We start from the raw sequence: 273,439 nt of genomic DNA on the forward strand, positions 1-273,439 counted from the left end.
ATGTGGTTTGTCCACAAGAGCCTGTGATCAAGGTGTGGGAACTTGTTCTCTTCAGCTGACTGTCTCTGTAGTTCAGCAGAGCTGCCCACTCTCCCAGGGATCCCTGTCCCAAGCTGCCTCTACCAACCCCACCTCTCCTGCAAGATTTTCCTGTTTGCTTCCCCCCCCCCTTACCTGTTCTTTAAGGTTCAGCAGCTCACCAAATTGATGGTCCATTAAAGTCAGCCATTTGGAATGAGCCCCTGACATTTTTATACTGAACTTTTCATAATAGTATGATGCCTATGTTTATTGAAAGAGTTTTACCTAAAAGGGCAACAATTGTATTTCATGACAGTATAGAGAAGAAACACTGGTCTTTCGAAATTAAGCAACTTTTAAAATTAAGTGCCATTTTTTTTAAAAGTAATAATGTATGCAGCACTTCAAGAAACAATTATGTGGTGTTGTATATTATAAACTGGGGACATTCTATTAAGTTATATTCAACATTTTTTGGTTTTTTATGCTTTTTATGGTGGTAATGAGAAAAAAATTGTTAAGTTTGTCTTGCTGTATTTCTTATAGCATTTATTAAAAAGCCGATTTCACAGTAAAATTAGGTCAGTTTAGAAGGAAGAAATAGCAAGTTTGTGTGAATAATTTCTGCATATATGTAAAACCAAGTACAAACATTGATATATAATGACAGTATAAAATGCTTTCCTGTTTGTGATGTCTAGTGATGTGAAAAATATAACCTTAAATCCATTAAATTTAATGGTAATTAAAGTTGACATAAGAAACAACTTACTAGGGAAAAAGGAAAATTAGTGGTTTCTTCTACCTGTGTTCTTTACCAAATTATGACATCTGTTTCTAGGGAAAAAAATATTACATGTATCACTTCCAAAATACCTGTATTTCATCAGAGGTCTAAAATTACTTAAACTAGAAACTGCACATGAAGCCCTCACAATTTTCAAACTCTTTCTGATCACTATGAAGATCTTAGAACACAAATGACTTAATACCAGTTCCCCTAAACCAGTAAAAATATATCCTAGACTTTTAATTTCTACTTATCATTAATGGTTTTGACATTGGATTTCAGGATACCTAGTACATCTTATATTTATTTTATTTTTTATTGAATTTATTGAGGTGACATTGGTTAATAAAATTACATAGGTTTCAGGTGTACAATTCTATAATACATCACCTGTATATTGGATTGTGTGTATTGATTTATACCTTGTGATTCCTCTCCATTGCATTTAGCACCATATAATACAGTTGTCAATTTCCTTCTGTCCCTCCCCCTATAAAATCCTGAAGGACAGAGACTATAGCTTATTCATCTTAATATTCTCAATACCTAACATAGTCCCTGACACAAACTAAGCACTCAACATGCAGCAGATGAATAATTGATTGACAAAAGTGACATATTGAATCTGAAAAGATAAGCTGGCTTTTCTTATTCCTAGACGTCAAAGAGTGAAATTTTATTTTAAAGCAGAATGTTTTAGTTGAGAGAAGGCAGTAGTTGTTTTTTTAAGTAGGTATATTTTATAGTTACGGTTATTCAGTACACTGGAACTGTCGCACCATTTGGGGAACTACAGTCTGGCTGCCATAACAACAGACCAGAATGAGAGAGTAAAAGCCGGCCAGGCAGACGGCCCTTGATTTTCAGGTCTTCTCAAGTTTAATGCCAGTTATAGTCCTTTTTATAGTCTCATTTGCTAGTGGTTTCCATTTTGTAGAGAAAATGAATTTTGGCATACGGCGTAAAATTTGTTCATTAATCTTAAAGCAGCTTTGAAATGATGCTTAAATAATGGCTTTATTTTTCTGAAAAAAATATTTTGTCAAACTGTTTGAACAAAATGAAACTCTGGAAGAATTTCACAGGGGAAACCCATTATTTTTGTCTCCCATAAAAATTCATCCCAGATACCAGCATTTGTAACATCTTTTCTCAAGTATAAAACAACTGAAATATAGCTTACATCAAAAACCATGAAGTTGTTGGAGTGGAGATAACACTTTAAGCCCTTGAAAAAAAACATTAATTTTTTTTGGATGGTTATGAGGAAAGGCTAATTCAGAGCTAAAATTGGCCAGAAGCCTCGCTTCATTGGGTTGGAGTTGGTATCCTTTTGCCTCCTCCGGTGCCGTAAGGAAAACATGGCTTCAGTTCAGTGTGGTTTTGTGGGGTTTGGCTTTGGATAGGCATTCTGGATGGACAATAAACTATAAAAACACATAAAAATCTCAGCAAACTAAGAAGGAGGAGAATTGCTAAGAGTTCAAGTGTTTTTCTCAAAGACTCCTTTTTCGCACACCCAAAGTTTAAACTCAGCTGCCGCTCTTGTGGAATGCTCAGCACTGAGATTGAATATTTAGTGGTAGTGATGATTTAGAGTAGACACAGATTCCAAGCTATAAAACTGGAAGTGTAACAGAGTAATCTTTCTTGTGCCACAAGAGTACAAGGGAAAGAAAAGGTGACAGGAGAACCAGTGTGGAAAATTAAGTGTTTGAAAACTAACTTTCAAAAGAGAATACAAAAAACACAGGAGTATGTCTTAGTGTCCTTGGAGTAGGCAAAATTTCTGTTTTTCCCTTTTTATTGACTGTATTGGGGTGACACTGGTTAACAAAAATATACAGATTTCAGGTGCACAGTTCCATAACACATCATCTGTACAGTCTATTGTGTGTTCACCACCTCAGTTCAAGTCTCCTTCCATCACCATTATCTCCCCTCACCACCCCCTACTTTCTGTCAAACCCTCTCCCCTTGGCAATAAGCAAAATTTCTTTTTTTTTCCCCCAGGAAAATCTGATTATTTATTTTCTGCCAATATACACTAACCCTGGGAAAGGTTATATGTCTCTTTGGGAAAGGCTGGGAGAAAGATTAACGGTATGGATTTTTTAAAAATATATTTTATTGATTATGCTATTACGGTTGTCCCATTCCCCCCCCTTCACTTTCCTCCACCCTGCATGCCCCCTTTCACCCACATTCCCTGACTTTAGTTCATGTCCATGTGTCATACATATAAGTTCTTTGGCTTCTATATTTCCCATACTATTCTTACCCTCCCCTGTCTACTTTCTACCTACCATCTATGCTACTTATTCTCTGTACCTTTTCCCTCTCTTTCCCTCTCCCACTCCCCTGTTGCTAACCCTCCATGTGATCTTCATTTCTGTGGTTCTGTTTCTGTTCTAGTTGTTTGTTTAGTTTGTTTTTGTTTTCGTTTTAGGTGTGGTTGTTAATAATTGTGAGTTTGCTGTCATTTTAGTGTACATGTTTTTTATCTTCTTTTTCTTAGATAAGTCCCTTTAACATTTCATATAATACGGGCTTGGCAAAATTTCTTAAACAGGACACAAAAGGATTGCTGAGCACATGTACAAATTAGACTATATTAAAATAAAGAATTTTTCTTTATAAAAAAATACTACTAACAGAATGAAAATGCACCCTCAAAGAGTGGAAGATAATATTATTAACATAAAGGATTTGAATCCAGAACGTTTAAAAAAATCCTACAAATTAATAAGAAACAGAAAACTCAATAGAAAAACTGGTGATTGATTTCACAGAATCTTAACAAAGTTGTCCAAATGGCCCATAAACATATGAAATAGTGCTTAATCTCATTAATCATCAGGGAATTACTCATTTTAGTTCAACTTCAAAGATGAGTGACTTTCTGTGTTTCTTTATGTGTATAAGGAAGTCTTCGAAGATGCAATAGAACATTTTTTTTACTGTTTTCATTTTACTTTATTTCGAATTTTGCAAAGAAGAATGAAATGAGCTCTTATATATGAAGGCTCTGTCATGAAACCAAAGAATAAATCTAAAGGACTGATCCCAGGCAGTCATCAAAATACATCCTCACATCTGGCCTCTCTTTTACAAATATTTTCAAATTGCCACGACTGGTATAGCTCAGTGGATTGAGCACCGGTTTGTGAACCAAAAGATCGTGGTTCGATTCCCCATCAGGGTACATGCCTGGGTTGCAGGCCAGTTCCCAGCAGGGGATGCACCAGAAGCAACCATACATTGATATTTCTCTCCTTCTCTCCTTCCCTTCCTTTCTAAAAGAAAAGTAAATAAAATTGTTTTTAAAAACACCACATCTCAATCACATCAAACATCTAGATGAACATAATTATCTCAAACCATTTTTGTTAAAGTGAAAAGCAAATAAGAAATAATAGCAAATCTTTGAAGTCTAAGATCAAAAATTATTTACCCAAATTCCAATAACAAATAAGAAATTTTAGATTTTAATTATTCAGTTATTGTTTAATACTTGATTCAAATAAACCATCACTTCATACCACCAGGGATAAGGGATATAAACATGACTGGAAGATATGATATTTTCAAGTCATTAACTCAGATGAGCACGAATACGATTTATTATTTACTAACTGGAATAAGCTTTGTCTGCCTAATGAAATATTCCATAATTTAGTCATCTTCAAATAAAATGAGTTGTTTCAAGAAGGTTCACTTCCAGATTTTTTCTTTCTCCCCTTTTCTTCTCTGGGTCATGGGATTCTGAGTTCCATGGGTTAACACAGAGGTAGTAATGGGAGGAGGAAGAGGGATCTGATTGGCAGCCACTCTCTGCCCTATGTTGGGAACTGCCCAAGTGACTAATCAATTTCTTAGGTATGGCCATATCCCCATCTGGCAGTTCTAGGTCAAGTCGTGTCTTCAATCCACATTCTCTGTGTCTTTTCATCCAGGTAGTACAAGCCCACTGTCAGCTGTTTGCAGGACCCTCACGGAGCAAAGAAACTTTCAGAAGCTCTCTTGTGCCTTTGGGGGCTGTCCCAAGCCTCTCAGTGAACACATAACATGAAGAACATTTCTACTTTATTTGTATTTTACTATGGTAGATTAAATTATTTTCCCAATTGTTCTTTACCACCACTTGGATTTGGTTGTGGGCCCATGTTTGGTGCTTTGACTAGAGGAGAATTAAGGTTCAAGAGATAAAGTCAGTGAAGTTCATGGTGGGGGTAGAAACACTTTTATTACTAAATCAAAATAATCTCCCAATGAATGTTATTTCAAAGAACATACAGTCTCCTAGGAGAGAAAGACCTTTCACCAGTAAGTATGAGAAAAGCTATCAGATCTGGGTAAGATATTCATTGGAGTCCAGAGGAGAAGAATGGTAAATTCTACCTGGAGAGAGAAGTAAATGAAAAGTTCTGAAGAATACAATTCTAAAATAAAAGTTAAAAAGTGAGCATGATCCCCACTGATGATAAGTTAGTATAAAACCATTTTGGTCAGGAAAAAAAAGGCAAAATCTGAAGGCTTTATCTTAGGTATCTCCAATTTTGAAAGAGCAACTTTGAAATCTCTGAATATAATTTTTATTAAGTTCTCCTTGCCTTCCCAACAAACTTTTCTTAATCTATTTATTTCCTAGGTTGTTTGGTACATATGAGTTTATAGGTCTAATAGCTTATTCATAGATTAAGTCTTTTATCATTGTATAATTTGCTTTTTTGTCTTAGCACTTTTAACTTTAAATTTCAGTTTGTCTGATATTAATATTATTCTGCTTTCTTGCTCTCTTTTTTATTTTTCTGTGGTTTTTTTTATTTGTTTGTCTGTTTTTGTCTTTTTTGTTTTAATTGGTTTAGTTTTGCAATTGCCTGGTATCTCTTTTCCCCATTCCTTTGATCTTATTCTTTAAATGATTCTCTTTTAATCAGTATATAACTAAGTTTTATTTTGGTTCTAATTTAATGGTCTCTGTTTTTTATGGGTGATTTAGGTTTGTTCCTATCTATTGCCATTACTGATGTAATTGATTTTATTCCTTCTATTTTATACTTATTTTATATCTTCATTTCTTTTTTCTCCTGTTTTTCTTGATTTGATCAAATTGTTTTTTATTCCATTTTTCCCCTGGTGAGTTCACAATATTTTCTTACTCCATTAAGTTGCTACTCCTTTTACCCTCTTCTCATTATTACTCACCTACTTCTAGTTACTATTTGAAGTCAAAATATGATTTCACCAATATGGTACACTGTTTCCCATCGATAGACGCTCTTTCCATTCTATGTCTCTTCTGCCTCAGTAAAATGTGACTTTAGAATACTTTTACTTCCATTTTATGTCCTTCCATCCCTGGTTCCTAGGTTTTTATCAGACAACTTAGCACTTTAAATTTCGAACCACTTTTGAATTTTACCCAAAGAGTGTCACTGAAGAGTTTTAAACATGAGACTGATATGGTCAAATTTGTATTTTTAAAAGAGCATAGCAGTTTCCGTGGAGGAGCTCAGATCAGAGATAGATATAGACATTATAGCTCACATATTCCAATCATCCATATGCACAGAAAACACAATAATAAATGATGCCAGCATGAATGAATTATGTACAAAAATATGTGTATTGTTTCTAGTGACAGGCATGTTTTTATATTTTTTGTTTTACCAATATTCTCTCATGAACCTCATAAAGAAGTAATGATAAACTAGAAACAACTGGGAGAAATTCAGGTGATGGGATCATACACTGCGGACTTAATTTTCTGATCTTAACCTCTAACTCTAGAATGCCATCAGCTTAGCTCTGCAGTAAAGAGAAATTAGAGTAGTCAGGGGGGGAAGCACTAGTCTGTAGGTTAACAATACCAAAGAGCCTTAAATAAAATATCTAATTCTACTTCTGCTTTCTGTGATTTTTGCTTGTTTTCATGGTTATATACTGTATATTTTATGATATATTTGAGAGAAACAGGGCTTTTTTCATAAAAATGTGACATTCCTTTAGCATTGTATAACTCTTAAACCTGATGTCACAACATCTGAAAACAACTCGTTATTTCAAAAGATAGTAGTGATAGTAATAATATCCAATCTATACAGAGTGATTACCGTCTGCTCAGTGTTGCTGTAAATGCTATATATGGATGTTGTGACATTGCATAAGAATTCTCAAAACAGGAGGATTTCAGTTTAAGCTAATTAAAAATACAACGTGCCTCATCTCCTTTGTAGGAAGCTAGCCTAATGAACTGATTCAGAATATGAAAAATACTATTTACATGGTTATGAAATTGCTCAGAACATAAAACAATAGGGAAATAGCTAAGACAATATGGCAAATCTCCTGATGAAATATTAGTTATATGTTGAATGATCACATCACATCATACTTTTTTGTTATTATCTCTTTTACACCTAACTGCCCTTATATAATGTAAGCTAGAATGTCTCTTTTTCTTCACTATACTATTCTTGGTAATTCTGTACATAATTGGTGCTCATCGAATAACTTAAATTATTGAATGAGCAGTATAGATATAGGAAAAGTACTTATAATGAAACAGTAGATTAAATAAGAAAAAGGGTCATAATATTAACTTTGCAACTATATAAATATGCCTATGAATAAAAACTGGAATAAAATACTCAGGATGATAACTTCCCTGTAAGGGTGAGATTATGAAATGTACTTTCTGCTATTTTCACAATACATACTAAGATTGTAATAGGAATCTAAATGCAAGTTTTTCAGTCTTTGAATTGAAGCTGAGAACCAAAGCTGCTAAGTATTCATATATTCTCATGAAGCTTCCAAACCATGTCTGCAGGACTTCTAAGCAACTCTGTCTTCGGTCTCTACCTAAGAAAGGTGAGAGTGAGGAGATTAGTAGAGAAATATTTTTGGAGAGATTTCTTAGAGTGGTATGCTTTTCCCAGCTACCTGAAGAAGAGAGGTGAGGTTCAAGAATATCTCTCAGGAGGCTTGCTGCGGGTGCATAAACTTTGAGGGACATAGATCCACCTTTTAAATAAGTCTGAGGTGAGGGCTGTGAGCAGAGAGCTTCAGTGTCTAACTTCCAGGGTTTGTCAAGGCAACTATTCACATAGAAAATAGTGGACATCACAGCAGGTAGCCAAGTATGATCTGTCCTGGGATAGCCTCATCCCAGAATCTGGGAGACCGCTACTATGGGAAGCAGGAGCCACTGAGGCAGCGTATTTACTGCACAACTCCATGTGACATGTGGTGGTAAGGAAGAGTAAGCCATAGGTAACCAGAAATGGTATAGCAGACATCTGATAGAACAGGTCACCAAAGAAGCTCAAAAAGTGCACGAGAGAAAACCATCACTAGACGTCTGAGCCAGACGGACAAAAACACAGGAAGAGAAGAGAGGGCCTCTTTTTCCTCCTTCCCTCTGCAGGTGTTCTGGCAGGGGTCAGGTGAAAGTGCTGACAGCAGAGGAATAGCTTTAAACTGCCTGAGAAATGGAAAATTCTGACTACACTAAACTGAACTTTTTATACCTGGGAATAGCAGTTTATTAATATATGGAAGTGACTGGGAGAAAAATGGCAGGGTCTGCTTTAGATCTTCGAGTGATAGAGAAAGGAGAGGAGATGGAGCAGGTCTGAAGTATTGTGGTGCGAGAACATAAAGCTATTTCACAGCAACAATTCCACAGGCTCTACTCATTCAGTGATCTGGTTCTATTGAAGAAAATACATGTTGTATGCCTTTTTCATTGTGTGTGTGTGTGTGAGACGGCAATTGTGTGTCTTACAGAAAAACACACAAATAAGTAGTAGGCATCTTGATTATGAAGAACGGACATTAGGAAAGAGGTCTATGACAAATCAAGGCACAAAAGTAAAGGGAATAGAGAAAAAGTTCAATCACCTGGTACTTACTTACTTTCCTGTGCTAGTACTGTTGGTTTGCCTCTCCAGATCTGCTGTCTGCTCTCTTCCCTGCTCTCAGTTCCAGGAGACTGACCTCCACAGACAGGTTCTCTCGGCTCTTCGCCTTTGGCTGAGTTTATCCAACAAGGGGCATTGGTGGAAGATCAAAGGGCAGGAGGAGAGGTGCTGGAGCATTTATTTGCTGCCCCCACCTCCAATTCCAGCCAAGGGTTCTGGCAGTGGTTGCATTCCCCTAGACTGCTCCAAACTCCTTCACGTCTTCAGCTTTTCTCAAAGGTTCACCTTTCAGGGATTTAGTTCGCACTGGGTTCCAGTAATATCAGTCCCCTTCCCCTTCTGGCTTGGGAGTGGTTGTGGCTTCTTGCTTATTCCTGGGCGCCTCACCACCCTGTTGGTTCTAATGAGAGTTTACTGATGTGCCCAGCGTGGTGTTAGGCACTGTGGAGGGGGCACAAGAGGATCCTTCTTTGTACGATCGCGAGGTTTGGGTCTCAGCTTTAACATTAACTGACAAAGTAATTACCAAGGAAGAATAAACCTCACCCTAATTGCTTCCTGGTATTGGTATAGGCAAAAAAAGAAATTATGGCAGCTGAGAGCGCTTTGCACATCTAGCATCTGCATCTTTCAGAGTTTTACAAGGATGTAGCCACACTGCATCAGCTCCATTGTTCCCTAGCAGAGGAGGGGCAGCTGGTCTTGGTGGACAGCACTCAGAATATGGGTGACAGGACTAGTCTGTAACTACCGACTTGTACTTCTTAATTTCTTCATCTTTTTTATTCTGTCCCCCACTCCACTCCCCTATGTCAACTATTAGTCTCTTCTCTATCTATGAGTCTGTAAGAATCATTATATTTTATATGAAGGTATCTTATACAGAATATTTCTACCTCTATAGATTATGAAATTAGTTAAAAAGAAATTGTGTTAAGATTTGAACATTTAGAAATAACAGTAAAATTTTTAAAAGTATGTAGTAAGACAATCTGGCTTTGCACCCTCAGAATTAAATTTTGTTCTCTCCTTTGAAAAAAAAAAAAGTGACATAATGGCCATAGGGAAATGCTCTCATTAGGAACTTTTGTCTGGCCAGGGTCAGGAAGGAGTGAAAAGAGCAGGAGGAAGAAATGTGACCTAGATCTCCTGAGACTTCAGCCTTTGAACAGACACCCCTACAGCCTCACTCGGCCTCATTTCTAACACAAACAAGATCCAGCTGTCGTTTTTGCTTTTGCCATCCTTCTTCCAGCATGTGGACGATTTCTCATTTTCCCAGATTGCCCACTATCTCCACACCTCACAGAAGCCACCAGATATAAATTTATCTGATGGAGACACCACACGTGCATGCATTTTGTGGACAGTAGGAAACCACTTAGGCAGACTGGTTCAGACAGAGAGCCCTTCACGAGGCGCGCTGCCTGCCCAGGCCGCACACTGCCACACACCAGCTCCCTGCGCCTCCTCCTTCAGCACTCAGAAATGGCAGGCACGAGCTCAGGTAATGGGCTCTGATATCTATGCCGACGCTACATATTTATTAATGGGACTTTTTTAATGTGTACATAGGCTAAGCCACTCAGGAAATTTAAAATGCAAGTGCGTTAGAGGCTCTGGCTGGTCATGTTAGTTTTCCATTGAGATAAATTCAACTGGTTCTATGACATGCCTCAATATTTGAGAATCTTGAGGATCGATACATGGCCAGCAAGAGGTTTGCTAACTTTTAATTTGCCCTTTAATTTTTAATCCATGTGGTTCTTAAGAAAGGAATTTAATGTATTGATTTGAAATTTTGTTCAATGAAAAATTAGCTCTCTCTGGGTGCAGCTTTAAATTAATCATCAGTGAATGTACTGAGTCGCTAGGAAGGACTTAAAATTCTGTTACGTTATTAAGCATCTTCCTTCTGCAAAGTGGGGGAAAGGTGTTTATCATGCAGAATGAGTGAAATACTCCTAGACCCAAATGAAGGTTTGCCTGAGCCTAATTATGAGCAAAATAAATAATAAGTCTACTCTGAGAAGAATGACCAAAAGGGTAAAATTTTTGGCCTTAACCATGGCAACTTTTTATTTTTACTTGGCATTTCTTTCCCTTTTAAGATCTCTCCAAGTTCTCTAATTTTTAATGCAATATGTGAGATCCAATTAAACTTTCATTAAATCATTCAAATAAATTGTCCGAACTATATGACATTCTTCAAGAGAAATTTGTCCATTTATTCAACGCACAAGTAACCATCACCTTCAATGTCGTATTTGATGAGGTAACACGCACAAAGCACACATAGTGTGTCAACTGCTCAATAAGTGAAGGCGGTCATCATCAGGGTGATATTTTCAGCATTGTGCTAACTGGAAGACATACTTTTGTGAACAAGAACGACACAGTCTCTGCCTTCGAGTGCCTTCCTTTCTGGTTGGGCAAGACAGAAAGTACACAAAAAGGTACGAGACAGTAACAGTGTGATCAGTGTTATACAGGAAACAAATTGTTTTGATAGAAAAACAGGAAAAGCACTATTTACAGAGTCCAGTCTTGTGTAAGGTTTGAACCAATAAGTCTGGGGTTAGTTCCTCTTGTTAAAATACCCTGCCTTGGCCCTGGCTGGTGTTGCTCGGTGGCTTGAGCGCAGGCTGTGAACCGAAGTGTTGCTGGTTCAATTCCCAGTCAGGGCACAGGCCTCGGTTGGAGGCCAGGTCCCCAGTGGAGGCCATGTGAGAGGCAACCACACACTGATGTTTCTCTCCCTCTCTTTCTCCTTCCCTTCCCCTCTCTCTAAAAATAAATAAATAAATAAAATCTTTTTCTTAAATATAAATAAATTAAATAAAATACTCTGCCTTAGAAAAAAAAGTATTATTTGAAACTAAATCTCTTAATTTAAGACATGTATTTACCACCCTTAACAACATCAGGTAATATCGCTTTCTTCTTTCACTTTGGCCACATATGGTTGGATCTGTATTTACTAACTTGATGTAGCAGAAGCAGAATGTAAGCTACAGAATTATCTTCTAAGAGGGAGGGGCACAGCACAAATCACTTTCCCCCGGGGAGGAAACGCAGATATCATAAATAACAAGTTCTAAATCAAATCTGTTATTCCGATTCCTTCCTAAAATTAGTCATTGGATTCATTTTTTCCCTTTTTTTCCCTGAGTGTAATCCAATTACTAAATGGTTTAGAAGAAATACTAATGAAGTAAGAGTTTTGGTTAAAGGGAAAAGAAAATTAGACTTTGAAGTGCAACCCCAAGACTGATTTTTGTGTGCATTTCTTTGTAAGCATGATGCTTTTGCGTAATTTAATTGGCTCATTTCTCATTTCTTGTCATCTCTTTCTCATTTCCTAGCCTAGGGGCAGGCCAATGTACTTTATACTATTGTTTTAACCTCTATCAAAGGCCTTATTATGCATACCCCATCACAAGTAATATCAAAATTCATCAGCCTTACCTTCAACTGCGTTAAATATAATTGGACTTAAAACAACCGATTATGTCCTCAATTCAGAGGGTATGTATGGTGAATAATGCAATGTTTCTGGAGAAAAGGGGAACACCCTCACTCTGTGAAATACTTTTAAAGGAACTTTATCATTGTTCCTGTTGCCTGCCAAGCCTGTGTTCCACCGCACCTCCCCAAATGCAGATTCCTTGCACGCATGTTCCCCACTGTTCCCCAAACACCCCATGTTCTCCCCAGTGGTGCTCTTATCCCATCCTCTGTAGGAAATGCCTTTCTCCCCTCCTTACAATTCCCCTGCGGAAATTCTGCTCATCCTCCAAGCCCACCTCAAATGTTACCTTTCTTAAAACCTCCCTCATCCCCAGAATTATTACTCTCCCTTCGTTGTTCCTGTAACATCTAACATCTCTTCTTGCATTAAGCCTGATCTTTTAGGTATTTGTGGTGCCTTGTGTTTCACTTTCTAAATTATAAATTATTTCAGGGCAGGAATCCAGAAACTTATGTCTATAAGCCTTCAGCCCCTCACACGGTCACTCTGACCTATGAAGCATTCCACAGTTGTGTTTTGTGAATGAATAATCAGCTGGCCTGCACACCACATCCATCACGGTTCTCTTATGTTCAGAATGCTTGCTGAATAGAGTATGTTATTTCTGTTCCTGCAAAAAAGAGTTACTAATAAGATGTTTTTTTTCTGCTTACATTTGTAGGAAAATCTAAAGCCTGATGTAGGGAAAAAAAAAGGGCAAATATTGGCACTTTTTTCCTGTAGCAATTGCCTGTCTAGAAAACCATTTTCCTCTAATCATTGCAATGAATGTATAATGCACTCTGGTAAACACTGTGTCTGATGTGAACCTTTCCCGGTGGAGTCCGCTCTCCAGGGCTGGGGTTTTCATTCGCCCGCACACCAGCTGGGAGCTGCAGAGTGCCTATGCTGTGACAAGGAGTCTGAGTCTTTTATCAGCACAGACAAGATGGTTTCAGAGAGTAGTGTTTTCTACCTCTTTAATTATTAAATGGGAAGGTAATTAATTATGTTTATTGGGTTGGTGATTTCTTTAAAGTCATTTCACATTTAAGTAGGAGTCTCTTAGAAAAATGCCCAGCCCACGTGGACTCACAGTCTCCAAAATGGAAATGCTATGGACACTCAGTTATTAAATCGAAAAATGCTCCTCTCCCTCCCGAACGTTTGGAGGAAACTTACGGTGCTTGAGGGCACCCGTACACCCCGCCCCCACCGAGTGTTCGAATGTTTCATCGGTTGAGTCCATCAAAAAACAGAGCAGAACATTCGGTTTTTACATGTGTTGGGCTGATCACCAAACTAGATTAGCTCTACAATGAAAGGCATGTCTCTTCACGAACCAGTCGAAGAGAGATGTCCCAGTTATAAAACACAGTTGCAACAAGCTCCAGGCTTTGGCTACCCTTTGCAGACTCCTCACCTCTCCCTGGGGCTGGGTTGCCTCCAGCCCTCGCTATTAAGTTTGCAGACAAGCTCCAGATCATGCGCCCAAGAATGGACCCAGTGACTATTTTGGTTCTTTCCCCACAAGATGTGGCCTAAGAGGAAACCAGGCTGCAATGGCCCCAGGCCCCTCAGAGGATGCCTGCCTCTGCTGTGCTGCACTGGGCTGGTGACGCGGCAAAGCACTTGCAGACGTTTTCCTGAGAGCCTGAGGCTTCGGCGTGTCCAAAAATAACTAGACAGGCCAGGTTTGGATATAGGAAACTTTTTAGCTCAGAGACGTATTTAATAATGGAAATGCTGGTCCAAAATTTCCTACAGAGTCCTCGGCTTTGGAAATGGTTTTATTTATACACAGCTACAAAAATACCGTTTCTGAAATAGTTATGTGGGGTGCAGTACTTAATCTTTTTTGTGACTTCTGGAAAAGTTCTTTCAACTGGTCAAATCAAAAGCTCTTCTGTTTTCCCTTAACAGCCACCTCTAGAAGTGTAACCAAGGCTACAGGAAGCAGGTAGTACAAGCCAGTTTCACTTGATGCTTCACTGATAAGGACTTTTTCCACCCAGATAATATGGGTGCATTTTGTTCTCGCCCCCCCTAAAAAAGTTACTAATAAGACATTTTTTCTGCTCACATTTATAGGAAAAATTAAAGCCCGATACAGAAAAAAGGGGGCAGATACTATTCTATAATACTATTCTGTATTCAAACATGAAAAAATGGTAGTAGATATTTTTAATTTAATTTAATGTTTAACAATGCTGAGCATATTGTCAGTATGTGGCTTAAACATGTTGTAATTCCAAGAGAGTTTTGAATTCCCTGGAAAACCTTGTGAAATGCTTAAATTTCACTAAATGTAAAAATTTGCTCTTTTTCATCAGCAGAATGTGCACCAGTCCGTTTTTCACTTTCTAACACAACCTTAATTGACTCAAATCTGAGGTCTGCTGTCACTTGCTCCATTACTGGATCGGGACAAAAAATGGAGACATCTTCTTGCAGCAGAGGCAGCAGGGATTTGAGACCAAAGCAGGGGACACAGTAGGGCTTCACTCACCAGGCCTTTGTTTCAGGTTGACACTAGCAATACAGCTGCAAACAGACACCAGTCTCTTACCACCTCAGAGGAGAAAAGGACTTGAACTTTACAGTGTGGTATTGAGGTGTGGCTCTGCTACTCTCAGAACCAACTTGACACAATTTCACAAAGCCTTTATCTTCTCGTCTGTAGAATGGGGCATTCGATTCTTGCTTTCCTACCACCAGGATTGTTGGCAGAATCAAGCGATGTAGCTCAGTGGTCCCCAACCTTTTTGGCACTAAGGACCAGTCTCTTGTAAGACAATTTTTCCACAGATGGCCCTGGGGTGAGGGGAGGGGGGCGGTTTGGGACAGGAGGTGGAGTTCAGGCAGTAATATGAGCGAACCTTTGCTCACTCGCCACCTACCTCCTCCTGTGCAGCCCAGTTCCTTAAAGGCCATGGACCATCATTTGTCTGCAGCCCTGGGCTTAGGGACCCTTGCTTTAGATGATAAAATATGTTATCTTTTATTTTCCTAATTGCTACTACAAGGCTATCACAGCAAAAGAGGGCTTTTCTATCTATCCTGCAACCTTTGATAGATAGGCAGAGGAAACTAATCTGCATCCAGAAAGTTTTGGTCAAAAGGGTAAAATGTCAAAACTACAGAACACATATTCTATCATCTCTTCGATATGTGCCAGGTACACAGGAACTGTGATAGTAATTCAGACCCTCCAGCTGCTGGGTGTCCCTGGGTTCGTGTGGCTAATGCTCTGTCGCAACAAGCAGACCCTCAGCTTGTACAGGGTAAAGCAAATGTATACAGTTACAGTTGTGAATATGCAAAACACAGTTTATTCTTGTATTATTATTTATTATTTATTGTAATCTTTTCCATATGAATGACTGTAAACCTACAATCACTCCATTCTGTCTAAAGGCCCTAACACAGTAGAGGTTTATTTCTTGCTCACGTAAAGGCCAAAATAGGTGTCCCTGAAAGGGAGGGGCTGCCCTCCAAGCTGTTTCCAACTTCCAGCTCCACCGTCTTCAACACAGAGTTCCCAAATTTGATATGTTTATATTCATCTGGCAGAAAGTGAAGAAGACTGTGAGAAAACTATGAGGCCCCTTAACCACTTTGACCTGGAAGTGATATATACCTCTCAAGACTTAGTCACGTGGCCCCATCTTGACAGACAAGAACTAGGAATTACAGTTTCTGGGTGCACGGCCACGAGTTTATGATGGGGAAGGGGAGCCTTCATTTTAGCTGACAGTTTGTCTGCAGTCTCTGCCACAAAGTCATTTGCACAACAAACCAATACAGAATGTCAGAACTGGAGGACACTTTGAAGTCCTCTATCTCAGCACTTCTCAAAAATTTTTATTGTGACCTACAGAATTAATTTTATATCCATAACCCAGTACACTGCACATTTGTGTGAAACAAAAGTTTATGTAAAGTATTTTTCCCTTATGCATGATGCAGATATTTTCTACTCTTTAATCCCATTCTATTTAATTCACTATTTTCTTAAGATTTTGTTTATTTATTTTTAGAGAGAGGGCAAGGGAGGGGGAAAGATAAATATCAATGTGTGGTTGTCTCTGGCACGCCCCCTACTGGGGACCTGGCCTGCAACCCAGGCTTGTGCCCTGACTGGGAATCAAACAGGCTATCCTTTGGTTCACAAGCCAGTGCTTAGTCCACCGAGCCACACCAACCAGGGCTTAATTTGTTATTTTTTTATCACTAGTTTTACCCCACACATTGACTTCACAGCTCACTACTGGGTTGTGACTCACTAGACATTTGATAGCTCATCACTTTAGAATTAACACATGTGAGGTTCCAAGGGGTCAAGTGATACACCTGAGGTCCAGAATCGCTGGCAGCACTTTGGACCCACATCTATGAGCACAGCCAGTAGCCAAGACTTATTTTTTAAAACAATATATATCTTCTGGTTTAAATTTTGGATGCAAGTATCTTTGCTGAACATTTTTAAATGTGTTTGATGTTGGCAAGTGCTTACCTACTAATGATTATTGAATAATTTATTATTCTATAAATCTATACTTTTTGAAATTTGAAGAGGACCACCTATAGAAATATCAGCTGTAAGTCATAAATATTTAGGGAGTTTGAATCTTGAGTAAGTTGAAAGATAAGGATTTATTTTTGTTTTCCCATTACAGCATCTGTCTTAACATTCAACTCAATTTTCTCCTAAAAATATTGAAAGTCTAAAAACTTCTGGCCTCAGAAATACTGAGTTTAATTTTAAACCTTCATCCTTAAAGAAAACTTTCTGAACACAAAAGTATGCAGAACTTTGCAATGGTATACGTGGTCCCTCCTTTTCTCACAATATTATCGCAGATGAGAACGTAACTTGGAGAGTCAAAGTAACGAGTAGCATTTGGAGACAGAATAGCACCATCCTATCAGCAACATGACCAGTTTGGCCTTGAAGGAAGAATGATTATTAAGAAACAAAAACATGTCTGAAATAGTTGTATTTTTATTATTTTTTTTACATTCTCTGTAAGGCGTATGATGTTCTTAGGATCTCCTGCCAACTCTTGATTAACAAGAGTGTGTGGGGAGAAAACACTTTTGAGCACACATCATACGTTTGCCTCAAACAATTGTACTGCACAAGCTAATTAATGTTAAATATAGTGTTTATTTGTTCGAGGAAGCTGCTAGGTGTGTGAGTAGCTGGGTAGGTGAGTGTTTACTCAACTGAGAAATCCAAACTGTAGGCACAATAGCATGGTTATGCTCTCCGGGTGGCGTGGGAGAGGAGATTGGGGAACTACTCTAGGAGGAAAGACTCCCATTATTTTCTTAAAGTTACTGGGAATTGGTTTATGATCCTGGGATTCGACTTCACTTTCTGGTAGTTTCGATGTAGTATCAAGGAGTAGGAGCGTGAGACTTTGGCTCAGGCTGGTTATGAGTCCTGACTCTTCCCCTTAGTAGGTAGGTGAGTTTGGGCAATTTGTTTAACCTCTCCAAATTCTAAATTAACTCTGTAAAACAGGAGTACCTACGTTACAGGATTTTTTGAGGAAGATTAAATGAGTGATTATGCATGTAAAATCTTTTGGATAATGTCTGGCATATGGAACAGGTACAGGGAATGCTATCATTAAATTAAATTTTAAGACTCAAAAAGGACCTTCACAAGTAATTATGAGGCTCAATATTTTTATTTGTTTTTTATTGTATTTTTTCCCATTACTATTTAGTCTGCTTATACCCCCAACTCTCACCCCCCATGATCACCACATTGTTGTCTACGTCCAAGAGTCCTTTTTCCTTTTTGCCCAATCCCTTCACCCTCAACCCTCCTCCTGCTTAGCAGTCCTTCTGCCCTCCATCTATGAGTCTGTCTCTATTTTCCTTGTTAGTTCGGTTTGTTCGTCAGATTCCACATATGAGTGAAATCATATGGTATTTGTGTTTTTCTGACTGGCTTATTTCACTTAGTATAATGTTCTCCAGATCAATGCATGCTGCCACAAAGGGTAATTTTTTTTCCTTTTTTACTGCTAAGCAGATCTTTTTGCATTAGACAAGCATTATTAATTGTCATGACACTCCATGTTTATGTAGAAAAGCCACTATAAGCTGAATTTTCTCCTGTCTAAAATTTAAAGAAAGGCTCTTAACTGGCATTGTGTGGCACAATAACACAACAGATTACTAAATATTTAGAGAGTAAAAGTTGTATCATCAATCCAATGTAGCAAGTTGTAACTCACATTCCGGAGTGTCATTCACTTCAGTGAGCCTCCCTGTTGCTCTTCCCTGATCATGTGCTTGCCCAGAAACCTTCCTGGGAAACCCTCTTTGGGTTCTAACCAGAATGCAACACTGCACAGCTCAACAGATTCACAGTCCCTGAGTGGGCCATATGCTGCAGTTAAAGGTAAATCTCTCTACCTTGTTAAAGAATCCAGAGAAGTAAACAACAATACACTTTTTCTTTATTTTCTAGTTGATCTCTCAGGGCATCTTTAAAAGTTGAGGGTTGAGACAATTAACTAGATCATCTACACGTCACACTATGTCACACTCTTGTCTCCTCGAAGGAAATCAGGGCTTTTCTCAACAGATTTCCTTGGTGTTGCCTGGCTGATGAAATCTAGGTCCTTTTCCTGACTCTTAAGCCATTTAAACCTTAAAGACTTAGGAATTTATGAAGTGCAAAACTTATTTTCTATTTAAATGCATTACTTATCTTGAGAGATTTCATCGATTACACACCTATAGTTAAACATGGTCTCTCTGTCATTGGGGGATCCTCCCCCTTCTTTTTACTGAAAAATAATTCCTGTATTTTGCCATGTATAATGTGCACTTTTTTGCCAAAATTTTTGGGAGAAAAATAAGGATGTGCATTATATGTGGGTAGTACTAATTCCATATCTATATAAATGCTTTTAATTCCATTTGTGCTTATATGTTAAAGGTGTAACTCTAGAAAGAAATAACCATATCCATATGCAAAATAATACCCTGGAATACGATAACTGGTTTTGTTTCTAAGTGTAAATAAGTACAAAATTGAATTTAAAAATTAAAATGAAAGATATTTTTCCTAAAAGTTTGGTCCAGAAACATGTGTGTGCAGCATACATGAAAGCACATTATACATGGCAAAATATGGTAATGTACTTTACTGTAAAAATTTAAGGTATACAGCCTGATCACTTGATTTACATATAATGAGAAATGATTACAATAGGTTCAGCTAACATGCATCTTCTCTTATGGATACAATAAAAAAGAAAAGAAAGGAAAAAATGCTTCTCCTCCTGATCAGAACTTTCAGGATTTACTCTCTTAACATCTTTCCTGTGCATCATACAGCAGCATTGACTACGCCACTGTGTCGTGCTTCATGCAACCCCTAGGACTCGTTTATCCTGTAACTGGAAGTTTGTGTCTTTTCACCACCTTCCTCCGTTTCCCTCCCCACCCCCTACCTCTGGCGACCACAAGTCTGATCCTGTTTCTATGAGTTTGGTTTTGGGTTTTTTGTTGTTGTTTTAGATTCCACAGATAGGCAAGATAGTACAGCATTTGTTCTCTATCTGACTTATTTCCCTGAGCATAACCCTTTCAAGATCCATCCACGCTGTTGCAAATGGTAGGATCTCCCCATTTTTTGAGGCTGCATAGTATTCCATTGTACATATAGACCATAACTTCTTTATCCATTCATCCATCCATGGACACTTAGGCTGTTTCCATGTGTTTCATTTCCTTTGGATATATTCCCAGAAGTGGAGTCACTGAGACTTATGGCAGTTCTATTTATGTTTTGAGGATCCTCCATACTGGTTTCCGTAGTGGCTGCACCTACTGTAGTCCCACCAACAGTGCACAGGTTTCCTTTTTTATTACATTCATACCAGTATTTGTTATCTCTTGTCTTTTGATGATGGCCACCTGAACAGGGGTGAAGTGATATCTCATGGTTTTCATGTTTATTTCCTCAATGATTAGTGATGTTGAGCATCTTTTAACCTACACATTCGTCTCTATGTTCTTTGGAGGAATGTTTATTTAGGTCCTTTGCCCATTTTCAATGGAGTTTTTTGTGGTTTTTTGTTGCTGTTATTGTGTTGACTTCTTTCTATAGTTTGGATGTTAACCCCTTAGCAGCTATATGGTTTGCAAACTTTTTCCCATTCTGTGGGTTGTCTGTCCACTTTATTGATGGATTTTCTTGCTGTGCACTTGCGTCTCAGTTTGATGTAGTCCCACTTGGTTTTTTTGTTGTTGTTACCAAGACCCATGTCAAAGAGCTTTACTCTTATGTTTTCTTCGAGTTTCATGGTTTGGGATCAAACATTTAAGTCTTCAATTCACTTCATGTTACTTTTTGTGACTGATGTATATACATAGGTCCAATGTTATTCTTTTATGTGTGTATATCCAATTATCTCAGCACTATTTATTGAAGAGATTGTCTTTTCTCCACTGAGTATTTTTGGCTCCCCTGTCAAATATTAGTTGATGGGATGGGGAGGTTAGGGGGTGAAGGGATTGAGCAAAAAGGAAAAAAGACTCGTGGACATGGACAACAGTGTGGTGATTGCAGGGTGGAGGGGAGTATAAGGGGACTAAGTGGTAATGGGAAAAAATGCAATAAAAATTTTTAAAATATTACCTAACAGTATATGCTTGGGTTTATTTCTGGGCTCTGGATTCAGGAAAACTTTCTTTTACTCTAGGGGCAAAATAATAGCAATTCTATATTTGTTGCTAACTTTCAATTTCTGCATCATATAACATTAGATTACCCCCATGAAAATACTTTATTTCAAAGGCAATTTCACAGGAAATGCTAGTTTAACTCTTTGGAAATTACTGCACGGCAGCTGTAATAGTTTGGTTGGCTGCTGTGTCCAGGCACCTAGAACTGTGCCTGGCACATACTTGGTACAAAATAAATATTAATACTAGTTGAATACAATTATTCATGAAATCAATCTCAATAGACATTGTATCAAAAACTATAGTTTTAAAATAAAGTTTCTTATATGATCATATGAAATAAAAATAGAAATATTGATTATTGTTCATTAAAATGAGACTATTAGGATATCTTTATTGATTGTCTCACATTTTTCAATCTTCAATAGTACACAACCACGCAGAATAATCAGCCATATTCCTTTACACAAACATACCTTTGATCTGCAAAGTTCAAACTAAAAACCATCAGGCACTATAAACTCTTTTGATCAAGTGAAACTATTCCTCTGCTCCAGGAACTGCTCCAATGAACAGAATTTTCTTGTTTGCAATTTTCAGCTGGCAGATGAGAAACGCATGAAGCTTTATCCAAATGGAAAACTCAGTCATTCTCGGTAAAGTAGACAGGGGGGAAAAAAAAACCCTGTCAGCTCTAAGAATCTGTCGCTGGGAAGAATATTAAGGTAATGGAACTTACTTCTTTGAACAGGAAGGCACAGACTAACTTCTAATGCTCCCAAGTTAGGGGACTCTCATCACAATTATGCTTTCTTGCCAAACCCCAGTTTTCCTGCCACATATAGATAGTGTCCCCCACCCCCCACCACACACGTTTGGGTACTTTCTATAAGCACATACACACACATGTGGGTAATTTCTATTAATTCTCACTGGGACTGTGAGAGCAGCAAAAGGGGGAGAGAGTCTCCCGCACCCGCCACTACGGAAGAGCTCTCAGCCTAGGAACCAGGGAGGAGAGGTGAGGCGATGGTGGCTCTAGTGACACTCTGCCCCACCCACTCTCCCTCCCCCCTCCCCCCTTCAAGTGGCCTGGGAAAGTGCTTATTGCTGATGACTACAGAAGCCCTCCTGGGAGGAAAAGCCATGTTTACACAATTATTGCTGAGCTGGATTCCAAACTTTTTATTGTTTAATGTCTGTTTTAAATCACAGAGAGAATGGTTAGGAAGTTCTTCAGAAACCAACTGAGAAAGAGGAATGACATGGACCAGTGCAGTGCTTCCCAGACTTTTTGGGTTCCTGGACCAGCAATATGCCAAAAAGAAGCTGGGGAACTAAAGAAAGTTACCAGCTTTTATTTTACCATGTTAGGCATTAAAACAGCAATACCAAGTCCTGTTATCACCATCACTACATCTTCATAAAGGGAGCAAATTCAACTACCAACAAAAGCAGAAAGAACATAATCTTGAAATGAAGGGCTATTCTTTGATAGAAAGGAGAGTTGGTAATCTTAAACAAGAAGAAAGAGAGAGAGAGAATAAAGAATGTTTTGCTAATAAGGATGACAAAAAAGGTATATTTATGGTCATTCTCAAAGATGTTTTGGGGTGTCTTTTCTATACTTATCAGAATAGATGCACTGTGGAAAATCAATACACTACATAAATTCTTGTTATCTTGGCATAAAAATGAAAAGTAATCACAGGAAATGATCACAGTATACATTTAATCTTTTCTTTGTAAAAGATGAAGTACATGAGTTTTAGTGAGGGAAAAACATGTTTATTTTATATCTGAAAGTGGACATTTTTAGTATAAAAAAGGGAAATTTTTCATATCTGAAAATGAACTTTTTTTTTAGTATAAAAAGGAAAACTGTACCCAGGACACTTAATGTGAGTTAATAGAATTAGAATTAGTCAGAACAACTCTCCCTATTGCTCTGAAGCACCCACCAACGTTTAACAGAAATGCCAAGTCCAGTGGGGTATAAAGTAATATTCATACTTGCCCCTGCCCATGCCACAGGTTGCTCTGGAGGATAAAATGAGCCAGTAGTATGTACAGAGGTCCAACCCTGCACCAGCATTGGGGGGGGGGTGGTTCTTTTCATTTATTCAGTCCTCTGGTTGTTAAGGCCCAGTACTAATACCATCTGTATGTAGGGTGAGGGGTCTGAGAGGCTTGGGCCATTGAAAAGGATGGGCATACACCCATCAGAATTTGGGTGGTGCTTGGCTGACTCTCAGAGACATGCCAGCTTTCTTCCAATGGGATATCCAAGGCTACTGTGCAGGCAACTGTGGATGGGAAAGAAAAACATAGCTCCAAAAATAATTAATTAATTAATTTTTTTAAATAAAGAAACAGCCTAAGGGCTTGAGACAACAGCTAACATGGCTCCTACCCCTGGCTGAGAGCGCAGAAACGCGAGAGGAACTGGAGAGGAGAACTGAAGACAGGGGCCACGTGGTCTGAGACTTGGAGAAGACAGCTAGGGAGAAGGTAAGGAGGAAGAGTTGAAAGAATGGGGAAGAGAAACCCTCAGCAGTTTCCTACAGGTTGTGAACTGGATTGTAAAATAAAACTGTACAATCACCAGGAGGTAAAAGTTCTTTCAGAAACACAATTGAAGATGCAAATGGCTCTTTAATTACCTTTGGATGCTAGACTGGGCTTTTTTGGATGATATACTGAGTAGCATTGTGCCAGCTGCAGCTGTGGTGTTCACTCAGGTGTTTAGCCAGGCACTCTCACCGGAGTGTCTCTTGGTGGCATATATTATATGGTCTGAATAATAACATATCACTGACAAAACTCAAAATGATATATCTAGTGAGATTTTAATAATGAAACCTCCCTCGTATGCCTCAAAAATTCTTGAAACAACAACTAGAAACTCTTTCAGTTTCACATTGATGTGGAAAGCAAAAGATTTGGTTTTCTGCATAGAGTGTTTCACTGTATCTCAGGATACAATATGTTCTAGTAGGAATTAATATGTAAATTGTGAGTCTTATCACCTATTTCCAGTTACAACCACAGATTTTTTTCACTTTTGCTAAGTCATCGTCTTTGACTCTTTATAACTCTCCCAAGGATGTAGTAAGGAAAATAAATCAAATTATCATTTGTATCTCCATCATTTATGTCATATTGAACATTTCAACAAAATGGACATTATCACAAGGCTGGTATATTATTTCTGGGCACCCCATAGCCTAGTCAAGTTGATAAATAAAATGAACCATCCCAGCTGGGTTTATGAAATTATGAATAAAACCGCATTTTCATTGGCTAGAATGTAGTGTGAGGTTGTCTCCACTTCTTTGCCTGAGAAGCAGCCAGGAATTCATCTTGCTGGCCAGGGGCCTGTCCGACGTTGAGGGATTCCCCTCACAGATGATTTCCTCCTTTGGGCATTGCTCCTGAAGCCCAGCCTTCCCATGAGTTGAAGTGAACAGACAGCAAATGCAGAGTCAGCAGCAGGCTGAGAGCAGGAGGGGCAAGGGGCTGGTTAAAGCCCTGTGGGGGGCTCCCTGCATGACACTCCCAGACCCCACATCTCCACGCTTGAGACTGAAGAGCTGGACAAAGTTCTGGGAACACAGAGCTAAAGGAAGAATGAGGTTTGCTGCAAGAAGAAACAAAGGAAGCTCTTGTCTGGTGGTTGAGCTCCCATACCAGCCTCAGAGAGCCAGTCTCTCTGCTTTGCTTTGTCTCTGGGTTCATTTTGGTTTGCAATCAGAATTACATTTCAGTGTAAAATCTGAGCTGCAGCCTACCTCTCCCATATTAGGGTGCACAGGTGTGTGCCTTGTATCCAGATGAGGAATCCTTAGTGAATATCATTCTAGAGTAATAGCTTCTTTATAATAATGACTTATGACTAACTCATTACCTTCTCACTGGCCAAAAAAATGCACTTCTCCAGGGCATATCTACAGGACAGTACGTAAATGGGGAAAGAAGGAATCGACCACTTTATATGGAAATATGCATTAGCTTCTCTTCGTGGATATTGGCTTGACATGCTGATAGTTCTGCCCTGATTCTTCAACAGATAAGTGTTCTTAGTTAATTACGTCTCATAACAAACTAGACCCTGGCATACCTACTCATTGCCTAGTCCTCAAGCTAGAACTAATTTCTCCTTTTTATTCTCAGCATTCATTTGTACATTTCTTCTGTGCTATAATCACTGAAGTACTCATCTTATCCTCCCTACTGTGTTGTAAGCACCTTAATCTTTGGAAGATCTGTCTTTCCACCTCGCACAGCAGTTAGCGCAGTGCTTTGCTTTTAGTATATTCTCTATAGGTGTAATCGACATAATGAGAATGTGCATTTGCCATGCCAAAGCCAGCTACTACTTACTGAGCAGTCTCTAAGTAACCAGTACCATGCTATCCCTATGAAAGGGCATGACCTTCAACAAGGAGGGATTTAAAACCACAGAGGTGAAGGGAGTTACTTATACCCAGAATAACCAGATATTTTGTACAGAAGCTATTTGTGAGCTCACTTCTACTTTTGTTAGTATTTTCTCCAGCTTCGTGCAAAGACAATAAGGGATCCTACAATTTCTACAAATGTCACTACAGTGTATTGATAAATACTAGATGCAACAGTAAGATAATCTTTATAACAACTAGCAGGTATTTTTTGCTTTAGTAAAAATCATATCTACTAAGAATGAAGGTCTTAAGCTGATTGTAAAGTTGGTATATTTCTTACCTATTATATTTTTTTAAAAAAAACGAGGGTCATCACCTCCATCATTTGGCTGATTAAATGCTCCGAGGCACTCTCCTGCCACAAAATAACTAAATCCTATTGAAAGCACACTCTGAGACATGAATGGTTTCACAAGAAATAGAGGATGTCTTCAGAGATCCTTCCTTATTCTCCCTCCCAAATCACCTAAGACCAGATACCAGGAGCTGGCAGGGACAGGGTTACCTGAGGCTGGCAGGACAATACATTGTGCACTGTGGCAACAGCAAAAGGACCCTTCAACTCTGTGCTGGCTGAGACCTCAGGGAGGCCAATGTGGTCCCAAGCGTGGAGCTCCCTCACCAGCAGTAGAAGCGCATTTGTTTATCTATTGTCCATGACTGCTTTTTGCTACAAGAAGCAGTTGTAGTTTGCTACACAGTTGACCAGGTGCAAGAGATTGTAAGGCCCACAAAGCCTAAAATATTAATCATATGGACCTCTACAAAGGAAGTTTGCCAAGCCCACTTCAGATGTTTAAAGGTGATACCAATCTCCACTGTCACACACACACATACACACCCTCCAGAATGTATATTGTCCTTGATTTATTCTCTTGGTTGGGCATAGGAACCATTCAAAGGCCTGTGGGGATTATTCTAACTGCCATGTAAAGAAACATTAACTGCATTCCAAGACCAAAGAAACCACCACGGGAGTCTGTGGAGCCAAAGCCCCACTGTGAGTTGACAGTGGCCAGGACTTTGTGTATTACCTGGCCCTAGTGTGTGCGCTCCATGCTAATAGGCCCTGGTGACATCTTTTATCTAATAGGCCTGGAAGTATTTGGGTATTGGGCTTTCCCAAGTATATAGTACCTGAATAGATGGCCACAGGTCCCTGCAGGGAAGCTCTGGAATATCATTACCACATACCCTCATCATGGTATGCCCAATTCTTCCTTCTGGAGACTTGGTCTTCTCTTCAGTTTTAAGGTTCCAGATTGAAAAACCTGTGCCAGTTCAGAAATTAAGCAAAGGATTGTGACCTTTTTATTGAGACTACTGCCCTTAATTTTCTTGTCATTTATCTTTGTCTTTTTCTGGTGGTACAAGTTGAATAGTACCCTTATCAGCTGCCCATCTATTTTGCATCTAAGACTGCCTTGTTTTATTTAGTATCTCTGTGGAGGAAATTCCCTTGGCTGCCACTCCAATGTAACTGCTCATTACAAGGGTGTCCATCTGGCCTCCATTATGTCAGGGACTTGTCATCCCCTCGTTAAACAACAAACCTAGTTTGCACTGGCTCCCCTGCTCCAGCTCTGGACTCTGAAAGCCACAGCTGAACTTTTCAGTGATGCTGGTGCCTCCACCACCAGCAACTCCTACAGCTGTTAATAGAATGTCCTCTGGGTATTCCCATGGAACAAAACCTGCTGGGCCTTCGTGCTTACGTCACTGAGCTTTTTCATAGCTTCCTCCACTGACTGCCCTGGCAATCTCGGCATTTCAACTTCATGTGGACCATCACTCTTCCACATTTCTAGGGGCCATACTAATAACAAGCTGAAACAATCTCCAGAAGTCCCTGCCATTGGGGTTAAATTCTGTATCTTGGGTGAGTGATCTTAAATCAATAAATTCTGCCCTATCTAGTCCTATGTTCCTATCTCCCTGATCAAGCTTACTCATACCAGACCAATGCTCCTTGCTCAAAGAGGTACATGCTAGCTATGCCTTGAGGCTCCTTCAAAGCATGCATGGTCCCTTGTTTCCCCTATCAACCCCCTAATGTTCTCCAGCTAGCTAACATTATGACTTAACTCTATCTACTGAGTGATCAGGAGCAGTGTTAGGGACAAATCCTGAGTTGACATGTTGTCATGTCAGGGAGAAACACTAAACTGTCTCAAGAAAGGGGTTGTGCTGGTTCTTAATAGGGAGGTGTGGGACCCTTGTGAAAAATAAGAGGTTCAGGAATCTATGACTCAAATGTTAGTGGGTGATTCATTCAGATGAATGTCTTCATCCCAAAAGTGAGGGCCAACTTTTCCCCAAATTGGGCCTGACTTTGACATAAAATACCATTCTTGGTTGGATGTTTTTTAACCTTCTCTGGGGCCTGATCCTGGTCTTCAGCTTTCTCTGCTGTGGCAGATGGGAGCCCCTTTGTAAGCTACCAGGGAAGACCTCTGTTGTTTATACTTAACTTTTCAATTGCATGTTCATCACTTATAGCTTTTCATAATCTTTTTCTAGGGCATAAACAGTATTTAGCAAAAGCCGTACACTCTCATTGTCCTTAGAGTTACTATTTCCCCATATACTTCTCAACTGCCCATGTCATTCCAGCTTGTGTATTACACTCTGGTGGTACCATGGGTGAGAACTCTAACCACTGGAGTGACACATTGGGTCAGGTACTCCTCCTACCAACAGTGATGGGGGTCTCCTTACCAAAAAGGAGGTGTGTGACCCAGCTCTAAAACCTCACCTCTGTCACCCATTCTAACGACTTATTCCAGTTGGGTTACCTCTGCAGGAGGAATGGGAGCAGTAACGGGAAGAACAAATACATTTATCAAAATTATAGCAAATGTTGCCCTGGCTGGTGTAGCTCAGTGGATTGAGCACAGGCCCATGAACCACACAATCGCGATTTGATTCCTGGTCAGGGCACATGCCTGGGTTACAGGCAGGTTCCCAGCAGGGGACTCATGAGAGGCAACCATACATTGATATTTCTCTCCTTCCCTTCCTCTCTAAAGATAAATAAATAAAATCTTAAAAAAATAATAAACAAAAAATGACCATGAAAAACAAAACAAAAAAATTATAGCAAATGTTCCTGTTCTTGCATTGGGTGACAGATTCATTGCTGTTTATTGTATTGTCTGATAATTTACATGTAATCTTTGAGGTATATCTAACAATAGTTTTTATAAAGATAAAGCAAAATAAACTTTATTAATTATTTGTATTGCTTAACATACTAATCTACCACAATTAGAAAATTATGAAAAAGCATTACTGCATTTAAATGTTTTCTTACAGGCTTGTAAGTATTTCAAACTAGTACATGTTATTTGGTTGTCAAAAGTATATACTATAATGTTGGAATTAACTAAGAATAGTGGTCATTGTCTTTGTCACTTTTTATTTTAATCTCAGTAATTGGTTTTGGATTAAAAAATAGCTTAATTAACTTTTAATAATGTAATCTGCTTTAGTTTTAACCAATTAGTGCTTTAAATCTCCACTTTAAGGTAAAGATGATATATCTTTATAGGAAGTCACAATTTTAACAAGGCTCTGAAATAACACTCTCAGTATAATAAAGGATAGTCTCCTAGGTCAAGTTTTAATAAATTGTTTGTGCTGATCTTGCTTCATTAAGTATCATCTTTCCATAAACCTTGCTGCAACATTAATGTAATGATACTCAAGTATTTTTGCATGATGGAATCCTTAAATATTGATAAGATTTTGCATGGAGCAGACTTATGAGTCATGGATAAAATCTTGGATGACTCGTTTTTTTAAGCAAGGTAGTAAAGGATCCTATCTGTGTTTTTAAAAAAATATAGCTTGATGTTCTTTGGATAATGAATGGGAGAAAAAAGTACAGAAAAGGAAGGAGGGTGGCCATTGAATGCTTTTGCCAAAGTCCAGGTGAAAAAGAATAAGCATCTGCATGAGACAGTGACAGCGATGACAAGAAGAATGGAACCACAACAAACCTTTTGGGTATGTCCTGGGGAAGCACTTGGTGATCATTCCAACATAGAGATAAGGACAAGAATTAGTGAAGGGTGACTCAAGTTTCTAGTCAGGTGGACTGGGTAGACATGGTGCCGCCATCACAGTTTGGTAATCAATGATGAACTGATAGGTCTGGCAAGGAAAGGATTAACTCAAGTTTTAGCCGTATGGATTCTGAGATGTCTATTGGGCATTGTGGTGGAGCCATAAGGGATTATCAGGCAAAAGGGACTGCCGAAGGGAGACTTTGTAAGACCGGTTTTTAATCTTTAAAAAACTTCTTCTCTGCCATTATCTCAGGTGTGGCTTTTCTGCTTCCCTAGAGGAAACCAGACAGCTCTCCTGAACCTGCCGAAAGAGAGAACAGCCAGCTGTACAGACCGCCTGGCTATACGCAGCCCCAGGCCACTCCCTGTTCCAGGCGCAAATTCATGGAGGCCTGATATGGAACTGAGTTTTTCTCCATTTATTTTGGATTTATTCTTTTTTAAATCACTATGCAAAAGATTTTTAAAACTGTGAAAAGTCCAATTCTTTATAAGTTTGTAACATACAGCTCATGGTCAAAATGAACGTGATACGCTGACAACCACATGATCCGTAATTCCCAGTTGGGCCAACACAGAAATAATCAACAGGGAACAGGCCTGCCGAATGTCGATATGCAGCAGTAAGCCAACCAGTGCTTTTACAAATGGGATGTAGAAAGCATCAGCAGCAGGCCCACTTTGGGCTTTTATTTTTAATTGAACTCAGCTGAACTTTAAATAGATTTGCATTGGGAAAAATGTAAAACTTCCTCAAATATCATACTACTTTAATTCAACATAAGCCACGGAGTGAGGGTGGAGGGTTTTATCCCCGGAGAGACTTTTTATATTCAAGTAGCTCTAAGAGAAAGGTTAAATACTAAGCTATTTCTCTAAAATGTTCATATTCTACTGAAGTTTATAAATACATCTTTGGGCTGAAAAATGCCACTGAATGGTGAGCTTTGTGGCATCGACCCTCAGGGTGACTGTTGTTTCACTTTGATGGCTCTTCCTTCAATTTTGTTGTGATGCCGCAGATGGTGATAAAAAAATACTGCGATCAAACTGTACAGGCTGCACCCTAGTGAAGCAAGATGGGCAGACAAGTAATTGATTAGTGGACACGTCATTTCTACACACGATTTTAGCTTTTGTAGTCACAGTAACACACACACATTGCTGTGAGCAAGTCTTACCTAAATGAATCTGTTTTCTGAAACCTCAGCCTGCGCATCCAACCCCCTGCCACCCCAGGTACTTCTTCCATCTCCTGGCCCACATTTCCGTTCTTTCAGCAGCAACCCCGGAATCTGTCCATTTATTATGTGCCAAGTTTTTAAAATATTATTTCAGTTATTCCTTAGATTAATCTGTGAGGTAAGCATTAATATTACTCTTTCAACAATCCAAGAGATTAAATAACTTGCCTGAGGTAACCTAACATACTGAAAATTTTATTAAACATTGGAAAATTTTAAACGAGGCCTAATTTTAAAACCTTCACCATTATACTAGCTGACCTCATATGTTATCTGCCTGGGATCTTCCAAGGTCTTTAGCTAAAGGGAACTCTTGGGGGGGGGGCAAATGGAATTTCTGGTATAGAAGAATTTAGGGGAGCTAGAAGATCTTAGAGGATGGAGGTTCTTTAGCTACTTACCTCCTAAGCCTCCAGATGACATCTTGGCCTACTTAATTCAATTCAACAATGATTAAAGACCTCCATGCACTAGACATTGCTCGGTGTTATAGCAGAAACAAAGATAAATGAAACCAAGTGCTTCCTCCCAAGAAGCTTATGTTTCTCTCCATCTTTGTCTACCAAACATCACTGAATGGCATGCTATACTCACAGAATTTGGCTTAATCAAGCTAGCAACAACCTAAGGCTAATCAGGTACAGGTTAGTGCATAGTCCAGGACTCATTTGGATCTATCCCAAGTCCATGTATTCCATAGAGTATCAAGGACCACACTGAGTAACAGAGGAAGAGTATGAATGGAAAGGAGGAGCAGCTGCTAAAGTCCCACTTTTTTTAATACGGAAAGAGTGTTATAGACCATTTATATGTTGTAGTGGGCATCTTTTTATTTATCATCATCCCTTCCTTGGAAAACCTACCCCTTCTGTGCATGGTCAGATCCTGACAGAACCATTAATGACAGCGACCTGCCTCCACTGGCCATAAGAGTGGGCACATGACTCCTCATATTACCCAATCACGTCCCTCAAGGCATTGTGATTGTCGAGAGATGTACATGTGCTCCAACAACAACCAATCAGAATTCTCTTTTGAAATTTATGTGTGGACACCAGAAGAAGCTTCATTTTCCACTGTGATTTCTAACCATGGACTATGTGAAACTTGCCACTGTGTCAAAAGAGCCTGCAGCTGGAATAAAGCCAAGCAAAGACAAGCGGTGCCAAGAGATGGAGAGAGTCACAGGACCCTGGTGACATCATTTGAACTCTTGGATATATTTCTTAGGTTTTCAGTTATACAGAACACACACATAAGCAAAATATTTTGTCTGTATCCATTTGTGGTGAGGAGGGTTGTTTGTTTGATGGAGCTGAAAGTTTAAAAAACAGTACGAGAAGTTTCGTTGAAAGTAGAAGTTGCACTGAGTATCTGTTGCTTAGAACCAAGAATCCTGACTTTAAAATGAAAAAAAAGTTCTATAATACGCTTAAACTTTGCAGTTAGTAAAGCTGCATCCTGAAATCTCTAAGGATAATGAAGTGCAAAGCCAAGGGCCTGACGCAGATGCCCTGCTCTTCATTTGCTGGGCCCATAAGAACAGCCCTCTAGGACATGAGTTCACTGTGTTTCCCAGGTCTCTTCCAGAAGGATTTGGAGCCATCTCTATCACTCTTGTCAGTATAAAGGATGTCGCCGAAAGCAGCATCTTGGAATCCTAACTATCCAAGGCAGCCTTCAACTCCTTATTAGCAATTCAAGCAGTCTGTAGTCAGGTCTTGGGACTTGACCCTTTTTTTCTTTGCTCTGACTCTGCAGATGCTGAGCAAACGAGTTGAGATCAGTGATCTAAGGTTTCTACCTCCACAAAGAGAAATGTTTTAGCTCATTCCTCTTAGTGATGAACAAACAGGCCTCCGACTATGCATAATCTGAAAACAAGCATTTTCTGGGCCCTCACTGACCATGGTTAAATGGGTAAGTCATTAATCAATTTCAATTACCTGGCACGATGGGAGGAAGAGATCTGGAAACTGATATGCACTCTACAGTGGGCCCTGGTCTGGAATTCGGCTACTGAAAACATATGCAAAAAGTAGCTGAGGTTTCAGCCTCATAAGCTCTGACAATTTACCACTAAAAATAAGCATGTGCTCAAGAGACAACTACTATGTAAACAGCCTCAGATTTTCTTAGCATCTGCATACAGAAGCTGCCATCCACTGCCCAAGGAAGCTGAGGGCACCGCTCACAAAGAATGCTTTATCTTTAGGGGGAGCCAGCATCTGCTGAGCAGGAGGGAAAGGCAGGACAAAGAGTCGCTTCTCTTGTTCAGGCAGGGAAATGAAACATGATTCATTGCTCTGTCCTAAGCAGTCGCATGTGTACTGTTTCATGACTGTGCTCAGTATTGGAGCTTGCCTCTCCTTAGATCCATAATGCCTGTCCTTCGCATCGGTATCGAGCTACAAAACACTGATTGGGAGGCTGAGACACCAATATGCCTTGTTGTCACTGGGCACTCTGTGTCACGTCCGCAGGCTACCTGCACTGAGTAGGCACTTAATAATTTGTATGTCTTGCCCACCTTTCCATGTACGCTACCTACTTTAGGCAAATACAATGTGTAAAACTAAGAACTATAAGGCAGTTACATTAGGGCACAAATACTATAAAAATCAAAAGATTCTTACCTCCCAGTGATTTAAAAATGAAAGTTCCCTCACTCAGGGGGCATTTAAAATGCAGCCTATGCCCTTGATTTGAAATCCTTGCTCCCCGACTTACTAGCTCTAGGACAACAGACAAGTTTAATGGTATCTTAGTATTTCATTTACCTTCTCTGTTAGTTGGGAATAATTACAGAAAGTACTTTATGGAATTTTAGCAAACACAAAGGGATATTTATATATAGCGTTTATGACAGCCTACTACGGAGCAAGTCCCCAATAAATGTTAGCTGATGGCTGTTACCCTAAGGCCACAGAACTGGTTCTCTCCTGGCCCTGCCATAGACTCATGCAACCCCAGAAAGTTCTTTTGCTTCCTCGACTGTAAAACAAGAGATTTGGACCAGAGCAGGTATTTCTAACATGGAATACACAAAACCTGAAATCAACTATCCTGTGTCTCAATAATATTTTTCTATTAAAAAATAATAATAATAAAGAAATAAATAATAAACTAAAATGCACAGTTTACATACAACTTTTCAGGGACACTTTGAGTACGTAAGAATCAGGGCACATTTTTGTGTGTGCCATTTTGCCTCCATCAGGATTTGCAACGGAAGGCCTACAGGAAGAATTCACCAAAAGAACAGCTGTTTGGTGAGGCAGGAAGTGGAAATTGTAAAAGCTTTTAAATTAAAGTTAGGTTTGGGGATTATGTGAGGCCTGCAAATATTCACACAAAATTGTATTCTTCGTTATCACGGGTCATAGGAGAGACTGCGGTACCTGGGAATTTACTCACTAGCCCTGTAACAGGAAAACCTCCAGAATGATTAATTCATGGATTTATGGGTTTTGAATATCAATTTTTGCCATGCATCATGCACTCCTCACGCATGATGGGGAGTTGCTTTGGTCGAGCCGTGGGAGACACACAAAACCCTGCCAGGATGAGGAGGGGTGGGGATGATACCTGGACGGGAACGAACGGCCTCTCAACCAATTTGGAGGCCTGAAAGCTCACACCTGCCCCCGGTACAGATGAGACTCCCCAAAACACACTAGCCTCCCAGCTGAGCCTAGTTCCTTGCCAGCCAACCACTGCCCATGCTATGGTTAATCACATCTGTCCTAGACTTGGTAGTAAACTCCTCACTCCCACCTACACTTGCGGATTGCTACAGGTGTCTTTCTAAATTTATGCTGATGGTTTGGTTTCTCTTCTCTTATTTTGAGTTTGTTTCTGATTTCATGTGTTTGTGTAGTTACATGTAACATTATTTAAGGAAAACTGAAGTGTTTCATGGTTGCCAGCTACCTGGGGTCTGATTCTCATTTTCAGCATTTGCAGAGTGATAGCTAACATTTCTGACTACCAGCCAGCTCCTTTCCAAAATTCTTGCTCTTCGCATTAGAATTTACTAAAAATCATCACCAAATGCTAGTGCTCAATAAGTCTCTCACTGGGGACTAAATGTCAGAAGCACAGACTTTTAGACACAATCCTGTGACGACTAGGCACCATAGGCTGAACAAGTTCTGGACTCCAGGGCCCCTGTGATGGTTACTTTCATGTGTCAACTTGGCTGGGTCACAGTGCCCACATATGTGGTCCTGTGTTATTTTACATATTTCTGTGATGGGGCTTTTGGATCAGTGCATTTTATGTAAAGCAGATTGCCCTCCATAGTGTAGGTGGGACTCATCCAATCACTGAAGCAGATTGCCCTCCATAGTATGGTGGGACTCATCCTTAGCAGAACAAACAGACTGATCTGCCCTGACCCAGACAGAATCTGCAGCAAATAGCCAGCCCTCAGACTTGAACTGCAGTGCTAGCTCATCCTTGGGTCTCCAGTCTGCTGGGGCTTGCCAGCCTAGGTAATCAGGTTAAGCTCATTCCTTAAGATCTGTGTGTGTGTGTGTGTCTGTGTGTGTACATATGCACATATATGATTGATTAGTTCTGTTTCTCTAGACAACACTGACTAATACAACCCTGTTTGTTCCATTTCAAATAATGGAACAAACTGAATCCATTCTGCAGACATTATGACTGGTATGATAAACTAAATAATGTTTACAAAAAATATTTGAAATAAACAGAATACTAAGGAAATATAAGGATTTCTTTTTAGTAAGTCCTGACCTTAAGAATTTATAGTGAAAACCATCAGTTTACTTACAGAAGCACTAGAAATTTCTTCTGAACACAACACTTTTGTGAATTTCTCTTCTTTGGTCAGGTCTTCACTGTGGGCTCAGACAAGTTTGACCAAAGTATGGTCCTCAAGAGCCTCAGAAAAAGTGATGCTGTTTCACGGTAAACATCAAGGTCGATCTCCCTGGGTCATTGACCCAGTTGCTCCTGACTAGTCTCTAGCAAGCCCTCCCTCTCTGTACAGATTATTTAGGGGTTTTCCAGGTGGCCTCTGAGGTTCATGTGCACTCTGCTCACTAAGGCCAGACAGATGACAAGACTTTTTGTTCATTCGTATTTTTTAATATATTTCTCCAACAAGGTTTTATAGGAAATCTACCCTGGGGTCCAAAGAAGAAGACACCATCCCTATGGAAACATTCAATACAGACTCTTAAATAAATTTCCAAGGGAGAGGACCTGAGCCATTCTCATTACCCTAATATTTAGGAAGTGGAAATACTTTAATACCTTTAGAGTCTTTTGGTTTTTCTCCTGAAGCATATTTTTGCTCCAAGTCACATATAACCTATGAATATTTGCATACCACAAGCCAACCAACTTGGTTAGTGAAGCCTTTTCAACTTCACCAATCTTGGACCTGAAAAAAACCATCCTTTTTGACCTAAAATCAAGTCTTATAATTCAAATATATTGACATTTTTGACAAGAAAATGTAGTTGACGAGAAGTGTGTTTAAAACACTTGAATGCCAAGAGTAGCTACAAAATACGTCTTCGTTGTCCCACCCACCTGGGCTCTCTTTGGTGCTCCACGTCTTGCCTGGTCATTTTTCACGGCCAGCTTTGCCCCCACCCACAGCCACTGGCCTCCATTCACAGGGTCCTCTCCCCGCCCCATCTGCCCCCAACAACTGAGAATCTTTATAGATTTGTCAACTTCTACTAGTCTAGTCCTTGTGGCCTTAGTCCACACTCTTCCATTTTAATCCAACTCTAAGGTAGGCAAACTGTTTTATTTTTATTATATTTGAAGCAATTATTTGATTTTCTAGCAAACTTGTTGATTTTTCTGTTAAAATGTTCAGTATTATCATTTTTTAGCTCAATCTTTTTATTTCATTTTTTTTGGTGTTAATACTTATACAGAAAAATACAAAATTGTAAGTGTATAGCTCAATGAATTTTCACAATGTGAACATATCTGGTTTAGCCAGCACCCAGATTTAAAAAAAACATTATCAACACCCCAGAAGTCCCCTTTGTATCCCCTTCCGGTCACTCCTCCTCTGTGGGGATGACTTTCCTTGCAAGTCCCCCCATGTGCCACACATGAGAGTAAACATTACTGAGATATGGTGTTATCTGCTTGGGGAGGAGAGGTGACTGATCCCTCAAAGGGGAAGGGCCAAGAGCCCCCTGCTCAAGAGGCTTTTATTGGGTTCATTTGTGCAAGAATACAGGCAAGGCTCAAATAATAGATAGCATTCAAAGAAGTATGAGGGCTTATTCTCAGTCAGGGTCAGATAGCTAACAAGCCATAAAACTTTGAGGAACCAATTTCTTGCTTGGACCCTTATCATTTAAATGAGAGCATTCTAAACAAAGCAGGTTTCACAGGATTTTTACATATTCTTTCTTATGCCTGATTTACCCCAATACCACTCTAGCAGGGCAAGGAGCTACACTGCCTCCCCATTAGGTATTTAGGTTTAAGGGGATTAGAGCCAGGAAGTACTTCTCCCAGAGAACATGGGGACTCAGGCTTTGTCTAAACTGGGGGGCGAGAGTCCATTGCTCCCTCTTTGTTGCAGCCCCCAAGTCCTTCCATGATGGCCACCCCTGTGATCGAGTCTGGCTTAGGTTGCCCCCCCTGCTGTAAGGGGTCTTACCTGTCATTGATTTCCAACCAAGCTTTGGGAGCAGGGAGAGGAAACTGAGGCAGCGTGCTACCAGAGACAAGCTTCGTCTCCTGCAACTCGCATTCAAAAGGTCACTTGCTTAGCCATGGGGGGCAGTTATAATTCCTGAAACCAGGCAGGGCGGTTCCCAACACCTCTCCCTGAAGGTAACCACTACCTTGACTTGTCTGTTTATTAATTGTATGTAAATAAAATCAAATAGTATTGTAGCAGCCATGGATGTGTGCCACTTAGATCTCCCTTTAGGAGAAAACCTACAGCAAGGAGGGCAGTGAGCTGACAGCCTCTATTTTTGTAGCATCAGGATCTATTGCAGAATTTACCCCAAGACCATGCTCTCCCTGGGGCACTCAGCCAATGACGGACAATGACCAGGGCATGGGAACCAAGCTGTGTCTGCTCAACACAAGACTCTCTAATGGGCGATCTGTGCTCCAGGGAACACCATCAGCCTGGCCACTCTATAGTCTGGCAGTCTTACCAACACTCCTTCCTTCCCCCTCTCCGTCCACAGGTGTCAGATCTGCATTGTAGTACGGCAGTCCTCTCGGCCTGTTTCCACTCTCTCCCCCCTTTATTTTACATATGACCTCTCTTGGACTTCAATTCCATTTAGCATCTGCTTTGTAGAAGACCTGAACTGACACACGTCTTTTTTTTTTTAATTTGGCTTCTTTCACTTAACATAATATATGCAAGATTCATCCATGAACAATCACTTTATTAAAAAGTATAATTATATACCAATAAAGTATTAGAATTCTATTGACATATGTACTAAAATTGTATAACTCACTACAGTCTCTTTCTCATCTTTGTGATCAAATCTCCTCCTGCAACTGCCAGCCTCAAGTCTCAGTCAAATTCTCCCTGAAGGTGTAACACTGCCAGAAGTGTAGCTCTGATGAGAACACATCCCAGAAGCAGCTCACAAATATCAACAGCTCACTCATTCATATAACAAATATACCTTAATATGACAAATATGCACCGTGCCATGCACCAGGAAGGGCACTCTTGACAGGTCACATGAATTCCTAATTCAGTATCCTGGCAGTTGAGGGCCCCACAGTGTGGTCTCAATCTGCCTTTTCAGGTGAATCTTCACAGACCCCTACTCGCCCTTGAAGAGGAATGTTCCACCATTCCAAGGATTCCTTAGGGCTTCTCACTTGGAGCAGTCTGAACCTCAAGGCTGATCTGGGCAGGGCTGAAATCCCTTCTTGTTTGCATTCCCAAAGCTTTAACTTCAGCCCTCAGGCAGCATTGGTGATGCTGATATTATTGGAGAAAAACCTTTGGAAACAATGGGGAAAACAATGGGCTGAGGACAGAGAGGGTGGAGTTCAAGACCCTATTCTTCCACTTTATTCCCTTTGTGCTGGATCTCTTAATTTAATCTTTCTGAGCCTCATCTGTACAATAAAACAGATTGATCTAGAGAACTCCAGGGCTCTTTTGAAGACTCCAGCCTAAATGATTAGGCAGAGAAGCCCAGACAGCGTTGGTGCATTTGGCTACAGAATGAGCCGCAGCATGTACTTCAGTGAGATTTGCTTTGTTTGGTATTTTCTTGGATATAATGTTTGCCCTGCCTTGCCCCAAATACTGGGTAACCCCGATCACCGCTACTACCTATCCTGTGGGTATTTGGGGAACTTTCATTTTCTGTATTTGGGAACCCTAATTTTGGTGTGGTAGGGAATAAAACTGGCTCTGTGTTACCCAACTTTGAAAAGCTGAACATTCTGTGAGGCATTCGTGTCCTTAATATGTTCACACACTAACACATGAAAAATTCAAACAATGTCATTAATATATAACGGCTGTTGGGATTTTTCAAACTTTACTTTCAAGTTGCTGGTTTATAAAATTAAATCTTTATATGATTTTGTTTGAGTCTAAAATTCTTAATTGTAAGAAGCAAAACATTAATAAATCTAGAACTATAGAATTAGTCATTTCAATAATATTTGGGTTTAAAATTTCTGCCAGTGATCTAAAAATAGTATAAAAGCTCTTTTGCTTTTATTTTAAATATGAATTCCTTTTGACTTGGTCATCTGTCATCTGAGGCTTCTAGCTTTTCTCTCAACTGAATCCTATGTGTGAATTTGTAATGCTTGAAAATAGTAGTTAGAAATGTAAGCATCAACTACATATGCACAACTATGCTCAAGTTAAAATGCTTACTATTAATGCATGTGGTTATCTAATATTTTAAGCACTTAACAGCACTTAAAAATTTTTGTCTTTATTTAGCTTTAATTTTCCCTGGAGTTTTAATTCCATTTTCCAAGCATATTTACACACTGTTTTTAAAATTGCTAAAGAAACCTAGATAAATATGTGACTGGAAGTTTAATGTCTCTGTGAGTTTATTATACAACAGGGAAAGGGAGAAAACTAACATTTATCATGGGGATGTGTGCTAATTTGTATGCTAGGTTCTTTCACATATATTCTCTCTCATTTAATTATAGACAAAAAGCTTATAGTAAAACAAAGGAAAAGTATAAATGAAGTTTGAGGATTTAGCAGAAATCTGATGACTTTACTGAATTCATGAAGATTTTTTTCAATGTCTACTTTAAGTTCAAGTTGATAATGACTATTTGAACTCCCGAAGAACACCATCTCTAGTGTGTAATTAAAATGAAAGCTTCTGGGCGCACCTTGATAACTAAAAATGTGTTCCGCAATTTGACCCCTCCATTTCCCCTACTCTGCCATGTTAATGTAATATTAAAATTACATTTTACTTAGTCCCATTTTGTGCAGCTTATTTTCTAAGAAATCTGAGAGCTGATTTGCATTAGGTGTGATGGGCTCTTCACTGAGTTGCAAAAATGGATTTCATTTGTACCTAAGAGACTCCATTGACATACATTAAAGCAAGACATTTTTGTTCCCTCTAATTCAAGTTTTGAATTGTTAATGAGTCTGTAGCAAAAATAGCAATTAAAAAATAACACTTAAATAGACCCGTTTGAACCTTAAAGTATACTGAAATTGTCCGAGCATGTGTTTGTAAAATAGAAATTATTGGAGAGGTAAAATCATTTTTATCCTGATTAGCAATAGTCGCTGAGATAAGAGACTTCAAAAATTCATCCTTGTAAGGAGAAAACAAACAAACAAACGAAGCCCTGCCCCTTCCAGGCACAATTTGCAGAAGATATAGCATAAGAAGGCATTCTTTAATTACATATAGATAGAAAAACAAGTAAAAGATGACTAAATATTTGCAAATATTAAAATCTACAACAGCAATGTCAGTGGCATTTTTATTGATTGATTGAAAGCATTTGGGGGAATTGCCACGTACTATTGCATTTCATTAAAGAAAACATTTAATACACTGGACTCAAGTGTATTATTAACATTGTGTTATTAACAATGTTACAGAGCAGAGGTCCAAGGTGGGGAGCAATATTTGACCCACCAAGGGATGTCAAAAACTGTTACAGAAAACAGGGGACCTTCCCAAGGACAGTATACTAATACCTCCTGGGCTCAGTCTGTCCGCCACCAATTGGAAAGACATCTCTCAACGTCAGAAATTTGTGAAAAGGAAAGGAAAGGTTTGTTTAAAGCTATACAGACTTAAAGTAGTGACCCAATGTCCCCATGAAAATATCAAAGTGCTTTAGGATACCCACAGACGCCCACAGCGCTTCCTTCTCCCCCTGCGCTAATTCGGGGTACCGTACCTCAAGAAAAGAAGCACACGTCTGTGTTTCAGGTTGCTGGCACTGTCAGCTGTGTCGCCGTCCAGGCAGAATCTCCAGTTAATCCAAAGTCACATGGCACCTTCTCATGGTCCACTGGCAAGAGTTCTTTGTACCCATTTTTCCAGGCAAAGTCTCTCCTGCTTCCCATGCCACGCGGCCCCAGGGAGCACCCCAAGGCCGTGTGGGCCTCTTCTACCAAAGCTGCAGGGGTCAGCACTCTGACCAAAAGCATGTGGCTTTCTCTTACATGACTGCAGGGGTCCTCACTCCACCAAAACCACATGGCTCTCCTTTTCACCTCACCAACGGGGGTCCTAACTCTGCCCAAAACCACATGGATTTCTCCCCCTCAATGGCTGCAGGGGTCTGCACTCTTCCAAAACAGCGTGGCTCTCCCCTACATGACTGCAGTGGTCCTCACTCTGCCCCAAAGCACCTGGCTCTCTCCTTCACCTGGCCAAGAGGGGCTCTTTACTCTGCTGAAACCGCGTGGCTCTCCCTCCAATGGCTGCCATATCTACCTTTAAATCTCTGCGCCAGTCTTCCTCTGCAGCCCCATTTTCAACTCCTCCTACAATCAGTTACACCTGCCGGGACTCCTGTACTATTACAAGTTTACTGGGCTGCCATCATGAGTCTGGGCAGGTGTGGCCCCATGGTGTGGAGCCAATCAACTCCAAGCTCCCACACAAGCACTGTAACTCAGGGGACCTGCCCCTAGTTACGTCTTGGGTGGAACTCACTTCCTTCTCCCTGGCTCAAAGCATGGCCACCGCTATTTAACATATCTATGAAACCAGTTAAAGGTTATAGATATGTTAAATAATCATTCCAGACGTTTGCTGCAAAACTGTTGCTTTGCAAAACAGCTCTCAATGGCCCTGCTCCATTTGTCACTTCCCTCTGGGAAGGGGGAAAGTGAGGACATCTTAGTATTTCCTGGACACCCTGAGCTCTTGACCCCATCCCAAATCCTTTTCTGGGGCCCCCCTCTTGGCTGCATCCTGTTACAACAACAGTTAGTGGCGTTTAGAAGCAAAGACCCTGTAAGTTCTCTAACATGCTCATCATTCCCTTTTCACCAGTGCTGTTGATGTTAGATGCAGGCACAGCAAGAATGGCCAGTGTCTGATTTTCAACTCCCGATTGGCCCCATTTTCCCCAGAGGATTAGTTGGGAGCCTCAGATGTTTATGATTATTTACCTTTGTGATAGCTCACATTTGATTCCTATTAGCTTGACCAAATTTAAGAGATTATGTAGATTACAGGCCAGTGCTTCTCGAGCTTTAATTTGCATAAGAATCACCCAGCAAGCTTGTTAAAACACAGATTCTGATTCAGTAGGTGTGGCTGGGACCTGAGAATCTACATCTTCACAAGTTCTCAGGTAAAACTCCACACTTTGAGTACTACTGTTAGGAACTGCTGGTTTTATTTAATGTGCCTAGTAAGGGGATGGATGGCTAGAGCCCCCAGGTCAGCACTAACGACTCTAATGCTAGCGGGGCCACTGGGCGTGGGGATGTGCTCACAACTGCAGAGGGTGCTGCTTACATCCTGCCATCGGCACACTGTTCCCCACAGCCTTAGGGGCTCAATGCATGTGTTCCAAGAGAAGGAGTGAGGAGAAGAGGCAAAGAAAGGACAGACACAGTGTTGCTTTGACCACTGAGTTTTTGGAATTTCCCAGATCCAGAAATATTATCATAGTCTGTCTAGTCAAGCTCATTTAGGGTCAGAAAGTTCTGCTAAGGAGAACATCTGTGATCAGCTATGGAAGCCAGGTGTTACAGATTGACTCTGACACCCCACCCACCACCCTAAATTCATATGATGAAACCTAAGTCCCAGTGCTATAGCGTTCGGAGGCAGGGCCTCTAGGAGGTACTTAAGTCATGCGGTTGGGCCCTGGCCATGGAATTAGTGCCCTTATAAGAAGAGACCACAGAGCCTCTTAACCCCTTTTGCCCTGTGAGAACACAGCAAAAAGATGGTCATCTATGGACCAGAAAGCAGGCTCCCACCAAATACAAAATCTGCCTTCACTTTGATCTTGGACTTCTAGCTTCCAGAACTGTGGGAAATAAATTCCTGTTGTCTTTGAGCTACCCAGTCTGTGGTATACAGCAGCCTCAACAGACTAAGACACCAAGGATCTGCCTGACCTGTACAGAGAGCAGCTGAAAGTGCCAGGCAGGTAGATGGTTCTGAGGGCATCCTTCAACCAACAACTGATAGGAGCTGGAGGATAACTTCCTCAGCCCCTTGTTCCTCAGGGAAACAATGTCAAGTTATGTTCTGCCCTAGCTCCCAGAGTCAACCAGTAGGATCAAGCCCCAGGGTCCAGTGGTGACATGTTGATACCACACCCTCTACTGGGCTTTCTGACCTTCCCTGTCTCATTTCCCTATGGCCCTAACTTTGTTTCCTGGTTATCTCCTAAATAAACTGTTTTATTCAAGTCTTTGATTAAGGTCTGTTTTGAATACACCCATACTACAACAGTAGTGCATACAGCTGCAAAAAAATGAGAAAGTTATCCCAGACAGTATTTAAATAGACAGAGCTCCAAATAACTACAAATCTCTATCAGACCCTTCAAGTCTAGATAATGTTAAAAGAACTGAACTGAGATTTAAACCTCCATCTAAGAAACAGAGGCCAAAATGTGAATGTAACCAAGTCAATTGTCTGATAAATCAAAAATCGATGAGAAAAAAACAAATAAGTCAAAAATCTTCAGAGGAATTTAATACAATCTGGTCTCCACAACACAATAATCACAATGTCTAGGACACAGTCTCAAATACCCAACATATAAAAACTAGAAAATTGTGACCCAGTCCTCAACAACAATCAATATAAACCAAACCCAAAATGATTCAGATATTGGAATTATTTATTTAAAAAGAGAGTTTTAGCCGTAGCTGGTGTGGCTCAGTGGATTGACCGCCAGCCAGCCTGCAAACTGAAGGGTCATGAGTTCAATTTCCAGTCAGGGCACAAGCCTGGGTTGAGGGCCAGATTCCTGTAGGGGGCGCTCGAGAGACAACCAAACATTGATGTTTTCTCCCTCTCTCCCTCTCTTCCCCTCTCTATATAAACAAACAAACAAGCAAATATGAGTTTTAAATACCTATTAAATATGGTCAGTGAGGCAGAAGAAATGTGCTCAAAATGAATAAAAAAATAGGAAATCTCAATAGAAACTATAAAAAATCAAATGGAGTCCTGGCTGGTGTGGCTCAGTGGATTGAGCACCAACCTGTGAACCAAAAGGCCACCAGTTCAATTCCCTGTCAGGGCACATGCTTGGGGTCCCAGCCAAGACCCCAGTTCAGGGCACGCGAGAGGCAACCAATCCATGTTTCCTTCCCTCTTTCTCCCTCCTTACCCCTTTCTCTAAAAATAAATAAATAAAATCTTTTTTAAAAAACCAAATGGAAATTCTAGAACTTAAAAGTAAAGTGGCTAAAATAAAAATATTCATTGGCTATAGTAGAACAAAGATGACAGAAGGAAAAGTCAGTGAAGTTCAAGATAGATCAACAGAAGTATGTAGTCAAGGAAGGAAGAAAGGAAGGGGAAAGAAAGAAAGAAAGAAAGAAAGAAAGAAAGAAAGAAAGAAAGAAAGAAAGAAAGAAAGGAAGGAAGAAGAAAAGAAGAAGAAGAAGAAGGAAGGAGAAGAAGAGAAGAAGGAAGGAAGGAAGAAAAAGAAAAGAGGGAGGAAAAAGAAAAGAAAATTGGAGGACAGAAATTCAGGGTCATGAAAGGCAATATCGAGACATAGAGCAGAAAAGAATATTTCAAGAAATCATGGTCAAAATTTTTCTAAGTTCGGTGGAAGTCAGATATACAAACTGAAGAAGCCCAGTAAAACCGAAGTGGGATAAATATGAAGAAAACCATACCTAGCACATGATAATCAAACTACTAAAAAAATTAATAAAGAAAATGAAATAAAGAAAAAATATTTAAAAGAGCCTGACAAAAATACCACATTCTTTCTGGGTATTGTTAACACCATATCTGAAACAGAGGAGGTCAGAACACAGTGGAGTAACATATTTAAGTTGCTGAAGGAAAAAGTCTACCCAGTGAAAATGTCCTTCAAGAATGAAACTGAAACAAAGACATTTTAAGATTAAAAAGGAAAGAAACTAATAGGGTTTATCATCAGAAGTCATGTACTATAAGAAATCCAATTTAGGCTAGAGAAAAATGATACTAGATGGATACTTGAATCCTCAGGAAAAAATAAAGAACATTGAAAATAGCAAAGAGCTGGATAATTATAAAAGCCTCTTTTTCCTTCAACTTTTAAGCATGCATACAATTTAGAGCAAAAAATATGATATTACTTTTGGAATTTGTAACATATGGAGACACACTAAATACAGCAACGATAGCATAAAATACAAAGTGGGTAAATAAACCTCTACAGTTGCAGGATTTCTACATTCAACTAAACTGGTAAAGAATAACTCAAAGAGAGCCATAAAAAGTTAAAGATAGACATTATAATTCCTGGAGAAATTAGTTAAAACATAGAAAGTAACCAAAAGATAGGTTAAAATGTAATTCTAAAGTGTATTTGACCCTAAAGAAAGCATAAAAGGAGACAGAGTAACAAATCCACAGCAGGGACAAACAGAAAATGAAGACAAACAGAAAATGAAAATAAATCCAGTGATGCCCGCTGATGGCACTGGAGTAACTGGATCACCTACACGAGAAAAAAAAGGAAACCATTAACCGCTAGCTCACATGACTATTAACTTGCCATGGGTCAGAGACTTAAATATAAAAGCTAAAAGCTTAGTGCTTTTGAAAGAGAACCTAGGACATAGTTTTATGACTTGGGATAGGCAACATTTCTCAGAATACAAGAGTAATGACTAATTTGAAATAATAATAAAAAGCTAGAATTCACCAAAAGCAAAAACAAAAACTTCTGCTCATCAAAAGTTATTATTAAGAGAAAAGAATACACAAGACACACACTAGGACAAAACAGATTTATTTAGAAGGGGACTATTTATAAGGTTATAATCAGGACACAAGGGGACCAAATAAGGTAGTGAGCACAGCTGGTGGCAGCAGCAGAGGGCAGGACGACATTATTCTAATACAGCAGGCAAGAATCATCTAGAAAAGGTCACCTTGGGAGGACCTGTGACCCTCAGAATGCTGAGCAGTGATCTTTGGTCAAGGGACGCTGCCAGCCTGAGGCGACCCAGTAGGAAGAGAGCCAGGGAAATAAATAGCCTAACGTTATTTTTCATTTCCCCGGTCTCTCACTAGGGTCCCCTCTGGACTGAATCCAACCAGAACTCAAGGGCAGGGAAGCTGGTTGAAATAGCCTTAGAGTCCTGTGAGACAGTGTGGTGGCCCCACCCACATCTCCTTGACACTTACATTTCCATGTGGTTTTTGTCAAAATCACATTTTAACATTTTTATTATATGATTGCATAGGAATCACCAACAGGACGATTCCAGAAATTCCTCTAGACGCGTGATCAGATCCCTGCCAACTCCCAACATCCTGGCTCCCCCAACTTTCTCACACTGCCCATCACAAGTTTAGGATTTCCAGAAAGCACACTGTCTTGGACAGCCCATCTCGGGTAGCTAACAGACTCCCTTCTAAGAGAGCTCAAAGTGACATCCGTACTTACAGCCTACGGCTGAGCATTTCTTTACCCTCATTACCGTACTTATTTTTATCACTCTTAGTGCCTGACAGGATGGAGGGGACCTTGCACATATCTTTGTGTTTGCTGACTGAACCCAAACTTGAATGTGAGATAGAATACAAAAGAGTCAGCTAACTGCTAGCATTTGGAGCAGAAAGCAGCTAAATTGCCAATATAATAGAGCACTAGAATAGGATTAGATATTAAATTCTGAACCAATTTAAAAAATTAGATTTGCAAAATCTCTATTTGAACAAACTTTCCATCTTCAAGGGGCCTGCCGAGGCTTTGTTCTATCGTCCTAAATCTGAGGAAAACTGAACAGATCTCTCGGTTCCTTGCAACCGTAAAATACCTATTGTATCTTTCTTTCAGTTAAGTGACAGGCTTAAAAGAGAAAGGAAACTTACTGCCTCACACAATTGAACAGCCTTGAAGCAGTCAAATGAAGTTTGATCTAGCAGTTAAGGTACATCACCAAGGACTTTCTCATTGTCAAGCCCTTCTGCCACCTCCAGTGTTGGCTTCACTTCCAGGTTTCAAATAGAAGCTTCTTTCTCCTGGTGGCAGCCATTTCGACCTTTACAATTTTTTAACCCAGTGCTTGGAGGAATAGAGAAGACACTTCTGATAGTTTCTGCACATGTCTTCAGATTCACTCTCTTTGAATTAAGTCAGATCATATTCCCATTCATGAACCAATCTTCAGGGCCAGGGGTTAACTGAAAGAGCTAACTTGCCAATGCCCCGTAGCTGAACTTTGAGGTGGGCTCAGCCTTTATGGAGCCATGGAGAATGAGATAATACAAAGTGGATGCTTGAAAGCAACACATGTCTGCACATGTCCACTACCTAGTCTAAATGGCTGCCCAAACATACACCTCTTCCACTGACTTATTGAACGTTGGCATCCCACTCGTGTAAGGCATTTCAGTTAAGCCTTGCTCCTCCACTAACGTGCATGTACCCTTGTTAAGTTTATACATTCAGACATAATCATCAGTTCTGGGTAGATTTGGATTTGAGGAAAGGAGAGAGCAATCAAAGCCTAGGAGCCTTGGATACCTAGAAAGGAGAAGAAACTACCAGAAGGGGGAGTGGGAAAAAGAGTTAGGATGCTAATACAAATTGTGTCTCATTCAAAAAGTGGATACCATTTTAGTGGTTAAAATAGAGAAGATACTTCCCAGTCCCAACAATAAGATGCCTCTCAGGTGCAGTGAGCAGGTGCCCACTTGTCATCTCAGGCCCAAGGATGGCTCTAAGACTTTACAGCCCACTCCAGATAATGGACACATTTTTTATTAAAGTCTGGTGGGCCATTCCAAAAGGGGAAGGTGGGTTTATCCCAGGACTTCTTTCTCTACTAAACTGAAATAAACAAGATTTGTAATCAACGATCCCCTTTCTGCTCCCTATTAAAGTACCCAGTTATACACATACTGTTTAAGATATTCCATTCTTGCAAGGGTCAAAATCCACACAGAAGAGATGCTTCACACAGTAACACTGGAGGTTCCCTAATGTGCCCATTCAGAGTTATGAGCATTTTAATGAGGCACCAATTAAGCCCACTTACCCCTAGCTCATACCTAATCTGCTGCCCATTTGTCTACCACTTTGTAAGGCCCAGGAGCTCTGTGGATTAAAGCAAGCTTATAGAATTCAAACTTTGGAGGCTGAGAAGCCAATGGGATATAAGACATAAATAATGATGATTGATTCCTTTATTATAAAAATAAAAAAGTTAATGCATAAACCTTGAAAATAGGTTAAGTAGAGAATACATGTTTTTAAGATCAGGCAAACAGTTGGTTTAAACTATTGGCATATTATTCTTGATTATGAAAATTTTAAAGCCTCTCACCACATATAAAAATCAACTCAAAATGGATCATAGACTTAATGTAATGTCTAAAACTATAAACTTTCTGGAATAAAATATATGAGAAAATGTTTGTTACTTTTGATTAGGCAAGAATTTGGGAGGTATGAAACCAAAGCGTAATCTGTAAAAGAACAAATTGACCTCCACCAAAATTAAAATTTCTGCTCTTCAAAAGACACAGCTAAAAGAGTGAACAGACAAGCCACAAGCTGGGAAAAATATTGGCAAATATATATCTGATAAAGAATTTGTATTCAGAATCTATAAAGAACTCTCAAAACAACACATTTCAAAAATGGGTGGAAGAAATGAACACTTTACTAAAGAAGGTATATGGATGGTAGATGAACCCATGAAAACATGCTCAAATTATTAGTCAATAGGAAAATGCAAACTAAAACCACTTCTATTAGAATGGCTAACATTAAAACCACCAACCATATAAAGTATTGTTGAGGCTGTGGAAGAATTAGACTGTTAGTGGGAATGTAAAATAGTGCAAAACATTGGGAAACGTTTGGTAACTGCCTGTGAAGGCACACATAAATCTACCATGCAATGTAGTCATTCTATTCTTACTGATTTGCCCCAAGAGAAATGAAAGCCCAAGTCCACACAAAGGCTTTTACACAAATATTTATAGCAGCTTTATCTGTAATAACTAAAAAACGAAAACAACACAAAGGTCAACCCACAGGTAACTGAATAAACTAATTGTGCTACACAATATAATAGGATGCCACTCAGCAATAAAAAGGAATGAACTGTTGAGACGTGGAGCAATCTGGAAAATTAAAATAATTATGCTGAATAAAAGAAGTCAGACCACAAAATAACAAGTCCATTTATATAAAATTATAGAAAATGGAAACTGATCTATGGTGACAGAAATTGTGTTGATGTTAATCTGACTGGTGTTAGTGATACAGGGTGCAGCCAAAGGGGGCCCCCCCCCAGAAAAAGATTTGGAATGGTGTCCAGAATTCAAAGTGTATGGGAATGATGGAGAGACATATAAGATGTCCTCACCCCACCCCCACAGGTGTGAGTTGGGGGGAAGGGACAGTTTTGCACAGCCACAGCCTTGCAGCTAATCCATGGCATTGTCTTTTAACATATCTATAGCCTCTGGCGGTCACTTGGATATGTTAAATGGCTGTGGCCAGGCTTGGAGCTAGGGGGATGAAGTCACTTCCCCCCAAGATGTAACTGGGGGCAGGTCCCCCCCAAGTTACAGCGCTTGCGTAGGGGCTTGGAGAAGATTGGCTCGAGGACATGGGATGATTACTGCCCAGACTAACGATGGCAGCCCAGTAAACTTGTATTAATACAGAATACTGGCAGGTGTAACTGATTTTGGGAGGAGTCGGAAATAGGGGTACAGAGGAAGATGGGTGCTGGGATTTAAGAGCCAGGCACGGCAGCCATTGGGAGAGAGCCACGCGGTTTCAGCAGAGTGAGGACCCCCTGTTGGTGAGGTGAAAGAGGGAGCCACGTGGTTTTGGCAGAGTGTGGAACCCCCTCTTTCCCAGGTGAAAGGGAAAAACCACGCAGCTTTGCCAGAATGGAGATCCCTGCAGCCAGGTGAAGAAGACAGCCACATACTTTTGGTGGAGTGCGGACTCCTGCAGCTTTGGTAGAAGAGGCCCACGCGGTTTTGGGGTGCCCCCTTTGGCCGCGGGGCCTGAAAAGCAACAGAGACTTTGACTGGAACTGGGTACAAAGGACTCTTGCCAGTGGACCATGAGAGGGTACCACAGTACTTTGGATTAACTCGAGATCCTGCACAGTGACACAGCTGACGGTGCCAGCGGCCTGCAACACAGACGTGTGCTCTTTTCCTGATTTACGGTACCCGGAATTGGGACAGCGGGGGAAGGGAGCACTGTGTGGGTGTAGGTGTACAACCTAAAGAACTTTGATATTTTAGTGGTGGCATTAGGCCTGAATAGCATTAAATAAACATTTTGTTTCCTTTTCACAAATCTCTGGCTTTAAGAGATGTGTTTCCAATTGGCGGCGGACAGAAGGGCCCAGTAGATTTTAGTATTTTGGTTTTTGGGAGGGGCCCCTGTTGTACAGCAGTTTTGGGCATCCCTAGGTGGGCCAAATATTGTATTGCCCCTCCCTTGGACCTCCTCTTGTTCGGTAACATTAGCAGGGCAGTGGCCAGAGGGTAAAGGGCTGAGGGAGAAACTGCAAACAGACACAAAGAGGAAACTTTTGGGGGTTATGACAACCTTCCTTATCTTGGTTGTGATAAAGGTTTCACAGATGTACATGTGTCAAAATATCAAATTGAATACTTCAAATACGCACAATCTATTGCATGTCCATTATACCTCAGTAAAATATTAAATAAATAACATTTAAATATATGTTTGTTGAAAATAGCTAGGCTTGTTGTCATTTGACAACATTTTTTAATAATACCTCCATGCACTGAAATTACAAGATGTAACCCTCACACTCCAAAGGCTTTCAAAGTTGTTGAACATTCTAGTGTTGGAGTTATGGGGTTGGTGCTGTAAGCGGGACATAATACATAGATTTAGGATCTAAAAGTCTAGAGACAAGAACAGACTTACAAGCTGAAAATACAGATACTGGAGTTAGGATATACAGAGCAAATAAAATAACTTACACAAAAAAGGTGGTCTAAAAATAGATTACAGTAGTCCCCCTTCTCGTCGACAGTTTTGCTTTTCACAGTTTCAATTATCCACAGTCAATGGCAGTCTGAAAATATTAAATGGAAAATGCCCCAAATAAACAATTCATAAATCACGTGCCGTTCTGAGTAGTGTGGTGAAATCTCGTGCCGTCCACTCTGCACATCCTACGATGTGAACTACCCTTCGTCTAGGTATCCACGCTGTGAACAATCTCCACCCATTTGTCACTTAGTAGCCACCTCGTTATCCGACTGACTGTCACAATAGTGCAGTGTTTGTGTTCAAGACACCCTTCTCTTACTCAATAATGCCACATTCATGTACCTTACCTCACCATGTGGGCATTTTATCATCGCAGATCATCACAAGAAGAAGGGAGAGGACAGTACAATGAAATATTTTGAAAGAAGGGGAGAGGCCACATTCACATAACTTTCGTTATAGTATATTGTTATAATTGTTCTACTTTATTATTAGCTACTCTTGTTCATCTCTTACCATGCCTAACTTGTAAATTAGCTTTATCATAGGTGTGTATGTATAGGAAAAACATAGTACATATATGGGGCTCAGCACTATCCACAGCTTCAGGCATCCACTGGGGGGCTTGGGACATGTCTCCCATGGATAAGCAGGCACTACTGTGTAGATGGAGGACAGGACATTGGGAACACCAACGTTCAAAAGTCAGGAGAAGGAAGACTCACTAACGTAAGACTGAAAAGAGTTAATCCAAGGGTTTGGATGAGAATCGAGGGAAAGCACAGAGGAACAGAGCATCTTCAAAAGCAGGACAGTGTCCAATGATTCCAGGAGACGGCAGAACAAGGAGTGAATAGCATCAACTGAGTTTGGCAACTAAGGGGTCTCTAGTGGCTTTGGTGAGGGTACTTAGCATGTCATTGCAGAGAGAAAGCCTGACACCAATGGGTTAATATGCTTGCCTTGCACTTTGGTTATTGTAAAGGAGTCAGAAAAGAAGCAGCTGGACATTTGAAGCATTCCTGCTCAGACAGAACTTTACAACACACTGGAGCAATCAAAAGATGACATTTGTGTATCTAGACTTCTAGCTCTCACTTCTCGGCTCTTTCTTCTCCCTCAGATAAACACAATTATACCCTCCTAATTTTCATCAGAATTCATGGCAGTCATCACTTCATCATTCCTTCATCATTCTTTTTCTCCTTCAACTTAAACCATCTTGGCCCTTTATTTCTAGCTGCATCTCTTTCCTTCAAGCCACTGCAGAGTGGTCCCTGCCCACCATCTCCACTTCCTCATGCTCCCTCCTCTCCTACCATCTTCAGGCATCCAGAAATTCAGTCCGGTTCTGATGGGGGTTTGTAGTGCTACAGAAAGTTTGGCCTCGAGAGTTTGATCACCAGACTGTAAGATACCAAATATGCATTGATTTTCCAGTTGAGAAACGTCTGTAATCTTCAGTATCAGGGCAGCTCACTCTTTAGTATGATGATCACCTGGTCCTTTACCCTGAGATGGCCCTTTTGTGTTCAAGCTCTTGACTGCTCTCTGTAGACCCTCTGCTATCCTGCCTGTGGCTTAGCGGCAAAAGGAAATGTTTGGTGGGAGGCTTTAGGGTTTGGATTTAAGTTTTTCTTTCTTTCAGAGTAGTGTCACTCATTCGGCTTTTCTTCTGATGTCCTAGTCTGACCAGCTATGCCTCTTCCTTCTTCCTCCACCTGGTAATATAATTCTTGAAACAAAAATCCCCATTTCTGCATCCTGTTCTTTAGTACTTGGCTTGTTAGTTGGCTATATCAGACAAGAAGTTCAGCTGGTACCCACACAGAGAATAACAGTGGCTTAACCAAGGCAACAGTTTGTTCTTCTCTCATGTAAGAACATCCAGAGGTAGAAAGACCATGGTGCTATGATGACTCTTCTTTGGTCAGAGACCACAGTTGTTTCTTTCTGGAACAATTTCCTTAGCACTGTTTCTATTTTCACAGTTGCCTTACAGCCTAAATTGTCTGTTGAAGCACAAGCCATCATTGTTGTCTTTGAAAGGAGAAAGCAGGAGAAAAAGGGAGCATGGTGGCTTTTGGGTCTCTGATCTAATTGCTCAGCTTGGAAACGTTTGTCTTTCACATTATATCCTCCCTCTTCTCCGGTACCGGTGTCCTATTTTATTTCTCTGGCCCCAATATCTGCTGATGAACTTCTATAAATCTAACTGCCTATGGATTATCTACCTGAGTCTCCATATACTCTCTGTTTCCAGAGTTTCTATAGCTATGCTGTGTCAACATAATGGTTTAAATTACTTGACTACCCCTAATTGGCCTTCCATGCTGTTGACCCTAGGGACTTCCTCCCTGCAAATTCTTGGTGAACAGTACTTTCCAGTGTTGCCAAAGATGCTTGATGTTCCCCTAGGGAGAGAAAGATGAGTATGGTGCACAAGGGTCAGGCATGGCAAACAGCAGTGACAATCGTCATGGCATTGCTCTCTTCTCTTTCCTCTTCTTATTGTCTAATTAGTCATCATCTCTGAAACATGCCCCTGCATCCAAGGTTTTCATTCCCAGTTTAGTCACTACATTGCTATTTTCTGAAATTTTTCCTCTTTGTGTCCTCCTTGGCTCAGAATCATTTTTTCTGGTTGTAAGTCTTCAGTCTGAGACTTCATCTCAGAAAGTATGGTTTCTTGACTTTCTCCTTCACCTGTGCTGTCTGACGCTCATTCTCACTAATAGCACCCTAGGCTCTCCCCTGAGGCTGCTGATAAACGAGTTTGCTTGTTTATTTCCAGGAGTTTGCTGGAGCAGGCTCATACTGGCTTGAGAGAGCCAATTGTTAACTAAAACAATATATTAAATAAATATACATACAGAACCTCCTGTTGAACTGTCGGTAACTTGCCATTGGCCATGGTAGGAGTATTTACAACATGGAAATTGGCAAATACTACAAACCAGGAACATTTTTTCCCCTGAAAGGTGGTTTACTAGCACACCATTGCTTGTTTCTCCCTGTAATTGCCCCCATGCGCATGCTCACGTGAGCACACACGACCGTCCCCACACCAAACCCTCCTCTCTTCAGTCCACGTCAACTTCCAGCTGCCGATAAACTTGTCTCACTCGCCTGTGTCCAGTGATCTGCCATTTTGGTTCCTACCTTAAAAGAATCACTTTTAACATTTGGTAATTTGAAAATACATTCTGGACCCTAAATAGACTTATCCAAAAAATTGCTGACCTCGCTTCTTGAGAACTACTAATGTGGCCCATTTAACTCCTGTGAACTTAATATTTGAAGAAAGAGAGCCAATTAATTTTTACAGATATTTCAGATATCTGTAACTGGTGCAAAGCGCAATGACAAAGCTACATGACCCAACCAGAATTATCAAGTTGCTTTGCCTTTGTCAAGAATTATATCAATTCAGATCATGCTGACCTCATGTCAATGGGGAACTCTATTACATGTGTCTTTCAATAATAACAATGAGAAAATGAATTAATTATTACTTACTGCAGTATTTTAGCAAATAAAACCATTCAAAACATGGGAGGAAAAATACAAAGCATGAAAAAGGCCAAGAACCACTAGACTATGAATTTTTAAAGAGCATGCCAATTTTTTTATTTTAAAAGAGTGAATGTTTACAAACATGTAGAGGTTGCTAACATAGTGACTACAAGCACAGGCTGTGGAGACAGTCTGCCTGGGTTTGTGTCAGAGTTTTGCCCTTACTAGCTCTACAATTTGGGGCAAGTTACTTACTCTCTCTACACCTCAGTTTTGCCATCTGTGAAATGGAAATAAAAGCATCTATCTTACATGATTATTATGAGACCAAAATTAAATAGCACATAAAATGCTTAGAATGGTGCCTGACACATAGTCAATAATTAATAATATTTGCTATCATTCTCATTATTAAAGCTCTTTTTGGAGTACTTAGGTATAATTGGCTGGAAACTGTGCCTCATGCTTCACATTCAATCTCCTGGAACCCTATGAGGTAAAAATTAAGTCTACTTATAAGTAAGGAAACACACTCCATGAGATGATGTAACTTTTCCAAGGTCTTGTGGCTACTAAGTGAAATAGCTTGGCTCAACTGAGTTTAGGGGTTTTTCATTTAAATGATGGAAAGATGTAAGACCACAACTTGTATTGGTTTCCAAGCCGTCCGGATATTTGGTATTCTACTGGGAAATTCTTCCTTCATAGTCAACTGAACCTTTGCATGCCGTAGCATAAGCTGTTCTTGTTCTGTCTTCAGCAGCGACAGAAAAGCTCATCAACATGCCTGTATTTCCACTTGAAGAGTATTATTAAGCTGCCCTTCTGACTTGCCTTCCTCGGGTTTTAAACACACACAGCTCCCACAGGTCTTCTTCACGAACTCTATTTATTAACCATAGAATAAGCCTCACGGATGTGTTTCCACTTTGTCTAACTCTAATTTTTAAATTAGACTTTAAATCTCAGGCTCATTATTAATGTAAGTAGGGCAGACTATCCTTTGGCTGAACCTGCTTCATTTATGAAGCCGCTAAATATCAGGGTCCTTTTCCCCTAGTTTGGATTTTCTTATTTCACCTTCCTGTGAAGGAGCTGCTGTCCACAATATGCTACAGTATTGTTAAAAGGGGCTTTTTTCATTTTCCAAGTTTGCGTGTAATTTTGTTTCATGGAGGTGAGCCCAGGTTCACTTATATTTGGTTGTGCAATCTGGAAGACAAATGGCGGGGTGGACTGGCATCCTTTCAAAGACGAACCTTGTATCTTCGTTCATGGTCCACTCATTCCCCTTGTCTGGGTCAGGCACTGGGCTTGGCCTCAGGAATAAAAGAGGTTGTCCCTGCTCACAGGGGGTGTGCAGGCCTCATTGGGGAGATAAATGCACAATTTCCTAACTATGATGAGAGGGCAGCAATGTTCAGGAGTCACAGGAACTTAGGAGAAAGAGTCAGGGAGAACACCCTGGAATGTGGAGGTGCTGGTTTCTGAAAAAAAGGTGCTGGGTAGCCAGTCAGAGACCCAGGCTCTAACCCCACCTTTATTATTAACTTTGTCATTATGGTTGAATTGTGCCCCCTCCAAAAAAAATATGTTGAGTCCTAACCACCACCTGCACCATACCTTAGAATGTGACCGTATTTAAAGACAAGTTCATTAAAATGAGGCCACTAGAGTGGGCTCTAATCCATGTAGCTGGTGTCTTTATAAAAAAGGAGAAGTTTGGACATGAAGACAGACAAATACAAAGGGAAGACACTGTGAAGAGACACGGGGAGAAGTCAGCCATCGTCCTGAAATTGACCTTCCCTCAGAAAGAAACAGCCCTGTTGATCCCTTGACACTGTCCTAGCCTCCAGGACAGTGATACAAAAAAATTCCTCTGTTTACTTTGCTATGACAGCCCTGAAAAATGAATATGTCATTTCACTGTCATAAGCATGCCTCACATCTCTGGTCCAACCCTAGGCCAGGCCACTCCCACATATGGGACATTTTTAGCACTTAGAGCACAACCAACCAGAAGGAAAAAAAGCCTGAATTCGCCTTTGACTCATTCATATACTATGAACCAGAGGAAGCTTGAGGTTTCTCCAAACAGGGAGTTTGGGTGTACAAGAGTGCTTTAGAGTCTCTAGTGTGGTGTCCAAAAGCACCACCAGGAGGCCTTTCTTTATAAGGTAGGTAATACACAATAATGTGGGGAATTTTAGAGTATGAGCTATACCCGATAGACAAAACAAAACTTTTTGGTAGTAACCAATCAACATGGCACTACTTAAAGAGACTGGTAAATAAGCATACGACATGTTCTGTCTCACTGGGTTTGTGACAAAACAACTCTTGGTAAACAGAAGATGCTAATACACATCAGAGAACAGCTGAATGCCCGCATCCTGAGTGAATGATAGCCTTTTCACCTGTAACACACACTGCTGCCATCTGTCTTCCTGTCGGCACAACCAGGTGGAATGAACCTGGAATTATCTTCCTAGAATACACAGAGACATGTAATCTTTAAAACAAAACAAAACAAAACAAAACAAAAAACTTCTATTAGGTACATATCATTTTAGGCACCGGCTTCTGAGAAGAGGTTTTAAACATAAAAAAAAAATCTGAGGCAGTGAAAAGATAACCTAATATTTAGCTCCTGTAAGGATTAAGCAAGTTCAGCCAAAGGACATTGGTTTTTCTGTTTCCAACATGTTTTGCCCTCAGGCCAGGAAGGTTATCCTTTCTCTTCTCACCCCAAGTCTTCCTGTTCTCTGGAAAATTTCCAAGCAGAACCCTGGTTCCAGTTCATAACAACTCGATCTGCTGCCGCTGGAACACCGAGAGAATGACTCATTCCTTTGGATTTGCCTCAGCAAGGCTTCAACAAGTCTTTGTTCCCCTGTCCGTCCATTCTTCAACCCCTCAGCACTGGCCAGTGTCCACAATGGACTTTTCTTTCAGGCTCTCTTGACTCCTGTTCTTTTATTTTTTTGTTTAAAAGTTAGAATTATACAGATAGACAGAGGGGGGAAAACAGTGTACACAGTTAAAAATGGAAGCACAGTGTCAACAGCATACATTCCCTCAGGATTCATAGACTTCTGCCCCCTACCCCCGTTATGGAGCACAGACTGTACATATTATTCTGACTTGCTCTTATCACTAACATATTATTACCACTCTCCCATGTCAACAAATACATATCTCCCTCAACTTAAACAGCTACTTATTATTACACAGTGTATATGTACCAAATGTATTTAACTATCTCTCTGTTCATAAATGTTGAGGTGTGGTCCAATTTTTTGGCTCCTACGAATTATACTACAATTGACATCCATGTAAATATATTTTGGCACACTTAGTATTTCAGTTGGATAGATTACTTACAGTAGAAATGCACAAAGTATATATGCATTCCTAATATTTACAGATACTGCAAAATGCTTTCCAAAAATGTTTATCAGTTCCAGTCAGTTTGTATGAAAGTTATTTTTTATACACACTCACCAACACTTGATGTTAAAATATTTTTCTAATCTGACAAGTAAAAATGCTATTTTTTTATTTTGAATTTGTTTAAATTATATTTTATTGATCATGCTATCAGAGTTTCCTGATTTTTCTGGCTTTGCTCCCCCTCCACCCAACGCACCCTACACCCTCAGGCAATCCCCCCACCACTGTTCACATTCATGGGTCACACATATAAGTTCTTTGGCTACTCCATGTCCTATACTGTACTTACATCCCCATGGGTATTCTGTAACTACCTATTTGTACTTCTTAATTCCCTCACCTCTTCACCTATTCTCCCCCATCCCTCTCCCATCTGGCAACCCTCTGCTAACTAACTTCTTTCCCCTTGCTACCTTTAAGATTATTTATCTTTAACCTTTGACCTTTTAATTATGATGTGTCTTGGTGTGGGCCTCTTTGTATTCATCATAATTGGGACTCTCTGTGCTTCCTGGACTTGCATATCTATCTTCACCAAATTAGGAAAGTTTTCTTTCACTACTTCTTCAGATAGACTTCCAATTTCTTATTCTTTCTCTTCTCCTTCTGATACCCTTATGATGTGATTTCTGGAATGCTTAAAGTTGTCCCAGAGGCTGTTTATACTCTCAACATTTTTTGGATTCTCTTTTCTTCTTCTTGTTCTGCATGGTTGGTTTTTACTTCCTTATGTTCCAAATCATTGATTTGATTCTCAGTTTCATCCATTCCACTGTTGTTTCCCTATAAATTGTTCTTTATTTCAATAGTGTATCCTTCATTTCTGACTTGGTCTTTTTTATGCTGCTTAGGTCCTAAGTTCCTCGAGCATTCTTATAAACAGTGTCTTGAACTCTGCATCTGACACATTGCTTATCCCCATTTCGTTTAGCTCTTTTTTCTGGAGTTTGGATCTGTTCTTTCATTTGGGCCTTGTTTCTTTGTTGTTTCATTTTGGCAGCCTCCCTGTGTTTGTTTCTATGTATTAGGAAGAGCTGCTTTGACTTTGTGCCTCAGCAGTGTGGCCTAATGTAGTAGGTGTTCAGTGGGATCCAGTGCACAGCCTCCCCTATCACCCAAGCTTGGTACTTGAAGTGAGCCATTTGTGTGGGATGAGTACACCCTCCTCTTATAGTTGAGCCTTGGTTGTTGTTGGCAGATCAATGGGAGGGATTTACTCAGGCCTGTTAGCTGCAAGGACTGGCTGTGGCCACTGACCACCAACTTCTGCAGTCTGTGGAAGACAAGCTGTGCACAGTGGTGGTGTGCCTACCTGCTGTGTAGCTGTCCATGTGGTGCGTTGGCCCTGGGTTTTCCCGGCTGGTGCAGGCCAAGGTGAGCCCCCACTTGTGTTCTGCCCAGAACACCCTACCTGAGCTATAAGACAATCTGAGATGGCTGCTACTTGTGCTGGTCTCAGAGATTCCCAGGTGAAGCTAAACTGTGAATCTAACCTGGCTGCCACTAGGGGCTCACTGAAGCCAGCATTTCTTGTTTAATAGGATTTAGGTGACAAGACCAGCCATTCTTAAGGAAAAGCAGCTTGGGTGGGCCCATAAGTTGGGTGGGGCAGAGCATCTGGGGATCTCCAAGATGTGGCAAACAGTGTTAGCCAGCTTGTTGGAGTCTCAGATATGGCACCAGTTTACCAGCTCTTGGGGGGGGGGGGTTTAGGAAAGGGACAATGCCTCTGGTCACCTTGATACCAGACACTTCAGTTTCTTGGTGCCTTTCAAGATGCTACCCTGGTGATGAGAGTGAGTCTGAGTAGGTGAGTCCATGTGTAGTATTTTAAGGGGAATTGTTTGCAGCTCTAGAAGTTTCCTTCATCAATTCAATCCCTGCTGGTTTTTGCAACCAGAAAATTGGGGATTTATCTTCCTGGCACTGGAATCCTGGGCTGGGGGGCCTGATGTGGTCTGGGACTCCTCGTCCTGAGATAGCCATTCTGAACTTTTATTCGAGTGGGTGTTAGACCAGCCTGTTCTGCATGTGCCCCTCCTACCAAATCTGGATAGTTGTGTTTTTTTTTTAATTCCATAGTTGTCAAGCTTCCATTCAACTCAATTTCATAGTTATCAGACTTCCATTTAGCTCGATTTCTGATGTTTAAGAGTGATGGTTGTTCTATATTTTAGTTGTAATTTTGATGTAGTTGGGTGATGAGGCAAGCCATGTCTCTCTATGCCACCATCTTGACTGGAAGTCCAAAAATGCTATTTTTTTATTTACACTCTGATCATTGGTGAGGTTGAGTGTGTTTTTATATTTTTACTAGCACATATTCCTTCTTTTGAGAATTACGTCTTCCTATCCTGTGTTCATTTTCTTATTTTCTGTTTTCTCTTTTTCATCTTGATTTTTAGAATTTATTTGTTATTTTGTATATTAACTCCTTTCTGTTGTGTATGTGCTGCATATAATTGCTCCCATTAAATAATATTGTTTATGGTACCCTTCACTGTATAGAAATGTTTGGGGATTTTTTTTTTTAGTCAAATATGTTTAATCTTTTCTGTCAGAGTTTCTGGAGTTTTAATCATGATATTTCTGACTAGTATTATAAAGATAACCAGACTTCCACCAAGATGGAGTTATAGGTGGAAGCACTGCGCCTTCTCGCACAACCAAATTTAAAAACAACAAAGTTTTAGCAACAAAAACACAGCCAAACCACAGAAAGTTGAACTACACAGGAGTCTGACAACAACAAACCCTTCAGCCACACCTGTAAGAGGGGCAGAGCCAGCAGCAGAACGGGGTCGGGCAGGAAAGACCAACCGGACCAACCTGGGCCCACAACCCAGGTGCACCAGCAGCCATGGGTGGATCCCAGGTGTGGAGAAGCAGGCAGACCCACTGAGGGCGCAAGGCAGTGGACCCACTGAGGGCTGATTGTGGTCACACATTCGCGTGCAGATAAACTGGTGAAGGAGCGAGCAGTGAGACAGACTGTGCAGGCCCCTGTGGTAGGAAACGGCAGAGGGGACTGCCATTGTCCCTCTCTGACCCTACCCCCACACACAGTGTCACAAAACAGCAACCTGGGTGGCCCTGCCCTGGTGAACAACTAAGGCTCCGCTCCTCATACGCAACAGGCACAAACAGATCAAAACATGGCTCAAGAACAACTCAGAGCCCTAGAGCCAATAAATCTAAGCGATAAAGAAATAGCCAAACTTTCAGATGCACAGTTCGAAACACTGGAGATCAGGATGCTCACAGAACTGGGTGATTTTACTCACAAATTAGAGGAACATATGAAAGCTAAACTAATTGAAATGAAGGGAAATGCACAGGAAACCAATAGTAATGGAAAGGAAACTGGGACTCAAATCAAAGGAGTGGACCAGAAGGAGGAAAAAAATGACCAAACAGAAAAGGATGAAAAAACAAGAATTCAAAAAAAGGAGGAGAGGCTTAGGAACCTTCAGGACATCTTTAAACGTTCCAACATCTGAATTATAGGGGTACCAGAAGGGGAAGAGGAACAGCCACCAGTGGAAAACGTATTTGAACAAATAATAAAGGAGAACTTCCCCAATCTGACAAAGGAAATAGACTTCCAGGAAATCCAGGAAGCTCATAGAGAGTCCCAAAGAAGTTGGACCCAAGAAGAAACACACCAAGGCACATCATCATTACAGTAGCCAAGATTAAAATGAAGGAGAGAATCCTAAATCCTAGACAATCCTAGGATTTAGGAATCCTAGAATCCTAAAATGAAGAAATAAGGGGACAGTCAGATACAAAGAAGTTTCCATCAGATTGTCAGCGGATTTCGCAAAAGAGACCTTACAGGCAAGAAGGGGCTGGAAGGAAATATTTCAAGTCATGAAATCCAAAGACCTACATCCAAGATTGATCTATCCAGCAAAGCTTTCATTTAGAATGGAAGAGCAGATAAAGTGCTTCTCAGATAAGATCAAATTCAAGGAGTTCATCATCACCAAGCCCTTTTTCTATGAAATGTTAAAGGGACTTACCTAAGAAAAAGAAGATAAAAAAGATGAACAGTGAAAGGACAGCAAACTCACAGTTATTAACAACCACACCTAAAACAAAAGCAAACTAAAAGGACAGCTAGATCAGGAGTGGAACCATAGAAATGAAGATCACATGGAGGGTTAGCAACAGGGGAGTGGGAGAAGGAGAAGGGAGGAGAAGGTACAGAAAATAAGTAGCATAGACGGTAGGTAGAAAATAGATAGGGGGAGGGCAAGAATAGTATGGTAAATATAGAATCTAAAGAACTTGAGAGAAATGGTCATAAACTAAAGGGGGGAATGGTGGGGGAGAGAGTGTGCAGGGTGGAGGGGAATGAAGGGGGGAAATAGAACAACTGTAATGGCATAATTAATGAAACATATTTAAAATAAATAAATAAATAAAGATAACCAATATTATTTTAAAATCTTCTATATTTTCTTTTAGCCTTTTATAGTTTTCTTTGCTTAATTGTTAATCCCTCTGGATTTTTTCCCCCTGAAATATGGACTAAGATAGTATATTAGTTATACTTAATGCAACAGGTTTTTGTTTTTGTTTTATTTTACTAACATTTCAACGTGGGTTTTCAGCAAGTAGACACCATAGAGTGACTCAGGCTAGATAGCCCCTTTCATCTTGTGTTTCTACCCTTCTCTGGGTAAGGAGTCAACAAATTACTGCATGTCTCGACACAAACCCACAGCCTGTTTTTGTAAATAAAGTTTTATTGGAACACAACCAGGTCCATTTGTTTACATAGTGTCTATGACCCACTTCCTGTAAAACAGCATAGTTGAGTAGTTGCAATACAGACCAATGACCCACAAAGCCTATAATGTTTACTATATATATAGCATTTTACAGAAAAAGTTTGCTGGCTTCTGCTCTGATGTCTCAGATTCCTTAGTTTCCATCTGGCTAGTGGAGAAGAGAGATCATGCCAGAGGTTTTTCATAGTTGGGAACTGAAAGTAGAGTACAATGTTGAGAACTGCCCTGCCTGGTTTCAGAAGCTGTAACCCCCCACCCCCACGGCTAAGGCTGAGTGAGCAACCTTCAGACCATAAGCCACTAAGGAGACAAAGTTTATCTCCCTGTCAGGGGTGCTGCTTCCACTCCTTTTGCATCATCCATAACTGGCCCCCAATGCTTGATTGGTTAGCCAATGATGGGTAAGATTCCCCAAGGGGGGAATGACCTAAGACAGGCGTGATCACATGGAAGCCCCAGGGAAGGACTTGGGGGGCTACAGCATAAGGGGGTGATAGACCCTTGCCCCTTGGCTTTGACATAGCCTGAGTCCTCATTCTGTCTTCGAGAAGTCTCCTAATCTCTTGGCTGCCTTACTTTCCCTGCCTGACTCAAGCCTGAAACAACGACAGAGGGCAATGCAGCCCTGTGCTGGAAAGGGCGGGTTCCCCAGGTGATCAGGCCTAAGAAAGAATATGTAAATTCCTGTGAAACCTGCTTTGCTAAGAATGCTCTCGATTAAATGATAAGGGTCTGAGCAGGAAATGAGTTTGTGTCCCAAGGTTCTAGAGCCCTTTAGCTAACAGACCCTCACTCAGAATAGGCCCTTGTAGTTCTTTGTATGCTATCTGTTGTTTGATCCTTACTGCCTGACAATGATTAATAAACTTTGCCTGTATTCCTGTGCTAATTGAAGCCAATAAAAACCTGTTAAGGCAAGGGTCGGCACACTCTCCCCTTGAGAGAGTGGCCATGCTGTCCCTTTTCCTCCACAGGACTCGGGAATCTGTGTGAATTTGTCTCGTGTCTCACCCATGATGCTGTGGACACTGGGGGCTGGTGTCTGCGTCAGTACAAAATTTTCATCTACATTTCACTAGTCAAAATTCAGTCACTTGACCTCCCCTAACTACCATATTTTGCAGTGTATAATGTATACCCATGCTTTTGGCCCAAACTTTCAGGAAAAACTTTCCTTTTAATTTTTTAATTCAAGTTTTTGTTTATTTATATTTAGATACTTGTTTTTTTTGCATTATAAAGGAATTTCAGTGTTTATTTTTTAACACATTAAGGTACAAAACAATTTATGTAACAAATAATTATAAAACACAAGAACAGATACAAGGTACAAGAAGTTTGGTACAAAACCAATTATCGTATTTCAGGGTATTATTTTGCATATGGATATTGTTATTGCTTTCTAAAGTACACATTTAATGTATAAGCATAAATAAAAGAATTAAAAACATTTACATAGACAAAGAATAAGTATTACCTATGTATAATATGTATCCTTGTTTTTTCCTAAAAAATTTGGGCAGAAATATGAGCATTATACACAGCAAAATACTCCACATAGGAGGCTGGAAAATGTGAATTAGTTGTGCAATCAGGAAAAAAAGGAAACAGATTTGTAGATTTATTAGCCATTCTGTGCCATAGTGTGCCTGCAATTATTTCTTTCTTTTTTACTGCTGATTTTTAATTAGAATAGGCTAGATTATGCTGCAGAAACAAACCCCTAAATCTCAGTAGGTTAGAACAACAAAAATGTATTTCTCATCTATACTACATATCTATAAGGAGTACTAGAGCTGGCATTGCTCATTATTGTCATTCATTCCAGTCCAATGGAGAAGCCGCTACCAGGCACACCTTGTTGGCTGCAGTTCTAGAGGGAAAAGAGAATGTGGTGATGCATGCACTTTTGTCCAGTTCTTAACTTCTGCCCAGAACGGACAGCCCATCACTTCCATCCACCTTTCGTTGGCTGAAACAGAACTACACTGTACTTCAGTAGGGTGGAGAAGTGCAATTCTATCATGTGCTTCAAAGGAAGCAGAGCTGGAATGTTCGTGAACAGCCGCCCAAATGGACACCACACTCACATACACAGATCACATTTGTTGCTTTTCTATGGGAGGCCACCCAGATTTCACCCAGTTGTGGCACCCAGTCAAAGTCAAGGAACTCTAGATATCAAATGCTCCAGCAGGTCTGAATGGTAGTCTGGAGCCTAGCAACAAAAATCATTCCTTCTCTCACCACTGATTCAGATGCTGAAATTCTAATACAGACATGTGACCATGGCCTAAAACAGGCTTCTGAGAAGCCTCCATGGAGGCTTCTGAGCTGCTTCCATGGATGTGAACCCTGCTCTGAATGACCATGCCTAGAGAATCAGGAGCACAGCACAATCTAGGGTGGGAAGCAGAGAATATGGCATTTTGCTGAAACCAGTACTGCCGGGAAACAGTCAGCCTCGTTGAAAGACACGTCACTGTTGCGCCACGCTCACATTTAGGTACGTTGGATAAAGGGCATGGGGGACAATATGGGGGGAAACAGCAGACACAGATTAAAAAAAACATGGAAATATTAAAACATATAAACTAATATTTTGTTTGCTTGCTTAAGAAAAGACCCTCATTTTTTCAGTTTTGAAAATAGTAAAAAGAGATTCATGGATTATAACCATAAAGAGAATCAATTTGAACAAGAGAATCCTGCTACCATTAGACAAATAACCTCCTGATAAAAATTTTAAATAAGTTTCCAATGTCTAATGCCAACAATAATACATATTTTTTCATATTTTATTTCTTTGGATTTGCATATCTCTGTGTAATTACAGGAATGTAACTCATGTTTTTAAAATCACTTCCTTTAACTCATCAAAATTCTGCTTTGTTAAATTGATGTGCAAGAAGTTTTTACATACTTTTCAATAAGCACTTTAAACCCTCTCTCCAAGAAACAGAAATTTTCATTTTTTTCTAGAACAAATTAAACAGCAAAAGATTTAAGTTTGTCTTGAAACATGCTCTCTTTGAAACTTTCAAAGTCTTATTTCTTTTGCTAGGTCCCTTAACAAGCTCTTGAAAGCTATAATTATTTCCCTCAGTTACTTTATAGTTATCTTTTTATGGGCTAGGCCACCATTTCCAGTAGAGAATTCATTTTAGTCTCCTTTGTGGTACAGTGGCTGCTACTACACTCCTATTTGTTTTTGTCATTAATTCAATGCTTTAACATTTTTGTTCTCAACACACGTATCAGTTCTTATGGCTATTACCCACTAACTGGGAAATAGCCCTCAAATGTAAAAGGTCATGTGTGGGCTTCAGAAAACTCCTTCTTCCCTGTGGTCATATCCAGTTCTTGGAAGTGTATTTCTTTCAGACTTTATGAAGCAAGTTAGATTTGGAGTCCTGGCAAGATTATGAATTTATAGAACAAAGAAAAGAAGACTGGGCTTAGTGTTATTTCCAAAACCGTTCTCAAGAAAGCAACAATTTATTGTTTATTTTGGAATTCTAATTATGGGAGGAAACCCCCCAAAATTTAAATTATACTGCCAGAGAGCCTAAAAAAGTGTATCAAATTCCAAGTCAAATTGTTACGTTATCTTATTAAATTTTCCTAAATTTAATAAGCAATAGGATGATGTTTATTTTTTATATTTACATGTCATATGGCTTCTGGAAGCAAGTTTTCCTATTTGCAGTGTAGGCAAGGCCAGATTATGTAGGTTCCAATTCTCCCTCCATCATTTACGGGCTAAATATTAATAATTTAGGCAAGTTATTTAACCTCTCTACCTCAGTTTCTTTACCCGTAAAAACAGACAAAAGAAGTGAAGGATTAAAGGAAGTTAATTCTTATAAAGCACTTATGAATGCTTGTTAAATAAATTATAAGATCCATACACCCATCCAGTGTAGCAAGAACCACTACAAGTCACATAAGAAAATGTATTCTTTTACTTTTAGCCCCTCTATTTCCTACGACAGCTGTGCTTTGTCAACTGGGGCACGCTATTTTAGCAGATTTGAACTTTGCCAAAAAGGTGTTTCTATTTTATTTCAAATTATGATTCTTGAGCATCGGGTGACAACACCATTCTGCTGTACACTCAGGGGCTCCTTAGAGTTTGGGGCGTGAGAATCATCAACAACTATGGTCTGATATTTGTAAGTGGCTTTGATATCCAAGGAGGCACTCAGAAACAATATGGTATTCCAAAAAAAAAAAAAAAAATGGAGTCTAAGAATTCATCCTTTAGGGGTTAAAAAAAAAAAAAAAACTAAACTAAATTGGAGAACTGCCTGTATTTCACTCTACTGCCTTTGGAAGAAGAGGTGTGTTATCTAAAGTGCTTCCATCATGAATAATGATTGAGAAACTCTGCCTTTACTCTCCCGACTACTGTACTCCCAGGCAGAACCCCATGGGCTGATGGCTGTGTGTCGATCTGGAAGTTGGCTATTACATACGTTTAGAGCAACCCACCTTCAGAAGCTCACTGTGAAGGGGCAGCGGAAGGAGGAGGGGCGCAGCGGGGCTTCTAGGGTCACATCCGAGTCCCAGTACTTTTTCCGTGACCAGTTCTTCACATCATTTCAGAATCCGTTCCCTTTGTTTACATTTGGAGCTTGGCTCAGCCCCAGAAACCATTAGTACCTTCTAAAAGGAAAAGTATCTTGCATCTGTAGACAGTGTGGAGGGGCGAGGGGGAGCAAAGTTCATTCTCCTGGCTATGGGAGGATGCCTCTCCTGCAACACGTGTCGGTTTTGACAAAATCTTTCAATAACGAGCAGTTTAAGTGAGGTGGAGGTTTGGGGAAAGGCGAGGCCATTGGTGTGGGGCAAGCAAAGTGCGGAAGCTGTACGGGGATTCTTCTAGAAAGTGGGGTGGGAAAGGAGCTAGGGAGGGCGTGTGGAGGGAAGGGATCTGTGTCAGAACGTGCGTGTGAGCGGATACAAAACCCGGGAGAGGCGTGAGCAGAGCTGTGTATGCAAGCGGGAGCGAGGGGCGCCGGCTTGGGGTGTGTGCGCCTGGGTGAGTGACACTGAGGGGCGGGCTAGCCGGCGGACCAGCGGGCGGGGGCAGCCTGCGAGGGGCGGGAGTGTCCCTGCGTGGAGCCGGCCGACCTGGAGTTGTGTCAGTGAAGGAATCCAGTCGGGGGCTGAGCAGGCTGCGCCCTCCGCCGCGAGCGCCGGCAGCGCGGGGCAAGCTCCGGACCGCGCGCGGCCCAGGCAGCGGCTCCCTCTCAGCCCGCCCTCCCCGCCGCAGGGGCCGCCACCTCCGCTGCGCCTCCCCCGCACCCGGGGACCGCGCCCCCGATCGTAGTCCCTGGCCCGGGACAGAGTGCCGGGCTATCGGCACAGAGGTAAGCCCCGGACCCTGGCCACCGCCGCCTGGGATTCCCTTCCCGCCCTCTGGGGCCGGGTAGAGACGCGGGAGTCGGACGGACGCGACGGGGCCTGAGCTGCTGGGAGTATGGCTCAGTCCGGGTCGCAGGTTCGGCAGCCAGGGCCGCCCAGCCCCCCGCTGCCTCCTGGGGCGCTGGGTGTGGCCCAGCTCGGTGCCGACGCCGGCTGGCGGCGCGGACCGGACGCGGAGGTCGCCGTCCTTCCTTTCTCTGGCTGGCGCGATTCGGCCGGCGGGCAGGCGAGCGGGAGGAGGCTCTAAGTCCGCTGCACGTTTGAGCTCCCTGGGCAAGCGTGTGGAGGCTGTGCTCCGACGTGGACCCCCCGCCCCGGATCTGAATCCACCGCGGTCCCTGATCTGCCCTCCCCGGCGCGAGCGCCCCCTTCTACTGGCAGAGCGGAGTGCGACCCACCCCCTCCCACCAGCGGTCAGCTGCCAGCAGAGGAGCTGCGGCCTCGACAAGACCATCTCGCCCCCGATAGTGGCCCCTGCGCCCCTGGGCACGGGTGGAAGCGGGATGCATCCACCCTGTGTTCCCGAACTTGCTTTGATTGCAGGCTAGGTGACAAGAGGAGAAACCGAGCGACCTGGCCGAGCAGGACGAAGCGGTCGCGCGTTGCAGTGTTTGGGCGGGTAGAACCGGAGTCCGCAGGCAGCGGCCGGGGCTCGGGATTGTGCCCCGGACCAAGCCCAGGACAGCGGTTGTTTCCGAGGTCCGGGAAGGGTTTGTGGCGCTCTCTCCACGGCTCGCTGGCACTCTCCTGCTGGCTCGCACTCTGCTGATTGCTGACACTCTATTCTGTTGTTAGTACTTAATGCACACGTAGGAGGTGAAGGGCTGAGACTTTACCTGGACAGGGATGCGACAGAAGCCTCCCATCTACACGAGTGGAGGTTTCCTGTTCTTGGGGGATTGGTGTGTTTGTAAACTTCATAAGCTTTCAGTTCCCAGCATTCCTGATTTCGGTGGATGCCGAGGTTTTGGAGACCTGACGCTGTAATGGTTCTTTTTTTGTACAGCATTTTCCTTTGAGTATATTACAGAATCTGTGGCTTGAGAACTAGTGAACTTCAGATACATCTTTATTTACATAAAATATTCTGTAACAATTTCATATGGTTATTTAAAATATTTTTTAAATGTTTCATTAGGCACTTTTACTCCTTCCTTCACAAATAAGAAAAAAAAAAAGACTCCGAAATTTTAGAACCTGGGCAGGAAGAGGCTTTATGCCAGTATTTGAAAGAGTCAGGTCGTGCGTGTGACCTTTTATGACATCGTTTTAGTTTGTCTTAATGAAATGATTCATGGCTGTTCTGGTTATGTTTTCTAGAAATAAAGAAGATTGCAATATAGCAGGGGGGAAAGGATAGGAAGTCAAAAATTGCTTTATTTAGAAAAAAAGAATATTCAAGTAACAAATCCAGTTATTTTGAAAGATACTCAAAATGAAAACTGAAGTTGCCTTCTGGGTAAAGTATTTCATCGGCCTTATAAAATTGTATCACTTAGCCAGAAAGCAGTGTGTTGTGTGGATGGGGGCAGTTTTGTCAAGTAGCTAGTGTTTAAAAATAACTGTATATGATAATATTTGATGGGTCTTTAACTGGGGGAAAAATCAACTTTCGGAATGATTTTCTATTTGGACAAGGCATTTACTGCTGCAGTCTCTAATTAGAGTTTTGGATGAAACTCAAGCTTTGTAAAAACGTATTTTTATGGAGCAGCAGAGCAAAAAGCCTGTAAAATTCTGTATCTTTGTGGTTTTAAACACAGACACACACAAACTGGACTAGCCCCACAGATAATTTGCATAAAAAATACAATCACTTGAATGCAGAGAATATTTAAGAGGATAGTAAAAATTCAACATCTGGGAAAGGTCTGTGTTAATTGCCAATTTTCTTTAATCCTGCCTCTGAAAATATTAAATGAATTCGTAGGAACCAACTTAGTTTAATGTACTTATTTGGACAGGCAAAAGGATCAATACTCTTTTTTGTATTCATTTTGTTTTAGAGAGGCCCTTAATGAAAGCCTTCACGGTTAGCTCTGTGCTCCCACTGATTTTCATGTGGTCCTTGTGGGGGTAGGTATCTATGGGCTATGAAGCTGCTTTGCCATCTCTGAAATGATCAGGGGAAGAAAATGCTTAGGCCACATTGCAGTCTTGTGGTGCTGCCAGTCAGAAGAGCTCATAGGTCAGTTTTGCTGTATAAATAGAAATACTTTTTCATCAGAAGTTAATCTTGAGATATAGCTCATTTTTGGTTCCAAGTTTTTTCAATTTTAGGCTCTGATCACAGAACTGTGCTGTCATTAACAATGACTATTGATTTATGGCTTTTCTGTACTGACTATTGATTTATGTTGAAGGTGCTTAGGTGGTCTTCATTCTACACCTTTACACAATTTTAATCAGCGTCTTGTAGGTGAGCTGGGACAGGAACTTCTGGTATTGTTTGATAAGATGGAAGAAGTTGAGGTTGTTCATGGTAAGATCTAAGCTACTACCACCTGTCTCGAGATATGATTAGCGTGGGGTAGGTTCTGAATGTGTTAAACAGGCACCGCTTACTCACTGCTCCTTCGTACTTCTTTCCTACTCATCCTCTGCGGACCTGTTACTATTATTTGACTGTGACAATTGAATCATACGACTGCTATAATTTTTGTAGACAGAACAGTGGCTTTTATAAACATGACAGAGGACATAAAGGCAGAAATAGAATATGACAAAGTGATGGAGTCTGTTTATTGATCTCTGAATGATTATGAATAATTCAGCTAATCAAGTCATTCTCACTGTTCTGTCTTACCATGTAATCACACAATTAAATTATGATTTTCATGATACAAACAGCTAATAACCCAGTACACATAGTTATAGAAGGAAAATAAACCTTTTTTTCCTTCCCTTTTTTGAGGTTGTCTGCTGTGAAGGTGTTATTTCCTTGACACATCAGTGGCTAATTCGGAGCTGTGATGCTTGTTATGTAAATAGGCCATATGTTGAATTCCTACAGAAGTTTATGCATTCCCTGTTGTGGTGCTGGACAGGATCTGCTACTTACCACATCTAAGAAAATTAGTCTGTGAAGATGATTTCTCTTTGCTATTTTTATCGCTTCTATTACTTTTGTTTAATAGCATTATCTAATAAAAATTCTCCAATGTGATGGTGTCATCTGTCCTCACATCATATTAATCTCTAGTGCTGACACAAACTCGGTACTCACTATGCATGTGTTTAACAGACTTTTCACAGTGGACGTCCTGCTGCCAGGCTAAGAGGCCCCCTGCCTGATGACTAATTTTGCATGTTCTCTGCTAAACCTTTTCCTTTCACAACGAAAAGACTTTCCTTTTCTTGATGGCCTTAGCATTCTCTTTACCACCCAGACTTGAGACCTAGGAACCATCCCTGACTCCTCTCCCTTTCATTCCCACAGTAAAACTAGGCATCCAGTCATTAACTCTTCCACTGGGACCCTTCCTCTGTACAAAGGGAAGCCCCCGCTTCCCTTTGTATTCCTCACTCCCTGCCCCGCCATAGCCCGGGCCTGCAGCCATCACTGTGTTCTAGGATCGATACAGTCTCCTACATCCTGGTCTCTCTGTAATTGAGCGTTCCCCCTTGCGCACACTTCTGCCAGCCACATCGACCTTCCTAAAACTCTTCTTAGAACTCTTCTCCAAGGGTTGTCCCATGGGAATCCTGTGTTGGAGTCAGGTTTCTCTGATTCTAAAGCTAGTGCTTTCTATAAGTTAAAATACTTTCCATGTCCCCCCAAAATTGCTTTTGGCATGAAGTCTAACCTCTCAACCTGGTTAATGTACCTCAGAGTCTCGGCCAGATTTAGCTATCCAACTTTATATTTCTCCAACATGAACCTTTGTTCTGACTCATTGGATCTCACTGCCTTCGAAGATGACTTTGTGCCCTTTTGTTCACCATCTGCCTTTTAGAGTGCCTTTCATTTGCCCTCTGACTTAATCGCAAGCTCAAGTCTGCCCGTCCTGTCCATGCTACCCTCATGGGCTTCCTCCTCTTCTGCCCTTTTTGTCTGCGTCATCTCTTTAGACCATCAGATGCTCTCTTATACTATTGCGGTCTTAATTCTTGCTTTTCCAAGTAGATTGCAAGTTCCTTGAGGGCACTGATGTACCTTGTCTGCCATGTTTGAATCATTTACAGGCCTTTGGGCCTGGCAAGCACTTGACAAGTACGTACGTAGCATCAATCAAGCAGAAGAGTCACTTGTTTCTAAATGATGAGCTTTGATGTTGCCAGTGTACTGCTCACCCTTGTGTCCCCCAGAGCCTAGCTTGCAGCTTGACACCTAGTAATGACCTCAGTAAATATTTGTTCACATAGAAATTGATTTTGATATTGGATCAGAGGGACAGAGAGGCATTTGAAGGAGACATTTTTCAAGGAGTTTTTCCCATTTCGGTAGTTCTAATCAGCGTCTTTATTCATCAGCTGTGAGGATTCTGAGGCCTGGCATATTCCAGAGTTGAGATAATGATGGAAGCTGGTAGTTGTAAGTTAGAATTTAGGAGGTTGTTGTTATTTTAAGGTGCAGTGATGGGTCCCATTAGTGAGCAAAAACCAAAGCATGCTGGCCTTACGCCAGTAATTTATGTAAAAAACAATTACACTTGAGTTATTAGTTACATAGAAGTTTAGCTAATTGGCCCTAAAATTCCAGACTGCATTGCAGGGCTACCCAACCTTTTCATTTAAAAACTTCCATATATATATGTTAACTGGGGGAATCCATCTGAGGATGAAGTTGGGATAGAGAAGAGATGCCACACCCATTCTCTTGTATTCAGGACAAAACCCAATTCTTTAAACTTAATAATAAGACTCATTTTGTATAATGCACTGTTTCTGCCAAGAAGGAGTTTAGAGTCAAGCAGGAGAAATAACATGAGTCCCAGAAACAAAGGTCTAAGAGAGCTCAGAAGGGAAAATTTCCTTCTTGGACGCTGGTGGGGGCTGCCTGAAGTCATAGTTGTTTGAGCTGATTATTGAAAGGATTTGGGTAAGGCTGCAATAGCTATTATTGGAAATACAGGGGAGGGAGAAGGACGGGAGGGCTGGGGGCAGCGCGGGGCAGCGCAGGGCAGGCGTTCCAGCATTTCCGACTCTAACGTCGGTAGTACACCAGGGCCCTCCAGGGCATTGGTGGTCTGCAGTGTTCGATAATGAAACTTGAAGGATATACAGACACCTGCAGTAATTACTTGTGGTGCCAAGTGCTGAACTGACCATGACATAAAGCACAAAATAAATCTTTTAAGCATTGTAACCAGTGCATTCCTGGGTAGCATCCAACTTGCTTAGAATGCTCAGAAAGGCCTCCTGCATTATGGAAACACCACTGAAGGCTGAAACTTTCATGGTGATGTAAATAGGGAATGTCTGCCTGATGTGCTCCTGAGAAGCCAGCCATCTATGGGACACTGCCCAGTGTGCCCCCCAGAGCTTAATAAATGGGTAAACATACTGTTATATAGAACTTCCATTCTGATTTTGTAGAACTACACCCAAGGACTGTAGAACTAGGACCAATTGGTATAAGTTTCAGGGAGACAGATTGAGGGTCAGTGTAAAGAAAGTAGCCCTGTTATGGATAATGGACTGTACTATTTCATGAGGCAGTAAGCCCCTCATGACTAAATTCATTCAAGCATAGGCAATGTCTCATTTAAATACATGCATTACTCCTTTCTTCCCCAAAGCACTGCTTTGAAGTATATATGTATGCTAATTATCCCCATTATACTGAAGAGCAATACTGAAGCCCAGGACGCTGAGTTAGGACTTAAGTTGGAGCAAGGAAGTTGGTGCACAGGTGTTAAGCTGAATATGTACTGGATGAAGAAAGGAATCAAACACTGGATGGCCATTAGGACTTTCAAGGACCCTTCTTAACATAGGACTGATTTTTCCATTCTCCTTAGGGATCAAGATGCAAATTGTTGCAAAGCACTAATTCATTATCAGCATTCCCAATTCCTAGAAAATCAGAACAAAGTGAATATAGTTATCATCTTGATAGTCAACACTTATTGATCATCTCACTTACACTTCACATGATCTTGCAAGGTAGGGATTATGTATGCTTTTAAAAAGGGGATGCTAAAGCTAAGGCAAGTCACATAGCTTGATTGAATCTGCAAAGTCGGTAAGTGGCAGATGAATCTGTTTGGTGTCTGACCACTACCTTCAGCTCTTTTCTTACCCTACCCTGTGAGGTAATGCATGGTGGCATTGAGAATATTTACCTATCAGTTTAGCACTAGACACCAACCAATCAGAGAGGCTATAAACAGCCCCTGTGGCTCTCCCAGGTGATGACTCTCACCTGAATGATGTTTAGGTGAAGTCCAAACGTGTGTGAAAGGATTGGTAATATTCCAAGACTGCAGACCTGGAGCTCCAGAAATCTAATGACTTCTCTCTACTCTGTTTAACATTTATTTCATTTTATACATGATACATAGTACTATTAAAGAAAAAACATTGTCTTTCTTCAGGGTCTCAACCAACCTTTTCTCTCAGCTCATGAGCATGTGTAAGTCTTTCTTATTTTTTTTTTATGAAAACAGAAGACAAGACAAGCAAAATCCCTGTAGCCCCTTCCCTCTGGGCCTGCTTATGTTCTATCATTCCTGGTCTTAGAAGACTGCTCCTTGAAAGACAGATCTTCATGCAATACCTGCTCCTCCCCCACCTACTCTTTCTCTCCAACCCTCTGAAGTCCTGTTGTCTCATAACAGCCTTCAAACCGCCAGATCCATTGTCCAGGATTCTTTTCTAATTCTTGACCCGCGTTGGTGTCAATGATCTCTCTCTGCCCCTTGAAAGTTTGCCCACCTGTTTTCTGAATCATTCCTCTCCCGATTTTTCCCTGTTGCCCGGTACTGTGTGTTAGACTTCTCTGTAGATTCCTCTTCTCCTCCCAAACCACAGCATCTTCTAGAGTTCACTCTTCAACCGTCTGCTCACTCTTCACATTTGCCTTGGGGAGACTCACCTACTGTTTTCTTTTGCTTCCACCTATATCGCATTGATTTCTTAATCTACAACTCCAGCCTTGAGTTCTTCTGATCACTGCTCCAGGTATCTTAAATTCATCGAGTTCAAAACTCCACTTTCACAACCAGAACATTCCTTCTGTATTATTCTCTTAATGGAATTAAGAGAATCCCACTTCACCAAGTTTAAACTCTGGGAGTTGCTCTAAATTCCTTGCTCTTCTCCAATCTCTGTGTTTCATTGATCACCCTTCCGTGTGGAAAGGATCTTCTCGAACTGCCTTGAGTCTGCCCTCGCCTCTCTAGACTGTTGCCACCGTCACTGTGGTGGTTCAGGCCCTCATCACCCCTCTCGAGGATTACTGCAATAGCCTGGTAACTGGTCTCTCTGCCTTCTGCCTGGCCAGCCTCCAATCCATTCCCCACACTGCTGCCTTTCTAAAAGCAAATTTGATCATGACTCTCTGCTGCTTAAAATCCTTCAGCAGAGTGACTGCTTCTCCAGGATAAAAATCTAAGCTCCCTAGCACGACACAAAAGCTCCTTTGTGATCTGGGCCCTCCCTCTGGTTATTTATCGAAGTCTTTTCTAATGATCCTTGTGCCTACTGTCCACCCCTGCCTGTAGCTTCCCTACTAAAGGACGTGGGTCGTTACAGGAAAGAAATGAGAGGAGGACTGGGAACGTGACTGTGCTGACCAGTGCCATGGCCACTAGCTGGATCTGGCTAGCGAGCCCTTGAAATAAGGCTAGTCCAACTGAGATGTGCTGTACATGTAAAATACACCATGGGTTCAAAGACTTGACATGAAAAAAGAATGTAACACATCTCATTAATAAAATTTAATATTGATTACATGTTCAAACAGGAATATCTTGGATATAGTGGATTAAATAAAATCTATTATTAAAATGAATTCACATGTTTCTTTTTACTTTATTTTTTAAACATGACTACAAGGATATTTTAAATTACCCGTGTGGCTCACATTCAAGTCCACTAAACAGCATTGTTACAGAATAGCTCTTCATCCTCAGGAGATGCATCTTACCAGAGCCAAGCCCATGGGATTTCTGAATGATTAAGTCGGCCCTGCAGGTACAGAGAAACAGCAATTGCTCAGTTTCTTAAATCCACAGATATAAAGTGCTTTAGATAAGATTCAGAATCAGAGAGACAGATTGTGAAAGCAACAGCCAGGAGTCACACACACAATGCTCACAGTGCTGAAGTCTCCATCGTCTGTCTTCCCAGTTACTGTCAGGAGTGGGAAGCAGGGAGGCTGCTGTGCTAGAGGAAGGATTTGAGACGGAGTGCGAGGAAGGTCAAGTGCAGTCGCATTCCACAGGAGCCTCCCACCTGTGGGGTACCAGGCACAGTGCCCGAGAGCCACGCCTGTGTCTCTGAAGTCTCCATCCTGCCACTGATCCTTCCCAGTGGCTAAGTCCCCGCTCCCCCACTGTTTAGCTCTAGAATCCTGAGCAAGTTAATGAATTAATGGGTCTTGAGCCTCAATAGTATGTACATCCCACAGCCATTGTGCATCAAACAAAATGACATGCCAAACAACAGAAGTGCTCTGCAGCAGTTGGGTATGCCTTAAGATACTGAGGGTAGGGCTCTGTACATCGGTTGGCCCCAAGTCTTTGAGGACAGGCATAAGGGCTGTCAGAAAGATCCAAAGGTCCTATGATATATGCAGAGCTTTACATTTTCACAGTGGAAAAGCCTACCAGTGACAGCAAATCAGAGCTTATCACTTTGGACCAGGAGGGAGAAAGCTGGAGGTGAGGGGAAGACACCATGACTATCAAAAGAAAGGTTGGTTCAGCAGGATCAGATTCCAGTGGAGTCTGATAGGCCGCGTGACTCAGCGGGTTCTCTCTGGGTTGTTTGCGTGCAGTGTTCTGTTGAACCCTGCGCTTCTGAGAAGAATCCAACCCCCCTGCCCCTGAGCAATTGTTTTTCTTTGCTTTTACATATTAGGCATTAGTATAAGATTCTGTTAAGGGGAAAGACTTGTGCTAAAAAATAAAAGTATGAAAGTCATATAGAAAATGGCCCAAGAAAGTGGTGACCACCTTGGTGTGATTCTTGTCCCCCCACTTTGTGGGATGGGGACCAGCTTAGGCCCCGTACAGGAGGCTCCCAGCTCCCTCAGTGACTGTCCATCCATCCGACTGATTGTGTAGTTTGCCTAGCCCAAACAATTTACCTAGGGAGCCATAACTCAGCCTCATTCTTGGGTAACCAAGTTTTCACCTTGTGCCCCAGGTTCCAATTTGTCTCCCACATTTCCAAGTTCCTGCTTTGAGTTCTTATTTCGGAATCCCAAATTGCTTTTGGTACGTGTGCCACTGTGGATCTCCAAGCCTTCTTAGCATAGTAGTGTTGCCTCTGGGCTACAGCGTCTAGGGTGACTCCCTACTGTTCTCTCCCAGGCTTCTTCAAGCCTACCCTCAATGGGCAGGAAAATTAGTTAATTTAATAGATATTTCTGGAATTCAATAGCTGGCCTGAATACTGGCCGTTCCCTGCTTCTAGATCCCTGACACCAGACACCGTCTGCTCATTGGCTGCCCACACCAGTCTCTAGATCCTGTTTGTGCCATATGTGCAACTTGGGGGGAAAGGGGAGGGCAAGAATAGGGCTGATGCGTTTCTAAATTGCGATCCATCCACTTCTTTGTCTCCTGTGGGAAGGCTAGTCTTATGTGTGGATAAAAAAGGTGGTTACCTTTACGATGTGATTTCAGAATCTATACTATTCAAAAGGGCACCTCAAATGTCAAGTTTCACTTTCCCACTCTCTAATAGGGGAAAGCTTATGTTATAAAAATTCTGGTCCTTTTCCTAAGACCAGTATAGTTTAGAAGAAAAAGAGGACAGATTTGGTACTCGAATGACCTGGTTTTTGACTCATAATTGGCTGGCTTATATGAACTTGAGCAAATTATTTCATCTTCCTGAACCTCAGTTTTGTTCGTGTATGATATGAAGCTAATACCTACTTGTTTTGTTATGATTCTGTTATGACTGAATGAAACGAGATGGAAAGTGCCCAGCAGCAGAGACTAAGCTGCAAATGCCATGGAAGTGGTAACTTAGATACGTGCTCCTTCGAATGAGTAACTTTTTAGACCCTTCCCTGAGACTGATAAGGAAGAAAATAAGGAATCTGGGCTAACCCATCCAAGGGTAAAAAGGACCAGAAAGAAGTCACCTTCACATTTTGCTTAAGGCCCATCTTGTCTGGTGGTTTTCATTCATGAAAATATTCATCTGAGATTATGAATATAGCATGAGGCCCTGGAACAAAGGCATGTTTACATCTTCTGCCAGGATAATTTAAGACTAAACAAAGCAAGTTTTTGAATCTCCGAATAGTCAGGTACACTGCCATCAAAATAAACTTTTATTTCTATTCTTTGCTGACAAATTACAAATGAAGGAAGTCACTAAAATAACCTGAAAAGGAAGATTCAGATATAAATTAGACACCGGGACACATTTCACACTTATTTTGTGGGAGCCATTCTTTCTGTAACTGTGGGCGTTTGGGAAGTTCTTTTGTTGTGGCTTTTGTTGCTTACAAGAAGGGGGAGAAAGCTTTAGTGTACCAAGGAAGAATGGTTTTGATTGGAGGCAATATTGTTCTCAGTGTGGGCTGACTTTCGTATATTACAGGGATTGCTAATGCATAACAGAGAAAACCCATTTATTGAAGTGCCATAAACAGCAGTGAGATGTCTGATCTGACATCCTGCCACTTCTGATCAACGAGTATTTTTCACAGGAGCATGGGCAGTCCTATAATTTGTAAAGAGGAAAGTGGAAGGTGTTATGCTGGCAACTGTGACTGCTAATGTCCTGATCTGGAAAGTCTTTGTCCTTCCTCCCGTGAAGTCTGAATAGCGGCCTGGATTCAGCTCTCGCGCTGGCTGCCAGGGACTTCCCCACTATAATGCCACAGCCTCCGTGCAGGGCCGTATTAAAACTGGGACCATGCAAGGAGAAAATGTAAATCTACTGCCCCCAAAATTAAAAATGAAAGCATTAAAAAGAATATTTAGTGCTGGTTTGTGGCACTGAATATATAAACTCAATTTATTGTTCTGCTAGTCCCAGAGCAAGAACCGCTTCAGCAATAATGGATGATATCAACTAAGGTTACCATGGCAGCATTAATTTATAACTTCCAAACTTTGGTAGAACTTCACTTCTGGACTCTTCTGGATTGCATTTCAATTTACAGCTATTTCTCATTTATTAAGGCAAGGCATGTTCAGAAACTTTACATAGATGTACTCGGAGTGTCTTCGTGAAAGTTACTGATGGGAAATTAGAAACACAGAGTATGGGCATTGGAGAGGGACAGTGGGTGCCACGGTCTACGGTTGCCCCTAAATGCAGGAATCCCTTCCACTGTATCCCAGTCGGCTAGCTGCCATTTGAACCCTGCCAAGAACCAGGAGTTCCTAATTTTGTGATGCTGAGCAATTCTGCTGACAGTAGTCTGCAGGACCCCCATATCTTAAGCCCCTTTTGATGGGGACCTTATCTCATTTGTGGTTGGACCAATTATCAAGTACAGGAGGACAACAATTTTGAAATCTGCTTTCCTTCAGGTTCCTTGCTTTTTTCTTCCATCACCCTTTGGGGAGCCACAGAATAAGCATGCACCTTCTCTATGGAGGCTCTCCAAATACCTGACCATAGCTATGGTGGTCCTGCTCAAAGTCTTCTCTTCTCAGAATCTCATGGTCCCAGTTCTTTCAACAGATTTCCCACCAGGCCTGTTAACACCGCCGGTTACTCGCCACCATCCTGCCTGTGCCATTTTAAAAGTGAGGCAACCTGAATGCAATCCTGAGTTCTCCAAGCAATAGAAAACCCAGGGCTGCTGTTAGCTCCCTCAGTCAGGGTACCCTTCTTTTATTCATCCAGTTGAATATTGTGTTGGCCTCCATTTTAGTCAAGGGCAGCCCATTGTTAGTTTATATCCAAAAGCAAATAAAATCTCCTAGTCTTTTTCTTACCAGCTGCTACCAAGCCAAATCTCCCTTGTTCTGTCCTTGTGCAGTTAATTGTGTGAACCTTGTTCTTGTACATTTTGTCTCTTTCTGTCAAATTATTTTTCCTATCAAGATATTTTTGAATTCTAATTTTTAGAAATTCAGTTCACAATTACACATTTGAGAATGGTACTTTCTCTGTAGTTGATGAGATGTTGTTCACAACGCAGGCCAGAGATAGAGCCCTTTGACTTTCTAGAGGAGACTTCTTGACATCAATATATGAATTTTGTTAGTTTTTTAAAAAAAAACTAGTTTGTTAATCTTTTACTTGTGTTTATTTTCTTGTCTCCAGGTTGTCTAAGAGGACATAGTCAGAAAAGATTTGATCAAATGCTTTAATTCATAGATAGTGAGAAGGCTGACAGCCATTGGGGGCGGGGAGGGGAGGGCTGGGTGGGAGGGTAGAGGGACTGAGCAAAAAGGGAGAAAAAGAAAAAACTCATGGACATGGCAACAGTGTGATGACTGCCTGCTGTGGCGGGTGGGGGGAGGAGGAGGAGGCTAGAGGCGGGATAAATGGCGATGGACGGAGACTTGGCTTGAGCTAGGGGACACACGACACGGTGTCCAGATGATGTGTTGTCGAGCTGTGCGCCTGAAACCTGTATAATTTTCTTAAATAGTGTCAGTGAAAAGGAAAACAGAAAGTCTTAGTAAAGCTATCATTGTTGATATACTTATTGCCAGTCATAGATCCTCTACTATGATGTGACATGAGATTAATTTGGAGTAACTTGGATTGCATTAATCTTTGTTTTGACACATTCACTGAAAGCACATCTAAATAACCTGATTTTTAATTTATTTAAAAATAATTTTCTGAAATAAATTCATATCTCACTTATCATCTCAATCTACATGAACTCGTTTGGCTCAAAGGAACCACTTTTTGTACAACACTCAATTTTCTTTGCGGAATCATTGCTCTGAAAACGAGTGGGCACCATGACAGGAGATCGCTCCTCAGGTGTCACCCCAGCCCGTCATTACGTTCACGCCCCCGGGGACAGGCGGTAATCGGGCGGAGGCACGTCCAAACGGTGCGCTGGCGTCTATGTAAACAGCTCCGTGACAGTATCACTAACATGACCGTGACAGAGAATGTGCTTATGGCATCCTGTCACTAACAGACGAATGTTTTCTCTAAATGGAAGATTCTGTATTATTTGAAAAGAACATTTTTTTCCCTTCACACAGATTCTTTGACTTTTTATGTTATTATCAGATGTCTGTCAGACATACATATGGTGCTTTTTGTGCTATATTTTGTTGTACTCATGTACAAAATAGGTATATATATATATATATATATATATATATATATATATATATATATGTATTTTACTTTGGGCCCAATGGAAAAAAAATAAAAGAATAGTAGTGCCAAAGAATTTAAATCTATAAAAACACTAGTATTTGTGCAATACTATATATTTCACAAAATAATTCACACATTTTCTTCTTTGAAACAAAATTTTCCAGTTGTAAAAATAATGCACACTCATTGAATAATTAAAAGTCAGCTAAAATTTCACCACTCAGAGACCATCATTGTGAGCATCTGGCATGTATTCCTTCCAGCTATGCATGTATGTATATTGTAAGTGTGTGTCTGTTCAGTTGTGTGTGTTGGAACTGGCTTCACGGTGGACATAGGACATCTGTACTGAAGAATCAGAGTCAGAGAGTAGTTAGAAGTGCTTTGCAATCAAACACTTTGAGATTCCAATCCTGCCTATGCTACTTATATAGTGACTGTAAATCACTTAAATGGTCAAAACTTCGGTTTCTACTTCTGTGAAATGGTGATAATGCCAGGATGCATCTAGTAGGGTTATTGTAAGAATAAGACTACGCAGGCAAAGTGCAGAGCATGCTGCATGGCTCAAAGTAAGTGCTCAGTAAATGTGAGCTACTATTAGCATATGGGTTTTCTTGTCTGTTTTCCTCACTCAAATTCTAGCATAGCAATTTCCCTTGTTATAAAATACTATTTGAAAAATATTTGGAATGACTGCATACATTTCAGTGTATGACTGTACCCTAATGTAATCATTTCCCTATGCTTACACCATTTCCAGTTCCTTGCTATCATAAAGAGCACCACAGTTAATATCCTTTACATTATTTTTTGTACATAGACAACAGATTCAAAATGAATTACTAATGGCATTTTGTAGAGAAGCGGAAAAAACTAGCAATTCTTTAGTGTCTGCTAATGTGCCAGGGTATTTGGTAGGTTTTTTATAGCAGAATTCTCATTTAATTCTTCCACAACTCTGCTGAGGTAAATCTGTTACCCAAATTTTTCAGATGTAAAAAGCTCTTGAGGAGAGAGAAGCAGATTGCCCCAGGCCACAGGTAGTAGTGGCAGAAATGGTATTTGAAGCCAGCTGTCTGGTTTCAAAGCCTATGCTTTTCCACTCTGGCATGCAGTCCATGCCTATCTTTTTAAGGCTGGAGGAATGAATAGTTACCATTGTGCTTTTTACAAATATGTCACTTCGTGCCACCTAAAAGATAGGACACTTGGCTGAACTCTTGGCTTACTCAGTATAGTGCCTCTTGTGTGCATATGTTCTTACATGCTTTGGAATTAGGCCTCATTAAAATAAGGTGTTAACCAAAGGAAATAAAACACAATGAAAGCAAACCTCAGGGAAGAAAATATTTATCTAGTCAATCGTACAAAAGTCATCATTGTTTTAGTTGTATGAACTAAGCCAGACTTACTTATCTCCCTAGGAATTAGAGAATTTCACATAAATCAATATAGAAATTAAACAGTAATAACAGCCAGAGCAAATTGACACTGTCGAAAGGAATTGTAAGTTTCACTACTTTCATGTTAGGGGTCAAAAGGAAAAATCTTCAGCCTTCACTGTAAGATGATGATACACCAGAAAGGAGCTGTAATCATTGCTGCAGGTCTAAGTATAGGTATAGGGGAGACATGAAGAGTACTGGGAGTAACCCCTAAAGAATTATTTGGTGAACTGACAGGTTGTCTTTAAGAAGTCAGCCATTCAGAACATTTATCTCAGCAGCTCTCAAATCTGACTTACAGCGTACAGTATGGCAATCAATTTTGTAGGAAAAGTGAATAATTAATATGAAGATGATGAGATAGGTGTGGCCCGTTGGTACATAACACACAGTTTCTTTGAAAAAGGAACAATTGAGGGTGTGTCTTTGAACAGGGGAGTCCTGGTTCGTCATTTTATAGGCTTTAGTTCTTCGTAAAAATGAAAGAAAACACCCTAGTGTGGCCCAGTTGGTTGAGCGACAGACCGCAGAGCAAAAGGCCACCAGTTTGAGTTCAGTCAGGGCACACGCCTGGGTTTCCGGTTTGGTCCTGGGGTAGGTGCAAGAGGAATCCATGTTTCTCTCTCACATCAATTTTTTCTTCCTCTCTCCTTCCTTTCCCTTCTCTCTAAAAATAAATGTAAAAATCTTTTTGGAAAAACTCTAGTATGTAATATTTCATATCCAAGAGGTACTCTGTTGCACAGTTTCTAACCAACTATTGTCTAGTCAGGAAAGCTATCTTTGGTTATTAAGTCCTTGAATTTTTATAGCCCTTGAGCTTATGCATTCTTGCCTTTGAATTGTTCTAGTTTTCTTCAGTCATTTCTCGTCATTTCAGTTCTTGCAAAGGAGGGACAGTGTCATTCATAGCCCAATAACTAAAAAAGGTGTAGGATCTTGGTAGAACATGACCACTAACTTGACCTGTTGAGAGTATGTCGCCATGGTGGTGTTGCAGGTGGGGAGGGCCCCCTAGGTTAAATTTGGACTCTCCACACAAGTAGTGAGTAATTAGAACTGTGAGCAGACAGTTGGATACGAGATGGGATTCCAGATGTGGCCCCATTGCTTAGTCGAACACTGGGCAGAGCGCTTTGCTATCTCTGAGCCCCACTCCCTCAGCTCTCGCGTGGAGATAATGACAACTGCACGAACGTCATATGGAGGATTGAGTGTAGGGAGCAAACCACTTGGCTAATTCAGAAGTGCTTTTATGATTTGTTTTTAATTAATGCACATTTATGATCAGTTATTAATTAATGGCCATAGGTTATCCCTCTTGAGGAGAAGCTGATTTACCATTTAAAATATTGTCAAATGAATGATGGGAATACTTGTAAAATATATGTAAAACTGCACCACTCCTGGGGCTAACCTCACTAGACTCTCCTAACTCTTTGTACTTTATCCAGAGATTGGGACAGGTGCCTTCTCTACCCTGGAGACCCCTGGCTAGCTTGAAGTCTCTCACAGCTCACTCCCATGGCTATTTCTCTGGTGAGGGAAGGAACCCCTTGTCATGAACAGGTGGTTCTTTTCAACACAGTCAAGACCTTTATAAAACTAGGCATTACGTTTTTCCAAGACAGAAGCAAAACTTGTGTATTTGATGCATTATTGTAGCTTTCAATTAAAAAATTCCAAGGAAAGACTATCAGGTAGAAAAACATATTTTCAAAAGGTTGAATTACAAAAATTTAAAGGAAACTCTTTGGTTATTAAAGTAATTGTGTTGCTGGAGGGGAGACGGAAAGAGGACCAGAACTTAGGAATTTTGACACTGGGTGGCATCCGGAAAAACTTTTCGAAATTCTCTCTTCGTTTTCCCCCCAAGCCTGGCTGCATCAGTAAGGGCTCAGAAACTGCCTCTGAGCTTGGCCGCAATGCAGTAACTCCCCAGCCTGGGGCCACACGCACTTCCTTCCCCCGGGCTGCTAGGGGCCAACCTCCCCATCTTTTACTGGCTTCCCTGCAGTTACTTTCTCTCAATCTGAAGAGCAGGACACAATTTGCTCTGTGGCACCCTAGCTTGGGCTGTGCCGTAGCACCCTTTCGCAAGTGTTTCACTTAGTTGATGATCGAAATGTCTCCGAGGCGTTTCCCAGAGATGGGAGTGTGTGAGCTGGGTGCTGGACACTCTAGACAAGCCTCCATGATCACTCAGCACTAAGGAGCCAACGGAAGACCAGCGGGCCCTGGACTCCCTGAGGATGCTATGCTGGCTGGGACAGGAGGCCAACTCTCACTTTGACTCATTTTCTCAAATTCGTATCTCCTATCCTGTTCTGAATTTCCCTCATTTGCCCTGCTACCACATTTCATTCAGCTCATTTCTTCATCAACTATTTCTTGAAGGTCTGCTCTGTACTGGGCCCTGTGAGAGGAGCAAAGATCAGTCAGACATGGAAAAGGAGACAACATTACATACTTCCCACAGAAAGCGAGATACACCTCCAGACTTGGGAGGAGGGAGATGTTAAATTTGTAATGATTTTTTTTGCTGTACTTTTTACAATAAATGGTACTACCTAAAAATCTATACCAGTATTCATTTATGTAGCAAATCCCTTCATAATGAAAATTCCTGTTATCTGCGATTCGGGCAAGCATCATTAGAACAGAATTCCAGTACAAAAGACTGGACAGTCCCTTGGAGTGAGCTAAAATGGGATTTGACCTATATATCAAGCTTTTGCATGGTTTTGATACTTTTCATTTTGATATGTCAACAAATGCCTGGCTTGATATGAGAGGCAGTTAAATCAATATTTCTTGCCGTAGTCAAGGTTCGGCAACATACAACCGAGGGCGACTTATCCCCGGCAGCCATGTTTCATTGAGTACATGTATTTTATCTCAAACCTCACTGACTGAGCTACCTTTGGCTGAATAGGGTGAGAACATCAACATGGCTACCGTAAAAAAAAAAAAAGAAAAGCCAGAGAATTCATAACTTGCCCCTCACCCCTCATTTAAGCAATCACCTAATTTACTTTGCTCCTCTTCGTCATAAGGAATGACGGCATGGGAAAGATCTTGACCACGCAGCTGTGCTCCCAGGGTCTGCTTTAATCCTCCTTCCGACCCCCTTCCCGGCCGAGGATGTCTGAACGGACCGCGTAGTGGCAGGCACAAGTGAATCCAGGCGTCTCACCTGTGGGCATCTGATAACTGTGATGGAAAGGAGAACGGGGCAGAGGCTATTTCTACTTCCTCTTTTGCTGAACTTTTAACTGTTAGAAGATTTCTGAAAGTTACCTGTCAAAACCTCATTCGTTTCTATAAACAAATGGCCTGAAGCATCAGTTTATAAACACCATGGAGTTTATTCACTGTTCTCAGAAAGGGCTAACTTCTCTTCCCTGTGCGTGTACTGTGAATAGAAGAGGGACTGTCATTTATTGGGCCCCTACTCTGTGCTAAGCACTTACAGTATCTCACCCCTAATAGGCAAAATGATGCTTCAAGGCATGTGTTGTTATTTCCATTTTATGTGCGATCTGGGCTGCTGGGTACCTTATGTGAAGGTACCAAGCTAGAAAGGGTACAGGCTGCGATTTGAACCCAAGTTTGTCTGGTTCCAAAGCCTTTTAACTTTTTATATCAGGCGGTCTTCCATAATATATCATAAGATTGAAAAAACAATTGTTTCAAATTGTTAAAGTAACACAAGCTTATTGTAAGAAGTTTGGTAAGCAGAGGAAATTATAAAGAAGAAAAGGATCACCCATAATTCTTCATCTCAGATATAATCACTCCTAAAATTTTAATTATTTTTTCCAGGCTTAAGCAAACCATGATTTATATGTCCAGGAGAGTACTGTTCCTCAGAATTACCATCTTTGAAGTTTATGCGTGTCCTCCAATAGTGTCGCCTTTGCTTAAAACAGTTTTGGAATTTCTTTCTGAGCTAATTTGGGAACCAAATTCTCTAGAGACTCCCATGCACAAGGTCCTTCAATAGAGACATGGGAGAGACAGTGCCTCTGTCCATTACCTGAATACCTGCCAAAATAATACATTTTTATATCTCCTACCACTCCATGCCCTCTAAAATTACGTGCTGCAAATATGTAACCATCCATAAAGAACACCATCATTGCTCCTCTAAGAACCATAGACATCTTGTGCTGACTTCTATTATGGTAGGAGGTGGGATTTATCAAAATGCTACTCTCTCCACATCAAAGATTGATGGATATTTTGGGGTATGTTTAAAAGTCTTTATTAAAAATTAAATCTATACATGTTTAATATCTCATCTAACAGCTTGTATTATTTATGACATTGCCAACACAATATTTGCTTTTTGTAGTTCATAAAAAAATCAGAAAATTGTTTTTGTCAAAAGTTTGAAAAACGTATTTTAAAATCAATTTCTTTTTAAGGGCAGTGTTACACTCACTGAATTATTCCCCTCTAAGGAGTTTCTGTGAAAGCAAATATATCTAAGTGTGATGAACTGATTTTCAAATAAAGTTAGTAGCATCTTGTGTCAAAGTAAATGTTTCTCAAAGGTGCAGGCCCGTGTGTACTCTCTCTCACACACGCATAAGAAAAGATTGCTATCAAAACGGCCAGTAGTAGACTTTATTAAGGTCAAGAAAGTCCCCTAGTTAGGTGCCAGCCGAGCTCTCATCTCTGAATTGTTGCACACGACGCTGTTACTTTTAGAAAACAAATCTAACCTTCAGCCCAAGCATCTTGCTTGTTGCCTGGTTTCTGCCTTCTTTTTCATAGACATTCTTATCTGTCCCATCATCTGGCATGGTACCCCTCCCCCAGACTGCTGGGCATCTGGGACTTCTCCAGAACCCTGGATTGGGGATCGGTACCGAATTTTGGGAGGCACTCCCAGGGTTCCAGTTGGGCCCACGGGCATGCACAGTTGTCCTCCGGGCTGTCCTCTCCCCGGTCTTCTGATTGCCAGCCTTTCCTGTGGCAGACTTCATCGTGCTCACAGAGCTAATTACAGAGCAAAGACCGGGCCTTCCACTGATATCCTGGGCACTATTCAGGATGCCTGGCGCTGTGTTCATAGTTTGTGAGAGAAATGAAGGGTTCCAATCTATTCTCTCAAAAATGGACTGTCGGGAAGAAAAGTTAGTCTGATCGAAAGTATTAGAATAGAATTGTAGATTAGAAGCTCAGGGCTTAAGAGCATCTAGGTCAGTCCTGTCATTTAAAGATGAAATCCAGAGAGGTCAGCTGACTGGAGAAGGTCACCCAGAGAGCTGGTGCCATAGCCAGGCACAGCATCCAGTGTCCTGAGGTCCTGTCCCATCCTTTCCAGTGTGCTCCCTCCTTGTCATTGTCCCCACTGCTTCATGAAGGTTGATCTGACTCCACAGGACCGGTGACCAGAGCATTTGAAGCCCCACACAGTGCTTAATGGACCAGCTGATACACAGGCATCCTCGGGAACACGTGAAGCCACTGTTGACTTAGTGAGCGACTGGTTGGCTTACTCGTGATTCTGGCACCTGTCTCTATGCCCAAGAGGGGCTGTGTGGTTATATATTGTAGGCTATCTCTTGGAAAAGGAATATTATAACAACAATAGTGATAATATCTAACACTTATTTGTAACAAGTTGGGCAGGATATCAATCATGGTTTAGAATCTAGGCTCTGGGGCCAGATGGTCACAGGCAGAATCCCCGATCCACTGTATACTTTGGTGAGACAGGTGACTTGACCCTTAGGTGCCTCATATTTTACATCTGCAAAATGCCAATGGTAATAGTGCCTGCCTCAGAGTATTGAAGAGTTAGCCTATTTGACACTTTAGAATAATGCTAGGCACTTTCCAAGCAAGCAACAAATATTAGCTATTGCTGTTATTAAAATACCATTATTGTGTGCTACATTCATTCACAACTTATATATTATTCATCCCTCTCAACAACTCTGAGGAAGGTGTTATTATCGTCCATGCACAACTGAGTGAACTGAGGCACAGAGGTTACTCCACCTGCACAGCTGTTGGCATGAATAAGGGCAAACGCCATGTCTGTCTGACACCAGAACCTGTAGTTGGGTGTGGGTAGCATGGAAGTGGGCGGTGTGGCTGCTAAATGTGAGATCTGACCTCCCAAATTTCCTTTTTCCTAGAGCACACCAGAACCCAGCCTGCTTTCCACAGTATCTCCGTGGATTTCCAGGTAAGCAGAGATGATGCTTCCCTTCTCCGTAGCCTCTTCCGGTGCACATGGTCAGCTGTCCTCGCACCTGAAGCTGACTCCCAGAGCCTTGTCACAGCCTTGTCACAGCCTTTTCCAGCCTCTCAGGGTCTCCACACCAGAGCTCTTGTTTTGATAGGTGTGGGGACTGAAGTCATTTTAGTGGAGTGCCAGGGAGGGGCAGTGGATACAAGGCACTTCTGCCTCACTTACATCCCCCTTCTCCATCTACAGCAACATTTCTATGGGTTTTCTAGGGTAGTTTTATGCATGAAAAATACTTCAAAGTACCACGTAAAAAAGTATTTTACAGATGTCCTTGTGATGTAGAAAGAATTAAGGAATTATGGTTAAGAGCAGCGGGCTGTGGAGCCAGAGTACCTGCCTCTCCCTCCTCTCAGTGATTGCCATTTTTGCTGTTGTTCTGCTGTTGCAGAGCTCGCTCCAGTGAACCTAGGAGTCTGACTTGCGGTCTTTAGGGCTCACTTAGTGTTGGGTGGGAATGGAAGGACATAGGCATCTGAACAAGACAACCTGGCTGGCTTTGCCGCCTACTTTTGCTGCCTAGTAACTGTGCAGTCTTGCATGTCGCCTGCTTCTTTGAGCCTCAGTTTCCTCCTTTTTAAGACGGGGATAATTTTACCCATCTTGCAGAGTTGTTGGGATGTTTGTACCTCGTGTATACGAAGTGAACTGTACAGATTGACTTTCAATTAAATGGTACTTATTGTTCTTATCAGTAACTGGTATTTGAAGGGGTTCATCAAAAGCATTTGCTGGACAGGAAGCATGTTATTTTTGGTTCATTGTATTTTCCCCTCCAGAACTTTTGCTTAGCAAGTTGTATATTCATTGTGAAAAGATCATCTCCGGTTCAGACCTTGTCAAATGACTATAAATATCAAATTGAGATAGTCCAAAATTAATGAGGTCTCACTGCACCTGGATATTTCCATGAATGTTTAACCTAAACCTGATTTGTTTTCCGTAGCCCTGAAATTTTAGTAGTAAGATGACTAAGTTTTTGAAAAGAGCTATTAATGTTGGTGGGAGTTGGTTGTTTTCCATGAATAGAATAGAATATTTTATTTCCTCATATCTGAAACCTGAATCACCATGAAAACACTGTCTTTATTGTTGCTCAAAGAGAATTATTATAGAAACTCCTGGTTGACATTCTCCCCCAGTCCCCCTACCCCCACCCCCACCCCCACCACACACCACACACACACACACACACACACACACACACACACACGATTCTTAGTTTTTCTTTCTGTTAGGCAACCGAAGAGTTACTGTTTACATTGTACATTTTGGCAGCCTTCTCCTATGAGACATGCAAGGGCACAATCAATTCCTGTTTTCTTGGAACATACCAAATAATCAGAAACTCTGATTATTCTGCTGGAAGGCAACAAACAGCTTGATGGAAAGAAGGACCAGTTGAAAACAATTCTGATCATATTTTTCAGGAGAATGAGATGCCTCCAGCTGTCTGTCACTAATCATATTAGAGGTGGGAAGCAGGAATGTTTTGGCCTGCAAAAGATTACTCTAATCGCGTGTTGAAACACGACTTTGACTGGCTGCTCATCCCAGAACAGTGACATTGGACGTCCATTCTGTAACTCACCTTGCCAGTTAGTAGAGTCAGTAGTAGTTTCAAAGATGTGAGCACACTTAAGGAATTTTTTAATTACAGTTTAAAGGCTTTTCTTTTATCTTTTTATGCTCACTCTGCAGACATCACTGATTGCAATGGTTTCTCACTCAGCATAACCCTAATGCCAGCAGTGACAAAAGAGTGATGAGATGGCAGATGAAACTCACAATAACCAAAGAGGTGTCCGAATTCAATTAGGAAGAGGCCTCTCCCATGTGGACGCATAAGCCATATAAATCCGCTTTAATCACAAGCTGTGGTACTTATCTGGTCATGTTTATTTTGGATGCAAGTGCCAAAGCTGGATTTAGACCAGAACTCCAGATCTTTGAGCCCTAATGACTAATTTGGGTATCTGTTGAATCCCTTAATTCATTTCTTAATTAGTTCTCGTAGAATTAGAGCTGCTTGGTTACAATCATTTTCGTAAAATTTCCATAAATGAAAACAAATGTACATAGTTTTTTTTTCCCCTTATGGTTCATACTTTTGCTTGGGTTTTAAAGAGCTATTCTTGTTGTTATCAAAATAATGACAATGCCGACAATGACAACGACAGAACTAACAGGTCCCCAGTCAGTGCAGTCGAGCATGAACCAAAGCACCAGGAAGCTTGGTTTTGACCCCGGCTCAGCTACTTACAGCCACGGGCCCTTGGTCAGTTACTTTTTCCCTCCCTGTGCCTCAGTTTCCTTTTGAAAGTGGAGAGAATAATTGTTCCGACTCGTAGGACTGTTCTGAGGATTAAAACAGCATTGTATATATGCCCTAATATGCAGAGAACTCTGTAATGAGTGTTCGTTATTAAGTTTATTGTCAATGAGACAATGGAAGACCTCTGAATGGGTTTCCCTGGTGCCACATGTTGTCGCCTAAGGCTGTCTCATTTATGTAGTCCCTTTGCAGGGCACTCATGACTGTAATAGAACATTGGAGACTCTGAGGTTGGAATTAATCTTTATTATTTGTATTTTTATTCCTCAGCTTGGCTACAGGACTAACATTTTTGGCTCTTCATGCTTGATCAATATGAGTGTTAACTTGGAACTTTTTGCTGCAAAATTGCTTTAAATTTTGAATGAACATTTTGTTCTCTCAGCCTAAGCTGGCCCTCATTTCAAGGAAAGTGTTCTTACAATATGTTAAAAAAATGTGAGGGGCGGAGATTTGGGGCATTTGGCTTCAATAAATTCATTGGAAATTTTCAAAGTATTTTTAACACAGTTAAATGTATTTAATATCATGGTACAAATTTAATGACTGTGCCAGAAGTGAAAGTCTGGGGAAAGATAAATCTAGTAATTTAATGAGCTCATGGCTACAGAAGAGTTAGTTAATATTAAAATTGATTGCTGAGAGATGCACTAGAATTACCTTCACTTAGGATTTTTTTAAACTAAGTTAGAGGGGACCCAGCAATTTCACTTACCTGCACAAGAGTGCATTTGCATGGATGTGCATTTTAGAGAAATGTATATTCATGTGTATTCATAAACAGGTAAAATGTTTTTAGCCACATGGTTTGTGGTCATCTCAAATTCAGAACATTCAAAATGTCTATCAACAGTAGAATGCCTGAATAAATCATGTAATCCCAAGATAGGATACTATACAGTGATGGAAAAAGAATAAACTAAAGCTACACACAATAACACAGACATATCTTACCTACATAATGTTTAAAGGAAAAAGATACAAAAACATACATAACAATCTTATTCTATTTATATAAAGTGTGCAAACAGTCAAAACTGAACTCTGTTGCCAAGGGGTACATACATAAGTGGCTAAAACTACAATATAATGAAAGGCAAGAAGTTTATTCCTGTAAGAATTAAGATAGCATATGCTTAACTAAGGGAGCGTGTCCTGGGATAGAGAATGAACCTGGAGGGCTTCCGGGGGCGCTGGTGATGTTCTGTTTTTTTCACGGGGTGGTAGTTACATGGGTAATAGATAGTCGGTTACATGAAACATTAATGTTTCACATGCTTTTCTGATTGTGAGTTATAGTTCATGATTTTAAAAGTTTAAGAACATGCACTATCACTGTGTTTTCCACCTGGGTTGGGTTGGTTTTGTCCTCCACAGTTTTAGGCCTGGAGTTTTCCTGTGACTCTAAGTGGCTCCAGAAGGAAGTATTGTCTCGCTGTATTCCAAAGGGGGGTGTGCACCCCAGGGAGGTCTTGAGATTGACTTAGGGGGGAAGGAATTGATTAGAACTTGCATTCAGACTCATTTTGCCTTGAAACATCATGATAACGGACGGTGACTGTATTGACACTGGTGTCTTGTCGGGCCCGCCTGTTGGGTATCACCAGCTGGAGAGAGGGAGGAAGGTGAGGCTCTGCCTTCACAGTGACTTCCCCACTGGTTGGTCTGCTTTGGTTGTTTTGTAGAATACCTCATGCTTGGGTAACTGGGTTTACAAACTCTGTATTTTAGCTTTAACAACCCCCAAAACTAGTAGGTACTTAAAAGGACTCTGCAAAGAATGCCCATACATTAAAGATAATTTTAATATTGCCATCAACAAGAAAATGGCAAGGTTTAGCATGAACTCTTTGTCAGCCACATGATGAAGTAGTGACAGTGACCATTAAATCAGATCTGGCAGGCAGCCAGCCACGAAACTCTCAATTATCTGGAAGGCATATGGATTTGTATCCTCTGCGGTTAATTAATCATGAACCTCATCCTGTGTGCATTTGCCTTGAGATAATCAGAGTTAGCAAAACATCGCATTGGCTATATTCTTCTTTTCTATTTTGTTCATGCTTTATGAGGTATATAACCTGTTAATATAATAATACATGCATATGAATTATAAACAAATAACCAAACATATTTGAGGATACAAGCTCAAAACACATTAAGACGAAAACATTTCGGGACACCTCTGCCATGGAGTCGAAGGCTACTTCCTGCTAATAGTTGTAATGTGTTGAAGAGGGCAAACTTGCTCTTCATATTGAAAGGAGGCGCCTCTCAGTCCTAAGTTCTTTTTTTAAAGGTTTTATTTATTTATTTTTTAGAGAGAGGAGAAGGGATGAACAAAGAGAAACATCAGCGTGTGAGAGAAACATCCACTGGTTGCCCCTGGCACTGCCCCAACCAGGGGCACAGGCGTGCGCCCTGACCCGGAGCCAGCTGGCCACCTTTCGGTTTTGGGGCCCACTGAGCCACCCCAGTCAGGGCTCAGTGCCGATTTCTTTCTATTAGCAAGTATCAACGATTCAGCAATAATTTATATAGCCTACTTTTTAAAAACTTCTTGTAGCCACTGAGTTAGAGTTGGCAAGTGAGAACAGAATTATGTGTGCGTACATATATAATATGTATACTTATACATACTCAGAAGAGCTCTGTTCGTCTGCCGTGTTTATAGTCTCTGTAACATTGCCTTTTAACTGAGGATTTACCATCGGGTAGGACGTGCCACAGCAGGAGCAATAGAAAGCACTGGACGCACATGCCTCCTGGCTGCACTGGGAAGGGCGCTTGACCAGCAGTCAGTAGAACTGGTTCCTAAGCCTGGTTCTGCCACTTGCCAGCAACCAGGCCCCACTGCAAATCCTCTCAGCCTAGATACCGTTGCCTTTTCTCAGTCATGAGGATGATGACAGCAACACTTTCACAACCTTTACAGGAACCATGTGCAAGAGCGTCTGGAACAAATAGGGTTTCCTACAAACCTAAGGAATTATAAGCATGCCCCTTGTACTTACTTCTCCTTTAACGAAATGTAACTTTGTATTAAAGTGCTGATGTCCTTAACCCGCAAATTTCTTTGATTGTCTAGCTTAAACCAAAGAAGAATTATTTTTAAAATGTTTTCTTGGAAGGACCCTGTGGTACCTTCTGGAACTGAAAGAAGGAACTCAACCAAGGAAGCTCTGCGGCAGTCACAGCAGAGGGTTCTGTGGCCCTTTTCCTTAATGTATTGCGGTTAATTTGACCAAACACTGATGACTTCCACCCTCTGGGTTTCACAGTTCCAAGCTGGAGGCCCCTAGAAGAGAGAATCCAATTCACCCAATTTGGATTGATCAGCCACCCCTTGACCTGTTGGCCTCAGTAAGGGGACAAGGGCACAGTTACAGACAGGACTCCTGGGAGCTCTGGCCACACATATCTGGGCCATTGCAGAAAACCAGGGGTCCCGATGAGTGTCTGCCTACAACTGGTACTAATGCTTTTATTTAATTAAAAGATAATGACTCAACTTTCTTTAAGGAATTTTCATAAAAAGAATCAAAGAAATATAAATATGGGAAAACATATGATTGTTTCCTTCAATAAACGTCAACAACCCTAACTGCACCTGGGCTTCCTCTCATGTTCTCTGGTTGGGCACTGGACTTGAGGTCACTCCCATTAGATGCCGCACATTCTCTGCGGGTCTTAAGGGGGTGTCCTTTCATTTAGGCTGTTTCTCTAAGGTTGGACTCCATTTCTACCTTTAACTACTGCTTTACCTCTTGTTAGAAAGAAGGCATTCAGTCCACTTCATTCCTGAAGCTGAGCCTCCCTTCACAGACAACCTGAGTTGCCCTAAAAATGTATGCCAAGGTAGAAAGCTGATAAGGGCGGTGGCTAGAGTTTGCACACCCCAGGGAAGTGGTCCACTATTAAAGGACCTTAATTTTTTCTCTCCCGAGCCTATTAAAGTATATTTGAGTATGTCGCAGCTCTCCCTAACCAGATAGATGCAGTCGTTCCTCACACCAAGTAGGTATCGATACGTAGATTTGTCCTACCAGGACCCAAGCAATCACTTGTAATGTTTCAAGAATGAAAAGGATAAAAATCTTTATATACCTAAAAAATTGATGAGTATTTTCCAAATGAGTTAAATATATGGCTTTCTAATAGTGCCCTGACAAGTCCTAGAAAGAGTATTGTCCCCTTTGGGTTATTCACTGTAAAGCTGTAAAGAGTGCAGAAATTTTTCTGCACATATACATCTGAAATCACCAAATTTTACATTGTTAATACAATAGCATGGAAGGAGATATAGTAATAGCAATCATTCTTTTACTTAGCCTCTGTTTTCCAGAGTGCTGAGTTATGACATGATCTATAGTTCATATGTTTCTACCAACTCTCAATATATATTACCCGCCCAATTCCTCACCCTGGTTCCAGGATGGTTTATTATTCATCAGATTTTAAGTGCTGACCCATGAAATGCTAACCTTGTATTGGCAGCTGTTGTCCCAAAGTTTGCAGATGTCCTGGCTAATGCTTTGAAAGACTAGCAATCACAACAAATCACAGCATACATAATATTTCGATACAGTAATGGAAAAGATTTTGCATTCTGGGTCGTGTAAGCCTTGGTATTTGGAAATTATTTACATGGGAAATTAAAGGAAAGAGATAAACCTTCTCAGGCTCTAACCCTGGAACTTTGGGCCAGCCATAGTCAATGGCAAAAGCATCTTGGTAGCTTTTTTTCCTAACCCTGAGGTCTCTTGGCTTTGAAAACTGACAAAATGCCAAGTATAGACCTAATTGCATTCCTTGTTACTGAGAAAAAAGTCTCAAAAGGATTGTCCTTTTATTTAAAGGTACCTTGAGCATTAACATTTTCTGGAATAGCACAATTGATTATAAGACTTTTGCAAAGCTTTCTGAAAAGAACGCTTGAAAAGGGCCGTGGAAGCCAATTAAGAGGCCTCTGTTGCTCACCTGGAGCGACAAAGTGTTAGGCAGACAAAATCAAAGAAGTAGGAGAGATGTGGCTTTGTACTCTGTGAACTTGCTCTCTGATTAATAAGCTGATGTCTTCTTTTCTTCTTTCCCTACGGTCTGCTCAAAGAATTAGCAGGATAGTGCATAATGTATTTAGTTAACCCTGCAATAGGCCTCTGTCTTAATGTAAGTTCTGTTTACCAGTATTCCCCATCCCACCCCCAGTGCTGTGCCTATTGCCTGGTATGGAAGAGACAGAGATGTTCAGTTAGAATCTGTTGAATGAAGGAATGCATTCAGGCAGATCTTCCTGTGATCTGTGTATTGGTGAATTATATATTGGGCCAGATTAACTCCGATCAAAGAACCAGTGTCCAACTTTGAGATCTTCCAGTACATGGAGCCAGTCAGTGTCCTTGTGGAGCCAGACAATGAAGAAACAAGTAACCAAGTGAATACATACAATGAGTATAGCTAGTGATAAAGGCTACAAAAGACCTCAGCAGGCTGAGTGCCGTGATGGACACTATGGGATCAGAGAAACCAAAACCTAGAAAAATGTGAAAACTCTACAGTATAGAAGGAATTGATGTAACTTTCCAAAAGGCTTAATTTACTCCAGAAGTTAGCATAACCAGTGAAAATGTTCAGCTTTCCTTAATGCAAATAGGTTTGCAGAGTTCTTACCATACTGACAGTATCGGTTTCTACTTTATAGATTTTGCTTTTAACACATCAGTTGGTTGGTGCCTTGTGCCCAGGCCAAAGCTGTGCTTTCTGCTTCACTTCCCTTCTCCAAGCTGCGATTTCCCTCCCAAAGTCAGGCAGCTGTCTCCCAAATGTATGTAGTCAGTCACATAGGAAACCAGATGACCGAAAGAGAGCAGATCGGCACAAGTTTACTGTCAAAGCTGAAAGGAAAAAAAAAAAGAACCTCAAAGCAAATGCTCTGCTGACTCTGGGTCAGAAGTGATATCTTTGTGTCTCAAGAACAAAACGTTTAATAAAGATTTGGATACAAGTACTCATAGTTCAGGCATGCTGAACTATGTCAGCTGGAAAACTGTTCCTTAGGGTTTACAGTTTCTCCTTTTTCCTAAATTAAAAAATGCTAATGTGAACCCCTGACTCTCAACAACACACAATATTATTGTATATAGGGCAAAGAGTAAATAAGACACTTGCCTAATGACATAACAGTTCATTTCAACTCAGCAAGCTGGAAGTAATTTTAGCTTGTTTTCTTTTTTCACGCTTCTTTATGGAAATAGGCCACAATCATTTTATTTCACTATTCTTCATAACCTTATAGCGTGCTTCCTGTTTGTGCTGGTAAGAGCTGTTTTTAAAGACCCTTCAGGGATATCCTTTAATACATTCTTTTAAAAATAATTATTCATCTATAGTACCCCCTTAGAATGTGTGAGAGTTTAGAAATATGGAAACTTCTTAATGAGAGATACTTAATGACCTATGCAGAGTATTACAATGTTTACACCTTGATCAGTTAATGCAAATTATATTTAATTAGTCATCCTGAAAAGTAGTAGGTATTTTAGAATAGAATCAGAATCTAAAATCCACCATTTGCATTTATGTATATTATTTATAGATAAAACTTTATAAGTAGTATTTATAGATTTTTAAAAACTGTTTGCAGTAACATAAAGTCAATTCTTAGGGACTCAAAATAGGAAAAGTGTGTTTTATTAGGGCATGAAAAACATTCAAGTGAGACAGAAGATCACTGTTCTAAAACATTATCGACTTTAAAGTGCGATACAAATGCATTCCTATTATCATCATTTTTCCACATGCAGAGCTTTTGGGCCGGACACCAGTCTGTAACTTGGTGTTTTGATGCTGAATATGTTCCTGTTTCAAGTGAGCTCTCCTTTTTGGCCTGTACCTCTTATGCATTATGCCTTGATTTCTTTATCTGGGTTCCTTCACACTGCACCTGACCTTGGAGCCCCCCCAGTCCACACTTCAGCCACTGCACACGCTTCACGTGATGCTCTAGAAGGAGGTTTGATTTCAAGGAAGGTGGCTCAGCCCACGCCCCATCTGCATTCTATAGGTGATGGCCGGGAGCCCCACTGTGGGCAGCTCCTAGTCCCTCTCGTGCACTAGGAAAGGGCTGAGAGATCGCTCCTTTCTTGTCTAGTGTGGCTGCTGTCCTCTGACATACCTACTTTTCCACTATGTCTCTGGCGTGACACTCTTTTTGTTGCTTTGGTGTCTTCTATTCCAGCCACCTGTGTTTCTTTCTGCCAACCCTGTGTCTTGGTTGGTCTCTCAGTTCCTCCCTGCCCTCCCAATACCACATTCTTTGCATTTCAGCCTTTTTTTCCTCCCATAGCCAAAAAACCCCCTGGAAATTAAAAAACGCGTCCCGGTAATATTCCTCTGCCGATTTCCCACTGCCTGCTCCCCTGGGTGAAATTGCTCTTTTCTGCAGCACTCCACAGTTGCCAGCTGCATCTTTGTTCTCTTCTCTTCATAGAAAGCTCACGTGGTTGGGGGTGGGAGAACACAGCCCTTTTCCTCAGCACTGGCCCAGAGAAGTGCTTCATTGTCAACATCAAGGACCAGGCCATGGGAAACAGACTCCCCGACAGTCACCATGAGCTACACAAATATTACTTCCATTTAGCTTGACCTTTCATTGTGCTCTAAAATGACTGAAAATACTTAAATCATGTACAGTATTTTTCTGGAAGCAGAAAATAAATGGGGTTCTTTTAAGAAGCCACAATTGAACTTTTGCCCTTCTCTTCCTTTTTGAGTCATTATATCCCATTCAAGGTTTTCTTTTAGCATGTATTTTCCTTTTGTGAGAAATAGCTAATTTCTCTGCTGATAAAATGATGAATCACAGAGGCAGTGTAAAATTGTTAAAGATAAGGATACCTCAGGTGGCTTTACAGCACTTAGCTCTGGGAACTGAGGGTTGCACACATTTCTCACGTGTCTGCTGTGTGCTGGACCTCGGCCACCTAACTTCCTAATTCTTCAATGATTTAATGTATGAAGTTGTCCTCACAGCAGCCCCGTGAGGCGGGCGGTGTCATTTGTTTGTGTTTTGTGATGTAGACATTGAGGTATAGTGAAGGTAGGCGACTCTCCCCAGGTCACAGAATTAGCATTGGTCAGGGCCTGGACTTGAACCCAGGTGGTCTGCTTCTGTGCCCACGTTCTTAACCACTGGACAAGCTGACAAAAGGACTCAAGACCGTCGTGTAATCCCTGGGAGCCTAAGTTTTCTCATCTCTGGAATGGGAATGAACACACCTACCCTACTAAGTCATGGTGAGGACCAAATAAAATAGGCATTGAAAGGGCTCTGCAGATGGTGATGCGCTGAAATGTCAGGTTTACATTTGGCTTGACTCTCTGTGATGCTGTCTGCCAGCCAGGTGGGTCTTACTGTTGCGGTTGGCCCTTGCTCCTTGGTTCGGCTGGAAAACTGCCTTCTTTTCTTGAGGTTTTCTTGACATTTCAGAAAATCCTAGGTTTCACAATGAAAATGATTCTGTTCTTCCAAAATAGTGGCATTTGGGAGTAGCTAGAACATGGGCAATATCTCAGCATAACACTGGTAACATGGCAAGTAAGTTGAATGACATTCATTCCTTTTCTCCCCCATTAATGTACCTTTAGCACTCCCTCCTTTTTTTTCCTGAATCACAAAATAATTTTCTTCCAAGTCGCTGCTCTGCGCATACTGGGGACTTGTCATGAAGTGTCCCTTCACTGTCTAGGACCATGTCTTTTCAGGCATGTGACCCTGAAACAGAAAGGATATCCAGCAAGGTTTAGACCAATGGAAGAGAGGTGGAAAAAGAGTCCAAAAATGAGGATTTAGAAAGGCCACAGACTAAAAAGAACCATGTCTCCAAATGTGGGATAAAGACGGAGCCAGACGCCAGAGAGGTGTGGTGTGTGGTGCCGGCAGAGAGGAGGACCTGGGGAGAAGAAGGCACAGGAGACTGAGGAGGACAAGCCAGCGGGGTGGTGAGGGTTCCCTCCAGCGGATCTAGGGCAGATGGGCTCCCCTTCTAACCTCTGAGGCTGGTGGTCTCTCAATCCTCTCAGTTCAGAACATGGGAGGACGGAGTTCTTACTTCCCCTGGGGGAAGTGACTAGCCCAGAGTCCTGGCGTTCTGGGATTCTTCGGAGGTTTTTTAATGCAACCTAGAAATTGAGTCCTTCCTAGGATTTTTTTTATGGGACTGGCATTGCATCCCCAGCATCACTGCATTTGGAGGGTCGTCCAGGCAGGATTCATGATCGTGATGAGCTATTTTTTCCTCTTTACTAAGAACAATGTCCTTGTCATTCAGTCTCCAAATATAGCGAGCAGTTATGATAGAAGAATATCCTTATGTTAGGGAAGATGTTGGCAGCCTCAGTGATGTGAAAATGTCCAATTTAGAAAACATTTAAAAGGAAAAGCTCCTTTAAGTCCTTTTTGGAATCAAATGGAATAAATAAAACACTTAAAAGAAAATGTGTGGTCTGACAACACATTTCATTTCCTCTCCTGAGTCTTGCAGGTACTTGTTGATTTTGCCTGAACTTCAGATGCCATTTCTGTTATTTCATTAAAATGTCGAACTGCAAACTGGTTCTGGCATCTAATTGGGAGCGTAATTGGGATGATAGATTTCCTAACTGACGCATGTAATCAGAGCACTGCAAGAATGTTGCCAGGGACTAACCATCTAGAATCTCTCTGAGAATATTGCTAAGTACGTAAAAAGACTACTAAACACAGGGATGGGAAGAAGCCTTCAAATCCCAAAGAGAGAGTCAAAATGGAATGTTTAAGTCAATTGACACTAGAAGCTCTCCTAGTATTACATCATGTAATTGATGACGATGTCTGTAGTTAACACTCGTCAGAATTCTAGATATAAGCACATCTCTCCCACTTGACCAGCCCAAGGGTGCCTATCTCGTTTCTCTTCAGGAAGTGCTGATCTGACCAATACAATTGATAGACATGTAACTCAAGCAAATTAAAACTATAGGGTAGTTTGGCAATATGTATTTTTTAATACCTCATCAAAATCCCTCATCTCATTTAAAATGGGTTCATTATTTTGGGACAGAAATTTTATTTCAAGGAATTTATGTTAAGGAAGTAACTAAGGATATGTGCAGTCTTTAGCCGTAAAGATATTAATCACATCATTGTTTTTAAAAGTGTAAATAGAAATTGCTTACATGTATAAATAACAGCTCAGTTCAATACATTACGTTACAGTCAAGTAGTAAAATACCATTCAGTTGTTATAGGCGATGTAGATAGATACCGATAATGAAAAGATATTCATTGTATATTCTTAAGTGAATAAAATTGTGTTATAAAAAATAAGTATGCACAGTGTGCTCACATTTTTGTTAATCTATGGGTATACTTTTAGACAGTGACCTGGAAATATATTTAAGGTTTTTAAAGTGGTTCTCTGGGTGATAAGCTCATAGGTATTTAAACTGTTCTCCTTTTTTGTTTATCTCTGTCTTTACTTTTCCTACTGTAAACAAATACTGTTTTTACATATAAGACAGAACCCACAAAGTTTATTTTTAATTGAAAAAAGAAATGAACCAAACCATATGAAAATGACTGATTCTGGGTGACTAGAGACATCATGTGATTCTTTTCAGCTGAGTGTATTTGTAAACATATTTTAGCTGGTGTGCTGTGATTTGAGAACAAGAATTTTTCTTTTATACCTGCTTTAGCAGAGACTATTAGCTTTCTTTCAAATCTCTGCAAAATGAATGAACTCAACTCGTGGGACCACCTCTGGCGCTTCTTCCTACTCCCCAGACCCAGGTCCACTATCCCTAGATTTACTGAGCGAAACTGCTGAGTGGCTATGTCCAGCAGGCCTCATATTTACGAGCTGCCAAGTGATGGATGTATAGTAATAAGAATACATCTTACTCTTTGCAGTATACTCAAACTAACCACCCTGCAAGATTACCCTCGATTCTGTTTTCTGTTACTTCGAAGAGAGACCTAGTTTTCCCATCACTTGTTGATTCCCCTGGTTGTGGGGGAGAGTTTATGGTGAGGGTCATGTGGCTGGGAACTCCCCCACATTTCAGCGGAACTTCAGCAGTAGGTGGGAGGCATTTGAAACATTGACAAAGGATTGACTTTCATTAGAAAGTAAGGTCCCACCAGCGGTTAGACCCTGACTACCTCTCAGCCTCTCCCTCGGGTACCAAGGATGCCTCCATCTGTCTCCACACCCTGAGCCCAGTTTAGTTCAGCGAGGCCAGATATCTTATGTTTTCCCTCATTAATGGCTTTTGGCAGTTGTCATGGTTTTACAATTAATTTCTCCTACCTTTAAAAATATAATTTCAGCCCTGACTGGTGTAGCTCAGTGGATTGAGCTCAGGCTGAGAACCAAAGGCTTGCCAGTTCGATTTCCAGTCAGGGCACATGCCTGGGTTACGGGCCAGGTCCCCAGTACAGGGCACGTGAGAGACAACCACACATCAGTATTTCCTTCTCTAAAAATGAATAAATAAATCTTTAAAAAATAAAAAATATATATAATTTCAGAATGAATTCACAGTAGACATAGTAATAAATTACAATACACTTCTGGGAGACCAACTCCCTAACCCTGTAACTCCCGAACAGAAATTAATGGAAAGCCATTGGGCCACAGGTTAGGAAACCCATATTTGGATTTTGGCTCTGCCATGAACTTGTAGAGCATTACAGAGATGACCCAGTCTTTTAGGTGCAAATTTTTGCCCTCTGCAAAGGGAGATGGTTCAGTGATTCTTCAAGTTTCCTTCTGGCTCTGAAGTTGTATGAAAAGTATCTACAAAGGCCATTAATTGCTGCCTACACAACTCAAGGCTGAAGGCAGAGTGTCTGTTAACAATCCAGCCCTGTGACTCCTCTGCTTCTTATCTCTCTCGCTCCAATAAACCATTGTTTTCTTGTTTATCTTCCTTTTCTCTTGCCCCACTAAATCATTTCAGAGAGAATCTCATTTTGGCATTCTCTATATCCTCTAACACACGATGTGTGTCTTTGTGACTAGTGAAAAAATTCTTAAAGGCAGCTTTCATTATTCTCCAGTTTTTAAAGCTATCCCCTGAGACTGAAATGTCAATTCAAAGATACCTGCATTTGTAATCATTTCTAACCTAACCTATAGAAATCTAAGGCTTATTTTCCTCATGTTGAAACAGAAAAGTTCCCTTCCTGAGACAGTGGACTCGTAAATATTTAGTATGATGTATCTTTAACTTAAGAAGAAATCAGGATATTTAATGTCTTTAGCAACATAGTTTTCAGTATTCACACTGAATATACCAAGTCGGCTGCTGTGTGCACTGCCAGTCCTGCACTTTTTGCTGTCGATACCATATTTTTAAATTGAATAATTTCAAATGAATTTACTGTAAAAGGAAAACCAGATTACCTTAATGAAAGATTTTACAAATGAAATACTCGTGTGTTTTAGGTTAATCTTGCTATTCGTAGATCCTATAATATGCGATAACACTTTCACCTATACATCTGTCTGTTTTCTGTTTCTGCACGGAAAACCTAACCCAAACAGGCCACAGAAGAGACTACTAATGGCCCACCCAATACCTGTTCTTTCCTTCTGCCTTAGTAACACACTCTGATTTTATTCAAGGGAGCAATATGCCCAGTCAAGAACTGCACTTCCCAGTCTCCCTTGCAGTTAGGGGCCAACAGAGCAGTAGTTAGTTGGGACTTCGGGGAAACCTCTTCAGTGGGAGTTGACTGAGTGGTGCATTTCTTGACCACTTCCTCTTCGTTCTTCTAGACTGGCTCTTCCTGAGCTCCACTTGTTCACCAGATGGCTGAGGCAGCTTTAGTCCCATCATCCTCCTTGTTCAGACCCAGCTAAGAGAAAGTTCAATTTCCTAATAGTCAAGCAAAACTCCAGATTTGCTCCTTTTTGGCCTGATAGCCTGTTTTGAGATGCATCAAACCTGTAACTGAGAAGCATGGAATGATGTGCTGGTGGGCGCATCCTGGGTCATGTACGCCACCCTTAGACGCATTCTGGAGGTGGCTTCACTGGGTCCGCTAGAGAATAATAGAGCTTTCACGGCCAGGACAAGTGGGAGTGAATGGATACTGGGTGATCAAATCACAAATACCCATCACCCCACCAAGTTCACCAGCTTATTCTCCAAGTTATTGTAGTCACTGGTAATGAGATAAGTGATCATTTGGTTTACAGAGTTACGCTGAACAGTGATTGGTCATTGGATTCATTTATGGTAAATGAAGTTGAAGTCTCAAGACCACGCCATTAATCCAGATTAGATATAAAAATATATACATTTTAGTTTTCCAAATTCTTGCAATAAGCCATATAACTTCCCTTTCTCATTCCCACCCTATAAATGGCTGTCTAAAAGGGTAGAATAAAAGCTTACCAACAGTTTTTTTAAACCCCAGACAACTGTATTTTCCAATCTAGCTTGTTGATGCAGCAGAGGACATTGTTTCCAAACATAAAGTTATATAACAAGTTAGAGCTAAATGAAATTTAAAACAACTTGCAATAAACCCTGAAAAAGCAGTACTTTAAAATAGTAATGTCAGCAAGCTGCCATTATGTAACCATAATGCCAAGTGCCCTGAGTATAGATGGAGGAGCCACAGGGCAATGACAAAAAAAATATTGTGGTCTTCTATTTTGTATGAGTGAACATGGAGAAGTGATTTGGAAGTGATTTACTGCAGTAGCATGTTGAGACATGGTACGCAACCTGATAGATGATTATGGCCACAGTTCTGAAAATGTTCAGATGGCTTTCAATTAGCTTCGGGCAAGGCTGCTTCTTTCAGGAGCCAGTATTGATTTTTCAGATTGCTTCCTAGCTTTCCAGCAGAAGGACCAATCATGTCAATCCTTGGGAACCACAGGAAATGTCATTGGAGGATGGACTGCAGAAAGCTTTCTGGCTCTGGCTAGGGGGCTGGCTGTCTGGGCTGAAGACACGAGGAACGAGAGTGTGGGCTCTGCAGTTACAGGGAGATCTAGGTTTGCCGTTGGCCTCTCCACGTGCACCAGTAAGCTCTTAGAGCCCTGATTTCTTCATTTGTGATATGAGTTACATGAGAATCTGATGAGAAAAGGTGTGTGAAACTTCTGGCCCAGTGCCTCAGAGCTATCTTAAGTGTCCAGTAAATGTTTTCAAAGTTGACCTTAAAAAGAGAGAGGAGTGTTGAGCTTTTAACTTTTTTTCCCTTCTGAGTCTCATTAAGAAAATATAAAATGTGATATATTTTTAGATTTTATTAATGAGACTAGCTATCGGAGAGATGCAAATTAAAACCACAATGAGATACCGCTTTACACCGGTCAGAATGGCCATCATAAACAAACAAGTGTTGGAGAGGTTGTGGAGAAGAGGGGACCCTAATCCATTGTTGGTGGGATTGCAAACTGGTACAACCACTGTGGAAAACAGTATGGAATTTTCTAAAAAAACTCAAAATGGACCTGCCTTTTGATCCAGCAATTCCACTGCTGGGATTATATCCTAAGAACCCTAAAACACCAATCCAAAAGAACCTATGCATCCCAATGTTCATAGCAGCACAATTTACAATAGCCAAGAGCTGGAAGCAACCTAGGTGCCAGTAAATGAATAGATCAAAAAATTGTGGTACATATACACAATGGAATTCTATGCAGCATAAAGAAAGAAGGAGCTTCTACCCTTTGCAACAACATGGATGGAACTGGAAAGCATTATGCTGAGTGAAATAAGCCAGGTGTTGAAAGACAAATACCATATGATCTCACCTTTAACAGGAAGCTAAACAACAAAACAAACAAGCAAGCAAAATAAAAACAAAGACACTGAAATAGAGAACAAAGGACAGTGACCAAAGGGGAGAGGGGAGGGAATTTCAGGGGAAAAAGGGGAAGGATTCACAGGAACTAGTATAAAGGACACATGGACAAAAACTAAGGGGGGTGGAAATGGGAGGGAGATGGGGAGCACTGGGGGGTGGGCTGGGATGGGAGTAAAAAAACAGGAAACTGTACTTGAATAATAATTAAATAAATTTGAAAAAAGAAAGAAAATATAAAATGTGAAAATGAAGAAGTTGAGTTTGGGTTGGTTCCACCTGACAATGCTCTTATTTTGTTGTGTGGAAAAATGGAGAGTTGATACTGGCATATTGTAGGTGCGTCAGGGTTCTGTCCTGGACTCGGGGTGTAAGTGTGTTGAAAACAGACATTTTTGGAGGAATGGTGTCATTGCATCACATCCAAGAATGACAACCACCTGCTGTGGAAGGTGGAAGGACCCCCAAGAAGTCAGTGAATCTTCAGGCTGTGTAGATGGTACCATGTCAAAGACCCCTGATAGTCTATCTGCCTGTCATTTGAGACCTGCTGGGAAGGGTGAGTGTCTTAGAGTAACAGAACCCTAGGACAATTACCCTTCATTTTACAAATGTAGAAACTGAGGCCTAGAAGGGAAAAGTAACTCAAAGGCCACAAGAAGAGTCAGTGACACAAGCCCCAAACCCAAGTTCTTAATGCCCACATCAGGGGAAATAATGACTGCAGCCACTAGACTACTGTAGTATTTATTTATTTATTTATTATTTTTAGACAATTCATTCTTAATTATATTTTATTGATTATGCTATTACAGTTGTCCTGATTTTCCTCCTTTTGTCCCCCCCTTCCACCCAGCACACCCTACTCCCTCAGGCAATCCACCCGCCATTGTTCATGTCCATGGACCATGCATATAAGTTCTTTGGCTACTCCACTTCAGATACTGGACTTTACTTTCCATGGGTATTCTGTAACTACCTATTTGTACTTCTTAATCCCCTCACTAATTCACCCATTCCCCTATAACCCCTCATATCTGGCAACCATCTAGAAACTAACTGCTTTACTCTTGCTTTTGAGAGTCTCCATCTTTAACCTTTGGCCTTTTAAATAATGACATGTCTTGGAGTAGACCTCTTTGTATCCATCATAAATGGGACTCTGTGCTTCTTGGACTTGCATGTCTATTTCCTTCACCAAATTAAGAGAGTTTTCTTTTGTTATTTTTTTCAGATAGATCTCCAATTTCTTGCTCTTTCTCTTCTTGTGGTACCCCTAAGATGCAACGCTTGAAGTTGTCACAGGGGCTATTTGTACTCCTCATTTTTTTGGATTCTTTTTTCTTCTTGTTGTTCTGATTGGTTGTTTTTTTGCTTCTCTATGTTCCAAATCATCGATTTGATTCTCAACTTCATCCATTCTACTGTTGTTTCCCTGTAAATTGTTCTTTATTTCAATTAGTGTATCCTCTGAGTTCCTCGAGCATCCTTATATACAGTGCTCTGACCGCCGCATCTGACAGATTGCTTATCTCCATTTCATATAGCTCTTTTTCTGGAGTTTTGATCTGTTTTTTTCATTTGGTCTTTGTTTCTCCATCTTTTCATTTTGGCAGCCTCCCTGTGTTTGTTTCTATGTATTAGGCAGAGCTGCTTTGACTCTGTGCCTCAGCAGTGTGACCTAATGTAATAGATGCCCTGTAGAGTCCAGTGCACAGCCTCCCCTATCACCCAAGCTGGGTGCTCAAGGTGCGCCCTTCATGTGGATTGAGCACATCCTCCTCATGTAGTTGAGCCTTGGTTGCTATTGGCAGATCAGTGGGAGGGATTTACCCAGGCAAGTCAGCTGCAATGACTAGCTGTGGCCACTGATGACCAACCTCCAATCCTCTGTAGAGAATCAGTTGTGCAGGGACAGGGTGGTGGTGCTCCAATGTGGTCTGTAGCTGTCTACTGGATTCATTAGCCCTGGGGTTTCCTAGGTGGTGCAGGCCAAGGCTAGCCCCAACCTGTCTTTCTCCCAGGCACCCTGCCTAAACTGTAAAGCAATATGAGATATCTGCTACTTTTGCTGGCCTTGCAGATTCCCAGGTGAAGCCAAGCTATAACTCTAGTCTGGCTGCTGCTAGGGCTCACTGAAGCCAGCTGTTGCTTGTTTGATAGTATTTAGGAGCCAAGATAAGCCCTTCTTATGGGAAAGCAGCTTGGGTGGGCTTGTAAGTTGGGTGGGGCAGAGTCTCTAGGGGATCTCTAGGACTGGTGGTCACACAGTATTAGCCAGGTTGATAGAGTCTCAGATATGGCACCAGACTACCAACTCTGTGGAGGGAGAGCTCAGCAAAGGGACAGTGGCTTCTGCTCACCCTGATCCAGACACTTCATTCTCTTCCTGTGTACCACTGGTGCCCTTCAAACTGCCACCCCAGTTCTGGCGCTCAGAGGGAGCGAGTCTGAGTAGGTGAGCCCTTGTGTGGGTTCTCTAAGAGGAACTGCTTAGGGCTCCAGCCACCTCCTCCACCAACTCAATCCCTGCTGGTTTTCACAGCTAGAAGTTGTGGGGACTTATCTTCCTGGCACTGGAATCCTAGGCTGAGGGGCCTGGTGTGGGTCCGAAACTCCTTGCTCCAAAGATATCCCTCCCAAATTTTTATCTACATCCACACCCCTCCTATCAGTGTGGATGGATGCGGTTTTTTTAATTCCATAGTTGTCAGATTCCCATTCAACCTGATTTCTGACATTTCTGAGCAATAGTTGTTCTATATTTCAGTTGTAATTCTGATGTGGTTGTGTGAAGAGGCAAGCCACATCTGCCTACATTGCTATTTTGACTGGCAGCCTAGACCACGGTTTATATTCATAACCTCTGCTCTGGTCTCCTGTTAATTGCTGGTATCACCCAACCACCAATGGATAGGAATTCATTCCTTTTAGCAAATCATACCCTCTCCTGAAATCTCTCTCTCTCTCTCTCTCTCTCTCTCTCTCTCTCTCTATATATATATATATATATATATGTATACGTATATATATATATGTGTGTGTGTGTGTGTGTATATATATATATATATATAGAGAGAGAGAGAGAGAGAGAGACTGTTGAACAGGAGGAGGGCTGGAGGCCTCACTGTCTGTGTCCAGACTTCCTCTTAAGCCCCTTGTTTTCAGCCTAGCACTCCACACTGCCCTCTGAAATGCCTGAAATCTCCAGCCTCTTGGGTTCAATTTTTCTAGACAATAAATCACCCATGTCCCACAGCGCTGGGGAGGAATGGTTTCCTGGCTGCTCTAAGTGGCGTGAATCTGTCACCCTCCTGATCATCCTGGGGTTTGGGTGGGGCAGCTGGCTGGCTTCTCCTTTGTATTCTTATCTATATGCCGTTAAGTCTTAGTTGCCTCTGCCATGTTACCACATTTCGTTTGCTTTTGCTTTAGAATTGTTGTGTTCGTGTGTCGGCCATTTTTGCCCCTTCCCCCGTTTCCTTTGGGGTTTATACATTTTGTTTCTTTCTCACCATCCTAATGGGTTTCGGAAGGAAACCAAGATTAGCCTGTTAACTACACTGTCCCTCCCTCCAAGAATGTTAACAGTCCTTTAAAAAAAATTCATCTCTCTTAATATAAGATTCTAATGTGGAACAAAAGTCCAATGATTAATGTCTAACCAGGGATGGGTGCAGTTTTAATTAATTGATTAACTATTGGGGATTAATTAATTATTGGGGACGGGGTAGTGTTGAGAACCTCAGCCTTCAGTAGTGCAGAGAATGGGTTAAGGAAATCTTGGTTTTCTTGTGTGAGGAGTTACCCTCGGCAAAGAACACACCATGCATGTGTTCAGTCACTGCCAAAAACCTTCTGAGAAATCTCAGATTTTGTGTGATCACCAAAACTTAGCCTCACAAACATGGTTTACAATCCTGTTTAGGAAAGTGTTGTGAAAACGAAACGCTTCACTAGGAAATCAAAGGGTGGAAATCCATGAGAACTCCCAGGGAGAGGCAGATTTGTGTGTTTCTTCTGCAGCAGACCAATTGTGGGGAGAAAGTGCCAACCATCTCTCTCAGTGTTTATGTTTTTAGATGCGCCAAACAGCATTAGAAACTTTCCTCCAAGTGTGGACACACCGGGAATGCAGAGGAATAAATGTTTTCTAAGTAAATAAAAGTAATGTATGGTGCAGGATTTTTGACTACAGCAACATGTTTGCAGCAAAAACATTTGAAGGCAAGATGTTTTTCAAAATCCTGAGAAATTAAAATAAAATGAATGGCATTTATTTTATTTAGTCAGACTAAAATTTTCCATTAAAAAAAATAAACATATTAGCCTATCAGTAACTTTTCTCTAACTCCTGATATATTTTAGTTAATACTGCATTATTTCTAGTGTTGACATGCATAATTGCTACCAAAGGGATTCACTAATATTGTATCCAGAATTGATGGCTGAGTTAACATAGCTTTAAGCTGAAGGATGGAGCATTAAAATTTTTGTATTCACTTTCCCCAGCCCCTCCAGTGAGGGAATTGAGTTTTTACTTTGAATGCAACTATAGTTCAGCCCTGTGAAAGTGAAGCTAGCAATAATGTAGACCTCAGTTTAAGGGGGTCCTGTGGACTTCATTCAGGAATATTAGAGTCTAGAAATATCTGAGGGATTTGGTTATCAATTCCTTCCCTTTGACACAGTTCTTGAAGAGGGTGGATCTAGTTCAGTATTATTCAATTACTAGTTGATTTCTATTGCCTTTAATCAGTCCTGAAAATGTAATATCTCTTCTCCAGTCTATTTGGCTGCCTTTCTGGTTTGTGTAGTTTCCCATTTCAATGTCCCTCTCGGTTTCCTATTTACGTACTTGAAGAAAGAACCAGAGACCGATGCATTTCTGTGTCTTACCTCTCGCTTTTTGTTAATGTCCAGATTACGTGACAACGCCTCATGGTTTACAACCAAAAGAGGTATGTGCTGCATTTGTATTCTGAGTTTGTTTTCTTGTGTAAGCAAAACTGATGATTGAAGGACTATAGAAAAGGGCGTACACTTGAAGATGTAAAATGAGTTTTGCAAGCTCTGTAAAAAATATTAAACATTTTGGCTTTGAAGCTCCTGTATAACCAGAAGAAGTTAAAGAAAAAGGCAAACAAGCCCTCTGTCTCTCAAATATCATTCCAAATAACTGGTTTAAGTAGTTTTTCCCTGCTATATTGATCAGTTGCTCTGGTCGTGTGCAGATGCAGCTACAGAATGCTCTTGTGAACCTGCTTCTTTTTTTCTTTCTTAAACCCTTGGCTTTAGAATAGCTGGGTTTAATGGCAGGGGGCCTCAGCCTCCGTTTCTGAAGGCTCCTTTCCTCCCACTCCCTTGGAGGGGGCGGTGGGATTAATTTCTCCCCCTGCCTTTTGATTATAGGAAAAATCAAGTGAGTGCGCCGTATCTCAGTGCCAGCACACCTGAATGCAGGGGGCAGCTCCCCAGACAATTGCGCTCTTGTTCCTTAGTCTCATGGGCCTGGGGAGCAGTGAGGGCAAAAGGGTAATGAATTCTTCTAGGTGGTGATAAGAGCTACATTCCAAGAGGATTAGCAAACCACACACACACACACACACACACACACACACACACAAAGGGGGGAAAAAACTCTGCTTCTAAGAGGAAAAAGAAACACTGAAAAAGCGGGGGAGGGGGAACACCCACATAGACACACAAACATAGCCGCACAGTGAGCTCTTATGCTCACAGTGTGCTCACAGCCACATTCCAATTTTAGCCGTCAAAAAACTTAGCTACTTTGCAGAGAGCATCTACATGTCGTACACGACAGGAAGGCTCTTTAAAAGGCTTGGAATCATTCTTGTTCAGAGGAAGGGCACTGTTTGGTTGTATCCTCTGCTTTGCTATTAGAATTCCATCTGGTCTCTATCAAGTACTTCCTGGATCAAGACCCAAAAACATTTTCAGAATACCTTGATTTCAGACTTTTCAACTGAGAGGAGCAAAGAAGAGAGGATGAAAAAGCCCATTGTAATTTGTTAACCACATCTGAGAACACTTCTGCAAATGGAAATTTGGCTCCATTTAAACTTTCCTAAAACAGCATGATCGCTGCATTGAAATTTGGGATCTTGATTGTGCAACTCAAGCGGGGGCCCCTTGTATGTGTTTCTATGGATATATTTGGTGAGACGTAAAGGCAGCATCACTCCTGTCCTCTAATCAAGGGCCAGAACCAACCCACACACATCTGCCTAGCTACTCCTCACTGCCTGTTATGAAAATAAATCTCTCCCTTTTCAAAAGAAGTCCCTACCCTTCAAGGGGGAAAGGAGAGCACATGGATGTCACGGTTTCTGGATCTTCTCACCCTCTTCTGACTCTTCACCACCCCCACCTCCAGTAGCTGCCATACCCCAGATTCTCAGACTTTCGATCTAAACACCCTTTGTTTGTCATATCCCCTCTTTAGCAAGTCCCTAAAAAAATAATTCTGAAGATGTTTCCCACTCAGACACATTGTTCTTGAGAAATAAACACATAATCATCTCTTACTGAAACAGCGACTTTTACAAGTACTGTGCTTCAGCCTAAAAAAGAAAATTGCCACACTATTGTAGGAAATTACAGCTTTTACATTTTCTTGGCCAAAGTCTGGACTTCCTTTTAGCAGGAAGAGAACATTCCACAAACATCGAAATGGGCCTTCAATAAAGACGCCCAATCCACATTTCGCCTGGCCAAGTCCATTGGAAATATACCCGCTCGATGTCAGTACAGGCTTATTGAAGTTAAACATTTGCCCAATGAGTTTGTTTTTAAGAGGACTCACTTCAGGAAAGGCATGTTGGAGCAAAACTTGCTTAGCTAACTATGAGTAATTATTTACCTATGTCCATAATTTTAACAATGTAAATTATTAGCTCAGACCCTCTCTTTGATCCCAAAGAGGAAAAGATGCATTGGCCAAGACCATGAATTTTAGTAGAAGCTCTTTGTTCTTAATAGAAAAGGATGTTAATGTTCCCCATCTTTGTAAAATGAGATGACTTCAGCTTCAGCCTCCATGACCTTGCAAATGGAGCCATTGACTTTGTACAGTGTAACTCGCCCTTGTAAAGAGTTGCATTTGGCCATCTCTACCTTGCTTACCTGTTTCACTCTTGTCTCTCTAAAGTCCTCACCAATGTAGGAGGCTAGTTGTTGCCAAGGACTCTTGTTCATGTCCTTTTTTCCCATTTGGCAGGGTGGTGAGGGGTTGTGCATAGAAAATACAAGTAGCTTTTCACTGTCCATAGACATATTTTAAAGTGCTCTCTGGGATACATTAGACAATGCTTTTCAATTTAAGAGAACATAGCCATGAGTTTGTTATTTGCTGTGACCAAACAAATGAGATTTTAGCAACAAAGGCAGTACCCTTGACGTCTTGCCAGGGTTGTGTTTCGTAGCTAAACATGACATTTAGGAAATGTCAACTGTGAATGACTTTTTAAAAAATTGTAATGAAGTATGGTTGGATATGCGTACAATCCCTGACTTACAAGAACTTGACAAACAAGTTTCCAGTAGACATGAAAGGCTGCCCTTCCTCCGTCTTCAGGACCCCTTTCATTTATCCTGTTCGCCTTTCCACCCCACCCCCTACCCCCTGCAGTGCCAGAGCCTGTTGGGCAGTGCTATGGGAACTGCCTCTGGAAAACCTCGGCTCTTCTGGGAACACTGGTTTCTAAGGCAGAAGGAGCTGTGTACATTGGGCCCTGACCCCGAAGATACTCCTGAACAGGACCAGATGGACTCCCTGATACTTTCTCTAATGTGATATAATTATTTTTAAGTTCATTTACTTTTATTCATTTAGACTTACGAGTAATTTTTTTCAGAGATCCCATGTCCCTGAGAGAGATGAGGAAGACAACTTTTGTCCGTGTATTTGTGCGTGTGGATGGGTCAGGTTGTGGTGACCATGTGCACCCACACGACCCTCGTGTCTCTGTAGTGCTTTGTATCTCACTGTTTACAAAAGGTTTCCACACACATTTGTCCTTCACATCTGCTTCCAGAGAACTGGAAATGTTTGGGCTGGTGGAAGCAGGGCTAGAAACTGAACGTTTTAACTCTGAATTGATTTCTCCTTTATTCCATATTACATTGTGTGTGAATATTATATATGTATGTGATTTTGTATGTATACACACATGCTCACATCTCTGCCTTTTAAAATAATGAAGCAAACACATTTTCAGATGATTAGCAAACAGTACAATTCAAAGAATCTCAAACCATCTCTGACCTTAATATTCTGATATTCTATAAGACCTTTAGACCTGGAAGGTGAAGATTAGATGAATGGATCTTATTGCATGAGCAAGAAGAGATCGAGGGTACTGTGTGTGCACCAACAAAACCCACTTAAAATCTGAATGTTCAGATACTACATTTTTGTTACAGAACAGACACACTGGGGGCCTGGACTCTGGAGGATGGTATACTAATACTGTCCGGACCACCTACTGGGCTCAATTGTCCGCCACCAATTGGAAAGACATCTCTCAATGCCAGAGATTTGTGAAAAGGAAAGGAAATGTTTATTTAATGCTATACAGACTTAAAGTAGTAACCTAACATCTTCATTAAAATATCAAAGTCCTTTAGGATATTCACCTATGCACACAGCTCTCCCTTCCCCAGCCCTAATTCAGGGTTCCTAACTCAAGAAAAGAGCACACATCTGTGTTTTCAGGCTACTGGCACCATCAGCTGTGTTGCCGTTCAGGCAGGATCTCCAATTAATCCAAAGTCATGTGGCACCTTCTCATGGTCCACTGGCAAGAGTTCTTTGTACCCATTTTTTCAGGCAAAGTCTCTCCTGCTTCCCAGGCCATGCAGCCACAAGGAGTACCCCAGAGCTGCATGGGCCTCTTCTACCAAAGCTGCAGGGGTCTGCATTCCACCAAAAGTGCATGGCTTTCTTCTTCAACTGGCTGCAGGCGTTCCCACTCTGGCAAAGCTGCGTGGTTCTCTCCTTCACCTGGCCAAGAGGGGGGTCCTCACTCTGCCAAAACCACATGGCTCTCTCTCAATGGCTGCCGCGTCTGGGTTTAAATCCCTGCGCCAACCTTCCTCTGTACCACCATTTCCGACTCCTCTCACAATCAGTTACACCTGCCAGCATTCCAGTATTATTTCAAGTTTACTGGGCTGCCATCCTGAGTCTGGGCAGGTATGGCCCCATGTCCTGGAGCCAGTCTTCTCCAAGCTCCCACACAGGTGCCATAACTCGGGGGACCTGTCCCCCAGTTACATCTTGGGGGGAAGTAACTTCCATCCCCCTGGCTCCAAGCCTGGCCACAGCCATTTAACATATCCAAGTGACCCGCCGAAGGCTATAGATATGTTAAATGACCATGCCATGGATTAGCTGCAAGGCTGTGCATGTTCCTGCTCCATGTGTCCCTTCCCCCAACTCACACCTGTGGGGTGTCTCTCCAATATTTCCTAGACACCCTGAGTTCTGGACTTCATTCCAAATCCCTTTTTGGAGCCCCCCCCTTGGCTGCACTCTGTATCATTTTGATTGAGAGATATCTGTGCAATAGTTGCTTAAATGATTACTAAAATTCATGAATTACATTTCCGTTTACAGGCCTAATCACAACACTAGTAGTGTATTTGTGGCTTTGACTTACTAACAGTAGTCAGTCCACTGTTGGTGAAGGGGTATGATTGGTATCTACAAAGTGCATCTGCATCTCATACCAAACAGCTTATCTAAATATCATTAGATACTTTCATGTGATAACCTTTCGGATCCAGCTCTAAAGAACCCAGTTCTGAAAGTGGAAATGATAAACATGCATCTAAGCACATTATGCAGTTCTATTTATAGTAGTAATATTGATAGTTCTAAACAGATTGCTCACTGGCAATGAACATATAATGGGAACGTCACAGGAGATGAACTGGTGCCATTTTCCGAGATAGAAAATTCTCACATTTTACATAAAGGCAGAAGTAAAAATGGTTCCAAGAAAAAACATGTGTTAAAAATTATGTGTTTAGCTTAGAAAGAAGGAAAAAAAATTGGGTTATCAAAAACATTGCTTCTTTTTTCCTCCCAAAGTATAGAAACAGTTTCCATCCTCTGACTCCATGATGTCATGCTCTGAATAAGAAATGGTGAAGGGAATGGAATTATGCAAATGAATGATGAACTTGTTATTAATTAGACTTAATAGGAAATTAAAATCTAAAAGCAAGTTGGTAAATACTTAGTAATGCATTAAGGATCATAGAATTACTGTTTGCTAGAGTTTTGTTTATGGCTACAACTGTGTAAAGTTCTACCTGCATATTTTCTCAAAAACACATCATCTTCCAGCCTTCTCCACAGATGTCGAATATTGTTCCATTCACTTTCATCACCAGGTTTTTTGGACCTATATTTATCCTTCTAATCTGCCCCACTGGGATAGGCTTGCACTGTCCTTGATAGTCATGTCATTGGCAGTATCTATAGAATTATCTTCTGGCTCTGCCGCAGCCCTTAGTGTTTCTGGCTAAGTGAGGCCCCTTAGAAATGAAGCCGAACCCACAGTTCATGGGAAAAGCGCCTATGTCACTGATGTGCCCTTTTTTAAAAAAATTAAATGCCTCTCAGCTTAAACAGAATGTGAAAAGCCAATCCAGACTGAATTACTTTTTCCATACTTTACTACACCCTGGCTAAATTTTAAAGCACAGGATGTATTTTACATGATGAGAATAGGGAAACTTTGTTCCCATTTTGCGTGGGACTTGATTTAGGTCCATTCACATTCAAGGAGAGCATGATAATACTAACCACGAACTAGCACTGGGTTTTAAAGTTTTTGTCATTAGTTGTAGAGCATCAGCACATGTACGAGAGCAGTACTTGTCCCAAGCATGTTTCAGGTATCATCTTTGAGAGATGACAAGGATAATCAGTTGGACTTCATAGCCAAAGGCACCCAATCACAGAGTCTGGGAAAGACTTGCTTAACCACTGAGACAAGGAAACTGCCCTCCTGTCAAGCAGCTAATGTTCTGTCACTTGCCATCATTTCTGCTACAGGTTCATGTTCAGATATTTTCATGAACCAACTAGATGAACAAACTGTGTGGTCTGGATTAAATACTATCCGCCTAAAAGGAAAGAAGTGAAGTTAGCCAGGAGGCCAGATGGCAGCTGTATTTTCTGCAGAACTCAGTTTGGAAAGCGAGCTTTATGTAATTTTTGGTCATTTCTTACCATCTTAGGCGACTTTTTTGAGAAAGTCACTGAGCATACAGTTATCAAGAAAGGAATTGCCCAGGCACACGGACATCATATAACCTGTCTACGGAATTATAGTTACATGATGGAAATGCTTGGATTTCTTTTTCTCCAGCATTGTTATGACCTACTACTCCTCTAGCCTTTTTATTTTCGGCTGGCTCAATTACCCCAGAGCTAAACTGCATAGTTTATAATACCGTGGAGTCCACATACGGGAACAGGCGGCTGAAAAGGTCATGCACTCATTACTAGTCTTCATCTTGCGGTGGACTAGATTGGTCACTTATGTGCAGAAAACCAGAGATTGTCAACTGCGTACGCACAAACACCAGGTTTCCTTTTTTTTCCAAGGCAGAATGCCATTTCTAAATTGCATCTTCCAGCAAAGTTAGTAATACCTTGGACTCATGAAGAGTTAGTTGGCCCATGTTCATGTTTAAGGATTTTACTTTGAGGTTATAGGGTGAGTCCCAAGCTTTTAAATAAGAGCAAAGAAACACCACTCACACTGGGGTTGCTCACAGTGGCAAATCAGGAGAGAGGAAGCTCTCGAGAAATCGGTTAAGGTTGTTCATTTTCCAAATGGTGGGATCATATCGAGGCATATTCGGTTTCTTCTCCTTCTTCCTTTATATATTATTGGGTTAAGGCTTAATCATATTCCTTGTAACTGACTTTTAGTTTCATACTTTCTTCTCTATTATCACCTTAATCACTCTAGTCAAATTCCCCTGGTCTCTGTCCAGACTCTACAGAGTGGCTCCAACCAAATTCAAATACCATTTCATTCAGTTTACATCCCACCCTAGTCTAGTCTCCCTAAAACATTGATATCATTATGGTGTTTACATCGTTAAAATGTTCAATGATTCCATATTTTGTTCTACAGCAAATCAGATCCAGATATCTCAGACTAGATTTTTACGGCTCATAGTAACCTGCCCCCTTCTCTCTTCCCTCCCCTCCAATGACCAACTTTGTTTCCTGCTGCTCGTGTTGGTGCTCAAGTCAGTGCTTGATGAAAGGCAGCCTCTCTCCCATTTCTGTGATCTCTGTTCTTGGAATGAGATATTCCAAGATAAGCCTCACTTGGAATCCCCATCCCTTTTTCCTTCTAGCTCAGTACATACCCATTCACCCACAGCTGGCTCAGTTCTCATCCTCTCTTTCCAGTTCAATTCAACACGTACTTATTGAGTACCTGCCATTAAATTCAAAGTCACCTTGCAGTGTGTGGTGAGTGCAAAACTGTGTGGAATAGGGTCCCTGCTGTAGTGCATGAGTCTGCCGGGATTGTTCCGCACCTGCAGATTCTTCTTTTCTGAATATGTATGGTACTGAAGGTCTAGACCAGTGGATTACAGAGTGGAGTACTCAAATAATCCACTGGGGTGCAGGAGGAATATATTGAAACTCGTGTGTACATTTTTGTAACCTTTTCAAATTTATTTGAGTATTTTTATAAAGTATGTATGAGTACAAAGGTACATCTTCAACATTTGCTAATAAATAAGATACATATATTGAGGGTCCATGTGCAAGAATTTTTACTAATGGAGTGAATGATTGAAAAATACATTGAGCCTCAAATTCCGAACAATTTCACTGGGGCTTTAGGTCAGCAAACTGACCCAGAGAAGTCTATTCGTTCTCTCATTCAAAAGTTGTTTACTAATCCTTTACGGTGTGCCAGGCAGTGTCCAGAGAGAGAGAAGTCAGGCAAGAGGAGATCAAAATGTCAGATTCATTTCTGATAAAAGCTCACTGGAAAATGTGGCTTTAGATCAGAGAGGGCCAGGATGGTTTGCTAGACCTTCACCCCTGCCGTAAACAGACCTAGACACAGACCAAGCAGGAAAATCCAGCCCCTTTTCCTCCTCCCTCCGCCCCTGCCTCCCTCCTACCAACCAGGGCCCTGCACCCAAAGCTTGACCCAGAGCAGGTAAGAAGACAGAAGGATCCTAACGGGAGAGCGGTAAGGGACTGAGTGGGGTGTACTCAGTTTATTCTTCCAAATGTGCCTATGAGATAAGCCACTTTTTCTTGGGAGAAGGAAAGCGGGCAGAAGACGGAGGGAGGCTAACAGTGTAAGACTGTCTGTTTCAAATCTATCTCCTAAAAAAAAAAAAGCACTCTCCTCTTTTACCAAAAGAACAAGCAGGAAAAAAAAAAAAACCCTGTTGACAGGATTTTGAATTGTGTACATAAAAGCCTAAGATGCATCTGTACTTGCATCTTAGTTTGATGCCATTATATGGCTTCGCCCCACAGTTCGTAATCTGATTTCCCAGCACTCCGACGGGACAGAACAGGGGTGTGTGTGTGGGTGTGTCTCAACCCCCTCGGGGTACCTTGTGGACCTCCTGTCCTAGCTCCACCCCGTTAAGCCCGCCTCTTCCTCTCCCCCAACACAGAGTCCCTGCCATTACATTTTACAGTCTCTGGCGCATTAGGAGATGGAAGATATAGGTCAAGGCATGTGCTCATGAGAAACGGAAGCTTGTTCCTTGTCATTCCTTGTAAACAGGAAACAATGTACATCACTCTGGACAGCGAGGGGGTAGAGGGAGATGCATTGGAAGTACATCTGGCCCCTGAGTGAGGGAATGTCCTGAGGCAGAGCTCTGACATGATATTCTGGAAGATTAAAATCTATCCGGCTTTTAAATATCTACAGGGAAAGAGATTTCACGACCTCCCTCAATAACTAATTAAAGTGATTAGACTCAGAGAATACTTTTCTCCAAACTGTCAAGACTTCTTGCTTCAGGTTTTTCTTAGTAGGAGGGACAGTTCACCACCATCTTTTGTCTGGCACGGTGACATTAAACTGACCACTAGAGTTATGACTGCATGAGCTGATGCTATGCCACCGTACACCTACCTTGGTTTACCCTGACTCCTCTTTGTGGCGCCTCTTTGCACCCACTCTGGTTTTCGACAACACACTTTAATTGTGGAAACTCAACAAAAGGACTCCATGGTGGTTTCTGTGTTCTTCCATGTATTTGTTGTAAGTTTTCAGCTTTAAAAAAACTAGAATGCTGATTGGTTTCTTCAGGGTATTAGGGCATTTATACATAGGTCTATAGGATATAGAAATGTTCTTAATCCAAATATATGAATACTGGAAATTTTAGGAAGGTTAATGCAGGAAGTTTTTTGACTAATTATTAGTTTGGATACCGATTTGGCTGCTGTGGTAAAAGCAAAGCAACAATGGCTTAAAAATGTAAAAGTCCATTTCTCCCTGATGAACAGTCTGTCCAGGCTGGTGTGGAAGCTCCACGGTGGTGGGACCAGTCGTTACGGTTTCCTGTGTGAGAGAGCTTGTCCCACTGCCTGGCAAGAAGGAGTACAAGTGTAAGTGGAAGGCACGCCCCTTCTTTTTAAAGGTACAACCAAGAAGTTGTGCATATCACTTCCATTAGTGTCCCGTGGGTCAGAACTTAGCAACATGAACACACTGAGCTGCAAGGGAGGCTGGGAACCATGGCCTTTAGCGCCAACGTAGGACCTCCAAGTTCTCTTACTAAAGGAAGAAACAGAGGATGGATTTAAAGACAACGGTTAACTTTGTCTCTGGTAGAGCCAGCCTGAGAAGCATGTGTTGACCATGAGTTCAGCCAGGGGACTTGTAAGCAGTTCCCAGCAGGGGACTCACGAGAGGCAACCATACATTGATGTTTCTCTCCCTCTCTCCTTCCCTTCCCCTCTAAAAATAAATAAAATAGAAAAGACATAAAGAAGGAGAAACTCTGCGATAGGAGTCCAGACTGCCGGATAAATTTGGTGGCAACCTTGTGCATCTTAGGCCTGTGGTTCAATAATAAGGTGCACCTATCCAGCTACCAGAAAAGACAGTGAAGCGTAACCCCAAGAATGTCTTTTGCGACTGTACACTGAATGAAAATAGATTTTCTAGATGAAGTTTCCAGACCAAATAGGTTCAGAGCAGAACTGAGGTGACAGCGTGGCTCTGTGACTGTAATTTCAGCCCGCAGAAGTCACGCAGCCTCAGCGCCCTCTGATCTCTATCATCCCATTAGTCTAAGGAGAGCGACACTGCTCTGGAAGAGGCAGTAATGTAGATTTCAGGCTTGTGGTGATAAAAAATAAACTTTTTGAACGCTAGCAAGTGAAAATTTGAAGTTTCAAAAAATTGTACTACTGTGCTGCCTTGCAAGATCCACATTGCTTTAAAAATGTTCTAGGAAAATAGCCCTGGAAAAACCCACTTTGCTGATCACAGCGCTGTGTACGCTCCATCCTGGGACCCGTGTGTTTCGTTTGCTTACGTGATTAGAGAGGCGCTTTTTCCTGTTAGTGTCCGCATCCATCTTCCTCAGCCGTACCCTGGTTTTCATCTCCACCTGACAAAAGCAACCTGGATTTTGACAGTCACGCTGATTTTTATCTATTTAAACTGCTAGAAGCAAAATCTGATTTTGTGCCTGGCTTTTGTTATTGAAAAAAGTAATAAAAAAAAAAACCCAAGGCAGAATTAGATCAGGGACATCCATTATTTTAACCAGGAAACCTAAATATTGGATTAAGTATACGGGAGATACAAAAAAAATTGTATTTAAAATTTATTTCTCAGCTGATCATTTATTTCCTATACAAATTTCACATCTCTATTGTCTGTTGTGGAAATAATAATGATGAAAGGTCTCATTTGTTGAGTGTTCAGTGTGAGTCTTCGCTGCACCCATTTCTGTGGACAGAGCTGAAGCATGGATCGGCCCCACCCACACTGGTCGCTGCCACACAGCACAGGAAGGGGAACTGAGAAAGGTAAACAACAGGTTCTGCTCCAGGATGATCATTCGCGTTTGCACAGGGGTATATCGCTCCCAAACCGGTTCTTGGAGATGAAGGAAGTCGGGACCCCGGCAGAAGCCTGGTGACAGTGCTCTGGGACTGTGGAGGAAGGTCAGAGAGCCGCTGCGGTGCTGGCTTTGAAGATGGGGGAGGGGGCACGAGCGGAGGAGTGTGGACCAACTCCAGGGTCTGAAAAAGCCAGGAAACAGGTCCTCCTCCGGAGCTTTCAGAAAGGACCGCAGCCCTGCCACCACCTTGACTCTAGCCCAGTGACATCCACATTGGATGCCTGACCTATGGGGCTGTAAGATAATAGACATGTGTTCTGTGAAGCCACTCAACTTTGCGCTAATTTGTTACAGCAGCCATAGAAAACCGACGCAGGCAGGTTCCTCACCTCTTTCATGAGAAGCATCTAAGATCTGTGTCACAGGTTTTTTTGTGAGCATCAAATAATCTGTGAGGAGGACTTGGCGTAGGGAACCCAGTGACATGTCCTGGACTCGCCGGTGTTCAGATGGGCAAGGTCTGCACCCTTAGAATGTACATTGTCCATATTTAAGTTGCTGAGAGCCTTCTTTCTTCGATTATGCCGGTGACAACGGTCAAGTGTTATGCTGGCCCTGTCACTTTAAGGGGACCATGTAGATTTTTCCTCAATCATGTCCTGATTTTGTATTTCAATTGTGGGAGGTCCCTTTCATGTACCACCAACTCTGAGTTCCTCCCCCAAAGCTGTTCTCCCCTTTTCTGCCCTTATTCCCCCTCTTCTGCTGTGTCTGAAGCAATGCCTGCAGGCCTGGTGGGGTCTGTGGAGGGTGGGGATCCAGCAGGAGCAGAGAGGAGAGAAGGGCCAGCTGCCAACCCCCCCAGCAAGGGAGTGACAGGCATTCCACATTGGAGCCTGAGCCAGCTGGGAAGAATGAGCTCGGTGTGTAGTTCTGTTTATTAACTTAAGCAAAGTGTGTGTGTGTGTGTGTGTGTGTGTGTGTGTTTCTGTTCTTACTTTCTTAAGTGACTGAGAACATTTTCCCCAAAATGAGAATCTTCAGTGTCACATTTGCTGACTCGCTCTATGCAGTCAACACAGTCGAGCCTGGTGGAAATGCAGTGAAAACCACAGACTTTTCTCTTCTTTGTTGAGTCAGTTATTTTCACAGAGAACAGCTTTTGCGGGATCACAGGAAAAGAAACCAACAGAATTGTATTCTACTACCCAAGTGCTGAAACTGTGTGTGTTTACATATGTTATCTTGTAATCCTCACAGCATCGCTGTGAGATAGATATTATTACTGTACTTTCCTGCTGAGGAAGGGAGAGTATCCTCACAATATCACTGTGAAGTAGATTAAGAGGTATTATTACAGGCAAGGGCCCCGGGGCACAGGGAGAGTGGCAGCTGTACTGGGTTGGCCCGGAGTTCCCTGTGACCACTGCCTGGGGCTGCTGTCAGCTGGTTGCCTGGGCAGGACTTTTCAGCGGAGGCCATGTTCCAGAGCCCGATTTTCAGTCCTCGAGGCCCTCACATTGGACTTCTTCTGTGTGCTCAGAGATGCTCAGACTCTACAGTGATATATTCAGCTAACAAGGTTTTTATATGGATGGTGAATAAGTCAGAAAGCTATCTCTTGATTACTAGGGCATTTCTTTCCTCCTACGGACTAGGGCCTCCCCTTTCCAATATCAAGCGCTCAGACTCCCTTCACCCCCCACACCAGTCTGATCCCCACATTGCCTCGACATTCTTTGTGAAATACGCACCTGGCCATTTCACCCCCTGGCTCGTGACCCTTCAAGGACTCCGTGCTACCCCAGGATAAAGTTGAGGGTCTACTACCTGAGACACAGGCCTTTCTCTAGATTCATCTGTCTCTTCATTCAGTTCTAGGGATAGTCAGGCCTGAATCTCTTTTGCATCTGGGCTTTAGCATGTTCTGCAGATACCACGTTATTCCTCTTTCTACCTTCTTCACCCTACCCCATTCCTCTGGTTAAGTCAGGGCTCAGGTTAGATGTAACGTCCATCTGGAAGCTTCCTTTGACCTTCCTAGTCTTGGCTATTTGTTTCCCACCCCCACCCCAAGTCAAAGGGCTCTTGTAAAACTGTACTTCCTCTATAATAGCTTGTGTTGACATGTGCCCTGTTTACTTGCCTGGTAACTCTCACCAGAATCAAAATTCTCTCACGCCAACATCCAGATTTCATTCACAGTTCTACTGAGTATTTGGCACAAATCTGTGTGTATAGGAAATGCGCAAAAAAACTTCTTTTCTTGAATAAATAGAGAAGGAAAGATCTGTGTTCAAGCCCTAGCCCTTTCACTTTCTAGTTGTGTGACTTTTGACAAGTTCCTTATAGGCTTACCACCTCAGTTTCCATGTTTATAAAAGAGAAATTTCATTGAGATGATGCGTTCGTGTTTCCAACATGAACATACCCAAATCCTAATGCCATACACTAGCCATTCAGAAACCATGAATCCAGAACCATGTCTTGTAAATTGTAAGCTGGGAGCACTCTCATGGACTTTACTTCTTGAACATGGATTGGTTATTTCATTCATTGGCTTCTGTACGTTAATGGTCACCAGGCTCACACCTGCTTTTGTGTTGATGTTTCTGTCTTTGACCCAGTGGTTCACATTCTGCAGGGCACTCTGTTTACAGGGTGGCACTCCCAAAGGAGCCTTGTAAGCCTGAGAAAATAGTCACTTCTGTTTATGTCCACTATTTTGTTCTTATGTTTCTTTTTTACCTTGAGGGAGTTAATGAAATCCTTTGTAATACTAAGAATTAAGTGAAGGTAATTAAATAAACTATTAGATCAGAACAGCAGTAGCAAACAAAAAAAAAAGGCAAAATCTGCTGATTGCCCGTGGGCAGCGTGAATGTCAAATGTAAACCACTGCCATAGCGCCCACGTCGTGTCTGCTAGGTGAACTGCGGCGGGAAGGAAGGAATCCGTGGCAAACTGCAAGATTGTATCTAAGCTTCTGTATTTTGGAGGTTGCGCCCTTCTGCCTTTCTAAGGCTTGTTATCCTAGGAATCATAAACTTGACCATGTCTCAGGGACTTCTTGCTAGTGAACCAAATATGTTTAGATATTTCATTAACATATGTAATAATGTGAAGTAGTAATTTACTAAAAGTTTCTAGAGGAGTTACCGATTTTTCCTAAAATTTGCTCTCCACTTCCTGGTAATTGTGACTAATTCAAAATTTAAAGATAGAGTGGAAGTTTTTCAAACATTACTTTTGAACTTTACTGCAAAGTCTTGATCAATAGTATTGAAATGATGTACCTGATGGGCTAAAACATCAGTATTCTAAGTAAACTCACTACGAATAATTTTTATTCTCACTTCTTCATTGAAAGTTTGCTTGCCAATGCCAAATTTATTTCACTTTTGGACAAAACCGTATTTGGCCTAGTTTACAGGTTAATTAACATTAGGGGTTTTTGTCCTCCTCATCATGTTCATGTGTTATTGCTTACTTAGCAATCCATGGTGATCTCTGACCTACTGATTCAGCAAAGCCCTCTTCCAGGTCAGGTGGCCATGACCTTGTGTGGACAGATCATGGTCTGTTAGCAGCACATCAGGAAAACCGCAAAGACAAATGGATTTGTTGTTTCTTTACTAATAAGTTACTCTGAGCTCAAATCACAGCCAATAAAGGTGATTTGATGACTCAAATTCTTTGTACAAAAACCTTGATAAAAATCTATACTTTTCAAGAAAATAAGAGTATTCTTTATTTCATAAGGAAAATAAATTGTGTTTTATCTGGGGACAGGTTTTGCATTTGATTATAGATTACTTAAATTATTTTGCAAAAAGTAGACTAAACAAATTAAGAAAGGAATGCTTATATTTATGTGTCTTAGTATTAAAAATGAATTCCAGTTTTTATTCTACATATGGGTTATATGGGTATAGAAATTAAAGTTCAGATCCTGTTCAGTTGATCAACTGTACATGCTGATAATCAACTGAATAATATTATAAACTTGGCTATGTTCTCTAAAAATATTGATTATTTCCATCATTAAAATCGATGATTCCTAATGGTGGGTGGTAAAGAGTATAGTTTATAAACAATGTAGCACTTGGTCTCATAGCTCTGATTTTTAAAATTACCATATTTAATTCGATATTTAAAAAAACAGGAAAATAAGAAAACTTTTAGTGCCAAAAGATTGAGAAACCCTATTTTAACTAATCTACAGTTTTAAAAAAGGCAGAATTTTTGACAGAGAAGAAACAGAAGGACAGTGAGTTGTTGTCCTGGAACAGGAACCTAGTCATTCCAGGAGAGGCGGAAGTGTGGGCATCCAAAACCCGAGAGAAGACACACACTTGGTGAGGTTAGAAGGAGGAAGAAAAAGATACAGTGCCCAGAAGAATTCCTTGCACATAGTAGGAACTCAATAAATAGTTCGGAGTGAATAAATGAACTTGGACCTTCCAACATACCCAGCATTGATGTGATTTATCTCGGATACAGCATAGCACAGTGACATGAGGTAATTAGTAGGAGTGATGAGAGACTTACGCTACTTGGGCATCTGTTAGAAGTTTGTTACTCATGTTTAAATGAAAAGAAGGTCTCAGATACCAGCTGACCTCACTGACGTTTTCATCTCTTAAGAAGGTAAAGAAAGTGAAGGGAACTGTTATTTTGGATCTAATTTTAACCACAAAGAGATTGGTTAGTGAAACTGAAGTGGAAGGAACATTTATCCATTTATTCAATAAATATTTTTTAATGTCTGCTATGTGTCAAGCACTTGGAAGATTGTGAGGCCGTGTCTTTTTAGCTTTGGGGATAATCGAGGAGCAAATGATGGATATAGCCAGACATGTGTTATAGTCTTTATTCAGAGGAGTAGATGTGATTATACAGTATGAGACTCTAAAAGAAGATGTCTGAAGAAATGAGAAACCCAGCCCTTTAATTCATATTAGGGTCCTTTCTATGGGTCCTTCCCTCCTCAAACCTCCCTTCTCAAATCTAGTATCCTATTGGATCATAATTGCCTTTGTACTCATCTCTATAGTGAAACGTGAAGCTTCTAGGAGTCAGGGCTGCATCGATCATGTTTTATCTTTTTATCCCAGCAAATAGGACAGTACTCAGCACATAGCTGATACACACAATAAATCACCCACACAGGTACCAAGTCCAGCATCTCCCAATTTTTTGAATGATTAGAGTTAGAGGTTTGAAAGTTCTAAAAAATGAGGAAGAGAGAGGGTTGTGGCTACAAAGGGCATGTTCAGATTAACTGAAAATATAATATAAAAGATCATTTAAAGAAGAATGCAAGGAGGGGTACATAACCAAGGACAGATACCAAAGAAAGAGATACTTCCATTACATGTCAGAAAGCCTAGAGTCCAGAGTGAGCTGAAGTATGTAAAAAATGCTGAAAACAACAAAAAGAGACCTAGGAGCTGGCAAGGAACAGTCCTTCAGAAAATGAAATTCTGCGTGAGTGAATATGCCAGACATAGAAAACTGGAAAGCTTGTGAAGTCAAGTCTATTTGTCCCATTTTTGGTAATGACATAATTATAATTTTTGTCAAGACTGAAATACTGTTTTTATCATTTTTTTACTGTAGAGTTTTATTTCACTTTTGTAGAAAATGAAAAACCAGAAAGGAATAGGACCTCTGATGGTAAAAACAAAGGGCTATTCATCTCTTCTTATTCTTGCCTTATAATCAAGCATCATGATTTCCCGTGTGGAAAGGGTGGAAGACAGTGTGACTGTGAGGGAATGGAGGCCCACGGAGGCAGGACCCTGGATCCTTCGCCCTCTGTCATGGGTCGGGGTCTCCTGGCCCAGCTTGTAGCTGCAGGCCTGAGAACCCCACACCTGAAACTCTCCCACTTCAGCCAGCCCCTGGCGATTGCAGCAAATGGAAACCACCCCCCCAAACTTGGAGACTGACAAAAAGAAAAAGACATACAATCCCAGTAACATTCTAGAATTTATTCTGAAACTTTGAGGACACTTTCGGGGGGAAAGTGGTGATCATGAGGCACCAAGAAGTCAAGCAGGACTAAGTGATTTTCCTGTTCAGTAGAGTAACTGGAATACAAGATGAAGAAAACGTGGTAGAGACGATGTATATGAATTTCATCACAGCAGTTTTCACAGAATCTCAAGATTTCATTGCAGATTTCGTGGAGAAATAGGAACTGAATAACAGAAGAGTTAAGTGGATTCACAACTAGGTTTGCATAACCAAACCCAAACAGAGGACTAAAGAATGGGTCCATGAGACCACAGGGCATGGTCTGTAGACTTCTACTTGTGTTTTATCCCAGATATGTCTTTATCAACGACTCAAATGATTATGAATTTGATGAAAACAGTAGAAATAGCAGACCTATGTTGAATTCTTATGTGTCCAACACTCTTCTATTACTCCATATATATTTAATTCTCATGGCAATTCTGTGCAGTTGACACTTTTATCTCCACTTTATAAATGAGTAAACTACAGCACAGAGAGTTTAAGTAATTTCTTCAAGGTCACATAGTTTTTAAGTGGCAGAGCTGATTTTCAAGCTCAGATTGTTCACTTGATGGCATAAATTATATCAATTTGTGAATGACCAAAGTGAAATGTACAGCTAAAGTGAAAAGTTATACATTTGATATTAAGAGAATTCTAATAGCCTGGAAAATTGGCCAAATTAATTTGAACCAGATATAAACTCATGTACTTAAGTTCCAAAAAATCAACTGTAAAAGTGAAAATTGGGGAAGTGGGACTTACTAATAAATCAAATGAGGAGGTCTTGAGGGTTTTATTTAATATGGGTTCATTATGACCAATGTATAATGTAATCTCATCAACAAAATGCATTCTTAGACTGCATTAAAAAAAGGATAAAGCTATATGATACACGTGTACACTACATACATATACGTGGACATAGATAGGATGAGAAGACTCAATACTGTCACATGAGGAATGAATGAACTCTCAAAAATAAAGTTCTAAAGGTCTGACAATACAAAATATCTTATCCACAAAATAATTTGTGTATCTGTGAGCCATTTCCCACTCTAACATATGTTTTCTGGTGAACGATTCTGTGCTAGAATAAAGAAAGCATGGTTAGGACAAATCTGTTTTGCAAGAGCAGTTAGGTTCATGGAGTGTCTGAGGCAGAAGCAGGAGCATTGCATGGAAGTTACAGGCTAGCGATTGACTCCGTTTTATTGAAGAATTTATTCTTGTGAGAAGAAGCCACATGAGGAGGCATTGAGTCTCTCATGGTGTTTGTTTGAACCACGGCCACTTAGTGATGTAGCAAAGGATATTCACTTATAGGTCAGGAAGATGAAAGACCTCTGAGTCCTTTTGTAACTTCCAAAGAGTGGAAAATTATTAGACTCTGTCTGTGAAACAGGTTGTGGGGGCGACTTTCCTTGCAAGTCCCCCCATGTGCCACTGATGAGAGTAAATATGACTGAGGCATGATGTGATCTGCTTAGGGAGGAGAAGTGGCCATTTTCCCAGAGGAAAAAGGCCATGAACAGTGGCCAGTTTCTCAGGGGAAAAAGGCCTCGAGACCCCTCCTCTGGGGCTTTTATTGGGTTGTAATACACAGGAACACAGGGCAGCAAGGATCAAACAGTAGATAACATTTCAAAGAAATCCGAGGGCTTCAGAGTCTGTCAGGAACAGAGTTTTAGTGTTTCCTGCTCAAACCCTTAACATATGAATGAAAGCACTCTTAGCAGAGCAGATTTCACAGGTTTATCAGGAAGTCTGTGTGATGTCAGATTGTTCCCTAGGACATGCTCTAGCAAGGCAAGGAGCTGCACCTCTCCCCAACAGGTATTCAGGCTTAAGGGGATTAGAGCCAGGAAGCGCTTCTCCCAGAGAACATGGGGACTCGGGCTATGTCAAAGCCGGGAGGCAAGAGTCTATTGCTCTTTGTTGCAGCCCCCACCCCAGTCCTTCTATGAAGGCCTCCCAGGTGATCGAGCCTGGCTTAGGTTGCCCCCTGCTGTGAGGGGTCTTACCTGTCATTGACTTCCAACCAAGCTTTGGGGGCAGAGAGAGGAAACTGAGGCAGTGTTTGCTACCAGAGACAAGCTTTTTCTCCTGCAGCTCACAGACCCAAAGGTCACCCCTCACCCTTAGCCACAAGGGGTTGAGATACAATTCCTAGAACCAGGCAGAGCGGTCTACAACAAGTAATAAGGGATGGATGTTGAGTTGTGTTGAAGCTGCTCCAGCCTGCAGGACTGTGGGTAAGGTGAGACCTGGAGATGCTTTCCAGGGGCGTTAGATTTAGTTATGAACCAAGTCAACAAAAATCTAAGTTAAAAGATGTTAGTTTGTGTCTTCCTGGCAACAGTTTCATTAGATTTTTGCCTCAAACGATAAGCTGCAACAAAACCATCTAGTAGGAGGCCATCTTGGCCCTGCCTGCCAGCAGGCTCTTCCACAACAATCTCAGATTCCTCATCACAAAAAGCCCAAAGGAAATACTGCTGGGAGTGTGCCAAGTACCAGCTCGACCCAGCTTGGTTTCAGTTTCCATTTCAAACTTTCAGACAATACATGACTAAGACAGAATGAGAGCACTCTAGATGCTTCCTGGGAAACTTAAGTACTGAGGAAAAACTATACACTACATTGTCTTCCCTTTTGGAATCCTGGAGTTGTGAGGGGCTCAGAAGTCCCCCATCTGCATGAACTGCAAGTGAATGCCCTCTCCAGCATCCCCTTAAGTGGTCATCCAGCCTCTGCTTGAACAAATTCTGTGATAGGAGACTCACTACCTCCTAAGACAGCTCCCGCCTTTTAAAGGCATCAGAGGTAACAAGAAGAAAGGGAAGGGAACATGAGATAGCAGACGAAAGAAAGGATGAGCAAGAATATGGAAAATGGTCTGAGAAAGTGTGTTCCCTGGTGACTGTCCTCACTGAGAAGTGGAGAGGAAAATTTAAAACACTCACATAACACTATTCTTCTTCCCATTGATAATTTTCCTGTTCCTTATGGCTCTTTGCCAAGCCATCTTTACAGTTCTAATTCTTGTGAATGCTAAGATTTCTCAATGGGAATGAACCCACTAAATCGTTTTTACACAATTCCCTTTATTTGCATTGAACCACAACAGTGGCAGCAGACTAATGGAATAAGCACAAGCATGGGAGTCAGTTCAGAGGTCTGAGCCCCACCTTGCTGTTGACTGGCTCTGGAACCATCTATAAAACAGGGATAGGAATGTCTACCTGCACGGAGCATCATGAGGACTCAGTGAAACAAACAGAGATAAAATCATCCAGCACTTTATCTGGATGCTGAGGGGGATTTTGTTATGTTTACTCTTGTATCCCCCAAACCTAGGACAGAGGAGATGCTCTGTACACTTTGCTAAATTAACACTGAATGAATGAATGAGTGAGTGAATGAATGAATAGGCTCAGTACACGATAGCTCTAGCTGAAGTGATGGCATTATAATCAGACATGAGAGTTGTTGTAAAGCAAGAGGCTGATTATTCAGAGGTTTGAAGAAGGAGAATACTTTGTTGTAGCTATATTCCCCCCCCCCCATCGTGTAGCATAGCTTCAGTATTTTGGAAAAGCTAAACTAAAATTGTAACTGTTTTGTAGTCTTTCCTCAGTTCTTACCCTATATTTTCCATGAGATATCTAGAATGGTCTCATTTTGTCTAGTCATATTATTTGAAGGCTTGAAATGAGAAATGAAACCAAGTCTGGCTGATAGTCATTCAGAAGTAGACTTTTTAAAAGTAGATTATTTTTTCAAAGACATATACTTCCTCATTTTTTAAGCATTTAGTAAAACAATAAGAGTGTCTTTTCAGTTCCTGGTTATGTCTATTTCAAGACTGAGTTTTGTAATTTCAAGTGCCCCAGATGTAACACCGGGGTAAAAATAAAACCAAATGAAATCTTTAATGTAACATGTGAGTTGCTTTCCTAGAGCTAAGTGAAACTCAGCTGCGTAGTTTTATTTGTTTTGGAGCCTTTGGTATTAGTCAGATGGTAGGGCGTATTTGCAAAACTAAAAGGACAAAGAATCAAGTTGCATCAAGTTGAAATGGTTAAAAAATACAGCATTTCAAGAATAACAGAGAAAATAAGGTCTAGTTTCAGAACCTTATAAGCAGCAATGACAGTGAGGTGAGACAAAGAATTAGGGTGGGAAGGGGGTGAGAAGAACTCTCCCATTTGCTAAAAGGAAAATGAAACAGAGCTGTTATCTCTTTGCTTCATTACAAACAGGACAAGCATATAATTGAAACAACACCACATAACACTTTTTTACATACTATCTTCTGATGTCATCTAATTGCTTACTGCCTGCTAATCTTATCTCCCATCAATCTTAAAATTATACTGCATTACAATTAGCTAAGCCACTGCATGTAGCCAAGATGCATAGTGGACTCCCAGTAATATTTGTTGACTGACTTGTGCACAATGCTAGTAGGTTTTCTTTCTGGTCTCACACGTGACTTGTTTGTTCCTGCCAGAGAGGTTTCGGTTTTGCCCTTCCTCTTACCTGAAATGCCATTCGCATCATTGCCAGCACTGCCTCCGAGCAGTGGAAAAGAGCACCTCCTCTCAGAACCCCACTGAGATTAAACGCACCCGAACCAAAGCCATCTCACCCCTAGAAGCTCCTTTTGTAAACATGGTTGTAGTCATTTCATAATGGTTTGTTTAAGATTCTGTCATTGGCATTCTGTTTCTCTTGGCTCTGACATACCCCGTGCCCACAAGCTACACCATCAAGAATAGGCATATATACAATGGAATGTTACTCAGCCATGAAAAAGAATGAAATCTGACCATTTGGGACGACATGGATGGACCTAGAGGGTATTGTGCTAAGTGAAATAAGCCAGACAGAGAAAGACAAATACTATATAATTTCACTTACATGTGGATAGCACAAAAAAGAATGGACAAACAAGATGGAAACAAGCTCATGGATGGATACAGAGAACATTTTGATGGTTGCCAGATGGGAGAGCGGTTGGATGGCTGGGTAAAAAAAAGGGAGGGATTAAGAAGTACAAGTTGCCAGTTAAAAAAACAATGATGCGGATGTGAAGTATAGCCCAGGAAATGTAGTCAGTGCTACTGTAATCACTACACCTGATGTCAGGTTCTAGACTTATCACGAGGATCACTTCTTAAGCTATGTAAATGTCTAATCGCTATGTTGTACACCTGAAACTAACATAATATTGTATGTCGACTCTAACTGACGTTTTAAAAAAGACTATTTTAAAATAAATTGTGAAAAGAGAGTAGGCATTCAGTCTTATTTCCCACAGGGACACATACACGATGCCCTTCCACATGCAGAATCCAGCCTGTGAGGAGCACACGCACTCAAAGACACACTCCACAGCTGGGTAAGGAAATGTTTAGCATTAGTGAAAAAAATCAGGCAGTGGGGCTGGCTTGCCTCTGTCGATCTGCCAAAAATGGGTATAAATGGAATCAAGGCTGTGAGAGATGGATCTCTCACATCAAATGAGTGGTCGAAACCTAATACATTTATACCTCAGAATTGCTTTAAGGTAGATTGGATGACTAACAGAAAGTCTTCCAAAGGGAAATAACATATGGTATTATATCTATTTGAGAGGCCTATACAATATTTGAGCTACTGTACAAAAGTAGTTTTGATTTATTCAATCTTTAGAAAAATTAGTTGGAAGAGATTAAACTACATACTGCTAAAGCTTATAGGCCATCGCAAGCACTGGATACTTTCCAAACCTTCCGCAGTGTGAGCTGAGCCCTATGGCAGGTTGGAGCTCAGGTTAGAGAGGCCGAGGTGTCTGTTCCTGAGCCTTTTGTACTGGAAACTAAAGGGGTGAGCAGCCAGGCCATGTGAAGGTTGACTAAAGAACCCACAGCACGCATGTGTTATCAACAGCAAACAAGACCCGTATCTACTGGTGCAGTTACAGGGGTATACAGAGTTGAGCTTAGCAGTTAAATGTGTTTACTGTTGGGTTGGAAACCAGTTATTTCTTTGTGTTCTCATAATGTATAACAAAGTAAAATTTTAGTCTTTCTATTTTGAACAGAGCATAGGCTATTATTCCCAATACGACACTCTGCAATAAGAAGAAATAAAATAAGTAGAAGATGTTGAGGGAGTTACCTGGTTAAAGGTATGGGCTGCATGGGGTCCAACGCAGGGAGAGGAGGAGGCCTTGGGGACTCGTGGTTAGGCCTGGACTCTGAAAGCATCATGGAGCTGGCGAGGTGGAGGAGGAGGGTGGGGGTGGACCGAAGGGTGTGTAAAGAGATGTGGCTAGAACAGCATTTCACAATGCTGGTTTTAACAGTAGTATTTAAAATGATAACCCAGTCCTAGGTGTCAAAAACTGGAGAAGTGAGAGGACACTTACTCCTCTTTTTCCATAGGTCTTTATTGAACAGGTAACTGTCAAAGGCATTCTACTAGGTACTTTGGAAAAGTGAAAGGAGAAGTGGAATTTATCAGAGATAGGCTTTTTAAAAGAAAGAAATTATTTTTGTAATTCACTGAATCTATTAATATCTTGTATGTTTGAAGCCTTTTTAAAGTATTTATTAATTTTCCTAAAACATCATATTTCAGGTGAAAAAATATTGTTTTTTGTTATAGTTATAAATTGAAATAAAATTCACTAGAATAATAAATATGACCTCTAGAATTTTGAACATGTCATAAAATGGTCAAGATGAGTTTTTATGATCTGTGACTGCACTAGAATAAACTCAAGGACATTAAAATCATATCAAGTCTCTCTTTTACCCATCTTGATACAATTACCTGAAATCAGAATGTGTGAAAAGAGATTTAGTAATTTTTACGTTGTTCTCTTAGTAGCTCTAAGATTTTATTTGAACTGTGCTCTTTCTATGTTGTAATTGCTTACTGTCCTCAAAAGACAAGTACCTTAGCTATGAATTTGGTTGCTAGGGAGGGCGCAGATGACATCTGGTAGCCACAAGGCAGGAGCCCGTAACCTGGCATGGGCTTCAGAGCCCTTCTGCAGGGAAGACATACTGTAGTTTTGCATTTACTTTTGCTTGTGCCTCAGCTGTAAGAGTACGGAAAACAAATAACCCTCTGAGCATGGAGCCCTAAGAGTTTATATCCCTCCTCGCCGTGCCGCAGTCAGGCCTCCACCAGTGGTGAGGAGGGAAGAGGATAGCTCTCTGAGCGTAGTTTGTGGTCAGGAGGTTGCGTTTCAAGGGCTGCCTCCATCACTGCCTGGATGCATGACCATAACCCCTCAAGGCTCTGTTTCCCATGTGCAGAAAGAGCAGAATGGGCAAAGCAACCACGGCGTAGGCCAGGGAGGAATCGAAGGAGCACTTACATACATTTATTCATAGCACTTGCAGCGTGTCAAGCACTGTTTTCATCACTTTACAAATGTGAGCTCGTTTTATCCTCGTTACCACCCTATGCGATAGTTAACTATTATGATTCTGATGTTACTGATGAGGAAATGAAGGCATGGAGGGGTTGAGTAACTTGCTCAAATCCCAAAACTAGTCGGAGGCCAAGTTTGGGATTCAAATTCGGCAAACTGTAATTACTTATATTTCTCTATCATATAAGATAAGGACAAATCTAAATAGCAGAAAATAGGCAGCGATTCCTCTTTGCCATCATTTAAGGGCCCAAGATACTACAGTTGTTGACAGAGGTGCCTTAATTAAAACAGACGCTACAGGGACTTCCTGGCTGGCTTTGCCTGTGGGTGGTTAACGAGATGGAGACCAAGAGAGGCCTAACCCTACAGAGAAATACCACCCAAGAACATGTTGAACCGACATGTTAGCTGTTAAAACATCAAACCAGAAAACGGGTGACAAGTATAGGACTGACTGGCTTGAAGGTGAAGCAGGCCCAACAGGTAAGAAAGACTTCTCCATCTTGACTCCCAACAGTTACCCCTCCCCCATGCTCCTCCAACTAGCTGTTCGCTAATAGAGACTGAACATTCACCATGAGAACTTCATTCCTTTGGGTGACAGCATGACCCCTAACAAAATGTCTGTACCACCCAGACATGGCAGTACATTATTCCTTAAATGCAACATTGGCCAGCAGATACTTCCAGTTAGGTCCAGGACCAGGAACACGTTTTAAAAGGGGGAGGAGCCTCAGGGTGCAGTGCTCAGAATGTTTGCTAATTGATTGGTTTGCCTGCATTGGTGTCACCGGAAGATGAGAAGCCCTTAGCTAAGATCATATTCAGAAACTGACCTTTGAAGCAGTGACTACAGCCCCAGCCTGCACCATCTCAGCCTCTGGAGCAGTGTACAGGTTGCCAATTCAGTCTTAAAGCTCTGGCCTTCCCAAGATAAGAAGAGTGAAGAACTGGGCATTCACCAGCGGGCTTGGAGACAAGAACTCTAGGCAGGTTTACACAAAGGGAGCAAGCAGTTTCCCTGAAGGTGAGTCTCTCCGAGCCTCAGGTGCCTAAGGCCTTGAGCTGGTTTCTCTGCCACACCCAGCATCCTGCTTCCTACCCAGGTGCTGGCTCTGTCTGCGTCACTTTTGAAATAACTTATTGGTCACAGTAAAAGCAAGTTAATAAATGGGGCCAGTTGAGGAACAGGGCTCATTTGCCTACTGAGAAAGCCAATAGTCGGGCCATGCACTGAAATTCCTAATTTGGAACACCAGGAACTTAAAAAATGAGTTGAGGATGATTTTGTTGGAAAACCTTAGAAGGCACAGTAATGGGTTGGGGAAGAGGCATACGGGAGGTGGCGGGGAGGGGGGGCCCAGGGGCAGGGGGCTGGCTGCCAGGGAGCTCTCTGCTGCTGGATGCCAAGGCTCTGCCTTGTTCCCTAGTATTTCTTTCATCGTGTGAATTAGTACATCATATACTGTTTGTATTCAGCCTGTGCCAGTGACATTTCAAGGAAGTAGGAAGAACCTGACTTTCTCTGCTACTTTGAGAACATCATTAAATGTTTACTAAGAGAGTTCCGGCTTAATGAACTAGGAACGTTGTGAGTTTGTTGGAACAGAGGGTTTTGAAGCCAGAATATGCTCTGCAGAGATGATGGCTTCCTCCACCACGTGTTTATCCCATGACAAATGAGCGCCCAGAGTTGGCTCTGAATGCATAGCTCTTGTTTGCCAGATTTTCTCAGGATTTCTCTTTGCCAGTCTAGAGATTTATTACAGAACCATAGTGCGTGTTTTCTTTGGAGATGAATATGCAGTGTTTTCCCTTGAAAGATGCTGGAAAAAGTTTTCAAAATCATGCAGCCTCTACCCACGTCCCCCACCCGCTACCTGTGAAACTGCCTCTAACCCTCGGTTATACCTGGTCTCTGCAATGATGAGACCTTCAAGCTGGGGAGGTCACAGCCTCCATGTTGCTGTGACCAGAACCCGGAGCTAGGTCAATTCCAGCTCTAATTTCCTGAGTCTTTTTTGTGTGTTTATGTACACATCTGTCTCTGTCCAATGGTATAGCTCCTTTGGGGGCAAGAGCTCTGGAGCTGGGAGGTCCAGTTCTCAGCTCAGTATCTTTCTAGCTGTGTGACTTGAGTAAGTACTTAGCACTCTGGGGTAACATATTCCATGGGGTTATTAGGAGAATTAAATGAGTTAGTATGTGAAAAGTGCTTAGAGTAGTGCTGGGTGTTCAGTTCAAAAAGTGTTACTTTGTGAGCATTGCCATAATTCCCCATAGACCCTGGCACGTTGTAGTGTTCAGTAAATGTATGTCAGATAATAGGGAAAAAAAACAGGGCCCTTTCGGTAGGAATTGCCCATAGCTAGTTGGAGAGCTGGGGGAAGGGAAAGAAGAAAGGGGAATGCATATTTCTTTTTCAACATTTGGAGCGTTTGTAGTGAGGTGCTTGTGCACTGGGGTGTGAAGGAGGACTGTGCTCGGTCTTTTGTCTGAACCCCTCAGGGATTTGGGATTTCCTCAGCAGGCAAAGGGATCTACTGGGAGAGAGACCGTTATGGTATGCTTGGAGAGGGTGGGGTTTATTCTCCTGAATCTCCTAACATTGGCCACTTCCCCTTTTCTCTTTTCATTGGCCACATCTCTGAGGATGGGCATGTTTTAAAGATGTGAGTTGACATCACAGCATCTTGAAAGGATTGGCCATAATTAAATTGCTGATACAAGAGGGAACTTGCACGGGCCCGGATCACCCACATCTCTATGGAAACACATGTTTGCTTGAAAACCCAGCCACCAGAAGCAGAGCTTCCCAGGAGCCAGCGTTGGGTCACTTGAGAAAAAAAAGGCATTTATTTATATTCTCAACCCGTCAGAGACCTATGAAATGAAATAATTTCAAATTAAATAGAAAAACCATGCCATAGATGAATGCTAATAGAGCCTGCGTGTGTCCTCCCCTGCGGCTTGCAGTGCCTGAGATCCACTGCATTTATTGTAGCCGTCCTTTGCTCTTTTGCTCCCATTTACATTCTGCTGCCATGGGGAGGTGGTTTGGCACTTTATGCAAAAATGGTTAATCTTCATTCACACGCACTTGCCAGCGCCAAAATGGAAAATTCAAAGCAGGCCTGCCATCCAGCGTGCTTTGTGCTGTTCTCGCCTCACTGTGTGTGCGGCATACACAAGGGCATGCGGTTCCGATGGCTCTGCCTCCGACACGCACTCGGGCGTGTTGAGTGAAGACTTGCTCTCACAAAGGTCTGAAACTCACATCAGCACATCTTGCCCTAGATGTGCTCAAGTGATATTCTTAGTGATTGGGAGCTTTTATCTGCCTCCGGAAGCAGGCCTTTTCAAATAAGTATTGACTGTTAATGACCTGTTTAAATAAAACATTCAATTTTCTTTCTTCCCACGACAAAGGACTTAGTAGCGATGACATTTCTAAACCAAAGGCTAACCCTGCTTTTCTAAAGAGGCAGAGCCAGGGCTTTTAAATGTGAAATTTTTGTCTGACATTTGCCCTTAAAATGCTTCCCAGTGAAGTTGTTCTAACAGAGGGTTTGGTACATTGAAGTGTCTTTGAATAAATAAGCAGCCTTGAGGCTTTTTTTTCCCCTTCAAACTAAACAAAAAAGCCTAGGTAAATATCTCTATATGAAAATCATATCTCAGTCATCATTCCGTGTTTCATTGTTTGTGTGTCCTCATTCTTAATAATTGAAGCAACTTCCCTCTGAGGAACAAGTCATGCTCAGGAACTTTTATTAAACTGTGGGAGTTAAAGCACAGAAGAAAGAGCTAAAGTGCTTGGAATATAAGAGACCTCAGTAATTTCAAGACCAGATAAGGAATGATGGCAAAGGAATTGAGGGAAAGGGAAGAGGGTACAAAGCAGGGGGGAGGTTAGGCAATGGAAAAGCTAAACAGCGGAAAACCTGCAGAATGTTACATTCAAACAAAGTCCCGATTTTATAGGAGAACACTCTCTTTTCAGCTGGAATGATTGTTCTAGGTGACTGAACACTTAGTCCTTGACTAGTTTAAAGGTGATTTTACAGATGTCAAGGTAAGAAACCGACAGACCTGAAGAGTCTTGGTATGAGTTTATCTGAGCCAAACTGACTTACAATTGCCAGGAGGCAAAATCTCAAGGGACTGAGATCATGCTCCAGAGAATGGCTGTCTTACAGCTTCCTCTACACGTTGGAACCAGCGGAGGAGACTTAGGAGGGTCACCTGATGTGGTCGATTAGGGAGAAAACAAACAGGGAAGTCTCTGAGATTGGATGGAAGAGCCAAATAGAGAGACACATATTTCTTTTACATTGGTGGGTACAGAATAGTTAACAATTAACATTTACAGCACTTAGCTCAGGTCCCAGGCTCTGGATATAGTGGGTGTGCCCTGAGGGGTCTGGAAAAGGAGATTACTTTGCCATTCCAGAGGTGATGTTATCTTAGATGCAAAAAGACAATAGACAGGCTCACTTAATGTAAAAACTGACCTTTGTCAAGGAAGCTGCAGGCCTAGGACGTGACTACCCAACATGTCTTGCTTTTCGTTAGGAATTTGTATGTTCAGACCATCCTGCGTGGTTACTTCCTGCCTCTGAGTTTGTAGGGCCCACCATGCAGACCCCCCCCTGAACTGGTCAGTTTTACCACATGGCCCCTTCTTCAGCCACACAGGGAAATAGCCTAGTACATTGGGAGACAATGCCCCCAATCCTTTTACTTTTTTTTTAAGTTGACTTTTCAGCTTTCTTCTTCTACCCTAGTTGCTAAACATCACTCCCAGGGCCCTTACAGACTTGTAGTACCTGGAAGCTGAAAAGGACCACAGCGGTCATGTACTCTGAAGGGCAGAGGACATGCCACTCTGCAACAGGAGTGGAAGAGGTCAGGATGTGCTAGCCCAAATGTGCCGTTTTGACAGATGTATTATTGTGAGCGGAAGGCATTTGAGAAACAGCAGACGCCGAGGGGAGCTTTCCCTGAACTCCCTGACCGTCCTAAGACAGATTCTCCAAAAGGAACTTAATTGTCATAAATCCCCTCCCCGGAGTTTCACCAACCAACAAGGACTGACTCTTGTCACAGGAAGGGAGATAGAAGTTGATGCTACAACCAGACACACTTTGTTTACGAACCTCATACCTCCCATCTATTCCCCTAAGGACACATTCATGTTTCCAAAAAATCGTGTCTCTCCCCTAAGGGACTGACACTCCACCCTCTTTCCCTATTGATACGGTATTTAATCCTGACTTTTGAGACATCTCAGGAGTTCCTTGTTTTTCTGGAATATCTCCCATGTATACATAAGGTATACATGTCAATAAAGTTGTTTGGATTTTTTTCCTTGTTAATCTGTCTTTTGTTACAGGGATCTCAGCTAAGAACGTGGAAGGGTAGAAGTAAAATTATTTATCTGCCCCTACAACTGCAACCTTTTATTCCACCACTGGAGACCTGAGGGGGCCTTCATGCTACACTATGACAATCTAGAACCTCGACTCAAATGCCGGTCAGATCTAATGGCGCCCCACACAGGCAGATGCGCAGGCTCAGCTCCACCAACACTCACCTCCTGCCTCCCACTCTCACAGAGCATTGCTCTCTGCGAAGGGCCAACAATGGCTGTAGAGAATGAAATAAGTTAATTTGTGATATTGTACCTTCTTCCAGAGATAATAGCGTGATGTGAGATGTGTGAAAATGCGGATGTCTCTTTATCTGTGTAGTGTAGGTTGGGAATCAGCCCCCTGGGAGACTGCTGGACCCTGTCACGACTGAGAGGCCTTTTGCTGCTTTTCCAGTCACAGCCCAGGGTTGACTTCTTGATTCTTCCTCTCTGAGTCAGCTCTGAGAAAACGCCTCAGGACCTGTGGGTCACAGCGCTGTCTGGGCTGTGCCAAAGTCAGATACATAGACGAGGTAATCACTTTCATTTAGGAAGAAGAAGCGGTTAAACATTGGACCCTGTACTGTCATAGAGCTCCCGGGAAGCACTGTGGGACCATGGAAACAATTTGTTGGCCGAGGGCCCACTAAATGCAGTGTTTTGCACTCTCACCTGAGAGAAGAAGCTGTAGGAAAACAGTCATTTCTTTATAGCTGCTTTGTTCTTTACCATTCTTGTATGAGGTCAGGGATTTGCTCTGCTGTTTGCGTGCCTTGCGTATGTGTGCAAGGCCTACATGTTACATGCCTGCCCGGCCTGAGAAGGCAGGGGGTCTGGGGTCAGTTGAATTCTCCTTGCAGCGTTTTTACTACAGTGAGGCCCAAGACTTGTTTATGACGGTTCCGAGGTGCTGCACTGGGGCTCCCAAGCCAGGCTGCCTGGGGTGGAGTCCTGGCCCTGCCTCTGGCTGAGGGCCCCTGGGTTAGTGGTCGGCTCTCTGTGCCTCGGCTCCCACATACACGAAATAGGGGTGAGCATGATGTCTGTTTTACGTGGGGTATGAGGGTTAAATGGAAAAGTGTGTCGAGCACTTAGCAGAGGGCCTGGCACATTCCAAATGCTCCTCCATAAATGTGCCAGTTATTATTTTAAATCATTTTTCAAAGTTTACTTATGTATGTCTTCTGGTTCCGTAATCCAACTCAAGGAAAGTGACGTAATACCTGAGAACAAGAAAGTGAATGCAAAAGCAGGAATAGGTTTTGGGAAAACAAAAGTGAAACTTTATTACTACCTATACATCAAACCATTAGGGAAAGTAGGAACAGGGAAGTCAGAATGCAATTTGGCATTTTAATACATTGTTTTAATTTTTTATATTTAAATTATTGCACGAGAAATATAAATATATATATTAAACTGTTAATTACATGGTCATATATTATTAAACTTCACTGTACTGTATTAATTAGAAATGCTGAAACATATTTGCCAGAATTTGTACTATTTAGTTTTATTTTTCATAAAGAATATTTGTCTTTGTCATAGACTAATAAATTTTCTGACTGGCATTAATGCATATTAAGTAATATTTTTGCATAATGAGTAATTCAGTTTGCATAACTTTGTGCATGAAGTGATTGGTGGTAGCCATATTTGTGGTTTATTAACTTTCCACTGGAGAAGTGTATAGCTTGATATGTTGGTGATAAATGGTGAAATTCTTTTCTTTGGGATTCATATTTTTTTGTAACAAGGTTTGACTATGAAATATATATATATAGAAAGAAGTAAGATTAATCGGTTATTTCATAAATAAAATTTCAGTCTACAATTTCTTGATCTTTCTTTTTCTCTAGGATATATATACTTTAGATGCCAGCTGTATATGTTTGTAATGTTATTAGTGAAAACTAAAGTAAATTTAGAGGAAAAATACTTCAAATAATACCTAAGCTATGGAAATGTTTCATCAGTATCAGGACTTATATTTCTGCTTATCTTAATTTTATATTTATTTTTTATATGCCTGGAACATGTGCTATAGATTTAAATAGTCAGGCCTCAGTAATTGATTTGTTTGAAGAACAGTCTTAAAGTGATAATAGGAATTAGAAACCATGTTCTTTCCTAAGAAGTGAGAAGTTTCAATACCTTTCTTGTGGATCTAAAGCTCTTGTGATTGAGCCCTGTTAGGATATGGGCGTCAGTCACGTCCGGAGTGACACCCTGTCACACCTGGTGACCAAGCATGATGTGAGGGAAATAAGAGGTCTGCAGCCCCAGACATCTGTCACTCATGGCACTACAGGCTCCTCAGGTTAAGCCAGGGGTCTGTGACTCTGAGGGCTGGGGTTTCAAGTGGCTGAACTTTGGTCCTGTCAGTTAAGAAGGAGTGACAATATGTTTCCTGGAGGCAAAGATCCTAACCATCTCAATTGAACAGTTAAGATTCAAATTGAGGTGAGTCCTGATATAGTACATAGCAGACAACAGAATCCCAAAAGGACAGGGGCATAGCACAGTTCCATTGTCACAGGGCAGAGGCTCAGGAAACATTAAGAGCTCACAACACTATGTCGGTGTGAGGTGTGCTTTTGAATATTTTGGAGGAGCCAGTGCCAATTCTGGGCTTTGGACACTCAGTGAGGACGACTGAAATCATCCTCTTTTGTTCCATCATTTCCCTAGCATTTGTCCTTATCAATAGAACCCAATTTGACTATCTAGTCACTTAAATTCCTAATTCTTTAAGGCACACCCAATTTATGTTCTGTTTACATTAAAATCCTTCATCTAGTTTCCATAGCTGGAGCTCATTTTCCAATCCCTCTGTAGTCCATCAGCCAGTAGAAAGCCTTGATGCATAGAGAGCATTGGAATTCACCTGGAAGGTAGAGGCTGCAGAAGCAGTCCTCCACGTAGGAGAAGAAAATTTAAGAGAGTCAAATGAGCAGGGAACAACTCCCTATAATTATTTTTTATCTTAGTCTCCCATTCAAGAAAACTAATAGCCTCATTCTACCCTCATAGCCAACATTTTTCTTCCACACAAAAAATAATATTGTAATTAATCTTACTGGTATCACCACCAAAAAAAAAGAGCTTTCCTTGATTAAAGAGAAAGGGAATTGCTAAGGAAATGTGTGTGTGTGTGTTTGTGTGTATGTGTATGTGTGTGTGTGTGGTCTGTCCAGAAAAAAATCCAGCCATTGTTAATATAACAAGAATGGTTTGCACAACACCAATGTAACCTGGCCGCCAAGGAGAGTGGACTAGAATGAACATGCATGAACAAGGACAACTTCACTGTACTAGTCACTGTGAATGGTAGATAGCACTGAGTAAGCATGTGTACTGTGTGGCCATGGCAGTCAAAGCGACTGCGTAGAGCAATGAATCTGTATCAAGTTTTGTGTTAAGCTTGAACATTCCTCTGCAGTAACTACCCAGATGATTCAGAAGTCTTTCAGGGATGATGCAATGAGTGCAGTGCACATAAAAGTATGGCACAAACGCTTCAAAGATAGTCAAGAACTTGTTGAAAGTGACCCACGTTCTAGAAGGCCTGCAACAAGCAGAACACCTGAGAATGTTGAATGCGTACAGGCTGCAATCAACAAAGATCAGCAACTGACAGTGTGAGAACTAAAAGCTGATCTGGGGATTCCAAAAGCTACTGTGTCAAGATTTTGATGCAGGATCTTGGCATGAAACATGTCCTCCAAAAATTCATTCTGCAGCTTCTGTTATAGAGCAGAAGGAACATCACGCTGCAGTTGTTAATGACTTGATTCAAACTGCTACCAGTGAACCAGGTTTGCTCAAGAAAGCCGTAACTTTGGAGGTGACTGAGGTATCATTGTCCTTTGTACAGTGTTTCTTGTATCTTGTGTTTTCTTCAATAAATGTCTCTGTTTTTTTATATTACATGGCTGGGTACCTTCTGGACAGACCTCATGTATGGATGTGTATGTGTGTATGTATTGCCTTATGAATACTATATACATGCATTCATTTTTTCATCCTATGACTATAGCTTACTGTTCAATGCTGCCATCTCAGAAATTGTTTGTTCTCAGTGGAATTCCTCCCTCATACCTCTGCAGATTAGAACATACTAGCTTTACAAAATGCTGCACACTCAGATCCTAGACATCAAAGCAAAACAAAAACAATAAACCTTTTCTCTCAGATTTCACAGATCTCCACAATGGTGAGATTAGAGGTGTCCAGAAGATTTAGCTAATCTAGTCTTACGAGAGAAGCTGTGCCTCACAGATCCGTCCCAATAAGTAGCACTAAATCCAGCTGTCACCTTCTATCCTTTGTAGTTCCGTAGGTGTAACCCATATCTCTCTGTCCTTCGCTCACTTCCTCCCCCATCTGGACTCTCTCACCTACCGATACATACACTAGAACACACAGAAAACTCCCCAAAATATATAAAGTGTATGCACAATGCCAAAACTTCTGTGTGAATAAGGAAACCTGCCATCCAAAGGTCTCTCAGTAGCGTGATTGTAGACCATCTTGCAGGCATTGTGATGGCTGATCAAAGGTTTCACTCCTCCTGTGTGGATGGTAAACAGCCACACCTGGTTATTTGTCCTCGAACCTCACACGTGATCTCTGTTCACAGGGACACACAATCAGAAAATAATCCTGTTGTCTAGTTCTATGAGTAACTCTCAGGGGCAGGAGTAAACAGGAATGGAATTCAGATACCGCTTGCCAGCTAGTATTATTTACTGTCTCCCATATGTCAAGTCAGTGTATGTAAAATTCATCATTAGGGAGTCATTTAAATGGGAGGGGGTGTTTAATGGGATGGGCACTCTTAGCAGGGTCCCTGGGAAGGAGCTGCAGCAATGGGGATGGAGTGTGCCCACAGGCATGTGTCTGTCCATGGCACTATCATTTGGAAAATTATAAAAATAAAATCTCACTGTCCCTAATGTTTGGTAATATATAATAATCTACCTAGATGGGTTCCTGTTCGAGTGGTACTGGAGTTAAGAGTACCTATTGCCAAACTTCATCCTTAAATCAACCAAAGGCAATGGATCTGAGTTTATAGTTTATTTAAGATCTAAGTTTAAGAAAAAATGATGGGGAGAAACCTGAGAATTTTTGCAAGTTACCCTGAAAAATGTGTTCACTGTAGATATGCTCTTTGTAACCAAAGTCAGAAAGAATACAGGGAAGTGTTTCAGTGGTTCTTGATTGACAAAAAGCATGAAACATGCAAATAGTATACTGGTGTCTTAGCCTGTCTAGCTGCTAATCCGAACCAATATGTTCACTCATCTTAAGTCATTTATACTCTATTTCAAAAATAGATCGAAACTATTAAAAACTTAAGATCTAGCTCCACAATAATGGTGAAATATGTTGAACAGATGAAAAGGAAAACACCACAGCTTGATGTTAAGAATATACATTTCAGAATGGGCTACTTCACGAAGAAGCTTGGACATCAAAGGCAGAAAACCTGAAGAATTTAGGGAAATAGAAGGCTTATGGGCTGTTGTAAGGGTCCACTTGAAACTCGAGATTACAAATTTATAGTCATTAAAAATATGGTGAAGGTACGGATGTTTATGATACCTGGCCAGGTGAAAAAGCAAATTTTAACACTACTATATGCAGTCTTTCTTATATTTAAATGTGGAGTCATTTCTCCTGTTTCTTCTTCAAGTGCATGATGTGCTTAAATGCATGCAGGAAAGACTCAGTAAATGTTTCTTATATTATCTAGAGGCTGGTAGAAGCTCTGGGAGAGTAAGGGTTGTAATGGCAATGTTCAGTTAGTACAGGTACGCTTTTCCTCCTCGCACGGCCTTCACCGCCCTTCCTTTACATAATAAGCAGAAACACAGTTTGGGTGTGCACACCTGTCTTGGTCATTTTTCATGTCAATATGGTATGAATAAAATATTTTACATTGTCTTACAGAGTTATTGTAACATGCTTTCAGAACATATATAAGACAAGTGCTTAGCTTGAAAGTATTTTTACATTCCAAAATGCAATTTATGATTATGTCTGAATGAAATTGTTTACTGTGTTGGAAGAGAGCATAAAAATAGCACATTGGGAAATCAGTTTTAAAACTTTTAAGTTAATGTTTTTTTCCCTTCTTTATAGGGCCTATTCCAGTAGAAACAAGATGGCTGAGCTCAATACTCACGTGAACGTCAAGGAGAAGGTAAGAGAAAGTTGCCTGTAGGCTTGCAGGCAACTCCAAACTGGATAATGTCGTCTCCAGCCCAATAAATTTAAATTTCAACGGAAAAGCGGAAAATGGTTTGGGAGGGATATATAGTAAGTTTGACACAGTAGGAAACCATTCAACAGAACCATAAGTAGTGTTTACTGAATGTATATTAAGCATATTAATTCACTTCTCATCTGAGCTTGACTAGAACCCCATAAAGTTAATACTGTTGTTACTCTCATTTTACAGAGGAGGGGATGAGACACAGAGAGGTAATTTGTCTGAGTTCACATAAGAAGTAGTAAGCGACAGACCTGGGATCTGAACCCAGGCAGTGCTGTTCCACCGTCCTTAGCCTTCATACTGGCTGCACCTAAGAGCTGGAGTATTATGTTACATCTTCTGAAATGGTCTCATACAGAAATATCCAAAGCCTCACCCGGGGGTCATGCTGTGTATGTAGCCTTTAAAGTTTCTTTCACCACTGAGAGTTCATGACTCTGAAAATCCCCCTTCTCATTTGCTGGAGGTTGACTACATTTCAGAGTCCTTCCAAGTCTTGTCCTCCTCTGTGAACTGTCTGTCCTCCACTTAGGGTCACAGGCACTTGCTACATCCGCTGTCTTGCACTGTTACCTCTAAATGATCATGAACCATAGACCATATGAGACCAGGGAGGTAAAGCTCCTCAACCCATTCATCTGGAACCAGGGTACTGTCGCCCTGGAAGAGATTTGCCCTTGGTCATGCAGCAGAGAGGGACGGCCTGGACTGGAACTCTGTCTACCTTCCACGTGGCCACTTTGCACCTCCACCGATCTGTAACTGCTGAAGGGCAGGGTTTGTCTTTCATCCCATTACAGCCCCATTGCACCTAAAATGGTGAACAGTGAGAGAAGTAGCATTTGTGGGATTCTGTTGTGGTTGTTGTTTTCTACGTAGCAAACATGTATCAGACCCCTTCTTTGTGCCAAACACTGTTTCACATGCTGGGGATATGGCCCTAAACATGTAGATGAGGTCCCTGCTCCCCGGAGCTCACTTTTTGGGGAGGCAAAAGGAGGGTAAACACAATTACATTTAGATGAACGTGGTCATTTCAGAGAGTGATAATTACCACGAGGAAAGTAGGGTGGCAGGGGCGGGTGGCCAGTTTAGATGGGGCTGGTCAGAAGAGCCCTGTTGGAGGTGATATTTGACCTGAGATAAAACAAAAGCAAAGATCTGAGGGCAGAGCATTCCTGATAGAAAAGCAAAAGCAGATGGCCCAGGTGGACTGGCTGAATGTGTGTGGAGAGCAAGTGAACGGTGTGGCCACAGTGTGGGAGGCAGATGGGATTGTGACATGAGGTGAGGCCAGAGAGTGAGGCAGAGTATGGGCACTTCCCCTGTGTTCCTGGACCTCTGATGGATCCATGGGTAGAATTCAGAGTTCCATGAACTTGGGAGGGAGAAGTACATTTTCGTCTTCACTAACACCTACGTGAAATTTAGCATTTCCTTCCATCATGAATGTAGGCAAAGGAGAAAACACCCGCAGTATAGTGGCAGGAGTACCTGTGGCTCTCGCGATTGAAAATCACTGGTTTATTCATGTCCAATTTCATTTGCAGCAGATCTCCTGAATGTTGTTTATCACTGCTCCAAAATTACTGTACTTATAGAGCCTGCACTGTATTGTTATTTGATGCTGATAGAGAAGCACATATATTACTACAGGATAAATTTGTTTTTCATTAATATTTCAATTTTATTTCAATAGGGGTTGTTTCCTTTGTTAACCAGGTGTATTTTATTTCACAAATTTTAAGACATTATTCTTAAAAGGGTCCCATAGACTTCACCAGAGTGCCAAAGGGGTTCCATGCCCTGAGAGGTTTGGAACCTAAGACAAAGCCATGAAGGGCTTTATTCAAAGGGCAGAAGTGGCTGTTGAAAGGTTTTAAGTAGGTGCATGACTTGGAGTGATTTTTTTCTTTAAAGACACCCTGGCTCTGCCAGCCACTATGCTACATGTTTTTTAAATCTTCATATTAAATAGCTTTCCTGTTTGGTGTGGACACAGAGGCTTGAGGTAAAAGTCAAAGTCAGAACAAACTTGTCACTCCAAGCCTCTGCGGACATGATAAAACCAACTTCCACAAACATGCACCTTTTTTGGAATTTTATTTGTTACCTTAAAAATTGATGCATATTTTTTGCCCTGGCTGGTGTGGCTCAGTGAATTGAGCACTGGCCTGCGAACCAAAAGGTTGCCAGTTCCATTCCTGGTCAGGGCACATGCCTGGGTTGCAGCAAGAAGCAACCAATCAGTGTATCTCGTGCAATTGATATTTCTCTCCCTCTCTTTCTCCCTCCCTTCCCCTCTCTCTGAAAATAAATAAATACAATCTTTTTAAAAATGGATGCACATTTTTATTTATTATATTCCATATACTATTTTAATAACAAACTGTTTTTACTTATTGACCATTGAGCACACAATGGCAGAAAGATACACCCCTTTTATATCGTGGCTTCATATTCTCCCAGATTTACAGTCATATTCTCAGGGGAGATGGTCTTTTCCCCAGTTTGAGTAACTGGGCCCAGCACCACACTGCTGACCAGAGATTGGCCCCTTCCCGAATGGCTGTTGATGGAGGGATTGAACAGCTTCTAAAGTTGGACTGTGGGGGCGGGGGAAGCCCTTTAAACCGTCAGAGTCTTAGAAATTGATTCTCTGCAAATTATAACTGTCAGACGGGCCAATATGGTAGTTTCAGCAGTCAAACACAGAGTGTCTTGTTCAAAACAAAGGTGGCATCAGGCCAACAGGAGGAAGGTGATGTGCCAGCACGTGCCACAGAGGGTCAGGGCAAACACCCATGTGTTGGCTTTAGGTACCACATTACCTGCCTGTCATGGTCAATGTCACATACACATATGAAGACTAACAGTAGGTGGTCTTTTTGCTATCCCACTTCAGTAACTTGTCAAAACGTTGGCATTATTTTGAAAGAGGGTGCTATTTAAGTTGTAAATATGATCAGTCCACATGACAATGGAAGTACAGTACCTCTAACTCAATTAGTAAATTCCATCTTCCTATGTCAAAAGGTTAATAGATTTCTCACTCAATAAATAAATCATAATAGACAACTGAAAATTCTGATCATTTATAGTTTTACATTGATTTATTTCAGTACATTTATTTCCTTTAGTTATTAGCTTTTATGGCCTTTTTATGATTAGTTTATTTCTCAATCTGTCACATAGAGCAATGGCATTTTAGTTCTGAAAATTAAGAATAATAACAACTGTTGTGTATTAAATTATAAATTACAAGCTTCTAGATGTCTGAGAACAGATCTGCGTAGTGTTCTACAATACCTAGTCAAGCGCTATGGGAAATTAAACATTCAATAAAAGCCTTGGCATGAAATAAGCTCAGCAGTTATCTCTAGTGGGTCCGCTGTTGGGTGGATTGAAAAGGAGTGGGTGCTTTGATGAGGAAATAATTTCTGCCCTCCGGCAGCTTTTAATTCAAAGGAGGCACTAATAACTTAAGGTTTAATATCCAACATAACTGAAATTTAAAGTTGACACTATGACTGCTTTATTTTCAAATATCTTCATATTATTGGAATATAACTGTAGGGATTTAAATTGGAAATATTGTTAGAGCCAAAGTTCAGTCTCCTTAGTGTGACACGTGTGATCCATCTCCAGTGTGACCTGACCCCCATCTGCTTTTTTACACCTTCATCTGTTGCCACTTCACACACCTGCCTGCAGCTGCCTCCCTGACCTTGAACGTGTTTCCGCCTCCAGCACTTTGCAAAGGCAGTTTTCTCTCTGTGGGGTGTTCTGCTCACAGACCCAACCCTCCCTCACCTCCCTGTTATGAACCTTTCAGATGCTGCTTTCTCCTTCCTTCTGCCCCTCCTGAATGACTGTACTTCTTCTAGTTCCTTTTGGCTTCAGTGAGTTTCCGCATGCAGCCATTACTCCTCGCACTGTGATTGCCAGTCACCTGTCTCCTCAGGCAAGACTGTGTGCTCCTTGGGGACAGGGACTGCGCCTTTCACCTAGGTGGACCCCAGTTAGAATCAGATAGGTGAATGGATAAAGGATGAACGAACACGCCTGCTTGAATAGTTAAGTTCTTTAGAGACTGCATTTCCTGTTTAGGATATTTTGCAAGATCTCAAGCCTTCTTGAAAACTGAAATAATAGGTTAATGAAAATGTCACCTCATTTTAGTCCTCTCTTTGCTAATAAATAAAGCAAGTTTTAAATTGCTTTAAATTGCTTCTAGAAACAGAAGCTAAGGTTACTTAGGGAATTCTTCCAAAAATCAGCCTGGTTATGGGAGGCTTATCAAATACAGGTGGTCACAGATAGGTTTCACAGTAACCAGTGATGTCTTTTGGTGAGTAACTAGTCATATCTCACTATGACAAAAATAATAATAAAGAAAAAAAGGAAGGAGGGGGGAGCGAGGGAGGGAGGAAGGAAAGAACGAAGGAAGGAAGGAAGGAAGGAAGGAAGGAAGGAAGGAAGGAAGGAAGGAAGGAAGGAAGGAAGGAAGGAAGGAAGGAAGGAAATTCCTGTGTCTCATTTTGTTAAGAAGAGATACCAGAACAAAATCTTTGCACTTTATATTTAGGGCATCCTCACTTTCACAGCTCTTTTCTAAATGACATATTTTTAAAGAAATTCAACATTAGAAAATGATAGAGGAGCTAAGGACAGGACCCAGCAGTGACTGTTTCATTATTTCTCCTATGAAACACTATGGTACCGAGCCAAATTGACTTATAAAATTTTAAATTTTAATTCTCAACTGAATAAGAAAGGTTTATTAGCACTAGCATAGACAAAATAAAAATTTTAGTTAGATATTTCCATGCATTATTATAAATTAGTTTCAATAGAACATGCTTCAGCAATAAAATTTGATGATGGAAAGCAAAGGGGATCCTTGTGAGGTAAAATGGGGTTAATATTTCTGAAACCCAGCATGTTGAGGAAATAAGCTCCAGGGAGGTGAAGTCGGCAGAAGAACATGGACTTTGGAAACAGAAGCAGGATTATTAGCTCCTTAATTACTAGTTGAGCAGCCTGGATCAAGTTACTTAACTTGTAGGGGCCTCAGTTTGCTACTCTGTAGATTGGAGGTGATAATAACATTTACTTAACAAAGTCATCAATTCAGTAATAAATGTGAAGCTGCTTTTTGAAATCTTAATTATATAAAGTATAAAGGATATGGGGAGCTCATCTGTGTGTTTTACAATTTAAAAAGTAGAAACGTAGCTCCAGTTAACATTTTTGTTTGGCACTCAAAACATAAATTCACATAGATCTGGTGTTAGAAAGAAAACAAAATAAAAAGCCCAAATAAGAAAAAGCACATGAAATTGGACTTGACTTTTTCAAACTGTGGTAGCTATCACCGAGACTCAAGATGAATCAGTGAGACTAGAAAATATGGTGCTGTGGTTATAAGGAATAGCTCGGTCTAGCATATCTTTGCTGAGTTGTGCCATTACTGTGAACAGCTTTTAGAGCTGTTAGCATTATAAAGGTTAATTCCCTGTAAACAATAATCATTCAGGGTCATTAAAATAATGAGGAAGGAATAGAAGAAGAGAAAAGAGCCTCTTGTCCACAGTGGGAACAGAAAGGGGTCTCTCAACATGTTTGCTGTTGACTGAGACAGACTGTGTCCTAGAGTGTGCCTACCACAGGTCAGCCCGTGCCCCATATTCTTCTTTTTTCTGCAAATGCCTTGATCTGTTATTTTACTGTACAGAAATATAGTTCAGGTCTTTATGTGGGATGGAATATGGTCAGAAAAACCCAAGCATTTGATTATAGAGATTTTAGCAGGACCAGACGAAGTACAGAAGAAACCTGGCATCATGTAGCTTTAAAATATTAACTCCATTTAATAGAGAATTCATTCCATGGGACTTGGGACAAGTTTTAATGACGTGCAATTGTTTTCAAAAGACCAAACCATGGAAGCTTTGGTGGTACATCTTAATTGCATATGTTTTTAGGGGTGTTTAAGTCAATTTAGCCCAATCCTTAAGTTCAAACAGCAAGAACACAAAGCCACTTGCACAGCTTTCAGGTTTCACAATGGACAGGTTCTTGTCGTCATTTTCTCATAGGAAAGAGTCATTAAATTTCCCTTTCAAAGAAAGGAGAGACATTTGACAATAGTTATTGCCTACTGCTTATGTACAGAGCTTGCTGTTATTGTTGCTTGGCAACTAGATCTGACAAGGAGTCTAAAGGAACTGAATGAGTAAATGGAAATGTCAGCATCGGTTTCAGGGGATAAGAAGAAATTTACTATTGCAGGGTTAGCATCATGTTTCTTTTGCGAAGCTGCACGATTAGAATTCACAGTGTTTCTGTTCTGCTTCACATACCCCCTCGCCTTCCAGCCTTTCCTTGTGGCCCTTTTTTGCACTGTGGCTGAGAGGTACACATAAGATATATGATTAATATTAAAGAATACAAAAGATGTCCACAGTGGAATACTACTTGGCCATAAAAAGGAAGAAACTTTTACCCTTTGCGGCAGCATAGATGTACCTGGAGAACATTATGCTCAGTGAAATAAGCCAGTCAGAGAAAGACAAATACTGAATGACTTCATTCATATGTGGAATCTAATGAACAAACTGAACTAACAAGCAAAATAGAGACTGACTCATAGATCAAGGCCAGGATGACAGCTCTTGGGGGGAAGTTAGTGGGTGGAGGCATGGAGCTAAAAGGAAAAAGAACTCAGGGACAACAGTGTGGTGATTACAGGGGGGAGGGGAGTATAAGGAGGATGAATTGTAATGGAAAAAATACAATAAAAGAATAAAGAATACAAGACCATGTCAAAAATTAAAACCTTTGGCAGTAGAAAAAGAGTTCCCTCTGTTGGCAGTCCCTTGGGATTTATGAGTATTTCACCAATATTCTAGTTATTTCTCACAGTGATCCCTCATATTAATTTATACAATTTTTGCCCACAAAAAAATGACAAGACTGCAATGGTTTCCTCTCTCCTGACCTTGAGCACTAAAAATCCATCCGGATAGGTCAGATATGTAGGTAGACAGCCAAACTGATTGATTCAGCATTTAAAAGTATACTGTTTGTGTTATTATTAAAAGCACTTTTTCTCTGTTAGTGATTTCTCCACAACTTGATTACAAGCACAAATGGATGTTTTAATTTATTCGTGTATTTAATAGCTCTTAGAATAGTCTTAGAATAGCTCTTAGAATAGTCATAGTCTTTATGTTCCCAAATATTTGGTAATCAGTATTTAGATGAAGGATTGAGCCCAGATTGTGTAGACGATTCTCAGCTATAAGGAAGACAAGAAGAAGAAGCAGAACATGTCTCCCTGGTTTGAGACAAGCCTTAGAATGCCATTAGGGAAAAGACAGGAGTAATCAGAAAAAACATAGTAGTGTCCATCTGAGTACTCCAAGAAACAGATGCCAAGATGGCGGGGGGGGGCCGGGGGAGCACTTATAAAAGGAAAACCCGAGGAGAAGGGAGCACGAGCATGTAGGGAGAGTCCACAGGCTTCCACACAGGTGTTACATCTCTGAAAGAAGAGGGAGAAGAAAGGAAAGTCGGGTAGGCAGCCTTCACGTGCAGCGTGGTTCTGAGAAAGCTTCTGCAGGCCGATGGGCAGTCCGTGGGCGAGCTGCCAGCAGGCGGACTCCTGCATCCCTGGAAAGGGAGCTTCCACGAGGACCCCGCCACCTCAGCTGTTGACTGGGAGCATCCTGGGGGGACTGTGCCCTGGGTACAGTGGTACTGGGGGGCCCATGGGGGGACAGCTGGGCCAGCGGTCTCTAGTGCTTCCCATAGTGGGAGACTTCGATAGTCACCGCAATATGTGAGTATAACAAAACAGTATATTTAGGGAAGCAATTGAAACAGTATTGGGGAACTCAAACATATAAGAGAAAAGCATATGATTTATATGTTCATTGACGAGCATTAATAAAAAGTTGGAGAACCATTACTCTCAAGTCATTAGTGAATTAAAATACAAACTCTAGATTTTATGTCCCTTTCCCTAGTAAGTTCAATCACACTGCCACTAGTATAAGGGGTCTTCTCAACTTTCAGGGCACACCATGAGTTAGTAGTTTCATTTTCTTTTAAAAGTACATTCTATTTCTAACCATATTCAAGGAAGCAAAAGAACAAGATAATTCTGAAAAAACGGTGTGTCCTTTGGTACATTCTGTAACTTCCCTGGGCTTCAGTTTCCCTGTCTGCCAAAGGAAGGAATTCGTGCCGAGGAACCCCAAATCCTGCTCCGGCCCTAGAGGTGAATGAATATGTGTTTCTTCCCACCTCACTGGTGCCTGCAGGACCACAAAAGGGGACTGAGCCATGGCAGCCTTAGTCCTGATACCAAGTAGCTGCCTCAGTTTAAATGTACTACATAACCTCTCTGTACTCAGTTTGTTGTAAAATAAAGGAATTTGATTAAACCCTCTCTGAGGTCCTTTTACTGTTCACTGGTTCGGCATGTCTTGCTGCCCTGTCTACAGGCCCTTCAGAACCCTCTGCCCACTCATTGCAGATAATTATCAATAAAAATGGATTGAAATGATGGCTGGGGTCATCTGCATAACTTAAAGTTAACATTCGTCTTTAACTGTGGTGAGCACACTGGCATGAGATGCACTCTCATTAAGCATACAAGACGGTATGAATTATAAGCGGGGTATTGTACAGCAGAACTCTAAAACTTAAATCACCTTGTACAACCGAAACTTTATACCAGTTTAACAGAGACTCCCCAGTAATTAGTTTCTCCCCTCAGTCCCTGGCAACCTCCGTTTTTACTCTCTGCTTCCATGAATTTGACTATTTTAGATGCCTCGGGTGAGCGGAATCAGGCAGCATTTGTCCTGCGTCTGGCTAACCTCACTTAGCACAGTGTCCTGGTCCCTCGAGGCTCACGGTGTTGTCACCTGGGGCAGGGTTTCCTTCATTTCCTAAGGCTGAGTAACATGCCACCGTGTGTATATAATGCATTTTCTTTACCCACTCATCCACCCATGGACATTTGCTAGTATTTTTTTAATTGCCTAAAGCTGTAATTTTAGCTATTTGATTAAGGTTGAAAGCACCAACTAGCTTTAACTCTTTTTACTGCCTCGGAGAAAAAGCAAATGAACAAACTCATGAAATCATTGGGAAAATAAGATCGGGTCAGTCAGGTGATCATTTTTACTGGTGTTTTAAATCAGCATGTCTCTCTTTTTTTAAAAAAATAAATCCTGTTAAAATAAAAAAAGATATGTGTGTGAACAAATACACTTCCCCCAAAGACAGAGTGTATTCCTGGTTTCCATGGTTTTCAGATGGTCTCCTTCCTTCATGCCACAGTGAAGAAGTATCCAAGGTTGATATAATTTAGAGATTAACTTTACTCCTTTATTCTGGTATTGACGAAAGAGTAATTAACTCCTTTATTCTTGTATTGATTAAAGGGTATTAGTGACTTACATTTTCATGGTACTCTTCATCTAAAGAGTTCTGTAAATGAATGAGGAAAAAATTCCATAGGGAGAGTGGATGTCAATAATCCCCTCTCCCCCTGTCCAAGTAGAGACCTTAAATTCCAAAGAAGAGGAAGGAAGGTTTTTACTGAATAGTCTTAAGTTGGAAGCCCAAGATAAATTAAAACTACCTCCCTTTTCTATTCTGGTTTAAATACAAAAAGGAAACGCCTTGTAAAAATAACCTTGCCTTTTTTTTTTTGTCTTCACTAATAAATTCAAATATGGATTTCCCCAGAGAAAGTATTTACCTAAGTCCTAAACTGGGTGGGTGTAACAGTCTGGCTGTAAACGGACTTCCAGTGGCCTCAGGGGTTCACCCTGCCCTAAAATATGTGCAAGTCTGCTAGCAGTGCTGGAAAACATGGAAGAATCAAGCCCAATTATAGAAAACACGCAGGTGTGCACAAAATGCGTGCTAGCTCAGTGGGTGAAATGAAACGTGTGTGAAGACCATTGCTTGTCTCAATACAGCTTAGAGGGGCAACTTCTCCTAATAGCAATCTTTCGAGATGTGTGTGGGTGTGTGTACCCTAGAAGTGTCTGATTAAAGGAAAGAATTGTGAAATGAAGAATTTATCATGGGCTTAATTACAAGATTTAAGATACTTTGGTTATCAGACTTGAATTTTATGATTTTTTTAGATAGGAGAAAAGTCCATTTGAGTATGTTATCTCTTGCTCTACAACAAGTGAAGTTTTTAGGAATTAAAGAAGTTATATGACTTTTTTAAGCTATCAATTTTTGCCTAGTATTATAACAACTCTCAAGTTATTATTTATTATTTTATTTTTGAGAAAAATCATTATTTTTCTTAAAGGTTTAGTAAATTGACAAAATATAGACCCAGAATTGATGGAAAGAAATCTAGGTGGTTGTTGTTTTCAACTGTTTGAGGCAGATGGTATTCTCCGGTGACCACATCAAGACCTGCCCCATTAAGAGGTGGGGTCTGTGCCCCTTCACTTTAAACTGGGTAGGCTTTTGGGACTGGCTGGCCAGGACAGTAGGAAGGAGGTGACTCTATGTGGCCTGGGAAGCTAGGTCATTCACAACTGGTTGGGACAGTTGTGCTGCAGCTCAGAGCTGCCATGTAAACAATCTGCTCTAAGGCCACCACGCTCTGAGGAAGTCCAGACTAGCCCCCCAGGAGAGACCACATGGAGAAGACTTGAGACTGCATGAAGACAGAGATATGCCCAGCCAGTCCCCAGCTGCACAGCGCCCCTCTTATCATCCACCTCTCTCATCCAGTCTCTCTCTCTCTCTCACACACACACACACACACACATCTGCTCTTTGTTCTCCATGGACTCTCTCATCCATTAGCCTCTCCCTAGTCCCCCAGCCCATTATCCCCCTGCACAGACCACAGATGCCTTGATTGGCATCTTGATGATTCTCAGCCCCCATATCCCAGGATCCCTAGGCTCTACCACTGTGTTTCTAATGTGTTGTGACCTTGGATCATCCCTTTTCTTTGCTCCTGCTCCTGGCTTACCGAGCATCGCCAGGGAAAGCCATGCTGCTGGCTCCATGACGGCTCGGTGCAGTCCAGCATCAGTGGGACTGCGCTCCCGCCCAGCATCCTTTCATTCATCTGGCCATTCCTCTGTTCATCTCCTGTACGTCCCTAAAAGGCAGCTCCAAACCTTTCTCCACTGTTTTAGCCTAAGCAAAATCTAAAACATTCACACAGAGGAAATACAGTAGTGTCCTTACATTTTCCTCTTCACAGTCTCAAATTTTCATTGTATCTTCCTTTACTCTTTCTTTTTCTCCTTTCTCAGAATTAGGAAAATGAGAGAGAACCATGCCCCCTCCTTTTCAAAGCTTGCTTTCTCTCACACTGATTTTGATGTCTTTTTATTATTATTATTATTATTCCCTCTGGGACTTTGTTTCAAAATTCATTTTCTGTCTTGCCTCTCTTCAAATCCTTTCTTACTGCAGGCCCCTTCCCTCAGTTCAGTGAACATGCCTAGGTACTTTGGGGAGATTAATGGTGCAGTGGTTGTTTAAGATGGATCAGAGAGACGAGAACCTAAGCCAGGGGATCCAGTGAGAAGGCTTTTCCCAGAGTCCAGGTGAGAGGCAAAGGGGGCCTGTTCTGAAAGGAAGGATGGAGAACAGGTAGACTCGGAGGGCATTTTGTTGTCAAAATGACTGTTGAGTTGTTATTTAGGACTTTGCCTTATTTTCCTACAGTTCTATCAGCTCCTTGGGGTCAAAGACCGTCAGATTTATCTCACTTTCCCTCAGAAAATCTGGCTTGAGCGAACAGAATTCCTCCAAAACATGTGTGTATGGGGAGAGAGTGCTGCTCTCTGGAAGGTGTATTTTTTGAAAAGAGGATGGTTGATGGGAAAGAGAAAGACATCCTCATATTAGAGGAAGAAAGTAGACTGTTGTTCCACAAAGGGTGGGCCATTGTGTTCATTTTCTCATCTCTGGAACAAATGGGCTTTGCTGTAACAAATCGCCACAGCACAGTGGCTGCCGACAACACAAATGTGTTGTCTTACCGTTGGGGAGTTCAGAAGTCCGAACAGGTCTTATGGGGCTAAAATCAAGGTGTCCGCAGCCTGTAGTCCTTTCTGGAGGCTCTGGGGGAGAATTTGTCTTGCCCTTTCCTGCTTCTGAAAGCATTCTTTGGCCCATGGTCCCCTTTTATCTTCAAACCCAGAAATGGCTGGTCAAGTCTTTCTCACTCTGAGAAAGCAATAAAAGAGAGTGCAAGGCTTCCACACTCTGCCTCCTCCTTCTGTTTATAAGGACCCCTGTGATTATATTAGGCTCACTGAGATAATCCAGGATAATTTCTCTATATCAAGATCAGCTAACAACCTCCCTATAATTCTATCCACAACCTTAATTTGCTATGTGACCTAACATACTCACAGGTTCTGGTAGATAAGGGCATGGATGTCTGTGGGGAGTCATTATTCTGCCTACCACATCCTTGAACAAACAGTATCTATATCACCTGGGAACTTGCTAGAGGTGCAGAATATTGGGCTGCACCCCAAGCTTCTGTATCAGAATCTGCATTCTAATTAGTCCCATGGTGATTTGAATGCACTTTAAAGTTTGAAAAGCACAACTACACTATCTCTAAGTCCTACTTTAAACTTCCCATGATTCTATGAAAACTGCATTTTTTCCTACCTTCAAGTCTTCGTTATTCTTTCTAATCCTGGTTTCCTGCCAAAAAAAAAAAAGAGTTAATTTTGATTTGTATCCCTGGTGTTAATTCCCCAAAAGTCAGCCAAGTAGAACATGACAACAACTCATGCATATTTTTTTTGCTGGCAGAAAGTAGATGCTAGGAAAGGCAATTAAATTATAGAATTATCTGTTATGCAAAGGTACTGGTCTGCAAAGAGTATTTTTTTTTCCCGAAGAAAATTCACAGGAGAACTGCCTTCATTAGTGTGAAGATAATATTGGTAGCCCAGCAAGTAAAGCAAAACGTACACAGATGAGCTGTTTCTAAGGCATCTCTGAATGGCACAGCCTTTGAGAAATGTGACCAAAGCTGATATAAAATTCCTTTCAAAGTTGCAGGAATGGCAAACCCATAAATAACTGTGACTCTCACTGATGTAAAAACGAAGCTACTGGCGGTTCGATAGCTATCCTTATTGCAGGGGACAAGACTAAGCACACCTCCAAGACTGCAAGCTCTTCAAGGCTAAGACCAGCTACATGCAGTGCCTCGGGGCCTCGGAGGCACCCTATCATATGGTTTGGGCTTGCTACTCTTTAATGCTGTGTAAGTACTTTATGCTGAATCCAGAGATGCACTGACAAAAATGGACAATTGAAACTGGAATATTTCAGTGACCATCCTATTAGACTTCCTACTTCATTCTGTTCATTTGGTCGTTCATTCATATATTAAACAATCTACCAAATGTTGCCCATTGTTCCAGGCCCTGTGATTATCAAGATATATATGGTCCCTGTCCCTCAAGAGCTCACGTTTCTGCGGGGCGTACAGGTACACAAGTACATAATTATGGCAACATAGTGCTAGAAGAGGTATGTGAACAAGGTCCATGGGCCTCTTTTCTCCATCTGGCATTTACATGCTAACTGAATTTACTTTAAAAGTGTCCATTTCTCCTGTCTTCCAGTTGGACTAATTATTTGGCTTCATTATTTTTGTTTTCAGCCCTAGCTACTCATGTTGCCTTTAGGCACTCACTACTTGTTCTAGAAAATTAAACCCTCTCAAACTAGTGCAGGTAAAAAAAAGTTATTATAAAGGTCTGTTAAGGTCTCATAGGACTTCAGGAAAAGCGAAAGCAGCCGGAAAGGCAGGAAGCGAGGCAGCTCCAAAGGTCTCCTTTCTCCCCCTTTGTCGTCCAGTGTGGAATCGCCGGCAGAGAATCGCCTGCTTGGTCTTTTCACCAAGGCTGCTTCCTGACCACTGAGATCACAGTCACTGTGTTCCGATTGCTTCTGTCATGTCACTCAGCCTAGGTGAAAAGGCCTAAAAATAAAAATTAAAAACATATATATTTTACACATATAAACATATATATAGTGAAAATAAAAAGTATGTGTTAAACTTACATGTTTGTATCTGTTTTCCTCTCTAAGTGTGGTAATGACCGTATCAGTGTTGTTACTGCTATGTCCAACCATGCGTACAGCGCCTGATTATAGAAGCCATTTAGTGGATGAAATAAGTGAAAGAATGAGAAGGGGAAAAACACGTGCTATTAGTCACCCTTGAGATGGGCTCCCCTGTGGTCAGCTTGCTGGAGAGGGGGATTCAAGAGAGCCCTGGGTCCACCAAAGGCTCTCCAAAGTTACGGAGGAAGGTTCTTAAGAAAGGAGGTGTGCAGAGCAGTCTCCCCCAAATAAGTCTTGGCCAAAACACTAGCCACATGTTCTTTCACTTGCAGAGACATGCCAAACTCCACACCCAGAGAGACCCTTCTCCTTTGTGGCTCAATGTAAAGGCTGTCCCACCCTTTCAAAATTTATTGAGCAGCTAATATGTGCATCATCTCTTTTCATTTTTACAGAGATTCTAGCAAGTAACATCCTCATTTTTAGAGCTACAGAACCAATTTCAATGATTTATGCAGTTCATTCAAGGGCATAGAGCTAGCACGTAGCAGAACCAATATTAGAACTTAGGTGTGTTTAACTCCAAAGCTCCTTCCATGACATTTGCTGTCTCCTCTATAAAGTGTTCTCCCCTCCTCAGGCAGACTCAGCTGCTCTCTTCTCTGTAGTACCACAGCACCTCGTTCCTGGAGACAGCATGGCGTTATTACATACTTTTGGGTACAGATGGTTCTGGATCCAGTGCTGCACTGTCCCCTTCAGGGGAGGGACTGTACCTGGTTTCCGTCCATGTCCTCAGTATTTGTCATTTAGTGGGAGCTCAATTAATATCTGGCTGCTGGGCTGAGCTTTGGAAGGATAGGCAGTTATTATGCCATTTCATATTTTTTAAACTCCACAAAATATGAGTACCTTATAAAGTTATCCAGTCTTACAAATATTTTTTCCATTCATGTTACTGAAATTTAAAGAACATACATGTCTTCTTCCTACCCATGTACTGTTTAGGCCACATCACAGCCAGCTGAGACTTACCCTCTGTTATTGTGGATGGTAAATGCAGAGTGATGGGATAGTCCAAAAAATGCTGGTAGAATATTCTTTTGACTCAAAACAGCAGCCCAGTGTCCCTACAAATTGGTATCTCTCGTTCAAGTTATGAAGTGCACATTGTTAGTCACTTGCAGTGAGCATGGTGTATATGCAGAATGTCTGAGAGGAGGTTCTGCCCCAGTCACGGAGCCTCTAGTTGGCACAGCGTGTATACAAACACCTTGGATTTGAAGTAACAGATGCTAACTGCTAAGAGATAACCTACTGCTCAGGACAATGGGAATTGAAAGGAGGCAAGATGACTTCTGGCAGGGAAGGCAGAGGATTTCACAGAACACATGGCATTTCAGCTAAAATGTAAGACAGGCAAACAGACACTGCTCAGGTCAGAGGCAAAACACACAGAGGTGGGGGGTGGAAGACCAACACGATGGGCTTGTGCTCGCCTGTGAAGGACAGAGCAAGAGGGACATTTGGAAAAGCAGGTTGGAGCCCAATCCCTGATGGCCTTGACTGCCAGGCTGTAGAGACTTTATTCTTAGGAAAAAAGGTGGTAAAATGGTCACAGTTCTACTTTAGGAAGAGCAGTCTGGCAGCATCCTTGGAATGAATGTGTAGGGGAGAGCCTGGAGGCAGAGAGGTCGGTTATTTTATGTTTATTTGATAATACTGGGTCTTTACTGATCACACAGCTGTGTAGGTGGACAGAAAACTGGTCAGAACCATTTTTGAAACTCAGACATAGTCTAAATGACTCATCGGTAAGACAACATGAATTTCTAAGGAGTCATCACAGACAGGATCGAAAATGCACAGTGTGAATGAGGGAACCTGCTAACAGCTCTGAAACCAGACAACTCGGGCACAGAGGAGGGAGGTTAATGGAGGAAGCTGAAATCAGCTTGTGAAAGAGCACTGCCTGGCTGCTCAGTGTGGGCGAAATGCCAGCAGGGTAGGCCTGAGGCAGAATGGGGCAAAACCTGCCAGATAGAAAGCCCCAGAGAGAGGAGGGGAGTGGAGATTAAAATGCCGAAGGTGAAATCAAAACAACTTTTGAGCTGCAAAATGCAGATTTCTCAAAAACAGATTGATTTGCCAAACCAGATTTAATTTAGAAGCAAAGCAGGGGAATGTGACCTGGGAAAGGTAAATGAACCGCGCACAAGGGTCCAGACCATCACCCAACAGCCTGCACTGCTGCGTGGTCAGCCCTCCTGGACGACTCTGTTTACGGGCTGTGAACCCTTGAGGGATGCATTCAAGTGCAGCTTCAAACAGTGGGCTTCCGTGTGAAGCTGCAGCAGCAGGCACATCAGATCAGCTTGGGCTGTGGCAGCGAAGTGAGGGCTGTGTATCTGAAGCCACGCCAAAAACAGCCTCTGCAAAACAGTCGGCAGGCGTGAATTTTATGACTTCCCCGTATGCAAACTCCCATTAGTCACGCGTTGATTGATCCATTCCTCCAGGAGCTTCATTTCCAAGTGCAAAGGCAGCCTTTCAGTACAGCCCCACTATAACTCTGCCTTTGTTACCCCCTCCTTATATTCAAAGCTACTTCATAATGAGATCTTACTTGGATTTAAATGTTTAGACCCTTTATGACTGGGGCAGCTTCCTGAATAGTGACATTGTGCGGTTCCTATATTTTTATGCGCATATATGAGCACACAGGATTTCACCATCTTTCTCAAAGACATCTTCATAAAGAAATAAATGTAGTGAATATGCATAAAAGGTGGAGAAACAACATTACTCCCTTCATATCAACTAAGTTCAGTGATTAAAGCAGAAACAGAGTTTGGCCCTGAAATTCGCTGAAATGCAACATTACTATGGAACATCTAAAATAAGCAGAAACTATTTTTCCCCTTTTCTCTCATTTTTTTTAAACTTGATATTCCTGTCTTAGTTAACTGTCTTCCTTTGGGAATTGTATGCAATATTCATAGTTAGATTTGAAGTCAGAATTCAGTTACTGACAGTTTTCTAAGGGTATGTTCAGAGCTGGGATATCTAAAAATGACAAGGATGGATGCTTACCATATCTGACCGTGGCTGTATTTTTTTTAAAAGGGATAAGCAAGAGCAGTATAAACATCTAAAAAGAAAATGTCTCTGTAAGCCATAGTTTTTACTGTTTTTTTTTCTTAACATGGTACAATATATTATGTTTTGCCAAGGAGAGACTGGAAAAAGAACAGTTAGTTGATGTTTATTTCATAAGTGTGGGTCTTTACTGATCACACAACTGTGTATGTGGGTTGAAAACTCTTGTCTAATGTAACTACAGTTGACCCGTGAATAACGCAGGGATTTATGGGCATGACCCCCACCCCATGCCCAGTCAAAAATTCAAGTGTACCTCTGACTCCCCAAAACCTAACTACTAACAGCCTACTACTGACCAGAAACCAATCACATAAACAGTTAACACATTTATGTATGTTACATGTATTATGTTCTGTAATCGTAGAATACAGTAAGCTAAAGAAAAGAAAATATTATTAAGAAAATCGAATGGAAGAAAAAAATACATTTACATTATTTATGTAGAAAAATCTAAGTATAAGTGACCCTGCACAGTTCAAACCCATGTTAACCCATGTTGGCTGGTGTGGTAGTGATGATAGTGATTGGTTGAGTGTTAGAATCTTATTTAAAAGAGCTACATTGGAAGGACGTCATGTACATAACTGCAGTGCACTGTAAACGCTAGGCCATCGTACTTGTTGTCGAACGCACACTGTTGATTTTCCTGGGTTGGATGCAGGCTTTTTTGTTCTTGTTTTTCTTCCCATCTTGGCTTCTTTTAAAAAGAGAGAAAATGGGACAATATTGGTCAAAGGGGTGCAAACTTCCAGTTACAAGATTTAACAGATTCTGGGGACCTAATGTACAGTATGGTGATTATAGCAAATACTGTATCATGTACTTGAAAGTTGTTGAGAGTAGGTCTTAAATGTTCTCACCACACACACACAAAATGGTGATTATGTGTTGGATGCAGATGTTGGCTAGTGCTATGGTGGTAATTGTTTTTGCAATATATAAGTGTATGAAGTCAACATGTTAACTTACACAATGATATATAGATAAATTTCTATATCTGTATATCTTTATCTATGTGTGTGGGCGTTTGTATATGTGGAGAGATAGAGGAAGCTATCTTTTTAGCACAATCAATGACTAATAGAGGGAAATTTAATGCAAGGACCACTAAGGGATGCTCCCAAGACCAAAATCCTTCTCACAGCCTTGTAGGCCCTGCATGTCCTGGTCCCTGCACATCTCCGACCTCATCTCACACCCTCTGCCTCCCTCCTTGCTTCCAGCCACTCTCTCTTCATCTGTGCCTTGCTTCTCATTCATGCTGGTCCCTCTGCCCAAAATCCTTTCCCCCTACGTCCCATTCATCTCTTCTCACTGCAGATCTCGGCATACCTGTATGAAGACATGCCTCCCAGCCATATGATTTTATAGTTTTTATCACAGTGTATAAGTATATATTTCTGTGATCATTTGATTAACATGTACATTTCTCTCTGGTCTTAAGTGCTAGGAAGTTTGGTGCCTTGTCACACAGTAGGCATTCGAAAAATATTCACTGAATGGAATTTTAAAGAGAAAGGGTGAGAAAGAACTTAGATTTGAAGGAGTTACTGTTTTTTAATATGGAGGTTACAAAAACTAAGAACCATAAAAATGTGAGAATAGGAAAAATTGGAGGAATCGAGTCACATGTGTACAGATATGTATTTTGTGTTAGAGTCCTCAGTAAAACCCACATAGTAGCGTTTATAAGTGTTATGATTCAAAACCAGCTTTCTGATCTATATTGTCAGAACCTTTACAAGTCATATTCCCATAACTTGTACTGTTTTCTGGTTATGTAACAGGGTGCAGCCAAGAGGGGAACCCCAAATGGGGATTTGGAATGAGGTCCAGAACTCAAGGTGCCCGGGAAATATTAGAAAGATATATAGGATGTCCTCACCCCTTCCCCCCACAGGAGTGAGTTGGGAGAAGGGACACGTGGAGCAGGAACATGCAGAGCTCTTTTGTACAGCAACAGCTTTGCAGCTAATCCATGGCATGGTCATTTAACATATCTATAACCTTTAACTGGTTTCACAGATATGTTAAATAGCTGTGGCCATGCTTTGAGCCAGGGGGATGGATTGGACTTCCACCCAAGATGTAACTGTGGGGCAGCTCCCATTGGTTACAGAGCCTGTGGGAGAGCTTGGACAAGATTGGCTCCATTACATGGGGCCACACCTGCCCAGACTTACGGTGACAGCCCAGTAAAGCTGGAAGAATACAGGAATGCTGGCAGGTACAACTGATTGTAGGAGGAGTCGGAAATGGGGCTGCAGAGGAAGGTTGGTGCAGGGATTTAAACCCAGACTCAGCGGCCACGTGAAGAGAGAACCACACAGCTTTGGCAGAGTGGGGACCCCCGCAGCTTTGGTGAAAGTGAGGGCCTCGTGGTTTTGGGTGCTTCCTTTTGCCACATGGCTTAGGAAGCAGGAGGGACTTTGCATGGAAGAAAAAGGGTGAAGGGACTCTTGCTGGTGGGCCATGAGAAGGTGCCACATGGCTTTAGATTAACTGGAGATCATGGCAGTGACACAGCTGATGGTGCTGGGAACCTGAATCATGAATTTCTACTTCTTTTCCTGAGATACAGAATCCCAGACTAGGGCAGAGGGAGAAAGAAGGACTGTATGCATCTGTGGGTATTCTAAAGGACTTCAATATTTTAATGAAGACATTAAGTTACTACTCTAAGTCTGTATAACTTCACCAGTCTCTGGCATTGAGAGACATCTTTCCTCTGGCAACGGGCATAGCGAACCTAGTGGGGGGTCCTTTTGGTAATAGTATATCGTACCCTGCTTTGGCCCTGTTATGTAACAGTTATAACCTAAATATTCTTATATATAACAGTTCTGTATGGAGAAAGCTACCTATTTTCTAACATAATTAAGGAAGAGGCTTTACTGCTTTATTAAATGTTCTAGTCAATCGAGTCACATTATGCACATTATACCCATATAATCCATATGCCAGGAATCTGATTATATAAACTACGGGTACCTCTCAAACTCAGCCAGTCATAAATCACCACTGATGCAAACATGTAAAGATTCTGCGGTGCTTTTGTGGTCATCATTATGATGCCACTTACCTGTCCGCCATGCAGTCTAATCCCCTTGTTAGAAAGCTGGATGAGCCAGGTTTTTACTAAAGTAGAATGAGCATCCTATAGCAATTGCAAGTTCTGTGAGATAAAGATCAGTTCATTCTGTTAAGCCAGATGAATGAATACATGCTAACTTTGACTAATAAATACATGTAGGTCATTAAAAATTGAATGTCAGCCTAGTCTAGAGAAATTCTTAGCTCTCGTGTATGTGCTTACTATATTTTAAGTGTTTGGTTTTCAGAAGTTTGTTTGGGAATGTTTTCTGTATTATGGCTCAGACTGCCATTTCAAAAATACAATGCCCCACATTTTTGTATCTCTATAAACATTAATGGAGTTTCATAGCCTACTTGTGTGAACCTCGAGATGACTGTTTCCACTGTGCAGATAAGAGAGGCTGAAGCATGAGGCTATTGCTACATGTTTTCCAAAGACACCCCCTGAGCCAGCAGGGAAGAGAGCCTGAGACATAAAACATCTGTGTCCTCACTGAAAACGTATCATGTGTACATCTGGAGTCTTAGGGGAGGGGAAATGGCTAAGCCAGAGTTGGCTTCTCACACTTGCTGTTACAGCCCTAACAAGAGGATCTTTGTAAGAAATGTTTACACAATAAGGTGGGTATCAAGGTGATTACCAGGATGAATAAGGATGAATTTTTACCAGTCTGAAATGCCTTGAGCATGCTTGATAGCAAGAAGGGAGGTGAGTTGTCTTCTCAAAGTCTTTCTAACAGTTATAATTCTATCCAGTGAGAAATTCATGGGTGGAAAATATTGAAAGTGTTTACTTTTCACTTTCTTTTCTTTTACAGATCTATGCAGTTCGGTCAGTTGTTCCCAACAAAAGCAATAATGAAATAGTCCTAGTGCTACAGCAGTTCGATTTTAATGTAGACAAAGCAGTGCAGGCCTTTGTGGATGGTAAGTATACCTGTCCCCCGAAGCTGAAGATGTTCGAACTGAATATTCCATGCATTTCTGTATGCGTTTTAAAGGTGTTGAATACCAATTAATGACTGATACTTTCTCATTAAAATATGCATCTTTTTCAAAACATATATGCATACTCATTAAGAACACAATTTAAAGTTTTTTATCATTAAAAACCATAAATATTTTCTAAATGCTTTCTAAATGATTCCGATTATAATGCTACTAATTCCATTGTCTACCAATCATTCCGATTTGTTGTTAAATATGAGCTTTATTTGAGGGTGTCCTTGTGAATGGAGGGTAATGTACCTCATTCCTAATTGAGAGGAGTGGTTTATTCTTTAAATCCGTACTTCATGATTTTGAATTTGCCTAATTAATTATAATATCAGTTTGTCTTGTCTACTTCTAGAACCTTTTATGCTTAAAAAAATTTTTTTCAGACAGCTCATTGCCAATGATATAGAATCTCAATTCTCAGAATGTTTTTATCCCATAAATGTTTCCCTCACTGCTTTAGATTTCCTGTAAACTATGAGGTAATGCTCTCCTCCTAGTAAAACTAAGTTTTATTTATGACCAAAGATCTCACACCTGTCCTTGGTTATCATGTCTTTTGTCCTGGTATTAGTTTCTATTTTGTACACATGGACAGGCTGAACGTATTCTGACAGATAAGGTCAGGGAAGACTTATCAGCACATTTCTCAATCGTGTCCCATTCACACTTGTTAAGGACACTTTGACTGACTTATTTTCCTAGGAGGAGAATAATCTTCCCAAGTCTCTACTAGTGTAATTGCATTTTTGGCAAGGTCTTGAAACCAGGAAGCATGCTCACATTCTGAGGTCTACAGTCAAGGTGCAGGGTCCTAATTGAGGTGCAAAATGATTATCATTTAAAACAGACCTGCAAGCAGCCCCCTGGCGCATAGCCTTTCTGCTGTGCCCTGATTCATGGAGAAGCAGAGACAGAATCTTTAGTCATTAAAGAACAAATAGTAGGGAGAGCAATATTAATCTGACTTTGCAGCATTCAGTGCAGTTTGTCTCGAGAAAGGAATTTGGAACCAGGCACATCCTGGCTAGATAAACTCTTTTCGGGTTTCACTTGCCAATATCACTCACATGGAAAAGAGCTGTAGGAAAGGGAAGAAGGTTAGTATTCCCATCCCTCCCCACCCGCACTTGGATTCAGGCCCCCTCAGTGAAAGTTTTTATTACAAAATGATTCTGAGGAAATGCACAGATGCCGATACCCTGTCATCAGATCCATTTGTGTTTAAATAGAGCACCTTGCTTGTCCTTCCTGAAATGTTCACCTCGTCAGTGTCGAGGTCTAATTAAAAAAACAGAACTCACTGATCTCTGAGAAACCGCTTGTCCTTTTGGTTGGGGATCAATCAGACAACTTGTTTAAAAACCACCGAGAATCAAAAATATTTGTTAGGAATCACTTACGTGGCATATTGAAAGCATTATTTCTGAGCAGCCTGAAAAGCTCCAAGCAGTTTCATTATAATTAAAATTTAACAATAACTGTTTCAAAATGCTCTGTAAACATGGTTATTTCTTCTTCAGAATGACCCTCTAAAAGCTCGATTTTGAAAAGTACAATAGAATTTATGTCAAAATATGAAAACCAGAAGAATAATTGAATATTGCAATTGAAAGCAGGAAGCAGCTCAGTCTCCTTCCTCTGATTAAAAAGGACACTATTTTAACACTTTCATACATCTAAATTTTATTTAGGAAACTGAAGTTTAGCTATGAGGACTATCCTAGTGATTATTAGCTGCTGGCATGACTTACCGAGAAATCAAATGAAAGTGACTTCCCACAGTTCTTCTAAAGGAAAATACTGCGAAGTATTAAATCTCTGCGAAAATTACAGAAAGATCAGCCCAGTTAATAAAAAGTCTGAATCAGAGCTTACTTTTAAGTACAGTCTTATTATTTCAAGTACATATACCTCAAGAAGCCTAAGAGGAGCATTGAATCGGAAACTTTGAATATATAGGAATAATTAGCCTAACTTGTGGTCAGAGCGGTATGGCCTTTGCTCATCCAACAGTAGACAGTGGACTCAGTGTGGGGACCCTACTAATTTGAAATCTGTTATAAAGACCAGGCTGAAGTTTGTCTTTGTTGGGCCAACACACTGTTGTGTACTAACAGGGGAGCACTGTTAGTATAGTAAGATTGTGTAAGAATGCTTCTGGTGTTAAAAGAATATATTTAAAAGCTATTCCTTTAGAAGTACCTGTTTATATGGAAAAAAAACAAATCTGATGTATTCATTACCAATACGTTATTGTTGAAATTGCCCCCAGCGCAGCTGGACTGAGTGAAAGAACTTTGTTAGGGGAGGCGGAGACATAACTGTAGCTGACCAATGGTAACACACTTCTTTGAAAATGTTGTGCAAGCTGATATCAGGTTAGGCTTTTCCTCTGAGTCAGTGTAGTTCCACGTTTGGGTGTGAATGGCATTGACAGATCCTGGGACTCATTTGTCATTTGATGAACTTTTCAAAGTAGATGCCTTGAAAAGACCACATCTCTTCCCTATCCACAGTGATGAGGGCAGAACTAACATCAGATAATCTGTTCTCCTTATAATGAGTGGAGGCAGAAAGAAGAGAAGGAATGGACAATAAAAAGCTATGCTTCACATGCAAAACATACTCAAAATCCCATGTTTGGTGGAGAAGATTATAGGTATTTTGACTCATATATCAAACAGAACAATTTTAATTCTATTTATGGCAATAAAGCTACCAGAAAATTCTCAAGATATATTTCATTTTCTCTAAGACAACATAATGATAAAAAAGTAAGCTTCATGTAGTGGGGCTTAATATTTTGATAAAACCAAGATCATGCAGTGAATTAAATGAAAATCTGGAAATAAAACACGAGACTGGCATTTTTATTAAGGTAGGATGTGTCAAAACAAATGAAAACGCCAAGAAAAAATTGCTGCCCAGATGGAAAGGCTGAGATGACTTCTGGGTGGGGTTGTGTCATGTGAACACAGGTTAAAGGCCCTTTGTCTCTGTCCAGGTAGCGCGGTTCAAGTTCTGAAGGAATGGAACATGACAGGGAAGAAGAAGGTAAGGCTCACATGGACTGTAAATGAGGAACATCTTCAATCAGAACTTTTATGGTGGTTATCATTTTAACAAAGCTGCCAGTTTTATGCTTCTCTCAAATATGTTAGTATACACACCCAGAAAGCTTCCAAATTCATGGCTCTCCAATCACCAGCCACCCTCCCTACTAATGCCATTGTTTTTCTCTTCAGTGTTTTTAACTACCAGGTGTGCTTCAGAAGTCCCCCAGTTCTTCCTTTTAAGTATTCAGGGAGGCCTCTCCTGAGAATTCAAAGGATTCAAGACATTAACTTGCCCAAACATATCCTGTAGCACAAAGGGAAAAATTAGGGAGTGTTTTAAAGATACTTGAAAAAGTTCTAAATATATTTTCACATGTTTTTCCAACTGAAAGAATCTGTCCAAAGCTGTGCTTGGATACTTTTCTTGCTAAGTTCTAAGCTAGATTTTTTTTAATAAAAGAAGAGAAAAAGAAAGTACTTCCAAATCATAGTAAGTGATCTATTCTTCCTTCTTGAGAACCCTGGCAGACTCCTCCTTGAAAACAGAGGGAAGATGTTCATCTGTCCCTTTCAAAGTATTTTGCTTTCTTGTCTAGTCACCAAGAGTGACTTCAGGACACCGGTGAGGTGTGCGCGTGCGCACATTGGCCCTCTGTGTCCAGCACACGCCTTCCTGATCTCGCGAACGTGCTCAGTAGCCCCCGTAAGCCTTGTTCTCAGCCTGGAACCTGCTTCATGCCTTTCACAAAAAGTCTGCTCTTTTCCAAGTCACTGCCCTGCCCCTTGCCACTATCTGCCAGCAAGGCTTGCGCTCTGGGTATCCCAGAATATGAGACACCAGCCCGTCCTTCTCCGTGAGGGAAGATCGCAGGCCTGCCAAACAGGTTTTAAACAAAACAAACAGGCATTATTATTATTGTACTTTCATAAAATCCCAAGATCACTGGAATTATTCTTTCCCCTTTTTTCTCTTTCTGGTTTCATGTAGAATAGGAAGAATTATGAGATTTTTTTTTTCTAGTCTTTGTGTGCCACCATCTTTGACAATCTCTGCTTATCTTTAATCATAGCTTCCCAGGCTTTTGTGTGAGACAAAGATGATTCACAGACGATTGAAAGGCAGTATTTACACTCACGTGGAAACATTTCTCTGATGTGAAAAAAGGAGCAGACCGCAGCTGCAGACCCAACTCTTTACTGGGTCTCCCTCTTAGGGGCTCAGTGGGAAAGTGGTCTCCCCAGCCCAGCAGACGTGGGGCTTATGTGGGAACAGAGGCCTCTGGCCTTTCCCGCCGCCCAGGGAGCGTGCTTCTCTCACTTCTCTGGAGGAGCACTTACTCAGGGGCATGGTCAGGGTTTCAAAGGGAAAGGAAGGGAGGAGGGAGGAGAATTCAGAAGAGAAAGCTTTTTCTTTTTATTTCTTTTCCAAATGCATGGAAGAACAAAGCCAGGCCGATGTTCAGCTGAGACCCACTGATGCAGCCGCCGCGGCCAGGGTGTGTCCTGATGGCTGAGCGTCTGTTCTGATTGGCTGAGGCCTGTACCTACTGGCCGTTAAGAACACTGAATATCTCCTGGGTACAAAATCAAAGTCAATAAAACATGCATCATAATTGGGAACAACACCTTAATTTCCTCCGAACTGTTATGGATATTGACCATTATGACATTTCAGGAGAGAAACAGTAAAATTCTGTCATATTGTAATAACTCAGGTCTCAAAAATTTTAGTTGTTTGAAATGCAGGGCAATGAAGTCTTGTAATGCTGTTCAGCTGGCAGCCAAGAGGCCCTGCGATCCTGCTGCACAGTCCAAACCTAGTGGACCCGGGTCAATTTGGCACAATTTTGTAGCAGTTTTCTGCTCCAGCATAAATATTCATGGCGGGGATTCTGGGTCCTGTGCCTGGGCTCTCCTGTTGTTTGGTGCCTGTTTTATGGGACCCAGTGTGGACTGTGGGGAATCTGCCTTTTCCATCCTCATTTCGCAAGGACTTGCCTGCCTTTCTCCTGCCAACCCTTCCCTCCATCTCCCCTTCTCCACAGAGGACCATAACCTTGAGGTCCTCCTTGCCTCCCCCACCCTCATCTCCTCTTTAGCAAATGAGAGCAGTTCTCCAGGGCCGCGGTAGCTGAATTCTAGTTCTTGAAGGGCATGATCACAGGATTTCACTGTGTTGCCACTTGCGTGGTACCTCGATGTGCTCAAATAATATGTCAGGATTGAAGCCATTCCCTGCTACTTTTTCCTTTTAGAGGAACCTTTTTGTTTACTATGTTTTTTAAGGAAAAGTTTATATAACTTATTGTAGGAAAGGGAATATTTACTTATATTAAATTGGCTGCTTAATAAAGACGTGAGTTCTGTATTATCAGTTGTGCCCATTTGACCTAGTGTGTTGTGTGTGCCATAACGTCCTTGTGAATCTTTGTTTGGGGGAGGGTGCTAACAGGGGAGAAGGGGAAGGGGCAAGCCCAGGAACATGAGTGGAGGACTCACGGGCATGGACAGTGGTGTGGGGAGATCGACTGTGGGAGCAGTGGGGATGCAGTAGGGGAGAGCAGTGGGGGAAAAGGTGGGACGGCTGTAACTGGGCAACTTAGAAAAAGAAAGATATTTGATAGTTTCTCAAATAAAATATGATAAAACAAAAGAAAAAGATGTGGGTGATTCATTCATTTTATTAGAAGAGCCAGGAAACTATATTTAGTAAATAGTAAATGATAACACAAGAATAAAGTCTGTGTTTTGCATACTCACAACTGTAAACTTACTTTCGCTACATCCTATTTTTTATATAGCATCTATTTTATATATACACACACACACACACACACACATTTGTGTGTATGACATCTTATATAAAACATCTTATTTTGGTTTCTCAGGTTCGTCTTACATTTCAAGGGTCTGAGCTAAGTAATATTACCTTCTCATTTGTCTGTCATTCTAGAACAATAAAAGAAAAAGAAGCAAGTCCAAGCAGCATCAAGGCAACAAAGATGCTAAAGACAAGGCAGAGAGGCCCGAAGCAGGGCCCCTGCAGCCGCCTCCGCAGATGCAGAATGGCCATGTAAATGGCTGCGAGAAGGACAGCTCGTCCACTGATTCTGCCAGTGAGAAACCAGGCCTTATCCCTCGTGAGAAAGCTATCTCAACACTCGAGGAACCTTCAAAGGCTCTCCGTGGGGTCACAGGTCAGTAACTGTTCACTGTAGCTGCTTAGGACACAGAAGAAAAGGATACAAAGAGAACCTCTCGGCTCAGTCACTGCTGCAGTTGATACTGTTGGAAGAGTAGGGCTGTTCGTCGGTGCACACGGATTCAAACGGTCTTCCTGCAGGATGATGGGCAAGGGAGGGATGTAACAGGCCCGAGAACAAATGCTCAGTCTAGCCCTGCACCAAGTCAAAGGATTATTTTTTTCTTAAAAACACAGTTCTAGTCTGTATTAGGATTATTAGGAGAATAGAAATTCCAAGTTTAAAGAGATTTTCTTTCTAGACTTCTTTGCTGGGATAAGGGTGGGGTAATTGGTGACAAAAGGAACTGTTATTAAAAGGTAGTATTTCATATTATGTGACAGAACATAATCTACCTGGTGTTAGAATCGGGAATGTTAATTATTTGGGCTACAGCCATATGTCAACGAATCTACAAAGGCTGATTTTTTTAAACAATTTTTTTCTCTTTTTTTAAGATTTTATTTATTTATTTTTAGAGAGAGGGGAAGGAAGGGAGGGAGAGAAACATCGTGTGGTTGCCTCTTGCTCGCACCCTATTGGGGAGCTGGCCTGCAGCCCAGGCATGTGCCCTGACTAGGAATTGAACCCGCAGACCTTTGGTTCACAGGCTTGGTTGCACTCAATCCACTGAGCCACACCAGCCAGGACTCCAAAGGCTAATTCTTAATCAACTCTATGACTCTGGGTACATCATTTCATCTCTGCTGTCCCATTTGCTTTCTGTAAAATAAGGAAACTGTACTAGAATGTACTAGATCAGTGTTCCTCAACACTATCTGACCCAAAGCTCCATTTTTACAATAAATCCTAAAATAAAATTCATAGATAATATAATCTACCTAGCAACAGAATTCCAATAAAGTAAGAAATGTAAGAAATCTGAAACAACTAATACATAGAAGGCTTAATAAAATGGCCCGACATGCAACCCACTTATTATGAATCAATTTGCACTTAAAAAAAGTAAGTCATGCTGGATACCGTGGGCACTGTCTCTTTATATTTGACGTGTGGATTAAGGGTTAAATGAGTATATTTGTATGTAGACATGGAAGCGAGTGCAACCGCTATGAAAGCAGAGTGACCCAGGGGTACTTGTCGTTAAATACTGAGACAGCCGGTGTGGTTGGCCATGTGATTTTCTAAATGGTGAAATACTCTTGGTAGAGTTCTGAACACCGTAAAGTACAAACTTTTCTTAATTTGCACAGCAACCGAATCCTGCAAATCCAAGTAAATCCTAGAAAACCATAGGAAAACCCAAAAAATACCTTGGGTTTGTATGGGAAGTGTCCAGAAGGACATGAGCAAGTTCAGGACACTGGGCAGTTCTTTGTTGTGTGGGTTCCTGTGGTTGTAAGTCATCCAGGAGCCTCCGCTCCCCTCCCACCCACGGCACTCGGACAAATTTTTAAAATGCCCCGTCGGTTTTTCGAAATGCTTCCAAACAGATGGTAGATCCCTCCATGAGAGCCACTATATAAAATCCTGAGTTTATTGAATCAGCGACTTTTTAATCTCCTCTTATATGCAAAGAAGTGTGCCAGGAGCCACAGTAGATTTAGAGAAGGATTTGCTGTGGTCGAGACCCTGAGGGACTCACATTCCGATCTCCTCACAGAGGAGGTTGTGTGTACTCTGTGAGTTTATGGTGTGGACACAAGAAGTGCTGCATCCGACTGGGTGATTGATGCAGGGCGGTGTCAGGGAGCAGTCGCTACTGAAGGACCAAAAGACTTGAAGCGGTAGAGAGGATGTGGAGGGTTAGAAAACAGTGGGGAGAATTTGACTCAACACCCACCTGCTATGTATGAGGGAGCACTGTCCTCTAATAAATCGAAGATGAACAGGACAGGGGCCCTGCCTAGGCAGAGTTCAGTCTCGCAGAAGAGACAGGTGCAAAATATAAAAGCACACGGCGACGTGCACCACACCTGGGATGCAGCAAGGCCACACTGCATAACTGACACACTATAAAACACACAAGTAGGTTTGCAGATGCATCGCAAAGCACTCATTTTCTTCCGTAAACACATTACCTAACAACTCTGTTAATGGTGCTGTAATTCAGGTAATCCTTACTACACAGTGATTTCTTAACACCAAACAAGCAAACAACAAAACTAACCTATCTCCATTTAGAACCTGGATTTTCCAGGAACTTTTTTAATTCAGTTTTCACGGTGCCTACTATTTTGAGAATGTTTTGATTTATGGTTGGGACAGGAAGAAGAAATTAAATAATCAAGTGGCAGATTCCCAACTTTGCTTGTTATTGCTTTCACATGAATTACTTTCGAAATCTAATTACTCAAGTTGCTGTTTTGATATCAATCATAGGCTAAAAGCCTAGCACATATATTTGTTCATTTGCTGATAATTTATACCTTCTCCCTAAAACAATTTCAGTAACTCTATCAAGTCTATGACTATAAAGCAAATGCAATATTGAAGAGCTTGACTCCACAGGGGTAGCTGCCCTGAAAGCTGAGTGCCAACCAGAGGAGTTGTCTGTCGAGGGGAATCTCACCAACCCTGCCCTAAACCTTCCTGGGAAGATTCTTTCATGCACACAGAGCCACCCCCAGATCCCTCCAGTGTTGTGAGTTTGGCGTGAAAGCATTGGGGTGTGTCAGCATTCTTTTTGAATGTTACTGGTTCATTACAGGTCTAGGCTTTATGTAAATATTTCTGTTAAAGAATAAGTGATGGTAATGGAAGGTTATTAGATGTTTTTGCAAAAGGAAAGGGCTCCTGGTTGACCAGGAACTTTATTAGCAACCCATTTATTAAGATCATGCATTTTTAAATGAGTTTTAAGATAGGTTTTTCTTCCCCCAAATAATGGAAGTTATCAGGATGTTGATGTCAAAACTGTCAGATGACTTTAAAATGCTCACTCAACCTGTTGGCGATCCAGATATCTCTTAACTGATACTTCACATGTGGGTGTTAGGTCTTGGACATCCTGCCCCCCATTTTCTGTAGGCCGCTGGAACCAGAAAGGATGGGAGTGATTCTTTAATCCCATCCCCTCATTTTATAGCTCAGGAAACCAAGCCCCTCCACCACCACCAAGGTAAGGAGCTGAGAAGACAGCACACTCCCCTGGGATAACACTCTTTAGTTTGCAAAAGTCTGACCCAAATCCATGTATTTTTACACATGCATTAGACAGTTATTGCTAAAGCTATGAGCTTCCTAATTCATAAATAATGTGTAATTGAAAAATCATATTGTGTGTCACCGCCCCAAGTCAAGCCTCCTTTCATCACCATTTATACCCCCTTCCCCTCTCGTAATCACCATGCTCTCTCCTGTGTCTGAGGCTGTTTTTTTAGTTTAATCCCTTTGCTTTTTTCACCCAGCACACCCCAATCTCCCATCCCCTGACAGCCGTCAGTCTGTTCTCTGTACCTATGATTCTGTTTCTATTTTGTTAGTCTATTTTGCTCATTAGATCCCACATGTAAGTGAGATCATATGGTACTTGTCTTTCTCTGACTGGCTTATTTCCCTTAGCGTAATAGTCTCCAGACCCATCCATGCTTTGTGCAATAAATGGTGATGGAAGGGTACTTGACTTGGGGTGGCAAACACACAATACAATATACGGAGGATGTGTTATAGAAATGTACACCTGGAATCTATGTGATTTTATTAACCAGTGTCACCCTGATAAATTCGATTAAAGAATCAATAAATAATTTAAAAACAAAAACTAGGGAAAAATAATCATAATAAGGCTGTATATTGACATTCTGTACTTGAGTGGGTTCAGAGTATAAGCCTAAAAGAAACCTCCAGTCTGCTAGTGGTAAGCGTTTATCAGCTTTCTGTTAATGAAACTAGCTCAAGAAAACCTGCCCTGAGTGCTCCGCTGGGCACAGGCTGTGAACATGTGCAACGCGTGTTTTATCTTTTTATAACACCTTGACATTCAAGATCTCTCTTTTTAAAAGTTCTATACAGAATCGTTTTCTGGGAAGGGAAAACTTAGCTTTAAGATATATGCAGGCGGTTCAGGGGGTGTTAGTGTGACTTCCTACGTGAAAAATAACCACCCAGAGCATCGTCATTTCAGACTGTAAATATAGCTGTCTCGAGTGGGACAATGGTGCACGGCAGCATGCAGCTCAGGAGTTTGGGAGTGTGATTTAAACTTAGTACAGAATTACTTCTTTGAGCCTTGGAGTAGTTTTTTCTGGATTTCAGCATTTTTAATAACAGCTCAAATGAGGTCTTTTACATAATCCAGTTGAGACCATCCTACATCCAAGTACAAAGTTGGACAAAGAGTAGCTCAAGATTTATTCATACCAAAAATAATGCCAAGGATCATTTTTATTTCTAAGGCCCCATCTGAATGTTTAAAACATGTTATGATCTTAGGGTCCAATTTTCCCAAATGCTTCTCTTGCTCTATTTTTCTTAAGGCTCAGATTGCCAAAATGTATCGGTACATATCACCTTGTAGGCCAACATAATAATAATTCAGGTTCCTGTGGTGTCTTTCTCCCACCGGACACAATTCCCATTGAACAGGAAAGGAGCAGAATTGTGGGTCACCAACTGGCTCCCTGGAAATGAACTTCGGGGCAGGGCTTTCGTTGTCTTCAGCTCCTCTTCCTGGCCCCACCAGCCCTCCATTATGTCTCCTTGTCTTGTAGAGCATCCTAGGAAGCCACCTCTTCTGTTGCCTGTTACTTGTTTCACACAGAAGCTGCCATGCTGTGTTTGCTGACGTCCTCAAACTGCACTTCCCTGTCTGACCTATACCATTGAACAGGAGCAGCCCCGTCATTTTCCCTTGACAACAGAGATTCTGTATGTCGGCCTGATGCCCGCACAGAGCTGCTTTTTGTTATTTAAGAACATGGTCTGCTTGTCCCTTATGTGTGCTTCTTGTAAACAAAGGACAACGAAACAAAACAAAACACCAGACTCTTTCACAATATTTTTACGGTATTTGGTTCCCTACAGATTCCAAGCAGATTTTTTAAATGCTGGGGTCCCTTGCTTCAGGATTCTCTCCCCTGCTTCTCTAAGCCCTGCATTGAACCAGAGGATTAGGAAAAATCAAAAAGAAAAAAGAAACTCACCTAGAACTTGAATCACAAAGCCAAGTGTGTGTTTTCCAGGATTGCAACAGCACCAGCTTTCGAATGGAAACAATACAGTATTGCAGCTAAGAGCCAGGGATTTAGCGTTAGGCATGTTTGGATTCAGAGCTAGGCCCCCTCGCTTACTGGGTGTGTGACCTGGATCAGTTAACCACTCTGTATCTTGGTGTCCCAACCTATAGATTATAACTCTGCTTCCCCAGATCTGGGAGCAGTAAATGAGATGCATAAAGAGATTAGCACAGCATCTGGCACACAGTAAACCCCCAAACCATTTCTTTAGTTATGTAGTCAATATTTTAAAGCATCCAACATGTGACAGGGATTTTTCTAGGGGAAGTAAACAAGTCAACAGTTTTTTCCCTCATGAAGGTTACATTCTTTTGGGGGATGGCGAAAAAGGTGTATGATAAACTAGAATCAACCAAGTTACCATGGTAATTAGAGATTATAATAAATGTGGGGAAGGCAGCAAGTAGAAAAGAGACTAGGGCAGGGTTTGGGGGTTCTGTGCAGCAACTCCAGATAAGGCCACAATGTGACGGGAGTGGATGAGGAGGAGACGTTTACGTTATGGCGCAAATGCCTTAATTCAGGATCCGTCGCACCAGGTCTTGGTGGTCTGAACAGTCGATGTTTTATTTAAACCTTAATTAAGGACTGTAGCTGAAGCTCCAGCAGAGATATAACTATAGATTTTCTTTTAGTATTTTTTAATTAAAGGTAGAATCGTTTATTAATATATACAGCCAAGATTAAGTACTGTTATATAAACATGCATTTTGAAAGTTTATTTCTTAAAGTACATAACATATTATCATTGTCACTCCTTAGTAATTATTCTAGCATCTGCGTACTGGGTGTTAACCCTTGCATATAGTTGTTTAGTCTCAGCCGCGGCTTCTGACATCCCTGTGTCCTGGCTGTTGGAATAATACTGGGGAAGCCGTAAGGTGCATCTCCAATGACTTAGACCTCGGTTTCCTCTCCCTGTGTATGATGAAGCAGAAAGACAGACACAGGATGTAGTGACGTGAGGGCGCACGAAATACGGAACCCCTTAGGTATTTTCTGCCACCTAGGTGAGGTGAAGCCCAGAGACCCTTCCCGTCTCTTTCTCATTAAAACCTACTTGGGCTGCAACCCTACAGCAAAAACACAAAATGACTCATCTCTGACTTGCTAGATACCTTCCTAACTTCGCACCCATACTTGTTCTGGTGATTTCGGTTACAGACTGTACTAAATGGAATGCACTCCTTGCAAACAACAGAAGTCCTTCCAAAACTTTTTCTGAAGAAATATTTAAATGGTTCTATCACAATGCAGTGAGAATTAAGCCTGTTTTGCAAGGAACTAAATTAGCAAAACAAATCAAATTAACATGCCTACCTGCTGTGTCATTCACAGCTTTAATTCATTGACTTTATTATCTATTAGCTTTTAATATAAATAAACTTGTAGAGGTATTGATGACATATAAGACCTTGTGAAGACAATAAACAAAACTAAAAGATTTGTTTTCAATTAGAAAGTTACCAGCTTTGTGCCCTCTGAGCTAAGTAAGTTAATAGGACTTGAATAAAATCATGAACTGCTAACCTGTATTTGATAAAGGTGTTCGGAAAAGGCGGAACTGGCTGACGTTATTTCTTGTGAACAAACCTATCTGTTTTGGTGTCTGTTCTAAAGTTACTGCTTCCTCTGAATATCTGTTAATTACCCTGTCACGTAGTGATAGAAGAGTAAGGAACATGAACGTGCAGTCAAGGTGTACAATAATTATACCATGAAAAGCGTTTGCCCAGGCCTTCATCATAGACCATTATTTTCTAACATCTCAGGAGATTTAACTTAACTGTTCTCCACTTCTTCCTCTCTCTCTCTCTCACTTATCAACCTTTTTATTATGGCTAACAGCCCCATCACTCCAAAGTAATTGTTCCCATTGAATTTACTATTGACCTCCATGTATTGAATAGAGCAGACATTTTTCTTTTTTTTAAAAAAAGAGGTGTTTCTTTTTCTTGTGTAGAGGGAGGAGTTTAGAACTGGCTGGGTGGTTACATGGTCATCAAGGACCTACATTCCTTATGCTTTTTTTGTTCGACTAAAATGTAGGCATTCATAGGCAAAGTGTCTCATGGTTCAAACTGGCTGCTGAAATGCCTGCAAACACATCAGCTTTTCCAGGCAGGAGGTAGGAAGTAAAGGGGATGGAAAAATGTACATTTCCTAGATGAAACAGCCTTCTGTAAGAAGGCTCCCTCGTAGACATTTTTCAACTTTTACTTTCCCTTTTTTTTTTTTAGCAACATTCAACACTATTGAGCGCTCTATCCTTGACCACTCTTGTTTCCCTTTGGTTTCTATGACATGACCTTCTCTTCGTTTTCCTCTCCACCTTTATTGCTTTTCTGTTTGCCCTGAGAGTTGTTATTTTCTATCTTACTGTTAATTGTTGAAGCTTGTCAAAGCTTAGTTGGTTCCAAGTCCTTATATAAATCTACACTCTCTTCTTGGATCATTTCAGCCGTGCCCTGACTTTAATATAAGCAGACTCACAAACTCATCTTCCCAGTCCAGGCTACCCTCTGAACCACAGACTCCTGCATGACATTTTCACTCTGACATTTCAGAGCACTTCAACATGACCCAAACAAACTCATGATTTCCCCAGTTAACTTTCCTTGTAGCGTTCCTGACCTTACTGTACTGTCTATCCAATTGTGCAAGTCGGAAGTATAGGCATCAATTAGGACATTCTCCTCTCTTTCACTCCACATTTTCAGTTAATCACCAAGTCCTATTGATTTTCATTTCCAAATATTCCTAGAATCCATCCAATTTTTAAATAATTTCTCTATTGTATTTTTTATTAACATTTAGTTCTCTTATACCTTCTCTTCTCTACAATCACCACGCTACTGTCCATGTCCATGAGTCCTTTTTCCTCCCCTCCCCCTCCCCTCCCCGCTTCACTGTCATCCTGCTATCTCTGAGTCTGTATCTATTTTTCTTGTTAGTTCAGTTTGTTCATTAGATGCCACATATAAGTGAAATCATATGATATTTGTATTTCTCTGCCTGACTTATTTCACTTAGCATAATATTTTCCAGGCCCATCCATACTGTTGCAAAGGGTAAAAGTTTCTTGTATTTTACAGCCAAGTAGCTATAAAAATGTTTTTTACATTTTCATTGTGTAAATGTCCCATAGTTGTTTTACCCACTCATTTACTGATGGATGCTTGGGCTGCTTCCATATCTTGTTGATTGTAAATAATGCTGCAGTGAACATAGGGGTGCTTATGTTCTTTCAAATTAGTGTTTTGGGTTCCTTCAGGTATATTCCCAGAAGTGGGAAAGTTGGGTCAAAAGGCAGATCCGTTTTTAATTTTTGAGGTATCTCCACATGGCTTCCCACAGTGGCTGCATCAATCTGCATTCCTACCTACGGTGCAGTAGATAAGGCTTTCTCTTCTCTACATCCTCACCAGCACTTGTTGCTTGTTGATTTATCAATGATAACTATTCTGACAGGTGTGAGATGATATCTCATTGTGGTTTTAATTTGCATTTCTCATGATTAGTGACATTGAACATCTTTTCATATGTCTATTTGCCATCTGTATGTCCTCTTTGGAGAAATGTCTATTAAGGTCCTTTGTCCAGTTTTTAATGGGGTCGTCTGTTTGTTTTTGTGGTATTGAGTTTTGAAGTTCTTTGAAAATTTTGGATATTAACCCCTCAGCAGATGTATCAGCGAATATGTTCTCCTATTCGGTGGGTTGCCTTTTTATTCTATTGATGTTTTCCTTTGCTGTGCAAAAACTTTTTAGTTAGCTGTAGTCCCATTTGTATATATTTTTGTGTTTTGCTTGCCTGGGGAGATATATCTGATAAAATATTGCTGCGAGCAATGTCCAAGATTTTGCTGCCTATGTTTTCTTCTATGATTTTTATGGTTTTGGATCTAAGATTTAAGTCTTTAAACTATTTTGAATTTACTTGTGTGTAGTATAAGAAGGCAATCTAGTTTCATTTTTCTCCACATATCTGTCCAATTTTCCCAACACCATTTAGTCAATAAACTATCTTTAGCCCATTGTATGTGCTTCCTTCCTTTGTTGAATGTCCATTGACTATAAAAGTGTGGGTTTATTTCGGGCTCTTTTTCTGCTTCATTGGTCTAATTGTCTATTTTTGCTAGTTCCATGCTATTTTGATTATTATGGTCTTATAGTATAGTTTGATAATAGGTAGCTTGATTCCCCCAAACTTTGTTCTTCTTTCTCAATTGTTTTTTTGAGGTTTTTCTTGTTTTTTGACATTTGATAATGCTATGAATTTCCCTCTTAGGATTGCTGTCTCTGTGTCACACAGATTTTGGATTGTTGTGTCCTCATTTTCATTTGTTTCAAGGTATCTTCTGATTTCTTCCTTGACTTTGTTGTTGACCCACTCATTGTTTAATAACGTGTTATTTAGCTTCCATATCTTTTTGTGTTTCCAGTATTCTTGTGACTGATATCTAATGTCATTGCATTATGGTCAGAGAAGATGCTTGATGTGATGTCCATCTTCTTAAATGTATTGAGACTTGTTTTGTATCCTAATATGTGGTCTATCCTAGAAACTGTTCCATGTGCTCTTGAAGAGTATGTATATTCTGCTGCTTTGGGGTGAAATGTTCTGAAGTTATCAGTTAAATCCATTTGACCCAGTGTGTTTTTTAAGGCCACTGACTCCTTGAATTTCTGTCTGGAAGATCTATCCATTGAAGTCAAAAGGACGTTAATGTCCCTGACTATGACTGTATTCCTGTCAACCTCTCCCTTTATGTTCATCAAGATTTGCTTTACATATTTAGGTGCTCCTATGTTGGATGCAATAATGTTTACTAGGGGTATATCCTTTTATTGAATGGTTCCGTTTATCATTATGTAGTGTCCTTCTCTGTCTCTTACTATATAGCCTTTGTTTTAAAGTCTGTTTTGTTGGATATAAGTATTGCCACCCCAGCTTTTTTTCCTTTCCATTTATATGAAATATCTTTTTCCATCCCTTTACTTTTAGCCTGTGTGTATCTTTCATTCTGAGTTGGGTCTCTTAGAGGCAGCATGTATATGGGTTTTGTTTTCTTATCCATTCAGCTACCCCACGTCTTTTGATTGGAACATTTAAGCCATTTACATTTAAGGTGATTATTGATAAGTTAAGTACTTTGTGCCATTTTATTGTTAGACTGTTTTCCTCTTTTTTTTTTCTTTTCCTTTGTCCTAAAATAAGCCTTTTCACATTTGTTGCAGTACTGGTTTGGTGTTAATAAACTCCTTTAGCTTTTTCTTATCTGGGAAGCTCCTTATTTCTCTTTCAATTTTAAGTAATAGCCTTGCTTGGTAAAGTAGCCTTGGTTATATAGGTCCTTGCTTTTCATCACCTTGAATATTTCATGCCACTCCCTTCTGACCTGAAATGTTTCTGTGGAGAAATCAGATGACAGTCTAATTGGTGCTCCCTTGTAACTACCTGTTTTTCTCTTTCAGCTTTAGGATTCTCTCCTTGTCTTTAAGCCTTGTCATTTTAATTATGGTGTGTCTAGGTGTAGGCCTCTTTGGGCCCAACCTGTTTGCAACTCTCTGAGTTTCCTGGGCTTGTATGTCTTTTTCCCTTACCAGATCAGGGAAGTTTTCAGTCATTATTTCTTCAAATAGGTTCTCTATCCCTTGCTTGCTCTTTTCGCCTTCTGGTATTCCCATGATTCAGATGTTGTCCTGCTTCATGTTGTCCAAAATGTTTCTTAAGCTTTTCTCATTTTAAAAATTTTTTTTCTTTCTGCTCCTCTGCCTGGTTGTTATTCATTTCACTGTATTATTTATTTCAGATATTGGACTCCTAATTTCTGACTGGTCCTTTTTTATGGTTTCTATGCCTTTTTTAATACTGTTGCATATTTTTATAATCATTACTCTAAACTCTCTATCTGATACATTGCTTGCCTCCATTTCTTCTAGTTCTTCTTCTGGAGGATCTCTTTCTTTGTCTTCCCTTTTTGGCTGCTTCTTTGTATTTTTTTTCTAAGTTTTAGGTAGGTCTGCAAGACTCTTGTGCACACCTAAGTCAAACCCAGTCTGTGGCTGCCCTGGACAACCTGCTTGGAGTTATCAGTGATCCACAGCATGCGGCTCTCTCTGCAGGGACTGGGTGTGTGCAGAAAGAACCAGGCTGTAAACCAAGGCTGGCTTTTATAAGCCCTAGGCCCGAGGGTGGGTCAGTTGAAGCTCAGAGCTCCCAGCCATCCACCTCTGCCAGTAGGCTTTCAGTAGGGTTAAAGAGTAAAAGTCTTCCAGCTGTACTCCTCAGCAGCAGGACTTAAGTACCACAGGATGGGGCACAGTAATTCCTATGGATAGAATTGCTTCCCTTCAGGTTAATGCCACTTGGAGGGGATTGCTCCAACTAAGAAAGGTGGCTCCTGCAGAATGGGGAATGACTCAGTACAGGGGTCCAGGTGGCTTTCCCTCAGTTCTCTCTCCAGAGCCACCAGCCCCAGTCCCTCCTCAAGCGTCTCTAGTCCACTCTTCCCTTCCTCTACCAGATCCCAGGGTACGTGGCTGCAAATGGAATTTTGTGCATTGGCCCTTTAAGAGTCTCCAGGTGTCTTTCCCTGACAGACAGAACCCCACTGCTTTTCACAGCCTTAAGTTATTTGGGTTCCTTTCCTGGCTATAGGCTGGGGAGCCCAGCTTGGGATTTAGACCCCACACTTCTTAGGGGGAACCCCCCAACTGCTGAAATATCCCCCCGGAACTTCAGCTGCCGCCTGTGGGAGCTCAGCCAGCCCTCCTGCACCTCCTCTGCACTCCCAGTCTATGTCTCTACCAGTCTTGTTGTGGTGGAGTGGCTTCTTCTAACTGTCCAGAGTTATAAGGCTTCTCTCCAGCTAGTGTTCAGGTGGTTATTCAGGATAGTTTCTCTATGATTTAGTTATAATTCCAGTTTGGTCCTGGGAGGAGGTTATAGTGTAGCTTCCACTCACCCCTCTGCCATCTTGGGTCTCCCCATCCATTTCTCACTGTCAACCTTCTACCTTCCCTGCAAAACCACCATCCTCTCTTGCCTGCACTGCTACAGTAGCCCAGTCATTAATCTCTTAGCGTTTATTCTTATTCCCCTCTAAATCATTCTCTATCCTGTAATCTTTTCATAATAAAAATGAGCTCTTAAGATAAAAACCAAAAGTCTTGCCTTGGCCCAGCGTAGTCTGCTCCAGCCTCATTTTATTTTATGGTTTCCTTACTCTTACTCCCTCTACTCTAGCCATGCTTGTCTCCTCTCAGTCTCTCACACTAGCCATGTATATCAGTCAGGTTCATGTCAGGAGACAGAGCCACACTGGTTATTTGAGTGGGAGAAATGTAATATAAAGAACTACCTAAAACATCAAGGAGTAGTTAACTAAAAGAGGTGAGTGAAGACTCTAAGGGGTCTAGACTTGGTAAGAAAGAAGTTACTCTCTCCAGGAAGATTTGACAATAAAGGAAATAGGTCTAGGAGTGTCCCCCAATCCAAGACTGACATTCTGACCTCAACAAAGAAGGTATGTGTCTTCCAGAGAAACATGAAGCCTTATGGGGGTTGGGAGGCATGAACTGAGCTGTTCTGTGTAAGAGACCCAGCACTGCCAGAGGGTTTAAAGAGACTGGAGCTGCTCAAAGCCACTTCCATAGTTGGGGCCAAAGCAGGGACCACACATGAGAGTGGCTGCTGGTTCCTGTGATGAATACTAGTAGTTAATAAGGACCAACACCTAGAAGTGTGTTCCCAACCTTATAGCCTTGCAAGACCACTTTATTGCCCTCTACTGACAAAGCTAACATCTGCGAGCTGGGAAGAGAGAATTGTTTACAGGGTCCTGTTCCAGTATATCAAAGTAGGGTACAGAGAGACAATAACTTGATAACTGGCACACAATGCTTCCTCCTGCCTCTCCTGTTGTCTCTGCCAGGGACGCAATTTCCACCCTCTTTGCCTGTCCAGTTCATGTGATTTTTAAGTGAGCTTAGGATGTACTTTCACCCTCTTTCCCTGATTAGTTCATGTGATTTTAAGAAAGCCTAAGTGTTTTTTCCTTGGGGAATTTTTTCTTGCTATCCCTAAATTAATATGCTAATTGCACATTTCAGAATACCATGTACTTGCCTTTCATAACATTTATCACAGTTGGAATTCTACATTTGTTTGTGTGGTGATTTGATTTATTTGTCTTCCTATTGGACTGCAAGTTCTGAAAAGGTGGGGACCACGTCTGTCTTTGATCACCACTGTGTTTCTGGTGCCTAGAACTGGATGTAATAGGCATTCAAACAAGTCTCTTTCATGTCCTCTATTGAATTATTAGTGACAAAATATGTAGAGAAGTGTAGTTTAATTAATTTGTTAAGCTGCTATGCTGCTTTTTGAAGGTAATTATAAATTTTGTATTTCTGTTTTTAAAAGAAATTTATACTAATTAAAGAAATTTGAAATACAGTAAGATTTAAGGGAAAATAATAGTCCTACCTCCCAGAAACGACCATTGTTAAATTTTACTTCAAAAAATTTTAAATGCACAGATATATATATACATATTATATTTTTTCAAATACCATATTATAGTATATAAAGTTTTATATTCTTTTTACTTAACCTGACATTATAAACATAGCCTCATATCATTATGTGGCCTTTAAAATAATTATTTTAATGGCTGCATTGTATTTATGAATTTGCCATATTTCTTTTATTACCAAACTATTGTCCTTGTAGTTTGCTGTTTCCATCTGTTTGCTGTTATAAACAATGCTGTACTGAACATACCTTGTGTATAAATCTTTATGAACAACTCTGATTATTTCCTTGGCATATTTTTCTAGAAGTGGAATTATTGTATTCATAAGGGTATGAATATTTTTGAAGTTCTTAATATATCACTGTCTAGAAAAACTATACTAATCTCATTGTTTTTTATTTGTAAAACTGACCCATGGGAAAATAGATATGTAAGACATTTAATTTTCATTTACATGTCTTCTTTTGTGAATATTTAAGAATTCTGAGGTCAATGATCAAAGAACTACTAAAATATTACTATCAGTTATCATAAAAAACTGTCATACTGAAGTACTTTTAAGAGAATGGTAACATGCTTTAAGTACACAGACATTAGGAATTTTAGACAATTTTATAAAAACAAATTATACTTTGTTTATCAAATATTTAGGTAAAACTACAATACTAAGTTAATCATTATCAGATGACATGCTTTACTGAAATTGTATGTATAGGACATTATGAAACCATCTTAACTCAAAAGTTAAAGTAATTATTTTAGAACTACTCTATTTAATACAATTCTTAAAGTTAGATTTGAATTCTTTGTGTACTTCTTTTAGTCTGCTTATAAGTACATAAAGCTTTCACTAAAAAGTAAAAACTAAAGACAAAAAAAGTTTACAGAAACTTTGAAATCTGAACACATACATGGCTGTACATATATTACAAAAATCTTTGAATTCAAGTTCATATATTTCTCTCAAGAGGAAGATTTGTTTTCTTTGGTGCTGTTAATAAAAAACAACAACCACAGTTTATGTTTTGCTATGTAAAATAACTCAAGTAAAGGACAAATTAAATATGTAGGTTGATACCAAGATTTAGTCACTGGGAAATTGCAAGTCCTCAGTATTGAAGAGTTAATTGTGAGAACAACAGCATGCATCACAGTTGATTGTAAATGAGTATCAGTTGACTGGAAAATAATTCAGCAGTGTGTATCTATAACTTTTTTTAAGAAAAAGAAAAGCATGTGTATTTCTTCATCACAAACCCCACTGAATTTTTTAATGTAGAAATCTACAATAATGAAGAAAAAAAAAGGAGGGCCTCGGTTAATAGAAGAGGGAAAGTAGGTGGAGGCGGTTTGACAGATGAAACAGAGTATAGGGAGCTAGAGCATAGAATACAAGGGAGGGAGCTTTGGCCAGGAGATGATGGCCAGCAGAGAATGGAGAAGCTCCAGACTTAGAGTCATAAGATAGGGTGGAGGGCAAGTTTAAGAAAGGAGGTATGCCCTGACTGGTGTGGCTCACTTAAGTATCATCTCACAAAATGGATTGTTGCAGGTTCAATTCCCAGTCAGGACATATGTCTGGATGCGGGTTCAGTCCCAGCTGGGGCGCATGTGAGAGGCAACTGATCTGTTTCTCTCTCACATCAGTGTTTCTCTCCCTCTTTTTCTCCTTCTCTTCCCCTCCCTCTAAAAAAAGAAAGAAAAGAGGTATAAAACAGGGGAATTAATTCAAGGTATTTTATGAAACTGGGCACTATATGCACACTGCCTCTTCTACTCCAGCTTGTTCTATAAGATGCCTAGTATTTACCTTCAAGACAAAAAAAATCAGGGGAAAAGAGTGGAGCATGATCTAGCATCTTAATGACCTACTAGAACAAACTCGATTTGAAGGGAAATAACAAAATCTAACATTTCTGAAAGTGTCATCCACAATGTTCAGCACCCAAATTTAAAAATCACTAGACATTGGGAAAAGCAAGAAAATGTGACTATAATTAAGAGAAAAATTAGTCATTAGAAGCAACCCTATAGATCACCCAGATATTTGAGTCAGCAGACAAGAATTATAAATATGTGTTTAAAATTTACAGAAAAAAAGATTAATATAAAGGGTAAAGAGAAGGAAAATTTCAGGAGAGATAAAAATAATGAAGTGGAAACCCTAGAACTAAAACTACAGTGTCTAAAAAAATTTTAAGAAGTCATCAGATGTACTTCACAGCAATTTGGACAATGAAGAAGAAAGGACCAGTGAACCTGAGGACTGGTCAAGAGAAATTATCCAAACTGAAGAACATAAGCCTGACTGATGTGGCTCAGTGGATTGAGTGCCAGCTTGCAAACCTAAACTGAAGAACAGAGGGAAAAAGATTTTTTAAATAGAGAGAAACAAGAAGAATGAGACCAGCATAATCTTATCAAAACCTGACAAAGTCGTTACAAGAAAAATTACAGAATAATACTGATCATGAATAAAGAAGCAAAATTCTCAACAAGATATTTGCAAATTGAAGTAAGATATGTATGGTATAAAGAGCATACTTGGTCTTCATAATAATATATATGATATATTATTTATAATGTATATAAATACTATATATATTATTATATATAATATATATAACACCATGGCCAAATATACTCTTTCTCAAGAATATAACATTGGTTTGACATTGAAAAAGCTAATCAATGTGACTTACTATATTAGCAAAATAAAGGAGAATAACAATATGATTATCTCAAGATGAAGCAAAATCACTTGACAAAATCACTTGACAAAATGAAAACTTCTAGCAAATTAGAATGTAGGAGAACTTCCTGATAATAATGAAAAATCTACAGCTAATACCATACTTAATAATAAAATATGGAATGCAGTTTCTCTAAGGTCAAGATCAATGCCAGGATGCTCATTCTGCATCGTACTTGCATTCCTAATCGTCCAATCAGGCAACATTGGAAAGGAAGAAGTCAAACTTCATTTTCATTATAGCCTATGTAGAAAATTTTAAGACATCTACAACAAAAAAGAAACACTAGTAGCTACATTTAAAAAGTAAAAAGAAATGGGGACATTAAATTGGGCAGTATATTTTGTCTAACTTAATATATCCAAAATAATATCACTTCCAAATGTGATCAATATTTTTAATATTTTTAAATTATCAAAGATTTTTTGTACTGAGTCCATAAATTTTAGTGTGTATTTTACATTTACATCACATCTCAATTGAGACAAGCCACATTTCATGTGTTCAACAGTCACAGGTAGCAGCTAGTGGGTACCTCATTAGACAGTGCTATGAATCAATGCTAAGTCAGCTACAGTCTATGGACATTTACAAGTGGAGTCCAGAAAGGCAGAGAATCGTCGCGAATTCTGGCCTGTAATGTTAGAGGAAAACTATAGCCAGGGGAAAACTCCCATTATTCTAATGAACCTAATTCTGTTATAGCTGAATAACCCCCTACCAACTTTCATCTGAAAGAGCTTCAGAGTTTTACATTTCAATATACATGTGCAAATAGTATATCCAAGTAGTATTTGAGAACTTCATATCGTCCCAGTGTTCAATGATCCCACCAATAAATAATGAGACAATTTTTCAGGAACACCCTCCAAAAAAATACTTCTTCTCAAATTTCTCAATAAGTATATGTTGGATGAATGATGAAATGTGCCAAGTAGCCCACATATCAGTTTTCTGATACACAAAAATATTTTCAACTCTAGGTTAATGAGCCTCTGCTCATTTGCATGCTTATCTTCAGTAAAATTCTTTTGCATTCCACAGAATAGTTTTTCTTTAGGTCATTAATTCCACCAGGTTATCGTATAAATCCCCTCATTTTTAGGAATAAGACTAATGTACTACATCACTCACAATGCACTTTATTTAGTTTCTCAATTTATAATACATCATCAAGGCTGAACCTTCACTGTGATTAAGAGAGGGAGTGAGTTGCAACCAACCTGTACTTAATCACTGTTTTAACCAAACATTTGTAGACTCATCAGAAACTTAGTTATTCATCTTACACAGTAGAATTTTCCAGGTGGGCAGTGCCACCCATCCTCACCCCACAGAATGACCTGGTGGGTAGAGTCCTGGGCCCACTGTGGTGAATCGGAACCTCTGAGATTGTCATGCACACTGAAGTTTGACCACCACGGCCTACAGTGAACTTCCACTTTAGTGCAATTACAGCTTCCTAAGAACCTTTCTGGGGAGGAAACTCAGGCTCAGAGATGTTAAGTGGCCTGCCCAGGGTCACCCTGTAAGTAATGACCAGAGTCCAAACACCTACCCAGGTCTTGTCAGTCCAAGTACAAGGTTCTTTCTATTCCTAGTATATCTTCTAATCTTCTGGGGATTCTATTAAATGTTTCATTACTGGAGAAAATGCTATTTTCCATATTTAATGACTATGTTCACTGCCTTTGTTGAATATTTCCTGGTGTACTATAATTCCCCTTTAAGTAAATTTAAAGAGTGCTCATCATTCAGCCCATAAAACATATGCTGTGCTTTTCTGATTGTAGGTTATGAATGATGGATTCAAACTTACACTTCTCATAAGTGAGCTAATGTCTAAAATCAAATCGACTAGGACCCAGATTCTTTTGCACTCTCTGAGTGCAGTCTCTGTATTGTTTGTGATGATGTCAGGAAAACTGTTCTTTGTTTCTTTTTTTCTCTGTGAAATGTAAGTGTACTTTATTTAATTCAATCACAATTCTACAGCTAGCTTTTGAGCCAGACACAAGTATCGGGGCCTCGAAAATGAATCATATTTTAATATTTGCCTTCAAGAAAGTCATAGTTTCTCCAAGGCAAAGGCAAGGGGCAGACATGTAAGTATCGTGTTAAAACAGCCCACTAAGTTTTTACAAGGCACAGTGGGATTAGAAGTGAGGCAGGTGAGTGTCTAAAAAAGAGTGGACTTTCATTGAAATGATTCTGTGCCCATTGAGGAGATTCTGTGCTCACTGAGGGGATTCTGTGCTCATTCTGAGTGAGCACCACAGTCAGCCAGAAAAGTGAAGTCATTCCTACAGAGTCTTCAGTACCTAGGGAAGATCAGTACCTAGGGAAGATCAGTACCTAGGGAAGATCAGTACCTAGGGAAGATCAGTACCTAGGGAGGATCAGTACCTAGGGAAGATCAGTGCCTAGGGAAGATCAGTGCCTAGGGAGGATCAGTACCTAGGGAGGATCAGTACCTAGGGAGGATCAGTACCTAGGGAGGATCAGAACCTAGGGAAGATCAGTACCTAGGGAGGATCAGTACCTAGGGAGGATCAGTACCTAGGGAAGATCAGAACCTAGGGAAGATCAGTACCTAGGGAAGATCAGTACCTAGGGAAGATCAGAACATGGGTCTTCCGCACCCAAACCTGTACTTTTTCCACTATGCTCAGCTTTCTCCAAACCATACTGGCTCCCCCTTTTTTCTCACCAAAAGCTCTCTCTGGTAATAAGTAAGATGTTAAGGGTGATACATTTTCTTTTCCAGCCACTAAGGTACCTTTTAATTCACTCCAGCAATAATAACTAAATGGGAACCTACATTTAAAAGATGCCTAGAGCAACGTGCTGCTAATTTATTGCAACATCTATTAGAGCTCCAGAGAGAATCTGACTCCCTAGGTTTTAAATATAGTTGAGATATTATGATGTTGTTCTCTGATTTAATCCCTCCATAAATTCGATGAAATGATTATGGTGCCTGTTGTCACTTCATTCTTGCCCGATCTCCAATCACTCTCCTGCCTTCATTAATTCAAAATAAAATACCACAAGACATTAATGGAACACTTGGAGATAGAAGGGCTACATTTTTATGGCCTCAATGGGCAATCACACTTAAAGACATCTGTGCCTTTTCTGAATGAGAAAAAAAAACCACCTGATCCTCCTAAGTATCTCATGGACGCCTCCTCCTGCTCACTTCAAGGCGAGAAAACTGAGCCTCAGAGATGCTCAGTGGCTTGCCCAGGGTCACCCTGTAAGTAATGACCAGAGCCCAATCACCCACGTTTTGGCTCCAAGTACAAGGCTCTGTCTATTTCTAGTGCATCCTCTAATCTGCTGGGGATTCTTTGAAAACAGTTTCTTGACTGTTTGCGATGAAAGGCGTAATCGCCCACTTGTAAACAAAAGAAAATCTTGCCATCCTCCATCACACTGTCATTCGTGTGTTAGTTTATCACTTCACAGTCGTTATTTGGTGTTTTTTTACAGAAGGCAACAGACCACTGCAACAGAAACTACCCTTAGATGGCAACCCCAAACCTATACACGGGACACCAGAGAGGTCAGAGGGCCTACAGTGGTCAGCCGAGCAGCCTTGTAACCCAAGCAAGCCTAAGGCAAAAACATCTCCTGTTAATTCCAATGCCCCTGCAGCTCATCTTGAAATAAAGCCCGATGAGTTGGCAAAGAAAAGAGGTAAAGTGATTTCTTTTGCACAAATGATTCAACGTATTTTTTGCATACAGAGAAAAGTGCCAGAATGACAGAACTTTCCAAAAGATGCTGTGAGTTGAAGAGAGATACACAGGAAATTCCGTTTCCTTCCTTGACCCACAGAGAATGAAAGGCAGATGTGATTCCTCCCACGTTAATCAAAGGTCTTGAATGTTTAAATGGAATTCTATCCCCTTTCGCTGCCTCTCTGAGACCATTCTTCTCTTTGTAGTCATGGATAAATTTGCACCACAAATACTCTCTACCCTAATGTTTTCTAAAACAAATGTTAATACAGGAGACCTTTTTGAAATGTGAATGCTGAATGTTTCTCTGATATACAAGTTCTGAACTTGAACGGAACAAAACATGAGTCTGAGGGCTGGAATGTCTTCAGATACGATCTTTCTGACATGAATTCAGTTCTGTGTTAGAACTTTCAGACAACATAACACTGAAAAGAGGGTTCTATATTTGGCACACCATCTTTTCACTATTTTTCAAGCTTTGATATACTTGAACATAACTGGTATTAAAAACGAAAGGGTTTAAGTCACTTCCTTTCTGATTTCCAGAAGATTAAATACTATTCTTCTCATTCAACCTGAGTTACATCTGATTTCCTTGGCTCCGGTTTGATGCACTTTCTCACTTTTCTTGAGGGAGATTTCTTTCTTCTAAGAATCATGCCCTTGTTGGAATAAATACAGTTTGCCGATTTGCTTTGCACTATCTGTAAACCCTGGTGACAGTTTCAGGAAATCAGGGTAGATTGGCACCCACGGAGCTGCTTTAAGTGCTGCTGCTATAATTACAGGCCTGGCTCGGGACTGCTGGGGCCAGAGCCAGCGTACCTGGCACCGACGCCCGTCCTCTCCAGCCCATTTGTACCTCTCCCAATCTCTAAGTCATTTTCCTCTTCCAAAGCCCTGCTGGCTTTTACCCACGCAGAGCGATGTTTACAGTGAGAGCCAGCAGCACACATGGTCTTTAGACATACCACATTCTAAGATACTGCAGTTTGCGATAGAACATATGATCAGAGCCTGTTTTCCAAACAGCAGAGGAGACACATGTGCCGGGGAGGGCCCAGCCAGAGAACCCACTGCCGAAGTCCCAGCGGTCCCAGGGGCCATGCAAACCACCCGCTCTGGGTTTTTAAAACACTGGGCTGTAAACATCCTCTTGATGAAACTTTTTTTTTCATTGAAAAACAAAAACAAATCTCTCTTTTTATTGGGGAGGGGTGTGAGTTGGTTGGATTTTGTGGTTACTGTTCAGCTCACAAATATAAAGTGGCCAGATTTTTTTAAAAAAACACGTTTTTTTCCTTGACCTCAATTTTAGGCCCAAACATTGAAAAATCAGTGAAGGATTTGCAACGCTGCACGGTGTCTCTAACTAGATACCGCGTCATGATCAAGGAAGAAGTGGACAGTTCGGTGAAGAAGATCAAAGCTGCCTTTGCGGAACTGCACAACTGGTGAGTGATTCAACCTGGAAACCATAAATTGATGGCACTCGAGCCATTTCTGTAAGTAAAAGCATCCTTTGGAAAAAGTTGTTTATTTAATATATAAACATCACAGAACAGCCCTTCAGCAGGTTTTTTTTTAAGCCCTGCAGGCAGAGGCACAAATCTTGGGAATAAAAAAGAGAACGTGTTTGAATAAAAAGAAACTTGCTACACATAATTCATTGGTGTTTGAAGTTGGCCCAAAAGCATACAAATGATGTAGAGCACAACAAAGAACAAAACCTCAACAAACGATGTTTTTGACAAATCCCTAGAAGGCCAATGTCATGCATGCTACTAAGAAAAAATATTTTCCCAGCCAATGTCATGCATGCTACTAAGAAAAAATATTTTCCTACCTTGTCTTTATAAAAGAAACACTCCCTTAACCAAACTCAGAAACATCTTACATAAGCTTAGTGATAGCCACCTCCCCTCGTTCTTGGGATTTTTAGGACTGGAATTAAGAAAAGGTGCACTGGTGTGGTTTTACTCCTGCCCAGCCCTGTGCTGATTTTGATGGAAGACGTTTCTTTGAGTCCTGCACACTGGCTCATGTCCACAATCGGAAGGAAACATCTGTTAGTAAAGGTGAAGTTTTATCAGCAGAAAAATGTTCTCAGTGTATCAATCAAAACTTTTTCAGTTGGGTTTCAGTGACAGAAACCCAAGGTCCACTAGTCAAAGACAGAAGAGAATTTATTAGCTGATACACGGTGAAAACACCAGAAGATTCCTTTAGGCAAATTTGGTTCTAAGCCAAAATTATGTTACCAGGATTCAGTTCCTCTTTCTCCCCACTTTTTTCCCCTCACGCTTTCTCTCTTTTCCTCTCTCAGTGTCTCCTGCAGTCTCCTGGTTCTGCTTATTCTTGTCTTCATTCTTAGGCACGATCTCTCCTTGCAGTAGCAAAGCCCCCTCACCACTCCACACTTCCATAATCCTTAGCTCCTGTCAACTGAGAGACAGCTTGGTTTCTAGCAGTTCTAACAAAAGTCCAAGGGCCGATTCCCGTTGGCTGGGTTGGGCCATGTATCTGTCCTTAAGCCAGTCACTCTAGCTGGAGGGACAGTCTTCCCACTAGCCAGGTGGAATCCTCTGCCTACCGCAGCGTTAGTGGAGGGTAAGCCCCACCTGAACCCCATGAACTGAGAATTGATGAGCTCTGGTTCCCAGAGAAAAATCAGGGTGCTAAAAGGAAAACTACAGGACAAAGAAAACACATGCACAGTGCCCAGGTTCACACAGCATGTGCCCCACATCTCACTGGCCTCTGATTCTAGAATATGGTCACAGCCTTTGTGTATTTTTCCGACTCCAAGCCCTTTTTTGGACACTGATATATATATATATGCTTTTTAGTTAATTGTTCAGTTGTGTAAAACTAAGGATAACACTTAATACTAATGTAATCTAAAATTCTGGAACTTTAAACCCTCTGCTACATATAATACAAGATTCTATGGGTGTATAAGACACCCTTAAAAGAAATCCATGCCCTTCAGGTATCACTCAGTGAGGGATCAATGACCATTCCCCTAATCATGGCATCTGGCCCATCATGGACCTCTTCTCTGTTTGATCAGATTACAAACTAACTAATTCTTCAAAGCAAACTCTAAGAGTATGTTTGAAACTGTTAGAGAAGGTAAAGATACTGTACAAATAAAAAAGTTACTCATATTTTTATTGGCTTTTAAATTTCATAGCCATATGACTTTTCCAATCTCTCCTTAAGTTACTGTAATATACATGGAATACACTCAACCTCCAGGCCTGTTTTATAGAGCCAAAGTCAGCAAACTTTATATGTAAAAGGCGAGCTAGTAAATATTGTAAACTTTATGTGCTATAAGGTCTCTCCAACAGCTCAGCTCTGCTGTTGTGGCACAAAAGCAGCCAGAGATAATGCAAAAAGGCAGCGGGCCAGATTTGGCTCGTGGGGGTGGTAGTTGGCCAGCCGGTGTCTGGAGGCCTTAGTGAGCCGCTTGGAGAAGACTCCTCTGTCTTATCCTTTTGTGTAGCTTTTTAGAATAAACTCTTCCTCTGAGGCTTCTATCACACCTCCTATCTGAATGACTCACACACTAATTGACAAAGTGTAGCAATGACCTCAAATTACCTCTCTCCAGCTGCTGTGTGTCCCTTTATTTTTTTTTTCATTTTATTTCCTTAGTAAAATGAACATCACATGGGTCATGGGACATTCTGAGATTTATAACAGATTCTTTGACTGTTTCACTCCTCAAGAGCTAAAAGCATGGGGCCAGGAAAGTCAGCACCCAGGGAAGTTGTATATCTTTTCTCTCCTTACAATTCACATTGTTTTATACTGGTGGGAAGGCTCACTTCTGAACGCACTCTGCCAAGCAGCGCTCCTGTCTACAAGTCACCTACCTGACAAAATGGCACCTCTCATCCAGACTGGAGAAGAAAGGATTTAGATCAGCCATTTTCTATATGCTGTTTTCTGATCTAACCCTTAATAAAAAGGATCCCAAAATAATAGCATAAATGTTAACTTAAAAATCAAACCAAAGTATTCTTTAATCAACTACAAATGGTAAAACATCGACCCTGTTCCAAATAAGGCCGCAGCCCAGCCAACGTGCCAAAATACTTGAATTAAGCCTCCTTTTCATTTTCTCAGGAATGAATTTTAGGGATTTGGTGCTTCTGAAAAATAGCAGGTCACAGAACTGAATAAGGCAGCTTAAATGTGTTTTAAAAATCAAGCTTTTCTGTTGGTGAAATCACGAACAACAGGGTTTGAGAGAATTTTGAATGAAGCGCCGTTGATGCAATACACTTGAAACCTGAGGATTACATTGTAAGACATGCCCAGAGCTGGAGGGTGTGGGACAAGTCCTCTGGAGAGACCAGGAAGGTGCTGTTTTTGAGGCATACGGAGACTCATTGGTGCACAAGTGACCTTGTACTTCCAATTTCCCGCTCTCCCTACTTCGGGCCACTCAGTTCTCTCACTAAAGCCTTCAGTAGGTGTGTGTCTAATTTAGAAATGCATAGAAACTCTCAGGTAAGAAGTTCTAAACATTCATCTCATTACCAAAGGGCCAGCTTCAGGAGGTGAATCCTGCCTGACTGAATTTCTCCCAAAATACTGCTGAAACTCATGGGAATGATGATTTTGTGAGGCTGGGAGGAAGCCCTTGTCTGCATGTGCTCAGCACCCAGTGAGCACAGAACTGAGTAAAAAGAACCAAATGCATATCCTTCCCAGTCTGGTTGTGAACAATGCTTCACTCAATACAGTCAGCAAAGAAAACCATTAAGTCGCTAATATAATATCAAAGTCGGCATTTAACCTGCACAGTTACATAGGGCTACATGATCATTGCATGGGTCATTGTTATTTTTCCAGAAAGCACTGGGAATCTGAGAGCAGAACAGAGATGGCAGAGTGCTCTCATAGTACGTCCGAACAGAAAGTAAATTTTGCAACATTAGCATCTGTGTTAAAAGTCCCATCAGGAGCTAACGTGAAGCAGCTGGTTTCTTTTCTATACAATTGGCCCCAACTGCAACTGGAAAACATTCACTCTTTGGAATCCTAGCTGCCAGATTTAATTGCTTTGTGTGCAAACTAGTCTAGCTTCTCATCACAAATATGTGTTTGTGCATGTCCAAGTTGATGGTGAAGGCTTAAAATGAACAATAAAACATTGAATTCAAAAAACATTGAGGAAGGAGAGTAATACTTGATAGTTCTTCCATATGCCAGGGGAGAAAGGATTCCACAATGGAGCTGTAAAGATTGGGGCACTATTGGCGGTTTGGTATCTAATTAAAAGCACTCCTAAAGAACATAGAGGATGGTAATGAGCCGATAGGGTGTGCGCTGGGGTGGGGTAACAGGGTCACAGAGAATGGGGCCCAGAGGGGACCGTATGTTTAGGCTGCTTTGGGTTCAAATAGGAAAGGGAAATCAAAGCATCCCTTCTGTATAACGGGGCCAGAAATGTTCCTATACCTCATGTTTATTTTTTCCTAAAGTGGTGCCAGGCTCAAGGGGAAATTGGGAAGTAGGTCAGGAGTCCCACCTCCCCTGGCCCTAAGCCCTTGCCCACCTTCCCCTTCCCTCAAAGTGAAGACAGTCTGAACCTCCTGCTGCCCCCTGGGGCCGGGGGCTCCTCACTGTGACACCACACACTACAAGAGAGGATCTTGCATTGGGTCCCCAGTTCCCTTCCCTTCCCTTTTTAACCATGAAGACTCTTTTTTGTGTAACTGATAACTTCCTTTTCTTGACCATGTGTGGTCCCTCCCAAAATGACACATTTGCATGTTAACAAATGTTAACCAAATCTGTTGAGACTCTCCACCAACCAAAAGAATAACTCTAAAAATGAAACTTTCAGAATGCAGAAAAAGCTATTTTGAGACAAGTCTGTCTTCTTCCGGCCTTCCCCAAGTCCCACTACCAAAGGGGCCTCCCACCCGCTACACAAACCCCAACGGTAGCCAAACAAAATTGCCCTTGGGCCCCGGTGGCTGGTAGGTCGGCCCGCACACAGACCAGGTGTCATCGCTGTGACGTTTTAGACATCGTGTCCTCTTTCTGAGCTGTGTGCTTGAGAAGGCCTCCCCAAGAGGAAGCTGCCAGTGCGGCTGCGGCCTTCAGAACAAGCTCCACAACAGCCTGGCCCACGTTCCCAGTGCCCTGCTCCTCAGGTGCCCAAGTTAAAGCCACCTCTTGGAGCACAGAGCCTTGAACTACTTCAGTTTGAATCCAAATGAGGCCATTGCTCTTTTTTTGCAGGTTTATCACATAACAGGAATCTTTTCTCATTGGTTGTTTTTCCCCCCACGTTCCCCAAACTTCTTGATGAATACCTGGCTCTACATACGATGCTTAAAGCCTGGTATTTCTGTGCTCTGTAGGGTCTTCATTTTTTTCTCTTGGTGACTAACAGTGACTGAAAGATGATGCCTATGAATTAATATTTACTCATTTCCATACCAGAGTGCATGTGTATACACTATAATTAAACACTCTTAGGGCTTTGTGGTCATCCTTTGCTGAGGTGCCACCTCCAGAGTTGCTGATGTCACTGGTCTAAAGTGGACACAGAGATTTTTTTTAAAGAATTCCAGGTGATTTTTTTGTGCACGTGTGGCTGAAACTCCCTGGTTGAGAGTTCTGCAAAGAGAAGAATATGTCTTAGGCTGCAGCAATGCTCTCAACAGGATGAATTTGCTTCTGCAGGAGACAGAATGTCTGGAAATATTGGTGGTTGTCACAATTGGCATCTAGTAGATAACATTGAATGAAGCATGCGACTAAATATTCTAGAATGCACAGCACAGTCCTCCCCCACACCCTACCCATACCACAGAGGAGTATCTGTCCCAGGATGTTGATAATGCTGAGAAAGCCTGAACATGGAACGTGAGAAAAGGACTGCATGTCTCCCTTCACCATCCACTTGGACCCAGTGGCTCTGCACTTTCTGCTGTAGCTGAAGGACGAGATTCCCCCCTTGGCCACCCCCTCCCCCAGCTGCCTTCTGAACAGCAGGCATGAGACAGGAAATTTTCTCTCCGATCATTTACATACCCAAAGAGCATAACCATAGTGTCTTGTCATTTTAGATCAGTGAAGTAGGAGAACTTTTTTCCATTTGCCTGAAATGTAAACCTTCTAGCTACACATTTTAAAGGTCAAATTATATTTTTGTCTTCTTGCGACCAGAAAAACAATTGTATTGAAGTGTAGAGAAAATTGAGGGCTTTGCTTTTTTTTCCTCTATTTTTCATTATAGAATTCAACTCAGTCCTTAGGAGAAAATGGAAATTTAAGAACTGATGCTTGTAGCTAATGATAGGCAGTCACTTTCATTAGCCATTCTGTCTCTACCTGAGTCTTTTTCTCATTTTGCAATAAAACCAGACAGTGCCGTCGGGACCGGGATTAGGGTGAAGATCCAAAGCACGGAAGATAAATACAGCATTTCCATCTCGGGGATTCTTGTTCCTCTTTGGCTTCAGCCGGACGGCAGTATCCTTGGTGTTCCCGGGCGCCCGTGGCATGGGTCCGACTACCCTGGCACTGGTGACGGTGGCGTCCTCAGGTGCGCCAGCCCTTGTGCTCTGTAAACTGAATGGAGACAGGTCTTTCTGCATATCTTATGCATCAGTAGTGGTTGAACAAATTCTTGTTAACCATTTAATTGCCTCTCTTAATTAGGGGAGTCATTGGACTTGTAGCACCATATATACTTCGATAGATGAATGGAGGAAAGATAAATATTAGTTGAAACAGGTCCTAGAACCAGGTCTGTGTTACTGAAAAGGTGCTGTGACAACAGGCAAACTTGGAGAATGTTGACATAAGCGTGGATAATGAGTAGAGACTCCATTTTAAAACCATGTGGCTGAAATAGTAAGCTTCCCCTATATCCCCACAAGCATCGAGTGTCTGAGGTAGTGTGTTGTCCAGTAATAAAATGATGCTTTTCTCTGCACCATTCAGCAAGGGATCTTGGTGATGGGGTTGCCAGCAGAAGAGCTGGTGTTGGGAACCTTTTAGCCACCTACCACTGTTGTGTGATAATTTTACAAAGCCTTCAGTTCCCTGTTCAAATATCAGCAATGTGTTAAACAACTGCCAGACTTTGCCAGCTACTTAGAGCAAGCATGTAATGAAGATAAAATCAAGAGTTTGCATTGTATTTTTAATGTTTTTTTAAAGAAATTTAATAAAAGGTCTCTATGTCCTTCTGCCCTGGGAATGAATATAATCTTTCCATTGGTCATAACCTGTACAAACAAGACTTTCTTTCTCATCAAGTGATTTTCCTAAGTGTACACCTGCTTGTGATTTTCACAAAGCACTGTACAACGGAAGTTAAACACACCTGTTCCTTCTCCCCCCACCCAATGTTCACAATTATGCCAGCATGTTAAAAGAATGCACGGTACAGAAATGAACATACACCTGCAAAGGTTATCAAGAGACAATAATAGGAGAAGCTAATAAATATACAAGCCTCAAGAGAGCTATATGTGTGGTTTTTTTTTGTTGCTGTCCTAGCTGACAAATGGCCCAAAATAACTCCATTTCCTTACTCTGCCCCAGTCCAATAAACAGAAATAAGCTCCAGGGTTCATTCTGAAATTGTGAAAAGGGTAAATACCATATACCATGGAGAAACTCAAGGTTCCCGTGACTTTGTGGCTCAGTCAAGTCCCCACGGTACAGTGTATTTCAGACCGTGCCTCGTTCGTGAATGTGTCATTCTAAATAGGTGTAGCCCGCACTTTGGAGGTGAAAGCTTCTCTTTTTCTATTTTTTCTCTCCCCAAGGTTTTCCTCTGTGTTAGATGTTTCCCCAGGGCCACTGCAAGGGCTGAGTGAATCAGTCGACCTGAAGGAAGAGCAGGTCAATAAATACACAAAAAGTACAGAACTAGCCTTTTCAGTTTTGCTATATTCCTCGGGAAACCTACATAAATAGCACCTTGTAGTAAGGGTCTTTTCTGAGCCACACATGTGGTTACCTCCGTACCCTATGTCTGCCGCACACTTAGCGTGGGAAGTTGGCTGCCCATTCATCTCAGCCTTCTTTGCAGAATAATAGACCCACCATCAAAGATGGAGAGCAAGAAGTTGATGCTAATTTCAGCTTGAAATCAGAAAAGATGTCTGAATCTTTTCTGAACATGTTCCTAAATAAGAATTGTTAGTTTCATCAGAGAATATAAATATGAAGAGGAATTTAGAAAAATTGTCCCATCTTTACAATCCCAGAGTGTGTATCATTTGTATTTTTTGTATAATCCATTTGTATGGTATAATCCATTTTCACTGAAAAGTAAGACAAGTTTATTCTTATATATTAGTATAAACATAAAATGCATTATAATTTCACAATTTCTGAATGGATCTTGGGGTTTATTTGTGTTTATAAGAGAGGTGCAGAGCAGACTAAGGTGTCATTTTGGGCAGTTCATAGCTAGGACAGCAACAAAGCACATGAAGGACATTAGAAAGCACCTAAAGTTACTCTAAGGAAGTTCCTTACATGTGTGTTATGTTATCTTTTCAGTGACTGTAAACTTCTGGTTCTTAGGAGGCCATATTCTAATAAAATGCACATTTTCGAGGTTTATTAGCCACGTCATTGGAGGCGTGGGATGTAGAGTTAGGCAATAAGGTTTAAATTTCATCTCCACATACTCCAGCTCTGGAGATGGTTGAGGCTCTAATACTCAGCTACACAACCGGTGTCGCTGTCACTTCCTAGGGGGTTTGTGAAGATTTGAGTACAAGATACGCATTTCTTAGGTTGTTGTACAAAAACTCAGGCCTGCCCCATGATAGAAGTTCAATCTGGGTTGGTTCTCTTCTCCTCCAGATAAGCATTTAGTACATTTATTTCCCTCTATACCAAGACACAAGGAAGACCTTATCCCATCCGCCTCTCTGTTCATTCAGCATGCTGTGGATCCCAGCTATGAGATAGAAATAGAAATATGTCATCACAACTTTTTGCTATTTACTGCTCAATGAAGAGAGAAGGCAAAAGGGCCCTAATAGTCAATGACCGCAGCTGCCACTAAATCAGCCCTTTTTCCCTTTGCGTGTCTTGCCCTGCCTTCTCTCTACCTTCTCTTCCCCTTCCTTCCCTCATCCATCCATCCAGCAGATGGATGAATGTGTGACAGTCGGGTGCTTCTCAAATTTCGGAATGTACAGGGAGCGTCAGGGCCCCCATTGCCAGAGACCCTGATTCTGTGGGTGGGGGGCCCAGGAATCTGCAGTCAGTAAGCACAGTGGGTACCAGTGTAAACGGTCAGAAGACCACACTTGGAGAACACCGCTAAAATTACTGAGGGGTAAAAGATGATCTCTTTTCTAAAATAAAAAAAGAAAAGAAAAAGATGCAAGTCTAGCGGGAGCAGACGAACAGGCTGTGGGATGCACACAGCAAAAACCGCGGCGGGGCTGTGCCTGGAGGAGGGCAGATCAACCGGCTGTTAACCCCGCACCTTAAATGGTATCTTTGTGCTGAAAGACAATTACCACCTACAGGTAGAAGCTTTCTTTCTTTTCTATAGCTGTAGTTATAGCTCTTTGTTTTTTAAGGGGATGGTAGTAAATGACATAATTTTTGTAGCTATGGAAACAGTACACTTAAGTGACTTTCCTTGACTAGTGATATCTATGGGAAAAAATAAAACTAAGAAATAATTAGCAAAGGTAAATTATATTATTAAGCAACATCACATTTAAAATTCTAAATGGAGGTATATAAGGAATACAGATTTTTCTGTTGAACATGTGGTGGTGTGGAATTTATAGAACTTACAGGATTTTGCAACTCTGATGTCATATTAAAAACTCTAAGGCGGAAAGGGAATTCCTATGTTTGTTTTTTCAATTAACTTTGTCTTTACTGAAGAACTCCAGGATTTTATAAGTGTTGGGAGCTAAATCTACATATGTCTCATTCCTAAAATGTACCTCAGACAGTGTGATGAAATATTCATTAACTATTATTGAAATCATTGTAGGATTCCAACATAAAATGTACAGACTAATAGGTGTTAACTTTTACAGATTATAATACCTCTGGTAAAACAAAGAGAATTAAAATGGGCCCAGCCTGACTGGCAAACCGAGTGCAGTTGTCTTATTCACAGACAGCAAAGGGGCCTTCACAGGGCTTCGTGTGAGAAGCTCATGCTTAGAGGCACCAGCTGCGTTATCTCCCTAACAGTGCTGATCACTAGGCACCTTTTCACTGGGTTGGGTCCCAACCACTGTTGGTGTGATGTGTTGGGTTTTATATACTTGCCAAGTCTCACTGTGGAATTCAAGAAATATTTAGAAAGATCACTTTGTCACCACTGCTGCACTCAGAAAAAAGAATTCTTTTTTTCAAATGCAAGTTATTGTAAAACCTAAATGTAAAAATGAACAGAATAGAAGGTGACAGATTCAGGGATCTCAATTAAAAAGAAAAAAAACATAGCCAAATACTTGATAATGAGCCTGGAGTTAAATTGGCAACAGTGGAAGTGGGGTCGGGTATGAGACACATTTCAGGGGACTTAATCACATGGGAAAGTGAAGGACAAGTCGTCATGGGAACTGGGTGAGTGGTGATACCAGTAAGCAGCATATGGGTATAGGAGAGGGGGAAGGATTGAGATGTAGGGGAGGAAAAATGATTTTTCCTCTACCCTCCTGAATTCTTGGCTGAGACATCCCCCTAATAAAAGACAGACTAACAAAGAAAAATAAACAGAAGCTTATTAACATGTATACCTCATGTGTACATGGGAGATACTTGAGTAAAAATGAGGAACTCAAAGAAGTGGTTTAGAATTCAGGCTTAAATACCATCTCAACAGAGCAAGGGGAGGAGGGTATAGGCCTCTCAGAGGAAATTAAATGATTTTCAAGGAAGACAAATGGAACCTTAGAGCAATAGGGCAGCGTGAGAGTTTTTGACAGGCTGTCTGGGGATGGTGTCGCCTCCTTGTCTTCTCTCCTGTGACAGTCTCCGATCTTTTCTGGTTGATGAAAGTCTTGGAGGTGGGATGTGGATCTACGACAACTGAGTTCCTTTTGGAGAACCTGTTTTGGCAGATAAGGGGAATGCAGAGAAAGCCTCCTTGCTGTTTTTCAAATGCTTGTGATCGATATACCAAAGCGCCATATTTTAGGGTGGCCCATTCTGCTGCCCTTTAGGTAGCGAAACAACAGAGGAATGGGCATCAGTGCAAGAGCAGGGGCGCCACAGGCAGGCACCTGTCGTGGGTGTTGAGGCCGCCAGTCCTCCTGACCTAGGAACAGAGAACCTCACAGTCCTGCTGCATTCGTGCCCGAGAATTGGGTAAGCTGCAACCCCTGACAGGTTTTGCCCTGAGCCCAAGAAATTCTAGTAACAACTTGAGGAGTTGGACTGAAGTGGTACCCGTGGTATTGTACACCCTGAATGTATACAGGGAGTTTTCTGCCCTCCACCTGGTGGGTGAAATCCTTGCACCCCAGGGAAAGGACATAAGCACCCCAACTTGTGGGCAGTACAGGCAGCCTCTTCCATCGGTGCTACCTTCTCAGCTCAAGGCCCACATCGCGGCCACTGGGTGCTCCAAGGCTGCCAGGCGCCCAGCTGGCCTTCCCCTGGGCATTCTCGGTTCTTACGACTGATGCCGTAAGGAACAGAACCCACTGTGAGGGGAATATGTGAAATGTGAGTGAAATAGAAATTCTTCATACAGGAATTCTTGATTTACAGCTTATCACTCCTTTGTGTGCTTTATGTAAAATCTAGAGGCCAGAAAGGCTGCAAAATCACCTTAGCATTCCCCAGACTCCTTTCTCCCCAGCAGTCTCCACATTCTCTTTCCTGTTAACGGGCGGGAGGGACAGAAGGGTCTCCTGCAGCCTCTTCAGCCTGTGGAGGCTCTGCCTCCCTCCAGAAGCTCTCTGCTTGCTTCTTTCTGCCTGGCAGTTGAGGCGTTAAGGAACCCCCAACTGAAGCACTTCATCCACAAGGAGGTTCTGAAGCAAAATTGTCTGGGATCGAAGTGTGTGGATTTCTCTCACTGCAGTCTGCTTGAGGCAAACTCTTTGACAGGGTAGGAGGCCTAGTTTTAACTCTTTAATATCTAACTCTGGCTGCTGTTGCAGGTTGATTTCTTTAAATCCACTTTGAAATCTGCTTTCACGCCTCCATATCCAGTGGCCCGCCCTGCTCTCCAGCTATCAACCACCAGCAGCCCCGTGGCAGCTCCTATCACAGCACCTTCCCTTATGAAGAGCAGGCACTTGGGTGGCTCCTCCCGGCTTCCTGATGAAGCCGTTCTGCCCCTCCATGTCTTAGCCTCCCAATGTGAAGAAGTCTTTCACAGAGCAGAAAGTGATAGATCTGTTCCTGCTGAAGTGGCTTTCTGATGCTTTTTATTATTGTTATTATTAGTCCTCTACAGAAAGGAATCAAGACAGTGGACACATTTTTATAAAATGACACTTTATCTCTGTGATTAACTATATAATAAACCATTATGGCTCTGCCATGGTAATCTCCTCCTTACACCTATTGCTTTGATCATAAAAGCTTTTTTATGGCAACAGAATAAAATTTTACTGTCCAGGCAGTTTAGATAAAATGAGAAGATGTGTTTTGGGGAGGAGAAGGGGCACGTCCGACACCTGCGGGTCAGCACAGGTCACACGTGAGCTCGTGCAGGTGGAGCCTGTCCGCCGTGTGCGAAGTTTGGCGGCCTCCAGAGGCCTTCATTCGGCCACTGCGAGAACTCCGAGTGGTCCGTGGAAGCCAGCTAAAGAGTTCTGTCTCTGTCGGGCACGGACGATCACTGGTGAAAAGGAAAAATGTTCTGGACTTGGAATTGCAGATGACTAGTGGAGGGAAAGCACACATTTCAATAATTTATTACCACCTCGATTTGCAAACAGAATCATTAACTACCTGTTTTGATTCAAAGCCAAACCCTGTGTGGTTTGGTGAATATCGTTGCACTTTTATTCATAAGCTTATGTCTCAAATGATTAGATTCCATCAGGGACAAAAATTATATAAATTTTTACATAAAGATGATTTATATGCAAGCACTACAGTATACCAATTAAGAAGAAGTTTCATTATCGATATGCCATAGGAAAATGAATATGTTTTCTTTCTTTACATTCATCACTATCAAGCAGTTTTTGTTGAACAGCCCACAATGGTCTAAGATCATAAAATTACACAGAAGTTTCTAAAAACTCAGAGCCTCCCTGAAGATGTGATGATTAAGCAGAGACCTGAAGGAATGCTCAGAGTTAATGAGATGAAGATAGGTGGGGTTGGGAAGGAGAGTCGTCTTCCAGTAGAGGGAACAGCATGTGCCAAGGTCCTGTGGTGAGTGGAGAGCAGAGCGCATAACTCTCTGGGGTGTTGTGAAGCTTAAATAAGATTACCCAGTAAGGCACTGGTGCTCTGTCTAGTGTGCCTGGCACACAGCATGCAGTCAGGCTGTGTTAACTGTGATCAGCTCTCATACTGAAGCATCTTAGGGCTGATATACCCTACCTAGGTTTACCTCAAAAGCAAACAGGTGACCTTTCTTCTCCTCCTGCGGGAATGTGGTTCACGACACCATGATTTTTCTGCAACCTATCGCCCCTCTGATGCCATTCCTCTCGAAGGCCCTCCCTCCAGCCCTCCATACCTGGTAACTCTGTACCGGGCTTTCCCTGCACTCTGTCCTTACCCAGCCTGCAGAGCTTTTTTTCAGCATGCATCTCTGTCCCAGTTCCTCTGAGGAAATTCGGTAGGACTTGCAAATGGCACTGATGAAATCCCTCGTGTAGCCGGATACAACACCAGGCCCTGTGACGTCTGGAAGGGTTCAGACACAATCTTTCCTCTTGGACCCTTCCTTTGGTCTGGCGCTCAGTCTGATGAGACGCTGGCTCCTAGCCGTGTGGTGGCCCGCCAGGGGGCAGGCAGGCTGGCCTCCGCTGCCTCATCTTCTGCACCCACTTCCCACGGCTGTTCCCTTCCACAAGCCTGCTGCCTCGAAAGCAAAAAGTTCAAGAAAGCCCTCAGGTGCACCTTTTGAGGTTATTGAGGGAGGTTCAGGGGGAGACGTCTCAGGCCAGCAGCCAGTTCTGGTTTACATTCTGACCATGGGTTGGGTGCAGGGCGCTGACTCAGCAGAGAGTCCCGGGCTCAACTCTATCTGCAGTCATACAGAGCAGTGCTTGAATTACTAAGACTCTCGAGGACAGTGTTTTGTTGAAATACCCAGAGGAACAGAAACACGGTTTGATGCCAACACCACAGGCTTTTTCACATCCTCAAGTGGGCATTAAGCAGATTAACAATTTATTGTGTATAACCTCCATTCCTCCATTTGCTAGCCCAGGAGGCCAGACCTAACCATTGTGTGAACAGCCAGCTTTGTGTAATATGTGTTAGACCTGGGGATACATATTATACCCTAGATGTCCATCCTGTAAACACTCTGGGCACATAATTATGTCAACAAATTTAATCAACAAAAATCTCCCATGCTTTTGTATCTGGTAAAGAAATGAGCAAAAGCCCCTTCCTACACCCTTCTACCCACCCAACACACACACACACACAGGCCACAGGGTTCCAGCCGCCAGGGTCTGTGGCCTTCTTTGGGGACTGAGGGGGCGGAGGGACTTTGCCAGGCTGTCTGGCACCCTCACTGCAGTCTGCGCCACCCCCCATGCCGCTGGAATTCTGAAGATACCCGATCTTGTATCACATGAATGCATTTCCTGAAGTCGTGTACTTTACTTGCTCTCAAAACCTGGAGACTAATTAGAAGCCTTGTGGTTGGTTGAGGGTGGGGGAACCCTAATTTCTTCTTACCATCCTCATTTTTTTCCTTTCCCATTTCTCACTATTTTCCCAGGAATTTCGGCAGATCCTTCTTTCTCTCAATTCTCCCCAAGAGAGTGTAGGCTCCACAAAGATGGTAGGACATCTTGTTTAGCCACAGCCATGTTTGCAGCCCCTCTGCCCTCGCCTGGCACATGGCAGGCGCTCAGCAAATACTCGTTCGCTGTATGAATGTTCTGTCAGTTTCCGCCTATGTGTCCTGCCCTCTGTGGCACATTCCTGTCCAGCCACCCAAACTTGTGCAGCCCTGCTACACACTACTGGGGAAGAGGATGGAGGACAAGTTACCTGCGAGTCTTACATGACCTGTAACTCATAAGTCAGCTGAAGTCTTCCAGCCCCTGAAGTCCCTAAGAAGTTGTATGGGACTCCTGGTCCATGTCCCGTGGAAATAGAAAGCCCTCTTGCAGATTTGCGCCAGTTCTGGGGGTGGCGTGGGACATCCTCCCACACTGCCCTCAGGCTGTTGCCTCTTCCCATCTGCTGAGTCTTGCACTGATGTGGGTGGAAAACCAAACCACTTCCTCAGTGTCTCTGCGTGTGCACCAAGCAGAGGACACCAGCATCTGAGACCTTCTGCATCTGGGACATGCTTTTGCCCACCCTCCACCCCACCACAAGGGATTTCTCCCAGGATCTTCCCCGTTCACAGCCCCCAGCCTCCTTGCCGACTCTTCTCTTCCTCTCATCTCTCCTCCCTTTCTATAGGGGAAAAAATTCAAAACATTTCCTCGGGCAGAGCAGCTTAGCCACGTTGTTGGGATGCGGGCTCCTGACTCCAGCTCTCTAGGCTCTGACCTTGTCTCCTTCATCACTTATGCATTAGCCATGTTTTCCTGGACTAACATGGAATCGCCCTCTCTAAGAGAGTTGTTAAAAATAAAAAATCACTTGGCCTCAGTGGTGGCTGCCTTTGTGAACTTGACAGAGAAGCTAAGTATACCTCATAATCACAGGGACACCAGCCTGTTGATCCAATTCAACGTTTTGTATAATTAACGAATATACGCTGGCTTATGAATAGAAGGTCTTTGGAAAGATACACAAGAAGCTGATAACAGTGGAGACCTCCGAGAACTAAGAGAGTTGGAACAGAGTGGAGACACAGACTTCCTTCTCACCACACACCTTTACTTATCACATACTTCCTGCATGAAAATACATTGACATCATACCTATATAATGTCAGTAAGGTTCCGGTAACCTGATCTGCTGGTTACACAGTAGTTATCCTGTCCGGTGACCTTAAGCCATATGCGTCATGGAAATGGCTGATGTCTAAGCTCCATGCATCTGGCCTAGAGCCCAGTTCTGGAGAATTTGCCATTCACTGTTCACGTCAGTTCTCTCCATTAGGGTTTCTGGGTTGCAAAGAGCCGAGCTCCTCAGCACCCAGTCCTTACACTTGAAGTGTTGAGGATGCGTCATCTGGTCTAGGATCCCCAACGCCCACTTCTTACCTTGACGAATAGGTGAAAGAGTTAACTCTTAAGGGAAAACCAATTTTCAACATGCTTTAAATTGTAGGCATACATCTGTTGGAGGGTTAAAAAATACATCTGATGGAACAGTCTGAGCAGGAATAAGGACAATAACCACAGTGTATTTGGGTGCATTAACTATGAATGCATAATTAAACTGGACACACAAGCAAAAAACTCATTGGCTGCTTTTGGAGAATGCTAAGGCACCAACTATCATTGTGAAAATGGATAAATAAAAGAGAAGCAAGTATTTATCCTTCCTTATCTATACAAACTTTACTTCATGATAACCCAGATAGTTAATGATGAAAAGTATGCTTTGTGGAAAATTTCCGGTAACTAAATGAAGGAGTAATAAAATTTGAATGTCCCCATTTTTCAAACCCTATCGATCTAGGCAGTGATCATCAATGGCTGCTAGTATTGAAAAAAATAGAGATTTCCTTTGTGTTTCCTACAAATTTGTTACAAGATATAGAAATCTGAATACATTAGGGTTTGATTTTGTTTCAGAAGGGATATTTACAACTGTGCTGTGTCATTACCAATGAAAGTATGTGAGTACTTCTCCTGAAATAAAAAACAAATCTGAATCCAATCAGATTTCTAGGTCATAACAAATATAGAGGAAATATAAAAGAATGGGTTATATAATATCATAGAGATGTAGTCAGCAAAATTTAGACCTTGAACAACTAAGCGTACGAGACAACCTGGCTTCTTCAACAAAGGAATTGCAAAGTAGGGGAAGAAAGAGAGATGGAAGGGAATCTATATATTAGAACAGATTTAAGAGACAATCAACCATTTGCAATAAACTGGCCTTATTTAGATCCTGGTTCAAACAAACTTTTAAAAAAATGTGTGGGGAAATTTAATATCTCATAACATTAAACTATTGTTAACATTTTTAGGTGTTAATGTAATACTACAGTTAGAGTACCAGAAAGTCCTCATCTTTTAGATATATACTGAAGTATTTATGGTTGAAATGCAAATAAAAAACACGTGACATCTATGCTTCTACAGACATAAAAATTGGTGAAAGGGGTGTGTAAGGGATTTCCGATGATGCATAGCTTCTAGGAAGGGAGTTAGGAGTTGAGATGGGAGAAAATCGAACTTTTGGAGCAATAATTACTTTATGCAGGTAATACCTTTTCAAAAGACTAACCCCAAAATAAATATATTGGGACAATGTTAATTTGAAGTTGCTTGTAATGATTACTTGGGAGAATGAGAAGGCAGAGATTCGTACATATGGCAGAGCACGTGGATACACTGACCCAGATCACCAAGTAGGTTTCAGGACATCTGCATCAGAATGGGACCCGCCCCAGCGCCCCTAAGCCAGAACAGTCTGGGAGAGTGGAGCACAGAGAGACATTGAGAACTACAGCCTTGATAACCTGAGTGCCAACTTTTTAAATAAGTAGTATATTGTTTTGGAACTTTGGGATTCACAGGGCAAAAGTACTCCCAAATTTAAATTCAAAGCAGCGCCATTCGGAAAGTCTGAAAAAGGCATTTTGTTTTTAGACTTGCTGACAATGATTTAATCAGCAGATGTCACTGTGTAATACTTGGGAGCATCCCTTCCACGTTGGCTCATTTTTGGAAAAGCAGAGTGTGCCGCTGGCTTTGTAACATAGAAATATTTATGGTAATTTTGTATTTTGTTTAATGAAAATAATCTTTCTTTTACTTCCAGTGCTTATTAAAAGTTTGTCTTTGATTAAGCATTCTTTGCTTTTGTTTTTGCTTTGTTTTTCCCTCCAGCATCATTGACAAAGAAGTTTCATTAATGGCAGAAATGGATAAAGTTAAAGAAGAAGCCAGTAAGTAGACCCCTGGGTGTTGGATTAGAGCCTCTCAATCAGAAGCAGTCTGTAGGTCAGACAGGACAGTGGTGTGGATTCTCAGTGGGGCCCTAAAATTCACACCGCGATCCTGGCTCACGAGCTCTGTAACCTTAGGCAAGTAAGTCATTTAGCCCCTGGAAACCTCAGCAACCGTATGTGGCCAGGGAGAATAGTAGCACCCACTGAGCCCGTGCCAGAATAGGCAGGCACTCAGCAAGTAGTTTGTGTCCGCTGAGCTCACCAAAGTCCAAAGGGACTTTGGTGCATTATATGCACCAAACCCTTTAAACCCTTTGCTGGGTTTAAAATGGCATTAAATTAAGATTAGATTTTTAAACATAACCTTTAAGCCTTCTCAACATACAATCTTGCTATACAACTTACACAATCCTTTTCACTTGGTCTTTTTTAGGTTCAACTAACGCAAGTTCAACAAATTAAATTCCCCTAAAAAAATTTGCCCCATTCGAAACTCACTGAAATTCTTCTTAACTTTTTGAATAACATTTACATGTTTAATATGTCTGATTTTTTCCGAACACCTCAGATGCCTGACCAGGCAAGCTCACAAACTAAAGGGTAAAGTAGTCCAAGCTTTTAAGCAACTCTTATAAGATTAATAACTCAAACTTAGAGAGGTACTCAGTGAAGCTTTCGTAGAACTCTACAATTCTGTTCACAAGCTGAGTCGAACTCGCTGACACCCACCAAGTTGACACGTCAAAAGAAAATGAATTGCACATTTTAAATTGAAATCACAAGTGAGGTTGTTTAATGTACCCAATGCTCTCTTTAGATAATGAACACAAGCAGACGATCTCGATGACTGCAAAATTTTTCCTAATGTCAACCCAAAATCTTAATACTCTGGGTTGATTTATTTTATTATTTTTATACTTATTTCTAAACCTTGCCACTGTTGTGGAGTTACTCAACAGCTGGTGGGGCAGATTTACCATCTCAAACAGGCTGAATTTCATGGATTGAAAATTTCACCTGAGACAAGATTGTACAGTCAGATTCACTACAAGCCACAAAAGGACACGCTGGGCCCTCTCTTCCTATTTAATCCCATCTGCTCTGTTAATGGGAACCCTAAGACCGTATTTTTAAGTCCAGATTTACTTTTACAATTCATATCCCCTGGGCATTTTAAATTCTTCATCATTACTGAAATTTTACCTCGGGAATTAGATAAATGGCAGTCTGCAACCCTGACCAGGTTTCAGCTTAATCCCTTTACCTTTAATTTCAGTCCATTTCTCTATATCAGAATGAAGAATCAGACCAAATTCTCCCTTTTTAAAAATATTTTTCTCACCTGGCCCTTGGCCATAATTCAGCAATTCCTTTATGGAAAATAGCTATCGTTATTTTTATTACCCAATTTTTCTAAATAATTTTAAATAACAGTTTAGAATTTAAAACAGAGCAGGTTTCATTAAATAAAACTAAATGTGACCCGGGGTTAAACTGCAAAATACTTAGGTAGTTACACAATCTCTTTGACTAGGACATTGTTTTATTCTTATGAAATGCATTGGTTTCTTCAATAAAAGTAGATTTCCACATGACCGGATTTTTCCAGTTTCTCAGGTAAAGCTTATTTTTTTCCTTTCCAGTTTCATGTCTTATTGGTAAAAACACTAAGCACCAACACAGACACAAATGTTTTCTCTAGCACTGAAATAGAAGTTGCTAGCAATCACTTTTTAAGAGGTTAACAAAAGACCTGTGATTTTGTGTGCTCGTTCTTTCTCCTTGGGACAATATTAGGTGCCAAGACCCATGGAATTTGGAGCATCTCGGGAGAGCAGCCCCATTTTTACAGCTCATTCAATCAATAAACATTTACTGCTTCCTTGTGTGCGAAGCACTGTTAGTGCCCGGGATAGACAGTGAACAGCAACCAGGGGAGCACGCAGGCCAGCTGCATCAGCTACATTGGTTGACAGGGGTCACCTGACTTCAGGAACTGGTGCTGCTGCTCCTGCCCAGAGCCCCGGAGAAGCCAGTTCCCACACCTCTGAGGCAAGCAGAAGTGAGTTCAAATCCAAGTTCTACCCACTTACTGGCTGTGTCCCCTCGAACCATTTTGTTAATTTCTGAAAGCCTATGGTTGCATACCAGAAAAGAGGGAACAAGAATCATACCTATTTCAAATAATTATTGTACAAGTAAAATGAGAAAACACATGCCAGGCACTTAGCACAGTGCCTGGCACAGAATGTGTGCAAAAGGAGAAAGCCCTTAGCAAAGAGGCCAGCCCCGCCCTCCCACATGACAGTCAGGAAGTGGAGGTCACAGGGGTTCTGCAGCATCTCTCAGGTGACGTACCTGTGTTAACTATTTGTCTTCTCCACAAATAGAAGGAACCATCGACGTCCTCCTCACAAAGTACTGAATCTTTGCAGCCACCGTCTGGAGCTTGCTTATCTACTGTCTCATGAATATTTTTCATTTCCTCTATGTGGCATGAACCGTATTTCCTCAATTTTAACATAAGCTCCTGTATCCCTCATGGCACCTAACACAATGCTGAGAAGACTAGATACTTCATATGTGCTAAACAAATCATTGTACAATAATTAACTCAGTGTCTATAGGCTGTTGAATCCAGTGTCAGCGAACATTCGTGTAATTACAAAGAGAGGAAGTATGTTCTAGAAGAATATATCTCACTATATTAATAACATTCGTAGTTAGCCTTTTTTAATGCCCTGTACTAAACATTTCACATAGTTATTTCATTTAGTTTCACAGTAACCCTACAAGATGTGTATGCTTATCACGTTTGACAGATGAGGAGACTAGGCTTGTAGTGCTGTGGTCTCATTGGTCTGCGTATCCTGGGAACTGAAGGCCTGCAGAGGCACCTTCTTGCGGTGTCAAGTTTACGAGAGATAAGGGAAGAAAGCATTAGTTTATATTAATAGGAACACATGAAATAAAATGAAAAATTCACAAGAAATTTTTAGAAATAAAAAGGATTTCAAAGAATCTTTGTGCTTGAAGAGCCACCTCTGGCCCAGCCCTGAGTCCCCTGAGATTTCACGTATACCCTCTGCTAAGGAGTATGATTCGAGAAGCCCTAAAATTTCCCATGGTTCAAGCAATAAGAGCAAGTTTTCACTGTGTTTCAAAAACTTGAAGGAGTTTATAAATCCTTTTGAGAAAATAGACTTCAGCAAACCAGATACTGTTCATAAAAGTGCCTCAGTGATATTAATCAAGTCCCGAATGCAGTCACCGTCTAAATGCGTGGAACTGTCCTCCTCTGCGGACTCATGAAAGGGCGGTGCTTTCTAACGTACTTAGTGTTCTATTTTAAATTTTAGGATTAGTGATTTTTAGGATCTGATCTGGTTTTGTTTTTGCTTCTTATTTCTGTGATTGATGTTTTTGAGGTAAAAAATGTTGCCTCCCCTCAAAGAATGTTAGCTTTCAGGTCTCAAGTTTTAAGGCTTTTCACAATGAAAGGCTTTGAAATGTTCATGAGACTATATGTAAAACTCATCCCAACACTTGCTGATGCAAATGTTCATTTCTATGCACATTTGCATGAGTGTAAACTAAGAATGTATTGGCGATCTTGCACCTGCATTCCTATTTTAGGGCCCATTTATATCTATTTCTACAGAATCTTTTGTTTGGTGTGAATGCCCAAGTTCTACTTAATCAAAAAGAACAATTGCCCACAAATTATCTGGTAAGAAAAGTCGGATCTATTTAACTGTGTAGTCACTCAGGGTCTCCTGAACCCTGTACTAGCTGCTTGTCAAGTCTGAGCCTTCAGAAATGTTTTTTAATCTTTGCAAGAAGAAAGTACTTAGTTTCATCTTCTTACTCAAAAGTAATTTTCTCATGCTTCGGACAGTAGTCCCATCCATAGGTTGAATTATAATGGAAAACAAATAAATAATCAAATAAGAGATACAAATCAAATTAACTTGCAGGCTACTACATCTGCTTGAACCTCTAGTTCAACCGGCAGATGTGTGAAATGTGCCGGAGAGCTCCCTGCTGTCTCCACTGTGGGCGCAGATGCCCCAGAGTGCACACGAGTCCAGTTCGAAAGGGCTTTCACTCCCCCTTGAGATGTTTCTATTGGGGACACATGACAAAGTCCTAGACATTCTTAAGAGGCCCCTGTAGGAAAGGAACTTCTATCCTTCTCTGCATATGCTGTTTAAGTGATGGATGGATTCATGCATTCAGTCCTTCATTCGGCAGACATGCGACGCGCCCACTGTGGGCCAACCCCCGGTGTTATGCACACAGATAGCTGCCTATACAGCCTCTCAGTGACAGAGGACGCCTGCTCCAGAGGCCGGGCAGGGAGCGGGGAGCGCAACAGGGCGGGGAGGGACCGAGGCACGCTGAGCACCGTGCTTCATCTAAAAAGGGCAACGAGTTTTCAGGTCAGCCAGCTGTTGCCACATGGGAGCGTTTGCCAATGGTCGCCAGAAATTCCAGTATTTAAGAGAAGCCGGAAATCCAGCTTTCAGATGGACCATCTGAATTTTGAAATGTGTGCAATTAATTTGAAAAATTACCTTGTAATGGGTGGACCAAAAAAAGTGTGTTCTGTAGCCAAAAGTGATAGTGGGTCACCTTTTCATGTCCTCTGGTCTGACTGGGTAGCCTGGGACATCACTCAGTAAATACACCGTCTGTGTTCAGATGAAAATTCTCTTCACCGTCATCATTGGGACCAGTTTTTCTGGCTCATCTGTATTCTGAAGGGCGGCCAGGCACAGATGAGCCTCTGACCACTACAGGGTATTTATTGCAAGTGGGAGGCTGGAGAAACCCAGTAAATAAAGCATTATTAGAGTAGTTTGACAGACAATAAGGCTTTATGAGTTATAGATTTCTTATTTTATTGACCTCTCAGCATTGATACAGAATAAAAAGAAAATGTTTCTCTGCCTATCTGAAGAATGATTTACGATTTGTAGGAACTCTTAACTCTTGATTGCTTCTGAACGTCTACTGGGGTTTTTAAGGTGACTGTTTTTGATTTTATAAATTAAGAACTCTTCCAATGAGAAATCACATTGTTTGGCTCTGCATGTATGCTGTGAATCAGGTCTAATGAAGCAACTGACCTTTGTTCAGCCAAGACTGGAATGTGAATTTGAAGTGCATGTTATCTTAGTTCTCCTTCCTTAAAACTCAAAATGCTTGTCCAAAAGGAAATGAGAGCATTTCATGTGTGGCTGGAGTTAGAGAGCTACAGGTCTATTATTGAAACATCAGACTTCATATTTAAATCTCACCCCGTAGATTTGTGTTCATTGTTTCTCAGTTCCATGATCTTTTGGGAAACACACGTTCACACGCACACAAATTAACTTGCAGGCTACTACATCTGCTTGAACCTCTAGTTCAACCGGCAGATGTGTGAAATGTGCCGGAGAGCTCCCTGCTGTCTCCACTGTGGGCGCAGATGCCCCAGAGTGCACACAAGTCCAGTTCAAAAGGGCTTTCACTCCCCCTTGAGATGTTTCTATTGGGGACACATAACAAAGTCAGGACACTCTGGTCTGGAACTTTGATCTGATTGCAAAATGGAAACATATCTGCAGAATAGCAAAAGGAGACACATATTTTTAGCTCACAAAAAGCTAATCAAGTAAAACCTTTATGTCATGTTCCAATAACACAGCTAGTTGCCCTCAATGAGTATGTATGAAAATTCAGATAGTCTGGCACTGTTAGAATTTATTATTACAGCACATACAAGAATGGATCTTGCTTAATAGACTTCCTATCTTTGCAGTATCATTCAGATAGGATTTTAATAAGTGTCTTTTTTAGAAATAGCTGTTCTGAGTAATGCATGCATTTAAAAGTCCAAATTTAAGTATGTGAGAACAGATGCCAAGGAGGAAAATGAGGAAAACTGTGGGTGTACAGTGAATCAGAAGGACCGTGTTTGGCTTTGGGATCAGTGGGTGAAGACGTATAGAGGTGGGTAGTGGGTCGTGAGCACCAATGGCAAACCCACCTCGATAACCAACTCAGAAAACAGTCTTGGTCCACCAGAGCGATGGGTCTGCAGAGGAAGAACGGGCTCCAAGAAATTAGGTCATTTAATATGTTTAGATCTCCGGCTCTAATGTTTTATTCCTTCTTATCTGGCAGTGGAAATCCTGAATGCTCGTCAGAAGAAAGCAGAGGAACTAAAGAGACTGACTGATCTAGCCAGTCAGATGGCAGAGATGCAGCTGGCCGAACTCAGGGCAGAAATTAAGGTCAGTCCGAAGGATCACAGCCTGAACCCTGAGCCAGAGATCTGATCCCCGCCGTGCTGGTGCTGCACCCATAGAGTGCCGCTCTCTGAGGACCTAACATCACACACCCAGCTCCCTTTCACAAGCTCGAAATAGAGGACAGAATGCTGAGGAACTGTCTAATCACTATATTTAAGCATATACTGTGGTTTGAAGGGACATAGTAATACAGAGGGAGGGACAGGCTATTTTTCTAAGTCAGTGGGGGCTGACCTAAATAGCATGTATTCACCCATGAATTATAGCTGGGATGAGGGATCATTATTTTCACCATATGCAATTTATGTGTATGTATATAAACATACCATGTGAACACACCCTAAGTATGAACCTAGTGTAATCGTGAGGATTCTAAAGAATGCACAGTATGTGGAGATGCCTTTCCTACATCCTTGTCTGGCTTCATTGCCCTTTTATTAAGGATACCACCCACAAGTATGTGTTCATTAAATTTCTTCAATTGTAAGTGACAGAAACTGACCCTGGCTAACCTCAAAACAAGGAAAACTTGAAAGAACACTCATGTAGCTCACCAAAGCAGAGCGTGATCTCTGAAGACTGCAGGCCACAGTTAAGCAGAGTCCTGGGCAGCAGCGATTAGCAGATGCTCTTCAGGGCACTGTCACAGTGAGTGGCCTCCAGGTGTCCTCAGCCTTGGTGCCACCCCACTTGATTCAAGTCCCAAAGAGAGAGATTCCGATCGGCCTCCACTTGGGTCACGTCCACCATTTAGCTGAGAGAGGCCGGGATGGACGGACCCACCAAGACTGTGGGTCTTTGAGACCACGTTGCAGTACAGTTACCAGAAGAAGAAACGGTTACCAGAATGGCAAAAACAAGTACCTACAATAAAGTAGGAAGTTACGGTTTCTAAGTTTCCCATTAATCTCCTCCTTTTCCCCAGTATGCTAAACACACACATGCACTCAGCTTCTGGCCTACTTCTTGGGAACTAGAGTGCTTAGGAGACACAGTCGCCCCAGGCTGTATAAGTAGGATTGTCCGCTCACCTGGACACCAAACTGGTTAGTTACAGTAGGAAGTGTCACATGACTTTCCGGTCCCCTCCATTTGGTTCGGCATGAAAAGGAAATAACCCCACCCCCACCCCCGAGGGTCTTGGGGGCTCTGGAAGCCTTTTCTATCTCACCTTCTCTTCTGGCCTTTGGTGCTTCCCACCCTAACACCAAAGTCAGAGCGCTCTGAGCTTCCCCTGTGTGGCCGGCACTCCACCTCAATAAAATCCGCAACTGGACTCCAGTGCACACTCCAACTTCTCTCTCCCTCTTATTAGAACATGAAGTGAGGAGTACGAAGTTGCCAGCTTCCTGGGGCATTGCAATTTATTCATCTTCTAAGTTTCATGTCAGCCCATCAAAATCCCACTGAACATACAATGGTTAATCATACAGCCTCCGGGGCGAAAGGGTCTAGCTCCTGTGACCTTGGATAACTTACATAGTCTTAGAACCTCAATTCCCCCTCTGTAAAATAGAGATGATAATAGTGCTGATTCCATAATACTGTGATCAGATGAAAATGATGTTATCTGTTATGAATTTGGCCCATTTTTTAGTGTTTTGGCCCAAATGCTTCCCTTACATAACTGCCCACGCCCCTCCGTGGGAAATAATTTCATCCTCTTCTGTATTCCTGAAGTACCTGCCACATTCCACCCTGTCTTGTATTTACTGGTATCTGTCTCCCTTGCCACGTGGCAAACTCTGGTAAACTCAAGGAGGAACTGAGTCATGGTTACTTCTGTATTTCTTAACGCCATCATCTACACATAAATCTTTATTTCAAATACATTGAAAAATACTCTCTCACTTCCTTTTACAGCAGTTGGAATTCTACCAAGATACTGTTTTCTAGTTCCTAAAGGCTGTTTGGACTTCCTGGTTCTCTATTAAAATAGAGAGGGCTGTCTAGGGAAGGATGACATGTTTTCTCTTGAGAAATAATACCTGAGCAAGCCATCAGCCAAATTAGGAGGTCGGTCTGGATGCAACCCCCAAACTTAACAGCCGGATGTGAAATGCTAGAAGGAAGGCAAGGAGTGTGAAAAGGTTACAGTCCAGACACGCGTTTTGCCTGCATCACAGGTTTGTCTGAGCCCCAGCAGGGGAAAGACAGGTCCCACATGTACTCCCAGGACGAGAAGGTGATCCTGTTTCAGGCAGGTTGGAACCAAGTCCGATTCGATGGATCCTCACGGTGACAGTATTGGCAGAATCCCCTGCTTGGCCCACACCATCAGCAGTGGCAGAAGAGCAGAGTGACCGCATCTGCAGTGTGCCTCGGTCACTTCTGTCGTTGTGGGGCTCCTGGTTTACTTCTCTCTCTTCTTCCAGCACTTTGTCAGCGAGCGTAAATATGATGAAGAGCTCGGGAAAGCTGCCCGATTCTCCTGTGACATTGAACAGCTGAAGTCCCAAATCATGCTCTGCGGAGAAAGTGAGTTTTGCATGCTTGCTAACTAATTCTGGATGAGTAAGCCTGACGCTACTTGGAGTTGGTATTGGAAATGTCAGGCATGTGGTCCCCCGGGGGCTGCAGTGAAGTCTAACAAGATTTAATGATCTGAGGTCATGACACTAGTCACTAGAAATGTCAAGATTTGAACTTAGACTCTTCAAATGCCACTGCCCATCAGTAAATCCCCGGGATTTATTATGCAGAGCAGAGTAGGTCAACTATCTTAACACCTTTTGCAAACTTTTCTTAAACGCTGCCAGATAAACTGCCTCTCATTTCACATCCCCTGCATCTACAGTAGAGGCCTTTACACCAGGAATGAGTCTTCCTAGTAAGTCTGGGAACCAGCGGCTGCTGTTTGCAAAGGGCACGGCTGCCGTGTGGGTGCCACTCCACAGTGCCCCGGCCTCTCCCTCGGTTCCATGCCAGTGAAGTCTGAGGATAATGAAACACTTCGCTTCAGCCATTAGCTTTCGTCTTGTTCGCTATTAAGCCTTAATTAGAGCAGCTAATGTGCAAAAAAAAAAAATCTGGCTGATACTCATCCCTCCGCTCCAGCCCATCCGCCAGGGGAGGTGGAAGTGACTACTAAAGTGGCTTTAAGGACAGCCACTTGAAGGAGGAAAGGACTAGTGAGGGGCATTGAATATCCACAGCTTCATGGTCCCCTGAAAATTAATATTTGGTGGCAATTTTTTTTCGGTCAAAGTATAAATTGCTTTTTTTCCTGAGTGTAAAAAATATAAGCCTGATCTAAAAGTTACAGAACTTTTAGAACTGGCCAAGTAGCTTGGTTGGTTGAAGTATCACGCAGTGCACCAAAAGGTTGTAGGTTCAGTCCCCAGTTGGGGCACACACAGGAGGCAACCGATCCTTGCTCCTCTCTCACACGGATGTTTCTCTCTCTCTCTCCCCCCGCCCCCGCCCTGCCCCCATCCTCTTCTAAGATCAATAGATAGTATCCTCGGATGAGGATTTTTTTAATAATAAAAATAAAAGTTTCAGAACTACAGTAGAGTAAGATATGACTTTGGTGGATCCTTCACACTCGTTATGCACAGTCTACTGTGTAAATTATATCAATATATGACATACATTATACAACATGTTATAATTTGCTATACCATACTGCATACATATATAGTAATAGAATTTGCTTTTATCATGTCACAATACATGGTTGACAATTTTCCATGCCAATAAAATTAACCCACAATTTATTTAAATAAAATTAACACAACTATTCCCCCGATTGTGGACATGTAGGTTGCTTCCAGTTTTTACATTAAAATAACCACTGCAGCGAAAACCCTTGTTCACATCTCTTCGGCAATTGTCTGATTTTAATTATTATCTTTCTTTTTCTATATGCTTCCTCCCTTGTGAAAGAACCTATGTGTTTGCCACTCCCCTCTCCTCAGCGTTTGCAAACAGTCTGGCTCACGGTTGGAAATTTAACTGTCCATTCCAGCTTTCACCTCACCCTGATGCTAAGGGGGGCCTCGGTGCCCAGTGAGCCTCCCCGACCTGAGGGGCGGGGAGGTGCCGCTTCACTCAGGGACATCTAGTGGGAGGGGCCGTCCCTCACAAATTCCAAGTGTCCACGTGAAAGACAGCTTCCTGCGCGGAGGCAGTAGACCTCCAAAAGCCCTCTCCATCTCAGCTTTGTTGAGTGCCCGCAGCTACTGAGCCAGCAGCAGCAGTGGCCTCTGAGCTGTAGGAAGGTAAGGCCCCCATGAAACTGAGTCCAGTGAGCACAAGAACCGCTGAAATCCTCCGGGATGTTTGCACAGCCCCCAGTGTACCATCGCACTTCACTGACAAAACGAACAGACTAGAGATACAGCCCTGTCATTTCCATTTCTCGTGTTCTCTGATCCCCACTCGTCACTACTCATCCTCTGGCAGACCCAACCCTAGGATTAAGTCTGATCCAACACAGGTAGCAGAGAAAATTGCTTCTAAAAATTGGTGACAATGTTAAGATTCAAAGGTCTTACTTTGCAGCCTGGCAGTTAAATCCTGGTGACCCGTGAGAGGGAATCATGACTTTACCCTTGGATTCATTCCCTCTGGCCTCCATTCAGCATAATCGCATAGAAATCACCCCATCAGAAACCACCCTTCCAAAACCAGCATGGCTGGGGATAATAAACATTGAACAGATGTGCCTGAGGCCTGCAGGGACCTGTCTGATCAGCCCGCATTGACTTGAGTGTTGGAATTGGTACAGATTTGCATTGGGGCTGAAGAAAATGGGGTTGATAAAAAGGCCAGATGATGTAGCTCTATCGGAACATAAAAGATGCTTTCGGGCATCGTTTGGTCAGGGACATGTACAACCCAGGTGACAAAATTCCTGACACCCATCATCACCCCAATTCCAAGCTCTCAGAGCTCATGGCTGTGATGGGCCACAGGTCCATGTAGCTCTTGGCCTTCCTGCATCTCTGAGTCCCGGCTGGTCGAGAAGTCTGCCAAGGAGAGGGAGAGCAGGTTTGACCGTGGGAACCGCATCTCTGGACAGGGCCAGCGGGGCGCTCGGGATTTCATTGTCAATCTTCCCTCGGTGGTTCTCAACCTAAGGAAGGCTATTAAACTTGCTAAGATAAGTCTTACTTCCTTCAAACGTCTTCCAACTTGGATGATTATGCTGTAATCACAGTTCAGCGATTCTCACAGAAGAAATGTGGTACTCTCCAGGCACCGAGGTGCCCTTTCGAATGACATCTTTAAAAATAAAAACTTTTCTTAGTGGTTCTATGAAGCTCCTGCCAATTTCTCCATCTACTAATGGGGTGGGGAGGCAGCTGAGTCTTTGGCTCAGCCCGTAACACCTCGCGCTGTCTCGTTGCAGTCACACATCCAAAGAACAACTATTCCTCAAGAACTCCCTGCAGCTCCCTGCTGCCGCTGCTGACTGCTCACGCAGCAGCCTCTGGAAAACAGAGCAACTTTACCCGAAAATCGTCCAATCACAACAAGCCCTCCGAGGGTAAAGCAGTGAACCCCAAAATGACGAGCAACCTTCCCAGCACCGTGGACCTCTCTCACCAGCCCCTGCCGCCTAACAAGCAGGTAAGGTCTCTGGGGGGGGGGGGGCTCCTTGCATTGCCTCCAGGGGTCCTGCAGACCCTGGTCCTTGGAGCCGGGAAGAAACCACTTCTTTGCAGAGGAAGAAAACAGCTGCTGATAGAGGCAGAGCTTCCTGGGGCCCCACCCTAGCCCTCCCACCCCCAGCAGCAGGGCCTGGCCTCTCCGGTCTCCTCTGGTCCACCTTTCACAGGGGCCTTTCCCCGTGAAGGAAGTAGCCTTTGCACACTCCCACAGCTTTGGCGAAGAGTCCACCTAAATGAGACAGCTGCTCTCGCACCTTTGAATGCCAGCATCCCAGGTCCTGGTACCTGGCCCACATGTGGAAGGGACTCACACAGACATGGGATCAGGATTCAGAACCCGGCTTCCAACACTGAGTGAGAAGAAACCCCACATTTATTTTCTAAGATTCTTTAATTCCCTCTTACGTTTAGTTTATCAGTAGGAGGCCAAAGTTAGTTCACACTCTCTCTCTTCTCTTGGGCTTTTAGTAAAGAGAACACATTTCAAGGCGACATTATTAAGCCTTATCTAGTATGTCCTCTAAAAATACAGGTGTCCAAAGGGCCGTCTTCCTTCTGTGTCCGCACTCTGTCCTTGAGAAGTAATTTGCCCCTTATCATTAGAGAATGAACAGGAAATGGGATTCGATGCCACGGAAGCCAGGCATCGAAGATGGAGACATTTCAGCTTTCCTAAATGCTGTTTTTTTAACAAATGTTGCATTTCGTGGCCTTGGACTTTCCGAATGCTCATTATTGACACTGATGGGCATTTCTCGGGCCCTGAGTGCCTTCATGAACTATAAAATCGTGCTTCAACAGGAGCATTTCATATACGCACAGCTTTAAGAGCATAATCAGATCTTTTGTTCTCGTAATCAAAATACCTCTTCACAGCTTTTGTTCTTTGCTCATTATTAAAAGTCTAAAATCTAGTCCGAGTTTCCTTTTCACAACTTCTTTAAAAACAAAAGAGGCAGATCAAATTGCTATGTACAGCGAACTACATAGCAGTGACCTGCTATCTACGTGGATTCTTTTCAGCTCGCTGTTTAGCCATTTTTTCAGCAAAACATTGCAGGTGGCGGCGTGCTCAAGCTGAAACATCCAAGCGGGACGCTGTGCACCTGGGTGAGCAGGGCGGGCGCCGGGCTTCCGAGTGGCCCCTCCTGGTCCCCCCACAGCCCCATGGTCTCGCCCTTTCTCCAGAGCGAGACCAAGGAGATGTGACAACCCAAAACCTGTCCTCTCCCTTCTGGAAGGTGCTTCAAGTACTCGAGACCCTGGAATTCTATTCCCAAGTGGCCCCACGCCTGCCCCATGTTGGAACCACTTCCCTGGATACATCCTCTTGCGAGCAGACCACACTACCAGTCTGCACACCCCCAAGTCCAAAGGGCGATTATTTGTGGGGGTGGGGACGAGGCCTGGGTGTGCAGGCCGGAGTGCCCCATCCGTGTGTGCAAGGGCCCCTCACCTCTCGTGACGGCGCCAGAGGTGGGAAGGTGGGTGTGCAGGCGCATAGGGTGTGGGCCCACCTCCACACTCTTGCCTGAACCCAGAAATGATGGGGGTGGGGGGGATCTGCCCTAAACCTGTCCCATCCACATCCAGTCACAGCATATAAAGAACTTCATATGTATTTGTCACTCATTAAATTACACGTTTTAATGGCAGAAGTTTGATTTTCAATAAAGGTCTGTGTTCATGTAACGACCTACCTGTGACTCTTGCCAGGAGACAGTATGTGAAGTGGGAATGGCCTCACCATTTTCTAACAGAAGACCTGGGCCAAGTCCCTTAAGTTTATCTTCCCCTTCTATAAAACCAAACAGATAATAGCAACCGCATTAAATGGTGATTGTGATGATAAATGAGATGGGACCTGGTATACTGTGAGCACTCAGTAAATGTGGACTACTGTTGACCTCAAGGAATTTAAACATTTTTCCCTTCAATGGCCACAGGCACGCCAACCCAATGCTTTCTTTCTACCCACCCCTCACGTTCTCAGTCGCCGCTTTGTTGGAGGTGGCTGGTGTTTCACTTGGTGCTTCAAAAGTTGTTGGCTGAGAACTGCGAGGTTTAGAAAAAGAACTGATTACCTCTGAAAATACACATTACCTCCACCTCCCACCGGGATCTGTGGGGTACACCTGATCGCTGTGTTTACCCGAGATATTTCTGAACGGTGGTATTTACTTTGAAATAAAATAGGAAAGAAGCTGTTTTAGAGGAAAATTACTGACAGAATTTTACATTTTTTCATATGTGTAATGAGAATTTGTACACATAGTCTATACAGAGTGTGCCCAAAGTTTTCATCACAGAGAATCACTACCTGGCTCCTTTCTGTGTTACATTTCCTTCTGTTATATTTTAAGTTTACTTTTTTGAACCTGGTTCTTGACTTCTCTGCTTATACTTCAGTAACCTCTCTTTCAATATCAGTCATTTCCTTAGAGTTTCATTTCAAGACAGCCCACTCTTCTTTTAAGCTCGAGGATTTTGTCAGCTTGACCTCATTTGCACGTCGTCATATTCTCCTGGGGTCTAAAAAAGCTAACCTGTGGCCTAGAGGATTGGTTTCCCTGGTGCCTACTGGTATCAGTGGTCTGTTGGCATCTAATACCTTTGTGTGTTCTCTCTCCTTTTTTTCCCCGTAGAATGGGTCCTCTAGCCAAAGACGAAGATTTAACCCTCAGTATCATAACAGGCTAAACGGGGCTGCCAAGCCCCAGGGCAGCGGTACTGACGCCGATCCAATGGCAAAGGGCAGCAACCGCCACGAACACAGAAGACAGCCACACAACGGCTTCCGTCCCAAAAACAAAGGCAGCGCCAAACATCAGGAGGCCTCCCTGGGAACCAAGAACCCCGAGGCCCCGGTGCACTCGGAAAAGCCCCGGCGGCGGCCGCACGCCGCAGACAACTCGGAGGCCAGGCCTTTCCGGGGCAGCGTCTCCAGGGTTTCGCAGTGCACTCTCTGTCCCACGAGAATAGAAGTGTCCACAGATGCCGCGGTTCTCTCAGTCCCGGCCGTGACGTTGGTGGCCTGAGCAAGGAGACAAAAAAAAAAGCATTTTTCACTCAATTTTGGTTCCCTGCCCGAGGTGCTGACCCAATTCGCTGCCAAAAGAGAGTCAATCAGAATAGACAAACCCTGTACGGATGAGTCATCCTCTCTTAATCATTTTTACTAATTCTAATAATCAGCTCTAGCTTGCTTCATAACTTTCACGGCTTTGCTTGATCTGTTGATGCTTTTTCTCATCAAGACATTGCAGCAGTTTAGCCAGGCAGTATTTACCCGTTTGTTAGGAGAATCGACATGTGGCCAAAGGTCAGAGGCTCGTAGCACCCTATGTCGTAGCAGTGATGTCAGTCCATTGATCGTCCTTAGAGTTAATGTTGACAAACATTCTTACTGACCAGACAAACGTGATCTGCTGAAGACACATGCGCTTTTGTAGAATTTAACATCTGGTGTTTTTCTGAAATATATATATATATACATATATTGCTTTATTTGAAACAAATTAAACTATGCTGCATTTGACACCTGGCTTGTTTCTTCTATTGATGCCCACGTTCTTATTAAATGGATGTGTAGTGCTTTTAAGACAGCTTGAGAGACTGGAGGTCGTGGTGTGGAGCCCTGTAAAGTACTGTTGCCCGTGGGACAGGTTTCCTTTCAGAAAATAATGCCACCCAATGGCCCCTGCGGGTACATTGCTCCCGTATAGATGGACATGCACCCCAGTCGTCTTAGATACTATGTGGCAGTTTGGAACCTTGGCTGCAAGTAACGTAAACCTCAGCTCAGCCTAGCTTAAAACAATAAAAATGTATTGGTTCAGTGACTGAAAAGCCCAGTATCAAAGTGTATCTGGGGTCCAGTTCGACCAGGGCTCTCTCTTGATTGCCTCAGTTCCCTCTTCCTTCTTAGGCTGACATTGTGTTCAGAATGGTAGCAGATGGCCACCTCACTCCTAAGATTCAAATTCATCCCCTCACCCACGCTGTCCAGAAGAAGAGAGGGTCCAGGTAGTATCCTCATGAGGCAAGTGTCTTTCACAGAAGTCCCAGCAAAGGTCTTGCATATCATTGGTCTGCATGAATGATGGGCTTGTCCCTCATCCAACCATCAAAGTGGGGATGAGCAGCAAATGAGATGTACTGATTAGCACAGGCTAATCGGTCCCTCCACCACCACCATCCCCCCCACCGGTCTCCAGAGCTGGGGTGCAGCCCGCTCTTGAGAAGCACATGGGGCTGTATGAGAAGGGCTACTGCAACCTCAGGAAGGGAGAGTGGACCCTGGGGGACCCAAACCCTAAGGAGCCCCCAGTCCCTATCTTTGACTACAGGGCAGCTCAGTTTGGACACTGCTTCCCACCAAACTTCCATGTGTCCTGCAGATTTGTTGGTCTTTTTCAAGCGCAAGTGCTTGTTTTTCAGCTCAACATAACATGTCTTCTGGCAACTGAGGTTCAGTAGTTCTCTGCCACTGACCAGCTGAGCCTGCGCACCAAGCAAGCATCCGTTTCTTCTTTTGCCAAGTGCACGAGGATGTTTGCTGTCTCCATAGAGGGCTTTCTGAGGTCTCTGGGTGGACCCAGAGGTTTAATAGGAATTTCAGATTTTAAGTCACATTCCAGGAAGGAAGGAAGAAAGAGTTGTTCGTTCAAATAAGACAGATAAATGTTCAGCACTGCCTTCCCCATTTACTCCATCTGAGACCCTGAATTTAAACTTTATAAGACAGAAGGACTTTGCACAAATTTTGTGTAGCAAGAATGAAAAATGTCAGTTGATATGTGACAGCTTTAAAGATGAGTCGAATAACTCCTGAGGCAGGAACACAACGGTTTTCAGGTCAGGGGTGCACTGGGCCCCAGCCACCCTCGGCCTTGACTCCCTTGCTTAAGGTGCTCTAGGGATGAGGAAATCTCACACACTTTCCCAAACGCACAGCAAACGCGCCCGGTTCACTGAAAAACAAAAGGGACGCTAAGAAATGTTTAGACCAGATTGTGTTTTCTCCTAGAGTTTGCCTTTCTTGCAGACTCTGGGCAAGTGAGCATTGACTAGTATACATTTTGAAATGGTAATTTCAGTTTTTTGGTGCCAATGTCAGACTATTAAAATATTCTGTTACTAAGTTATGTATCTGTTCTAGTGGAACCACTGGCGTGACCCTAGACATCTGGGTCAAATTCAGCCATTCTTTTATAAGATGTTTGAAACTCCTTTAAAAAACCCACAGGCTCTGAGCACACTAATCTCTCTGCTGAATGCACCATCGCCAGAGTAGATCCTTCTCTCTTGAACATTTCCCTAGCAGAGGTTAAAACATTTTAATTCCCATGAAGATGGAATAACTTCAGATCTCACCTGTGTTGTATCAGGACTCCATTTGTGAAATTTAAACCTCCCGGTTGGGTTCCCAATTACATTCCACGTTTACATTTCCTTTGAAAATCTCTACATACTGCAGCTCTGCGCTGGTGGGACTCTCCAGGGGGCGGCTGAGCGCAGCAAGGCTCACAAAGTTAAACACAAATCAGCACAGAACTCGGCCTCAGTGAAGCCCCTACAAGAGTTTGGGGGAGGAAACCAGAGGCCCGTTACATCCCATTTAAGGCTCAGTTCAAGAGCAGTTCAATTCTGCTGACATCAGAAAAAGAGATTCTAATTAAACATTCTTTGGTAAGTGACATCAAATGAGGTTAATAAGAAAAGTTGTCAGGCCAAAAGTGACCTACATATTTTTGCCAAAGAAAGAGTTTTGGAATTCTGTGTCATAAGAACCCTCAATATGACCCTTGTAGGCCAACCCTCTCGAGGGGGGTCGTGAGGGGTGTCATTAAGTCAGGGTACAACTCTGGTTCAGAGGAAGTACAGCGCCCTGCTGAGTCCGTACCTGGCAGCAGAGGGAACAAGACGACAGCCACAGGAGCTGTTGCTCAAACTGAGCTTTTGTTAAATGCAGGTTCACAGGAGACAGAACATCAGCATTACTTGACGTCCTACCCTGTACATCATCACACACAGTTAACACACAGCAGTCAGTGGGGTGTTAATGACCCAGAGTTCCAGAACCTCAGTCCCAGGTCCGGGAGACAGTGCACAGTGGGCAGTGAGCTGTCAGCTGCTCACAGGGAAGATCTCTGCTGATGGGTTCCAAGGCCAAAGCCAATCGAGGGTAGGACAAGCAGGTGTCTCGGTCCAGTTGGTGCAGTGCCGCAGGCAGAGTGCAGGTCCCGGAGTGCAGTCAGGCACAGCCTCCAACAGTGCGTGGCCCAGAGCAGCGTGGAGCAGTGTCTCCTGCCGGGAGATGTACTGTCTCGCTGGTGGTTCTGAAGCCCACCTCAGTTATACCCAGGTCCTTGGCACTTGATCGAGCTGGGAAACTCCGTGGCTCGGGGCCAAGAGCTTCCAGTGCTCCATCAGATGTGCCCTCTGCTGACATCCTGTGCGTACCTCCCCGGCAGGGCCCCAGCAGGGCCCTGGCGTGACTTAGGTAGTTTCCTTCTTGAACCAAAGTGGCAGCCATCTTGGCTGACAAGAGCAACACCATTTGGTTTTATATACTTTATCCTATCTTGACCAGACCAACACCATTTCACTGGTCCTGCTCTCCACACTCTGAAAGCTTAGGTTTGAGCCTCGATCTTGATTTAGCCAAGAGAAGAGGGAATCCAGGGTCTGGGTAGTTCTTTTCCCCTGGACAACTGAGCAGAAGGCAGGAGGGACAGAGATAGCAACGAGACAGGGAGAAATGCCTGGAGTCAACACCACCTTTTCACTGAGCTTCCTCCTCCCCTGCATCCTTCCCTGCCTTCATGGTGCTCCTGTTTAGAGCGCCCTCTTGTGTGTAGACACGGTGCGATTGTAGTCTCCCGGCGGAAGGTCTGGTGACAGCATTGAAGTATGTAATGGCACCTTTCTACCACACTTGCTTCAGAGGCCACACCGCAAGTCCAGGCACAGCTGGGCTAGGATTCCAGACTGCTCCCAGGTAACAAAAATGAAGCAAAAGAGAAAGAGCCAGTCACTTGCTCACACATTTCCTAAGGAAACTATAAAATAGCCAAAGACAATAACAACTTGATTGGCTAATACATTGCTCCAGCATTTTCCTGAAAGCACAGAGGCATCTTAACAGCTCTAATCTTAGGAGAGGAAAATATGAAGAGGTGCTAAATCCCAGGGATTCTCTTGCTACCTCACAATTTGAAGCACAATTTTAATTCTATGCATTGTGAGCTAGTACAAAGATTTTTTTATTTTTTATTTTTTGAGCTTTTGCTTTTGACAAGGTTTTAAATTCTAAGGAAGTTTCTATTATTAGTTCCCAAGAACCAGGTCCCCAGATCTTGGAGGCAGATCAGGCGAAACAGAGTTTAACCTCCTCACTGCAGCAGCCCCTCGGGCACGGCACTCCGCGTGCTCCAGTCCTGCGATCCCAGAAAACGAACAGTGGTGCTCTCATCTCACCACACGAGGTTCTTACAAATTATTTTTGGTGATTAATTTTCAGAGGCCCCCCCTGTTTGTGAACTGTGCTGCTTCTCGGAGCTCAGCAGAGCTTGTGGTGCTATCACTAAGTTCAAGTTTCACAGGAGAAACTGCCAAACACAGATTTTAGAGATTAAGTGAATTCTAAAGCAAATGAGTGTATTTGTCTGAGAAAGTATGTAGATTTCTGGCACAAAAAAAATGACTGCAAAAAGAATTCCTACAGAAAGTAAGTATAAAAAGTCTTCTTTACAAACACAGAAAACTACCTTATTTTAACTTTAGATAAATTGGAATTATATTTTCCTATTCCCAGTCTTTGAGAGAACACACTTTCTATACATTGCCATCATTATGTAGCAAGCTGGCCCCCTTGACAATGCCTGACACACAGTAGGTACCCCATAAATACAGGGAAGAGAGAGCAGATATGGAAGAGTGATCAGCTCCAATACCCCTAGAAAACTCTGGAGTCTAAATGACTTGTGCAAAATAATCCAGAGAAGATGGGAAGAGAGCAGAGCAGCTAGACTTCCAACACTCAGAGCAGACTGTCTGGATTCACGTTCAGGCTCCACCACCTCTTACTGGCTGATGTGTAAACTTGGGCACATTTCTAAACATCTCATTATGTTGGATTCTCCATAGGTGCACAGGGCTAGTAACCATACCTCCCTTGAGGGGTTGCTATAAGGATTAAATATGTTAATATTTGCAAAGCACTTGAAATAATACCTGGCATTTTGTATGGATCAAGTTCCAGTCAGGAGTTAGCAACCAACCACAGAGTAATTTGAATGGGGAAGAAAAATACATATATTTACACTACATTATATATATAATGTAAATTTGTATATAGGCACATTTCTATATTTTATATATGAATAATTAGTAACAGGGTATTAGCTACTGAAGAATACAGACATAGCACACACGGGGACGGCTGGGGCTATACCCAGAGCTGAGGCAGGGGCCCAAAGAAGGGACAACTTTGGGAGAGCCTCTCCTGCCCCCACTCCTGCCCCCAAGGCTGAGATTCTGACTTTGTGGGGGAGGATGTGACTGAGTTCCATTAGAGGACAAGAGGCTGGCCGAGGTGCTGATAGCGGAAGCCACCCCCGAGATGCTGGAGAACGAGGGAGCTTCTCCCCAAGGAGCTGGCCCGCCCCAGGGCCCCGCTGCAGGAAAGCCACTGAAGGACTGCGTACTGGGCTGCTGTACCTGCAAAACTTGCCAGGCAACTGCTCAGGGGTGCTGTCGAATTATCTGGGTTGCGGCAGGAGGACCCAGGGGACCAGAAGCTGCCATGAAACTCACTGGGGTGAGGGCTGCTGGGGGCCCCACACCAAACCAAGTGCTGCAGGAGCCAGAACATGGAGACACAGACTAGACCAGAAAGAAGCCCCTTCCCCCTGCAGGGTCCCTCTGACGACGCCAGCTGACTACAGAGAAGTACCTGTGGGGTCCAGCTCCAGGATCACCAGCAGACAGCAAGGGGGATTTGGAACCAAGAAGCAGACTTGGTACCAAGAAGCAGACTTGGTAACTAGCATATTGTCTAGAAAGCATTATAAGAACATTTGTCAAATAAATGATAACTACGCAACACACAGAAGAGGTGAAGTCCTGTCTTACTCCTCTGGGGATGGAGTGAGGCCTTATAAGGGGAGGCCTAATGTGGCGCCAAAGGGCCTGGACTCAAAGAGACCGTGCAAATGCGAATCCAGTCTTTGCCTCGTCCTCCCCCATTAGCTGCTGGGCAGCTTCCCAAGCCCCTCTGTGCTTCAGTGAGTGAGGATAACAATACACCTACATAACAGAGTTGGTGCATTAAATAAGTTAATACATAAAGGGCTTAGATTACTACATCTTAGTTTTTATTAGTCAGAAGAGCAAACAAAAATCTTTCTAATGTTACACCAAAACCAGAAATGTAAGTGGAAGCTAATAGGAGGGGTGGTTTAATTGGCAGCCCTGAGACAGTCTTCCTTTGGGATTGTCCACCCCCACAGTTCCCATAGCTCCAGTCCTTTCTGTGACTGCTGGCTCCAACGTGCCCTTACTCACCCACAGCCCCCAGTGAGGACAGGAAATTATTTTGCTCAGGTCAAATCATCCAACTAAAGCAATCGTTCTCCACTGGGGTAATCAAGTTTACCCCCGTCCCTCACCTCCAGGTGACACTCGGAAAAGTCTGGAGACACTTTGATTGTCACGACTGAGATAGGGAGCACCAGCCAGGGATACTGCTCAACAGCCTCTGGCGCACAGCACAGTCGCCCAAAATACAGAATTACTCAGTCCCGGGTGGCTTTAGTGGCACTGCTAGTAACGCTGATCTGGAGGGAACGAGGGAAGCAAAGAAAGGGAACAGAGTGGATGACCAAGCACAGGCTGCTCTGTTCCTCCAGCTACACTGGGTCTTCACTGGTCCGGCCTGGGTCACCTCATCCAGACTGTCCAGCCCACAGCCAGAGTGCAGTGTCCAATGCCCTCGGGCTGTTAGTGCCATCGACATAGAAGCTGAGTCCCCACATCTTCCGAACTGAGAAATTAAAGGGCGTGTCCCTGCAAGAGTGGCTATCGAAAGAAAACGTCCAATAGTATACTACCTTTGCTTTCCATAATGTGCTCTCTGTTTAAAAACGAGTTTCTCTTCTGAGCTCCAGGCCCCGCAATTCGTTCTTGTAGCACAGCAAAATTTTACCAAGGTAATGAGAGCTTTAGGGTGAATGAAGGAAACTAAAAGTTTGAGAAGCAACACTGTAAGATGAAAAGTTGTTAAATAAACAAGCAGGGCAAAAATACTGGTTGAAGGGTCACCAGGAAATTCTATTTTTCTCAGCCACAGCCTACACCAGAAGCCACTTAGCTAACAAACGTAAAACGCGTGTGTGCTGTCTGAGGCAACACGTGTGCACAAAGAGAAATTAGCTTCCTGTGACAATGTAAACGACGTGTGTCTCATGAGGCTGACAGGGTGACAGTGAAAATGTCCCCTCTGAGGCTGCACCGCCAACCAAATGCCGCAAATACAAAATTCCGAAAACAGCTGGAAACCAATTTGTTTTCTGTTAGCTCTTTCTGCAGTCTCCTTTTCTGGCTGTACTACATGAATGAAACCCTGCATGCTAACCACTGCCCTCCACAAAGAATCACTCATCCACTCTTCACTGACTAAAGAATCGGCCACTTGTTGACAGTTTTCAAGGGTAAGTTTCAGCATCTGGGAAAATGACAGTCTTCTCCATAATTAGAACATTCCTACTTAGGAATAAGTTAACAAGGATTTAACATGTAAATCATTGGGAAATCCTTTTCATTTGTGATAGGAGCACTGTCCCTTCATTTTATCAACTTTCTACTCAGTATCTAACCAACATCCTACCAAATGTAGATTAAAGCTATTCAAAGGGACTGAAGATATAATAACCCCTCATAAGGCAACCTTACATTCATATCAATGTTAGCATTCTTCCCTTTACAGAACAATATGTGCATATTCAAAACTCCACTGAAATCAAAATTTTTCTACAAACAACTTCTCAGGTAAAGCTAAATATGACTTGTGTGTTAAAAAACAAAGTAGAGCTGGATAATAACCACAATATATTTAACCATAGCCTGGAAAGTGAATCAACCATTCTTCTCAATGTTAGCACTTGCTATGGAAGCAACAGGATTCAGTCTGTGAATGAAAAAGAAGTTGCATTAGCAATTCCAGCAGGAGCACTGAAACAGGAAGAAAGGTCAGGCCGCTTTTTCCCTCTCCCAGAAGTCAGACATTCCCCAGCAACCGCTCTGGGACGTCGTGACCCATGTTTCTGACTGACTTGAAACAAGTTGACAAGTTATATAGTTGCCTCGGTCATTACTAATGGTAATTGCTGTCATCAGCAGTAATCACAGCAGCGAGGGACTCCTGCTTGGTTGTGACAGTATAAACTTTGCATGTTGGCAAGTCAGTTTCCACGCCCCCGAAAACTGCTTCCAGATACGTTTTCTAAAATATTGGGGGACGGGGGGAGGTTCCAAAATTTACTGACGGCCACTGTATAGCAGGTACAGAGCCGACGAAGTCCGCTCTGTAGTAGGAGACATGTCATCCAATACTTAACACTTTCTGCTCACACTTCATGTCTGCTTCCTCCCTCCAGCTCATCCTCTGGTCAGTGATGCTGTGTCCTCCTGTAGAAATCAGATTACGAGGCTAAAACATGCGTAGCGGCTGGAGTAGGTGGTGGAGACTGTTGTTATTGCATAGCCTTAACGCTGCTGAACCTCATTTTCTTGATCTTTAAGGACTTGGGAAAGACTAGCTTCACTGCATTGCTGTCTGACATTAAAAAGCATAATGAACACAAACAAATAAAATATGTGAAAATACTTTATGAATTATAACACAAGGCAATATCAAAACAAAAATATTTAAAAATATAAACAAAATAAACCCTTCAGTAGGTCCCATTGCTGGCCTTAGGCTCTCCACGACATAACCAGTTTTAATCAGGGCAATCCAGTTTTCCAACAGAGAGATTTTCTGAAAGAGCAGAATCCATTATCTGTTTTTGTATGAACATTAGCTAGTATCCTACTTATCATTAAGAATTTGTACTGTGCCCTGGCTGGTGTGGCTCAGTGGATTGAGCACGGGCCTGCGAACCAGAGCATCACGGTTCAATTCCCAGTCAGGGCACATGCCTGGGTTGTGGGCTGGGTCCCCACTGGGGGACACACGAGAGGCAACCACACACTGATGTTTCTTTCCCACTCTTTCTCCTTCCCTTCCCTCTCTCGAAAAATAACTAAATAAAATATTAAAAAAAAAAAAGAATTTGTACTGTATCCCTTAATTCAACTACTACATCAACTTACTCCTCCAAAGTAATAATACTCAATCACTTTTATAAAGCATGCTTTTCTTTTTTTATTTTTTATTTTTTATTTTTCCCAGGAAGAACAATGGATTATGATGAGTTACTAACTCTTTCATGTTTACAGTGTCTGGTACTAAGGAAAATGTGTTTTCATGTGAAATTAACCTGAACCCCAGGGACCCACCTCAAAGAAAGTAAGGTTCGAGGTACTCCAGCATTCTGGGGTGTGACTTTGACTCCTGCTTGATACTCACATGGGGCCATCTGCTGCTCCCCACCCCAGCGGCACCTTGGCCCAGGAACTGTTCCCCAACTTCTTCGCATAAAGGCTAAATGCGCCAACTAGGCTGTACCTTAAACTACTTGATGCAAAGAAATAACAACTGTTGACTGACTCACCCATGATTAATCTTCAACAAGTTTCCTTTCCAGATAAATGTTTATCATGTATAAAATAAACATGTTTACTAGTAGTATAATATGTTCTTATATAAATCAGCAGTTCAAAATGTCCTAGATCAAGCAATACTAATAACGTCCTCACTGGAAGTCCTCAAAATTCACTGTGGTCTATGATATTCAGAATGTCTGGATGTGCTATACTAGCATTTTTTTCAAAAGTAACTGAATATTTTATATATTCTACAAAGAATGTCATTCATGACTCTTCAGTTAAATGTTTTTTCTGGTTTTTTTGGTTTTTTAGCCAAATGAACCTACTGTAAAAGGCTGCTGGTATTTGGATAGCTACCCAAAACCGGTTTAATTATTTCACACATTACCTACCCAGGAAAGCAATCGTGGAAGCAGACATAGATAATCATATAAACGGACAAGCTTTCAAACCATTAAAGGGCTCCAAGGCTTAAGATCAAGTACAGTAATAGAAAATGGCACTTTTTATGGAAAAGTTTTACTTTATTTTGTAAAATAATATTTTGAATTAGTTACTTTACTTTCAAAACAATGCAAATACAATGATAAGCACTAAGTAAAAAGTACCCTGCTTCATGAACTTATTTTTAACACACTGAAGGCAGCAATATGTGATCCAATTGTAAAATGTAACACATACGTGTAAACACACACAACTGAACAGTTGTGAAAAAGAGGATTAATCAAAATATTCTGTTTAAAAATATTAAATTCAAGTTATGTGGATACTTTATGCATAAAAATCATACCATATAATCACAGACTTTTCAATGGTCATTTCTAAAAAACAAAACTTTAGTTAAAAATTAAACTTGTAACTTCTTTTCCAAAGTACTTTTAAAACTACACTTTCAAATTAAAATAAGATATTTTAACAATTTCTTCCAAAGAGATGTTATACAGTCCTTATCCCAAGAAATCTTCTTGTGATGTATAAATAAATCTGCTAATAGAGATTATTAAAAGCCAATCTAGAAAAGAAAATAATTTAATTAAGTGAAAGTCAAAGTGTGATCTCAAATTATCATCTTTCTCCTTCATCTCACTTCTTTTCACGCTGCTTTTTGAGCCTGGGAGTAACTTGAAGTGAGTTCACCTTGATCTGTGTTTTCCCTCCTATCTCCTGGTTGTGGTGCAGCTCAGGGAAGCGTTAATACCACCATCTCTACTTCAGCAAACAGGAGATCTAAGCCCAGAGTCACTCCTACCCCTGGGCTGCACTGAGTAAGATTACAAAGTGCCTCAAGTCGATCCTCGTTGCAGCAGCAAGGTAAGCTTCTAGAGTGATGATTGCTGCATGGTTTTGTTGCCTTACTACCAATTAACCATTCAAAACAATAAAAACCTGAACTTCAAACTGTCTATACACAAATAATCATTTAAAAGTTGGGAAAAGGAGAAGTAACTATAGCCCCAACCACCTATAGTCTCCCCTCATCCATTCCTGGAGCACACAATTTATTTTTCCCATAATTATCCTAAATAGAAATATTAAGCTTTCACCTCCACTACGTCAATAGTGGCACTTAGGTGTGTCACTTGGGTTGGAAGCTCTGGAGGCAAATAGGACATCAATCAGTCTTGCCCGGCAAGTTTTCAGTCCGCACGGCCGCCTCGGCCGCTGGCGGCGCTGGGGCCCCCGCGGGCCCCTCTGCTGAGCAGGCAGGCGGGGGAGGCCCGGGGGCACACAGGGGAGTCCGCCTCAGTTTTATCACTCGGTGTGGGGTGGCCTTCTTGTCGGAGGACAGAACCTTAGCTGGAGGGGGGTGTGCGGCTCCATTTTCAGCACTCCGGGTCCCATAGGAAGCCGGGGAACGCCCAGGTACCTCAGTGCCTGCAGGGGACGGGGCTTTAGACAGTGCAGGGTGCCGAGCTGTCCCCGCACCTGAAGACTGGTTTGCTGCGGCCAGAGACCAGGCCTGCAGGGCACTGCTGGGAGGCACCCTGACTGAAGCCGAGTTCTTGACCTTAATTTGGGTGCTGGTGGAAGGGCCCAAAAACCTGACAGGCTTAGGAACCATCTTACAGTTCACTCCTTCTTCCTCTTCTGCAAATGCGGCCAGTCGCCTGCGAACACAGAGGCATGACACAGTCAGCAGTCACATGTTCAGCATCTTCGAAGCTCACCTTCAAGGTGAGCTGAAAGGTTTTCATCAAGAATTAGAATCAAGAGGTTTTTGTGTACCAACAGACCTTATTTCTCATCTCCCACCAAGGTCAATAAGTAAATCAGCAAGTTTATAAAAGACTGCTTCAACTTGAGTAGAAAATCTTTCAAAGTCACATATAATACCAATATGTTAAAATTGGGAAATGAGATGTTACATGAGAATTACACCACATGTTCCCCAAAATCCTAATGTGATTGATCCAGAGGATAACCAGAAATATCCCGAGTTGTTTTTCCCAGAACAGTAATTTCAAGAGATTTACTGAAGGAAAAAAAAAGGGTTTCACAGTCAAATAAACTTGAGAAATGCTGCTGCATATTTTACTCTCCTCTTGGAGTGCTAAAATCTATATGAACGCATCAAAGATTCTGGGAGGGCCTACAGGAAAAGCACCTGTTTAACTTGGTTGGATGCATATTTCCCAATCATTCTGTAATGAAGCCTTTGGCACCCAATAAAATTAGCATTCTAGGGGACACATTTGGGGAACTGCTAGAACAGTCAAATCCATGGCAGGGTTAGATAGATACTTTCTGAATTAGAGAAGTAGTGGACAAATCTTCAAAGATTCCAGATGAGTCTGCCTTTCATTATAAAAAGCCTAAAGGGGGAACACTAGTTTAAATGACCTTAAAACTGTCTTACAACCCCTGTCAAAAACCTGCTGTTCCTTCCACTGCTGCCCCCAGTTTCACTTCGGGAAGGCCACCTCCCAAACACGGAGTGGAACAGCAACCCTCCAAGTCCTCCCTCTCCCCCGGCCTTGCCACGTTTCCAAAGGCAAAGAGAACCCAGTGAGCTCCGATCCCGGGAAACGGGACCATGGCATGGGCGTTAAACATTGCCCCAGGTAGGAAAGAACCCAAACACAGTAATCACTCCTTATCCTTGCTCTTACTTTCCATGGTTTCAGCTACCCACAGTCAACCATGGTCCAAAAGTACTAAATGGAAAATTCCAGAAATAAATATTTTGCAAGTTTTAAATTGTATGCCATTCTGAGTAGTGTGATGAAATCTCGCATCCAGCATTTCCACACTGCCTGTGCTCAGCCATCTTGATTATCAGATCGACTATTATGTGCAAATAATCCTATTTTCCTTAATAACAGCCCCAAAACACAAGAGTAGTGATGCTGGCAATTTGGATATGCCAAAGAAGAGCTGTAGAGTTCTTCCTTGAAGTGAGAAAGTGAAAGTTCTTGACTTAATAAGGAAAGAAAACAGTATCGTACACTGAGGTTGCTAAGATCTACAGTAATGATGAATCTTCTACCTTGGGAAATGGTGAAGAAGAAGAAGAAAAAAGAAATTTGTGCTAGTTTTGCTGTTACACTGCAAGTTGCAAACGTTAAGGTCACCGTGCGTGTCACTTAGTTAAGACGGTGGCAGAGGTGAACAAGAAAACAAGTTCCGACTGACGGCAACACGTTCTGGCAAAAAGCACCGAGCCTTTATAAAGCCTTCAGCCAAGGATGCCCCAAAACAAGTCACAACAGGCCATTCACTGCAAGTAAGGGAGGGTCACACCGATTCAGGAAGAGGTGTGCACTGAAAAATATAAAAATTACTGGAGAAGCTGTGTCTTCTGAGGAAGAAGCTGCTGCCACATTTCCAACAGCTAAACAAGTTTTAAGGAGAAAGGACACTGTCCCAAACGAGTCTTCAAAAGCAATGAAATGATACGAGAATATCTAGGATTTGGGGCTATCTCCGGTTTCAGGCTTCTACTAGGTGACTTGAAAGTCATCCCCCATGGAGAAGGGGGCAACTACATAATGTATTCAACCCTAAAACTGTTGAACATAACTGTTCAAAACTCTGTCGAACATTCACCAGATAAGTTTTATCTTTGGCACCTCAGAAGTGTTTTGTTTTGTTTTTTAGTTATTTTTCAAGTACAGTTTTTTTGTCTATTTCTCCCATCCCAGCCTCCCCCACCCCTTGCTCCCCACCTCCCTCCCATTTCCACCCCCCTTAGTTCTCGTCCCTGTGTCCTTCCTATTTGTTCCTCCAAATCCCTCCCCTTTTCCCCTTAACTTCCCTTCCTTCTCCCCTCTGGTCACTATCCCCTTGTTCTCTATTTCAGTATCTTTGTGTTTTTTTGGGTTTTTTTTCTGCTTGCTTGTTTGTTTTGTTGTTTAGCTTCCTGTTAAAGGTGAGATCATATGGTATTTGTCTTTCAACACCTGGCCTATTTCACTCAGCATAATGCTTTCCAGTTCCATCCATGTTGTTGCAAAGGGTAGTAGCTCCTTCTTTCTCTATGCTGCATAGAATTCCATTGTGTATATAAGTCAGCATTATCATTATCCTGCTGATGAATCAAAAATGATGCTTAATAAAATCCCAGAGGAAAGACAATGAACACAGAGAAGAGTCTCCAAACACCATTCCTGCCACTTTGCTTTCTGTCCACATTTTCCACTAGACTCGAGACCAAGGTTTGTCCATCGTGGCACCACTGCCATTGTGGGTGGCACAGCTCTTTGCTGCAGGGGCTGCCCTGAGCATTCCAGGACATTTAATGGTGTCCCGGGCTTCCCCTACTTGATGCCAGTACCATTCCTCACTCCACAGTGTGACAACCAAAAACATCTCCAAACCTTACCAAATATTCCCCGAGAGACAATATCACCCCCAGCTGAGAACCACTGCTCTAGACCCAAACAAAATTTGCTAAATATAGGTTCAATGAGCAAAAGAAATGATAACAAAATGAGGTCCTTTAAGAAAAAATATGTTTTCACAAGAGTTGAATAACTACTAAAAACTGAATAAACTCAGCATTTCTGAAAAAGATTGGAGGACACAAGTAAGAGAGCATTCTGAAAGTCAAGGGGCATTGAATCAAGTTCGGGAGCAGATGGTCAAGAAACCAGAACATCCAAAAGCCATGAATAATTCCCAGACTATAACAAAGAAAGACAATTTTAAATGTATTTAAAGCACAGTAAAAGACACACATGGGGAGTGAAATTAATGCTAATAATTTTATAGAATACAAGAAAATACCATTAAATTAAAATGTTATTTGTGGCAAAAAAGGAGAAAGAAATTCAGAATAAGTCACAAAAAAATTCAAATGTTAAGTCTAATAAATACATTTTTTGATTATTGCCATTAAAGCCTGGATTTCACTTTTGTGGGGAAAACTATTTACCAGAGCATTCCCACTGTACAAGTGTTATTGAAACCACATTCTCTCTAAAATAACGTACTATAACCCAGTTTTAGATAATTATTTGCACTTCTTACATAGTTTTGGTAACTTTGAATTTATTGAGATTATATTTTGGTGGTAAGGCAGAATATTAACCAATGTGATTAATAAGCTTAGTAAGGTCAAAAACTATTATTCATTTTCCCAACAAAGGCAGGCAAAATATAGGTCACAGACTGAAAAAACAAAAAGCAAAAAACATCAACAGTCCCTGGCTGGTGTGGCTCAGTGGACTGAGTGAGCACCAGCCTGAGAACCAAAGGGTCACTGGTTCCATTCCCAGTCAGGCACAAGCCTGGGTTGCAAGCCAGGCCCCCAGTGTGGGACACAAAAGAGACAACCACACACTGATATTTCTCTCCCCCTCTTTCCCCCTTCCTTCCCCCCTCTAAAAATAAATAAATAAAACATGAACAGAATGCACGAATGACCTCTTTCGAACTGGGGCCATGTGACGCAGGCTCCCAAGTAAAGGCCGCTCTTCCAGAGTCCAACACTCGATCAGCTCATGGGGCACCCGCCAGTAGCTAACACCTGGAAGATAAAGACATAATTAAGAGAGCCTTTGCCCACTGCAAAATAAATGCTCAGAAACATTGTTTCGTATAATATAAGCCAGAGAGTCCGAGGTTCCTGCCTCCCATTTGACGCAGGGGCGTATAAGTAGAAAGTGGTCCCAGATAAACCCCGCAGTAGAGGCGCAGCTCATGACCTGGGCCTGGGAAGAGCTGGCTACCAGCCCCGGCTCCACCACTGACAAGCAGCAGGTCTCCGTGGGCCCTGGGCAGCTGGCTGTGGCGGTTAACGGGGAGGCTCTGGAGCTTCTAGACTGCCCAGGGCTGAGTCCCACTTCTGTCCCTCACTAATCACGCGACCTTGGGAAAGTTAATTCACTTTTCTGTGCCTACATTTTCTCGTCTGCAGAATGTTGATAATTACAGTACACATCTCACAGGACTGCTGTGATGACTGAACGAGTAAATAAATGCAAACCGCTTAGGACAAGGCCTGACACACACTCGGCACCCAGGAGATGTCAGTTACCTTGATAACAAGTCCGTGTTGGGAGCAGGACAAACACTGGCTGGAGGGTGGGCGGGGTCTCTAACACTTGCCCTGTCTACCTTGTTGGCTTGGTGTGACCATCAACTCAGGTGAACTTGGTGAATCACTCTCATGAATATAATCACACCGTATGATTGTAAGATATCGCTACCCTAGAAGCACCTTTTCCAACAAGAAAAATCTGAGTTAATGCATTAAGCCAAAATTCCAGTCAAATTCGTTTCAATTTTTAAACCTGATATGTTTCTGATTGAAAGCTGAAAATATATTCTTATGAACCTTAAAGACATTATGCTAAGTGAAAGAAGGCAGGCACGAAGGTCACATATATGATTTCACTTATAAGAAATATCCAGAACAGGCAAATCCACTGAGACAGAGAGCAGGCGAGAGGTTGCCAGGGGCTGAGAGCAGAGGCGAACAAGAATTAACTCCTTATGGGTAAGGGGTTCCCTTTTTGAGGTGAAGAAAATGTTTTAGAACCAGATAGAGGTGGTGGTCACACAACACTGTCAATATGGTATATGCCACTGAAATGTATACTTTTATTAATTTTGTTATGTGAATTCCACCTCAATTTTTTAAAAAAAACATAAAAATTTATATATAGATTCATAAAGAAAAGCTTAAAATGTTGAGTAAAAATTGTCCAGCATTAAAAGAAATAACCGTGAAGTACCAAGAAGGGCCTTGGCTTCTTCTTTTTTATCATGAAAGGTCTGGTAATAATAAACAACTTAGCAAGTTGGACATATAAATTATTATATGTTACAGTTATGTCTGATACTCGAAGAACTCTCTGAACCTCATTTTAAGATAACAACCTTCTGGAACTGCTTTATGATGCTCCCAAACTGACTTGAGCTAAAAAAAATTCCCAAATCTCATCCATTAAGGTTTTTTTTAAGTCCAGTTTATTATGAGATAATTAACAGTAAATAAAAATTCACCCTTTTTAAAGTACACAGTTCAAGGACTTCTGATGAATGCATAGTCATATAATCATAGCATAGTCAAAATAGAACATTTCTACCACCCCAAAATGTCCCTCCCCTCCATTCCCTGGTTTTCTCATTTCCAAGGTGTCATGTAAATGGAATCACAGTTTTGTGTCTGGCTTCTTCAGCCGGATGCTTTGAAGATTCATCCATGTCGCTATATGTATCAGCGATCATTTCTTTTTATGCTAAGTAGATTCCATTGTGTAGATATACCACTGTTGGTTTTTAAAACTTTCACTTTCTTCCTACCAGTACAGCAATTCACATTCACTGTATAAAACTTTAAAAATATTGAAATATATATATATATATATATATATATGAAAATCAAAGTCACTTCTAATCCTAAAATTAGGAATGATGATTTATGTTATTTTGATATATTTCATTCTAATTTTTTCTATTCATATGATATGCACATAATTAAACTTGACATATAATTTCCTTTCTTGATTTTGACCAGTTCTTTTTTTCTCATGAGCATTCATCTATATCAGCAATTTTCAACGTTTTCATCTCATGGCACACATAAGCTAATTACTAAAATTCTACAGCACATCAAGAAATATATTTTTGCCGATCTGACAAACAATAGGTACAATTTTGATTCATTCAGATGGCTGTGTTGTGTTGTGTTGGCTGTTGTGTTGGCTGTTACCATTTCTTTATTTGACAATATAAGCAGAAAGAGGTCAGTGCCCCTGACTAAATAGTCAGGTATTGCATGTTTTAAAAATTATTCTGGCACACTAGTTGAAAATCGTTGATCTATGTAAAAAGTTATTCAAAATAATTTAAATAGGTCTATTATCCTATGGATGTGCCAAAATGTATTTAACCCTCTATTATAGAAATTTAGAAGACTTCCGGTCAAGATGGGCATACGTAAACATGGCTCATCTCACACAACCACATCAAAACTACAACTAAACTATAGCACAGTCATCACTAAGAACCATCAGAAATCGAGTTGAATGGAAGTCTGACAACAACAGAATTTTAAAAACCACATTAATCCAGACTGGTAGGAAGAGTGAAGACACAGAATGGGCTGGTCCCACATCCATGTGCAGTGGATAAAAGTTCAGCAGGGATATCTAAAGAGTGAGAAGTCCAAGTCCCATACTAGGCCTCCCAGCCCAGCATTCCAATGCCAGGAAGATAAGTTCCTAAAACTTCTAGCTGCAAAAACTAGCAGGGATTGAGTCAGTGGAAGAAAATTCTACAGTCTCAAGCAGTTTCTCTTAAAGAACCCACACACGGACTCACTCAGACTCACTCCCTGAGTTCTAGCAGCATGGTAACCACTTGAAAGGCACCAGTGGCACACAGGGAAGAACTGAAGTGTCTGGCATTAAGGCGAGAGGTGAAGGACAGCTTTCTCCCAGACAGAAAGGTGGGCAGAGGCTATATCACTTTTCTGAACTCTCCCCCAACAGAGCCACAGAGCCGGCAGGCAGGTGCCATATCTGAGACTCCAACAACCTGGCTAACACTGTTTGCTCCACCCTGAAGATCCCAGAGACTCTGTCCCACTCAGTTTATGGGCCCACCCAAGCTGTTAACAGTGGCTTTTCCATATGAATGGCTGGTCTTACTTCATACTTCACAACTTCCTAAATCCTTTCAGACAAGAAAGAGCCGGCCTCAGTGAGTCCCCAGACCCTGTACCTCTGCTAAGGTGTCCTAGGTCCACCACCAACAGCAGCCAGCTTTGGATCACAGTTCAGCTTTACCTGGTAACCTCCAAGCCCAGCACAAGGAGCAGCCATCTACAGATTGCTTTATAGCTCATACAAGATGGCCACGGGCAGAGCACAGGTGGGGACAGACCTTGGCCTGCACCACTTCAGAAACCCCAGAGCCTGTGCACCCAACAGAGAGCTATAGACCACATCAGAGCAACACCACCCTGCCCCTGCACAGCTGATCCTCCACAGAGGGCAGAGGTTGGTGGTAAGTGGTCACAGCCAATCCTTGCAGCTGACTAGTCTGGGTAAATCCCTCCCACTGGCCTGCCAACAGCAATCAAGACTCAACTACAAGAGGAGAGAGTACGCAGCCCACACTAAAGGTACACCTAAAGTGCCCAAATTGGGTGACAGGAAAGATTGTGCCACTAGACCCTATAGGACACCTACTACATTAGGCCATGCTATAAAGACAAGTAATCATAGTAGTTCTACCTAATACACAGAAACAAACACAGAGAGGCTGCCAATATGAGAAGATGGAGAAACACGGTCCAAATTAAAGAGCAGATAAAAACTCCAGAAAAAGAACTAAACAAAATGGAGATAAGCAATCTATTAGATGCAGAGTTTAAAATACTAGTCATAAGGATGCTCAAGGAACTTAGTGAGGACCTCAGCAGCATAAAAAAGATACAGTCAGAAACAAAGGATGCACTAACTGAAATAAAGAGAAAGAACTGATTGTCCTTTTAGAGGACAAATCAGTCCAGTAGAGTGGACAAAGCTGAGAATCAAATCAATGATTTGGGACATAAGGAAGCAAAAAAACAACCAATAAGAACAACAAGAAGAAAAAAGAATCCAAAAAATGAGGAGCTTCTGGAACAAGGTCAAGCATTTCAACATTCACATCATAGGGGTACCAGAAGAAGAAGAGAAAGAACAAGAAATTGGAAATCTACTTGAAAAAATATTGAAAGAAAGCTTCCCTAATTTGATGAAGGAAATAAACATGCAAGTCCAGGAAAAGCATAGAGTCCCAAATGAGATGGATGCAAAGAGGTCTACTCCAAGACATATAATTAAAGTGCCAAAGGCTAAAGATAAAGAAAGAATCTTAAGAGGACCAAGATAAAAGCAGTTATTTGCCTATAGGGGAGTTCCCATAAGACTGTCAGCTGATTTCTCAAAAGAAACTTTTCGGGCTAGAAGCAAGTAGCAAGAAGTATTCAAAGTCATGAAAAGCAGAGACTTACAGCCAAGACTGGTCTACCTAGTAAACATATCATTTAGAATCAAAGGGCAGATAAAGAGCTTCCCAAACAAGAAAAATCTAAAGGAATTCATCATCACCAAACCATTATAATATAAAATGTTCAAGGGACTTATTTAAGAAAAAGAAGATCAAAACTATGAACAATAAAATGGCAATAAATACATATCTAGCTACCAAAAATTGAATCTCAAAAACAAACTGAAGAAACAAGAAGAACAGAGACAGAATCATGGATATGGAGAGCATTTTGATGGTTGCCAGATTGGGGGTGGTGGGAAGGGGGAATGGGTGAAGAGGTGAGGGGATTAAGAAGTACAAATAGGAGTCCTGGCTGGTGTAGCTCAGTGGATTGAGCACGGGCCTGCGAACCATACACTCACGGTTCGATTCCCAGTCAGGGCACATGCCTGGGTTGCAGGCCAGTTCCCAGCAGGGGGCACACAAAAGGCAACCATACATTGATGTTTCTCTCCCTCTCTCCTTCCCCCCTTCCCCTCTATAGATAAATAAATAAAATCTTTAAAAAAAAAAAAAAAGTACAAATAGGTAGTTACAGAATAGCCATGGGGATGTAAAGTGCAGTAAATGGAGCAGCCAGAAACTGCCCATGGATGTGAACAGCAGTGGGGGGACTGCCTGAGGGAGGGAGTGGTGCTGGGTGGAGGAGGACAAAGGGGGAAATACTGGAACAAATGTAGTAGTATAATCAATAAAATAGAATTTAAAAAGAAATTTAGATTGCTTTTATTTCTTTGCCTATTATGAGTAATGCTTAATTGAAGACCTCTGTTCATAAGCTTTTTCTGCATGTGATTATATCCTAGAATTACTAGGTCAAAGAATATGAACAAGTTTGGTGCAATTGATATGTACTGATTATTTTCATAAAGTAATGTTAATTTTTACCCCTGCCAAGAATGTATGAGATATTTACTAATCTGGTATACAAAAATGCTTGTCATTTAGTGTATATTTAATTGATAAATAACAAGTTTTAACCTCCTGCCACTTGTTTACTTCCCTTTCACGGAATTTTATGCTCATGAACCTTACACATTTATTTGTATTAGGTATGGAGTTGATTTTCTAATCGATTAAAACAAACCCTCTCTGTATTAATGGTATTCTTCTTCAACTTAATGTAACATTATTTATCCTAGTTTTTAGTGGTCTTTTAATTTTATTTTTGGTTTAAGTCAATGCTTTAAATATTATATAATCAAATTTATTAATCTAGCTGATTATTTAAAGTTTATCATTTCTTTCCCTACTAAGAAATCAATTATTTGCTTAAATTTCCTTTTAGCTTATTATAGTTTCATTTTTCATTCATAAATATACCTGGGATTATTCTAATAAATGATGAGAGGTTAAAGTTGTTTTTTTCTCAAGCATACTTAGTTACTTATTAAATAATGTTTTTTCATTGATATTTAGTCAATCGATTATGTGACTTTCTTATTACATAGTATTTTTATTCTTATAACTTTATTGGAGTTTAGTATTGAACTCTGCATCTATTTTTATACCAGAAACACGTGGTTTTTATTATTATTATCCATAGCATGTTTTACTACCAAACAGAGTTATACTTATCCCTCCAATGACCTCTACTTCCTAAAATGTCTTGGCTATTTAACCTGTTTATTCTTTCAAAGGAATTTTAGAATCATTTCAAGATTCCCAAAGAGTTCTATTGATATTTTGGTAGGAATTGTGCTAAACTGATGATGTAATCTAAGAAGAAATGAAATCTTAATAATATTCAGATTCCCTATTCGGGACCATCATATGTCTCACCATAATCTTCATGTCTTCTTTGTTTAATAAATGGATTGATGGATAAATACATTTTTGCAATTTTATTCATAAAACACGGAAGCATTTCTTAGGGCAGTCCTAGTGATTTTTTGTTTTATTTATTGCTATAGTGAATGAGATTTCCCCCTATATTTCTAATTAATTTATCATAAGTAAGTTGCTCTATGTTTACATGTGTTGTACCCAGCTATTTAAGTCTACTCAACTGACCATTTAAATACATTTATTTGATTCTTTTGAGTTTTCTCAAAAGATATGCTGTCCACAAATACCAGTAACTATCTTCTTCCTTCCAACAGGTCATTCTCTTACTTCTGTTTCCTGTCTTATGGCTTTCCACAGGCCTTCCAGAGCTTTATTAAATACAAGTGATGCTCCATTACATGCTTTCTAAAAAGTTAAAAGCAATTGCTCACTTTGTAAAAGTCAGGGATCCTAGCTCTCTGCTCCAGCTTCCTAAGTCAGCAGAGAAGGAAGCCTGGCCAGGCCCTGCCGAAGCCTCCTGGGCAGCCCACCCGTCCACCAATCTGCCAGAGGCACAAAGGAAGACTTAGAGCACCATGAGGTGTGTTCCTCATCTTAAACCCAAATGTCTCAAAGCCAATTAAATCTAGAATAATAAGTTTGAAAAGAATAGCACTTCTTTTATTATACTTCATCCTGTCTGCTTGAGGGGTATAAAAACAAAGGACAAAGGCACAAAAGTGAGGGTGCAAACACGAGGAAAGAAAGAAGGGTTGGTAAAGGGGGAATTGCTGATGTATTTTTTAAAAGCCTTTTACTCCTTTTATTCAATATTACATGAGTGGCAATCATTGTTTCTATCAGCTTTTAAAATCATTTAAGGCCTGAGATGTGTGCTGTTTATCTTTGGACCCATTTTTCGGATTTAGCATAGTGCTTGCATTTAACACTCAGTAAATGCTTACTAATTAAAAGAGAAAACCACCTTGGGCATAGGACAGCTCATCTTCCATGATCCTAAAGCAAACAGCATGGCCTCTCTGATACTCAGTTTCTTCATCAATAAAATGGTAAGTAGCATAAAGGTTGTTTTAGGACTGAGATACTGAATGTTAAATATGTACCACACTGGATATTAAACAGCACTGTTATTATCAATTCTCATATAAGCAGTTTGGTAAAAATGGCCAAATTTCCAAGTGTGCCTTTAAAGGTTGTCTTAATTGTTTTATAAGAGCTCTTTAGACATCTTACTCAGCATTATTTTCATTTCTTCTCTCTCTCTCTCTCTCTCTCTGATTATACATTTCATGCTTAATTTAAAGGTACACTTCCTGGGACAGTGCCAGGTACACAGTTGGTGCTAAGTAAGTAAACTCTTGTTTAATTAAACTAGATAAGCACAACTAAGAGAAGCATGTTAGGTTGCTGATTATAAACTGTTTATTATAAACTGTGATCTAGACTCAGGTTTAAAGATTTACAAGTAAATTATCTCAATGTTACCATGACATGAGAAATACCAGGACCACACACAAAAAATACTTTCTCAAAAAGGGAAATGATCATTTAAGCTTACTTTGTCTTACTAAGCATAAGTCTACCTTTTGCCATGAAATAAAAGAATTGTACTCTACCTTTTCCTTCCCAGGCATCAAAAGCATCCATCATTTTCTTCAGTTCTGCTACTGAATAATAGCTCCAAATGTACTGAACATTATTTCCCGCCTCTCTAGAAATATTGCAAAAGGTAATGAAAATATACTACTGGGTATAAATGTATGTGTGCATATATATATGGCTAATAGACAATAAGTGCTTGCTCTTAAGGAAAAGGTTTGTTCTGTGACCTTTAAGGACACACATATAATACTATATACTATATGAGTATAATATACTGTATGAATATACTAACCTACATTTGATCTCTTTTATGGTAGTAAAGTTTTTATTAATTTCACAATATAGACCATGCAGACAAATCAACAAATCTTTAAAATAACTTTCCTTAAAAAATCGCCTAACTGCAGAAAAGTTAGAAAAAACTCAACTTTGACTAAAACTTTCTTAGCACTTTGCCAGGCAGTTACATATCCTATAGAGAAATATCTCTGCCTGTAAAGAATTCAGAAAATGACATAATTAATCATCTAAAAAACAAACTCATGTGATCATGCATTAATCACTAATATATGTTCCAATCCAATATCCCAGAGAATTTAAATTTTTTTTTATTTTGCTAAGTGAATTGACCAGTGTAACTAAGATTACAAGGAAAATATTAAGAGAATCACCATTAAGAATTTAACATGTTCAAGACACAGAATTTTAAGACTGGGAGGGACCGAAAAAGTCTTTCTTCATCTCCCAGAACAGGACACCAAGGCACAAGGCACCTGGGTCACCTAGAGGGCTGCTGATTCCTCGGCCAGTGTGTCTGCCCACAGACTATGGTGGGGATACTCAGGCACCTGGCTTTGTTTTCTTTCTTTCTTTTTTATAAAGCCTCTCAGGGGATTCTGATGTCAACTCCCAGTTGAAAATCACAGTACTAGACCACAGAGATGGCCCACAGCTTATATACACATGAAATGGACTTAACTATGACTCCTCACGAAGCAGGCCTATCCCGACAGCTCTGTTGGCTCGTTTTGCCTGTTGAGAGGTGTTAATGGCCTCTTCTAGTCAACCACATACTCCATTCAGTGATACCTCATAGAAAAAGTCAAGGCTTAATTTTGGTCCTTTTTCATTTTTAAATATGGAAATATGGACATACCTTTTAAAAATGCTTTTACTGTGAATTCTTCCTCCCAGCTGCTTATCAATAGCATCTGTTCCATCAGTCTTTGTGGCGTACACACCGATAATTCTGCTCTCACAGCTGGCACCAGATGTGTTAAGATAGTGGAGAACCCAAACTGTTGGTTTATTGCAAACTAAACCATACGAATCACAGAAGTCTGTTAAAGCCTGGAGCAAAAAAACATACATATCAATTTGAATTTAATTCTGGAAAATAATTTTTAATAAAAAATTAATTTGCTGTTACTTTCATGTAAAGTTGCAATTTCAGTTGGTTGCAAGGGAAATAAAAAGATTATGCTCAGTCTTTATGCCTTCAAAAAACAAACATGCATATGTTGAATTTGGGATGGAGAGCAAATCACCAAAAAAGCACCACCTAAAAACCCAACACTTTTACACCTACAGAATCCTTTTCCACATGGTAATTACATTTTATTTCAACATCATTTTTAATTTTAAAATCTCCACATAATAACTAAGTTAGACCTTTGTACTTTTCCCTTTATTTTCCCCCAAATTTCCCATTTGACTCAATCTTCCTTTTACCTTCTACTGACTACCCCATGGTGGACACTTATTTTTAAATCCAAACCCAATCATGGATTAAGCAGATTTTAACTTGCTCTTTCATACTGCAAAATATGAGTATATAATTCAATAAACAATGTCTAAGCTCATTTGGCACTTACCCACCTACTCATTCATTCACTTGAATATTAAGAATCTGCTATGAACTGAGCACTGCCTAAGGTCCTGGAGATTCAATGGTGAACAAGAGACAGGGTCTGGCCCTCGTAGAGTTTACAGCTAATGCAGAAGACAGACATTAAATAAATGCTACTAGGTGAGCCCATGAGGTGCTAAGGGGCACAGAGCAGGAGGGCTTTGCCCATTGGGGCGGCAAGGGCCTGCCCTGGGAGAAATGACATCATTATTGCTGTGAGTGCACCCAGCACAGGCACTTTTGTCTGTTATACCCCAAGTACCTGGAATAGTGCCTGAAACAGTGCCTGACACAAAGGACACACTTAATATTTACAGACTCAGTGAATGAAAATAGCACCCTGCTATGTCTTGCATTTTCATTTAGTATCACTATCTAACTCCTGTATCAGTTTTTAACTTTACTCGTACACTTTTCAACTATATTATAAACTGTTCGAGGACAAGAATTATATGTTGTATTTCTTTGTGTCCCACACAATCTCTAGAACAGTGCTCCGTACGCCGAAAGCATTTGACATAAACATGTTGGCAGACAGAATGAAGATATGCATGCTATGTCCTTTTTGCATACAAACAAGGAATAAAAGACTACAGAGTTGAGACTTCAAAAGATGAGTGTTGACCCACCCCAACCTTCCACTCCAGCTTTTAAGCCACATTCTGCAGACGGGGCAAATTTATAAATAACTTCAGTAGCAGAACCCATACAATCATGAAAATTCCTAAAGGGGATCTGGAACCAAATCAACTTCCTCTTTACATTCCACAACCACAGCATCAGATTGCTCTCCTAAAAACTGATATTCAGATCAAAGAATTTATAGCAATTCTTTTCTTAGAAGTCCAAAGGTGCTAATTAATAGCAAACATACTTATCAATAAGGCAAAAACAGATAATTAAGTAGTAAGATCTTTAAAATGTGATTTAAAATAGAAACGTCTTTAAAAAGATTTACTGATCTCAAAGTGAATTAATCAATCATGTTTTAACTTAGTAACTAAACTCACTGAATCGGGTATAAGGTTTTATACAATCTTTTATTTATTATGACCATTCTTTTAAAAATAATACCATGATACCCTCACATACTGTGGTATTGCTCTTAATTTCAAAAGAAAACTTTAAGAGAAGAACAGTTCTATAAAATAGCCATGAAAAAGTGTTAAATCTTCAACGAAGAATATAAACTCCATAAACTTTTGAGTAGACATGTAATGCACTTTCCTAAAATAGAATTTTGGCCTTAAAATGACCAGTAGTCATTAAGAAATGTGTCTTCAAAAATTACAAAAAGGTATGTAAAACTGTCTCATATTTGGTTTACGTGAAAACACAAGCTACACAAAATAATACACATTGCTTTGTGCATAATAAATATATATATGTACACATATATATATTTTAAAACTTAAGAAAATGTCAAGACCTTTTTAAGTTCTATATTTGACCTTAAAGAATATGTCTCCATTTCATTGGCCAAGTGGTCAGACAGGCTGTATGGATAAGGGATGCCAAAGTAATCAGCCTCTTCCTGTAGAGCAACTCGGGTTTGCTCATCTGTGGGAATGTGAACTTCTCCATGAAGATAATCCAAAAGGTATTTAAACAGATGTCCATCACGGTCAATAATACAAGCCCCTAGAAAATATTAAGTTCAAAAATAATTGCACAGATACATATGACCATTGACAAAACTTCAGCATGTCAAACTAAAATCAAACCAAGGTAGAAATGTTTCTCACAAGAAAGTGAGAAACATCCAGTGTTCAAATAGGTTTAGTCAGACTTGGTGATCTTCTGCATTCTCACCTACCCTATAGGAAAAGGTATTCTGAGCTCCATTTGGAATTTTGGATGCAATGACCACATTCCCACTATGGCCACTGCAAAAGCCACGGAGACCTCAAACTGCTGGTAGAAACAGAAGCTTACCCCTAACTCCAGCCCCACTGGGCCAGGAAAGGCCTGTGGAGTTCCTCTCCAATGAGGGTTTGCAGGGTGCTTGTTACTACGCCCAGTGTTCGTGTGGATTTGTAGCACTGACACATAAACCCAGGGTTCCCAGCTCCAGGCATGCCAAGTATTTGGATTTACTAGATTAGTCCTTTTGTACTGTGAGAATGCAAACTTTAAAAAAAACAAATGCTATGCTGGTACTACTTTACAATAAAAGGCTTTTCTCAGGCAATTTAGCAGAATTTTTAAACTCATATCTGTGTGAGGTTTCTCAGTTAATTCCTTTTCTCCCTTGATTAGTTTGCAAAATATAATATTAAAAAGGTAAAACTTGGGGACGAGGAAATAACTCAATCTCTGCTTACCATCTTTCAACAGCAACCTTTCTGTCCATATGGACATCAAGCCCTGGGCACCAGCCATCAGTGTTTCCCATGTGTTTTACTGCCATTCAGCAGGCAAAGCAATCTCTCAGGACCCAGGGTTCACTAACAGTCCCTCCTGCTCAGGAGCCTCCAATCCCTCTCTTCTAACACAGAAGCAGGGATGGGTTCCATAAGCCCCAGAACCTCTAGGATGTGCAAAAAGCGTCCAGATAGACTAGGTGATGGGTTTAACACTAACTACGCTAACAATGACTATCCTGTTAGTTATGAGGGCAACTACTTTTTCCAGAGATACATATTTTTTAACTTGAAAACCACAGAAGAAGCTAAAATATTTAATCAGCCACAATACCTTTATCCATGGAATAGCATGAATGTAACAACTTTCAAAATACCTATAGGATTAATAATCCCTATAATTAGGTCATGGCTGGCCTCTACACACTCACTTTTTTGTCAACTTTCAGCAAAAGCATCAGATTCCAGAAACTGGTATTTAATAAATCTCCATACAGCCCTAATGATCTCACTAATTAGTAAACTAATCTAATATTTGTAATTAGGAAAATCAAAGGGAATTTAAATTAGACTCTTATTTTAATGAATATTCATAATCATGCTTACAGACTACAGATATTTACCTGATTCATCTGTTTTTAGAGGAAAACGACCACTGAACATGGATGCCAGCATGGAGTCCTTAAATCGGCACAAGGACTCACGCCTGGCCGAGTAAATACAGCCACCCACGTTCAGTCGGAGAATATCTAACATCTCTTCCTCTGCCTTGCGACCTTCCATCGCTCCCACTGACACCTGAATTTTTGCCTTGAAACTTTCAGAAACTGCAAAACAATGGTGGTCCCCGTCCCCCTCTGTAAAAACAAAGGACAATCACCACTGACATTTCCAACAATGGATAATAACATAAATACATTTTAATGTTATTTCAAATAAATTCTTCAGGACTGACAATACTGAATTGAAGGATTTTATACAACATGAAAGAAATCTGAGATATGCTGAGAATCTGGAAAACTTCAGCTCAGACCATTACCACCTAAATCATAGTTGTTGAGATGACTGTTTAAAGAACTGAACAATGTATTACATGTTGTCTTTTGTCAATGGTGAGGTGTACTTATGATCTTCAACATTCCCATCTCTCTTTTACCAACAGCAAGTCTGAGGGAGCCGTCTAGACTGCAGAGGACATGCGGGACATGGGATGAGGCTGCTAGGTGCTTACTAGCTCTGGGACCTTGGGCACATATTTTATCTTCCTCTGCCCCTGTCCTCATCTACACAATGGAGGTAGGGATGGTGCCTTTCTCCAAGGACTATTAGAGGAATAATTGACAAAACATATAAAAAGCATATAGAACAGTCTCTGGCTTAATAAAGGATAAACATTACCTATAATGACACAAATTTTACCATAAGCTATATACTAGGGGTTTGATATTGGCTGTGGAGATTTAAGGCAACAAAGGAACAGAAAAACGATGATAATTGTAGTTCCTAAATTAGGTTACTAAGGAAGATATAATTACCAACTGAGATCAGAATTCCAGGTATGCCAGTAGTCAGGCTGGTCCAAAAAAACAACAAATAACATCTGTAAGTCATGAGACTTCTTCACTCTAAAATAGCTGAAGCTTTAGAGAAGTTTTAAGAATTTGATTTAAGTTATCCTGGGAATGGATGAACCACGGGTGACTGTGGCATTTCAATGTAACCTAAAACAACACTGTGATGAAAAAAGGACTCCCAAGTTGAGATCTACCACATCTGCACATTCCATAGCAACTGTAAAATGAGCTCAGCTGCATCCATGGCAATTCGCTTTTACTGTGTGATCAGTTTAGATCCTTTCATAGAGGCTGCAATTTATCCAGTCTCCCATGAAAGGGGGAAGGAGACCATTAGTCTGAGGAAAACCATGTGTGTTGAACATGGCCAGTTGACTGAAACTATTACATGGTCCAACCTACAAAAACCACTTATGGATCTGACTTCTTGCACTACTAATAGGTCCTGGGAGTAGCCCCACAATGATCCAGGTGAGAGAATCACCTCTGAGGCATGAGATGGAACTGGTTCATTCTGCCCCAGTTACCAGCTCTCTGGAATCCTATCTATTTTTCAGAGACCCAGGCAAACCTCACTACTTGTATCTCCTTCCTAATCACCCGCAAGTTAGAATCTTTGCACAATTCTCAAATATACTTGGTACCTCTGTCTACATTCCACTTTTTTAATCTCTAGTTTGGGGGCGTGTAAGCCCCTGGAAAGCAAGTCCTGCATCACTCTTAATAATTCCCATTTACTGAGTGCTTATTATGTGCCAGCCACCTGAGACACACTACCTAATTCGCACAAAAGCCCTATTGGATAGGACTTAACTGTGCCTATTGACAGATGAGGACACTGGGGAAAGAAGTAAGAGTGATGTGCACAGGGTCCATACTAACACAGCCCTGGCAGTAAGTGATGGCGATAGCTCCAATCCAGGTCAGCAGGCCCAACTCCAAGCTCTTACTGCTGCACCCCACACTGTCTCCTTCAGCGCTGCCTCACCCCAAGGCTCCTAATCCAGGCACTGCACTCTGAGCATCACTTGAGCACAGGAGCACCGAGTGCAAGGGTTTAAGAGACACCCCTGCCTCAGTCAGTCTCTCCTAAGGCAGAGGATCATCCCCATTTCAAGTTCAGTCATGGTGCCCCAACCTCAAATGCACCCACTTAGGCTCCCTATTGTGTCGGAAGTGCCTTGCTCCCTGGGGAGGTGTCCCCAAAGTGCGGTCCTGGGACCCTCCTGTATCAAAACCATCAGGAACGCCTGCTGAAATGCAGATTCCCGGGACTCAGCTCAGAAAGTGGGAGGAGTCAACAGTCCACCCGCGGATCCACTTGGAGAAGCGCTGCTCGCTGCTCGGGGAATTCGCACTTCTCTCAGAAGGTTGGATGAAAAGGGCTCGGGACACCAGAGAGTCGCGCTCGAGTCTCCCCAGGGCCTGGCAACCACGGAATCGGCCCCAAGCCGGATCCCGCAGTCCGGGCCGCCCGTCTTATCAGCGCGGCCCGGGCTCTTGTTTGGGTTTCCCTACCACCTCCCGGGCCCGCAGCCCACCCGGAGCCCAGATCTCCGCATGGATGAGACCGAGACAAGGTAGGCAGCCTCCCAGACTGACCTGCGGCCCGCCCGGCCCTTGGCGAGGCCGCTGGACCCTGCGGAGCCCCTACTCGGAAGAGAGCGCCTCCTCCACGACTCTGCAACTCTTGAAGAAGCGCGGCCCCGACAGCGCCCCCGTGCGGCTGGCCTGGCCCCACAGTGGCATCCGGGACACGCCCCGCCCCGCCCCCTAACTGGTGGGCCCTCCCAGCCAGCGCCCCGCCCCCAGACTGGTTCCCCGCCCCTCGCCTTTTGGCCTCCAGATTGCTCCGCCTTGCGACTAGTCGGGTTCAGTGTAGATGCAACCTTCCTCGGTAAAGAAATGGTCGGCTGAGAGACATGGAGTGGATGCCAAGGCCGTTAAGCAGCTGCTTTTAAATAGGAAGAAAAGAACACCAAAATTGCGGCTGTCCGTGGTCATTTCGTAAGTGATGAGTTATGATTAGTTAGGTTTTCGCACACCCAGGTGAGGGCCCTTCCCGCCAAATTGGGCTGCTCAATGTTAAGATTTATCAATATATTACACTTAGAGTCTAAATCCATTTGGGTAGTATTTGGGATTTACAAAGCTATTTCACACAGATCATTCTTGTTTAATCTGTGAGACAACCCTGTGAGACAACCTTATATATTCATTCCCATTACAGCAAGGAAAGTTGAGGCAGGAGCGAACATTTATCGAACACTTCTGTACACGTGGCATTCTTCCAAATCCTTTGCATACACCATTGAATTTCCTATTAACCCCAAAAACCCCAAAAGAGTTCTTTCATTTTCTAGCTGCACCCTACTTTATGCAAAAGACTGCTAGATATTTCAAGAATAAAACACAGTCCTCTTTTCAAGATATTTTCCCACAGTCCATAATACAGTCAAACCTCCATTCTCGAAAGTGTCCCATCTTGAACAATTCAGTTCAAAAAGTGATTCAGTTTCTCAACAAATCGCTCCTTGAACGGTCTACTGGAAAAAATTAAGTTAGACAACCACTATAATTGGTTCTTAATTCCTGTGGGTCTCAAAGAAGGAGAATATACAATGAGAGGTAAACCCACCTACCCCCTCGGATATTAATAGCCAGGTAAGGGATGGAAGATTTGGTCACTAGGAGTGAAAGACTGAATATGGCAATGTCACTGATGCATGACATGGTTTAATATAATTCATAATGATTACATAAAAGTTATGAATTATATTTACCAAATAGCAACACTTTCAATTTTTTGTTTATTGAATAAGTTTTAGAGAGAAACATCTATTTGTTGTCCCACTTATTTATGGATTCATTGGTTGATTCTTTTACATCCCCTGATGGGGGGATTGAACCCACAAACTTGGTATATCAGGACCAACTGAGCTGCCCAGCCAGGATTCAGCAACACAATTATAAAGCAAAAAAATCATAGGACATGCAAAGAAACATTGATATAAATATACTAGTAGTAGGAAACTTTAATATGTCACTTTTAGTACAAGCAGACCAAGCAAACAAAAAAGGAAAATAATTATAGATGTAAGTAGCATAGTCAATAAGGCAGATCTTATGGATGTGCTTACTTTATACCCTGAAAATAGAGAATACAATAGTAACAATGAAGGTAAAGTGTTTCAGAATGAAGTTTGCAAGAAATGTGCAAACCTTAAATGAGAAAAATTGTAAAGCTCCCCGGAATCATACAAAAATGGACTTGAACAAATGGGAAGATATTCCGTAACATAAAGATAACAGTTTTCTCTAAGTTAATTATAAATTTAATAAATACCAATAAAAATGACAACATTTTTATGGAGCTAGACAAGTTGACACTAAAATTCATGTGGAAAAATAAAAATGCAAAAATGGCCAGGAGAACAGGAAAAAGAAAAGTTTATGAGGGGAAACTAGTCCTCCCAGTCATGAAAATACACTATAAATCTGGTTTGTTTATCTACTCATGGTACTGGTAGATGAACAGACTCAAAGGCCAGTGGAATAAAATAGAAAGTCCAAGAAATAGATCCAAATACATATGCAAATTTGATGTGTAATAAAGATGGAAAAGATGGGCAATTTAATAAATACTGGTAAGACAACTGTTTGCCATTTGGAGAAAGATAAAATGAGACCCAATTTTCACACTGTAATCATGAATGAACTCCAAATGGACTATAAATATAAATTTCAAAGATGAAACCATATAAGATCTAGAAGAAAATATGTATTTTCTCTTTAGCCTAATGTAGGAACACCCTAACTATGAATCAAAATTCAGATGCAATGAATAACATTGATAAATTTGACTATGTTTTAAAACACTTTTGAACAACAGGAAATAAACAGAGACGAATTACTAACCAGGTAATAATTTCTTCTCCACGCACATGTTTCTCACATATTCCTCAAAAATACGAAAAGATATTTAAATTCACTCATCAGAAGTGAAATGCAAATTAAGTCTACTCAGATTATACACCTCCAAAATTATGACAAAGTTAATTATTATAGTATTGTTTGTAATTGCAAAATATCGGGAAAAAACCCTAAATTGGTATGTATAGGACAGTATGTGAATAAATTGTGACATATATACACACAATGAGTATTATGAATCTAAAAAAAATGAGGTCATATTCTATGAACTAATGTAAAGTGATTTCTAGGATATTTTTAAGTGAGAAAGACCAATTGCAAGAGTTTTAATAGTATGTCACTTTTTGTATCAGAAAGGGTGGAAAATAAGAAAACATATATGTATGTAATCACTTATGAAAAAATATGGAAAACAGAAACACAGGAAGCATAAACAGGAAACTATTTAAATTAATTACCTACAGTTGGCTGAATAATAGTCATCCAGGTCCTAATCCAAAGAAGTTGTGAATATTACCTTAATATGGAAAAAGGTCTTTGTAGTTATCATTAAATTCAGTATCTTAAAATGAAGAGATTATCTGGGATTCTCAAGTGGGTCCTAAATGTAATCACAAATATCCTTATAAGAGTCAGGCAGAGGGAGATTTGACTACAGGCAGAAGAGAAGGCCATGTAATGGAAACAAGCAAAGCCAAATCCAAACATGCTATGCTGCTGCTTTTAAATATGAAGGAAATGACCCAGAGTCAGGAATGTAAGGAATGCAGCTCTAGACGCTGGAAAAAGCAAGGAAACAGACTGTTCCCTAAAGCTTCCAGAAGGAGCTCATCCCTGCTAACAGCTTGATTTTAGCACCATAGGACTCATTTCAGACTTCTGGCCTGCAGAACTATCAGAGAATAAATTTCTGTTGTTTTAAACTACTAACTCTATGAAAATTTGTTACAGCAGCAATCGGAAACTAGTACAAGCGGTTAAGGGAATAGGGGTGGGAAAGGAAAAGAAGAAAGAAAAAGAGGTGTGATGCTTTTGAATATACCTATTTATAAAGTTCTGGCTTTTGAAACTATGATAGTTACTATTTCATATAACAAAATGTCAGTATAAACATACATGTAAAGGTAGAGAAAAACTCTAAAACTATATACAAACAGACCAAAGTCAACCTAACCATATTCAGATGAATAACATAGTCACACAGAAGAAGGGGAAACTAGTGAATCCAGCTAACTTGAGCTCTACATACCCTTCAGCAAAAGATTTTTTTTTAAGAATAGTAAACAAATATTGAACTCTAGTTAGTCAAGTTTTCATAGTTATGGGTTAGAAAATCTGAAGTTACCAAGGGAAGCAAGTTTTGCCATCTTGAAGCTGCTTTTGGGGGATATTGATTTTAAGCTGCTTATTAATAAACAAACTTCGCAACCTAGACCCTCTCCCCTTTCCTATCCAAGGAATTCAGACAGAGAAAACTGCCGTGGGAAGGGGGTTTTGTATGAATCGCTTTAAGAATCTTTGTCCTAGCATGAAGACTCCAAGCCTATTAGCTAGACACCCCCTATTATCTCATTGTTTCTGAGTTGTCTAGCAAGAATTTTTCTGCTATGTATATTCCTCTTTCTTATAGTACCCACTGTCCCTTATGAAATCTAATACTCCATCCTACCAACTTTTTCCTATGTCTAAAAATATCTTACATGCCCAATGTTGCCTCACTTTCTTTGGGCTTTTGATGGAATTTTTTTGACTATGTGAATTTCCCATGTGCATGTATTAAAACTTGATTTTCTTCTGTTACTCTGTATCAATTTGATTTTTTGGCCCAGCCTAGATGAAGTTGGAAGATGGAAGGAAAAGTATTAATGTTTTGTTAGCCCCCACATTACTTTCTGTGACTGAGAAAAAAACTAAATGTAGGGTAAATAATTGTGGGAAGCCCCGTCCCTCAGAGTCCTCCTGGTTGCGGATGAAATGAGTCATCCTGGACACAATCGGTTGTTCTGGCAGGAAAGGGGGTGGCAAGTCCCTGTAGTGGAGAATGCTCCGAGCCTTCTCCGGAACAGTTTTTATTGGGATCAGTATGTGTAGGGGCATACAGCATACATGCATAGCTCATCAATCCATGTCAAAAGGCTATAGTTATAGAAAACGTATTATCTATAAATAACAATTGAAGGAACACAGAGACGTGCCTCAGGTCAAGGTCTGTTAGACATGCTGATGCCAGATGAGCTTTAATGTGGGAGCGACTTCTTCGCAAGTCCCCCCCGAGTGCCATGGACACGAGAATGAATATGGCCGAGACATCCTAGATCTGTTTGGGGAGGAGGAGTGGGCTGTGGCCAGTTTCTCAGGGGAGACAAAGGCCAGCAGCAGCCAATTTCTCTGAGGAGAACAAGGCCTCGAGCCCCCTCATCCCTAGTCTTTTATTGGGTTGTAATACAAAGGAATACAGGGCGGCAAGGATCAAACAGTAGATAACATTTCAAAGAAATCTGAGGGCTTCAGAGTCTGAGTCAGTGTCAGGAAGGGAGTTGCAGAAACTTTGGGAGACATACTCATTTCCTCTCGGACCCTTATCATATGAATGAAAGCACTCTTAGCAGAGCAGATTTCACAGGTTTGTCAGCAAGTCTTTGTGATGCCAGATTTTCCCCCAGGACACGCTCTAGCAAGGCAAGGAGCTGCACCTCTCCCCAACAGGTATTCAGGCTTAAGGGGATTAGAGCCAGGAAGCACTTCTCCCAGAGAACTTGGGGACTCGGGCTTTGACAAAGCCAGGGGGCAAGAGTCCATTGCTCTTTGTTGCAGCCCACTGAGTCCTTCCACGAAGGCTTCCCAAATGATCGAGGCTGGCTTAGGTTGTGCTGTGAGGGGTCTTACCCGTCACTGACTTCTGACCAAGCATTGGGGGGCAGGGAGAGGAAACTGAGGCAGTGTTTGCTGCCAGAGACAAGCTTTGTCTCCTTTGGCTGGCATTCCAAAGGTCGTCTCTCACTGTTAGCCACAGGGGTAGAGATACAATTCCTAAAATCAGGCAGAGCGGTCTATAACACTTTAAGACACGTTTCATGAGATAAGGAGTTCACTCCTTATGCCTTGAACTTAAACTTTGGTTTATATCAACAAAGCCATACAAAGCAAAACAAGCTTCAAAGGGTGCAGTGTATTCTTCAGGCCTGATTTCCCCTGGGAACCCTGAGTGTTAGTATTACAGAACATTTGGGGGGTGGGGAGGATGATATACTATTACCAAATGGACTCCTCCTTGTGCTTCAAGGTCCCCCCCCCCATAGTAGGTTCACCTTGCCTGCTGCCAGGGAAAGATACCTCTCAATGCCAGACATTGATGAAAAGAAAAGGAATTATTTATTTAAAAAGTTATACAGACTTAGAGTAATGGCTTAATGTCTTCATTAAAATACTATAGTCCTTTAGAATACCCACAAACACACACAGTCCTTCCTTCTCCCTCTGCCCAATCCAGGGTACTGTATATCAGGAAAAGAAGTACAAGTCCATGGTTCAGGCAGCTCCTCAGTACCGGCACCATAAGCTGTGTCACCGCCATAATCTCCAGTTAACCCAAAACCACGTGGCACCTTCTCATGGCCCACCAGCAAGAGTCCTTTCACCCCTTTCCTTACCAGCAAGGTCTCTCCTGCTCCCTAAGCCACATGGCAAAAGGGAGCACCCCAAAGCCATGTGGTCCTGACTCTCACCAAAGCTGCATGGTCCCAACCATCTAGCATGGCTGCCGTGCCTGGATTTTAAATCCCAGTGCCAGTGTTCCTCTGTACCCCATTTCCGACTCCTCCCACAATCAGTTACACCTGCCAGCATTCCTGTATTTTTTCAGCCTTTCTTGGCTGCCATAGTAAGTCCAGGCAGGCATGGCCCCATTTCATGGGTCCAATCATCTCCAAGCTCTCACTCAGGTGCTGTAACCAGGGGAGTTGCCTCCCAGTTACATCTCTGGTGGAAGTTATGACATCCCCCTGGCTCAAAGCTGGGCCACAGCTATTTGACATATCCATGAAATCAGTTAAAACTTATAGATATGTTAAATGACCATGCCTGAGGTTATTTGCAAAACTGTTGCTGTGTAAAACAACTCTCAATAGTCCTGCTCCATGTGTCCCATCCCCAGTTCAGACCTGCAGGGGTGAGGACATCCCATATTTTTTATATTTCCTGGACACCCTGAGTTCTGGACCCTATTACAAATCCTCCTTTGGTGGGGGTGGGAGTGGCCTGGCTGCACCCTCTTACATTAGTATCAAGTCATGTCTGCCTCCTGCATTCCCGGCCTTCCGATGGAGACTTTCAGGCTTCTCTCAAGGCCTTGCTTGCACGGGGTTACAGTCTCCAATATCACACAAAGTGGTCCCCAACAATATAAATAATAGGAATCAAATTTTTCACAGTTGGAGAAGTAGTTACATACATTGAAAAGGAAAATGCTAGAATGAATCCTATGGTTTTTGCTTGGAATTGGAAATGTTGGTGTGAATACAACTCTAAAGTAGATAAATCATAGATAGATAGATGATAGATAGATAGATAGATAGATAGATAATAGATAGATATAGAAATATGATATTTATGTTTATGTATGTATATATAAATATACATAGATTTTCAAGCTCTGTCCCCTGAGAGAGCCTAGAACAAATGAAACCCCAGTAGCAATGGGTATACCAAATGCCCAGATTTTGGTTTCTAAATCCATTCTCCCCTATTCTTCAGTAAAAGAAACCAGAGCTTCATGGTGAAATAGCTGATTGATTAATCCCAGGGCTGTGGCTGAGAAAGTATAAAATGAGCCATAAATATCCTACTGCTCCAGAAAGTAAGGAAGTATTCGATGAATGGCGGGAACTAACAAAGGGACACAGGAATCATCTTGAAAGGGCTACCATTCATCAAATATGGGACAATTTGCTCATCAATATTAATTATGATAGTAATAGAGTATACTCTATTGAATAAAATAAGAATTCATAAGTCCATACTGATCAGTACCGATAGATGATGATAGATACAGATAATGAGTCCATATTGATACACAGGTAGGTAGATAAATAGATATGTGTAGAGAGGAAAGTTCTTGTCAACCAATAAATGTAAATGAAATGATAAATTAGAAAGATCACCATTCGGCAACTATCACAGAAATAACTGACTCAGGCAAGGTACATCAATAGATGTTAAAACTAGTGAGTGAAAAATCTGATTAGAAGCAGAATAGTTACATACGTGTCCTCCCCACAAGATTCTTATTAATTATAAAGGAAATAATAGTAATTCTACAGTGGAGAAACCTGGTGGACACCACCTTCATCAAGTGATCAAAGTTGACATCATCAGTAAAGGTACGAACCAATAGTATATGCTCCTGATATGATATATTGAGAAAAACTAAACATCACTTCCCGAGAACTTTTGCCCAAAATAAAAACCTGATTACAATGCTGAAGAAATGTTAGGGAGAAATTTGCAATGTCCCAAGTAGAGGGGACATTGTAATGTAGTTGGCCTATATACTTAAAAAAATGTCAAGTTCATGAAAGACAAAAAGACATTGTAACTTTTCCCACTTAAAGGAGTCTATAAAGACTGAAATAGTAAAAATAAAAAGTATTTTCAGCCCTGGCCAGTGTGGCTCAGGTGGTTGGAGCATCGTCCCATACACTGAAAGGCTGCCGGTGGGATTTCTGGTCACGTGCCTGGTTGGGGTTCGGGCGGGAGGCAACAGATCGATGTCTCTCTCTCACACTGATGTTTCTCTCTCTCCCCCCCTTCTCCTCTCTTTCAACTGAGAATAAAAAATAAACCTTTAAAAAGTATTACAATAAACATTTAAATAAATTTATTTCAAAATAAAAATTAAAAATATATATAAAACATATAAATATAATCCTATGTGGGGAGCTGAGTAGAGTTTATATAGACTGTAAGTTATTCTAGTAAGTCTGGAAGGCTTTCCACAAGCCGATAGATATCTATATATTTATGTCTGTATGTCTATATCCTCAGCACAACCCAGATTATGTCCCTTTTCTAATCAAAAACTTAACTGTGTCCACATTGCCAAATAACTGCCCCACCCCTCCTTTCCTACCTAGCCCTCTATATTTACATTATACCTGAACTAAACTATATATGTTAGAAAATTTTGCCATTTTTCCATGTTATTGTCTTTATCCCACACTTCTCTAAAACAAAATGCTCCTTTTCACACACTGCAGTTCTCATCTTTCAAGATGCCTGTAAGTTTCCTGAGGCTGCGGTAGCAGATTCCCACAAGCTGAGTGGCTTAGAACGGGAGAAACTTATTACCAGCAACTCACAATTCTGGTGGCTGGAAGGCCAGAATCAAGTTGTCAGTTGTCAGCATAGCTGCACTCCCTCTGAAGCCTCAAGGGGAAACCTGTTCCTTGCCTCTACCGGCTTCTTGTAACTGTTGACATTCCTGAGCGTGTCACTGCATCTCTCTCTGCTCCCTTTTCTTCTTCACATGAGTTTGTAGGGCCACTGCTGGCTGTGCAAAATCAGTGGCATCATCACACACTGTCGTGAGCAAGAGAGGATCCCCGAAAGGAGTCACCTCACCCATGTTTGTGTCTTTCCACAATGCCAGGTTTACTAGTGAAGATCACACAGGTTACACCCAGACAGGGGGAACTTGTAGAAGCAGCAGAGCAAGCCACCGGCACAAAGTGTTGGTCACTGGTGTTGCTGTGGATCAAGAGTTGGGTGTCGGTCTCAAGCCAAGCAGCTACAGTGACGGCACACACCTGATAGAGTGAAATTCCCATTGGACTCTGAGCACGACCAGTGATATAGCCAAGCTGGAGCGTCAAATGGTCTGAGCTCTAAGTTCTTATGGTCTGTGACAGGCAGCAGTCCCACTCATATCAGTATCTGGATGGAGTTCTTATCTGAGTGTCCAAACTTATGGTTTGGGGTGTTCAGGGCCCCTCCGAGGGTGTCCCCCTTACACTCCATCACCTCAGTCTTGGACATATTGCCATTTGACATAGATGTAATGGCTGACTGGCACTCCATATTGGATTGCCAAAAGGTGTCAAAAAAGTTGGCTCTGCCCATGTTCTTGCTCTCTGCACAGCTATACTGGCGACATGGCTGTGGCTCCGTCCTTGTATGCTGCCAAGCTCCCCTTGTTCCTGCTTGTTTTCAAGCCCTTATCTCTGTCCTCTCCAGAAATGCTTCAAACTACCCATTGTCCTTTTCTGCTTCTATAAGCCTGGGTTACTTGGTGCAAATCAACCTGCCAGACCAACAGAGGTGATCAGATCAGATGGTTTAATAAGTACACGATTTCTACTTTGCTTTATTACTGTATTGATTTATAGTGTATCTTGTATTTGGCTCCTATTTAGGGATGATTTTTCTTGGGTGAGTCTTGTTTTAGTAATGCTGAGATGTTAAAGAAGACTTTGCTGTTGTGTTGTTTGGCAGTTAGCCTTCCTCTTCTTTCTTTTCCTCTACCCCTTTATTTGTTTGGGGAATGTGGGTCAGGATAATCAAATTTTAATTGACTGGAATCTACCTTTAGGTCGAGGAACAGGAAAGTAATGAGTCTAAGAATGAAAGAAAATGAAAAGACAAAAGCAAAATCAGGGCCTTCTGCAGGAGAATATCACAACAGAACTGTGAGCTCATTTAATTTAACTGGTTTATTATGGATAAGGAGCTTACAACAACAAAAAATAGATAATGTGTATTCAAGATACAACTAACTGCATCTTCACACTTCTAGTACAGGGTTCCTGTCTCTGTCCATTAGATCAAGAGGCAAATGACCTGAAAGCGACATGAGATCAGGTTAAATTCAGCCCCATTAATTATACATTTTAAGTTTATGGTTGTATATGATCAGAATTTACATTTTCAAGAGATTTTATCATTTTAAAAAATCCCTTGGTTCATTAAATTCTCTGAACTGCTCTGAGATAGGATAATCAGCACTTAAAAAAAGAGATGTTGGTATTCATGTCCTGACAAAATTTTTAATATCTCTCCTACCTCTAACTTCCCTGTCTCTTTTTCTATTTGTTTTGCTTTTGCAGCTGTAGCTACAAAATGAGTCAGGAAGAAAGCAATACTAATGTATTTGAACAAAGGGATCTGTTGATTAGAACCATCATAAAAATATATTGCATGCTGATATTAACCTCCATTTTACAACTGAGGAAACAGAAGCTCAGAGATTAAGTGACCTAGCTAATTTAAATACCCACTAAATGGCAGTGCTATGACACGGTGCATTTAAAAAAACATGTAACATTTATTGAGCATTTAATGCATCAGGTAGGGCAAACATGAGACAGTGCTAGTTAACCCCTAGATAACCAGACATTTCTATAACCAGTACATCACATTGAAAACCACTATTATTGAAGTTTTTACTGTATTAATTGCTGTCATTTTAGCAGCTGGCCCAAAATAAATACTTTTCTGTTTACACAAGATTAATGTAGCCAGATCTCTTTGGAGACTGATCGTGCAATAGATTAGACTAAATGGTCTAACTCTGAATTATAAAGTAAAACAGAAAGCTGTGATTCTCAAAAGTTCCCAAATGAACAAAATATTGGCCATATAAAATTGACTGTGTCACTGTATCATCAATTATTATTTTTTACAGCATAAAATTTTTATAGTTAGAATTTGCCAGCTAGATTCAGTTTAGATGATCCCTTTTTTTTTTTTTTTTTTTTTGCAACATCCAAAGCATCATAGTTGGGAGCCAGTCCAATATATGCCTTCTTCTCTCCATCATATCTGATCAGGGTGTTGACCTTGGCCAAGCTCTGTTGCTCTGGTGCTTTGTTGGCCTTGACATCCACACAAGCATATTGATGTCTTCTGTCTTCTTCATGACTGGCTCCATCCCTAGTCAGGGGCAACTTGGTGGCGTAGCAGTCAAGTTTGTCTCTCCTGGGGACAATTTTGAGCTGAAGTGTCTTCCACTGTGAGAAGATAGGTGATGCACACATCTTCTTTTTTTATAGTTATGGATGCCTTTCGGCACTGCTTGCTTTGCCTTCAAGGCCTTTGCTTTGGCTTTGGGAGAGGCAGGGGCTTCCTTCATCACTTTCAGCATGATCTTTGTGAAAAGCTGTGTGATCAATTACTAATACCTAGATTTAATGAGCTATTTTTATTTTTAGTCTAATGGCATAGAGAGGAAATTTTATATTCTGCATAGTTTCTCCAAATTTTTTGCACATTATGAAAGATGATTATGAAGGTAAACTAAGCTAATTCTCTTGGAACATAAACTGAATATATATATGTATATATATGGGGGACCCTCTAAAATGGGATTTATTTATAAAAATGTGCATTTATTCTTAGATGTTTACACTTCAGTCAGTCACCTTCAAAGTGCTCTCCATTTGATGCAATACACCTATCGGGACTTTTTTCCCACTGCTCAAAACATTTTTTGAACGTGTAAGTTTGGATGCCTTTTAGTGTTTCTGCTGGGTTTTTTTTTTTTTTGGTCTCACCTCTTCCACATGGGCAAAACGTTTCCCTTTGAGGACTTTTTTCATCTGGGGAAACAAAAAGGAAGGCACTTGGGGTAAGATTGGTGGATGGGAGGGTGGGGCATGGGGGGGGTCATGCCATTTTTCGTCAAAAACTGCTGA

General features: G+C 41.4%; 2 protein-coding genes across 6 annotated transcripts; one reads left to right on the top strand and one right to left on the bottom strand.

Annotated features, from left to right (window-relative positions):
• The first annotated feature begins 68,152 nt into the window (after positions 1-68,152).
• Positions 68,153-230,860, top strand: SPATS2L (spermatogenesis associated serine rich 2 like). Of its 4 annotated transcripts, XM_037167533.2 has the most exons (14): positions 68,270-68,567; positions 89,663-89,712; positions 134,461-134,541; positions 148,136-148,196; positions 169,460-169,568; positions 172,645-172,694; positions 175,650-175,893; positions 195,927-196,133; positions 197,499-197,634; positions 215,344-215,402; positions 221,577-221,686; positions 224,080-224,182; positions 227,061-227,281; positions 229,968-230,860. In XM_037167533.2, exons 3-14 carry the CDS (start codon positions 134,474-134,476, stop codon positions 230,358-230,360), a joined length of 1,761 nt encoding a protein of 586 aa, XP_037023428.1. In that variant the 5' UTR covers positions 68,270-68,567; positions 89,663-89,712; positions 134,461-134,473; the 3' UTR covers positions 230,361-230,860. The 4 variants fall into 4 exon arrangements, with proteins under 4 accessions (XP_037023431.1, XP_037023428.1, XP_037023429.1 ...); XM_037167536.2 differs by lacking the exons at positions 68,270-68,567; positions 134,461-134,541 and adding an exon at positions 68,153-68,236; XM_037167534.2 differs by lacking the exon at positions 134,461-134,541.
• Positions 230,861-239,260: 8,400 nt separating this feature from the next.
• Positions 239,261-261,522, bottom strand: KCTD18 (potassium channel tetramerization domain containing 18). Of its 2 annotated transcripts, XM_037167578.2 has the most exons (8): positions 261,423-261,522; positions 259,782-259,819; positions 258,870-259,103; positions 257,313-257,524; positions 255,131-255,324; positions 253,989-254,083; positions 245,962-246,064; positions 239,261-242,204 (listed from the first exon to the last, which is right to left on the bottom strand). In XM_037167578.2, exons 3-8 carry the CDS (start codon positions 259,027-259,029, stop codon positions 241,709-241,711), a joined length of 1,260 nt encoding a protein of 419 aa, XP_037023473.2. In that variant the 5' UTR covers positions 259,030-259,103; positions 259,782-259,819; positions 261,423-261,522; the 3' UTR covers positions 239,261-241,708. The 2 variants fall into 2 exon arrangements, with proteins under 2 accessions (XP_037023473.2, XP_037023472.2); XM_037167577.2 differs by lacking the exon at positions 259,782-259,819.
• Positions 261,523-273,439: the final 11,917 nt, after the last annotated feature.

Source organism: Artibeus jamaicensis, unplaced genomic scaffold (genome assembly GCF_021234435.1).
Source record: "Artibeus jamaicensis isolate MK-2021 breed Jamaican fruit bat unplaced genomic scaffold, CSHL_Jam_final contig_391, whole genome shotgun sequence".
Taxonomy (NCBI): domain Eukaryota; kingdom Metazoa; phylum Chordata; class Mammalia; order Chiroptera; family Phyllostomidae; genus Artibeus; species Artibeus jamaicensis.

Coding starts and splice junctions, on each gene's coding strand:
- KCTD18 (XM_037167577.2), bottom strand. CDS start 259,029: ATGGAAGGTCGCAAGGCAGAGGAAGAGATGTTAGATATTCTCCGACTG. Junction 255,325..257,312: donor CAAATATAGAACTTAAAAAG/GTCTTGACATTT, acceptor TTTTTGCTCCAG/GCTTTAACAGACTTCTGTGA. Junction 254,084..255,130: donor AGTAAAAGCATTTTTAAAAG/GTATGTCCATAT, acceptor CAATATTTCTAG/AGAGGCGGGAAATAATGTTC.
- SPATS2L (XM_037167533.2), top strand. CDS start 134,474: ATGCCCTTCCACATGCAGAATCCAGCCTGTGAGGAGCACACGCACTCA. Junction 169,569..172,644: donor AGTGCAGGCCTTTGTGGATG/GTAAGTATACCT, acceptor GTCTCTGTCCAG/GTAGCGCGGTTCAAGTTCTG. Junction 215,403..221,576: donor TAAAGTTAAAGAAGAAGCCA/GTAAGTAGACCC, acceptor CTTATCTGGCAG/TGGAAATCCTGAATGCTCGT.